This window comes from Pan paniscus, chromosome 20 (assembly GCF_029289425.2).
Source record: "Pan paniscus chromosome 20, NHGRI_mPanPan1-v2.0_pri, whole genome shotgun sequence".
NCBI lineage: Eukaryota > Metazoa > Chordata > Mammalia > Primates > Hominidae > Pan > Pan paniscus.
Window position 1 is genome coordinate 23654435 of NC_073269.2, and position 278680 is coordinate 23933114.

The window sequence follows — 278680 nt, forward strand, 5'->3', positions numbered from 1 at the left end:
AAGATCGGACAACAGAGGCCCGGAAAGGGGATGTCTGGGGTCACACTCCTGCCTCCTGGATCTCGCCAGCCCTGAAATCCCCCTTCTAGGCAGCAGTCCCCTCCTCCTGTGCACAGCACACTTGCCTCAGATTACAGAATAACTCACTGTAGGTGTCATTCTGGGCCTTTGTACCTGCTGTTCCCCCCACCTCGTACAAACTCCTCCATCCTTCAAGGTCCAGCTATAATGTCCCCTCCTCCAGGAAGCCTTCCCTGCTGATATTCTCCGGATAACCTTCCAGCCTAGCCCTGATCCTCGGGACTGTGAGTGTCTGTGGTTTGCTCTGTCCCTCCGAGCCTGAGGGGCTCCCACCCAGGGGCCTGGACTGGTGTAGAAAGGTTAGGTTGGAGGGTTTGGTGAGCCGGGACAGCATCCCTATGATTCGTGTTCATTACTATTCTTTTTTTTTTTTTTTTGAGATGGAGTCTCACTTTTATCGCCCAGCTGGAGTGCGATGGTGCAATCTCGGCTCACTGCAACCTCTGCCTCCTGAGTTCAAGTGATTCCCCTGCTTCAGTCTCCTGAGTAGCTGGGATTACCGGCACCTGCCACCACGCCCAGCTAATTTTTTTATATTTTTAGTAGAGACGGGGTTTCACCATGTTGGCCAGGTTGGTCTCGAACTTCTGACCTCAGGTGATCCACCTGCCTCAGCCTCCCAAAGTGCTGGGATTACAGGCGTGAGCCACCGCGCCTGGCCATTACTACTTTTTATAATTAATGTAATGTCATTACTATTTTTTTTCTTTTTTAAAATAGAGATGGGGGTCTTATTATGTTGCCCAGGCTAGTCTCGAACTCCTGGGCTCAACAGATCCTCCTTCCTCGGCCTCTCAAAACCCTGGGATTTCAGCCACTGCACCCAGCCAACATTATCATATGAATCCTAGTAACCCCTGCCACCTCTGTACTTGATATGGCAGGGAAGGGGGCCACACAGCCTGGGTTCAAATATTGGTGAGCATGGCCTTACTGTGTGACCTAGGTCACTTAACCTCTCTGTGCTTCAGTTTTCTCACCCATAGAATGAGGATGATCACTGTTGAGAGGATTGAATGAGCTGACCCATGGAAATCCTTCAGCCCAGCACCCAGCTCCAGTGCTACTAGCGTGCTTATTCCATATGAAATTTATACACCGTGGGCCAGTGTGGTGGCTCACACCTATAATCCCAGCACTTTGGGAGGCCACAGCAGGTGGATCACCTGAGGCCAGGAGTTCGAGACCAGTGTGGCCAACGTGAAACTCCATCTCTACTAAAAATACAAAAATTAGCTGGACGTGGTGGCGCGTGCCTGTAATCCCAGCTAATTGGGAGGCTGAAGCAGGAGAATCACTTGAACCGGGGAGGCAGAGGTTGCAGTGAGCCGAGATCACATCACTGCACTCCAGCCTGGGCAACAGAGCGAGACCTTGTCTCAAAAAAACAAAACAAAACAAAAAAACTTATACCCTGTGCCTGTTGCTTATACCTCAGATCGTTCTTATTTCTATCTTACTCAGAGAGGAGAAGAGACAGTCTGAGGTCACACAGCCAGAATTAGAACAGAGGCATGCAAGACCCTCAAGCCCTTCATACCCGCCCTCTCTGTCCTTGCCACAGAAACAGAATCCAGCATTTCGCTGGCCCGAGCCCCTCATTAACTGGGATGTCTTCTCGGCCCAGGACCTCCTGGCCAGAGCATCTGGCCGGCGCCCCAGCCAGCCCCACACCAGGCCCCGTGGTTCCAGGAGCCCGGCCAGGCTGGGGAAGAGGGACGGGTGCCTGCATGATGGGGCCCCGGGGCCCTTCCTGGCAGACGCCTGCTCAGCCAGGAGACGTGTGGGCGCCCCGGCTCCCTGCCTCCCGCCCTCCCCGCCCCCCCCCCCCCCCCCCCCCGTTGCCTGCCTTTGTGAATGCAGAAGGAAAGTATGTTGTGAAGGCAGCCGCCCTGCCCTGGGAGTGCCGGGCTGTAGGCCCCCAGTCTGCGGAATTCATCAGGGCGGCAGGGGAGGGCAGCTTGGCGACCTCTGCATCCTCAGCCTGCCTTGAACTGGGAGAGACGTACTGGAGGCATCTCTCTAGAAGGAACAAAAGGCAGGGGTGGGATGGGGGGCTCTGAGCTTTGAAGTCCAGGAGACGCCCCCCGACTGGCCGTGTGACCTTTGGCAGGTGCCACCTCCTCTCCCAGTCTCCTTTTTTTTTCTTTTTTTTGAAACAGGGTCTTGCTCTGTTGCCTGGCCTGAAGTACAGTGACAATCATAGCTCACTCATTGCAGCCTCCAACTTCTGGGCTCAAGTGATCCTCCCACCTCAGCCTCCCAAAGTGCTGGGATCACAGATGTGCACCACTGCACCCAGCCCCATTCTCCCTTTACTCAGTCCCTACCCCCATTGCATCCCAGGCTCTACTGGATGGCGATAAAGGAAGAAGACAACAATAAATACACTGGCTACAGTTTTCTTGAGCAAGTGCCAAATGCTTGAAACCTTACCACTCAGCCTTTGTGGGTTTTCTCTTTCTGTCATCCCTTAAGTCCCAGAAGGCAGGAATTTGTCATCATGGGAGACAGTGGGGCACAGTGATGAAGGTCTCAGTGCCTGAGTTTCATATCCCAGCTCTGCTGTGGTACATGAGGCAAGTTGCTTAACCTCTCTGTGCCTCAGTTTCTTCTTTTTTCCTTTATTTCTTCTTTTTTTTTTTGCCATCTTCGAAAGTTTCTTATAATGTAAAATTTTACTTCTCAGGTTACTATACTGAAGAGTTGCTTCAGGAGAGAAAGAATTTCACCAGAGGCCGGGCGTGGTGGCTCATGTCTGTAATCCCAGCACTTTGGGAGGCCAAGGCGGGCGGATGACCTGAGGTCAGGAGTTCAAGACCAGCCTGGCCAACATGGTGAAACCCTGTCTCTACAAAAGTACAAAAATTAGCCGGGCATGATGGCGGGTGTCTGTAATCCCAGCTACTTACTCAGGAGGCTGAGGCGGGAGAATTGCTTGAACTCAGGAGGCGGAGGTTGCAGTGACCCGAGACTGCACCATTGCACTCCAGCCTGGGCGACAGAGTAAGACTCTGTCTCAAAAAAAAAAAAAAGAATTTCACTAGGAACAGATAGGAATTTCACAATATTCAATTGATACTGGTTTCTTTCTTTTTTTTCTTTTCCTTCCTTCCTTCCTTCCCTCCTTCCTCCCTCCCCCCACCTTCGTTCTTCCCTCCTCCCTGTCTCTCTCTCTTCCTCTCTGTCTCCATTTCTTTCTTGTTTTTGAGATAGGTTCCCGCTCTGTCACCCCAGCTGGACTGCAGTGGTACAAACACAGCTCACTGTAGCTCAAACTCTTGGGCTCAAGCCGTCCTCACACCTCAGCCTCCTGATTAGCTGGGGCCAAAGGCATGTGCCACCACACCTGGCTAATTTTTTTTATTTTGTAGAGACAGGGTCTTGCTCTGTTGCCCAGGCTGCTCTCTAACTCCTGGGCTCCAGTGTCTCTTCCATCTTAGCCTCCAGGGTAGCTGGAATTACAGGCATAACACCTATATTTAATGAAGGTTTCATGCAGTCAAATAAACTAGTGTCTGTGTTCTGAGGGGAGGAGAGTGCCTTCAGGGCTAACTGTAGAAGCTTTGTGCTCTCCTTCAGTCTCTCTGTCTAATGAAGTAAAAATGGAAATGTGTAAAGTTTTACGCAAGGTAACGGTAGCAGGAAAAACCAAGGTGAAAATAAGTATGAGAAGAATCCTCACCTCTTAGCGTCAGTGTAAGAATTGAATGAATTAGCGCCCAGAAAGTTCACAGCCCTTGCTTGGGAGGCGGAAGTGGGAGGATTGCTTGAACTTAGGAGTTCAAAACCAGCCTGGGCAATATAGCAAGACCCTGTCTCTGAAAAAAAAAAAAAAATTTTTAAATTAGCCAGGCATGGTGGTATGTGCCTGTAGTCCCAGCTACTCAGGAGGCTAAGGTGGGAGGATGGCTTGAGCCCAGAAGTTTGAAGCTGTAATGAGGTATGATTGTACCACTGTACCCCAGCCTGGGTAACAGAGTAAGACCCCGTCTCAAGAAAAAGAAAGGCCCAGGCGTGGTGGCTCATGCCTGTCATCCCAGCACTTTGGGAGGCTGAGGCAGGTGGATCACTTGAGGTCAGGAGTTAGAGACCAGCCTAAGCAACATGGTGAAACCCCATCTCTACCGAAAATACAAAAATTAGCCAGGCATGGTGGTGCATGCCTATAATCGCAGCTACTCAGGAGGCTGAGGCACGAGCGTTGCCTGAGCCCAGGAGGCAGAGGCTGCACTGAGCTGAGATCATGCCACTCTCACTCCAGCCTGGGGTGACAGAGTAAGACAGAGTAAGACTCTGTCTCAAAAAAAAAAAAAAGAAAAAAAAAAAAGGAAAAGAAAGAGCTGAGCCCTCAATCAATGTCAGCTATTAACATCCCCATTTTACAGGTTGGCAAACTGAGGCTCAGCAAGTCTGTCCTGTCTCCTCAATTTGGTCACTGGATGCTCAGAGAGGGAAGTCACCTCCTACCCCTGCCTAAGGCTCCAGGAGAGGGTCTCCCAACCAGGCTTCTGCAGTTCCCGCTGCAGAAGGTAGGGTGGGCTGTCAGCAGAGAAAGTGGAGAGTGCAGGGACCAGAGCACTACTGCAGTTCCTCAGTACCCCTCGTGCCCCTCCCAGCCCCTACCTGGGCTCATTAACAGGAGGCCCTTGTTCAGGGGAGTGATGGATGGCGTGGGAGGCCGAGGGCGGGGTGTGTTTACCCACCGGCGGCTGCAGACAGGAGCCCAGGCCAGGGCCGGGCCAGTAGGGGAGGGAGGCTCCCAGGTAGGGAGGAGCCCAGCCCCAATACTGCTGCACGGAAAGGGGCCAGCTGGGCCCCTTCTGGAAACAGAGGCCAAGGGTCAGGGAGGCCATCTGCTGGGGAAATTGGTGCCGAGAGTTGAACAAGTGAACAGGTGCCAGCAGAGCAGAGCCCCAGGCAGAGGGCACAGCAGGGGCAAAGGCCCAGAGGTGGGTATGTGCTTGATGTGTTGGAGGTTCCACGAGGCGTCAGGAGTGGCTGCAGCAAGCGGGGAGGGGAAATGGAGGAAATCTTCCAGCTGTGAGCCATGTTTAGGCTCCATGGGCGTGTCCATTCCCACATCTTTCTGCATGCCAGGCCCTTACCTGGGCTGTGACCACTCCCTGGTGCCCTGTCTGCTTTCACATGGCTCATTCCTCGCCCCGGCTGGCTTAGAGGCTCCCGCTGGCCTTCACAGGCCCTTGGTGTGCTCCATCAGAGCTGTGACCATGCTGTATGGGCACTGCCAGGTTACACGGGTCATGGGGCTGCCTCCTCCATCAGACTGAGCTCCACCATCTTGTTCCCCAATGTGTTCCCTGCATATACACATGATGGAATACTCCAATAACAGATGGACGGGTGGATGTATAAGTGGATGGATGGATGAGTGGATGGATGGATGGATAAGTGGATGGATGGATGGATGGATGGATAAGTGGATGGATGGATGGATGGATGGATGGATAAGTGCATGGATGGATGGATGGGTAAGTGGATGGATGGATGGATGGATAAGTGGATGGATGGATGGATGGATGGATAAATGGATGAATGGATGGATGGATGGATAAATGGATGGATGGATGGATGAATGGATAAATGGATGAATGGATGGATGGATGGATAGGTGGATGGATGGATGGATAGGCAAATGGATAAATAAGTGAATGGATTGATTAATGGATGGATGGATGATGTATAAGTGGATGGATAGTTGGATGGATAAGTGGATGGCTGGATAGACAGATGGATAGGTGGATGGGTGCAAAGATAATGAATTGATGAATAGATGGATGAATGATGTATAAGTGAATGGATAGGTAGATGGATGGGTGAATGGATGGATGGATAAGTGAATGGATGGATAAATGAATGGATAAGGAGATATGTTGTATGGATGAATGAATAAGTGAATAAATAATGGATACATGGATACATTTATACATGTGGATGGATAATGTATAAATGGATGGATAAACAGATGAATGGATGCATAAGTGGATGGATGGATAAATGAATGAATGAATGAGTGGATGGATAGATAAGTGGGTATATAGATGAATAAGTGGATGGATGGATGAGTAAGTGGATAAATGGATGGATGGATAGGTGGATAGACAGCTGAATGGATGGATGATGTAGAAGTGGATGGATGGATGGATGGATGGATGGATGGATGGACAGATAAGTAGATGGATGGATAGATAAGTGGATGGATGGATAAGTGGACGAATGGGTGGATGGATAGATGGATGGATGGATGATGGAGTAAAGAAAAGCTACAAGACCACAAAACAAGGATCCACAGGACTAAGAAATGACAGAATCACATCACTGGTTAATGGAGCAACTGAACTGTGGAGTCCTAGGGCCACGGGACCACAGAGTTAGAGATCCACACAGTCCAGTCAACAGAAGCACAGAACCGAAGGGTAGTTGGAAGCTATAGGACCCCAGTGGGGGCAGAGACAAGCCATTGGGGCATCCCACATCCACGGTGCCACCAGGATAGAGTCTCAGAGTTGACCCCAACAGAACCACCCTCTGGCCACACGCTCACCTCTCAGCTCTCCAAGGAGCCTCCCAGGGGCCACTGAAGCCACAGGGTGCTTTTTCCCCCAATCTGTGGAGCAGCCTTGGGGGACAGGACCATGCCATCGCCAATGCCTGCAGCCAGTCAGCCTCCAAACACTCAGTGAGTCCCGGCACCAGGGCCAAGTGAGGCTGTCCAAGTACCAGGAAACACTGCCAGCCTCTGGCCAGGCTCCTCTGGACGCCGAGTGCTCTGCAGCCAGGGGCAAAGGAATCAACGGGTAACGTTTACATCCATGTCCCTTCCAAAGCCAGCAGCAACATAGCATGGAGGGGAGGCCGTGCCCCAGCTGCGTCCCCTCCGAGCCACGGTGCACTGACTAGCTGCCCGCTCCATCGCCAGGAGTCACAGCTCAGCTCGAATTTCTCGACACATCCACGTATTAATGAGCTCTCCCAAGACAGCACCCGTTTGCCCAGCAGAACTTGCACCTGATGCCCAGAACAACCAGCCCATTTGAGATGGGGGAAACTGAGGCCCTTGTCTCAGAGGTGAGCCCAGGAACACAGCAGGCTGGAGCTGAGTCTCAATCCCAAGCCTGCAGGATGCTAAACCTGAACTTATCATCACCCAGTTGGGCTGCCTCTCAGGCCCCAGCCCCTTGTCCTGGGACCCCCCACCCCTTCCCCACCAGGTGTTTGCTTCCAAATGTGGTGCATTGCAGAATGCCAAGAGCACGGGCTGCAGCAGTTTTTTCCCTTCCATGGGCTCAGAATATCTAGCTCACAGGGCTGTGGTGGAGACAAACTGTGGTCATAGCACAGAAAGGGGACCTGATTGCTGGCCTGATAGGAGCCTTGCCCACACCATTTCCCTCTCTTCTTCTTCTTCTTCTTCTCCTTCTCCCTTTTTTTTTTTTTTTTTGAGATGGAGTCTCTCTCTGTTGCCCAAGCTGGAGTGCAGTGGCATGATCTCGGCTCACTGCAACCTCTGCCTCCGGGTTCAAGAGATTCTCCTGCCTCAGCCTCCCAAGTAGCTGGGACTACAGGCATGAGCCACCGTGGCTGGCTAATTTGTGTATTTTTAGTAGAGACATGGTTTTGCCATGTTGGCCAGGCTGGTCTCGAACTCCTGATCTCAGGTAATCCGCCCACCTCAGCCTTCCAAAGTGGTGGGATTACAGGCCTGAGCCACCGCCCCTAGCCTTTTTTTTTTTTTTCCGCTAGGTTTCGCTTGTGTGATTACCTCATTCCATCTTACATATGAAAAAGTAGAAGGCAAGAGAGTGAGGTTCTAATCCTCCCGATACCCACCCTGGCAGCTTCAGGGAGGGTTTCTCGCATCTGCAGTGTAGTAAAAACATGGCATTGCTGGGCACCGTGGCTCACACCTGTAATCCCAGCACTTTGGGAGGCTGAAGCGGGAGGATCTCCTGAGCCCAGCAGTTCCAGACTGGCCTGGGCAACATATTGAGACCTCATCTCTACAAACAAGCAACAACAACAAAAAGGCTGGAGTGCGGTGGCACAATCTCAGCTCACTGCAACCTCCACCTCCCGGCTCAAGTGATTCACTTGCCTCAGCCTCCCTTGTAGCTGGGATTACAGGTTCTTGCCACCACAGCAGGCTAATTTCTGTATTTTTAGTAGAGATGGGGTTTCACCATGTTGCCCAGGCCGGTCTTGAACTTCAGACCTCAGGTGATCCGCCTGCCTCGGCCTCCCAAAGCGCTCGGATTCCAGGCGTGAGCCACTGCCCGGTCTGCCTGCCCTTTCTGAATAGCAAGGATGGACCCCTGAAGTGCCAGGCTGAAATTCCGCCAGCTCACTGAGTGGGGAAACACCCTCTCCCTGACGAACTCAGCAAAGATCTCAAGGCTAACTCTCATAGGCTCAGCCCTGAACCAATCACTGTAGTCGGTGGGTGGAGGGCTTTGATTGGCTGGGCCAGGAGACTGAGTCCCCTCTGGGGGTTGGAGGGGCAGGGGCCAAAGGAGGATGGTGTCAGTAACTCGTGGTGCAGGCAAACTTGATGGAAACTGAATCCCCACCCAGACTCTTGCCTTAGTGGGTCTCTGGCACCACGGGCTACTCTGAGTGGCTTTTTCTGGGGGTAGGTGGAGGGACGGAATCTCCCTCTGTCCTCCAGGCTGGAGTGCGGTGGCGCAATCTCGGCTCATTGCAACCTCAGCCTCACGGGTTCAAGCATTCTCCTGCCTCAGCCTCCCAAGTAGCTGGGATTACAGGCGCCCACTACAACACCCTAATTTTTGTATTTTTAGTAGAGATGGGGTTTCACCATGTTGGCCAGGCTGGTCTCAAACTCCTTACTTCAGATGATCCGCTCTCCTCGGCCTCCCAAAATGTTGGGATTACAGGTGTGAGCCACCGTGCCTGGCCTGAGTAGCTTTAACGGGGTGACCCTGGCCATGTGCCAAGCCCCATCCCCTGTCTCTACCTCCGGCTGCTGTATTTGAGGCCCCTTCTTACTGCCCTCTGCTTGCAGGAAGGTGGGTTCTTCCTTACTCTGCTGGCCTCCCGACCTCCCCTGGGTACCAAGCCACCTTAAGCATCACAAGGAAGCAGGCATTACCTGGAAGAGTCCCCACCACCAGTTTCTTTCACCTGAGGTCAGGAGTTCGAGACCAGCCTGGCCAACTTGGTGAAACCCCGTCTCTACTAAAACTACAAAAATTAGCGGGGCGTGGTGGTGCCTGCCTATAATCCCAGCTACTCAGGGGGCTGAGGTGGGAGGATCACCTGAGCCTGGGGAGGCAGAGGTTGCAGTGAGCTATGATCGTGCCACTGTACTCCAGCCTGGGTGGCAGAGTGAGATCCTGTCACAAAAACAACAGCAACAACAACAACAAAAATTAAGGAAGGGAATTCCAGGCAGAGAGGTGAGCTTGTGCAAAGGCCCTGGGGTAGGAAGTAATTTTCTTGTTGGAGGAGGTGAGGAGGCCGATGTGACTGGAGCAGAGTGAGGGAGGAGGGGGGAGATGGGTTAGAGAGATGGGCCAAGGTGGGATCACATGGGGGCCTTGCAAGCTGCAGCAAGGAGGTGGGTTTTATTCTGAGAGCAATAGGGAGCCATGGAGAGTGTGTGAGCAGGGGAGGAACATGATTTATGATTTTAAGACATCTCTTGTGGCTGCAATGGGGAAGAGGCCAGGCAATGTCAAGGCAAGAGCTGGTGGGGCCAGGGCCAGGGCACGGCCACAGGGTGGGGAGGAGAGGTTAGATTTGTTTGTTTTGAAGCCTGAGAGGACTAGAGCTACTGATGAGCTTGGGAAGGAAGGGAGGGAGGAGTCTCAGACACGCCCAGATCTTGAACCCATCACAGGGTGGTTGGTAGGGTTGTTGCCCGACACAGGAAGACTTAGCGGAAAATCATGAACCCCACCTTGGCCATGTTGTTGCTGAGGTGTCTGGTCTGGGCTGGCCAGGCTCCAGATGGAACTGTGGACCTTGTGGGCAAAGAGTGGCCTGTGACTTCCAGGCCTGGGCTGTGTGCGTTGCAGGGAGATGGGCAGGGGTCTCTGGCTGCGTCCTTGATCCCCATCCTTTGTGCAAACAGGTGGGGTGGGGCAGGGGGAACCCATGTTTTCCCCATCCCGGGTCCTTTTGTTCCAGTTGGAAGCCACGACCAATTCGAAAAGTCCAGATGTGGAGTTGGACGCAACCCTTGGACCATGCGGTCTGGGGAGGCCAGTGGCCCGTCATCCAACAGGTCAGGCCTCCATGTGGCCTCGCTGGCTGTGGCCCGGCTGGGGCTGGGGGGCAGAACAGCTTTGATTTCGAGTCTCTGGCTGAAACTGCAAAGGTTAAAAAAATAATCACCAGCACCAAGGCGTTGCCCCTTCAAGACGTCAATCCCAACACCAGGCGGAAAAAACAGGCCCTGGGGCCCCCGCCAGCCCACAGGCCTGAGACCTGCAGAGGGGCCTGATCAGAAGGCCAAAAAGCTGGGTCCCCACATCTCTCCGGGCACAAGGGGAGACTCGGCTTCCCGTCTGGAACACAGAGCATTGCTGTAGAAGCGCATCCACGTTCAAGGTCAAGTGCAGCATCTACCTGCCTGCCAAGCCCTGGCCCAGGCAGTGGGGACCCATGAGGCGAGTCAAGGTTGGCCCCGGTCTGTAGGGCTCCCAGGCCAGAGATGGGGTTTCCCCATGCTGGTCAGGCTGGTCTTGAACTCCTGACCTCAAGTGATCCACCCACCTTTGCCTCCCAAGTGCTGGGATTATGGGTGTGGGCCATCGCGCCCAGCCCCTTCCTTCATATTTACATAAAATACCCTTCTGTGACCCAGGACTTGGCTTAAATGTCAACACCTCAGGAGACCTTTCCCAACCCATGGGCAAAAATACCTACACCCAGGTATTTCTTTCAGAAACTTCTCACTCTTGGAAATGATCTTCTCGGCTACATTTTCATGAGGTTGGGAACGTGGTTTATCCGCAGTTTGTGCCATTGTACCTGGCATATACTAGGTGAGATTGTCTCCTTGGGGACAAAGGAGGATGCTGGCTATCACAACAAAGTTTCACAAACATATACCCTCTGAGACCCCCAGACCTCCCCCAGCAGTGCCCCAGGATTTACAACCAGAACTTTATTTATTTATTTATTTATGAGCTGGAGTCTCGCTCTGTCGCCCAGGCTGAAGTGCAGTGGTGCAATCCCGGCTCACTGCAGCCTCGACCCCCTGGGCTTGGGTGATCTTTCCACCTCAGCCTCTCGAGTAGCTGGGACCATAGGCACATATCACCCTGTCCAGCTAATTTTTATATTTTGTAGAGACAAGGTCTTGCTATGTTGCCCAGGCTGGTCTCAAACTCCTGGGCTCAAGTGATCCAACCACCTTGGCCTCTCTAAGTGCTAGGATTACAGGTGTGAGGTACCACACCTGGCCTACAACCCAGAAATTTGCCCTCAATAAATGGCAGAGTGAGGCTGGTCACAGTGGCACACATTTGTAATCCCAGCATTTTGGGAGGCAATGGTGGGAGGATCGCTTAAGACCAGAAGTTCAAGACCAGCCTGGGCAACATGGTGAAACCCCCATCTCTACTAAAATACAAAAGAAATTAGCCAGGTGTGGCGGTGTGTGCCTGTAGTACCAGCTACTCGGGAGGCTGAGGCAGGAGAATTTCTTGAACCTGGGAGGCAAAGATTGTAGTGAGCTGAGATTGCACCACTGCACTCCAGCCTGGGCGACAGAGCAAGACTCCTTCTCTAAAAAAAAAAAAAAAAAAATAGGGCCGGGCGCGATGGCTCACGCCTGTAATCCCAGCACTTTGGGAGGCCAAGGTGGGCAGATCACAAGGTCAGGAGATCAAGACCATCCTGGCTAACATGGTGAAACCCCATCTCTACTAAAAATACAAAAAAATTAGCCGGGCGTGGTGGCAGGTGCCTGTAGTCCCAGCTACTTAGGAGGCTGAGGCAGGAGAATGGCGTGAACCTGGGAGGCGGAGCTTGCAATGAGCAGAGATTGTGCCACTGCACTCCAGCCTGGGTGACAGAGCAAGACTCCATTTCAAAATAAATACATAAATACATAAATAAATAATAGGCAGGCACAGTGACTCATGCCTATAATCCCAGCACTTTGGGAGTGCCGTGGTAGGAGGATCACTTGAGACCAGGAGTTCAAGGCCAGCCTGGATAACATTATGAGACCTCACCTCTTTTTTTTTTTTTTTTTTTTTTTTGAGACAAAGTCTTCCTCTGTTGCCCAGGCTGGAATGCAATGGCATGGTCTTGGCTCACTGCAACCTCTGCCGCCTGGGTTCAATCGATTCTCCTGCCTCAGCCTCCTGAGTAGCTGGGATTACAGGTGTGCACCATGACGCCCAGGTAACTTTTGTATTTTTAGTAGAGACGGGGTTTCACCATGTTAGTCAGGCTGGTCTCGAACTCCTGACTTCATGATCTGCCTGTCTTGGCCTCCCAAAGTGCTGGGATTACAGGCGTGAGCCACAGCACCCGGCCGAGACCTCATCTCTTAAAAAAAAAAATTAGGCCAGGCATGGTAGCTCATGCTTGTAATCCCAGCACTTTGGGAGGCTGAGGTGGGGCTAAGGTCAGGAGTTCGAGACCAGCCTGGCCAATATGGTGAAACCCCGTTTCGGCTGGGCGCGGTGGCTCATGCCTGTAATCCCAGCACTTGGGAAGACAAAGGTGGGTGGATCACGAGGTCAGGAGATCGAGACCATCCTGCCCAACATGATGAAACCCCGTCTCTACTAAAAATGCAAAAATTAGCTGGGTGTGGTGGCACGTTCTTGTAATCCCAGCTAATCAGGAGGATGAGGCATGAGAATTGCTTGAACCCAGCAAGCGGAGGTTGCAGTGAGCCGAGATCGCGCCACTGCACTCCAGCCTGGCGACAGAGCGAGACTCTGTCTAAAAAAAAAGAAAAAAAAAAAAGAAACCCCGTTTCTACTAAGACTACAAAAATTAGCTGGATATGGTAGCGGGCGCCTGTAATCCCAGCTACTTGGAAGGCTGAGGTAGGAGAATTGCTTGAACTCAGGAGGTGGAGGTTGCAGTGAGCTGAGATTGCACCATTGCACTACAGCCTGGGTGACAGAGCGAGACTCCGTCTCAAAAATAAATAAATAAAATTAAAAAACAATAATAAATAAAATAAATAAATGGCAGAGTGGTTTGAGTCATGCTGGAGGCGCACAGGCAGCTATGGAGGGTCAGCAGGAGGGACTGCTATGCTGCGACTGAAGGAGAGATGAGAATTGGCCTGGTAAGAGGCCACAGAGGGTGCTCGGGTGGGGGCACCAGCGTGTGTAAAGGCTTGGAGGCGACAGAGAACGATGGAGTGTTTCTGGAACTGTGTGTAGAGGGGCCCAACTCACACAGAGTGAGGGGAGAAAGGGCCATACTGCTGGAAGGGCCCACAAGCCCTGGGACGATGGGACTTGGACTCCATCCCAGGCAATGGGGAGCCATGGGAGGTATGTGAGCAGAAGGCACATCAGACCTGTACCCCCTCGTCCTGTGCCAGGTACCGAGAGGCTCCCTCCCAGACCTGGGAACCCCATGGGCTCAACATGCATGGTAGACACATCTCAAAGCAGTTTTATGTGAATTCCTGAGGAGAGCTGTCTCCAACAGGCCAGGCCACCCGCTATCCTCACCACCACGGGGCTGGGGAGGTCTGTCGTCCACAGGAGCCTCCCAGACCCAGATAATGCGCTGACAGCTGCCTGGCCCTGCCTGGGCCTCGAGGCCTCCCCCCAGCATGGCTGGGTTCCCCCGAGGCCCGGGTCTGACTACCCCTTCCCGGCCTGACCACCCCTTCCTGGCCCTCGGTGGATGCTGAAGACATTTCTTCTTATTCCGCTGGAATTTTCCTCGTGGACCATGCCAGCGCCTCCAGAAACACATGAAAGGAAAATGTTTCCAGTCTGAGCAGGGCTGTTTTATGGCTCTCCGGGCTGGGAGTCTGACCACAGAGTGGAAAGGGCTCGTCATACCACTGTTCCTCCTGCTGAACGGCTCGGACCCGGCCCACCCTGCCATGCCCTCCTTGGAGGCCCGGGTTCTGCAGGGTTGTTTTTTTTTTCTTTTTTTTTTGAGAGAGGGTCTTGCGCTGTCACCCAGGCTGAACAGGCTGGGGTGCAGTGGTGCGATCTTGGCTCACTGCAGCCTCCACCTCCTAGGCTCAAGCGACCCTCCTGCCTCAGCCTCCTGAGTAGCAGGGACTACAGTCTCTTGCCACCATGCCTGGCTAACTTTCCAAAACTTTTTGTAGAGATGGGATCTCCCTATGTTGCCCAGTTTGGTCTTGGACTCCTGGGCTCATGTGATCCTCCTGCCTCGGCCTCCCAAAGTGCTAGGATGACAGGCATGAGGCATTGCTCCTGGCCTCTGCAGGGTTTTTCCAGCTAAGGAAAGTTTCCCCTGCCCTTGTCCCCCTGACCAGGGAGCAACTCCCTCAAAAAATAGAGGTTGGGGGCCGGGCACACTGGCTCATGCCTGTAATCCCAGCACTTTGGGAGGCTGAGGTGAATGGATCACCTAAGGTCAGGAGTTCGAGACCAGGCTGGCCAACATGATGAAACCCCGTCTCTACTAAAAATACAAAAATTAGCCTGGTATGCTGGCACATGCCTATAATCCCAGCTACTCAGGAGGCTGAGGCACAAGAATCTCTTGAACCTGGGAGGCGGAGGTTACAGCGAGCTGAGATCTCACCACTGCACTCCAGCCTGGGTGACAGAGTAAGACTCTGTCTCAAAAAAGAAAAGAAAGAAAATAAGAAAAGAAAAGAAAAGGGGAAAGGTAAAAGAAAAATAGAGGTTGGGAGCTCAACCTTGGAGCTGATGCGTTTTTCCATCGTTTATTCATTCAACAGTCTACTTTTTTCCCAGAGTGTGCCCATTTCTGCATCGGGTGCTGGGGCGCAAATGAGAACAAGGAGGATCTGTCACTATTCTTTGGGAGCTCGTGGAAAGGTGGAAAGGGGGGCTTCATGTGACCCCATTCCCAGAGCTGAACATGGAGGCTTGGGGGGAAGCTGCTTGCCTGAGATGGTGCAAGGGAATAAGTGACAGGGTCAGAACGCAACACACAGAGTGCCTCCAAAACCGGTTTTCTGGTGTGGTGGCCCGTGCCTGTAATCCCAGCCACTCAGGAGGCTGAGGCAGGAGAACTGCTTGAACCCTGGAAGCTGCACTCTAGCCTGGGCAACAGAGTGAGACTCAGTCTCAAAAAATATATAAAATAAAATAAAATAAAGTGCACAATTCCCTGGCATTCAGTGCACACACCATGTTGTGCAATCACTACCTCGATCTACTTCCAGACTATTTCGTCACCCCGTAAAGACGCTCCGTTCCCATCAGCGGTCACTCCCCCTTCCTCTCCCCAGGCCCTGGCAACCACAAATCTGCTTTCTGTCTCTGTGGATTTGCCAGTTCTGGCCATTTCCTACAAATGGAATCACACACTATGTGACATTTCGTGTCTGGCATCTTTCACTTGGCATGTGTTTTTGGGGTTCATCCATGCTGTAGCAGGGAGCAGTGCATCCTTCCTCTTTTGTTTTGTTTTTGTTTTTGTTTTGTACTTCATTCCTTTTTGTGGCTGAATCATATTCCATTGCATAGATGGACCACATTTTGTTTATCCATTCGTCTGTTGAGGGACATTTGGATCATTTCTACTTTTTGGTTATTTAATTTCCTTTTATTTATTTATTTTATTTTTGAGACAGAGTCTCACTCTGTCGCCCAGGCTGGAGTGCAGTGGCGTGATCTCGGCTCATTGCAACCTCCGCCTCCTGGGTTTCAGAGATTCTTCTGCCTCAGCCTCCTGAGTAGCTGAGACTACAAGTGCGTGCCACCACACCCCAGTAATTTTTGTATTGTTTTGTGTTTTTTTTTTTTCCTTTTTGAGATGGAGTCTCACTGTGTCACCCAGGCTGGAGTACAGTGGCACAGTCTCGGCTCACTGCAACCTCCGCCTCCCAGGTTCCAGCGATTATCCTGCCTCAGCCTCCCAAGTAGCTGGGACTACAGGTGCATGCCACCATGCCCAGTTAATTTTTGTATTTTTTAGTAGAGATGGGATTTCACCATATTGGCCAGGCTGGTCTCAATCTCCTGACCTCATGATCCATCTGCCTCAGCCTCCCAAAGTGCTGGGATTACAGGCATGAGCCACCATGTCCGGCCCTAATTTTTGTATTTTTAATAGAGACAGGGCTTCACCATGTTGGCCAGGCTGGTCTTGAACTCCTGACCTCAAGTGATCTGCCAACCTTGGTCTTCCCAAGTGTTGGGATTACAGGCGTGAGCCACCGAGTCCAGCCTTTTTTAGGGGACAGCAGGGTAACTCTCCGTCACCCAGACTGGAGTGCAGTGGCGCGATCATGGCTCATGGCAGCTTCAACATCCTGAGCTCAAATGATCCTCCTGCCTCTGCCCCCAAAATAGTTGGGACTACAGGTGCATGCCACTATGCCTGGCTTATTTTTTCTTTTTCTTTTTATTATTTATTTATTTTTTGAGATGGAGTTTCGCTCTGTCACCTAGGCTGGAGTGCAATGGTGTGATCTCAGCTCACCAAAACCTCCGCCTCCCGGGTTCAAGTGATTCTCCTGCCTCAGCCTCCCGAGGAGCGGGGATTACAGGCATGTGCCACCACGCCCGGCTAATTTTGTATTTTCAGTAGAGACGGGGTTTCTCCACGTTGGTAAGGCTGGTCTCAAACTCCCAACCTCAGGCGATCTGCCCGCCTCAGCCTCCCAAAGTGTTGGGATTACAGGCGTGAGCCATCGCGCCTACTTCCTTTCTCACACTTTTAAACAGTGCTGTTATTGGCCTGGCACCGTGGCTCATGCCTATAATCCCAGCACTTTGGGAGGCCAAGATGGGTGGATCTCTTTGAGCTCAGGAGTTTGAGACCAGCCTGGGCAACACGGTGAAACTCTGTTTCTATAAAACATAACAAACAAACAAACAAACAAAATTAGTCCGGCTTGGTGGCTCATGCCTGTAGTCCCAGCTACTCAGGAGGCTGAGTAGCTCTGTCGCCCAGGCTGGAGTGAAATGGTGTGATCTCAGCTCACCGCAACCTCTGCCTCCCAGATTCAAGTGATTCTCCTGCCTCAGCCTCCTGAGTAGCTGGGATTACAGGGGCCCACCACTACGCCCAGCTAATTTTTTTGTATTTTTAGTAGAGACAGCATTTCACCATGTTGGCCAGGGTGATCTTGAACTTCTGACCTCAGGTGATCTGCCAGCCTCAGCCTCCCAAAATACTGGGATTACAAACATGAGCCACTGTGCCTGGCCTACACCTCATATTTTTAAAAGCAGCTAGTCAGGGTTTTTTAGAGAAATAGAAGCAATTGGATAGGTATGTATTGATAGAAAAAGATTTATTGTGAGGGATTGGCTCACACACTTATGGAGGCTGAGAAGTCCTACTATCTGCTGGCTGCAAACTGTGGACCCAGGAAGCCAGTGATGTCTTTTTTTTGTTGTTTTTTTGTTTTTGTTTTTCTTTCTTTCTTTTTTTTTTTTTGAGATGGAGTCTCACTCTGGCCCAGGCTGGAGTACAATGGCGCAATCTCAGCTCACTGCAACCTCCACCTCCCAGGTTCAAGTGATTCTCCTGCCTCAGCCTCCTGAGTAGCTGAGATTACAGGTGCGCACCAACCATGCTCCGTTAATTTTTGTATTTTTTAGTAGAGATGGGGTTTCACCATATTGGCCAGGCAGGTCTCGAACTCCTGACCTCATGATGCACCTGCCTTGGCCTCCCAAAGTGCTGGGATTACAGGCGTGAGCCACTGTGCCTGGCCTCGTTGTTTTTCTTGAGATAGAGTCTCACTCTGTCACACCGGCTGGCGTGTAGTGGCACAATCTTGGCTCACTGCAACTTTCACCTCTTGAGTTCAAGCGATTGTCCTGCCTCAGCCTCCCGAGTAGCTGAGATTACAGGCACGCACCACCACATCCCACTAATTTTTGCATTTTTTTGTAGAGATGGGTTTTTGCCATGTTGCCTAGGCAGGTCTTGACCTCCTGGGCTCAAGCGATCCTCCTGCTTCGAACTTGCAAAGAGTTGGGATTACAGGTGAGAGCCAGAACATCTCTTGTTTGATCTTGTCACCTTCTAACACATGACACCAGTTTCTTATTCCTGATGGCTTTGTTATTGTCCTTCTCTCTACTAGAGTCGGCTACATGAGGCCACATGGTCGTCTGTGAATTGGGGACAGTGACACCCACCTTGATGTGTATATAGGGTGGGGGTCCACAGGGCCCACAGGGAAGTGTATTTGGTTTCCTGCCATCACACCTTCCAAAACAGCCTCGGTAGCCGGATGTGGTGGCTCATGCCTGTAATCCCAGCACTTTGGGAGACTGAGGCAGGATGATTATTTGAGGCCAGAAGTTTGAGACCAGCCTGAACAACATAACAAGACCCCTGACTCTACAAAAAATTAAAAAATTAGCCAGGTGTGGTGGCCCATGCTTGTAGTCCCATCTACTGAAGAGGCTGAGGTGGAAGGATCACTTTAGCTTGGGAAGTCAAGGCTGCAGTGAGCTATGATCGCGCCACTGCACTTCAGCCTGAGTGACAGAGCGAAACCCCGTCTCAAACAAGCAAACCAACAATAATAAAACAGCCACAGTGAACTTCCATCCAAAATATATCCCAGGCTGGGCACGGTGGCTCATGCCTGTAATCCCAGCACTTTGGGAGGCCAAGGTGGGCGGATCACTTGGGGCCAGGAGTTTGAGACCAGTCTGGTCAACATGGTAAAACCTCTTCTCTACTAAAAATACAAAAAATTAGCTGGGTGTAGTGGTGCACGCCTGTAATCCGAGCTACTAGAGAGGCTGGGGCAGAAGAATCGCTTGAACCCCGGAGGTGGAGGTTGCAGTGAGCTGAGACCGTGCCACTGCACTCCAGCCTGGGAGACAGAGCACAACTCTGTCTCAAAACAAAAATAAAAACAAAAACAAAAAACAAAATATATCCCAGCCTGAAGCCTGGCTCGGGAATTCCAAGGGGTCCGCAGGGACTACCTTCCTCTCCAGACACTGTCAGCAACCTTTACCACCCTCAATAGCAGCCTTGAGTCTCTGCAGCAACCAAAGCTTTGAAGCCAAGCCAAAACCCACCTCCCTGACACGCTAGCACATCCCCAAAAAAGCAACCTGTGATCGTAGAATCAAGGTGGCTGCCGGCTTGCCCCCACCACCTGAGGTTTACACAGACCCACCATCCCCTTCAAAGACACTGTTCAAAGCAAGCAGAGCTCTAACACAGACACACACACACACCTATTTTTCTTTTCACTACCAGCATGCCCGGGTGTGCCTGAGGCTTGGCTGTGTATCCAGATCCCACAAGGGGCTCCTTTGAGACAGGAACGGGGCCACAGAGGAGGGGCCCACAGGAACCCACAAGCACCCACTGTTCCTAGGGAGGAGTGCTGTACATGGAGGGTCCCGGGTCCACCCGAACTGGCCACACCTCTGCAAGGGCAGCCACCGCGAGGGCCACGTCTGTGGAAGCTGGGAGCTCAACAGAAAGGGTTTCTTTTTTTTCCTTTTTTTGAGATGGAGTCTCACTCTGTCACCCAGGCTGGAGTGTAGTGGCGTGATCTCGGCTCACTGCAACCTCCATCTCCCTGGTTCGAGCGATTCTCCTGCCTCAGCCTCCCGAGTAGCTGGGATTCCAGGCACCCACCACCACGCCTGGCTAATTTTTGTATTTTTTAGTAGAGACGGGATTTCACTATGTTGCCCAGACTGGTTTCGAACTCCTGACCTTCAAGTGATCTGCCCGCCTCAGCCTCCCAAAGTGCTGGGATTATAGGCATGAAACACCGTGCCCTGCCAACAAAGTGTATTTTAAAGGGACCCAAGCCTGGGCTGGGAGAAGCCACTGCAATATCCTAAATATCCTTTTCCCAAAGCCGTGGAATTTCTCTGCAGCGGCCAGGGCCAACGCTTACCCTCGAGGGACCTCTCTTGGTATGAAGGAAAAATTCCATTTTCCTGGACCTGGGGAAGCTGATGTGGAACTCGAGGAGGGGCCGGCCTACGTTGAGAGCAGACACAGGGCACAGGGTAGGTTATAAATTTAGGACTCCAGGCTCAGGGGCGTGACCAGGCTGATTTAGGTCTTCAAGCAGGACAGTGCTAGGGATGGCCTCATTCAATATTTTTTTCTTTTCTTTTTTTTTCTGAGATGGAGTCTTGCTCTGTTGCCCAGGCTGAAGTGCAGTGGTGTGATCTCGGCTCACTGCAACCTGTACCACCCGGGTTCAAGCGATTATCCTACGTCAGCCTCCTGAGTAGCTGGGACTACAGGTGAGCGCCACTAGGTCTGGCTAATTTTTTGTATTTTTAGTAGAGATGGGGTTTTGCTGGGTTGGCCAGGCTGGTCTTGAACTGAACTCAAGTGATCCGCCCACCCGGGCCTCCCAAAATGCTAGGATTACAGGCATGAGCCACGGTGCCCAGCCTCATTCATTTTTTTTTTTTTTTTTGAGATGGGATTTTGCTATATTGCCCAGGCTGGTCTAGAATTCCTGGGCTGAAGGGATCCTTTTGCCTCAGCTTCCTGAGAATCTGGGACTACAAGTGCATGCCACCATGCCTGGCAAGGTTGGCCTCATTCTGTCTGGAACCCGGCCTAGACTGGGCGAGAGAGACACTTGCAATAAAGACCCATGGAGACTTCAATGTTGTCTGAAACTTTTAAAAAGTTTCAATAATGTGCCGGGTGCAGTGGCTTATGCCTGTAATCCCAGCACTTTGGGAGGCCAAGGCAGGAGGATCACTTGAACCCAGGAGTTTGAGACAAGCCTGGGCAACATGGTGAGACCCTGTCTCTATAAAAAAGTAAAAAAATTGGCCAAGCACGGTGGCTCACACCTGTAATCCCATCACTTTGGGAGGCCGAGATGGGCTGGATACCTGAGGTCGGGAGTTCAAGACCAGCCTGACCAACATGGAGAAACCCCATCTCTACTAAAAATACAAAATTAGCTGGGCGTGGTGGCGCATGCCTGTAACCCTAGCTACTTGGGAGGCTGAGGCAGGAGAATCGCTTGAACTCAGGAGGAGGAGGTTGCAGTGAGCCAAGATCTCACCATTGCACTCTAGCCTGGACTAGAGCGAAACTCTGTCTCAAAAAAAAAAAAAAAGTGAAAAATGTAGCCAGGCATGGTGGCCCGTGTCTGTAGTCCCACCTGCTTGAAAGGCTGAGGCAGGAAGATTGCTTGAACCCAAGAGATCAAGGCTGCAATGAGCCATCACGGTGCCACTGCACTCCAGCCTGGGCAACAGAGCAAGACCCTGTCTCAAAAAATATATATTCAATAATGAATCGTCACAATTTAGGCAAAGAAAAGAACGCAAGCATTCATAAATAGCTGCTGCTCAGTGGCGGCTGGTCAGATACCAGGTGCCACCATATGCCCCTCATGTATCACTCTCTGGGGTGTTGGGGGTGTCACTAGATTCCATTTCTCAGGTGAAACACAGAGAGGCCAAGACATTGGAGAGAGGTCACACAGCAAGCAGATGGCTGGGCAGACATGTGAATTCAGACGTGATGTAGTTGACCCAGACTCACTATCGCCATCCTCTGTGGTTTGAACACAGTGATGTGTCATATGTCTGCCAGCACTTTCATCTTGAACTTCCCGGGCTCAAGAACTATAAGCAACACATTTCAGTTTTTCTTTTTTCTTTTTCTTTTTATCTTTTGATATGGAGTCCTGCTCTGTTGCCCAGGCTGGAGTGCAATGGTGCAATCTCAGCTCACTGCAACCTCGGCCTCCCGAGTTCAAGTGATTCGCCTGCCTCAGCCTCCTGTGTAGCTGGGAATCACAGGCACTCACCACCATGCCTGGTTAATTTTCATATTTTTAGTAGAGACGGGGATTTGCCATGTTGGCCAGACTGATTTCAAACTCCTGACCTCAGGTGATCAGTCTGCCCTGGCTTTCCAAAGTGCTGGGATTACAGGTGTGAGGCCACCATGCCTGGCCCAGTTTTTATTTTTATTTTTGAGACAGGGTCTCGCTCTGTCGCCCAGGCTGCAGTGCAGTGGTGCGATCTCAGCTCACTGCATCCTCGACCTTCTAGGCTCAAGCAATTCTTCCACCTCAGCCTCCTGAGTAGCGGGGACTACAGGCCCACATCACCACGCCCAGCTAATATGTCAAAATTTTTTGTAGAGACAGGGTCTCACTATGTTGCCCAGGCTGTTTTCAAACTCCTGGGCTCAAGCGAGCCTCCTGCCTTGGCCTCCCAAAGTGCTGAGATTACAGACGTGAGCCACTACACCTGGCCCCTGCCAAATATTTTTAATCCCCACTTGGTTGTGTCTGAAGGTGCAGGGCCGACTGATAGAGAAGATCACTGTATTGTTTGTTAGGTTTTTAAAAATAGCTAGAAAAAAAAATCTGCACCATAAGACAGGTTGAGAAAAAATAACTAGTAGCCAAGTAAACAAAAGTGGTCATGGGCCCTCCAGTGATGACTAGACCAAGCACTGTTTTTATTCTCAGCCTCTCCATATGACATACTAGAAAATCCATCTGGAGAGGGGATTACATGCAGATGCCAGCCGGATGCGGTGGCTCATGCCTGTAATCCCAGTACTTTGGGAGGCCGAGGCGGGCAGATCACCTGAGGTCAGGAGTTCCAGACCAGCCTGGCCAACATGGAGAAACCCCTTCTCTACAGAAAATACAAAAAATTGGCCGGGTGTGGTGGTGGGCACCTGTAATCCCAGCTACTTGGGCTGAGGCCCAAGAATTGCTTGAGCCTGTGAGGCGGAGGTTGCAGTGAGCCGAGATCGCGCCATTGCACTCCAGCCTGGGCTACAGAGTGAGACTTTGTCTTTAAAATATATATATATATAAAATAAAAATAAAATGCAAATGACTGGGCCCACCTAGGACTCTCTTAAACTGAGTGCCTGGGTGGAGGTGGAGGGTGATCCTCGGAGACTGTGCCCCTCGAATCTGAGATGTCTGCATTCAGGGGAAGTCTTGGTGCCTTTGAAAGTCCTTTTGTCCCCACTGGGACAAATTATCCCTTTTTTGTTGTTTTTTGAGACATGGTCTCGCTCTGTCACCCAGGCTGGAGTGCAGTGGCTCGATCTCGGCTTACTGCAAACTCCGCCTCCCGGGTTCAAGTGATTCTCCTGCCTCAGCCTCCCAAGTAGCTGGATTACAGGCATGGGCCACAACACCCGGCTAATTTTTGGATTTTCAGTAGAGACGGGGTTTCACCATGTTGGCCAGGCTGGTCTCGAACTCCTGTGCTCAAGCGGTCCTCCCTTCTCGGCCTCCCAAAGTGCTGGGATTATAGGCGTGAGCCACTGCGCCCAGCTGACAATTTCTTTTGGGTGATTTTTTAGAGTCTCCAGTTGAATCTCACTTCCCAAACCCCATGCCAGATTCAAAGACAGCTCACGTCTCTGTCCAAGCCTCAGTCTCCCCCTCTGGAAAATGGGTTGATACCACCTGCTCTCAGAATTGCTGGGCACTGTTTGTTAACTGATGGTGTCCTGTTTTTTGTTTCACACTAAGATTTCGCAACCTCAGCATGTTGACGTTTGGGGCAGGATAGTTCAATTTTTGTGGGGGACTGTCCCGTGCATCATAGATGTTTAGCAGCATCCCTGGCCCCTACCCACTAGACGACAGTAAAGAGTTGCTGGATTCAGCAAATATAAATACAGAAAACCCTGTTAAACATAAACTGCAGATAAACAAATACTGCTTCTGCCTAAGTATGTCTCAAATGTTGCATGGCACATACTTATACTAAAAAGACATTTGAGCCAGGCACGTTGGCTCACGCCTATAATCCCACAACTTTGGGAGGCCAAGGCGGGCGGATCACGAAGTCAGGAGTTCGAAACCAGCCTAACATGGTGAAACCCCTCTCTACTAAAAAATAAAAATTAGCCAGGCGTGGTGGCAGGTGCCTGTAATCCCAGCTACTCAGGAGCCTGAGGCAGGAGAATCGCTTGAACCCGGGAGGTGGAGGTTGCAGTGAGCTGAGATCGTGCCACTGCACTCCAGCCTGGGTGACAGAACGAGACTCCGTTTCAAAATAACAAACAAACACAACTCACAGAATAGGAGGGAACATTTGCAAATCATGTATCTGCTAAGAGATTTGTATCCAGAATAGAAAAATAACTCTTTTTTTTTTTTTTTTTTTGAGATGGAGTCTCATTCTGTTGCCCAGGCTGGAGGGCGGTGGCGTGATCTCGGCTCACTGCAAGCTCCGCCTCCCGGGTTCAGGCCATTCTCCTGCCTCAGCCTCCCGAGTAGCTGGGACTACAGGCACCTCCACCACGCCCAGCTAATTTTTTGTATTTTTACTACAGATGGGGTTTCACCGTGTTAGCCAGGATGGTGTCGATCTCCTGATCTCGTGATCCACCCGCCTCGGCCTCCCAAAGTGCTGAGATTACAAACGTGAGCCACCGCGCTCGGCCGAAAAAAAACTCTTATAAATCAACAATAAAAAGATAAATAACAGAATGTATTTGTTTAGTTATTTATTTTTCAGAGACAGGGTCTCACTGTGCGGCCCAGACTTGAGTGCAATGGCCCCATTCTAGCTCCTAGCTCACTGCAGCCTTGAATTCCTGGGCTCAAGCGATCCTCCCACCTCAGCCTGCCAAGTATCTAGGACTACAGGTGTGTGCCACCATGCCTGACTAAGTTTTTGCTTTTATTTTTGGTAGGGAGACGTCTTGCTATGTTTCCCAGGCTGATTTCAATCTCCTGGCCTCAAGCAATCCTCCCACCTTGGCCTCTCAAAGCACTAGACGGTGTATTTTCTTACAAGGGCAGTGATCCCATCATGCGGTACTCCCCTCATGACCTCATCTAACCGTGATCACCTCCTAGAGGCCCCATCTTCTTTTTCTTTTTTTTTAGGATGGAGTCTTGCTCAGTCACCCAGGCTGGAGTGCAGTGGCGTGATCTCGGCTCACTGCAAGCTCCGCCTCCCGGGTTCATGCCATTCTCCTGCCTCAGCCTCCCGAGTACCTGGGACTACAGGCGCCCGCCACCAGGCCCAGCTAATTTTTTGTATTTTTAGTGGAGATGGGGTTTCACCGTGTTAGCCAGGATTGTCCCGATCTCCTGACCTTGTAATCTGCCCGCCTCAGCCTCCCAAAGTGCTGGGATTACAGGTGTGAGCCACCGTGCCCGACTGAGGCCCTATCTTCTAATACCATAACAATGGGAGTTTAAAACTTCACAAGATGCATTTTTTTTTTTTTGAGATGGAATCTCGCTCTATTGCCCAGGCTGGAGTGCAGTGGTGCAGTCTTGGCTCACTGTAGCCTCTGCCTCCCAGGTTCAAGCAATTCTCCTGCCTGAGCCTCCCGAGTAGCTGGGATTATAGGCATGTGCCACCATACCTGGCTAATTTTTGTATTTGTAGTAGCAATGGGGTTTCACCATGTTGGCCAGGCTGGTCTCAAACTCCCAACCTCAGGTGATCTGCCCGCCTCCTAAGCCTCCTAAAGTGCTGGGATTACAGGTGTGAACCACCGTGCCCAGCCACCATATGCATTTTATGGAGACAAGAACATTCTGTCCTTAACAGGCACCAAGATCATTCAACAGGGGATAGAAGGGCATCTTCAGCCAGTGGTGCTAGAATGACTTTGCATCCACAGGCAAAGGAATGAAGTTGGATCCCTACCTCCTACCATGCTCAAAAAATGAGCTCAAAATGGATCAAAGCCCTAAAGGCAATAGCTAAAACCATAAAACTTTTTTTTTTTTTTTTTTTGAGACGGAGTCTTGCTCTATCACCCAGGCTGGAGTGCAGTGGCTCGGCTCACAGCAACCTCCGCCTCCTGGGTTCGTGCAATTCTTCTGCCTCAGCCTCCCCAGTAGCTGGGATTACAGGCACCCGCCATCATGCCCAGCTAATTTTTGTATTTTTGTAGAGATGGGGTTTCACCATGTTGGCTAGGCTGGTCTCGAACTCCTGACCTCAGAAGATCCTCCCGCCTCGGCCTCCCAAAGTGCTGGGATTACAGGCATGAGCCACCACGCCCAGCCCATAAAACTTTTTTCTGTTGCCCAGGCTAGAGTGCAGTGGCGCGATCTTGGCTCACTGCAACCTCCACCTCTTGGGTTCAAGCAATCCTCCTACCTCAGCCTCCTGAGTAGCTGGGATTACAGGCGTGCACCACCACACCTGGGTAATTTATGGTTTTCTTTTTTTTTTTTTTTTCTTTTTTTTTTTGAGATGGAGTCTCGCTCTGTTGCCCAGGCTGGAGCACGGTGGCATGATCTCCGCTCACTGCAAGCTCCACCCCCCCCAGGTTCATGCCATTCTCCTGCCTCAGCCTCCCGAGTAGCTGGGACTACAGGTGCCCGCCACCACGCCCGGCTAATTTTTTGTATTTTTAGTACAGATGGGGTTTCACCGTGTTTTGCCAGGATGGTCTCGATCTCCTGACCTAGTGATCCACCCGCCTCGGCCTCCCAAAGTGCTGGGATTACAGGGGTGAGCCACCGCGCCTGGCCTAATTTATGTATTTTTGGTAGAGATGGGGTTTTGCCATATTGGCCAGGCTGGTCTCAAACTCCTGACCTCAGGTGATTCGCCCACCTTGGCCTCCCAAAGTGATGGGATTACAGGCATGAAACACAGCGCCTGGTCTTTTTTAAAAAAATGTTTTGAGGCAGGGTCTGGCTCTGTTGCCCAGGCTGGAGTGCAGTGGCATGATCTCAGCTCCCTGCAACCTCCCCCTCCCGGATTCAAGTGATCATCCCACCTCAGTCTCCCAGGTAGCTGAGACTACAGGTGCACGCCACCATGTCCGGCTAATTTTTATATTTTTAGTAGAGACAGGGTTTTGCCATGTTGCCCAGGCTGGTCTCAAACTCCTGGGCTCAAGCGACCCTTCCAAGTTGGCCTCCCAAAGTGTTGGGATTACAGGCATGAGCCACCGTGCCTGGCCCTTGTGATGGCTAATTTTCTGTATCAACTTGACCAAACTAAGGGATGCCCAGATACCTGGTTACACATGATTTCTGGGTGTGTTTGTGAGGTTGTTTCAGGAAGAGGTTAGCATTTGCACTGGTGGGCTGAGCAGGTGGGCCTCCCCAGTGCAGATGAGCATCATCCCACCCTGTGAGGGCCTGAATAGAACAGAAAGGCCCAGGGAAGTTGGATTGACTCATCTTCTGCCCACCCCCCTAAGCTAGGGCTTTGATCTCTTCCTGCCCGTGGTGCTCCTGGTTCTCAGGGCTACACACACACTGGAATCAGCCTTGTCTCTCAGGGTTTCCAGTGATACCACAGGACTTTCCTGGGTCTCCAGCTTGCACATGGCAAGCAGATCATGAGACTTCTCCATGACTGCAAGAGTCAGTTCCTTATAAGAAATCTATTTCTGGCCGGGCGTGGTGTCTCATGCCTGTAATCCCAGCACTTTGGGAGGCCGAGGCAGGCGGATCACCTGAGATAAGGTGTTTGAAACCAGCCTGGCCAACATGGTGAAACCCCGTCTCTACTAAAAATACAAAAATTAGCTGGGCGTGGTTGTGCACACCTGTAATCCGAGCTACTCGGGAGGCTGAGGCGGGAGAATCGCTTGAACCTGGGAGGCAGAGGTTGCCATGAGCCAAGATTGCACCACTGCACTCCAGGCTGGGTGACAGAGCAAGATTCCGTCTCAAAAAGAAAAGAAATGTCTTTCTAGGCTGGGTAGGTAGCTCACGCCTGTAATCCCAGCACTTTTAGAGGCTGAGACAGGAGGATCGCTTGAGGCCAGGAGTTCAAGACCAGCCTGGGCAACATAAGGAGACCCCGTCTCTATATATATAAAAAAAAATTTTTTTAAAGAAAAAAAGTTTAAAAACAAGAAATCTCTTTCTAATCTTTCCATATATCCTATTGTTTCTGTTTCTCTGCAGAATCCTAATGCAGTCTCTATATGCTCAAAGAGTACAAAGATGTTGATAGGTCTTTAAAAATTTTTTCTTTAATTTATTTTTTATTTTTTGAGACAGGGTCTCACTCTGTCACCCAAGGTGCAGTGCAGTGGCACAATCAAGGCTCACTGCAGCCTCAACCTCCTGGGCTCAAGCAGTCCTCCCCCCTGAGCCTCCTGAGTAGCTGGGACTACAGGCACGTGCCACCGCACCTGGCTAAGTTTTACATTTTTTGCAGCAACGGGCCCTCAATATGTTGCCCAGGTTGGTGTTGAACTCCTAGGCTCAAGTGATCCTCCTGCCTTGGCCTCTCAAAGTGTTGGGATTTCGGGCGTGAGCCACCAAGCTGGGCCTCACTGATGGATCTTGAGTTTGCTGAAAATCTGTGCCAGAAAAGCCTGGGAACAGAAGATTTTGACAACATGTGGCACTTTGTAGCCACCCCTTCAGCCTATAAAGTTAGGGAATGTGGAGAATAGGATTTCTCTTTTGTTCTCCCCAGGCCGTAACGTGGAGTCATGAGTTGTCCATTGGAACATTTATTGAGCATCTACTGTGTGCCCAGCATTGCGGCTGGCTTTGGGCGTGCAACAGCAAACGAGATCGACAGGCCCCTCACTCATAGGGCCGACTTCCACCCTGGTATGGGTCGGGCTCTCCAGTAGCAGAGCCTGAGACAGGGATTCAGCGTCATGGGAGTTTGGGAGTGGGTGCTCTTGGGGGAAGCTTCCGAAGAAGTGAGGCGAAGTAGGTTAAGATAGGGAAAGAGCTATGTAAGGAGGTGGGCTCAGCTGGCCTGGAGCCTCAGCCCATCTCCGGGGCAGCCCTGGAATGTGAATAGCACCAGATATGCTCCCCACTTTTTTATTCATTTGAGACGGGTCTTGCTTTGTTCTCCAGGCTGGAGAGCAGTGGTGTGATCATAGCTCACTGCAGCCCTGAACTCCTGGGCTCCCAGGCTCAAGAGATTCTCCTGCCTCAGCCTCCCAAAGTGCTAAGGTTACAGATGTGAGCCACCGAGCCCAGCCCAAGGGTCAACTTTAATTACGTGTCTGGCTATTTCTTCATAAACAAAATGAACAACCATGTGTGCTGCTTAAGTGTCTGCTGGCTGGGGGGATTTCCCTTCACCACTGCCCTTCAAGGATGTCCCACAAAGGGGCTGCAGTGCTGTGGCTGTCCACTTCCAGGTGAAGCGGGAGTGTCACCCAGAATCATCGGTAAACCAGGCCAAGCATTTTCTTTTTTTTTTTTTTTTGGTTCATGCTATTCTCCTGCTTCAGCCTCTGGAGTAGCTGGGACTATAGGCACCCGCCATCACGCCTGGCTAATTTTTTGTATTTTTAGTAGAGACGGGGTTTCACCGTGTTAGCCAGGATGGTCTCGATCTCCAGGATGGTCTCGATCTTCTGACCTCGTGATCTGCCTTCCTGGGCCTCCCAAAGTGCTGGGATTACAAGTGTGAGCCACCGCGCCCGGCTTTTTTGTTTTTTAGATGAAGTCTTGCTCTGTCGCCCAGGCTGGAGCGCAGTGGTGCGATCTTGGCTCACTGCAACCTCCACCTCCCAAGTTCGAGCGATTCTCCTGCCTCACCCTCCTGAGTAGCTGGGATTACCATGCTACCATGTACCACCATTCCCAGCTAATTTTTGTACTTTCAGTAGAGATGGAGTTTCTCAGTGTTGGCCAGGCTGGTCTCAAACTCTTGACCTCAAATGATCCGCCCACCTTGGCCTCCCAAAGTGCTGAGATTACAGGCGTGAGCCACCGCGCCCAGGCAATAATTTTTTTTAAAATTTGTAGCTGGGCATAGTGGCTCACGCCAAGGTGTGAGGATTGCTTGAGGCCAGGAGTTCTAGACAAGCCTAGGCAACATAATGAGACACCAGGCCAGGCCCGGTGGCTCACGCCTATAATCCCAGCACTTTGGGAGGCTGAGGCGGGTGGATCATGAGGTCAGGAGATCGAGACCATCCTGGCTAACATGGTGAAACCCCATCTCTACTAAAAATACAAAAAATTAGCCAGGCGTGGTGGCGGCGCCTGTATTCGCAGCTACTCAGGAGGCTGAGGCAGCAGAATGGCATGAATCCGGGAGGCAGAGCTTGCAGTGAGCCAAGATCACGCCACTGCACTCCAGCCTGGGCAATAGAGTGAGACTCCACCTCAAAAAAAAAAAAAAAACCATAATGAGACACCAACGCTACAAAAATAAATAAATAAATAAATAAATAAATAAAAATTTAAAAAAATTAGCCAGGTATGTAACAAGCATCTGTAGTCCTGGGATGCTGAGGTGGGAGGATGGCTTGAGCCCAGGAGTTGGAGGCTGCAGTGAGCTATGAGCACACCACTGCACTCTAGCCTGGGCAACACAGCAAGACCCTGTCTCAAAAAAAACAAAAAATTGGTAGAATAAATCAGCAAAACCATCTATTCCTGGGATTCTCTTTGCTGGATTCTTTAATTACTAACTTTACTTGTTGTAGGTCTATGTAGCTTTTGTATTTTTTTTTCTGAGATAGGGTCTTGCTCTGTAGCCCAGGCTGGAGTGCAGTGGTGTGATCTCAGCTCACTGCAACCTCCACCTCCCAGGCATACTCAAGCGATCCTCCTGCCTCAGCCTACTGTGAAGCTGAGACTACAGGTATGCGCCACCACACCCAGCTATTTCGTGTATTTTTTTGTAGAGATGCGGTCTCACTATGTTGCCCAGGCTGGTCTCTAACTCCTGAGCTAAAAGCAATCTGCCCGCTTCGGCCTCCCAAAGTGCTGGGATTACAGGCATGAGCCACCGCACCCAGCAGTTTTGTATTTATTCTTGAGTCAGTTTTAGTAGTTTTTGTGTTTCTAGAAAATTTTCCATTTCATTTAGCTTATTCAGTATGTGGTCACCCAATTGCTCATACTTTTTATTTTTTTATTTTTTTATTTTTATTTTTTTGAGATGGAGTCTTGCTGTCGCCAGGCTGGAGTGCAGTGGCACAATCTCGGCTCCCTGCAACCTCCGTCTCCTGGGTTCAAGCGATTCTCCTGGCTTGGCCTCCCGAGTAGCTGGGAGTACAGGCACACACCACCAGGCCCAGCTATTTTTTTTTGTATTTTTAGTAGAGACGGGGTTTCACCATGTTGGCCAGGATAGTCTGGATCACTTGACCTCGTGATCCGCCTGCCTCGGCCTCCCAAAGTGCTGGGATTCCAGGCGTGAGCCACTGCGCCAGGCCCCAATTGCTTATACTTATACTCTTTTCTGTTTCTGTAAAGCCAATAGTATTGTCTTCCCTTTCATTCCTGATTTTAGTAATCTGAGTCTCTTTCCTGTTTTCCTGGGTCAATCTAGCTAAAGTTTCATCAATTTTCTTTTTTTCTTTTTTTTTTTTTTTGAGATGGAGTCTTGCTCTTGGTGACCAGGCTGGAGTGCAGTGGTGCAATCTCCACTCACTGCAACCTCCACCTCCCAGGTTCAAGCAATTCTCCTACCTTAGCCTCCCAAGTAACTGGGATTACAGGCATGCAGCACCATGCCTGGCTAATTTTTTGTATTTTTAGTAGAGACAGGGTTTCTCCATGTTGGTCAGGCTGGTCTCAAAATCCCGACCTCAGGGGATTCGCCCTCCTCAGCCTCCCAAAGAGCTAGGATTACAGGTGTGAGCCACTGCGCCTGGCCGTCAATTTTCTTTTCTTTTTTCTTTTTTTTTTGAGATGGAGTCTTACTCTGTCACTCAGGCTGGAGTGCAGTGGCACGATATCGGCTCACCGTAACCTCCATCTCCTGGGTTCAAGCGATTCTCCTGCCTCAGCCTCCCAAGTAGCTGGGATTACAGGTGCCCGCCACCACACCCGGCTAATTTTTGTATATTTAGTAGAGACGGGGTTTCACCATTTGGGCCAGGCTGGTCTTGAACTCCTGACCTTGTGATCCACCTGCCTTGGCCTCCCAAAGTGCTGAGATTACAGGCGTGAGCCACCACGCCCGGCCAATTTTCTTAGTCTTTTCAGATAACGAACTTTTAGTTTTATTCATTTTCTCTATTGCTTTTCTTTTTCTTTTTCTGTTTTTTGTTTGTTTGTTTGTTTTTTTGAGAGAGGGTCTCACTTCATCGCACAGGCTGAAGTGCAGTCATAGGTCACTGCAGCCTGGACCTCCCACGCTCAAGGAATCCTCCTGTCTTGGCCTCCTGAGTGTCTGGAACCACAGGCGCCCACCACCACACCTGAATGATTTATTTTAGTAGAGACGAGGTCTTGCTATGTTGCCCAGGTTGGTCTTGAACTCCTGAGGTCAAGTGATTCTCCCACTTCAGCCTCCCAAAGTGCCAGTGTCAGGCATCAGCCACTGTGACCGGCCATGCATTTTATTCCCTTTCTTATTTTTCTCTGTTCTAATCTTTAGTATTTCCTTCCCTCTTTGGGTTTATTTGCTCATCTTCTAGTTTCTTAATGTAGGAAGCTTAAGTTACTGATTTGACATCCTCTGTGTTTTGTTTGCTTTTTTTTTAGACGGAGTCCCATTCTGTTGCCCAGGCTGGAATGCAGTGGTGAGATCTCAGCTCACTGAAACCTCTGCCTCCTGAGTTCAAGTGATTCTCCTGCCTCAGCCTCCCTAGAAGATGGGATTACAGGTGTGCGCCACTACACCCAGCTAATTTTTGCATTTTCAGTAGAGATGGGGTTTCACTATGTTGGCCAGGCTGGTCTCGAACTCCTGACCTCAAGTGATCTGCCCGCCTCGGCCTCCCAAATTGCTGGGATTACAGGCATGAGCCACTGTGCCCAGCTGAGAGCCTCTGTTTTGATGTAGACATTTATAGCTATGAATTTCCCTCTGAGCACTGCTTTTGCTCCATCCCATAGTTTCGGTATTTTATATTTGAATTTTTATTCATTTTAAAGTACTTTCTAATTTCCCTTTTAATTTTTGCTTTAACTCCATAATTTAGAAACATATTTTTAATCAGTATGAATCACAAATTCATATTTGTTAATTTTCTAAATCTCCTTCTGTTATTAAATTTTATTTTCATGCCACTGTGGTAAGAAAATATATTTTGTATGATTTCAGTCTTCTCAAATGTATTGATACTTGCGACCTGATATTTGCTGTATTCAAGAAAATGTTCCATGTGCCTTTGGAAGGAACATGTATTCTGTCATTGTTGGGCAGAGAATTCTATAAATGTCTGTTAGGTCTCGTTGGATAATTGTTTTGATGAAATTTTCTGTTTCCTTGATGATCGTCTGTCTAGTTATCCTATCCATTTTTAAAAGTGGAGTGGCTGGGCACGGTGGCTCATACCTGTAATCCTAGCACTTTGGGAGGCCGAGGCGGGTAGATCACTTGAAGTCAGGAGATCAAGACCAGCCTGGCCAACACGGTGAAACCCCATCTCTACTAAACATACAAAAAAATTAGCCGGGCATGGTGTGTGTACCTGTAATCCCAGCTTACTCTGGAGGCTAAGGTAGGAGAATTGCTTGAACCTGGGAGGTGGAGGTTGAAGTGAGTTGAGATCACACCACTGCACTCCAGCCTGGGCAACAGAGTGAGACTGTCTCAAAAATAAATAAATAAATAATAAAAATAAAAGTGGGGTATAGGCCAGGCACAGTGGCTCATGCCTGTAATCCCAGCACTTTGGGAGGCTGAGGTGGGCAGATCACTTGAGCCCAGAAGGTCGAGACCAGCCTGGGCAACATAGCAAGACCCTGTCTCTACAAAAAATAAAAAAAATTAACCAGGCGTGGTGGCACACACCTGTAGTCTCAGCTACTCTGGAGGCTGAGGCAGGGAGATCACTTGAGCCTGGAAGGTCGAGGTTGCAGTAGGCAGAGATTGCAACATTGTGCTCCAGCACCCACAATAGAGTGAGACCCTGTCTGTACAAAAAAAAAAACAACACTTTTTTTTGAGACAGGGTCTCACTCTATTGCCCAGGCTAGTCTCAAACTCCTTTACTCAAACACTCCTCCTCCTACCTTGGCCTCCCAAGCTGCTGGGATTACAGGCGTGATCCACAGTGACCAGCCTTGATTTCTTTTTAAATCCATTCTGACATACTCTGCATTTTAGGTAGAGTTTAATCCATTTACATTTAATGTAATTGCTGATGAGCACTTATTTCTGCCATTTTCTGATGTTTCTTTTTCTTTTTTTTGAGACGGAGTCTCACTCTGTCACCCAGGCTGGAGTGCAGTGGCGTGATCTCGGCTCACTGCAACCTCTGCCTCCCGGGTTCAAGTGATTCTCGTGCCTCAGCCTCCTGAGTAGCCGGGATTACAGGTGTGTGCTACCATGCCTGGCTAATTTTTATATTTTTAGTAGAGATGGGGTTTCACCATGTTGGCCAGGTTAGTCTCAAACTCCTGACCTCAAGGGATCCGCCTGCCCACCTGCCTCAGCCTCTCAAAGTGCTGGGATTACAGGTGTGAGGCACCGCACCCGGCCTCCTATTTTTCTATACATCTTATGTCTTTTTTGTTCAATTCCTCCACTACTGACTTCTTTTTTGTTAAATAGATGTGGTTTTTTTTTTTTTTTGGTCTTTTTCTTTAAATAGATGTATTCTAATGTACCATCCCAATGTCACTTTGCAATTGTGAGTGTATACCGGAAATAAGAAGAGATTTTTAGAAATGGAGTAGGTGGGTCAAAGTGGGAGAGGGGCAATTAAAACTCTGAAAGGTCGGCTGGGTGTGGTGGCTCACACCTGTAATCCCAGCACTTTGGGAAGCTGAGGAGGGAGGATCGCTTGAGCTTAGGAGACTGAGACCAGCCTGAGCAACATAGTAAGACACTGTCTCTACAAATAAACAATTTAAAAGATAGCTGTGTGTGGTGGTGTGTGCCTGTAGTCCCTGCTACTCATGAGGCTGAGGTGGGAGGATCCCTTGAGCCCAGAAGGTTGAGACTGCAGTGAGCTGGGTCACACCACTGCACCCCAGTCTGGGTGACAGAGCAAGACCTTGTCTAAAAATAAATTTAAAAAACTCTGATAGGTGTTACTAAATTGATCTGAAATTTGTCTACAAATTCCACTGGATGTGTTCCAAAGAGAGCTTTGCATGATATTAAAATTATCTGTTGGTCTGTCAGTATTCCCCCTTAAACTGTGCCTTCTTGGAGAGGGAGACCTACTTTGATTCATTGTTTATATTCCTACAGTTTAGTGCATGCTAGGAGCCCCCCCGAAATGTTATTTTTATTTTTTATTTTTTGTAGAGATGGGGGTTTTGCTGTTTCCTAGGCTGGTCTTGTACTCCTGACCTCAAGTAATCGTCCCACCTCAGTCTTCCAAAGAGCTGTGATTATAGGTATGAGCCACTATGTCTTGTCCCTGAAAAAGAGTGAAGAAGGCTGTGGCTCACACCTGTAATCCCAGCACTTTGGGAGGCAGAGGCAGGTGGATCACCCGAGGTCAGGAGTTCGAGACCAGCCTGGCCAACGTGGTGAAACCCCGTCTCTACTAAAAATACAAAAAAATTAGCCGGGCATGGTGGCAGGCGCCTGTAATCCCAGCTACTTGGGAGGCTGAGACAGGAGAATTGCTTGAACCCAGGAGGTGGAGGTTGCAGTGAGCCAAGATTGTGCCATTGTACTCCAGCCTGGGCGACTGAGTGAAACTCCGTCTCAGGAAAAAAAAAAAAAAAATGTGAAGAAGGAAAACAGAACCTCTGTCCCTGTGATGATAAACAGGCAAATTGGAAATAAGGAACCACGGCAAACTGGGAACTTTTAGTTCAGCTGTGCAAGCTAGGAGCTCTTTCAGCTGACTTATTTAAAGAGCAGCAGAATCTTGGGACAGAAAGGGAAATGGGGGTGTTTTCCAAGATACTTTACCAGAGAGGAAGGGAACGCCTGGGGTTAGGAAATTAAGGCCCATAAACCAGTAGCTTACCTTGGATTTAAAGTGTCAGAAAACTTTTTATTGAGCACCTACTGTATGAGGCATCATTCTCTCCGTGGGGAAGATCATAATGAACAAGGCCAACACCCTGTCCTTATGGAACTACGCATTAAGAGAGTGACTGGTAGCTCATTTATTCCTCTCATATATATATATATACACAGAGAGAGAGAGATAGAGTGTATATATATATATACACACACACTCCCTATCTATATATAATAGAGTGACTAGTAGCTCATTTATTCTTATATATACAGTGTGTATATATATGTATATACACGCACTGTCTATCTCTGTCTCTATATATAATAGAGTGACTAGTAGCTCACTTATTCTTATATATACAGTGTGTATATACATGTATATACGCGCACTGTCTATCTCTCTCTATATATATAATAAAGTGACTAGTAGCTCATTTATTCCTCTCATATATACAGTGAGATATATAATATACATCATATATATATATATATACACTTTTTTTTTGAGACGGAGTCTCGCTCTGTCACCCAGGCTGGAGTGCAGTGGTGCAATGTTGGCTCACTGCGGCCTCCGCCTCCTGGGTTCAAGCAGTTCTCCTGCCTCAGCCTCCCAAGTAGCTAGGATTACAGGCACACACCATGCCCGGCTAATTTTTGTATTTTTAGTAGAGACGGGGTTTCACCACGTTGGCCAGGCTGGTCTCGAACTCCTGACCTCGGGTGATCCACCTGCCTCTGCCTCCCAAAGTGCTGGGATTACAGGTGTGAGCCACAGCCTTCTTCACTCTTTTTCAGGGACAAGACATAGTGGCTCATACCTATAATCACAGCTCTTTGGAAGACTGAGGTGGGACGATTACTTGAGGTCAGGAGTACAAGACCAGCCTAGGAAACAGCAAAACCCCCATCTCTACAAAAAATAAAAAATAAAAATAACATTTCGGGGGGGCTCCTAGCATGCACTAAACTGTAGGAATATAAACAATGAATCAAAGTAGGTCTCCCTCTCCAAGAAGGCACAGTTTAAGGGGGAATACTGACAGACCAACAGATAATTTTAATATCATGCAAAGCTCTCTTTGGAACACATCCAGTGGAATTTGTAGACAAATTTCAGATCAATTTAGTAACACCTATCAGAGTTTTTAAAATTTATTTTTAGACAAGGTCTTGCTCTTTCAGCCTCCGAAAGTGCTGGGATTACAGGCGTGACACACCGCACCGGGCTCCATATATATCAGCAGCAACCATATATCATATGAGAATATGAGAGGAATAAATGAGCTACTAGTCACTCTATTTATATTAACATAAATAAATATATATTAATACACACACACACACACATAGGATCTCTGTCACCCAGGCTGGAGTGCAGTGGCACAATCCTAGCTCACCGCAGCCTCAAACTCCTGAGCTCAAGTGATTCTCTTGCCTCTACCTCCTAAAGTGCTGGGATTTCAGGAAAGAGCCACCTTGCCCAGGCTTCCTATGCCACCTTAATGGCAACAGAAACCCTAGGCTCAGAGAGGTTAAGTCACTTGTATAATTTCACACAGCTGGTAAGTGGTCAGGTCTAGAGTCCACCACAGACCATGTGCTTCCAGTTGTTTTGCTGTATACGTCCACTAAATAATAATCATAGCAAAAATAGTAATGGTATAATAACAGTGGCAGAGGCATCAGGAACAGCAGCAACCATCATTTCCAAGTGCCAGGCCCAGTACGTAAGACTATCCCCATTCATTTATTTTTACTTATTTTTGAGACAGGGTCTCGCTCTGTCACCCAGGCTGGAGTGCAGTGGTGCAATCTCGGCTTACTGCAGCCTCAACTTCCCAGGGTCAAGCGATCCTCCCACCTCAGCCTCCCTAGTAGCTGGGACTACAGGTGCGAACCACCACGCTTAGCTAATTTTTTTTTTTTTTTTTGAGACAGAGTCTCACTCTGTTGCCCAGGCTGGTGTGCAGTGGCACAATCTTGGCTCACTGCAACCTCCGCCTCCTGGGTTCAAGCGATTCTCCTGCCTCAGCCTCCTGAGTAGCTGGAACTACAGGCTCGTGCCACCACGCCTGGCTAATTTTTTGTATTTTTTGTGGAGACGGGGTTTCACCATGTTAGCCAGGATGGTCTCGATCTCCTGACCTCATGATCCACCCGACTCGGCCTCCCAAAGTGCTGGGATTACAGGCGTGAGCCACCGCGCTTGGCCTAATTTTTATATTTTTTGTAGAGATGGAGTCTCACTCTGTCTCCCAGGCTGGTCTCGAACTCCTGAGTTCAAGCAGTTCTCCCGCCTCAGCCTCTGAGTGTTGGGATTACAGGTGTGACCACCGCGCCGAGCCCCACTCCCTTTTTAAACCAATGCACAGGGAGCATCTACTATGTGCGAGGCACCCTCCATTTTACAGATGGGGAAACTGAGTTCCAAGCAGCTTTTGCCAGGAGTGGGAGCGCACCGTCCCTGCCCAGTCTCTCCAGTTGGGCGTTCCGAGACCACCTATGTAGGGTATTCGGCTAGCGCTCAATTAAACCGAAACACCGTCGCAGCGACCACAGGTGCAGACCACCAAGTCCACACCGCCAACCGCCCGGTCGTCCCTGATTAGCAGTTGGTGCGCGACCAAGTCCTCGAGCTGCCGCCGCAACGGCGGTTGAAAGCCCCACCCCCTGCGCGTGCGCGGTGCGCGTCCCGTCTTCCTGCTGGGCACCAGGCGTCCGCGAGGAGCGCGCGCGCTTCCGCCGGCGTCGGGCTCGCGCACGCGCACGGCGACGGCGGCGGTGGCGGCAGTTCCTGCTCTAGGCTGCGAGCGGCTGGCGGCTTCGAGGGGAGCTGAGGCGCGGAGGGGCTCGGCGGCAGCGGCGGCGGCTCGGCACTGTTACCTCTCGGTCCGGCTGGCGCCGGGGCAGGCGGTTTGGTCCTTTCCGGGCGCGCGGGGGCGACAGCGGCAGCGACCCGAGGCCTGCGGCCTAGGCCTCAGCGCGGCGGCGGGCTCGAGTGCAGCGCGGAACCGGCCCGAGGGCCCTACCCGGAGGCACCATGAGCGTGGAGGCGTACGGGCCCAGCTCGCAGACTCTCACTTTCCTGGACACGGAGGAGGCCGAGCTGCTTGGCGCCGACACACAGGGCTCCGAGTTCGAGTTCACCGACTTTACTCTTCCTAGCCAGACGCAGACGCCCCCCGGCGGCCCCGGCGGCCCGGGCGGTGGCGGCGCGGGAGGCCCGGGCGGCGCGGGCGCGGGCGCTGCGGCGGGACAGCTCGACGCGCAGGTGAGCGGCACATGGCGGCGCCGGAAGCCCGGGCCCGGCCTCGGCGCCTGAGACCTGCCCCGAACTCGCCTCGGGCCCGGCCTGTGTTTGCCCGGAGTACCCCATCGCGGCCGGGCCTGGGGCGACCTGCCCCGGGTCCCCTACTCTGGCTCGGCCTGAGCTTACCTGCCCCAGGTCCTGCAATCTGCCCGGGCCTGGCCTGATCTGCCCCGGGTCCCCCGCTCCGGCCGCGACCTGGCTGAGTTCCTTCGGCCCCCAACTCCTGGGCCGGGCAGACTTGCTTCGAGTCCTCCACTTCGTTCGGGTCCGAGCTAACCTGACCCTGTTCCTTTACCCCAGCTGGGTTTGCTCCCCCTCCTGGGCCCGGGCTGACCTGCCTTGTGTCCCACAACCAGTCTGGCCTGGAGTAACCTGCCGCCTGACTTATCTGAGTTCTTCCATTCCATCCGGGCTAGGGTGACCTGCCCTGGTCCCTCTTTCGCAGGTCTCGGTATTCTGCCTCGAGTTCTCCTACGACCTGGGCCGGGTCTTGCTCAGGCCGGAGCTTGAGTGACTTCCCTCAGTCCCTTTCCGGGAGTATCCAGGGTGACCTGCCCTAATCCTGTCTCTGGCCTGGTCCGGGGGTCCCGCCCGGTCTCCCCATTGGTGGGTCTGGCCGCCTGTCCCACCTCCCATCTGTGGTCGCAGCCATCTGGGCACCCCACCTTTCACAGTCACGGAGCGTAGGTTCGACTTTCCCCATGCATAGGGGCGCTGGCCAGCGGAAGGTTGAGGCAGAGAAGAATTTTTGCCTCCCATGGAGGAGCACATATTGGCTGGCTTATAAGATCATTCAGGAAGCAGGTTGTATTTTGTTTTTTCTTGCATCGCCTGTTGCTGAAACCGACCTGTTACATAACTTCACAACTCTTGCCTTGGAAAAGTTGGGTTTGAGTTTTGTTCTTCCAATAAGACAGCAATAATGGCTTTACATAAACGAGTCTGCCACGTTGGAAACTTATTTTTAATGATGTGGATGTGGAGAAGGTTACTTAGGTATTTTAAATGGGGGCTTGGGTTGGGAGAAGTATCGGGCATGCATTTCCTGGTCCTGGGTGCTGCTTGCCTGGGGTGGGAGAGGGGCTGGGAGGGGGTGGCGCGTGTTGCACCGGGGTCCTGGGGAATGTCCTCATCACCCTCTGGATTTCAGGTTGCTTTCACCTTAGGCTTGCTTTGTGCCTGACCTCTCGCTCAGGTTTATTTTCCTGAATGCTCCGACAGGAAGAAGCTCCGAGGCTTACCTTGGCACAGGTGTCCCTTGGCATATGCTGGTGTTTCAGAACTGGGGGAACCACTTCTTGCTCATCCAGAGTGAGCTCAGACCCTGTCCTTGCATGGGGGGCTTACGTGGTAGTCGATTGAGTCACTCTCGTGGGTAGACCACCCACTTGGGCTTTCTTTTAGCCCCTAATGGAAGCAAAAAACATTTGACTCATTCTAACCCCATATTCCTTAAAATAGAAGGTGGGGTGTGAGGAGAACAGGTGTGCACGTATGGGTGTTTTTTTCAGTTTTGTTTACATTTTGCGAAGGAAGGGAGGGAGAGAGGAGAGTTCTCCTGAAGAAGGGAGCCTGAGCTGCGGAGGCCCCACCTCCTTGTAGTTTTCATGCCCTGTAGACCTTTCTGCTTCCGCAGCTGTGAAATGGGGGTGGCAGTTAGATTTTTATTCCTTTTAAACATAAAGGAAACCTAGATCCATGTGTGAGTCGACTGTATAGGCTGTCTGTAATCTGAAGTCCAGCCTGTCGGGGAGACTCGGTAAAGATCTCTGTGGAGCAGTGAGCCATGAGCGTGACAGCGCGGATCGGGGGGTTGGCTGGGTGTGAAAGGTAATCATTTTCTTGTGAATCCTTTTAACTGTAGCCAGCATAAAACAGCAAACCTGGGGCAGCCTTTAGTTCTGCTTTTGTTTCTGGCATTCCGTTTGGGATTAATTGTGGGGCATGTCCTTCTCTTTCAGTTGAAACAATTGATTTTTTTTTCCTGCACCTGAACACACTGGTCTGTACAAAAGGAGAGCATTAAAACGCTCCCCTGGAGGTAAACATTGCAGTTGAGCTCACTAGAATTCTGACGACATCAGAGGGTTTGTCCTGTGCTACTTTTAATTGACCCAGATGCCCCACCCACCTGTTACCTGTAATTTGGATTTGTTTGTGGGGAATGGGAGTGGCACCCCTTTGCATCACAAGGGGAAGAACGGAATTTGGGGGCAAGGAAGTCTATGAATATCATTCAAGGGAAAGCGGAAGAAAGTTATCTCTTGTGTGGATTGAAGGCAGTGTCTGCTAAGATATTTGGGAAGACTTTCCCTGTTTGTCCTCAGGAGTTGGCCGTGTAACCAGCTGTTAAGTTGGGGGCTCCTGGAAACTCTTATTCTGCTTTTTTAATTTTTATTTTACTGGGGAAGTGGCTATCAGCTGTCAAGTGCCCTGCAGTCACTTTTGCTTAGCGGCTTTATTGAAATAGAATTCACTTGCCACAACATACAATTTACCCATATAAAGTGTACAGTTCGGCAGCTTTTATTTAGTATATTCAGAGTTGTGCAGCCATTACCACAGTAAACTTTAGAACATTTTTGTCACCCCAGAAATAAACCCTGCACCCCTTAGCCCATCCGTCCTACCTCCACAGCCCCTGGCAACCACTCACCTGCTTTCTGTCTCAAGATGTGCCTGTTCTGGGCATTTCACATCAACGGAATCATATCATATATGGTGTTTTGTGTCTGGCTCCTTTCACTCTGCGTGATGTGTGAGAAGTAGCTACAAGGTGAGCTTCGTAGCTGTTCCCTGGCCGAGCATTCAGGAAAATGAACCTGATCGAGGTTCATCCACGCTGTGGTATGTGTCATCATTTCATTCCTTTTTTTTTTTGAGACAGAGTCTCGCTCTGTTGCCCAGGCTGGGGTGCAGTGGCGTGATCTTGGCTCACTGCAACCTGCGCCTCCCAGGTTCAAGCGATTTTCTTGCCTCAGCCTCCCCAGTAGCTGGGATTACAGGTGCAACACCACCATGCCCCGGCTAATTTTTGTATTTTTAGTAGAGACGGGGTTTCACCATGTTGGCCAGATGGTCTTGATTTCCTGACCATGTGGTCCACTTGCCTCGGCCTCCCAAAGTGCTGGGATTACAAGCGTGAGCCACCGCACCTGGCCAGCATTTCATTCCTTTTTAAGGCTGAGTAATATTCCATGGGTGGAATGGTCCAGATGGATGGACCATGTTTTGTTTATCTCGTCATCTGTTGATGGACATTTGGGTTGTTTCCACCTCTTGGCTTTTGTGAATAGCACTGCTGTGGCCATGAGTGTACGGGTTTCTGCGTGGATGTGTTTATAGACCTGCTGGGCCGCGTAGTAACCTTGGGTTTAATGGTTTCAGTAACTGCAAGACTGTTTTCCAGTGTGTAGCCACTTTCCATACCAACCCTACCTGAACTGGTTTTGTGCAGTTGGTTTTCCCTTAATGTGTGTTGAAAGACAGTGTGTCCCCACCGGGATGGGAAAGTGGCAGCAGGGGTGACTCCCTGCACTCAGAGCTGGTTCAGATAACATTCCTTTTCTGGTTTATGAAATGAAACTGATATTTATCAAAGCCCTTGAGATCCTGGGATGAAAAGCGCTGACACAGTATTGCCAAGTGTCCTTAAGATACAGGGACAGTTTTCGAGCATCTGACCTTTTCCTGGGCCCTTCTCTGCTGCCACTTCTCCTGCTCCCAGGACAGTGAAGGTAATTTCAGAAGTCCTTTGCATAATAGCTGGTGTTACAAGCCTTTTGGTCTGCCTGGTTGGAATATTTCCTCTTGACTGTAGCTTCTGCCCTGCATCCTCCAAACGGGAACTAGAGTGAAACTCTTAAGAGTTGGAAATACTGCTCAGTATTAAGAAGGAACAAACTATTGATACCTGCAACAACATGGATGTGTCTCATAATAATTACTTTTTTGTATGTGTCATTCATCATATGATTTAATTCATAAAAAAATTCTAGAAATTGCCAGCTAGCCTGCAGCAATAGAAAGCAGACCAGTGGTGGCTGGACAGAAAGGTGGGAAAGGGGAGGCAGGTGACAAAGGGCACAGGAAACTTGGGGGTGATGGATGTTTTTATTATCGTGATTGTAGTGATAGTTTTATGGGTGTTTAAGTACATTGATGTATGTCAGTTTCTAAAATGGCACATTAAACATTTGCAGCTTATGGTATGTCAGTTACGCCTCAATGAAACTGGAAAGAAAAGTCAGGGAGATACCACTATCCACCCATTTTTTTTTTTTTTTTTTTTGGAGACAGAGTCTCGCTCTGTTGCCTAGGCTGGAGTGCAGTGGCACAATCTTGGCTCACGGCAACCTCCACCTCCTGGGTTCAAGCGATTCTCCTGCCTTAGCCTCTCGAGTAGCTGGGACTACAGGTGTGTGCTACCATGCCCGGCTAATTTTTTGTATTTTTATAGAGGCAGGGTTTCACCATGTTAGTCAGGATGGTCTTGATCTCCTGACCTCGTGTTCCGCCCTCCTCTACCTCCTAAAGTGCTGGGATTACAGCCGTGAGCCACTGCGCCCAGCCTGGCATACTTTTTTTAAAAGGCTGAAAGTGCTACTTGGGTTTTTTGTTTTTGTTTTAAGGCAAAGTCTCATTCTGTCACCCAGGCTGTAGTGCAGTGGCGTGATCATGGGTCACTGCAGCCTCGACCTCCTGGGCTCAAGCGATCCTTCCACCTCAGCCTCCCAAGTAGCTGGGACTACAGGTGTGTGCCACCACGTCTGGCTGATTTTTCTTTTTTTGTAGAGATGGGGTTTTGCCATTGTTACCCAGGCTGGTCTTGAACTCCTGGGCTCAAGAGATCCTCTCACCTCAGGCCTCCCAAGTGTTGGAATTACAGAGTGAGCCATTGAGCCTGGCGAAAGTGCTGCCTGGAACTCTCATGCCATACACCTACCTGTGCCCTAGCAGAGATGAAGGTGTGTGTACGTAGGGCTGCGCCAAATGCTGACAGCATCTCTTCATGAGAACCCCAAACCGGAAGCAGCCCCAGTGGCCATCAGCAGATGAATGGGTAAACAAAGCAGTGTGTACATTCAGTGGGAAAAATGTGTGCCTATTGGTTTGAGTTGCTTTTCTTAGCTCACCTGAAAGTATGAGGTCTGTGGGTAGGTACAGACCTTTTAGGCAGCAACACGCATGTTTTTGTGCAGGTGCTCTGGGTGACCTTGTAGATAGATGCTGCTTGGTACTGGTCCCACTTTGTTCCTTCATCCTCAGGTGAGGTCTGCACTGCCTGTTCCGTCTCCACTCCTGGTAGCCTGTGGGAGTCACAGCTGAATAGTCATCTCGTACTGGGATTTTACTCTGAGTGCATGAGTTGTTTCCCCAGGAAAAACATGCTGTCTTTCTGGATCGTAAGGGACAACTAGCTAAAGCTCCTAGCCGACCTGTCGTCCAGCCCTCACTCTCCTCCTGCCAGACTTCTCTGTATTGCCTCCACTTCTCTGAGTGTGTAAACCTGGGCTCACTTTTCCTTTTGAAGTGGTAAAATACTCAGGATAGAAAGTTGCTACTTTGTCTTCAAAGCCATTGTCCTGACCTATCCTTGACTGTCCAGGTGAACACACCATCTTCTGCTGAGCCCTGAGATTATGACAAAGGCGGGGTGAGTTCCATACAGTCTTGGGTTCCGAAAAGTGGTGAGTTTAAAATTTGCACATGTAGCTGGGCACAATGGCCCATGCCTGTAATCCCAGTACTTTGGGAGGCTGAGGCAGGCAGATCATTTGAGCTCAGGAGTTTGAGACCAGCCTGGGCAAAATGTCCATGATCGCACCACTGCACTCCAGCCTGGGTGACAGAGTGAGACCTTGTCTTAATAAAAAGAAGAAAATCCAGGCCGGGCTTGGTGGCTCACGCGTGTAATTTCAGCACTTTGAGAGGCAGAGGCAGGCGAATCACCGGAGGTCAGGAGTTCCAGACCAGCTTGACCAACATGGAGAAATCCTGTCTCTACTAAAAATACAAAATTAGCTGGGTGTGGTGGCGCATGCCTGTAACCCCAGTTACTTGGGAGGCTGAGGCAGCAGAATCGCTTGAACCCGGGAGGTGGAGGTTGCGGTGAGCTGAGATCGTGCCATTGTACTCCAGCCTGGGCAACAAGAGCAAAACTCCATCTTAAAAAAAAAAAATGCTCATGACTTCATTTTGGCTTTTTGAATCCTCTGGTAGCCCAGGTGTGGTTTTAGGGTGCCAGAACATTGGAGATAAGATGCCATTTACCTGGAGGAGTGTTGGCAAGTGTTTGGTCAGCACTTACCCCTTAGTAGACTTACTGAGTGTGTTTTCAAATTGTTAGGAGTTTCCCAGTGATTATGTGAAAGTGACCTGAGCTGACACTTTACAGTTAGTGGTGAATACACGAAACAGTTTCTATTTTTATCACAATTAATTACCCGGATTCAGGATGACGGGGTGGGGGGTTATGACTAATACTATACCAGGACTAACCAAAAAAAGAGTTCCCTCTCAGCCTAGCTACCACCACCACAAAAGCTTACCACCATCAGCTACCACCACATTTCTCTCATTGCTTGATTGAAGTCTGATGACCTACCAAGGAACCCCCTTCTTTTCTTTTTAGACGGAGTCTCGCACTGTCGCCCAGGCTGGAGTGCAGTGGCGCGATCTTGGCTCACTACAACCTCTGCCTCCCGGGTTTAAGTGATTTTCCTGCCTCAGCCTCCCGAGTAGCTGGGATTACAGGTGCGCACCACCATGCCCAACTAATTTTTTTGTATTTTTAGTAGAGACGGGGTTTCACCATGTTGGCCAGGCTGGTCTGGAGCTCCTGACCTCAGGTGATCTGCCCACCTTGGCCTTCCAAGGTGCTGAGATTACAGGCATGAGCCACCACACCTGGCCCCTTTAAGTATAGAACTTAGTGCTGTTTTAGTAAATTTACGGAATTGGGCAGCCACCACAGCAGTGCCTTGCTGTCTCTGATTTCTCTTTCGCTCCTTTCCGCTCCCTCCCCACCACCCCTTGTCAGACCATGTGCTCATGCCCAAGGTCACCCGTTAGGGAGGTGTGTCCACCGCCTCAGACTGAGCCCTGCCCTGGGGAGGTCAGAAACATGGCCAAGCCCTGGCCCCATGCTCCCCCACCTTTGAGCCCCGTGTCTGTTAACTTTTGCACCCTCTGCGAGCTGCCGGGCAACCTCTTCAGCCTGGCCCTGGACTTCAGCCATCCCCTGCTGTTTTCTTACTTCCTGGCCTTGCTGTGCTTGTGGGACTGAGGGCAGTGAGGCCAGCAGAGGGAGAGTGAAGCCTTTGACCCCCGCAGTTGCACTGTTAGAGGACAGCACCTGCCGCCTGGCCAGGGTGCTGTGAGGGCCCCAGGAGTAGGAGTGGGCTCCCCTGCTAAGGGAAAGCCTGTGAGAATGGCGCCTCTGGAGTTGTTCAGAAGCTGTACCTGCCAGGCAGAGGGGTGGGCACAGCACTTTGCCTAGAAGGAGGGAGGGTGGATGTGGGGCCAGTGGGGCCAGGGCAGGGGCCGGGCTGTGTCCTGGAGCCTTTAGGAGCTGCTGGGGTGCCTTGACCAAGGCTGGGAGGAGGGCTCTGAGATGGCAGTGGTGGGGGTTAGGGGAGGGGCTGTGGTGTTGGAGGTTGGGCAGTGTGGCCCAGGTTGGACCCCGAATGGATGGAGGGGCCACGGGGCAGTGGAGACGGAGGACACCGGGGTCAGGGCTGTGTGTGTACATGTGTGTATGCATGAGTAAGTGTGTAAGTGTGTGTGCCTGTGGGAACTGCCAGGGTACCGGCTGCCCCCTCCCAGTCCTCACAAGAAGCCACAGACTTAAAAAGCAGCTCCAGCTCCTTCCTGTGGTCTCATCAGGGTCCATAATTCCCCAGGCTGAGCCGGGGCTCTCTCCGCTGGGGAGGCACTGTCCTGAGGGCCTTGTGAGAGGGAGAGGCCTCCCCAGAGCGGCTGCAAGGAAGCTAAAGGGCACATGCTGGGCAGCAGCTCACAACTGAGGGGCAGTTTGTGCTTGTCACGGTGGTGAGAGTGCTTTCATGGTGGTCGGGATAGTCTAGCTTGGCAGAGAAGGGCCGTGACACCCAGCTGTGCTCTGTGGCATTCAGGGCCGAGGGGCCTGGCTGGAGGGGCTGGTGGGAGGAGTGGGTCCGGGCCCTGGCACCAGTGCTGTTCGGGGCTCTGGAGGGTTCATGGCCTTGAACTCTCCTTGCTGGAGCACATACCTATGAGAGCAAAGTTCTGCTTTCTCTGATACATGGAGGGCTGCTGGGTCCTGGAGTCCGGTGGCTGGCCGCAGGTCCTTGTGCCTTTTTCTGTGTTGGTCGAATAGCAGCTTAAGAGCCGGGTAACCCAGCCGGGCTTCTCAGGTCCCGTGGGCCTTTGCCAGGATGGTGTCTAGATGTGTAAGGGTGGCTCGTTGGGCTCTGGAGAGCCCTTGCGACGGTGAGCATGGCATCTTCCTGAAGCATCAGCTCCTTGCAGAGCGAGTGCAGGCTCCTGGCGGCCCCGGGAGAGGGGGTTGCAGATCCTAGGCAGAGGTATTTGGTCAGAGCTGCGCTGCCTGCACCGTCCTCACCTCTTTTTCAGTACGGGGATCCATGCGCATAGCTTGCAGCCCTGCTGCATCCTCCGTGTAGAAACGTCTACGATGAATTCTCTAACATACAAGAGCTGGTGAGCCCTGTGCCTCCGTCTCCCTGATGAGACAGTTGTGAAGGTTTTCTTCTCCCTGTTTTCTTTTTTTTTCTTCACTGGTGTGTGTTTTTAAAGCAAGTCTTTTGTGTCCTTTCACCTTTGTGTCTGAGCTGGAGCCCTGTGAATTGGCGATACTCTGCCATTTTGACCTGCAGTATGTAGTATGCATTTCTAGAAGCAGAAAAGGGTGCCTATCCTGAATAGCTGCAGCGCCGTTATCACACAAGCAGCGTCAGCAATGGCTTTTCACGATTGTCCGATACGTAGGGACAGTTGGCCTCTCTCCACAGCAGATTCTTTCCTGGGATCCTGGAGGTCCGCTGTTGAGATGATGGCTGTCTCTGGGCCCTGCTTTCCGAGCGGCCTCTCCCGCTGCTTTTCATCTCGCCAAGCTGCAGTCTGGCCTGGGTTGTTGTCCTGTGAGGTGTGCACCTTCTGGACTGAACCCCTCATTGTCACACTTCAGCTTCTTGCTGAAGGTGTGGAGTGGATTTCATCTCAGGCTGTGGGCTCCTGGGAGAGTGGCTGATCCCCGGGCTGGGAAGGCAGGGGCGGCCTGAGGTGAGCTGGGGATGCCTTGCACACTCGGCCCGTTGAAATGAACCTCACGCGGACTCTAGCACACCTGGCTGGAACAAGGGTCTGCCAGTCCACACAGGTGCCATTGGTGAGAGGGGAGGCAAGAGGCCCTTTCTCTTTGGGAAGAACGAATGTGAGCCTAGGCAACATATTGAAAAATTAAAAAACTTTCTAGGCTTTGTGCACACCTGTAGTCTCAGCTACTTGGGACGCTGAGGCAAGAGGATCTCTTTTAAGTTCAGGAGTTTGAGGATGCAGTGAGCTATGATTCTACCACCGCACTCCAGCCTAGGTGGCAGAGCAAGACCCTGTCTCAAAAAAGTAAAGGAATGGAGAGCCTGGGGACCGCTGTGTCGGGTGGTGGGACTATGTGAAAGATGGTCAACTCCTAGCAGTTTCACGTGGTTCAAACTAATAGATTAAAGGTGGCTAAAGAGACATCACAAATCACGTGCAGTCATTAACTGGGACTTGGATTTTTAAAAACCTGTAAAAGACGTTATGAAGACATTGGGGTGATGGGTGAATGTGTATTAACCAACAGTGTGGCAGGCTGGGTGCGCTCATGAGCCAGCTGTTTTGTGGGGATGTGGAGAAAGCCCTCCCCCGGGGCCGGCCACTCTGAAATGGGTCAGGAAAAGATAAGTGTGTGAGAGCAAGGGGAGTCGGAGTGCAGGGGGATGTGATGGAGAGTGTCCAGCTGGAGGGGTGTGGGGGTCAGATTTCTGTAGCTTTGGAATTTTTCAAAATAAGTTAGAGGAAATATCAGGGCAGAATCCTTCCAGTTTGGGGGCCAGACCTCCTGGCAACCCTCTGCCTTGAGAGGGCTCAGAGATCCTGCAGCTTCTTGGCAGTCATCACTCTGAGGGTGTGGTGAACTTCCTATTCCCTCCCCTTTTTTTCTTTTACAATTTTTTTAATTAAAAAAAATTTGGGGGGGTGCTGGGTGCAGTGGCTCACACCTATAATCCCAGCATTTTGGGAGGCCAAGGTGGGTGGATCACCTGAGGTTGGGAATTCGAGACCAGCCAGACCAACATGGAGAAACCCTGTCTCTACTAAAAATAGGCGTGGTGGCGCATGCCTGTAATCCCAGCTACTTGGGAGGCTGAGGCAGGAGAATTGCTTGAACCCGGGAGGCAGAGGTTGCGGTGAGCCGAGATTGCGCCATTGCACTCCAGCGTAGGCAACGAGAGTGAAACTCCGTCTCAAAAAAAAAAAAATTTAAATAGAGATGGGGCCTCACTATCTTGCCCAGGCTATTCTCGAACCCTGGGCTCAAGATCCTCCTGCCTTGGCCTCCCAGAGTGCTGGGATTACAGGTATGAGCCATCACGCCTGGCCTCCTGCCCTCTCTTTTATTTAAGCCTTGGAATTAGAGAATCAGGAATGAGCTGCTTTGCCTTTTGAGCTTGGCCTTTAGCCAACAATGTTGAGGGCCTCCTGGGGTGCAGGCTCCATCTAGGTGCTGGGCTCATGGCAGGGAGCAGGACAGACAGTGCCCCACGGGGGCCTTGAGGTGGGGTCAGAGGATGCCTGCCTGAGAGGCACCCTGTGGACCTCACCCTGAGGCTGAGGGAACAGCAGGTGCAAGGCCTGGGTGCTGGCAAATGCAGACAGTGGTGCAAATGTTGGAGTAGATGTCTGTGGCCTAAGAGTTTATGATGGCACATTTGGGGGGATTTTTGAGTTTTTGAATTTCTGTGGTTTTCGTCTGTGGGAATGAAGTGACTTTCTTTTTTTTTTTTTTTTTTTTTTTTTTTTGAGACAGAGTCTTGCTCTGTGACTCAGGCTGGAGTGCAGTGGTGTGATCTCGGCTCACTGCAACCTCCGCCTCCTGGGTTCAAGCGATTCTCCTGCACGGGGATTAGAGGTGCGCATCACCATACCCAGCTAATCTTTTGTATTTTTAGTAGAGATGGGGTTTTGCCATGTTGGCCAGGCTTGTGTGTGTGTGTGTGTGTGTGTGTGTGTTGTTGTTGTTAAGAGAGACAGGGTCTTGGTCTGTTGCTCAGGCTAAAGTTCAGTGGTACCATCATAGCTCACAGCGGCCTTGACCTGCTGGGGTCAAGCAATCCTCCGGCCTCAACCTCCTGATTAGCTGGGACTACAAGTGTGCGCCACCACACCTGGCTCGTTTGTGTATTTTTTTGTGGAGACAGGATCTTGGCTGTGTTGCCCAGGCTGGTCTTGAGAACTCCCGGGCTCAAGCGATCCTCCCAAAGTGTTGGGATGACAGGTGTGAGCCACCATTCCTAGCCTTGAAGTGACCTACTGTTGTGCTGCCCTGATGCACGGTCTGAGTTCTGGAGTGTGTCTCTGGGCAGAAAGCCCCTGTACAGCTCTTAGATGGACTTCCAGGATGTGGTTTTAGTCGTAGCTAGGTTCACATCCAGAACTAAAGGAGTTAGAGACTCCAGCTCTGGGGCCTCGTGTATGACTAGGAAGTGGGAATTCTAGGATACGTCTTTAAATACTGTGTCCGGAGCAGAGGTGATGGGAGGAGCTGCTTTTTTTTGGGGGTAGGGGGTTTGGGTTTTTCTTTTTTCTTTTTTTTTTTTTGAGATGGAGTTTTGCTCTTGTTGCCCAAGGTGGAGCGTGCAGTGGCACGGTCTCAGCTCACTGCAACCTGCGCCTCCTGGGTTCAAGCAATTCTCCTGTCTCAGCCTCCCAAGTAGCTGAGATTACAGGCACGTGCCACCACGTCCAGCTAATTTTTTTTTTTTTGCCTTTTTAGTAAAAACGAGGTTTCACCATGTTGGCCAGGCTGGTCTCGAACTCCTGACCTCAGGTGATCCGCCCTGCCGAGGAGCTGCTTCTTGGTGAATGCCTGGGATGGGTACAGGGAGGCCTTGCCCCTCCAGAGCCTCCCTGGTGAGGGGATAAGTTGACAGCCTCAAAGGACTTTATTGGAGTGGCTCTGTGCCAGCTGAAGATGATGACCCTCTTGTCCTTCACCCATCATGTCCCCCGGCGTGGGCTGTGGAACTTCTCTGTGCCAGGCACTGTCCCCTACTGCTGTTTTAGCTCATTTCATGATAGTTCCTAGGGTCAAATATATTTTTGAAATTAATGTTTTATCTTGAAACTTTTCAGAGAGTGAAGGGAGAAGTTAACCCAGAAGTCAGCTTATGTTGTGACCAGATCACTGCAGGGCAGCATTGGGCCCAGTGTGCATCTGTGCCTGCAGGTAGCACGTGCCCATGCACCCCAGCCAGGCGGGCTGGAGGGGCCTCTGTGGGGTGCTGCTCCCCATGAGCACCTGTCCCTAGGCTCGCACAGGTGCTGCATCACACAGCAAGGGCATTAGGCCGAGGGGCTGTCTGGGGTGCTGGGACTGGCAGTGGGAGATTTGGTGCCGTCCCTAGGGGAGCTCCCATCACTCCTCCCTGGCCCTTAATTTTGTGCCACCTTGTGTTCTGCCATGACACAGTGCTCCCGCTGCCTGACCCCGTGGTGGGGTTAGGTGGCCTATGGGGGCCATGCCAGGGACTGTTGGCCATGTCATTTGAGGTGCTGGTACTTGGGAGCGGCATGAGGAGCCCCAGTGGCTGTGTGGTCTCCTTGCAGGTATCCTGTGCAGTTGTGGCCTGATGACTTAGAGCCATGCGCTGTCTACCTTTGCTGAACATAGAAGAGGCGCCTTCAGTGAGGGTGTGGCCTCGGTTACCAAGGGTATCTCAGTGTTCAGTTTCTACTTCATCCTCAGGAGAGGGCTGCCTTGAAGGGATGGGGAGGGTGAGGTGGCGGTGGATGTGGCCGGTGACATTTCCACATCCGCATGGGTGGCAGCTACGTAGTGTTTGATGAGCCTTACACTGTGGTGGGTCTGGCATCATGAAGCTGTCCTCAGGGCACACTGCTGTCAGTCTGTAAAAGTTACCCTGCTCCTTGTGGTCCTCAGTCATGGGAAAGAAGCATCTTCCTAAGCATCCTGGTCGTGGGCATGGACGTGGCTCTGTGGCTAGGCGGGGGTTAGACCAGCTGTGTGGGGGACCGGGAGGTGCAGGAGGCCACCAGTGGCCCTTTTTTGGCCAGGTAGGTTTGCTAGAGAAGAGTGAAATCCAGTCAGAACAAGGGAAACTGTCTCAAAGCAGAGATGAGGCCAGGGTGTCACACCAGAGTCATCGAGGCTGGTTCTTCTGCACTGAGTCCTGGAAGCTGCAGCCTCACTCAGGTGACACTGCATTCTGCTGCAGGTTGGGCCCGAAGGCATCCTGCAGAACGGGGCTGTGGACGACAGTGTAGCCAAGACCAGCCAGTTGTTGGCTGAGTTGAACTTCGAGGAAGATGAAGAAGACACCTATTACACGAAGGACCTCCCCATACACGCCTGCAGGTGAGCTGGGCTCAGCTGGGCCTGGGCATGTGCTGGACAGGTGGGTGCCTCTGGCACGGGCCTGGGACACTCACCTCCCAGGTACAGGGTGGCGCCCTTGTGCTGTGACTCTGGGTGGCGGTGTCCTTGGGAGTAAGGAAATTGCTCAGGCCGTGTGCACAGCCAAGGCCTGTTACCGGTCAGGAGGTGGGCTCAGCAACCTCCGACACCCTGAATTCACCAGCTGGTGGGAAAAGTTTTCCTTCCTTTGGCCTCCTCAGACCCTGGGCGCATTGCCTGGTACCTGCTCACTCCCTCATAGAAAGAATTTGTCATGGCATTGGGTGAGCATCTGGGGTGGGAGGGTGAGTGGAGCAGCTGAGATACCCTCACAAAGCAGTTGCTGCAGGGTTCTGGGGCATCCCTGCCTCCCGCTGCCTTGGCCATGCCTGGAGAATTGGATGTGAAGACAGTAGTTAGTGGATAGACCTGCATGTTGACAAATTTAGAATTCTCATCTCGAGTGGGATCGTCCCTTGTTGAGGCTTATTTCTGTATTTTTGTGACACACAAGTGAGGAAATGTAGATTAGAAGAGGGGAGAAGGTTTTGGCCAGGCACGGTGGCTCACTCCTGTAATCCCAGCACTTTGGGAGGCCGAGGTGGGCAGATCACGAGGTCAGGAGATCGAGACCATCCTGGCTACCACGGTGAAACCCTGTCTCCACTAAAAATACAAAAAATTAGCCAAGCATGGTGGCGGGCGCCTGTAGTCCCAGGTAGCTACTTGGGAGGCTGAGGCAGGAGAATGACATGAACCCGGGAGGCGGAGGTTGTAGTGAGCCGAGATCGCACCACTGCACTCCAGCCTGAGCGACAGTCACGGCAGGTTTGGGCCTGAGCCCTGCCTGTCTGTGGGCACCCACTTGGGGCCCTCCCTGCAGCTCCTCGCCCGCGTGCTGCCCAGCGCTCCGGGACTGAGGCTGCTCTTCGCTAGGCTTGGTGGGCAGGCACTCTTTCCTGCATCTCAGCTCTTAACTCATTCTCATTTACAGATGTTTTCGTGTATATAATTGTGTTCTCTTAACACACAGAGATGGCCATAAGTCCTGGTGCAGCTCTGGGGAGCTAGCATTTTTGGGTTTGGTATGTGGATTTTCAGAAAACCACAGCCAGTGGTGGGGTGAGGCTCTCCCGAGGCTCCTCGCTTGGGCTTCGGGGCCTGAGCTTCAGGGCGCTGCCGCTGCAGGGTCTGTGCCCAGCTCCCTGGGAGCACAGTGCCCTCTGCTGGAGCCCAGAGTTCACCATGACCACTGGGTCTGAGGCTGGATTCCTGAATTTCAGGCCAAAGAACGGGGACTAGAATGGCCCTGGAGGAGTGAGGCCTCCTTCCAGCAGGACTCTCCTTGGAGGTGGCTTTGCTCCTTATCCCCTCGGAGCTTCTGCCACATACCCAACCCCTTCCCTGCATTCTTGGATTTGAGAAGCCCTGGTTAACTGGTTTGATTTGGTTACTGGGATTGTTGGGGTTGAGTATGTGTTTAATGAAGAACTTAAAAATGTTGTCAGAGGAAAGAATTTCACATCTTGCCAAATGAAAACCAGAGAGCAAGCTTCCAGCTGTAACTGTCGCTGTTTTGATTTTTTAGTTACTGTGGAATACACGATCCTGCCTGCGTGGTTTACTGTAATACCAGCAAGAAGTGGTTCTGCAACGGACGTGGAAATACTTCTGGCAGGTAGATAATCAGACCATGCATGTGTCTTTAATCAGTGCTGTGCTCAGATTTGTGTGTAAATTATGGAAATGTTGAAGCAAAGCGTAATATAAAATCACGCTAACAAACCTGGGTTTTTTCCTCCGCTGTGACTGGTTTAACTTGAAACAGATGGTGGTGTGTGAATGCCTTAATGTATTTACCCTTGATTTATTCTCTGTGGCTCTTTTTATTATGCAAGTAGGGTTGGCTTAATTCTCCTTCCCAGTTTTTATTTCGATTTTTCTGCAAGATGAGCTCTTGGCACACCCGCTGATCTTCATTAACGGGAGGATGTTCCCAAGGCAGTAACGGGCATCCAGGGGCGCTGGTTCCTGAGCAAGCTCGCTCTGGCCTGAGCTCATCGGAGCTGTCCGGAGGCTAATTCAGGCCAGATCCTGAATCATCGGCTTCAATTAAGTTCACTTGACCGTCGGCGCTGGGCTTGCCTTCCTGATGTTGATCAGCTGCAGCTGGACTGTGTCGCTTGTTCTGTGTTTGGGACAGGACAGTGTTCTCCCAGTGCCCAAATTCCAAGGGGGGAGTTCGATGGTCTTGCCCGAGTGGTGGGACTCTCGTCCTGGTGGGTCCCGTGCCAGCGGCTCCCCTTCCCCTCCAGGTTGCTGTGTACAGGTCACTCCACTGCTGGAGAGGATGGAGCAGAGCCTGGGAGGCAGAGCTCCGAGGTGCTAGCAAGGAAGTGTGGGGTCTTTTTCTGAGGTTCACGTTCTGGAGAAAGAAAATGACCAAAGCCCGGAGGCAGGCTTACTTGCGCTGACACAAGCCCCTCCTGTGCCTTTGACAGCTGTGGGTCTCGGAGGGTTACAGATGGAGCAGTCAGATCTCGTGGCATCTCTGAGTTAGTAACTTGAAATATGGTGTTACGAGCAAGGCGAGAAAGGGGCTGCTGTTTTTAAAAGATTTTAAAGAAGGGTATCTTCTGGATAACCAAAAGACATTCTTGTCCCATTTTCAGAATCTTCTGGGTAATTTAAGTGTTGCTATGTTTGCATTTAGTTCCTCTTGTTCAGGAAAAGCAACTAAATAAAACTTCTCTTAGCTGGCAACCCCAGCTTCCGGTCAGCAAAGCCAAGAACAGGGAAGTGAGCAAAAGGGCCTCAGAAACAACAGGCTTGAGCCAAGCACCACTGAGCATTCTGTGCGAGGCCCAGGGGAAGGTGAGGAAGCAGCCGCTGGCCCTTAGGGAGCTTGGCTGTGACAGGGTGAGGATGCATGGGAAGACACGGAGACAGCTGATTCTGCCCACGTGGCCTGCAGGGCTCCAGAGTGGAGTCGGGCTTTGGAGATGCCCAGAGTGGCCATGGCTGGTTAGAGAATCCTGGGCCTCGTGGCAGGGAGAAGGGTTAGAAGATTAGCTGAGCTGAAGCTTTTGGCAAGAATGGTTTTCCAGAGGGGAAGAGAGAGGGCGCAGTGAGGAAGGCTGGGAGGCCCTGCAGGCGTGTTCAGAGCTGCTGGAGACACCGGAAGAGCCCAAAGGCAGAGCAGCTGGGCATCCTTGTTAGATACGGCAGATAGGTGCTGGAGGGTGGCTGGCTTGGCACAGGGCAGGGTTCAGCCCAGACCGCGGTTTAGGTGAGCAGTGTCCTGGCCACGTCGCAGCAAGGAAGGAGCTGAGCCAGCCAGGGCTTCACACACAGCCCTGGGCTTCTGTAGAACCGCCCCCGCCTCTGCTCAACCCTTTTGCTGCTTTTTGCGGGGGTTTCCAGTCGCCTGCTTATCAGATTTCCCGGCCTGCAGCAAAGCAGGAGGGACTGTTGCTCCTGGAAGTAGGCACAGGGCCTCTGAGGAGTGATTTCAGAAGAAGCCACAGAAGATGGTGGCGGGGGTTGACCTTGGAAAGAAGGGGCTGGGGCCTTGTGGGAAATGTCTCTGACCCCACAGCAGCCCTGGGCCAACAATGGGTTAAATTAGGCCTGATAAGTTGGATTTAAGAAAGCAGGATTTTTAAAAAAGGCAGGAACTATGTGAACCGTGTTAAGGAAGTTTTCCTTAAAGTGGTTCAAGTTGGGATTGATTTTTGTGCTCAGTGGGGAGCTTTTGGGGGAGGGCTGGTCCCCAGAGATGCCAGATGGATGAGGTGTGACTGCCTCTGCTAATGGACCGTGAACGGTACCGGAACTTTTAACAGGGGCCCGAAAATTGGAAGTGGTGAAAAGCCAAATTTTGGGTGTTAACCGTTTATCATTTCCTGGTTTCAGCCACATTGTAAATCACCTTGTGAGGGCAAAATGCAAAGAGGTGACCCTGCACAAGGACGGGCCCCTGGGGGAGACAGTCCTGGAGTGCTACAACTGCGGCTGTCGCAACGTCTTCCTCCTCGGCTTCATCCCGGCCAAAGCTGACTCAGTGGTGGTGCTGCTGTGTAGGTGAGTGGTCCCCAGATGTCTCCTGGGGGTGACCTTTAAGCTCCAGCCGTCTCCTCACAAGCCTTGGCCCAGCCCAGCCCAGCCCAGCCCAGCCGTGGCTCTAACTCCAGGGAGTTGTCCTCCAAAGATGGTTTTTGCTGAAGGGTGAGGCATGAGAGCGTTTAGGGGCTGAGGCTTGTTAAGGAGTCGGCAGTACCGTGTAACTCTTTTGGGGCGTTCTGGCTAAGTCATAAAAACAATTCTGTAAAAACAAAGTCTGTTCTGAGTTTTAAGAGTTCAGAGCTCAAGTGCACGGGGAGATGCGATTTATTACTAACAGTTTGAAGGTAATGTGATCACATAATAAAATGCAGGGCACGCCCCTTTGGGTGAAAGGTCAGCATGGGAGGGGGCCCTCCCTGCTCCGGGGCTTCAGGAACGGGAGCTGGTCCTCACGGCCCCCTCCCGCTCTGCAGGCAGCCCTGTGCCAGCCAGAGCAGCCTCAAGGACATCAACTGGGACAGCTCGCAGTGGCAGCCGCTGATCCAGGACCGCTGCTTCCTGTCCTGGCTGGTCAAGATCCCCTCCGAGCAGGAGCAGCTGCGGGCACGCCAGATCACGGCACAGCAGATCAACAAGCTGGAGGAGCTGTGGAAGGTGGGGCTGCCCAGCGGGCCGACCCGTGCCTTCGTGTGGTTTCTGGTTGCGGGGAGGGGAGTGTCTTCAGAGACGGCTTGACCCAGTGAGACCGCTGGAGATTCTCTGAAAGGAATTCAGGCAGACCTCTGCCACCTCTACGTGGAATGACCTCAGGGCACCTTGGTCACCTTCCATCCAGGCAGCCTTACCTGACCGAGAAGATCCTGGCCTTGGGGAAAGGAAAGCTCTGGCTGCTGGAATTTTTCTTGTCTTGCCGGGGTGAGGATGGGTGGTGGGAGGGGAAGAATGGGGCTGGCTGTGGGCAGACTTGTCCTGCAGAGCCTGAACCTGCCCAGACAGGTGGGCTGCGAGAATGTCCTGGGGAAATAGGTTGGTGTCGAGGTCGGCACAGTCAGCTGAGACAGAGGGGAGAGGAGAGGGTGCCGGGTCAAGTAGTGGGTGCCTGGCCCTCCTTCAACAGACAGCCCTCACTTTTCCCCACGGAAGCCTTTCTGTGCTTCCAGCTGTTTAGGATTTTGTGATAAAGTAGTTCTAATAACTAGGCTAGAAGTTTTCATTTGCCTCCCATTCAGTCAGAAATCTCACATAGGAACTGAAGTGCAAGTTAAAATATTTTTTTAAGCATTGTTCAGCTGGATACCTTTCCACTTGGATTTTCCGGTTGCCAGATGATTTCATGATTCCCGTTTATATCTGAACAGCCCAGAAAATGTCCTGTCCCCACCAGCATGGCACTCACTGAGGGAGCTGGCCCCCAGGGGAAGAGCTGCGGGCCCATGTTGGTCTGGCTCAGGGTTAGCAGACGTGGGAGACAGGCCTCCCGGGCTGTGGACACAGCGAGAGAAACCGGTGGTCTTTGTGGCAGCCTGCGAGGCGGGTTAGCTGCTCTCGTTCACAAGCTGGGCATACTTGGAGGAAGCAGCTGGCTCTGAAGGTGCCCTCTGCTGTGGACAGTGTGGCAGGCTGGCGCCTGGGGCTTTGTAGGCAGGTTCACCCAAGTACCGGAACCCCGCTGGGGTGCGGAGCAGCAGCTGAGGCCCAGGCATGGGCCAGGCAGGTGTGCAGCTCCCTGTGTGGCATGGAGTTCCCGTTCCCAGGGTTCTCCTTGCAGGTGGGGCTGCACCAGAACCCCTCCATGCCACCCACCATGGCCCATTCTGAGAAGCGGCATGTGTGCTCCATCCCTCTGGTGCCTCTGCGCCCTCGTTCATTTGCATGTAGGGAAAAACAGGACGAGTGTGGCACGGTGTTGTTGTCTTTTAGGAAAACCCTTCTGCCACGCTGGAGGACCTGGAGAAGCCGGGGGTGGACGAGGAGCCGCAGCATGTCCTCCTGCGGTACGAGGACGCCTACCAGTACCAGAACATATTCGGGCCCCTGGTCAAGCTGGAGGCCGACTACGACAAGAAGCTGAAGGAGTCCCAGGTGATGTGTGCGAGAGGGCTTGGCCTGGGCTGGGTTCTGGCTCTCACAGCTCTCTCCTCAGGCTTCCAGAGGGAGGTTTTCTCTCCAGGCTGTGGGAGCTGATGTGGGCTGCAGCCGCGACACCTGAGAGTTGGAGCTTGCGGATCCAGGCCTGGCAGCCCGGTGGTCTGGGCCCCCGCCCTCAGATCTGACATCAGCCTCAGTGTTTTCTGTTTAAATCCAACACATCTTTCCCAGTGGGGTCCACAGCTTTGCCCACAGTTGCGAGAGTTAGACTCAGGCGTGATCCCTGTGAAGACCACATTTAGGCAACGGGAGCCCTGGAGCGCTGACCTCCCCTCCCTCCCTCCCCTCCTCTTTCTGTCCCTCCCTCCCCTCCTCTCTCTCTTCCTCCCTCCCACAGCAGCTGCTCCCTGGCCATGGAGGCCTCTGGTGTGCGGTGAAGCCTCCAGACGGGATTGGCCTGTGTGTGTTCCGGGGACTCCTAATGGCTTCTCTTTCAGATGTGCCCTTGGTGGCATTTGGGGCTGCAGGTGCCACTCACGGCGCCTGCTCTCACGGCAGAGGCTTGCTGTAGGGCCCGCCTCATGGGGCCTCGGGCATGTGGAGGCCAGGCCCGGGCCTGTGCTGGAGGCTAACCGGGGCTCTTGTTTTTCATGTGCTCAGACTCAAGATAACATCACTGTCAGGTGGGACCTGGGCCTTAACAAGAAGAGAATCGCCTACTTCACTTTGCCCAAGACTGACTCTGGTAATGAGGATTTAGTCATAATTTGGTTAAGAGGTGATTTTAAGTTTTAAAATATTTGTGACCATAAGTAGCATAAATTCCTAGTTCCACCCTTGTAAAGTGCCCCTTAATTTGAACTCTCCCTGGTGGAAGCGACGGCGTGGGTTAAAATGGCCACCTCTCTCACTTTTTTACCGCAAGACATGCGGCTCATGCAGGGGGATGAGATATGCCTGCGGTACAAAGGGGACCTTGCGCCCCTGTGGAAAGGGATCGGCCACGTCATCAAGGTCCCTGATAGTATCCTTCATGTGAAGAGGGTGGGGCCGGCTGGTGGGAGAGGAAAGTGGGGGCATCAGGTGGAGGCCACTGTGGATTTGATGCTCACTGCTGGGCCAGCATCTCATGCTCTGTGGTGGGTGCTGGTTGGCATCGCCCTCCACTGCTCTTAGGAGAATCACAGGGCCTTCACCTTCAGGGGACAGCTGGTTGTATGGTTGCTTCCCCTCTGCCCGAATGGTGATGGTGATGCCACTTGTGTGGCGCGCGTCCCTGGGCTGACTCTGGAAGTTAATGTATGCCGCTTGTGTGGCACGTCCCTGGACTGACTCTGGAGGTTAATGTGGCTGCAGGAGCGCCTTACCTGGACGCTGACTCTGCACACAGAGGTTCCAGAAGCCAGTGGTCACATGCAGACCCTCTGAGCACACACTTGCTCCCAGGCCATGTTTGGGAATGTGCAGTGACCTCATGGTGACGCAGCCTGCCGGCCAGAGTGGGGCAGCTGTAAGGCACAGGTGCAGTCAGAGGCTTGGGGCAGGGAGGAGTCCTGGGAGAAGACACCGCGGGTCAGACTCAGGCTGCCTCTTGGTGACTGGCCAATGCTGCTGGGGCCTGACCATTCAGCGGTGGCCTCCATAGGGGTAGGGAGAGTTGTCTCCCACACCCACCCTGGGCCTGACAAGCTCATCCTGAACACGTGAGACCGGTTTTGGGGCTCGGGGTCAAGGGAAGGGTGTTGCCTACCGGCCACAGCCTCCTGGAGGGCAGGTTGCTTGTGTATGTGGAGCCCTTTGCTTGGCCATACTGGGAGGGGCATTGTTTCCGTGGAACTGTGAGAAGAGCTGCTGTGGCCAAAGCTGGGTTCTGCGAGCTCTGCCTGCCCCTGCTGGCCACATGTGCAGGAGCTCCCGGCGAGGTCCTGGGGCCCGGGATGTGGCTGCTCCCTGCTGGTGAGCGCTGCTGGCTTCACTGCCGCCCTCTCCGTCTCTGAAAGGGGCCTAGATGGGTGGCTGGGAGTGGCAAGGAGGAACTCCGGGCTGGCTGGGGGTGGGACACCGGCTCATGGTGAGGTAGAGTCTTTCTTCAAGGATGCTGTTCTTCTGGTCTCTGGTCTGGTGTTGGCTGCACGTTTTTAGCGTTTGGTGCAGAGCCAGCGGTGTCTTAAGTAACTAAATTTTAAAAACGCTGTTTAAAGAGCGTGTACCAAGGGTGGCCCAGAAAGGTCAGCCCGGCTTTTGACAAGGATGCAAACTTAACTCAGCACACAGATTATGGCGATGAGATCGCCATTGAGCTGCGGAGCAGCGTGGGTGCACCTGTGGAGGTGACTCACAACTTCCAGGTGGATTTTGTGTGGAAGTCGACCTCCTTTGACAGGTACGTCTTCTCCCATCACTGCCCCCTGTTCCCTGGTTGCCACGTGTGGCATCTTTATGAGCCCTCCCCGTCACTGTGGAGTGGGGTTCCCCACCCAGCTCTGCAAACTCAGGATGCCGGAGAGGCGGCCACAGCTGTGCGTGTCGCCAACCCCAAACCCTCCTCACAGGATGCAGAGCGCGTTGAAAACGTTTGCCGTGGATGAGACCTCGGTGTCTGGCTACATCTACCACAAGCTGCTGGGCCACGAGGTGGAGGACGTAATCATCAAGTGCCAGCTGCCCAAGCGCTTCACGGCGCAGGGCCTCCCCGACCTCAACCACTCCCAGGTGCGCGCCGTCCTCAGCGCGCGGGGCCTCGCCCATGGGCCGGGACGCAAGCGGAGGCTGCCCCTAACGGCCGCTTGTATTGAAGGTTTATGCCGTGAAGACTGTGCTGCAAAGACCGCTGAGCCTGATCCAGGGCCCGCCAGGCACGGGGAAGACGGTGACGTCGGCCACCATCGTCTACCACCTGGCCCGGCAAGGCAACGGGTAGGGCTGACATGGCCCTTGCGGGCAAGACCCGGGAGGGCTTTAGGGTGGCCAGATGGAAGGCCTGGTGCTGGGAGCCTTGGGCTCTGTCACACCGAAGAGAGCACGTGGCGGGTAGTGTCGCCGTGGCGCCTACCGCTCTCTATGTGACATTATTCGTGTCAGCTCCAACCTTAGGATTGCATTTTAGTAACCAGGTCTGCTACTGGTTTAGAAAACTGGGGGCAGGGGGGGCATGGCTGCAGCAGCGTGAGTTCCGTGTGCGGCACTTTATAGCGTGGCGGGATGGTGCAAGTTCCAGCCTTGGCATTGCTTGCGGTGGGTAGAGCTGTGAAGCCTGGGCTGTCTGGATCTGAGCTCCTTCGGCATCGTGTCATTACTGCCTGTTAAAAATGACAGGAGTTTAAGGCCAGCCTGAACAGGGTGAGACGTCTCTACAAAAAAAAAATTCAGAAATTAGCTGGGGGTAGTGGCGTGCACCTGTGGTCCCAGCTACTCAGGAGGCTGAGGTGGGAGGATTGCTTGAGCCCAGGATGTTGAGGCTGCAATTAGCTGAGATCACACCACTGCACTCCAGCCTGGGCAACAGAGCAAGACCCTGTCTCAAAAAACAGAGTCTTGGCTTACTACGTTCACCGAGCTTCCTCTGGGTAAGCACTGAGCTGCCCCAATGGTGTTGCAGGCCGGTGCTGGTGTGTGCTCCGAGCAACATCGCCGTGGACCAGCTAACGGAGAAGATCCACCAGACGGGGCTAAAGGTCGTGCGCCTCTGCGCCAAGAGCCGTGAGGCCATCGACTCCCCGGTGTCTTTTCTGGCCCTGCACAACCAGATCAGGAACATGGACAGGTGTGTGTCGAGTCCATCCCTCCCAGTTGGTCCCTGAGCTTCTGCGGGTGACATGTACAGAACTCAGGCACCCTGCTGACCCGCATGTGCTTCCAGCATGCCTGAGCTGCAGAAGCTGCAGCAGCTGAAAGACGAGACTGGGGAGCTGTCGTCTGCCGACGAGAAGCGGTACCGGGCCTTGAAGCGCACCGCAGAGAGAGAGCTGCTGATGGTGAGTGCCCCTCCTGCCTGCAAAAGGGCCTGTGGGCTGGCGGCCTGATGGTTTTTGTTTGGGCCAAAGCACCTATTTGAATTGTTGCTTTGCTTCTGGAAAGAGAACCTAGATGCTCTCTACTTGGCCTCTCTGCGCTCAGTTGTACAGTAAATTAGGGACATCTCGCTGCCTGGAACACGGTCTTCTAGGGAGTCTCCACTCCCTGCCAGCCTCTACTGGGATCCGGCAGTGGATCTAGAACACTCCTGCTCTTTCATAACCAACCAGCCTGAACTAGAATCAGCCTGAGTGCAGGTTCCAGCAGCTCAGCACTGCCCCTTGGAGGCTGTCGTGAGGCGCAGAGCTCTTGGTGTGGAGAGGTTGTCTTCTGTGAAACATGACCGTTTAAGGATCTTAAAAGTTTGTAATCACCACAGCCTGGACCATGTATCTTGTCCTGAGGGACAGCTTGTTTTTTATAGTGTCAGGGAGGGTGAGAAACAGGAGAGCTTCTGTGTTCTGTCCCACCTGCCCTCCGGGGTCTGGTGGCGTTTACAGTGCAGGTGCCCTGATGCCTCTGCACCCTTCCCCAGAACGCAGATGTCATCTGCTGCACATGTGTGGGCGCCGGTGACCCGAGGCTGGCCAAGATGCAGTTCCGCTCCATTTTAATCGACGAAAGCACCCAGGCCACCGAGCCGGAGTGCATGGTTCCCGTGGTCCTCGGGGCCAAGCAGGTGGGCTGCCTCCCCTGCCCTCCTGTGTGAAAACTCGTGTGTGTGATTCTTGGTGTTTGTCTTTTAAAACACCTTGTATTGACGTAGGATGCCCAGCAGAGTGCGCGCACACTGGGGGCTCCCTGAGGGGTTTATAGAGGGTGGGTTCTGCCAGCTGCACGTCCAGTGTGCGTGGTGAGCAATGCCCCTGTGGCCAGGTGGTGTCCTGTGCATCCTGGGGCCCCTACTTCCTTGCTAGTGTGTGTTGAGGCCGATTCACACCTGAGGTTCTTGACTTGTGGGGGCCCCTGTTCCTACAGCTGATCCTTGTAGGCGACCACTGCCAGCTGGGCCCAGTGGTGATGTGCAAGAAGGCGGCCAAGGCCGGGCTGTCACAGTCGCTCTTCGAGCGCCTGGTGGTGCTGGGCATCCGGCCCATCCGCCTGCAGGTCCAGTACCGGATGCACCCTGCACTCAGCGCCTTCCCATCCAACATCTTCTACGAGGGCTCCCTCCAGAATGGTGTCACTGCAGGTAATGGGGCTCTGCCCAGGGCAGGGGCTTCTACAGAGAAGTGGCATCAAGGGAATGTGGACTGGGGAGAAGGAACTGGCCCATCAGTTTCCCCTGAGCGGCTTCACATAGCCACTGCTTGAGGTCAGGGCACTTTGTGCCCAAGGTCTTGGTGGCATGGTCTTGGATCAAGTGGTGTCTCTGGGGCATGTGGGGAGCCTGTGTCCTCTGTAAAACTCAGTCATTGCCTGAGAGTTCATCCAAGCCTCATGTGGCAGCATGCACAGCAGCCAGGACAGGCTGTTAGGGGAGCTGAGCCCGGGCCTTAACGTGGGCCGTGCATTCAGTGCTTCATGAAGAACAGCTGTTCTCAGGGCCTGAGCCCCTGGGGCCCGCAAGACCGTGTCCGGCTTCCCTGGATAACACAGAGGCCTCACCTGCCCTTTTTCACTCTGCTGACGCTCACACTGCTGGTGACCCACTGGTGCTTCTGCAAGAGTCGGCCCAGAGCAGCCAGACTGTGCCCGGATCACAGTAAGAAACGCCCTGGATGAGGAAGTGAACAGTACATCTTACTAAGCCTCGAGTGTTTCACTGTGACCAGATAAAATTTCTCGTGACACCTTTGGGTATGCCGGCGCTTGAAGGAAGGCCTTGTGGACACACCCTGGGTATTCACCCCAAGGTGTTGGGCAGACTTTTTCCAAAAATGATCGAACCTGTCGCTTCATGGAGAACTAGTGGCAACATCTGTTACAGTAGTAAAATTCAAGTGAAAACCAGAATTTTGGAAAGCTTAACGTCGCTTGCCATGAGTTTGGTGTCTTCCTAACACCTAGAGACTTTTCTGGTGAGGTCTGTGGGGGTGACAGATGGAATGTTTCCACCATTGCCGGTGAAATGTGTCAGCCTTTGGAAGACCTACTTGACTCGGTGGGAGATCCTTCCTGAATGACCAACGGAGTGTCACGAAGTCACATGGGGATGGAGTGGCAAAGAGTTGTCACAGGCCTGCGGAAACCCACCTTTGTCCAGCTTGATGTGGCCTCAGGGCTGGAGACTCCCAGCCATGCAGAAAGGCTGTAAAAACAAACCCATCTCCCTTTCCAGCCTCAGGCATCCATGAGGCCTGGCTTCCCCACAGCATCCCCAGAGCCCAGGAGGGTGGACTGAGCAGAGGTGGACCCCAGGGCCCAGCTGTCTCCGATTCAGCCAGATAGTAAGGAGATTTGCAGAAATGGGAGACAGGACCACTCTTCTTACTTAGCTTATTTTTGGAGAAATAACTAACATGTAATGGGTTATTTTTAAATGAATTAATATGTTTTTTAAATTTCCAAGTTTAGAGAATACAGTTATCCAATAAACAAAAGCTGTTTGGACTCCCTAACTTTTGAGAGTGTAAAGGGTCCTGAAAGCTGCCGACACAGCACCTCATGAACTCCAAACCTGTGAGGTTGGTATTGTCAGGCCTAGTTACAGGAGAAAGTGAGGCTCAGAGCCCACCCCCTGGGTTGGGCCACACCACTCTTTGCCTAGCGGTAGGTCTTGGGAGTTGATGCCACTATTGACATCGCAGGGACACCGCTGTTCCCAGCGCATGGCAAGGCTGAAAACACAAGGCCGCAGAGACCTCGCTTGTGCTCTGGGGTGTCTGAGCGCTGGCTGGGAAAGGCGTGGCTCGGCGCAGGCTCAGACCCCTCATGGTCCCCAGGGCATCGGCCCAGAGGGCGGACGCTGGTGCACACTGCTCTCTAATTGATGCACAGCACATAGTTCACACCCAGGAAGTACATTTTAGGAAATTCTCTATTGAAATGTAAACATGTGGCCACATTACAAGTGTCTGGCTCAATGAGTGGTTACTAAGTGAGCATATTTGGATAGCCAGCACCTGAACCCAGAACCACCTGACCAGCTGTGAGAAGCCGCCTCATCCCTGCAGGTGGCCACCGTCCAGGGGTGCGCATCCACAGCAGCCCCTGGGCTGAGGGACTTCTGAGCTCATCCGGCGGCCCCTGCGCTCGCTGTAACAACAGTGATCCACTTGGCCTCATTTTCAGCTCGACGTGGGATCATATGATGTGTCCTGGCGTGTCTGGCTTCCTCTGTCCATGTCAGGCTGGTGCTGTGTAAAAACACCGGTTTTCTCCACTGATGGAAGCTCCCAGTAGAGTGAGGAGGGCACCTGTGAATTGCAAAACTGGTTTTACAGTTTTAAGGAAACGCAACAGGGCCCAGAAAAGCCAAGATGAGCATGAAGAGCCCGAAGAAAGTGGCTGCTCACACGGCAGGACGCCCCGGCCCCCCAGCTGCAGTGTTGGGCTCCGGCCCAGGAGGGAGCCCAGAGGCAGAGCCACCGGTCCACAGGCCCTCAGCAGGAATGGACAAGGCTGCAGGGCAGGGGGACACAGTTGGCTCAACAGTGTCACACACAAGTCAGTTGTAGGGGCTGTGGCGCCTTTAAGGCAAGCTTCTGGAAGGAAGCAGGAGAATATCCTGTATCCTGGGGTTGGCAGAGATCCAGGCTGCAAGAAAGCCCTGGCTGAGACCCTGTTCCCTGTTCAGGGGCTGAGCCAGCTCTGTGCTGGCCATGGTGCTCTCGGTGGCCTCTCCTCAGCCTTGCCCAATCCTGGGCATCTCTGGCCAGGGGACCGGCTCAGGTGACCTCACCAGGGCCTCACAGATCGAAGTCTTCTGCCCCAGGACCTGCAGCACTGTAGCGTAGCAACTACATTGCGCTGTGTCTGAACTCATTTGAGGCGGGCTAGGGCTTTTGAAGTGTTACTTCTTTCCCTCCCCTCACAGCGGATCGTGTGAAGAAGGGATTTGACTTCCAGTGGCCCCAACCCGATAAACCGATGTTCTTCTACGTGACCCAGGGCCAAGAGGAGATTGCCAGCTCGGGCACCTCCTACCTGAACAGGTGAGCAGGGACAGGCCCACCGGCGTCTGCAGGTCTTGGGGACAGCTTGAGAGGTTGTTGACCCATTCTACTTATTTTTAACATGGGACTGAAACTTTTTTTGCCTTCATTTCCTGTTTAGCCTGTTTAGACTCTAAACCGTGTTGTTTCTGCCTCCTTTTCCATTGTACTTGTTTTTTATTGGGCAGATACTTGCTAATCCCACATGGCAGCCTTTTCTGCCCCTCGAGACTCCCCTGGTGAAGGCTGGGGAAGCTCAGCTGTGCAAACGCCAGTGATGGCAGCTGCCTTCCCGCAGGGTGTTGTGTCTGCACCCCTCACGGCCTCCAGCCTCAGGGCTCGGGATCCCACAGGTGGAGCCCAGCACTGAGAGCCTGGGTTTCTTAGGACCGAGGCTGCGAACGTGGAGAAGATCACCACGAAGTTGCTGAAGGCGGGCGCCAAGCCGGACCAGATTGGCATCATCACGCCCTACGAGGGCCAGCGCTCCTACCTGGTGCAGTACATGCAGTTCAGCGGCTCCCTGCACACCAAGCTCTACCAGGTGCGCCGCGCCCTCGGGCACACTTGGTCTTCTGGGCCATGCAGGGGTATTGACCCTTGACCTTTAAGTTACCCCCCAAGAGGGGCCCGTCCTGGCTGGAGCTCAGAATGGCCCAGGAAGCACCAGCTGGCCCACCCTCTGGGGAGGGCACAGACAGCATATCCCCACAGACCCTGCGAAATTCCACATGATCAGGACAGAGACTTTGAGAAATACGTCACAGGGATCAGAAACATGGGCTGAGATTGGCACATCAAGGTGTTTTCTCGGGACAGTTGAAATAAGTCCAAGGTGGAACGGCAGTGGTCTGTGCCTGCCACACACTGGATGTTGTGCTGTGGAGACTGTGGTGTTCACACCTTTATTGACACCTGGATGAAACACCCACTGCGGGTGTGTGGGGAGGAGGCACAGCTCTGCCTCCATGGGGAAATGAGCCCAAGTGCTGAGTCTGAGTGGCCACATGGCAGTGGTTTCTGTTCTGTTTTTGAGCACGGCTCAGGTTCTCTGGGATGAGCACGTGTGCTCTTAGTGCTGAGAAACAAATCTCCGTGGCTAAATGAGAACAGGCTAGGTGTCATGGCCCACACCTGGAGTCCCAGCACTTTGGGAGGCTGAGGCAGGGAAGTCGCTTGAGGCTAGGAGTTCCAGACCAACCTGGGCAACATAGGGAGACCCTGCCTCCACCAAAAAAAAAAATAATAACTGGGTATGGTGGCATGTGTCTATGGTCCCAGCTACTCAGGAGACTGAGGTGGGATCAGCTGAGCCTGGGAGGTCAAGGCTGCAGCGAGCTGAGATCGTACCACTGTACTCTAGCCTGGGTGACAGAGCAAGATCCTGTCTCTAAAAAAAGAAAACAAAACGAAATGGCAGCAGAGCCAGGACAGCCCCTAGGTGCGGTGAGCAGGCGCCAGGCCCCAAGCTCCCGGGTGGGATTTGAGGGTGGGTCTTGGTGTGTTTCCTGCATTTTGGGGGGACTGGGAAGGCAGCCTGCTGGCTGATAGTGACCACAAAGCTCCCTTCCAGGAGGTGGAGATCGCCAGTGTGGACGCCTTTCAGGGACGCGAGAAGGACTTCATCATCCTGTCCTGTGTGCGGGCCAACGAGCACCAAGGCATTGGCTTTTTAAATGACCCCAGGCGTCTGAACGTGGCCCTGACCAGAGCAAGGTAGGGAGGCTGCCTGCTGCGTGCTGCCCAGCCGCTCTCGTCGGTCCTCACTTCCCAGGGAATTTGGGGCTAGGGTTGGGGGTTGCCAGGGCCAGAGGTCAGAGGACTCTGAGCAGCAGTTGAGAAACGATGTCTCACTGGAGAGATCTTTGTTTCCGTGTCCTGGGGGTTTGCTGTGGCCCCTGTGCCTCAGCCCAGCAGGACGTATTTTTCCAGGCCCTTCTGGTCTGATTCAAAATAAATCTTGTGTGTGTCTGTCAAGTTGTTTAATCTGAGAGGCTGTAAGTTTTGGTCCTGTCCACTATTTTTGGTTCTAAAATACAACTTTTGTGAACTGATGATAGCAGAAGGGACCCCGAGAACAAGGTGTCCATTCTGTCATCCCACATAAAACTAGACATCAGGCCGGGCATGGTGTCTCACACATGTAATCCCAGCACTTTGGGAGGCCGAGGCAGGTGGATCACCTGAGGTCAGGAGTTCTCGACCAGCCTAACATGGTGAAACCTCCTCTCTACTAAATACAAAAAAATGAGCCGGGCGTGGTGGCACATGCCTGTAATCTGAGCTACTTGGGAGGCTGAAACAGGAGAATCGCTTGTACCTGGGAGGAGGAGGTTGTGGTGAGCCGAGATTGCGCCATTACACTCCAGCCACTGGGCAACAAGAGCAAAACTCTGTCTCCAAAGGGAAAAAAAAACACTAGACAGCAAGGACCCATTCACCAGCTGGAAGTCGGGGGGACCTGGCCTGTGGCTCCACCCAGCACAGGGAGAGAGCCTGGCGCTCCTTCCGGCTCTCATGCGCGGTGGTTCTCCTCTAGGTCACCATGGCTTTGTCATTGGTTACTCCCTCTTTCTAAGGCGCCCTCTTGTTTGGTGGGCAGTATTGGGTGGGTCCCCCCACAGCTTCGTGAGGTGGGCTAGAGGAGCTGGGCATCGGGTCAGTGCCCCAGCCTGCTGGGGGCCCTGTGGGGCCGCCTGTGCCCCGGTGCCTGGAAGGCCGACTCTCTTGACAGCAGGTCTTCTCTCCAAACATATCCACCCAGCCAGGTGTCTGCCATGGGGCTGCTTAGAGTCGGCCACAAAATCAACCCGTGTGCAGGGTCAGTGGCTTGGCATTGGGCTCTGGGGCCTGTCCCTGTGGCTGGCAGCCTGCCTGCTGCCCGGTCCACGCCTCTGTTGCCTTGGATTTGGGTTCTAAGTGAATGCAGCCTTGCCTCTTGGACCGTCCTGTGAGACGGGCAGCTCTCCACCTGCGTACTCAGCACTGCGCCCTTGTTGCAGGTATGGCGTCATCATTGTGGGCAACCCGAAGGCACTATCAAAGCAGCCGCTCTGGAACCACCTGCTGAACTACTATAAGGAGCAGAAGGTGCTGGTGGAGGGGCCGCTCAACAACCTACGTGAGAGCCTCATGCAGTTCAGCAAGCCACGGAAGCTGGTCAACACTATCAACCCGGTGAGCGCCTGCACAGGACAGCAGGGCAGCACGGAGAAACCCGGGCCCAAAACACTGCTGGGAACGTGCCAGCTTGGCCCGTGTGCCCGTGAGCTGAGGGAGGGCTCTCCTAGGGGAGGGTGGGCTCTCCTAGGGGAGGGTGGGCTCTCCTAGGGGAGGGTGGGCTCTCCTAGGGGAGGGTGGGCCAGCCCACTTCCTGTCTCCCAAGCCGTGTGTGGCATTTTTGGCTTGGAGCCGCTAAGTCCTGGGTGGCCTCTGGGAATTGGGCTCAGGGCTGCTGTGCTGCATGCAGCAGCCTGGGACCTTGGACACGGGCAGTTGGAAGCTTTGCAAGCCCGGGGTGCCCTGGTAGTGAGGGGGTGTGAAGCTTCCTGAGCTGAGGCCCAAGGGTCAGCATCAGAGCCCAGGTCTGCCAAGGAGGGCAGGCGAGACCCAGAGGCCATGAGACAGCAGCTCCCTCCTGTCTCCAGGGAGAGCCCCTGGCACAGTGTCAACACCTCACAGCTGCATACCTGCCACCTCCCAGGCCACCGGGCCCGTGGGAAGTTGTTCCTTCTGTTGAGATGACAAATTCCTCACCTATCTAAACCTTCGCAGGGAGCCCGCTTCATGACCACAGCCATGTATGATGCCCGGGAGGCCATCATCCCAGGCTCCGTCTATGATCGGAGCAGCCAGGGTGAGTCGCTCAGCAGGGGACCTGGCCGACCCCTTGTCCTCACACCGGGATGCTGGCCGTTCCCATGACTGCAGCTTTAGGTGCCCCCATCTTTCCTTCCCCTCAAGGGCGGTGCCTGGCTCCCTTGGCCTCCCCGCCCCTAGGGCATCTCTAGCCCCGGAGCACTCCTGGGGTGTTTGTCTTTAGCCAGAGTTTATTCATTTGTGTTTCCTGGTGATCAAGCTAGTTAGCTTTTTCTTGCCTTTTGGTAGGGCAGGGACTGCATGTAGTACAAATAGAACATTTTCATAAAAAGGATTTTTTTTTTCCTTTGGTAAATGCAGGGTGATTTTCATTTATTTTCTTTTTTTTGTTTAGAGACAGGGTCTCCCTATGTTGTCCAGGCTGGTCTCAAACTCCTGCCTCAAGCAGTCCTTCTGCTCAGCCTCCCAAAGTGCTGGGATTACAGGCGTGAGTCACTGCACCTGGCCAATTTGCAGGTGTTTTTTGTTTTTTGTTTTTTTTGGAGACCGAGTCTCGCTCTGTTGCCCAAGCTGGAGTACAGTGGTGTGATCTTGGCTCACTGCAACCTCCCCCTCTGGGTTCAAGCGATTCTCCTGCCTTGGCCTCCCGAGTAGCTGGGATTACAAGCACCCACCACCATGCCCGGCTAATTTTTGTGTTTTTAGTAGAAACGAGGTTTCGCCATGTTGGCCTGGCTGGTCTCAAACTCCTGATCTCAGGTGGTCCACCTCGGCTTCCCAGAGTGCTGGGATTATAGGCTTGAGCCAACACGCCCGGCCCCAATTTTCAGTTTTTAAGATCTGTGTAGGCCAATGATTCCCAGCAGACTCTCCTCGGGGAAGGTGCCTGCCCAAGCACCCAGCCCCAGGCAGGCTGCTGTAGTTAACATGGAGTCCTGCGAATCCGCATCTTCAGCCTGGGCAGAGCCAGGACAGATGTGCAGCTCCGGCTGACTGGCTGGTGGGGTGGGTGGGGCATCGCTGGGGTTTGACCGAGGCAGGTGACACCTGCCGTGTTCCACTGTGATTTGCAGGCCGGCCTTCCAGCATGTACTTCCAGACCCATGACCAGATTGGCATGATCAGTGCCGGCCCTAGCCACGTGGCTGCCATGAACATTCCCATCCCCTTCAACCTGGTCATGCCACCCATGCCACCGCCTGGCTATTTTGGACAAGCCAACGGGCCTGCTGCAGGTGAGCATCTGTGGCTGCGGCTGGGTGTGGCCCTCCTGAGAGCTCTTGAGGGTGTGCTTGTCTGCGAGGCCCTGGCCTCCTTCGGATCACCCTGGACTGCTGTCTTTCAGGGCGAGGCACCCCGAAAGGCAAGACTGGTCGTGGGGGACGCCAGAAGAACCGCTTTGGGCTTCCTGGACCCAGCCAGACCAACCTCCCCAACAGCCAAGCCAGCCAGGATGTGGCGTCACAGCCCTTCTCTCAGGGCGCCCTGACGCAGGGCTACATCTCCATGAGCCAGCCTTCCCAGATGAGCCAGCCCGGCCTCTCCCAGCCGGAGCTGTCCCAGGTGAGCCCGCCCCTGGGACGGGACTTACCTGAGTGAGGGTGGGGCTATGCACCTGAAACATTCCCTCTGAAGAGCCCCAGAGAGCTGGCCTGGCCCATGTCCACTGTCTGAATTACCTGTCCCTGGGCTGGGGTCATCAGAGTGGGTCTCCTGGGTCTTAGTTTGGGGATGGGTTTTCCATTCTTTTCTCTGGGGCTGCTGAGGGCTGGGTGGATGTGAGCACCCTTGGCCTGTGGCTTGCTTACCTCCCGACCTTGTCTTTCAGGACAGTTACCTTGGTGACGAGTTTAAATCACAAATCGACGTGGCGCTCTCACAGGACTCCACGTACCAGGGAGAGCGGGCTTACCAGCATGGCGGGGTGACGGGGCTGTCCCAGTATTAAAAGGCAAGCCCCCCTGGGGCAGGCCTGGCCCCACCCCAGCCTCAAGGAGAAGGATGGGAGGGGGCTCTCCCCAGGGAGCTGCACTGGAGGGGTGGTATCTGGAAATGTGTGCTGTGCCTGGTGGGGATCATAGGCCCTCAGGGCCAGCTTGGCCTGTGCCCTTCACCGCTAGTCAGGGTGGCTCCCCACCCCACCCTACCCCATCCTGTCTGCTCCGGGGACCACCGCGGGACCTCAGTTTCCTCATCAGAGTCGGGGAGGGCAGCTCGGGCTCTCCCTCACTGTCCTGTGTGCTGGGTACCTGTGGGGCTCAGGTCGCAGCCTCTCACCGCCTCCTGCCCTTCTCCCTCCTGACAGGTGGCGGCGGAAGAGCTAAGCAACGTGGCTTAGTCCATCAGCATCTTATTCTGGGTAATAAAAAATAAAAATAAACGGATACCTGTTTTCCACTGCTAAAACTGAAGCACCACTGTGTGAGCAACAGGAAGGGAGAGCGCACGAGGGAGAGGAGCCGAGGCCGAGCGCCCCCTGCTGGCCCGCGGCGGCGAGGAGCAGAGGGAGCGGAGGAGGGGCCGGCCCGCGGGAGCCGCGGCCACCAGGAGGCCCCGCTCCGTCCCACCGGGGCTGCGGCCAGGGCGGAGGGAGGAAGACCCTCATCTCAGAGTAGCCCTTTCCTCTGTCTTTTATTTCTTTTTCTCTTTGATTGAAAGGGGACTACGTCTTAGCAGGAAAAAAAACTTCGCATTTCTGTGCCCGAGCAGGCTCCTTGCAAAGACAGCAGCGTGCGGGGCAGAGCCCCGGGAGGGCGCGTCTGTACACGCCTACCGGACGCGCCGAGGTCGCGCTGCCTGTGTTCTCCGAGGGCCTTCATTTAAAGAAAATAAGGGTGTTTTGGGTTTTTCTGTTTGTTTTTTTCAAGATTCTTTTAAAGGAGTACTGAAGAATACTTTCCTAAGTTTGTCTCTAAAATCTTAGCGGTGGACCTGGGAGATTGGAGAAGCTTCCAGAAACAGTTTAAACAAGCCAGCGCCACTGGAGAAGAGGAGCAACACCTGTGCCGCGGCCGGAGGAGTTTTGTTGTTGGTTTTAGCTTCCAGTGGCTTCTTTCTGCGGGGCATCAGGCTGCTGGGGTAGCCGCCCGCCGAGCCTGGAAGCTGCTTGTTCTCCGCTGGACTCAGAAGCCAAGCTGCTTCCCGCCTGGACTCGGCGCAGGGCCCCGCACCGGTGAGGAAGGTACTTTTGGCCCCATTGCGAGGGGCCTTGGCCAGGACTGGCCCTGTGGCCAGGAGGCGAGAAGGTGGCTGTTCCCGGATTGACGGCTTTTTCCCGGGGGCCTTTGGAAGATTTGGTGGAAGGACAAGAGGGCCTGTCCCTGTCCCCGTCCCCAGGAGGTACCGACAGTCCCTGTGCCGGTTAGACACGGAGCGCTGCACACCGAAAGCCCAAATTGGGAGCTCTGCCTGCCGGCAACTTTGCTGATGGGGTGATTGCTGCTTCTGGGGGGTAAGGAAACAAGTTACAGAAATTACCGCGTTCTGTGTGAAGGGACTGAGGGTGTGGTGTCATTGGCAGAGGGTCATTTTAGGAGAGCTGCCCCAGCCCCTCGAACGCCTGGCTTGGGGTGTCATTCTGCCTGGCGGCCAGGCCTCCAGCTTCCCCTGGCCCGGGCCTGGGGCCGTCACTGGCCCTGATCCGAACACCTCCAGATTCCGGCTTCTACATGGGACAGACGGGGACGCACAAGGCCACCTTCCTTCTGGCAGGGACTCTTATTTATTCCCATTGCTCTAGGGCTTTCGGTTTCCCCTTCTTCCGGTAGGCCGCGTAGAGGCATGCACCGGGTAGGTTTCCGCGGTGACCCCGTGGCGGCCTGAGGGACGCTCCCTGCCCCATCCCGGCTGTTGGGCTGGGCCGCTTTGCCTCTGCTTCGCCCTGTGCTGTGTTCTCCAGCTTTGTAGCAGCAGCCTTGACAAACCCAGGCGCACTGTACCAAGGCAATGTAACTTTTGATTTTCGGTCAATTTAAGTTCTTTTGTCACCAAAAAAATATTAATAAACAGTTTTGACTTCACACCAAGGTTGGATAAACTGCAGGGGGTGGAGGGTGCTGGGGTTTTGCCCTGGCTGAGTGAGGGGTTGGGGTGTGAAGGAGGCCAGAGGGAGACAGGCAAAGCCCAGAAGGGACAGGTCTGCCTTGCAGGACTGAAGGGCGACCCCTGCCCCTGGGCCCCTCCCATAGGCAGCACCTGGGCCTGTCGGGGCGGCTTCCCGGAGTGGCGCGTTAGGCCTCTGGTAGGTGGCCTGGAGGTGGAAAGGCCTATCCGATCACCAAGACTGAGGGGCGCCCTCCCCACCCCCCAGGCAAGGAGTCCAAGGAGACCAGCGGAGCAGACCACGCGGCATTTATTGTTGGGCCCGCGTCCCTGCCCGCCCCGGGTTAGCGGCAGCCGCACTCGTCCACCACCATGTCCTCATACTGCCGCAGCACCACGTTGTCGCTGTTGTCAAAGAAGAGCACGGAGATGGGCGAAAGGCGCGCGGGCACGCAGCAGGGCAGGTCGGCGGCTCCCGGGGCGGCCGCGTGCATGAGTGCGCGCAGCACAGCGTGGTTGAGCGCCGGCGGCCCCCCGGACCCCGACAGCGCGACGGGCAGCGCGCACTGACCCTGGCAGTAGTTGGCCAGGAAGCCGCGCGGCGCAATGACCCAGCGGTGCCAGCCCACCTCGCGGAAGCTCACGTACAGCCGCCGCGCGCGACAAGCGCCCCCGGGGCCGCCGCCCAACACGGGTTCGGCGTCGCGCCGCGGCCGGGCCAGGGGGTGGCACAGGCGCGGGTCGAGGGTCACCAGCAGCAGCGAGGCCTCGGCCAGGCGCGCGCAGGCGGCAGGGGCCCGGGGGCGTAGCGCCAGCGCCAGGCGGAGGCTGCGCGGCCATGAGGCATTGCGAGCCCAAGCGGCGCCCAGCAGCTCCGCGCGCACTGGCGGCCCCAGGGCGGGCACCAACTGGCGGAGCAGCACCGGCCCGGGGTCCGCGCCCGCACCCTGGCCCGCTTGCGCCACGCTCAGCTCCCAGCCGCCCTCCGGGGCTGCCGCCGCCGCCGCCGCGAAACGCAGCTCCAGGCGGGCCCGGCTCGGGCGCTCAGCGGGTTCCACAGCCGACAGGTCGAAGACGACTGTCCACTCAGGGCAATGCCCCGCGGCCGAGGCAGGCTCCGAGGCCCGGGTGGGCGCACCTGGGGAGGTAGGGACAGGAACTCGGCTCGCGCTGCGTCCCCGGCCTGCCCATGGGGTCTCGGTTAGGGACAGGGAGGAAGGTGAACACTGGGGCTCGGGGCGCACCGTCTGTGGGAAGGGTGTGAAGCGGCGGGGTGGGCTGATGGAGTGGGGGCAGGGCATGAGTTCCAAGGAAGGCGCCCTGCGGGGTGCGGCGGGGGGGGTGGGCTGCCCTCGGCGGGGGGCATAAGAGGAGGGGTGGCCGAAGTGGGAGACATAAGCCAGAACCTGGGCCCCTGGGGAAGCCATGCTAGGGTGTGGGGATGGCATCTGCAGGAAGGCATTAGTGTCAAGAGGTGGGGGTGGGGATGGGGTGGGGACAGGGCTTCAGCATCAAGCAGAAGGACTGGTCTTGGGAACCCCCTGACATGTGTCCCCGGCGTGCAGCAGATGACGAGGAAAGGGTGAGGTGCGGTGGCCGAAGTTGCTAGTAGCCTGGACAGGGCAGGTGGGGACCCTCGGAGCTGCTCGGGCATCCCCGGGCCACTCTCGAGGCTCGCCCTGCGAGGTCTGGCCTCCAGGACCAGTGCCCCCAGCGAAAGCCCCACTCACCGCGGTCCGGGATGTGGCGCACGATGTTTCCGGCGACCCCCAGCTCCTCCACGTGGCACGGTTGCAGGGTGACCCCTGGGGACGTCCGCCGCGAACCAGACCTGGTCTCCTGGGGGTCCCGGCGTCGAAACAGGCGCCACATGACCGGGGGAACCGGCCGGAGCCTGGGGGCACCCTGGGGCTCATCGCGCAGTCCGAGAGCCTGGAGCAGGGCGGCGGCTGGGCCTGGGGGCACGGGGGCGCGGGTCGGGGGCAGCGAGGGCAGCAGCAGGGCCAGGAGGAGGAGGAGGTGGTGGCCGCAGGGACCTTGCTGCGGCGGTGGCATCTTCCTCCCAGGCGATGACCAGAGAGTGCGCAGGGTCCGCGGCGGCCCGGGACCAGTGGGCTGCGGGCGGGGCCGGTGTCCCCGGAGGGGCAGGGGTCCTGGGGGGCGTGGCCGGGAAATGGAGGCAGGATGAGGGGGCGGGGTCCCAGGGGAGGTGGCGGCGGCCCTAGAGGAGCAGAGTTGGAGGGGGTGGAGGGGCGGCCAAGGACGGGGAGCGTGGCCGGGGTATTCGGGGTGGGGCCGGGTGCACGGGGGCGGGGCCGAGGGGTTCAGAAGCGCTTGTCCTTCACCAGGCCGTTCCTCAGTGGCTTCCTGGGGGTCAGAACCGGCGCAGGTTAGCCTGGGAGCCCCACGCGGCCGCCTGGCCCTCTTTCCCGCTTCTTCTCTGGCCGTTTCACACCCCCTGGCTCCTTTTACCCGGCCAAGCCCGGGCCTCGCCTTGTGGCTTCCTCCTCGCCTTCACCCTGCCCCTCCTTGCCTTCACCCTGCCCCTCCTTCAACCTGCCCCGTAGACACGTATGTCCCCCCTGGCACCCTGGCACTTCCTCCTTGCTTCCCCCTCTCCAATTAAACCTTCCTCTTCCCCTCCTCCCTGCCTCTCCAGGCCGCTGGAGGGCAAAACCCACGTACCGGCCTGGGCCTGACAACTCCACCGCCTCCACAGTGGGACCCTGCACATCCTCCTCTCCTCTGCCACCCACCCCACGAAGGCTAGTCCTTGACTCCAGTGGTCCTGGCTGGCATCTGCTGTCCCCACCTACTTCCCTTCCATGTTGTTTTATTTTCCTTTTTTTTTTTGGTCTTACTCTGTGGTCCAGGCTAGAGCTGTGGCACTACCTCCAAGGCTCAATGGATCCTCCCACCTCAGCCTCCAGAGTAGCTGGGATTACAGGGGCACGCCACCACTCCCAGCAATTTTTTTTTTTTTTTTTTTTTGAGACAGAAGCTTGCTCTGTTGCCTAGTCTGGAGTGTGGTGGCACAATCTCAGCTCACTGGAACCTCTGCCTTCTGAGTTCAAGCGATTCTCCTGCCTCAGCCTCCTGAGTAGTGTGGTGGCACCTGCCACCACACCCAGCTAATTTTTGTATTTTTAGTAGAGACAGGGTTTCACCATATCACCCAAGCTGGTCTTGAACTCCTGACCTCAGGTGATCCGCCCACCTTGGCCTCCCAAAGTGCTGGGATTACAGTCGTGAGCCACCGCGCCTGGCCCCAGCTAACTTTTTTTATTGTTTGTTGAGATGAGGTCGCTATGTTGTAGAGGTGAGGTTGCTATGTTGTCCAGGCTGGTCTCAAACTCCTGGGCTCAAGCAGTCAGCCCTCCTCCGCCTCCCAAAGGGCTTCTGTCACTTTAATTCGCTCTTCTCTTAGGCTGAAGCTCAGCTTCTCTGCATGCATTTCACAGCCAACTGGCTGTCCCCATCCAAGGACTGTTGGTCTTTATCTGAGAGGAGATAAGCCTTGCTTGGACCTCCCATCTGTCACTTGTCTTCTGATTTTGCCTGTGATCCTTGAGACCGTGAGTGGTGTTTCTTCATCCACCCTTGTGGCTTCTCGATTCTTCCCATAAACAAACCTCCGTGACACACTCTCCCCTTTTGGCTCTGGGATGACTCCAGGGATTCCATTTCTGCATCGACACCTTTGGTATAAGGTGGGGGTTTGCCCTAAGGCTTATGGGAAACAAAGACACACCCTCACTGTGTTTTCCAGAGGGTCCCCGTGCTTTCCATTCCTGCCCTCCAGGATGGTCTTTAGTATTTGCTAAAGGTTTTAAGGTCTTAGGTCAGTTTCTCCACTCAGTTCCCACAGAGAGTATAGATTCCTCTAATGGTAAAGTTTAGCATCTTCGGTGATGGGTGCCGCCGCCCTGGGGCTTTTTATCAGAGCTTTCCTGCTGATTCTTGTTTGTTTTTTCTGCAAAAGCTTCAAAGTGTTCTCTACCCACTCAGAAACAGCTGTCAGTATTTGCCTTTTGAGGTGTGGGTGGGGGTGTACCCACCTTGGGGGAGATAGCTTTTCTCTGTTATCTTTTTTTCTTGTTTTGTTTTTTTTTTGAGATGGAGTCTCGCTCTGTCGCCCAGGCTGGAGTGCAGTGGCGCAATCTTGGCTCACTGCAACCTCTGCCTCCCAGGTTCACGGGATTCTCCTGCCTCAGCCTCCCCAGTAGCTGGGACTACAGGCATGCAACACCATGCCCGGGGTAATTTTTTTTTTTTTTTTTTTTTTTGAGACGAAGTCTCGCTCTTGTCCCCCAGGCGGGAATGCGGTGGCACGATCTTGGCTCACTGCAACCTCTGCATCCTCGGTTCAAGCGATTCTCCTGCCTCAGCCCCCCAAGTAGCTGGGATTACAGGCGCCTGCCACCACGCCCAGCTAATTTTTGTATTTTTAGTAGAGATGCGGTTTTACCATGTTGGCCAGGCTGGTCTAGAACTCCTGACCTCAGGTGATCCACCCGCCTCAGCCTCCAAAGTGCTGGGATTACAGGCGTGAGCGCCGCGCCCGGCTAATTTTTATATTTTTAGTAGAGATGGGATTTCACCACGTTGGCCAGGTTGGTCTCGAACTCCTGACCTCAGGTGATCCATCCGCCTCAGCCTCTCAAAGTGCTGGGATTTATGGGCGTGAGCCACCATGCCGGGCCGAGATGGCCTTACTCTGATGGACACCTTTTGGCTTCTATCCACCACTGTGGTGAAAAGAGCCAGAGCGAGTGTGCAGAGAGAGAAGGATGATGCAGGCACTTTCTAGATGTTTCTTCATAGATGAGGAGGAGAGGGAGACAGAGGAGACAGGACCCCCTGGGGTCTTGCAAGGGTTTTGCCCCAAATTGCTGTCGACACCGATAGACTAGTGTTGACACTAGTCTATCACTAGAGAGGGAGTCTGGGGTGAAATTGGGGGCTGATTTGAGATATTTTAGAAGATGCTGGAAATGTCAAACACGGGAGATGGAGAATGGCACTCAGGGGAGCTGCGTGGCTAGGAGAGAAATGTGGGAGTCGGTGTGGATTAAGTGTGGGTAGAGAAAGGGCCCCAGAAGAGAAGGAGGCCAGCCAGGAGGCCAGAGAGACAGAGCAGGAGTGCAGAGTAAATAAAGGGCTTCAAGGGCCAGGCGCAGTGGCTCACGCCTGTAATCCCAGCACTTTGGGAGGCTGAGTCAGGCGGATCACCTGACCCTAGGAGTTCGAGATCAGCCTGGGCAACACAGTGAGACCCCATCTCTACAAAAATTTTAAAATTATCCGGGGCCAAGCATGGTGGCTGATACCTGTAATCCTAGCACTTTGGGAGGCCAAGATGGGTGGATCACCTGAGGTCAGGTGTTCAAGACCAGCCTGGGCCAACATTGTGAAACCTCATCTCTACTAAAAAAAATACAACAATTAGCCAGGTGTGGTGTACACGCCTGTAATCCCAGCTACTCAGGAGGCTGAGGCAGGAGAATCGCTTGAACCTGGAAGGCGGAGGTTGCAGTGAGCCGAGATCTCACCACTGTACTCCAGCCTGGGTGACAGAGTGAGACTCTGTCTCGAAAAAAAAAAAAAAAAAGAAGAAGAAGGGGAGGGGACTCTCTGGGGTTAGCACCAGAGAGCCACATGGGAGCTGGACAGGAGTGGTCTTCGGGATGGGGGGAGGAAGATGGGGCACAGCTGGGTTTGAGGAGGACCCAGGAGGATCTAGGAATTCTGCTACAAGGGAGGGAAACAGGCTGATGAGGCCAGTGGTGGAGAAGAGCAGAGAGCACGTTCTCTCCTGGGTTGAAATGTCCTTGAATAGGCAAGCTGGGTGAACATCCCTAGCCTCAGAGAGAGGGACTGTTGTCCACTGTAGCAGCAGCTGGACATCCTCACCCGGCCACTTCTGCTTTCTTGGGGACATGTTGGCCAGATCATCAGTGCAGGAGATGATGATGATGGGGACAGCTGGTGCCCAGGAACCCTCAGGAGGGAAGATGCTCCTACATGGGCCAGACGTAGGCGCTGAAGTTCACAGTTTTCTATTTTTATTTTTTGAGACAGGGTCTTGCTCTGTTACCGCAGCTGGGGTGCAGTGGTACAGTCATGGCTCACTGCAGCCTTGACCTCCTGGGCTCAAGCCATCCTCCAGCCTCGGCCTCCCAAAGTGCTGGGATTACAGGTGTGAGTCACCGTGCCCAGCCCAGTTCTTTAGAACCGCTGCAGGGGCAGTGGCAGGTGCAGCAGAGGTGAAAATGGGATTTACGGAGCATTGGGTGCAGGTCACCAGATCCAGAGAGAAGTGAGAGTGTCTCAACGGATGGCCGGTCCCGGCAGCCCCTGAGAGGGCAATGGGGACTTTGGACAGAGGGGCTGAGTCATGACAAGGACATGGGAGTGACCACAAGGAAGCTACGGGCATCAGTGTAGGAGAGAAGGATACTGGCTACCCACATCACCAGGGGTCCCCTGAGGGCCATGAGGAGGACAGGGAATTCAGGGGAAGGGGTACAGATGAGGGGACCCTGGAGGTGAGGCTGCTCAAGAAGCAGCAATGGGGTGAGATGGGGTGAGGAAGAGATCAAGCCAATTAATTGCTCTCTGATTTGCTTCATGCCTCCTGAGTTACTTAAAAGTGGTTCTCGGTCTTGGTTTTCTGAAGGGTTCCAATCCTGATTGAATTTTCGGAACCAGGCAAAGTGGCTCATGCCTGTAATGCCAGCACTTTGGGAGGCTGAGGTGGGAGGATTGCTTGAGGCCATGAGTTTGAGACCAAACTGGGTAATATAGTGAGATCTCATCTCTACAAAAACACTTTAAAATTAGCTGGATATGATGGTGGGTGCCTGTGGTTCCAGCTATTTGGGAGGCTGAGGCGGCAGGATCACTTAAGCCCAGGAGGTTGAGGCTGCAGTGGACTATGATTGAGCCAGTGCACTCCAGCATGGGCGACGGAGTGGGACCGTCTCTAAAAAAAAAAAAAAAGAAGAAAGAAAGAAACGGGCTGGGCGCGGTGGCTCACGCCTATAATCCCAACAATTTGGGAGGCTGAGGCAGGAGGAACACTTGAGGTCAGGAGTTCAAGACCAGCCTGGCCAACATGGTGAAACCCCATTTGTAAAAATACAAAAATTAGCTGGGTCTGGTGACACACGCCTGTAGTCCCAGCTACTCAGGAGGCTGAGGCAGGAGAATTGCTTGAACCTGGGAGGCGGAGGTTGCAGTGAGCTGAGATCACACCACTGCACTCCAGCCTGGGCGACAGAGCGAGACACTGTCTCAAAAAAAAAAAAAAAAAAAAAAAAAAAGAAGCTTTTGGACCGGTAATCCACCTGGAATCCTCTCTCTGCTGTGGAGAGCTTTCTTTTATTAAACTTTTGCTCCAACCTCGGCCTTTGTGGCCACATTCCTTAATTTTCTTGGTCATGAGACCACAAGCTCAGACAACACCTTAGACAACATACCAGTGACCCTGACCTGCTTCACCATGATAAGTGTCCTTATGAGAGAGAAGAGAGACGGAAAAGAAGAAGAGAAAGGCCTGGGAAGACAGAGACTGAGACTGGAGCGATGCAGCCATAAAACAAGAAATGCCTGGAGCCACCAGAAGCCCAAGAGGCAAAGAGAGGATCCTCGCTTAGAGTTCCCAGAGGGAGCACCGCCCAGCTGACCTTGATTTTGAACATCTGTCATCCAGAAATATTAGAGAATAAGTTCCTGTGGTTTTAAGTCACAAGCTTGTGTTCCTTTTGTTATAGAGTCCCTGGGAAAGTAACATTCAATGCCTTTTTTTCACTGCAACCTCTGCCTCCCGAGTTGAAGCGATTCTCCTGCCTCAGCCTCCTGAGTAGCTGGGATTGCAGGCGTGCGCCATCATGCCTGGATAATTTTTCGTATTTTTAGTAGAGATGGGGTTTCACCATGTTAGCCAGGCTGGTTTCCAACTCCTGACTTCAAGTGATCCACCTGCCTTGGCCTCCCAAAGTGCTGGGATTACAGGTGTGAGCCACCGCGCCTGGTCTTCAATGCCATTTTTGATGGTCTCTCATACCTGTTTTTAAAATAAACTTTTTTGTTTGTTTTGGTTTGTCTTTTTTCTTTGTTTTGAGACAGGGTCTTGCTCTGTTGCTCTGGAGTATAGTGGTGTGATCACAGCTCACTGCAGCTCCCTGGCTTAAGTGATCCTCCCACCTCAGCCTCCTGAGTAGCTGGGACTATAGGTGTGTGCCACAACACATGGCTGTTTTTTGTTTTGTTTTGTTTTGATTGGTGTATGTGTGTGTGTGTGTGTGTGTGTGTGTGTGTAGAAACTGGATATCCCTATATTGCCCAGGCTGGTCTTGAACACCTGGCCTCAAGCCATCCTCCTGCCTTGGCCTCCCAAAGTGCTGGGATTACAGACGTGAGCCACCACGCCTGGCCAAACTTTTTTATTTTAGATTAATTTTAGATTTACAGAGATGCTACAAAGGGAGTAGAGGGAGCTCCTGTCACCTCCATCCAGCTCCCCTGACATTACAGCTTACATTTCCATGGCACATGGGTTGCAGCTAAAGAAACCAACATTGGTGCTTTGCTATTAACTAAACTCTCCACATGATTTGAATTCACCAGCTTCTTGGTGAAGGTCCCTTTCCTGGTCCAGGAGCCCATGCTGCAGGTGGCATCTGTCTCCTTGGTCTCCTCTGACCCTGGATTGTTCCTCGGTCTTTCCCTGTTTCCCATGATCTTGACAGTTTCTGGGCATCCTGACGGGCTCTTTTGGAAGACGTCTCTCAGCCTGACCGCCTTCATCCCATCCTGTTTTATACCCAACTGCACTAACTCTGGCTGTCCTTGGACAATCGAATTCTGCTGGTGGTGCCTATGGGATCAATCATCGCAGGGTGTTCCCTGATACTCTCTGGCACTTCTGTGCAGGGTCCATGCTTTGCTGTCCTAGAGGACATGCCAGCTCTTACCCTGTGTTCTGATGAGACATCCTCAGCGGGGACAGAGCCAGACACTGGTGGGGCTGGGAGGTCTGGCTGGCTTCCTCTTGTTCTGGGTTCTGCACCTCCGAGGATGTCCCCACCATGAGCTCACTGTTCTACAGCAAGAGGACCTTCCTGATGTCTAGATGTGGCCAAACTGGTGCCTTTAGCCATCGCCACCTTTGGAAGACTCCTTGGGGAGACCTAGCTGATCTCTGGAGAATTCCCGACTCAGGCCGGCTGCAGTAGCTCATGCCTGTAATCCCAGCAGCTTTGCGAGGCTAAGGCATGTGGACCACTTGAGCCCAGGTGTTTGAGACCAGCCTGAGCAACATGAGGAAACCCCAGCTCTACAAAAAATACAAAAGTTAGCACAGCATGGTGGTGCATGCCTGTGGGCCCAGCTACTTGGGAGGCTGAGGCAGGAGGATCACTTCCTGGGCCTGGGAGGCGGAGGTTGCAGCGAGCCGAGATCGTGCCACTGCACACTCCAGCCTGGACGACAGAGGGAGACCCTGTCTCAAAAAAAAAAAAAAAAGAATTCTTGACTCATGCTCAAAGGACAGTGCAATCTAACACCCTCAAAAGGAGGCTCCTAACGCCGCATCTGCCAGAACCCATGTGACCCTGCCCCAACCCCATCTCACTCAATACCAGCTCGAGCCAAAAGTCTTGAGTCGTCTTTGATTCTTTTATTTCTGTTTCATCTACACCCAAGGCGAATCTGATGGGTTCTCCCTTCCAAACAGGGTGGGGGGTCTGACGCTCCTCTGCCTGGCTACAGCCCCAGATGTGTTAAATGTCTGCATCTCGCACCTCCCGTTCCAAAAAACGTCACGGAGCTCTGAGCCACTGCTTCCCTGAAACCATCGTTCCCACGTCACTGATGGCCCCCACTGGCCAAATCAGAGGGCCTGGCTGGTTGGCACCTTCCAGGGCCTTCCACAACCTCCTGCCCCGGCTCCTGCTCAAACACTCCTCACGTTGCCTGTGAGACACTGCACACCCCGACTCTGCTTGTTACCCAATTCGGCCTCCATTCATCCCTGGCCCAGACACCCCCTGCCTGCCCCAGGCCTGGGGCTTCGGACACCATCTGGCTGTCACCCAGGGCTGGTGAGGCTCGTGGGCTATCTCCTTCCCCAGGACTCCCTCCTGGGCTGGACTGAGTCTGAGCTCCCAGCCCTAGCTCCTGTTTGGCCGGGCAGTGGGCTCCCCTGTCAGACTCGGAGGCCAGGATGTCTCGGCCCAGATGGAGCCTGGGTTCTCTCTGCGGCCCTCGGCGTTCCTTCCTCCCCAGCCCCACTGCCACCAGCTCCAGTGGCGACATAGGTCAGAGGTCATCATCCAGGCTGGCCAGCAACTACTCCTCACCACCCACGGGGCCCTGGCTCGCCACTCCCGCCACGCCAGCCACTAGGCCTGGCCCTCAGTGTCCCTACCACTGAGACCCTGCCTGTCGCCCTGCCTGCCCCTCCCCAGCCTCTCCCTCCCCTTCCTCACTGTCCTGTCCTTCAGGGTACTGGCCACATCGTCCACGCCTTTATTGCAGTCTCTGTTTTGGAGTAGGCTTGGGGGGCAGCATCCGCGTCGGCCTCATCTGCTGCTGGGTCTTGGGGGCCTGCCCACGAACACGCTTGGACGGGTGACACTAAAGGAGGGAACGCGGGGCGCGGGCCCCTCCACACTCACTCGGCTTTGCTGGGCTTCAGGCTCTGGGCCTCGGCTGTGTCATACTCCCGCAGGTCCTTCAGCTCGTGCACCTGGCCTGTCAACACCTTGGCTGCAAACGCCACGATGTACTGCGAGAGGGGAGGGGAGGGGAGGGGAGGTGCCAGTGAGAAGAAAGCCCCCCACGCCACTGCCCTGCTGACAGCCGTGTGCTCCTGTCCCGGGCCCTCCACACAGGCTGTCTGCCACCTAACGTGCCCCTCCCTGGGACTGCCTGAGGAGGGGACAGGGATTGGGACGAGGACGGGACCGCCACTGTGGAGGAGAGCCGGGGCCGACTCACCAGGAACCAGTAGAGGTTCATAAGGGTGAGCAGCAGCAGGAGCGCATTGAAGAAGAAGTAGAAGGGGATGTCAGGCACCGTGCGCAGACTGCAGTGACTGGTGGCATACAGGACCTTGAGCGGGAACCAGTAGAGGCGGAACCAGAACCTGCGGTGGGAGGAGTCAGGAGGCCGTGGGTGGAGGGGGACGGTGCCCTACCCAGTTCCTGTCCTATCCCGTCCTACACCCACCCTTGCCCCCTTGTCCCATCCTTGCCCACCTCTGCCCACCTGTTTCTACTACTGCTCTGTCCTTCCCCTCCCCTGCCATGCCCTGCCCACCTCGCCAAGGCCCCACATCCTTCCCTGCCCAGCCCCCCACTTCCCTGCCAGGCCTCACCCACCTCGCCAAGGCCCCACCTCCTCCCCTTCCCAGTCCCTCCCCTTCTCTGCTAGGCCCCACCTACCTCACCAAACTCCACCTCCTTCCCTGCCCAGTCCCTCCCCTTTCCTGCCAGGCCCCACCCACCTCACCAAGGCCCCACCTCCTTCCCTGCCCAGTCCCTCCCCTTCTCTGCCAGGCCCCGCCCACCTCACCAAGCCCCCACCTCCTTCCCTGCACAGCGCCTCCCTTTCTCTGCCAGGTCTTCCCCACCACACCAAAGCCCTACCTCTTTCTCTGCCTAGCCCTACCCCAACCCTGCTTGGCCCCACCCCTGGCTTGCTCTGTATTAGTCTAGCTCTTCCCCTTCTATGCCTGGCCCAACCTATCTCACCAGGCCCCTCCCCTTCCTGGATCCACCCACCTCACCTGGCTTATCCTTTTCTGCCCAGCCCCACTCCTAGCTCAGTTGGCCCCACCCTTGTCCTACTCCTTTCCTGTATAGCCCCGCCCCTTCAGTCCCACCCAAATCATGAGGCCCCTCCCCTGTCATGCCACACACCCACCTCACTGGGGCCCCGCCTCCTTCCCTGCCTGGTCCCGCCCCTTTTCTGGACACACCCACCTCACCAGGCCACACCTCCCTCCCTGCCCAGCACTCCCTACCACTCACCAGCTGAAGCCGAAGCTGAGGCAGCCCAAGTCTGCTGCCAAGGCATGCAGCCGATGGTAGGAGCCGCCGCGGGACTTGAAGTAAATGTTGAGCTTGGTGAACTCAAGCTGCACGTCACTGATATCGTGCAGGAAGAGCACAAGGATGCCCACATTATGGTACCTGGGGGAGCAGCAGGCAGAGAGGAGAGGGCAGCTCACATTGGGGGACCTCCACTCTGCACTAAGGCCCCCAGCAGAGTCCCTGGGCTACACCTCAGGCTCCCCGTGGGCCTCTTCAAAGCCACCCTTCCTGGCTCGCCTGCCCTGCCCATCTCCACTTACCAGGATGCCCTTTCCTCACTGTCCCCCACTTAGCCATGCACCCCCCAACCAGACCCTCATCTTCCCTGCCTCAGTGTCCCCATGTGGCCCAGGGGGCTCCCTGGAAGTTTATTTTTCCTTTGAGACAGGGTCTTGCTCTGTGGCCCAGGCTGGGGTGCAGTGGTGTGATCGGGCCCACTGCAGCCTCAAACTCCTAGGCTCAAGTGATCCTCCCACCTCAGCCCCCAGAGAAGCTGGGACTACAGGAAAGCAACACCACACCCGGCTAATTTTTTAAATTTTTAGTAGAGACTGGGTCTTGCTATGTTGCCCAGAATGGCCTCAAACTCCTGGGCTCAAGCGATCTTCTCACCTTGGCCTCCCAAAGTGCTGGGATTACAGGCGCGAGCCACTGTGCCCGGTCTTGGAAGTTCCTTGCTGGCCCCTCCTCATCTTGGTGACCTCTGACCCTCTATGACCCCCCGACTCTCACAGGCCTGGGGCACTCTGTGTCCAGATCCTCCATGAGCTTGTCCCTCACTTTGGACACCACCACCATGATGAGACTTCCAGGTCTGTACGTGCAGCCTGGCCATCGCTGCAGGAAAGGCCTCTGCCGTAGCCCATCCAGATCCTTTTTTTTTTTTTTAATTTTTTTTTTTTTTTTGAGACAGAGTCTTGCTCTTTTTGCCCAGGCTGGAGCGCAATGGCACGATCTCAGCTCACTGCAACCTCCACCTCCCGGGTTCAAGCAATTCTCCTGCCTCAGCCTTCCCAAGTAGCTGGCATTACAGGTATGCGCCACCACGCCCAGTTAATTTTGTATTTTTAGTAGAGACCGGGTTTCACCATGTTGATCAGGCTGATCTCGAATTCCCAACCTCATGTGACCCACCCGCCTTGGCCTCCCGAAGTGCTGGGATTACAGGTGTGAGCCACCGTGCCCGGCCCCATTAGGATCTTAATAAGCCCGAAGGCCATCCCCTGTCCTTCCAGAGTCTCCATCTGACAGATGCGCTGCCCGAGGGTCCTGGATTCACCCTGGACGTGGGGAAGTGTCTCTCACCAAGTCCGTGTTCCTTGCTCTGTCTCCTGACAGCTCCTGGGCTCCTGCCACAGGTCCTTTGCACGTGCTGTCCCCATGACCCAGCATGCCAGTGCCTGGCGTTCAGCACCTCCCTTCACTCCTTTCAGTCTCTGCTCATCTGCTCATCCGTCACCCCCAGACCAACTAACACCTAACACCTGCAGCCACAGTTTTTTTTTTGAGACACAGCCTCACTCTGTTGCCCAGGCTGGAATGCCTCGGCTCACTGCCACCTCTGCCACCCGGGTTCAAGCGATTCTCCCACCTCAGCCTCTTGAGTAGCTTGGACTACAGGCACTCATCACCATGCCCAGCTAATTTTTTTATTTTTAGCAGACACAGGGTTTCACCATGTTGGCCAGGCTGTTCTCAAACTCCTGAACTCAGGTGATCCACCCACCTCGGCCTCCCAAAGTGCTGGGATTACAGGCATGAGCCACTGCACCTGGCCTTTTCTCCATAATTCTTATCACCTTCAAGTGAACTGTTCCTTCCTTCCTTTTTGGTTCTATCATCTGATTCTGCCCTCTAGAGAGCCTTGTCTGATAGAACTTTCTAGAACTATGGGAATGTTCTAAACCTGTATTGTCCAACATGGGAGCCACCAGCCACTTGTGGCCACTGAGCCCTTGAACTGTGGCTTGTGTGGCTGAGGAATGGAATAGGGGCTTTTTAAAATTATTTTTTAAACTAACCAGACGTGGTGGCTCACACCTGTAATCCCAGCACTTTGGGAGGCCGAGGCAGGTGGATCACTTGAGGTCAGGAGTTCGAGTCCAGCCTGGCCAACGTGGTGAAACCCCATCTCTACTAAAAATATAATAATTAGCCGGTGTGATGGCATACCCCTGTAATCCCAGCTACTTGGGAGGCTGAGGCGAGGTGGGAGGATTGCTTGAACCTGGGAGCCGGAGGTTGCAGTAAGCCAATGTCATGGCACTGCACTCCAGCCTGGGCGACAGAGCGAGACTCTGTCTCAAAAAAATAAGTAAGTAAATAAATAAGATAAAGTAATTTTAAAAATGTATTTATGTATGTGTTTATTTTTGAGACGGAGTCTCGCTCTGTCGCCCAGGCTGGAGTGCAGTGGCATGATCTCGGCTCACTGCAACCTCCGCCTCCCGGGTTCATGCCATTCTCCTGTCTCAGCCTCCTGAGTAGCTGGGACTACAGGCGCCCGCCACCACGCCCAGCTAATTTTTTGTATTTTTAGTAGAGACACGGTTTCACTGTGTTAGCCAGGATGGTCTCGATCTCCTGACCTCGTGATCCACTCGCCTCGGCCTCGCGAAGTGGTGGGATTACAGGCGTGAGCCACCGCACTCAGCCTAAAAATTTATTTATTAGAGACAGGGTCTCCCTATGTTGCCTAGGTTGAACTCAAACTTCTGGGTTCAAGCAATCCTCCTGACTCAGCCTTCTAAGTAGCTGGGGGACTACAGGCATGAGCTACTGCTCCTGGAGTTTTATTTAAGTCTAATTAAAGTTGAAAGGGCCACCTCTTTGTTGCTCTATATTTGTGGGGCGTGGCTACTCTATTATCGCAGCTAGAGCAGCTAGTCCCGTAGGAATAGTATATGAGCAGTGTATTTCATTTTAAAGTTTCTATCGGCCACATTTAACAAGAAAGAGAAAAGAACAGGTAATATTAATTTTAATAATGCATTCTAATTGATTCAGTATATCCAAAATATTGTCATTTCAATATGGAGTTGAGATAACAAGGCCAGGCGTGGTGGCGCACACCTGTAATCCCCGCACTTCGGGGAGCCGAGGTGGGAGGATCACTTGAGCCCGGGAGGTCCAGGCTGCGGTGAGCTATGGTCACGCCACTGCACTCCAGCCTGGGTGACAGAGGGAGACCTTGTCTCAAAAAAAAAAAAAAGAGAGAGAGAAATAAAAGGGTGGATAAGATATTTTCACTCGTTTGTATGCGAAGGCTTTGAAGCCGGGGTGGGTTTTATGCACACAGCATGGTGAGGTTTGGACAGACTCCATCTGAAAGGCTCACTGACGGCTGTGGTTGGCTCTAGAACACCAGGGTGTGTCAGCTGCGTTCACAGCCGTGCCCCCATTGCTTGGGCGTGGCAGGTGCTCAGGAACTCCTGGGTGTGTGACCTGGCTGGTCAAGGGCAGCGTCTGAAGAGCTGGGTGGGTGAGTGGGGTGGGGTGGCTATGGCTCTCTGGGCCTGTTTCACCCCATCCCAGCGGAATCTCCCTCAGGAATCTCCAGGCCCACATCCCCTCCTCAGCCTTCCTGCCTCTGGTCTGTCCCCTCGTCGGATCCCTGAGCACTCTGACCTTGGAACCCTGAGCACTCCGACCTGATGTGATCCCCTCCACGGCCTCCTCTGCGCCCCGCCGCAACATCATCAACCTCCGCACTCTGTGTGGGCTGTGCCTCGGCCCCCTGCCACCCGATCCCGTCCTTACCGGAAGGCGTAGGAGGAGACGATGAGGATGAGAGTGACCACGTGGTGGAGCAGCATGACCACCGAGTCCTTGCGCCAGGTGTCCATGTATAGCGTAGCGTAGATGGAGTGGCCATAGAAGCTTCCCTGGAGCAGGTAGGCGGCTGCAATGTCCCGTGGCACTGCCATGCCCGGCGTCCAGTCTGGGGAGAGCCAAATCTCACAGTCAGGGCCCTGCGAAGCCTCTAGACAACCGCCTCCATGACCCGGTGACACCCTCCAAGCCACACGTGTCCTCCCAGTACCCAGGTAACCATGCGTGTGTGATTGCTGGCTTTCCATTCCCAATTCTATTTTTTTTTTTTTTTTTTTTGAGACGGAGTCTCCCTCTGTCGCCCAGGCTGGAGTGCAGTGGCGTGATCTCAGCTCCACATCCTGGGTTCAAACGATTCTCCTGCTTCAGCCTCCTGAGTAGCTGCGACTACAGGTGCATGCCACCAAGCCCGGCTAATTTTTTGTATTTTTAGTAGAGACGGGGTTTCACTGTGTTACCCAGGATGGTCTCGATCTCCTGACCTCATGATTCACCCGCCTCCGCCTCCCAAAGTTCTGGGATTACAGGCGTAAGCCACCCCGCCCAGCCATCTTTTTTTTTTTTTTTTTTTTTTGAGACAGAGTCTCATTCTGTCACGAGACTGGAGTGCAGCGGCACGATCTCAGCTCACTGCAACCTCCACCTCCCAGGTTCAAGCAATTCTCCTGCCTCAGACTCCAGAGTAGCTGGGATTACAGGCGCTGGACACCACGCCCGGCTAGTTTTTTTGTATTTTTAGTAGAGATGGGCTTTTGCCATGTTGGACACACTGGACTTGAACTCCTGATCTCAGGTGATCTACCCGCCTCGGCCTCCCAAAGTGCTGGGATTACAGGCGTGAGCCACCGTGCCCGGCCAGCAGGGATTTTTATTTTAGGAAGAGTTTTGGGTTTCTAGGAAAATTGAGCAGATAGGACAGAAAGTTCCTTTCTTTCTTCTGCCCCAACATACCCACAGATTTCCATTTCCCTGGCTTTAAGTGGCATATTTGCTACAAATGCTGAACTAATATAGACACATTATTATCATTATATACATTTTAAACTTTTTATATATAGTTTTAGAGTTGGTCTTGCTCTGTGGCCCATGCTGGAGTGCAGTGGTGTGATCATAGTTCACTGCAGCCTCGACCTCCTGGGCTCAAGTGATCCTCCCACCTCAGCCTCCTGAGTAGGTGGGACCACAGTCACCCATCACCATGCCTGGATAATTTATTTCTTTTTTAATTTTTGTGTTGCCATGTTGCCCAGGGTGGTCTCGAACTCGTGGGCTCAAGCAATCCTCCTGCCTTGGCCTCCCAAAGTGCTGGGGTTACAGGCATGAGCCACCTCACCCAGTCCAGCGCCCCTTCTCGTTTTTTTTTTTTTTTTTTTGAGATGGAGTCTTGCTCTGTAGCCCAGGCTGGAGTGCAGTGGCGGGATCTCGGCTCACTGCAACCTCCATATCCGGGGTTCAAGTGATTCTCCTGCCTCAGCATCCCAAGTAGCTGAGATTATAGGCACCCACCACCATGCCTGGCTAATTTTTTTTTTTTTTTTTTCAGTAGAGGCAGGGTTTCATCATGTTGGCCAGGCTGGTCTTGAACTCCTGACCTCAGTTGATCTGCCCGCCTCGGCCTCCCAAAGTGCTGGGATTACGGGCATGAGCCACTGCGCCCGGCCCTCTTCCTGTCTTTGTCTTAACAGGCCCCTGCCTTGCGGGTGTCCTGGGCCCACTCCCTGCAAATCCCTGGCCCTGACAGAGGCGGCTGCCCCCGGAGTCTTGCCATGCCTGGGCACACCACGCCACCAAGCACAGGGTCTCCCACCAAGCGGGTCCTGCCTCACCTTCCCCTCCTCCTGCCCCCTGGTGCACCTGACCACCACGCTCAGGTGATGGGTGACACACCAGCCCACCCCACCACGTCCACCTCCTCCTCAGCCACATCCCCAGAGGCTGCCAGACACCAAAGTCAAGGGCTATGCTCTGGACGGGCACGGTGGCTCACGCCTGTAATCCCAGCATTTTGAGAGGCCGAGGCAGGAGAGTTGCTTGAGTCCAGGAGTTCGAGACCAGCCTGGACAACATGGTGAGACGCTGTCTCTGCAAAAAAATATATAAAAATTAGCTGGGGCCAGGCGCAGTGGCTCACGCCTGTAAATCCCAGCACTTCGGGAGGCCGAGGCGGGCGGATCACAAGGTCAGGAGATCAAGACCATCCTGGTTAACACAGTGAAACCCCGTCTCTACTAAAAATACAAAAAATTAGCCGGGTGTGGTGGCGGGTGCCTGTGGTCCCACCTACTCGGGAGGCTGAGGCAGCAGAATGGCGTGAACCCGGGAGGCGGAGCTTGCAGTGAGCCGAGATCGCACCACTGCACTCCAGCCTGGGCGACACAGCAAGATTCCGTCTCAAAAAAAAAAAAAAAAAATTAGCCAGGTGAGGTGTTGTACACCTGTAGTCCCAGCTACTCGGGAGGCTGAGGTGGGAGGATCACGTGAGTCCTAAAGGGAGGCAGAGGTGGTGGCAGGAACTAAGATGTTGCCACTGCACTCCAGCCTGGGAGACACAGCCAGACCCTGTCTCAAAACAAAACAAACAAACAAACAAACAACAAAAAAAGGCGGGAAGCCATCCTGTGCTCTGCCCACACCAACCTGGAACTCTCTGGGTTGCTCCCTGTTCTCTGGCCACTCCCTTTCTGCACACCCCCAAGACAGACCCTCCAGCCTCCATCTGCGGCTTCCTAGCCCCTGCCTTGGTGACCTGCCCTGCAGCCCAGCTGCCTCCAGATGCCCCATGAACCACCTCAGCAACAACTTTCATCTCGGCCTGGCCCCTTCTGCAGCCGAGTTACACTAGGACCCCCATCCAGGGTCCCCTCTTTGGCCCATGCCACCCCTACCCCAGTCCAGGCACTGTTGTCTCCTGCCCACATCTCTCCAGCGATCCCTGGCCCCCATGACTGTTTGTCCACTCTCCTCACTCAGCCCTGATGGCCATGTACACGCAAACGGTCACCATGACCCAGCAAGTCCACTAGGGTGTGTGCCTGACAATGGAAAAAGGGAACTCAAAGAGATACTCATGTGTCCCTGTCCACAGCAGCACACAACCAAAAGGCAGACACAACCCGAATGTGCATCAGTGGATGGATGAAGAATAGATAGGTTACCTCCACACAGTGGAATACTATGCAGTCATGAAAAAGAATGAAGCACGGATCCATGCTACAATGTGGGTGAACCCCAAAAACATGATGCTGAGTAAGAGAAGCCAAACACAAAAGGTCACACAGTGTGAGACTCCAGTGATCTGAAATGCCCAGAACAGGCAAATCTACAGAGACAGGAAGTAGACTGGTGGCTGCCAGGGGCTGGGGGAGAGGACTGGTGAGTGACTGCTAATGGGACGGGGTTTCCTTTTGTGGGGGATGATAATGTTCCAGACCTAGACAGAGGGGGTGGTTGAATAACACTGTGAATGGACTAAAAGCTGATGAACTGTTTGCACTAAAATGGTTAATTTTTGGCCAGGAGGCGGAGGCAGGTGGATCACCTGAGGTCAGGAGTTGGAGACCAGCCTGGCCAACATGGCAAAACCCTGTCTGTACTAAAAATACAAAAATTAGCTGGGCATGGTGGCGCATGCCTGTAATCCCAGCTACTCGAAGGCTGAGGCAGGAGAATCACTTAAACCCGGGAGGCGGAGGTTGTGGTGAGCCGAGATCACACCATTGCACTCCAGCCTGGGCAGCAAGAGTGAAACTCCATCTCAAAAAAAAAAAAAAAAAAAAAAAAAAATTGTGGTAAGATTTATATGGCAAAAACTTACCATCTAAGCCATTTGTTAAGTACACATTATTGTGCAACCATCACCAGCAGCCATCTCCAGAACATTCTCCTTCTTCCCCAATGGAACAGTCCTCTGTCCCCATTAAACAGTCTCTCCCCATTCCCCTCCCCCAGCCCCGGCACCCCCCATCCCACTTTCTGTCTCTATGAGTGGGATGACTGTAGGAACCTCATGTAAGTGGAATCACATAGTATTTGTCTTTTTGTGATTGGCTAAAATGCCTAATTTCAAGTTACATACATTTTACCTCAATAAGAAATGGAGGCCAACTGAGGTGGCTCACGCCTGTAATCCCACCACTTTGGGAGGCCAAGGTGGGTGGATCACTTGAGGTCAGAAGTTCAAGACCAGCCTGGCCAACATGGTGAAACCCCAGCTCTACTAAAATACTAAAATTAGCCAGACATGGTGATACACACCTGTAGTCCCAGCTATTCGGGAGGCTGAGGCAAGAGAATCGCTTGAACCTGGGAGGTGGAGGTTGCAGTGAGCTGAGATGGTGCCACCGCACTCCAGCCTGGGTGACAGAGCGAGACTCCATCTCAAAAAAAAAAATTAGCTGGGTGTGGTGGCTCATGCCTGTAATCCCAGCTACTCATGAGGCTGAGGCAGGAGAATCCCTTGAACCCAGGAGGCAAAGGTTCCAGTGAGCTGAGATCACACCACCGCACTCCAGCCTGGGCGACAGAGTGAGACCCCGTCTCTTAAAAAAAAAAAAAAAAACAGGCTAGGTGCGGTGGCTCATGCCTGTAATCCCAGCACTTTGGGAGGCTGAGGCAGGCAGATCACCTGAAGTCGGGAGTTCAAGACCAGCCTGACCAACATGGTGAAACCCTGTCTCTACTAAAAATACAAAATTAGCCGGGTGTGGTAGTGCATGCCTGTGATCCCAGCTACTCCGGAGGCTGAGGCAGGAGAATTGCTTGAACCCAGGAGGCAGAGGCTGTGGTGAGCTGAGATTGTGCCATTGTACTCCAGCCTGGGCAACAAGAGCGAAACTCCATCTCAAAAAAACAACAAACAAACAAACAAAAAACCCTCCCCTATTCCAGAATTTCTTTTTTTTTTTTTTTTTTTTTGAGACAGAGTCTTGCTCTGTCGCCTAGGCTGGAGTGCAGTAGCGTGATCTCGACTCACTGCAACCTCTACCTCCCAGGTTCAAGCGATTCTCTTGCCTCAGCCTGCCGAGTAACTGGGATTACAGGCATGCATCCCCACGCCTGGCTAATTTTTGTATTTTTAGTAGAGACAGGGTTTCACCATGTTGGCCAGGCTGGTCTGGAACTCCCGGCCTCAAGTGATCCGCCCACCTCAGCCTCCCAAAATGCTAGGATTACAGGTGTGAGCCACTGCACCCGGCCCACTTCAGCCCTCTTCCAGAATTTCAATGAAAATTGTTTGAAACTCTGAAATGCCCTGATCCTCTCCATCCTGACTCTCCAGAAACATGTGAGCCCGAGCTTTTGCCCAGGGCCACCTCGCTGGATCTGTTGCCCACCTTTCCAACAGGGGCCCCCCAACCCTCCTGTAGCTTTACCTCCCCACAGGATAGGGGGGAAGTCCTGGCTTAGTTCAGAGGTCTCAAATCTCCTCTCCCTCGTTTTTTGAGAAAGGGCCTTGCTCTGTCACCCTGGCTGGAATGTAGTGGTGCAATCTTGGCTCACTGCAGCCTCGACCTCCCGGGCTCAAGCCTCAGCCTCAGCCTCCTGCCTCAGCCTCCCCAGGAGCTGGGACCACAGGCACGCGCCACCATATCCAGCTAATTTTATTTTTTTATTTTTTGTAGAGATGGCGTCTCACTATATTCCCAAGGTTGGTCTCGAACTCCTGGGCTCAAGTGATCCTCCCACCTTGGCCTCCCAAAGTACTGGGATTCCAGGAGTGAGCCACCGCGCCTGGCCTGTCCCACCTCTTCATACTCATATCCCACCTGCTGTTGGGACACTCAATGCCACCCCTGCCTTGTCTCCATCCCTGAATCCAGAATCTTGGTCTCCCTGACCAGCCCCCATCTCACAAGACCCTAGCATCATCCTCACCCTCTTCCTTTCACACCACCTCTAGGGTGGCAGCAAATACTATCAGCTCTGCCTTCTAAACATTTCTAAAATTGGCCACTTTGCTCCCATCCCCTCCCCTCAGCTCAATCCTGGTGGGAGTCCCTGCAGGCTCCAGCTCCTGCTGTCAGCCCCCTCCTGGACCCCTGGGGTAGATGCCCAACCCAGGGTGACATCCCTCCTCTGCTCCCAGCCCACAGACAAGTAACAAATCCTGACCGTGGCCTCCGAGGCCTGGATGGCATGGCCCCCACTCACCTGGACAGCAGTCCCTGCCTCTCCTGCCTGCTCCAGGCACCTCCAGGCCCTCACTCAGTCCCCTTCAGTGGGGCCACCCCTGTCCCTGCTAAAAACTGCCCCTCCCCACCTCCCCAGCACAGCACACTGCCTCTTCTCTCCACACAAGTTTTCTCATCCACACTTATTGCTGTTGATAGACTGCGTACTGCACCATCTGTCGCCCCTGCCACACGGCCAGCTTCATGAGGGCACAGGGCTTTCTCTGACCCGTTACTAGCTGTGTCTCAGCTGTGGCATACAGTAGTCACTCAATAAATGCACATGGAAATAATCAGCTAACTTGTGAGTGTCATTTACAAAAAGCAACTAAGGCTGGACGAGGTGGCTCATGCCTGTAATCCCACCACTTTGGGAGGCTGAGGTGGGAGGACTGCTTGAGGCCAGGAGTTCAAGACCAGCCTGGCCAACATAGTGAGACCCCATCTCTACCAAAAAACACAAAAAAATTCGCTGGGGGTGGTGGCACACACCTGTGGTCCCAGCTACTCAGAAGGCTGAGGTGGGATGATTGCTTGAGCCCAAGAGGTCCAGGCTGCAGTGAACCGTGATTGCGCCACTGTACTCCAGCCTGAGCAACAGAGTAAGACTGCGTCTGGAAAAAAAAAAAAAAAAAAAAGCAGCTAAAGGCAAGTCCATGCCCAAAATGTCAAGAGAGGCCGGGCGTGGTGGCTCATGCCTGTAATCCTGACACTTTGGGAGGCTGAGGCGGGCGGATTACCTGAGGTCAGGAGTTTGAGACCAGCCTGGCCAACATGGTGAAACCTCGCCTCTACTAAAACTACAAAAATTAGCCGAGTGTGGTGGCGCGTGCCTATAATCCCAGCTACTTAGGAGGCTGAGGCAGGAGAATCGCTTGAACCTGGGAGGTGGAGGTTGCAGTGAGCCGAGATCGTGCCATTGCACTCCAGACTGGGTGACAGAGTGAGACCGTCTCAAAAAAAAAAAAAAAAGTTATGAGAGTTCGATCATGGGTCATCCGTCTAGAAGGAAAACTGAGCAACAGCTAACACCTCCCCTCTAGGGGATCAAGGTGTGTTACATGGGAAAAGTGGCCCCATGGGTGACACATCCACTGTACACTCTGGACTCCGTGCCACCAGGAGCCCTCTAGGCTGTTCCCATCACATGGCAGGAAACAGCTATCATGTGTGTCCCTGGCCCACAGCCCTGGTGGTCCTCGCAGGGCAGAGAAGCCGCAGCCCCCACTGCCCCATCGCAGATGGGGTTTCCTACATGAGCCTTCCCAGTGGCGATGCTGGCCCTGCCCTGCATTCTCTGCCAGGACAGGTCACACAGAGCACACTGCAGTCACCTCCCTGCCCAGCCCACCCGGAGCTCAGGCCACATCCACTCCAATCAATTGGACACAGCCACTTCTTATCATGTTCCCCTCCACCCCCCCAACCCCCAGGCAGGGTCTCACTCTGTTGCCCAGGCTGGAGTGCAGTGGCATGACCTCAGCTCACTGCAACCTCCACCTACCGGGTTCAAGCAATTCTCCCACCTCAGCCTCCCAAGTAGCTGGTACTACAGACGTGCCCCACCATACCAGGCTAATTTTTTGTAGAGATGGAGGTCTTACCATGTTGCCCCGGCTGCTCTTGAACTCCTGTGCTCAAGTAATCCTCCCACCTCCACCTCCCAAAGTGTTAGGATTACAGGTGTGAGCCAGTGAGCCACCACACCCAGCCCACTTCTCATTCTCATCATCTTTTTTTTTTTTTTTGGAAATGAAGTCTTGCTCTGTCACCCAGGCTGGAGTGCAGTGGCACCATCTCGGCTCACTGCAACCTCCGCCTCCCGGGTTCAAGTGATTCTCCTGACTCAGCCTCCCAAGTAGCTGGGATTACAGGCACATGCCACCACGCCTGGCTAATTTTTGTATTTTTAGTACAGACAGGGTTTCACCATGTTGGCCATGCTGGTCTTGAACTCCTGACCTCAAGTGATCCACCTGCCTCAGCCTCCCAAAGTGCTGGGATAACAGGCGTGAGCCATCGCACCAGGCTTCATCATGTTTATCTCCTCACCAAGATGGTGCAAGCCGAGGGGACCCTCCCACCTCCATAGGGCAGCCAGAGGAAGCATTTTGTCATCCACAAAACCCAATCCTCTCCATGCTGTGCTTAAAAACATCACATTCAGGCTAGGCGCGGTGGCTCACACCTGTAATCCCAGCACTTTGGGAGGCCGAGGCGGGCAGATCATGAGATCAGGAGATCGAGACCATCCTGGCTAACACAGTGAAACCCTGTCTCTACTAAAAATACAAAAAATTAGCCGGGCGTGGTGGCGGGCGCCTGTGGTCCCAGCTACTCAGGAGGCTGAGGCAGGAGAATGGCGTGAACCCAGGAGGCGGAGCTCACAGTGAGCCGAGATCGCGCCACTGCACTCTAGCCTGGGCGACAGAGCGAGACTCCATCTCAGAAAAAGAAAAACAACCACATCCAGAACAGAACTCAAGCTGCTGCCTCAGCTCTCTGCAGCCACCCTCCTCCTGTCCCCATGAAACGTGAGTGCCTCCGGGCCTTTGCACGTGCTGTTACCGACACCTGGAATGCCTGCCTGGACCCACACAGGGGTCCTTCCAGGATGTCTTCCCTGAGCTCCAACACAGCCAGATACCCCCTTTCCTGTCCCCAGGGATCACCTTTGTCTTGGGGCTGGCTTAACTTCTGAGACACCCATAGGAGCTCTGATTCTGATAAGCATCCCCTTACACTGTTCTTTTTTTCTTTTCTTTTTTAATACAGAGTCTCGCTCTGTTGCCCAGGCTGGAGTGCAGTGGCGCGAACTCGGCTCACTGCAACCTCTGCCTCCCAGGTTCAAGCGATTCTCCTGCCTCAGCCTCCCGAGTAGCTGGGATTACAGGCGCCCACCACACCCGGCTAATTTTTTGTATTTTTAGTAGAGACGGGGTTTCACCGTGTTAGCCAGGATGGTCTCGATCTCCTAACCTCGTGATCCACTCACCTTGGCCTCCCAAAGTGCTGGGATTACAGGCGTGAGCCACTGCGCCTGGCCCTCTTTTTCTTTTTTGATACAAGACAGGGTCTCACTCTGTCGTCCAGGCTGGAGTGCAGTGGCGTGCTCATAGCTCCCCTTGGCCTCCAACTCCTGGGCTCCAGTGATCCTCCTGCTTCTGCCTCATGAGTAGCTGGGACCACAAGCCTGGCGTCTTTGTGTTTTAAGCAGAGCCCTCCCGGCCATCCCCTCAGGGCCCCTACCGTAGAAGACAGATGGTGGGTCATGGAAGAAGGGGTAGTCGGTGCCAAACAGCAGGTAGGCACTGTAGCTCCAGCTGCCCAGGTAGAAGAGAAACTTCCAAGCGCTCTCGGGCATCTTGGCGGCATCTCTGGGCTGGAGGCAGCACCGCTTCGCCAGGGGCTATGGGGGAGAAGACAGGCGGGCAGCCATTGGTGCTGGGGGCCAGAGACTGCTCCTTCGGGGTGGGGAAACTGAGGCCCAGGGACTCCCCAGGCCGGGCAGCACTGGGAAGGCCTGTCCCCCATGCCCACAGCCACCTGGAGCATAAACAGAGCCCACAGGCGCCTGCCAAGGCTAAACTTAGTGCCCAGCTGTCCGGCCGCCGCGGTGCTGGGAGGGGAGTGAGGGGGGAGGCCCCGAGGGGAGCAGGAGGTCTCTGGGGGCCAGGAGGGGGACACTTGGGCTTACGGTGAGGGAGACGGATGGATGCGTCAGCCCAAGGCTGGTGGGGGTGACCCTTGAAGGGAACATGGAGGGGTTATATGGGGGCATCTTGGGAAACACAGAGAGCCCCATGGGACCGACACAGAGGGGAGAGGAAGAACTTGTGAGGAAGCCGCCCCCTCAGTGGGGGAATCTGGAGAGGCTAGAGGGCTGGGAGAGACTAGGGGGAAGGTGTGGCGGGGACATGGGAACCTGGGGGCGATGAAAGGGGAGGAGGGGCTGGAGGCAGAAAAAGGGGACAGGACGCAGAAAAGGTGTCACAGGCGAGGTGAGCCCCTGAGGGGGCATTGGGAGTGCAGAGGAAGCTGCTGGCTCCAAGGCAGGGGTTGGGGAGTGCGGTGGGTGGGTGGGGGGGGTGGGGGCGCTCAAGCTCCCTGGGGGCGCGGCTCCAGAGCTGCCCGGCCAAGCCCCACCCCTGGACAAGTCCCACCCCCTTCCCAGAGGCTGAGGGGGCCGGAGCCCAGAGCACCCAGCAGTTGTCATGGAGACAGCTGGAGCCGGCTCCGGTAACCCCTGGCAACCAGGCTGCTGCCAAGAAGATGAGCTTTGGAACACCCGGCAGCCCCTCCACCCATTTCTGAGGAAGGGCGAGCCTCGAAATGGGGCGAGCACCCCACCCAAGGGGCTGGGGAGGGCCCCCGGGGCTCTGCCCTGGTAGTCTACCAGCCGCCACATCCTCCTGTCCCGCGGGGGTGGGGGACCGCTTGCCCTCCTGGGTCTCGGGCTTCCCAGCTGGAAATTGGGAAGAAGGCAGGGGCAACAAGCAGGATAAAGACCACTGCGGACCCAGGGAGGGGCCCTGGACAGCCCTGTCTCCCCCTCCCACAGCAGGGGTGTGGCTGGGGTCTCTCCCTCATGTGGGTGATATGGGGACGGGAGTGGGGAGAGTGGCAGTCAGACAACATCCCATCATCGACCTCACAAGGGCCAGCCTCTTCCCGGCCAGCAGAGAAAGGCCCCTTTGTTGGCGCTGGGCACACTGTCCCTGCACCCTCCAGCCAGACGGGCGGGGTGACACCAGCTGGTCCACGGGGGTGTCCAGGCCAAGCTAAAGGCCCAAACACCTTCCAACCAGCTCCTGCCACAGCGACCCCTCCCCAGGGAAGTGAGTGGGGTCAGGCGCCAATGTCACCATCATGGTCACTCTCTCGCAGGGGCGATGGTCTCAGCAGAAACTGGGGAATTCTGCTGTTGCCTCTTGGAGGCAGCACAGTCCAACCCTGAAGCCCCGGGCCATGTCACCTCCAAGGGAGCGACCACTGGCGTGGCCAGAGCACCCAGGCCCTTGCCATCCCTGGTCGGAGGGTGGCGCAGACCCCAGATAGGCACAAGGCAGCGACCGGGCAGCTCCTGCCTCTTCCCGATTACAGCGGGCAAGCCGGCCCCGCCGCCGCACGGACCCAGCAGAAAACGGGCAGCGGACCTCGCTCCGGGCCGGGGCGCAGCCCGCATGGCAGGGAGGCGCATGGCGCAGGCCGCGGTGCGCCGAGCCCTCCCGTTCCCGGTCCTGGGCTTCTCAGTGTCTGGCTCGGCCCTGCCGGAAAGAGCGCGCGGTGGCCGGAGCCATCCACCGCGCGGGGCCCCCTGGTCCCAAACTGACCGGAAAGGGCCGTGCCTCGGTCCCCCACGTCTCAAACATCCCACCTGTCTCGGGCCCCCCATGTCCCAGACTCACCCCAGCCCGGCCACACCCCCGCATCTACCCGGTTCCCCCACGCAGCACTGTCTGAAGGGGGCGCGCGGCGGCCCGAGAGACCTTATCCTGGGGCTCCAACGTCCTGGGCCTCTCCAGCCCGAGGCCCCCACCCACGTTCCGGCGACCCCTTCATCCGCAGCAGCCAGCGCTGGAAGAAAGGAACGCGCCGGCGGCCCCAGGTCCCCGGTCCCGGCTTCCCCCAGTCCAGGGTCCCCTCGTCCCGGCCCCCCGCCACACTGACCCGAAAGAGGCGCGCAGTGGCCGCGGAGCGCAGCGCGGTCCAGCCCAGCGCGCCGAGCGCCAGCAGCAGCAGCTCGGGCGGCGCCAGGTGCGCGTGCTCAGCCAGGCCGCGACGCGCCAGCCCCCAGCCGCAGTCCGTGCAGCCCTGCGCCGCCGCCAGCGCGCTGCCCCAGCCGCGCTGCACTAGCTGCGCGTAGCTCGGCATGGGCTCGGGCCCCGTCGGCCCCGCCGCGGGCCCCGCCGCCGCCATACCGCCCGCTCGCCCGCCGTGCCCGTCGCCTGCGCCCGCCCGCGGTAGCCGACGGAGCCGCGCGCCCCGCGTCACGCGCCGCAGCTGGGCCGGGGGCGCGCGGGCGGGAGAGCGGAGGGCGGAGGGGCGGGACCGGCGCAAGCTCCGCCCCGCTGGGGGCGCGGCTGGGGGGCGGCCAGCGGGGACGCGGGGCGCCCTGGAGGCGGCCCCGCGCCCCTGCCCGTTTCCCAGCAGAGAAACCCAGGCGCGGGGGCCGGAGCTGGGGGCCCGTTGGACCTGGACCCCGAGAGACCCCGCGCACCGCCGTGTCGCGCCCCCATGCCTGCCCCGCGCGCCCCCTGCTCCCCCACCCCACCGCGCCGTGCCCGTGACGGGGGGCACGGGGGACACTAGCAGGCAGTCCCCTCGACTGGCGACCCCCGCTCCTCCCGGCCCTCCAGCACGCCACGCCGCTCCCGCTCCATCGCCCCGGCCCGCTCCGACCTCACCGTTCTTGGAGCCCTCGCTCCTTCTCAAGGACCCGAGGCCTGGCACGCCTTGGCACAGTCTTGGGACCATCCCGTGGCCCTCCCGCATTCAGGAGGCGTAGGCTCAATGAAACATTCTCATTCTTCAAAAGGACACGGCCCACGCCAGGGCGTTGGGAGGCGCACCTAGTGGAGATGCAGCTCTCTGCCCTACACCAGGAGCTTGGCAATGGGGTTCCAGCCTGGACGCGGGGACCCTGGGCACTTCCCAGGCATCTTCTTCTGCAGGTCTGCAGAGCGGGCTACTGGGACAAAGGTGTGATGGGGGCTGCTGAGATTAGGGGGTTCTCTGAGGGTCACTTGCTGCTGTGACCCTGGGGAACCCGGGGGGGGGGCTCCCCAACATCAGGTTAATAACTGAGTTGCAGAGAGGCTGCAGGAGTGGGTGCCAACGTGGGAGGGACTCCCAATCTGGATCGACTGTGACATCATTGGGACCACCATAAGTGACTTTCCAATGCACTGTTCATTGACAAGGCCCTGTGCCCAAAGCCACTGAAGGCCATCGAGGAAGACACTGGTCACCTCTGTTAGGACCGCCATCTCCCCAGGCACTGCTGCACCCCCCCCCCATCCTAGCCCGCAGGATGTCCCCACACCTGGCCTTCAAGGTGCAGGATGCAGAGATGAGTCCTGCAGCAGCCGCGCTGGCTCGCAAACACCTGCACCTGAACTTCAGGGGCACAGGTGAACACACCTTCCCCTTGCCCCACACCGAGTCCCCCACAACACATCCAGGTGGCCCTGCATCTGGCCACTTCTCTGCATCTGCACAGCCTTGCCCCCCTCCTCCCCGCCACCACCACCACTACCACCACTACCCTCTGGGGTTCTGTCTGGTATCCTGGCTTCCTCCTCACCCCACAGAGGTGAGAAGGTGGCTGCGACGCTGTTGGCCTGTTCCTCGTCTGCTTGCAGCCCTCTATGGCTCCTGTTCCACTCAGGGAAAGCCCAAGTCCTCACTGGCCGCCCTCACAGTGCCCTGTTTCCCTCCACCTGTGGGCTTTTCTGCTGTTCTTCCAACATGCCAAGCTCTGTCCTGCCTCAGGGCCTTTGCACTAGCTGTTCCCCCCTCCTGAAATGCTGTTCCCCTAGGTACCTGCATGGCTCTTCTGCCACCTGCTCAGGCTGCCCCCGACTCTGAAGTCTCACACGCCCCTCATGTCTTCATGTCTGCTTGGCACTTGTCACCATCTGCCCCTACATACATACAGCTCATTTTTTTTTTTGAGTTGGAGTCTTGCTCCGTTGCCCAGACTGGAGTGCAGTGGCGCAATCTCAGCTGACCGCAACCTCCGCCTCCCAGGTTCAAGGGATTCTCCTGCCTCAGTCTCCCGAGTAGCTGGGATTACAGGCGCCTGCTATCACACCCAGCTAATTTTTGTTATTTTCTGTAGAGACAGGGTTTCGCCATATTGGCCGGGCTGGTCTCGAACTCCTGACCTCAAGTGATCTGTCTGTCTTGGCCTCCCAAAGTGCTGGGATTACAGGCATGAGCCACCGTGCCTGGCCCCACTCTTTATTCTTGAACGTGGACTCCATGTGGACTAGGGGCCTAGTGTAGGGGTGGGGCACAAGGCTTGGCCTGGCCAATAGTTCAGGTCCAGCCGGAGGCCAGAGATGTGACTAACGCCACAACCTGCCTGGCAGGCAGAGGGGGATGAGGGGGATATGCTCTCAAAGGTCCAGCCAGGCCTGTGGGGCAGCCGTGGACAGTCCCAGCCACCTCCCTCCACCCTCTCGGCCAGCACTATCTGGTCACCATGGCGCCCATCGGTCACAGGAGAGGCGCCACCCGCCCACCCACTAGCCCCAGCTCAGCCTCGAATTTCTTTTTGGCGGGTCCAGCCAGGAGGCTGCCAACGGGTGGGTGCAGGGCAGGAATGGAAGGCGGCTCTACTGGCAGCTGGGGACCAGGCACCCAAGGCTGGGCGGAGGTCAGTCTTGAGGCCAGTGTCCCCCCACCCACCCCAAGGTCTCCTCCCTCCAGAAAGCTCAGCCTGGACCCCTCCTAATGTCCCTGCCCAGGGAGTCCTCTTTTGCCACTTCCCTCCCCTACCAGGCTGGGGGCGGGGGTCGCTTGCTGTCCTGCCCTGGCAACCAGAGACGGGGTCTGGTTTCAAATGAATAGGCCTGGGTGTGGCTTGGGGAAACCCAGTGTCTTATCTTTTCCCTGGGAGATAAGCCCAGGCCAGGCTCAGAGGTCAAAGGGCATGCATCCCCATCCAGCGCCCCTTGACCTCACAGCCCTGTGCCACCGAGGGACCTCTGCACCGGTCATGCCCACTGCCAGGGTGCCTGTCCCCCTAGAACCTAGCCTGGCAGCTCCTTTTTGTTGTTCGGGTGGGCACAGCTCAATGGTGACATCTGGGAGGCTCCGGCCAGCCCTGCTGCCACCCACCCACCTCCCTCCCTAAATGGTGCGGCCGCCTCTCATCGCGGCTGGGTGCTTGGCCCCAGGACCCTGCCACAGCAGGACTCTGCCTTGGAGGAGGGTTTGCGGGGCGGCAGGAGCAGCACCTGGGGTCAACGCTGACCCTGCAGGGCCCCTCCGGCTTTGCTGAGCTGAGGCCTGAGTTTTTCCTGCCCTGGCCCCCACTTCCTCCAGGCCACTAGGGGTTCTCATTTTGAATCTTGGTGCCCCTCATGATAGCGGCATGACTTCTCTGTGCCTCAGTTTCCCCTGATGCCAACCAGGACTGCTCAGTGGCCTCTAGGGGCCAGGGCTGTGCTGCCTCTGGCCTGGCAGGAGCAGGTTGTGGCTGTGTGAGGGGCGGGGTGGGGGTCTGCACAGCTGCTGCTCGTCACAGACCCTGGTCTCCAGGAACAGCCCTGGACGCCGGTGCCCCAGGACTCTCCCTGAGCATCAGCTCCCACACGCCCCCAGCAAAGTCACCAGAGCACATCATCAGGTGGAACACCCTGGAGTTGAGATATTTATTAACAGATGGGGGTGCTGGGGGTGGGCTCCTGCCCCCAGAGGGGATGCAGGGTGGATGCTCGGTGGGGAGGGCTGCAGGGCTCCTGGCCTCTGTCCTGGCTTCATGGTCCTGACAGCTCCGGGCCAGCCTCAGGTGCTGGGAGCGTACTGTAGCACCAGCCTGTCAAAGTCGTTCTCCTTTAGCAAGACACATGGCAACACAGGGTGGGGGCAGGGTGTGGGGAGACAGGTGGAGGGAGAGAGAGAGGGCGCATGTGAGCCCAGGCTGAGCTCCAGGCGCCCCCTGGCCTGGTTCTCGGGGACAGGCCATCCCCACCGCTCACCTTGGCCTGGTACTCCTTGATGAAGGGATGGGACCTGTGGGCGTCCTTCAGCTGGGACAGGTATCGGTTTGTCACCTGCAGGGGAGGCAGGGAGGCAGGTGAGCCGAACACGGGGACCCCACGGTGGCTCTGACCTGCTGCACAGGGGTGGATTGGGGTAAGAGCCACAATACCCCAGGGGGCTCCTCACCCTGCCTTGGGACTGGGCTGATCTCGGAGAACCTTCAGGGTGGGGGTGGAGGGATGGGCCTGCCCCTGGAGAGGCGCTGGCATGGAGCTGGCCTCCGTACATGGTGGGGGATGTATTGTGGTGTTCAGGGGAGCAGGTCGGGCAGGGCCCCAGGTGAGGATGGGTTGGGGGGCACAGGGTTTGTGAGGGAGGTGGGCTGCGGTAGGCATACTGTATACAGAGTTTTCCCAGGGGCCTAGGGATTAGGGCCTGGACCCCAGGCTGGGGTCCCAGGGTCTGGACATTAGGGTTGGCCTGGAGCCCTGGGGGCCGCTTACCTCAGGGGGCTTGCCCAGGTGCTGGGACAGGACGATGAGGTTGACCAGCGTCTCCGGGTAGCCACTATCCTGGAGACACAGGCAGACACGGGGAGGCAGGGTCAGCCACTCCAGCCCCCATGCCTGCCCGTCACCCCCACCTCAGGCAGCACCACACAAGGTCACCTCCTCAGAGGTGGGGTGGGACTGACACTGCCCACCGCTCTGCAAGGTGGAGATCTCAGATGATACGGTGCCAAGGGGCCAGCCGCCTCACTGAGCCTCAGTTTCCCCATCTGTGGTCCAGCCTGGGGTACGACCCCTTGTTTACAGAGACTTGGGAAGGTTGTATTTGTCCCACACATCTCAAAGCCATGGGGCCCAGACCCAGATGGCCTCAACTCCTGCTGTACAACGAACCCCGAGGCCATGGGCAGACCTGCCACCCCTGCACCAGCTCCCAAGGAGCCTTGAAGGAAACCTCGGCAGGGAACCTTGCCTGACTCACTCACTCTAGGCTCCCAGCACACAGGACCCTAGGAAACATCTAGGCCAGGAGACCCAGCCAGAGCCCGGGTGTCTGCTTGGAGCACAGACACACCAACCAGGACGCGCCCGGAGCCCGACCTGCCCACGGCGGCCCATGGCAGGGCACCTTTTTGCAGACCGGACTTTTCTGAGCCTCAGTCTCCACCATGAAGGGGGACACCAGCTTGCGCTCACAGGAGCAGCCATGAGGTGGCTCCAAAGGGAAGTGGGGGGACCTGAGTGCCTCCCAAAACCCAGCAAGAATGCAGGGTGACCACAGCCACAGGGAGGCCACCAGGGCCAAGGGGCATGGCCAGCCAGCCCCAGGTGGTGTTTCAAGAGACAAGGACAGAAGGGAGTCATCTAACTGGTGAGTCACAGAACGTGTCACCTGAGAGGTGTAACAAAAGCCCCCAGAGGATGCCGCCATGAACACAACATGCATCCAAGTGTTCTCAGGTGGCAGGGAGGGGCAGGGTGGTGGAGGAGGGCGCCAGTCTTGCCCCTGGGGCAGCGAGGGACACACAGCCTGTCTGAGATTGCACATCAGGCTGGGAGTTCCTGACCAGCCCTGACTGCTCAGAGCTAAAGATGGACCCTGCTCAGGAGGAGCAGTACCCGGCCTGTGATGGGGCCAGCCTGATACCCCTTGGCCCGCCCCGCTCTGCAAACAACTTTCTGATGATAACTCAGCCCCTGGCAAGTCAGACAGGGAGGAGGGCTTCACCAGTGTTTGTCACTAGATTAAAACTGTTTCTCAGCTGGGCGCACTGGCGCATGTCTATCATCCCAGCACTTTAGAAGGCCAAGGAGGGTGAGAATTGTTTGAGCCCAGGAGTTCAAGACTAACCTGGACAACACAGTGAGACCCCATTTCTAACAAAAAATACAAAAATTAGCCACGCATGGTGGCATACCCTGTTTCAAAAAACAAACAAAAAACCCCCCAAAATTCGTTTCTCCAAAATGGAAAAAGCTTTGATGTCCTTTCTGATTATAAAAATAATAATCCAGGCTGGGCACAGTGGCTCACGCCTGTAATCCAGTACTTTGGGAGTCCGAGGTGGGCAGCATCATGAGGTCAGGAGATTGAGACCATCCTGGCTAACACAGCAAAACCCCGTCTCTACTAAAAATACAAAAAATTAGCTGGGCATGGTGGTGGGCGCCTTTAGTCCCAGCTACTCGGGAGGCTGAGGCAGGAGAATGGCATGAACCCAGGAGGCAGAGCTTGCAGTGAGCCGAGATCACACCACTGCACTCCAGCCTGGGCGACAGAGCAAGACTCCATCTCAAAAAAAAAAAAAAAATCCACCAAGCATGGTGGCTCACACCTATAATCCTAATGCTTTGGGAGGCTGAGGTGGGACGATCACTTGAGGCCAGGAGTTCGAGACCAACCTGGGCTACACAGCAAGAACAACCCCGTCTTTACAAAATATATATATATTTTTAATTTAACATAACATAAACTCTTCATAAAGACTGCAGATGGCCAGGCGTGGTGGCTCATGCCTATAATCCCAGCACTTTGGGAGGCTGAGGCGGGTGGATCACCTGAGGTCAGGAGTTTGAGACCAGCCTGACCAACATGGCGAAACCCCGTCTCTACTAAAAATACAAAAATTAGCCAGGCGTGGTGGCAGCCGCCTGTAATCCCAGCTACTTGGGAGGCTGAGGCAAAAGAATCACTTGAACCCAGGAGGCGGAGGTTGCAGTGAGCTGAGATCACACCACTGCACTGCAGCCTGGGTGACAGAGTGAGACTCCATCTCAAAAAAAAAAAGAAAGAAAGAAAGAAAGAAAAGACTGCAGACATCAGGCAGGAGATGACTGCAGCCACCCTGGGCAGGCAGCGCTCTCTCAACGAAGAGCTCCTGTCCACAGCACACTCTCCCCTACATAAGGACTGGGAGTGTCTCTCCAATACTGAATATGTACTCAGGTGAGGGGTCCCACTTGCAGGTCCCGGGCCAGGCAGCTGAGGTGACAACAAGGACGGCTCAGACCACTGAGGCCCAGGCTGCCCAGATGCCCCATTTCTGTGAGCCCGGAATCTGGATTTCTTTGCAGGTGAGATCCCTGCTTTGTGGATCTCGCTGCTGACTGGGCCTTAGAAGCCCTGTGGGGCCACACGCACACCCAGGGGGTCTCTGCTACACTTGTTTCTGTCCGCCCTGACCCCACCCTCTGGCCGCCTGGCCTTCCCTCCGTCCCCACTCTGGGACAGGCTTGTGCCTACCTTGTCTAGCGCCTCCTGCAGCAGGCCCTCGGCGGCCTCCCAGCGGCCCTGGGCCATGTGGCAGGCCGCCTGCCCATTGAGCAGCAGCAGGGTGGGCGAGCACTTGTCAGCCATCTCCTGGAAGATGTAGTAGGCATCCTGCAGCTTCTCACCGCCCTGCAGGGAGGGTCCCGCATCACTGCCTGTGCCCCTGCTGCCCGGCCCTTCCCCCGACAGCCCCCTCCCCTAGCGGGGGGGACTCCAGCACTGCACAGAGACGAATCTGGTGTGCCCGGTTCAAGGCACAGCCACTCCACCATGGGGACTACCCGTAACTTGTACTCTGCTGATGGGGCCTAAAGACTCGTGGCCGCCTCCTGCCCCACCTCCCACCCAGCTCCCGGAGTGCTGAGTACACAGAGGTGGAATCTGGGGCTTCCAGGGCCTCAGTGCACAGGTGGCTGGCTCAGGGTCTGAGTGGGGACCACTGGGTCACTGGGCACGTCAGAGGAGGAGGAGTCAGCTCTGTGACCAGCAGCCCTGACCTGTCCACTTGCTCAGAACAGCAGAACACTTGCAGGGGGAGCCTGAGGCCAAGGCAGGCAGTGAAAACAGCCCAAACTACCCGAGAGGTCTGCCGGGGCCTGTTCTACCACACTAGACGGTCACTGGAAGTCTGTCTGGGTGAGGCTTCAGCCCCGTGGCGGGCAGGGACGGGGAGCACATTTTTTTTTTTCTTTCTCAGAGTTTCACTCTTGTTGCTCAGGCAGGAGTGCAATGGCGCGATCTTGGCTCACCGCAACCTCCACCTCCCGGGTTCAAGCGATTCTCCTGCCTCAGCCTCCTGAGTAGCTGGGTTTACAGGTGCATGGCACCAAGCCCAGCTAATTTTGTATTTTTGGTAAAGATGGGGTTTCTCCATGTTGGTCAGGCTGGTCTAGAACTCCCAACCTCACATGATCCACCCGCCTCGGCCTCCCGAGGTGCTGGGATTACAGGCGTGAGCCACTGCGACCAGCCAGGAAGCACATTTTAATAGGCCCACACAAAAGAGTGGCTCAGAAGGGGGCCAAGTCCCAGAAACCAGGAGAGGGGCTGTTGCCAGGCGGAGGTGCCCAGGCCTGGGAGCTGAGGACATCTCCACCGCTGCTATGGGAACACTGAACTCCGTCCCTGGCTGGCGACCAGGACCCTGGAGAGCAAAGCTGAGTCGCAGAAAACCCCAGGAAGCCCTGAGGGGAGGAGGGCCTGCCAGGCCAACCCAGACCCTCGAGTACCCCTGTGCCTCAGGCTCAGGAACCCCTGTCCCCGCCCCCACCATCTCTTCGCTCTGGCTCTGGCCAAGTCGCTTGGCTGTGAGAAGCCCGGAATGGAGTCAAGGCTGAGTTATGCCAGGCTGGCAGGGGCCACGGCCTGATCCTGGAGCCCCACTGGAGTGGCCAGCAGCCTACGCACAGGTGGGGGTGCCCACAGACCCTGCTCAGCCAGGTGCCCGCAATGCCCACCCACCTCATGGCCTAGGGCTCACCGTGGCCAGGCTGACCCAGGCAGTGGCAAGCTGGGTGAGGGTGGCATCCTCGTCCAGGTCCTGCATTCTCTTCAGCTCCTTCCTGGGGCGGGGACAGATGACAGAGGGGCTGAGTGGCCGAGGGCCCTGGCCTGGCCATCCCTGCCTTGTCCCCACTTGGGGCCCACCGGAGCCTGGGGATGGCCCCTGCTTTGTGCTCCACTGCATGCTCATACCCCACGACTAAGTGCCCGAGCCACCCTGCCCGTCTGACCACGTGCAGGCCCTGGGAAGGTGGGACTGGGGCCAGCTATGGCCCCCCAGGGTGGCCACCACAAGGTAGGGCTCAGCAGAGACTCACTCCATGGAGGATGGAACGCAGGGAAGGGCAACGGAACTACAGTGTGAACAACTCTGAGGCAAGCGCTTTGGAAACGGCAGCAGGGGAGTCCTGGACCCCCAGCCATGGCCTCCGACCTGGTGATGCCACGTGCAGGCCCCGCCAGCCCCACGGCACAGTTACAAGCTGGCCAAGTAACATGTTGCTCCGGGCACAACCTCCACTCTCCCTCCATGAAGCCCACCCTCACCCTGTGGGAGAGGCCTGCCACCCACTGCATAGAGAGAAACTGAGGCACAGAGAGCCATGGCCCTCCTCCCTGGGAACATACTGCAGGGAAGGGCTGAACAACAGCAAGCCACCCCCATGGAAAGGAAAGACAACAAGAGTAATGACAGCACCACAGACGCTCTGGGCTGTGGCTCAGTGCGGGTGGAGAGGGGCGGGAGGGCTCACCGGGCGAGGTCCAGGCGGTCCAGCTTCAGCAGGATCTGCACTGTCATGGCTGTGCTGCAGGACAGGGCGGGGGGGCGGTCAGCGGGTGGCCACAGACACATTGCATGGCCGCTCCACACCCAGGGCTCACTGTGTGTGTCTGGGATGTTCCTAAGTCCTGTGCTTAGGACCACCAGCCCAGCCCAGCAGAGGAGGACACCCTCACTCCCACATTTCACCGCTCAGCTTCCTCGGGCCCAGGAGCTCTGGGGGAGGTACCGAGGATGGGGTTTCAGGCCCCGGCCCACTCACCGCCCATCTGGAGAAGCAGCCTCCATGGGCTGTGCTTCCAGATGGAGGGCCCTGCCCGGACTCGACACCCTGGAGGCATCAACACTCAGAAACAAGGCCCTAGAGGAGGGCCACGCACCCGCCCCTGCACCTGCACCTGCAGCAGAGCCCTGGGGCCACCCACTCTCTGCAGGTCCCCTCGTCCCCTCATCCCTCTCAGCCCCAGGTGGCTGTGATCACGAATTATTAGTGAGGCCTCTTGTTCTTGTTTTCCTGCCAACAGGAGCCAGCACCTGGACCAGCACCAAGTCGGCCGGCTCGCCGACAGTGTGACATCCCTATTTATTTTCTTTTTTGTGTGTGAGTCAGGGTCTGGCTCTGCCACCCAGGCTGGAGTGCAGTGGCACCATCACGGCTCACTGCAGCCTCCACCTCCCAGACTCAAGGGATACTCCTGCTTCCGCCTCCCAAGTAGCTGGAAACATAGGTGCATGTCACCATGACTGGCTCGCCCTGCAATTCTAAGCCCTCTGTGGATGGAGGTGGGATGGGAGCAGATCCACAGTGACCATGAAATGCCCAGCTTGCAACTCACAGTGGAAGGCAGGCACTGCAGGGACAGCTCACGGGGAAGAACTGACACACTTTCTGTGACCAGTGCCCTGGACATGGCCCGGAGTCACATCCTAGGGTGGAGGGGGGCACCAGCCTTGCAGGGCTTCAGCACCCCAACCCCAGAGGGCCCTGGAGGAGGGCCGGTATGGGGGGCCCGGGGAGGCCTGAGAGACTGGGCCCAGGGCCGAGACACAGAAGGCTTCGTGGGGGGTGGGGACACAGAAACCGAGCAGAGACAAAGCCGCTTTCTGCTCTGCCCTTGGGAACAGAGGGTTTGCAGCCTGGGCACCGTGTCCTTGGATCCGCAGCCTGGTGCGCAGATGGGAGTGCCTCCCACACTGGGCAGGGGAGCTGGAGCCTGGACAGCAGGCCAGGGCCTCATTTCAGCACCACCTTTCTCTGCTCCCATGACGACAGCCAGCGAGGCTGTGCGCAGCCTGGAGATGTGGCAGGGGGCACTTGCCTCCCTGGGCTGGCCCCAGAGCAGGGAGGCCACTCACCACTCCAGGCTATCCCCCTGGTGCAGCGCACGCAGGGCGGCATCCGGGTTCTGGTCGTGGAGATAGATGGAGGCAGCCATGAGCAGGAAGGTGGTGTTGGTCACGTCCACGCTCCTGCTCATCTCTCGGTCCAGCTCGGCCACGATGCTGTCCCTGTAAGACAGAGATGCTCAGGACCCACAGCTGGGGTGGCCTCTGTGGGACCTCAGAGGGTCCCCTTCCTTGGAAGCAGACAGGTCCAGAGAGGGTGAGCCAGGCCCTGGGGGTGCAGAGCAGCAGCAGGCCGAGCGTCGAGCTGTCCCGACATGTCCTCCCTCCGTTCCTATGAAGCACCTCTCATGCTGGGCCAGGAAAGGACCCGAGGCCGGGAGATGTGGGGTGGGGCGCTCCAAGGGGACATGAGGAGGCACCGTCAGTCTCACACCAACCTCACCCACCTTCCTGAGGAGGCTGGTGGGCCCAGCTGGGACTCCTGACCATAACCCATCAACCCTGTGGGCTTCAAGGCCACGTCTTCTAGCAGGAGGTCGGCCTGGGTGCCGAGGGGCCGTGCAGAAGGATGGGAGCCCTGGGGCACCCCCAATGCCAGGGCGGCTGCCCTCAGTCCCTGAGAGCCCAGGGTGCTAGCTGCACCCTGAAGATGGCCAGTGTGCTGCGGGCCAGGGCCAGGCTTGAGCCCAGGCGAGGCTGAGGACCGGCTCAGCTCCGAGGGCACAGGTCACCCATGCCTCCGTGTCCCTAACTGGACCCAGACCCTCCATTCCCCATGGCTATTGAGCAGCTAAAAAGAGAAGGCAGGTGAGGGGGCCACCCTAGACCAAAGCTGGTGTTCTTCTGGGTTCAAACATGGCTCTGTGACCCCGTAAGCATCCACGCGCGTCTGGGGGCTGTCTGCCCAGGGCCCGTGTCTGAGGTGTCACTGAGGGCATGGCATGTCTGATACCAACCAGGCTCCACTGAGGGCTTGCCACAGTGCCAGGTCCGACAGACAAGTGACTTCAGGTCTGAGTCTGTTTCCCCGTGCTGAGGGACCATGTTACAGGGATCATGCAGGGGAGGAGCAAGGAGCTCCCAAGACCATCTTACAAAGCTTCCTGAGGCTCCAGCACACAAGGGTGTATAAACACTGCCAGTTGTCGTAGCGTTGGTACTGTAATGTTGTCATCCTAAGGTGTTACAATTACCAATGGGGCCGGGTACTGTGGCTCACACCTGTAACCCCAGCGCTTTGGGAGGCCAAGGCAGGATCGCTTAAGCCCAGGAGTTCAAGACCACCCTGGGCAACATAGTAGGACCCCTTTTTCTACAAAAAAGTAAGAAAGTCAGCTGGGCCTGGTGGCGCCTGTAGTCTCAACTACTTGGGAGGCTGAGGCAGGAGGATGGCTTCAGCCCGGGAGGTTGAAGCTGCGGTGAGCTGTGGTCACACCTCTGCACTCCAGCCTGGGTGACAGAGGGAGACCATCTCAAAAACAAACAACAGCAACAAAATCAATTACTGGGCGGATCGCTTGAGCCCAGGAGTTTGAGACCAGCCTGGGCAACATGGCAAAACCCCATCTCTCTCTCTTTTTTTTTTTTTTTTTGAGACGGAGTCTCGCACTTTCGCCCAGGCTGGAGTGCAGTGGTGCGATCTTGGCTCACTGCAAGCTCCGCCTCCCGGGTTCATGCCATTCTCCTGCCTCAGCCTCCCGAGTAGCTGGGACTACAGGCACCTGCCACCATGCCCGGCTAATTTTTTTTGTATTTTTAGTAGAGATGGGGTTTCACGTGTTAGCCAGGATGGTCTCCATCTCCTGACCTCATGATCCGCCCGCCTCGGCCTCCCAAAGTGCTGGGATTACAGGTGTGAGCCACTGCGCCCGGCCAGGCAAAACCCCATCTCTAAAAAATATACAAATTAGCCAGGCATGGTGATGCGTGCCTGTAGTCCCAGCTATTCGGGAGGCTGAGGTGGGATGAGCACTTGAGCCTGGGAGATCAAGGCTGCAGTAAGCCAAGATTGTGCCACTGTATGCCAGGCTGAGCGACAGAGCAAGACCGTATCTCAAGAAAACAAAATCAAAACCAAAACCAATTACTAATGGATGCTTCTTGTCCCCGGGGCGTCCTGCCAATGAGGTCGCGGCTGTGCAGCCAGATGAACGGACCACAAGCCCCTGCCTGGACCGCCTGCTCTCCGGGGCTGCTTTTCTGTGATGCTCACAGCAGCTGCTGCTCCTGGGGGACCCAGGGTTCCCTGCCTTCACTCCAGCTGGTGAAGTAAGTGCAGGGTGGGAGAAACGGTGGCCCTGGGAGGTCACCTGTCTGAATGTCCTGGAGCTGCTGTGGCAAAGCACCACAGCCCGGGCGGTTAAGGACAACAGGGATTTGTTCCTCACAGCTCTGGAGGCCGTAAGTCTGAAGTCAAGGTGGCGGCAGGGCTGGCTCCAGCTGGAGGCTGGAGGGCAAGGCCGTCCCAAGCCTCTCTCCCAGCTCTGGTGGCTGCTGGCCACTCGTGGTGCTCCTTGGCTAGCAAACATGTCACTCCAGTCTGTTGTCACATGGGCTTAACTCTGTGGGCCTCTTTCCTTTTTTTTTCTTTTTTAAGACAGTCTCCCGCTGTCACCCAGGCTGGAGTGCACTAGTGCGACCTTGGCTCACTGCAACCTCTGCCTGCCAGGTTCAAGTGATTCTCCTGCCTCAGCCTCCCAAGTAGCTGGAATCACAGACATCACATCCTGTTAATTCTGTATTTTTAATAGAAATGTGGTTTCACCACGTTGGCCAGGCTGGTCTTGAAAACTCCTGACCTCAGGTGATCTGCCCACCTCGTCCTCCCAAAGTGCTGGGATTACAAGTATGAGCCACTGCACCCAGCCCTCCTTTTATCTCTTAAAAGGACACAAGTCCTTGGCTTTGGGGCCCACCCTAAATCCAGCATGTCTTCATCTCCTTATCTCTTAATCTGATCGGCAAAGACCCTTTTTCCAAATGATATCATATTCACAAGCATGTGGGATAGGATATGGACGTACCTTTTGGGGGACACCATTCACCCCACCATGCTGCCTCTGCACAGGAGTCAGCTCCCAGGAACCCCAGGTTTCTTTGAGTGAAGGGAGGCGGTAGTTGGGACACTGCCTCCGTGGGCCAAGGAAGAGCAGGATCACAGCAGTCTCCCCATGCCAGACCCTCACTCCGACCCCACAGCAGGAGGGGGCAAGGTTCCTGGGTCCCCACAGCCCAGCCCCCTCTCCCCTTGGCTGCCGCCCATGGGCGTTTGACCAACGCTGGCCTGTGGCTCAGGGGCAGGACAGGTGTGGCCTCACCTGCCCTCCCACTGGGCTCCGGGGGAGATACTGGCAGGTTGCAGTCCCCAACTCGCTGGGACTAGAAAACTGATAGGATTTGGGAGGCTGAGGTGGGCAGACCGCCTGAGCTCAGGAGTTCCAGACCACCCTGGGCAACACGGTGAAACCCAGTCTCTGCTAAAATACAAAAATTAGCTGGACGTGGTGGCACGCAGCTGTAGTCCTAGCTACTCAGGAGGCTGAGGCACAAGAATCACTTGAACCCAGGAGGCAGAGGTTGCAGTGAGCCGAGATCGCACCACTGCACTCCAGCCTGGTGACAGAGTGAGACTCCGTCTCTAAATAAATAAATAAGAAAACTGATGGGAGGGCCCTGCCCCCGCTGCGCCCTGGGCTGTCTTGGGGCTCTGGGTGTTGCAGAGGGCTGCTCGGTAATTGATATTTTCAGTTCTAGGTTCAGAGAGTGCCTTGTGATCCATGAGGGCGTGTGCACACACAGCACTGTCTCTGACCCTCCCCTTTGAAGCAGGATCCATCACCAGCCCCACACTGCTGTGCAGGTGAGGGAAACTGAGGCACAAAGCAGCAGGGGAGCAGAGGGGAGAGGCGCCTAATCTGAGGGATGCTGTGCGCTGCACACCATGCCCCCACCCACCCAGGTTCATAACCAACAGGCCTTGAAGATGGCCCCACGCCTCAGGCCAACCCATTCTCTGGGGCCTCACCTCCGACTCTCGTGGGCGAGGTAGTCAGCAAACATGCGCACGGCCTGGAGCTCAGGGGCCGAGGAGGGCTTGATCTCATCCAGGACCACACCGAACTTCCTCTGCAGTAGGGACGAGGCGTCAGCTGCACCCGTCCACCCCAGAGGATTTCCTTCCATGTCTTCAGCTTGGCAGGGAGAGCCCCAGACAGGAAGCCCCTGCCCCACCAGGGACCCCTCAGCCCAGCATGGGCCACCTCCACTGCAGTACACTGTGGAGGGTGGCATGGCGTCACCTGTCATGAGCAGCCAAGTGTGCCCTCATCTGCAGGGCCACACTGCCCATGCCTTGAGCTAGGGACCCTGGTAGGTTACTGTCTATCCCCTGGCAGCTGTCCACCTCTGGTGGTGAGGTGAAGGGCGTGTCACCTGGGGGCAGGGCAGCAGCAGTTATGGGGGTTGTGACATGCGCTTCTATAAAGCAGGACATGCCCCCAGCCAGCCCTGCCCACCTACTGGCCCTCTGAGGATGCCCAGACTGATACCACTGTCACATCTGCAGCTGGGGGCCCGTCCCTCACTGTGTTCCCTCCTAGATGGTTCCTTCCCCATTTTTTTTTTTTTCGAGACAGAGTCTCGCTCTGTCGCCCAGGCTGGAGTGCAGTGGCGTGATCTCGGCTCACTGCAAGCTCCGCCTCCCGGGTTCACACCATTCTCCTGCCTCAGCCTCCCGAGTAGCTGAGACTACAGGCGCCCGCCACCACGCCCGGCTAATTTTTTTGTATTTTTAGTAGAGACGGGGTTTCACTGTGTTAGCCAGGATGGTCTCAATCTCCTGACCTTGTGATCCACCCACCTTGGCCTCCCAAAATGCTGGGATTACAGGTGTGAGCCACCACGCCCGGCCTTTTTTTTTTTTGAGATGGAGTTTCGCTCTTGTTGCCCAGGCTGGAGTGTAATGCCGTGACCTCGGCTCACCGAAACCTCTGCCTCCCAGGTTCAAGCAATTCTCCTGCCTCAGCCTCCCAAGTAGCTGGGATTACAGGCATGCACCACCACACCTGGCTAATTCTGTATTTTTAGTAGAGACAGGGTTTCTCCATGTTGAGGCTGGTCTCGAACTCCTGACCTCAGGTGATCTGCCCGCCTTGGCCTCCCAAAGTGCTGGGATTACAGGCGTGAACCACCGGGCCCAGCCCCCATTCTTATTTTTTTAGAGACAAGGTCTTGCTATGTTGTCCAGGCTGGAGTGCAATGGCGTGATCACGGCTCACTGTAATCTTGACCTCCTGGGCTCAACTGATCCTCCTGCCACAGCCTCCCAATTAGCTGGGACTCCAGGCACATGCCACCATGACTGGCTTATTTTTTAATTTTTTTTGTAGAGACGGGGGTCTCACTATGTTGCCCAGGCTGGTCTTGAACTCCTGGCTTCAAGTGATCCTCCCACCTCAGCCTCCCAAAGATTACAGGTGTGAGCCACTGTGCCTGGCTCCTACCAATTATTTTAGAAAAAAAAAAAAAAAATTGGCTGGGCGCGTTGGCTCACGCCTGTAATCCCAGCACTTTGGGAGGCTGAGGCAGGTGGATCATGAAGTCAGGAGTCCAAGACCACCCTGGCTAATGTGGTGAAACCACGTGTTTATTAAAAATATAAAAATTAGCCGGGCGTGGTGGCGCACGCCTGTAGTCCCAGCTACTTGGGAGGCTGAGACAGGAGAATCACTTGAACCCAGGAGACGGAGGTTGCAGTGAGCTGAGATCGAGTACGACAGAGTGAGACTCCGTCTCAAAAAAAAAAAAAAATCAAGAAGCTGTGACCCAGGCCCCCTGGCCTGGCAGTCTCAGGCCTCCGTGACACAGCCACCTTCACATGCTGGCTGCGCTGGCTGTTCACAGTCACTGAACATTGCAGGCCTGGGTCCCTGCTTTGTTTACTGTCCCCGCCACCCACTCTGTGGTGCCTTCCTGTCCCCAGCTCCACCCTCTACTCTGTTCATCACTCTTGCCCCCGGCCAAGGCCCGCACTCACCTGCGCCAGGTACGCTCTATACAGGAAGACGTCCCTCTCCACGTCTCTCTCTGGGCTTGACAGCTGTGGGAACCAATGTGAGTCAGGACGCACAGTGGGAGGCCCAGCGCAGCCCACACAGGGTGAGCATGACAGACAGGCCCCTGTACACTGGGGACAGGTGGCTTCTCTGGCAGGGTTGGAGGTCTGAGTCCCAGCCCTGATCCTCCGTAGCCCGAGTGGCCTCTGCTGGGGGTACCCTACACGGGGGGTGCCTGATCTCATCCCGCGCTGACACCACCCCAGGAAGGTGGCTTGCTCCCAAGTTCAGTGTCTGTCCCAGCCACACTTAAGAAGCCAGGGTGGCACCCGCACCTCTAACTTCTGGACATGGGGCCACTGTGGCTTGATTTTGTTCTGCTTTTGTCTCAAGACATTTTGAGCTCAGTTTGGCTGCCCCAGTGTGGTGACATCTGTGTCCAGCCCTGGCCAGGGGAGACCCTGGGAATGGCTATGTACTTGGGCCACACCCCCACAGCCCAGCCATTGCACAGAACTGAGGAGCAAGAGGGAGGTAACCTGTGGCAACATCCATTTTGGGATGATAATGAAGCTGCCCCTGAGCCCAGGCCAGGCAGGGAGGCTGGGGCCGCTCCTCCAGAACACAGCTTTGCATGCTGCCCCCGGAGGCTGGCTGACTTCCCAGGGTGCCCATGGCAGGTGGGCACAGTGCAGCTCAGCCCATGGCCTGAGGGTGCTTGCCCAGGCCCCTGGGGGCTTCGAGAGGAAAGTACAGTTGGGAAGGGGCCCAGCCACCTTGGCATCGCCACTCCAACAACCTCTAAACAGAGGGGACTGAGAAGGCTGTCAGCAAGAAGGCCTGCCAGCTGTCAAGGCACAGGGTCAAAGGACCCAGTGCCCAAACCAGGGGGAGTCACTCTGCCCTGTCCTCTGAAGCTGAGAACCACAGATTCCAAGCCACATCTCTTCCTTCTCCCCAGCCTGAGGGAGGAGCGTGGATGTCAAAACGTGTCCTCATCCCAGGCCGCCGCAGACCTGGCCCCAGCCTGACTCAGGCTGCCATTGCCAAGAGGACCCAGCAGCTTCTGCTCAGGCCCTGGTAGCCAGAGTGGGTATCTGGCTATGATTTGGAACAAGATGCCATCTAAATAAATAACTCCTAGAAGAATGTCAAAGGCATGCGGAGGGTGGTGGCTGCAGAAATCGAGCCCCACCTGCAAATGGGATGGACAGGTGAAAGATGTACCTTTTCAAGTATGCAAAGAAACATATTATAGGCCGGGCATGGTAGCTCATGCCTGTAATCCCAGCACTTTGGGAGGTCGAGGTGGGTGGATCATTAGGTCAGGAGTTCCAGACCAGCCTGGCCAACATGGTGAAACCCCGCCTCTACTTAAAAATACAAAAATTAGCCAGGTGTGGTGGCGGGCGCCTACTCAGGAGGCTGAGGCAGGAGAATCACTTGAACCCGGGAGATAGAGGCTGTAGTAAGCCGAGATCACGCCATTGCACTCCAGCCTAGGTGACAGAGCAAGACTCCATCTCAATAAAAAAATAAATAAGTAACTCTCAATCAACCTTCTGAGGTGGACATCAGTTAGGTGACTAGCCCAGGGCCACATGCCACCCTCAGTTAAAAAAGACAGGCCAGGTGTGGTGGCTCACACCTGTAAACCCAGTGCTTTGGGAGGCCAAAGCAGGAGCACTGCTTGAGCCCAGGAGTTTGAGACCAGCATAGGCAACATAGCAAAAAGCATAGTCTTTTTTTTTTTTTTTTTTTTTGATGGAGTCTTGCTCTGTCACCCAGGTTGGAGTGCAGTGGCGTGTATCTTGGCTCACTACAACCTCTGCCGCCTGGGTTCAAGAGATTTTTCTGCCTCAGTCTCCCGAGTAGCCGCGACTACATGTATTTTTAGTAGAGACAGGGTTTCACCATATTGGCCAGGCTGGTCTTGAACTCCTGACCTTGTGAACCAGCCGCCTCGGCCTCCCAAAGTGCTGGGATTACAGGCATGAGCCACCGTGCCCGGTCTGAGACCCTGTGTCCATAAAAAAATTATAAATATTAGCCAGGTGTGGTAGCATGCACCTGTAGTCCCAGTGACTCAGGAGGTTCATGAAGGAGGATCACTTGAGCCTGGGAGGTCGAGGCTACAGTGGACTATGATCATGCCACTGCACTGCACTCCGGCCTGGGTGACAGAGTGAGACCCTGTCTATCTTTAGGGAAAAAAAAGAGACAAAAGCTGGCTGTTGGGCTTTCAAAGTGAGGACACAGTGGGGCGCCATCGGGGGCACCAGGGTGGCCTCAGCCGCCCCTGTGTGAAATGCAGGTGCCCAGGAGACTGTGCGTGCGGAAGTGCTCAGAGGCTGCAGAGTGCACTGGAGAGACAAGAGTGCCGGGAAGCATAACAACAACAAATGTGCAGACCGTGACCCTGACGTGAGGCTCTGGAACCATTGTGGTTTTCCTCGACTCCCAGGGACGATCCTACCATCAGGATGCATGTGTGTCCCCGGGGTGGGAGAGCATTGCTCTTCAACCCCAAGGGCTCACTAGGATCACCTGGGAGCCCAGGAACCACCAAAGCCAGGAGGCCACATCCACCAAGGTCACCTGGCCCTAGGATGGCCCCAGCACTGGCCCCAGGTGGCTTAAGATGTGGCCATGGTTGAGGAATCAGGGTACTGTTTGGGAAGGCAGGTGACAGGATGGGGGCCCTGTAGCCGGAAACCTTGGGGGTAGTAACTCCTCCCTTCTGTCCCTGTAGCCAGTGATCTGACCGCACTGGGCCGTCAGCAACTCAAGGCCTATGAGCTGCTTCAACCTCAACAGCTGGGCGGTGCCTGCCATCTTGTGGGCAACTGGCAAATGTCAGAAACCCAGAAACGTCATGATGGTAGCCTAGTGCTGGGGGCAGCAAAGGGCAAAGACTGCCAGGTGCTCTCCCTGGGGCCACCTCAGGTGGGGCTGAGGTTGCTCAGGCCACTGTCATGAACTACCACAGACCAGATGGCTTAAAAAATGTGTTCCTCAAAAATTAGCCAGGTGTGGTGGCGCATGCCTGTAATCCCACCTACTCGGGAGGCTGAGGCAGGAGAATCGCTTGAACCCAGGAGGCAGAGGTTGTGGTGAGCTGAGATCATGCCACTACACTCCAGCCTGGGCAACAGAGCAAGACTCCATCTCAAAAACAAAAAAACAAAAATTAGCTGGGCGTGGTGGCAGGCACCTGTAATCCCAGCTACGCTGAAGGCTGAGGCAGGAGAATGGTGTGAACCCAGGAGGCAGAGGATGCAGTGAGCTGAGATTGTGCCACTGCACTCTAGCCTGGGTGACAGAGTTAGACTCTGTCTCAAAAAAAAAAAAAAAAAAAAAAAAAAGTATTCCTGGCCAGGCGTGGTGGCTCACACCTGTAATCCCAGCACTGTGGGAGGCTGAGGCGGGCAGGTCACTTGAGGTCAGGAGTTCGAGATCAGCCTGACCAACATGATAAAACCCTGTCTCTACTAAAAATACAAAAATTAGGCCCGGAACGGTAACTCATGCCTATAATCCCAGCACTTTGGGAGGCTGAGGCAGGCGGATCATGAGGTCAGGAGTTACAGACGAGCCTGGCCAACACAGTGAAACCCCATCACTAGGAAAAATACAAAAATTAGCTGGGTGTGGTGGCACACGCCTGTAGTCCCAGCTACTAGGGAGGCTGAGGCAGGAGAACTGCTTGAACCCTGGAGGCAGAGGTTGTGGTGAGCTGAGATCGTGCCACTGCACTCCAGCCTGGGCAACAGGGCAAGACTCCATCTCAAAAACAAAAAAACAAAAAAAAATTAGCTGGGTGTGGTGGTGGGCACCTGTAATCCTAGCCACTTGGGAGGCTGAGGCAGAACAATCGCTTGAACCCAGGAGGAGGATGCCACTGCACTCCAGCCTGGGTGACACAGAGTGAGATCCTGTCTCAAAAAAAAAAAAAAAAAAAAAAAAAGTATTCCTTCACAGTCACAGTCCTGGAGCCCAGAAGTCCCAAATCAAGGTGTCAGCAGGGCCACACTCCTTCCAAAGGCTCTAGGGGAGGATACTTCCCTGCCTCTCCCAGCTTTTGGTGACTGTTACATTCCTCAGTTTGTAGCCACATCACTCCCATCTCTGCTTCCATCATCTCTGTGTCTCAAATCTCCCTCTGCCTTTTTTTTTTCTTTTTCCAGTGGCGGGTTCTGGTGAAGACAAGAAAGCCTACTAGAAACATTCTTTTTTTCTTTTTTTTTTTTTTTGAGATAGGGTCTCACTTTTGACATAGTAAGAGCACCAACATCTCAGACAAACACTGCCACTTTAAGTTCCAGCCCCCTTTCTAGCCTCATGCATTTTAAGGAAATTTCTTTTTTCTTTTTTTTAATAGAGAAGTCTTGCTCTTGTTCCCCAGGCTTGAATGCAATGGCTGGATCTTGGCTCACTGCAACCTCCACCTCCCGGGTTCAAACGATTCTCCTGCCTCTGCCTCCCAAGTAGCTGGGATTAAGGTGCCTGCCACCATGCCCGGCTAATTTTTGTATTTTTTAGTAGAGACGGGGTTTCACCAAGTTGGTCAGGCTGGTCTCGAACTCCTGACCTCAGGTGATCCGCCCGCCTCGGCCTCCCAAAGTGCTGGGATTACAGGTGTGAACCACCGCGCCCGGCCAGGAAATCACTTCCAACTACAAGCAGCCAGAAAGAGGAGACAGTAAAACACAGAAAGACAGCTCGGACAGAGAGAGAGTGGGAAGAAAATTTCTTGGGTAACTGCCAAACTTCACCTTCATACAATGGGCCCCAGTAAAACAGTGGGCCTTAATAAGCACATTCCTTTCCCTTCAGGTGCACTAAAATAGGCAAGCTAAAAGCAGAGTAGGGGGGTATGCCTGCAGCTGCAGAAAGATGTATGGGAGGCTGGGCACGGTGGCTCACACCTGTAATCCCAACACTTTGGTAGGCCAAGGCGGGCAGATCACAAGGTCAAGAGATGGAGACCATCCTGGCCAACATGGTGAAACCCCGTCTCTACTAAAAATACAAAAATTAGCCGGGCCATGGTGGCGCGCGCCTGTAATCCCAGCTACTCGAGAGGCTGAGAAAGGAGAATTGCTTGAACCTGGGGGCGGAGGTTGCAGTGAGCCGAGATCACGCCACTGCACTCCAGCCTGGCGACAGCGCGAGTCTCCATCTCAAAAAAAAAAAAAGAAAAGAAAAGAAAAGAAAAAGAAAAAAGAAAGATGTATGGGAACAGACACACAACTCTCCCTCCCAGATAGGCACAACGAAGAGACACAGAAGCAGTTCAAGCCTCTGATAAACTCTCCGACCCTGAATCCTTAAAAACTCTTAGTCTGTAAAAGAGTGTGCCTCTGACCCAACTCCGCCAGAAGGCGCCTCTCAGGTTTGTTTTCTCTAAAATAAACCTGTCTTGACTGGCAAGCCACCTTTCGTGTTTCTTTCCTCTTTAATTCTTACAACTTTGTCACCCAGGCTGGAGTGCGGTGGCGCGATCTCGGTTCACTGCAACCTCGGCCTCCGGGTTGAAGCGATTCTCCTGTCTCAGCCTCCCGGTAGCTGAGATTACAAGTGCCCGCCACCACGCCCGGCTAATTTTTGGTAGACTCATGGTTTCTCCATGTTGCCCAAGCTGGTCTCTAACTCCTGGGCGCATGCGATCTGCCCGCCTCGGCCTCCCAAAGCGCCAGAATTACAGGCGTTTGAGCCACTGCGCTGGGAAACTGTGTTTATCATTCTGAGTCCAGCGGAATACAGTGCCCGTCCACAAAAGTGCTCAATGAAGAATGAATGAATGAATGGGTAAGCTCTGGGAGAAATAACCAGGCTGGTTGGGCAGGGAAAGTCCTTCTCTGAACTTTAGGGTTCTCATCCGTAAAATGAGGATAAGCAACAGTCTCCATCTCACGGGAACTGAAGGTACGGCTGAACAAAATAGGCTTATTGTCACTACAGTGGCATAAACACCTCCCTTACTCAAAACACTTTCAAGGGCGCAGAGAGAACGCTGTACGAGTGAGCAGTACCGTAAACTGTTACTGCTCTGGGTTCTGTCATGGGACAGTGACTACTCCTCACTGAACTGTGGAAGAGGTGGCCCAAAAAACGCGAGAAGAAAAGAGAAAGTTTTTAGACGCAGAACGCGGCTCGCGGCCACCAGAAAGCGTCCTCCGCCTCCGCCCCCAGCGTCCCCGCGCCCCTGCACGGCCGCACCTTCACCCGCTGCGCCTCATTTATGCACTGCTGGTAGCTGCCGATGTAGAAGGCGTTCTTCACGTCGAACAGCTCGTCTACCTCCCCGGAGCCGCCAGAGGCCGGGCCGGGGGCCGGAGGCGCCATTTCGCTGTCTTCTCACCAGCTCCTCTTCCTGAAAGACACGTCGGCCGGAAGCAAGACACCTACACGGGCACGCTGGGAAATGTAGTTTACTTTTTCCGAGCGGCGGCGAAGTAAGCCAATGGGAAGCTCCACAATAATAAGCAAGGGGGCGGAAGGCGTAAGTGCGTCACGGAGAGCATCTCGGGAATTGTAGTGTGTTTCTGCAAGCCAATGGGATCCGGGGAAACATGATAAGGATGCGGTCGAGGCTGGGAATAGGCTGAGGGAGCTGGAGAGGGTGGGACCACGCAGGAGGCAGATCCAATAAACAGGAAGATTTTTCTCGTGACGTCGTCGGCGCGCACCGGAAGCGCGGATCACACGGGCCCCTACAAGGGGCCCCTACAAGCGGCCACAAGGATGGCAGGCTTCGCGGAGCTCGGGCTGTCATCGTGGCTCGTGGAACAATGTCGGCAGCTGGGTTTGAAGCAGCCCACGCCCGTGCAGCTCGGCTGCATCCCCGCCATCCTGGAGGGTGAGTATGGCCCAGGGCCTTCCCCAAGAGGCCTCTCCGCTCCTCTCGACTCCTTTCCCTTCTCGCAGCCTTTGCTTATTCCGGTCCCACGAGGCGAGGGGCAACCTCGGGCGTTACAGGAGATCCGGGGTTCCGGAGGACGACTGGACAGTGTTGGCATTTAGGTTGCATGACTGACTCGCTTTGTGTTCGTACGCAAGTGATGTAATCTCTGAAATTTTCATAGTCTCAGCACAGGGAGGGTTTGATGGATGACTAATCGATAGTATCGCAAAATCCTGCAGACCTGGTACTGCTATCTTTATTTTACAAATAGAAGTTGAGGCTGTCAAAATTGCTGGTAGATCCAGGACTCCTTGGTCCTGTGATTGCTCCTCTAGGAGAAGGTCTTCTCTCTGCTCCTCTAGCCCAACCCAGTTTGGCCATTAAAGAGAGGCCCACAGGAAGCCTAAGATGTGATAAGTCAGGGATTAAATAAACAAATGAAGGGGTCAACAGGGAGCACAAGATGCATATGAGGGAAGGGAATTCTGGATTCCCCAAATTCACGTGCTCCTGGACGGAGTTAGAATGAGGTGGTAGGAAGCTGTGGGCATCTCGGGTCAAATGGATATGGGTTCCAGTCCAGCCTGCCACTCACTGGCTGTGTGTCCTGGGCAAGGTCTCTGAAACCCAGCTGTCCACACATGGAGGGTGTTGATGCTGCTTTGTCCCCAACCCAGGTCGAGACTGCTTGGGCTGTGCTAAGACAGGCAGTGGGAAGACAGCAGCGTTTGTCCTTCCCATCTTGCAGAAGCTGTCTGAGGATCCCTATGGCATCTTCTGCCTCGTCCTGACACCCACCAGGTAAGCCCCCAGCAGGCCTCCTGGGTATGGGTTAACCAGCTGTGCTCTCTTGGGCAAGCACCTTTCCCTCTCTGAGTGCCCTTTTCCCACGTGTGAGATGAGCATGAAAATCTTGCTACCCACTTCTTAGGGGTCCTGCAGAATTAAACAAGATGGCCCGGGTGCAGTGGCTCACACCTGTAATCCCAGCACTTTGGGAGCTCCAGGTGAGCGGATCACTTGAGGCCAGGAGTTCGAGACCAGCCTGACCAACATGGAGAAACCCCGTCTCTACTAAAAATACAAAAAATTAGCTGGGCATGGTAGCTCATGCCGTAATCCCAGCTACTCGGGAGGCCGAGGCAGGAGAATCGCTTGAACCCAGGAGGCGGAGGTTGCGGTGAGCCAAGATCGTGCCATTGCACTCCAGCCTGGGCAACAAGAGCAAAACTCTGTCTCAAAAAAAGAAAGAAAGAAAGAAAGAGGCAGGCAGCAGAAAGGGTACTGGGGCCTGGGCATATTGGAGCCAGTTTGAGAAAGGCCTTGAATGCCAGGCGGAGGGTTAGAATTGATTCTGGGGGTGTGTGAGCAGGAAAGGTCATGAGCCAGGGAAAGGCCAGGACAGAGTTGGTTGGGGGCAGAAAGGAGGCTGATGCTTGAGACCCTCTGGCTGGGGCAACTGGCTGGTGGTGAGGCCATTGCTGAAAGGCGAACTGGGGGAAGGCACAGGTTTGGGATAGGAAGAGATGCTGAGGTCAGCTTGGGTCGGGCTGGTGAAGGAGGGATGTTCCAGGCTGAGCCTGGCGAGGGGGCAGGGGCCACAACGGCCTCCAAGGCTCAGCATCAGAGCCTTTGTGAACAGGACTGGGCAAGTCAGGAGCCTGGGGGCTCAGGGAGGAACCCTGGGGATGGAGAGGGGAATGGGGGGCAGGTCCAGAACCACTACCTGACCCAGCCTGGCCCCTTCACACCCACAGGGAGCTGGCCTACCAGATCGCAGAGCAGTTCCGGGTCCTGGGGAAGCCTCTAGGGCTGAAAGACTGCATCATCGTCGGTGGCATGGGTACGGGAGCTGGGAGGCGGGGGAAGCCCCAGCATGGGACCCTAGCAGCTTTGGACCACCCGCCCAGCCCTGCCTCTCACGCTCTGTCCCCCAGACATGGTGGCCCAGGCGCTGGAGCTCTCTCGGAAACCACATGTGGTCATCGCCACACCGGGGCGCCTGGCAGATCACCTGCGCAGCTCCAACACTTTTAGTATAAAGAAGATCCGCTTCCTGGTGAGTTCGCCCCGCCCCTGCAGACCTCAGGAGCTGGGCTCGGAGCCTCCAGGCCCAGTGTCAGAGCCTGGGGCACCATCTCATCCATTTAGGAAACGTATGTCCGTTAGACTGTCCAGTAAAACGCTAGGAACAGTGACAAGGACCGTTCAAGGACCAACAAGAGGGGGCCCAGTCCTAGCAATGTTATTCGGGGGTAGGGTCTTGCTGAGACTTGGGTGAGGGGCAGGCCTCCCTTGGAAGGAGGGTACTCCAGGGCCTAGGGTCCATGTCCATGCCTCTCAAAGAGGCCTGCTTCAGGGGTGGCCAAGACCCGGGGCCATGGACGGCACCCTCACCCCTGCCCCCATTGGCACGGCAGGTGATGGATGAGGCAGACCGGCTGCTGGAACAGGGCTGCACTGACTTCACCGTGGACCTGGAGGCCATCCTGGCGGCTGTGCCGGCCCGCAGGCAGACACTGCTGTTCAGCGCCACGCTGACCGACACACTCCGGGAGCTGCAGGGTCTGGCCACCAACCAGCCCTTCTTCTGGGAAGCACAGGCCCCGTGAGTCCACAGCCCAGACAGCGTGGGGAGGGCAGCCCCATCCTACAGACAGGGACACTGAGGCGTGGCGGTCTACCTGTCCATCCCCAGGGTGAGCACCGTGGAGCAGCTGGACCAGCGCTACCTGCTGGTGCCTGAGAAGGTCAAGGACGCCTACCTGGTCCACCTGATCCAGCGCTTCCAGGATGAGCACGAGGACTGGTCCATTATCATCTTCACCAACACGTGCAAGTGAGCGGGGCCCGCCTCTCCCCTCCCGCTGCCCTTCAAAGGAGGAGGTGGCCCGACGTCTTTGGTCTGGGACACACAGCCAGTCTCAGCACTCCCCAGCCTCTGCTCAGCCTGGAGGTCATGGGGGCTTCCCTCAAGGAGCCAAGGTCCCTCAATCTGAAGGTGCAGCCGGCCTTTGGGGTTCCTCAGCCCAGCCGTTGATGGAAGGGCCAGGAAACCCCTGCAAGCAGCTGTTTGAGCAGCCCATTTGCTGTGATCTGGGGGTGTCACTGAGCTTTCCTGGGCCTCTAGTCCCATCTCAGAGGAAGTTGTGACAACTAACAGGCCTGGTGTGCGTCTGCACAGACAGAGACCCCTGGGGAGGGCAGTTCATATCTTCATTGAATTGTTTGGGAAGGTCATTGAGAAGCTGGAGGCTCTTCCAGCATGAGCCAGGATAGAAGGGCAGAAATCAAGGCACTTTAAATGCGTTACCTCCCAGAAGAGAAAAGTTGGAACTGGGTGCAGTGACTCACACCTGTAATCCCAGCAATTTGGGAGGCCGAGGTAGGCGGATCACCTGAGGTCAGGAGTTCGAGACCAGCCTGCCCAACGTGGTGAAACTTCATCTCGACTAAAAATACAAAAATTAGCCAGGCATGGTGGCGAGCACCTGTAGTCCCAGCTACTGGGGAAGGTGAGGCGGGAGAATCACTTGAACCCGGTAGGTGGAGGTTACAGTGAACCGAGATCGCGCCACTGCACTCCATCCTGGGGGACAAAGTGAGACTGTCTCAGGGAAAAAGAGAGAAAAGTTTGGCTGCAGGGTGGCTGTCAGGCATGGCAGGATCCAGCAGCTTATGTGATGGTCCCCATCCTTTCTCCCTGTGCCCCTCTTTCTCCTCTGTTTTCCTCTGCTGGCGCCTTCTTGGTAACAGTGACCACCCCTAGCAAGTCAGTTTCCAGCCTTCCAGCCCTGCAGTCCCAGGGCCAACTCTTGTCAGTTCCAGCTCCAGGGAGGGATCAGCAGAGAGGACATCAGGCAGGCAAGCCGTCTGTCAACCCTCATCCTGCCTCTTTTTTTTTTTTTTGAGAGTCTCATGCTGTCCCCCAGGCTGGAGTGCAATGGCGCAATCTCGGCTCACTGCAACCTCTGTCTCCTGGGTTCAAACAATTCTCCTGCCTCAGCCTCCTGAGTAGCTGAGGCTACAGTCATACACCATCATGCCCGGCTAATTTTTGTGTTTTTAGTACAGATGGGGTTTTGCCATGTTGGGCAGGCTGGTCTTGAACTCCTGGCCTCAAGTGGTCCACCCGCCTCAGTCTCCCAAAGTGCTGGGATTACAGGCATGAGCCACCGTGCCTGGCCTGCTGCCTCTCCTTTCTAAACTGCATGAGGCCACTGTGCTAGGTGTCTCAGGGGCGGGTGGGGGCAGGAACACCTTCCCAGAACCTGAGAGCTGGAGGGGTTGACAGGCACATCCTTCCCGCCAGGACCTGCCAGATTCTGTGCATGATGCTGCGCAAATTCAGCTTCCCCACCGTGGCTCTGCACTCCATGATGAAGCAGGTGAGGCCACCCTGAGGCCCGCTAGCCTCACCCTGGGACACCTCCCCACCTCAGACATTGGCCCCGATCCTTCCTTCTGCCGGGCGCCTTCTTCCTGCCGCCTGGTCTCTTCTGGTCCCAGAAAATCGCAGCTCAAGAGGCCCTCCCTGACCGCATCTCTTTTAGCCGTCATTCATTTGTCCCGGTCTGACTTCTCATGGCCACCTTCCTCAATGGACGGCTGGGGACTGTCCCGGCCTCCACCCTGTCCCCAGGCCTCACACAGAAAACCCTGCCTTCATGCATTCCCAATTTTCTTCACAACCCTGTGCAGAAAGAACGCTTTGCCGCCCTAGCCAAGTTCAAGTCCAGCATCTACCGGATCCTGATCGCAACAGACGTGGCCTCCCGGTGAGCAGCCCCCAGTCTCCTGCCAAGGGCACTCCCTCGTTTACTACAAGGCCCCACAGATGAGAAGGCTGGCCTCAGGCATGTCAGGCAGCCCTAGCCTCCCTGCTGAGTGACCCTGGGTGAGTCCTTGCCTCGGTTTCCCCACATGGACAGTGGAGCTGACCAGCCACCTCTGCCTCCAGGGGCCTGGACATCCCTACGGTACAGGTGGTCATCAACCACAACACCCCCGGGCTCCCCAAGATCTACATCCACCGAGTCGGCCGGACGGCCCGTGCAGGTGAGCAGTGGAGGGGGAGGCCGAGCCTTGGGCCTCTGTCCCTCCAGCCTGCCCAGCAAATTCAGGTGGTAGGATGTGGGTAGGGTGCAGCCCACAGATGAGAGCTACTCAGGGCCATGTTTGCAAGTTGGGGAGTTGTCCTTTCTAAAGCAAAGGTGAATCCCAGCTACTCGGGAGGCTGAGGCAAGAAGATCACTTGAACCCGGGAGGTTGCGGCAAGCTGAGAATGCACCATTGCACCCCAGCCTGGGCAAAAACAGCAAAACTCTGTCTCAAAAAAATAAAATAAAATAGGCCAGGTGCGGTGGCTCATGCCTGTAATCTTAGCACTTTGGGAGGCCGAGGTGGGTGGATCATGAGGTCAGGAGTTCGAGACCAGCCTGGCCAACATAGTGAAACACTGTCTTACTAAAAATACAAAAAAATTAGCCAGGCGTGGTGGAGGGTGCCTGTAATCCCAGCTACTTGGGAGGCTGAGGCAGGAGAATTGCTTGAACCCGGGAAGCGGAGGTTGCAATGAGTGGAGATCGCACAATTGCACTCCAGCCTGGGCAACAGTGTAAGACTCTGTCTCAAAAAATAATAATAAACTAAAATAAGTAAATAAAATAAAAATGTAAAATAAAGCAAACGCAAGTCAGGTGCTGCCTTCACCCAAGCCAGGTGATGAACTGAGCAGTGTGGGGCTGCCGCCTGGGAGGGTGCACACACAGCTCTGGCCCCCACTACTTGCTGCTGCCTCGTCAGGGAGGGGCATGGTGTCCATGAGATGCTGTCAGTTCTGGAGCCAGGAAAGATGTGGTTGCTGGGGTCAGACTGGGCCTGGACCTTCTATCCTGACCCTGTGGTGCTGGGCAGGTCACTTCCACTCCCCAGAACTCACATGGTGGATAATGAGAATGGTGACATCCACGTGGGGCTGCCATGAGGGTCACGGACCTTGTCCGCCATCAGTGCAGTTTCGGCCCTAGTCAACGTCACAGAAACAGCAAGCGGAGATCTTGGGTTGAGGCCCGTCAGGGCTAATGGCTGGCATTACTTAGACTGGGTTCCCTGGCAGCCAAGCCAAAAAGGGAAATCGGGCAGTAACTAACTGCTGTGTAAGGCCAGACTGGCAGAGCTGCCTCTCCCCAGCGACCCGTCCTCCACACAGTGGTCCTGCTTGGGGTCAAGCCCAGACACTCTGGGCTGATCCCTCCCAAGCCCAAGCCCTTGTTCAGCATCTCCAGGACCCCTGAGCTGTGTAGCTGTCAGGATCTACCCTTATTCGCCCCATGTCCTGACGCCCAGCACATAGCAGATAACCGGCACATCCCCACAGGGCGGCAGGGTCAGGCCATCACGCTGGTGACACAGTACGACATCCACCTGGTGCACGCCATCGAGGAGCAGATCAGTGAGTGGGGTTGGGGGGGGTGGTGGAGAAGGAGGGGTGGGGTGGGCAGAGGTGGGCACCTCGGGGTGAGACCCATTTTCCCGTCAGACACCAGCCGGCCTGCTCCTGTGAGCAGATTTAGGCTGGGGCTTCCTTCCCTAGGCACCCCCAAAAGAAGTTCTTTTGCCCATTTATTGAAACAAACTCCCCATAGTTGTCGCCAGCAGCTGAAAGCCACATCAGTCAGGAGGGGACTTGGGTTTCTTAGACTGAGATGTATGGAAGGTCCCTGAGATGTCAGAGGCCCCACTGACAGGGCCTGGCCTGCTAAAAACCCCTGGGAGTGGTTTCATATGCAGTCAAGACAGAGACACTTCCTAAGGTATCTCTGATCACTGCATAGACTGTCCTGAAATTTAGAAACATGTGGACTTGGCCAGGCACAGTGGCTCACGCTTGTAATCCTAGCACTTTGAGAGGCCGAGGTGGGCGGATCACTTGAGCCCAGGAGTTTAAGACCAACCTGGGCAACATGGTGAAACCCCGTCTCTGCTAAAAATACAAAAATTAGCCAGGTGTGGTGGCGCACACCTGTAATTGCAGCTACTTGGGAGGGTGAGGCATGAGAATTACTTGAACCCGGGAGGCAAAGGTTGCAGTGAGCCAAGGTCGCGCCATTGCGCTCCAGCCTGGGTGACAGTGAGACTCTGTCTCAAAAAAAAAAAAAAAAAGAGAAACATCTGGACTTTAAGGCCGGGCACGGTGGCTCACACCTGTAATCCCAGCACTTTGGTAGGCCAAGGTGGGTGGATCACTTGAGCCCAGGAGTTTGAGATCGGCCTGGGCAATGTGGAGAAACCCTGCCTCTCCAAAAAATATAGGAACTAGCAGCACACGCCCGTAGTTCCAACTACTCAAGAGGCTGAGGTTGGAAGATTGCTTGAGCAGAGGCTACAGTGACCTGATTGAGCCACCACGCTCCAGCATGGGCGACAGAGTAAGACCCTGTCTTCAAAAAAAAAGAAAGAAATATCTGGACTTTAAAGGACACTGTTTGCAAGAAATTAATATTCATGGTTAAACTCATAATGCTGCTAACACCGAAAAAAAATGGTGGGGGGAGGCTGAGGCACGAGAATTACTTGAACCCGGGAGGCGGATGTTGCAGTGAGCCGAGATAGTGCCACTGCACTCCAGCTTGGGTGACCGTGAGACTCTGAAAGACAGCGGTCCATACCTTCCTTACCTCAGAAATCCCTGATGTTGCTCAGCTGACCCTTACCTGATATGGCCCCAGATGGCCTTGCATACCCCACAGCATGGGGAACTCACTACTTGGCTGAACTCCCTCTCCATGTCACGTCTCCTCCCCACCCCCACCCCCGGCTTTGCTGTCCCCACAGAGAAGAAGCTGGAGGAGTTCTCCGTGGAAGAGGCCGAGGTGCTACAGATCCTCACACAGGTCAACGTGGTGCGAAGAGAGTGTGAGATCGTGAGTGTCAGAGGCGGGCAGGAACTAAAGTGCTCTCCAGGGCCGGGGGTGCTCCCTTCCAGGTGGGGCCCCCGTGACCAGCATCTCCTTACCCCACTTCCCTCCACCAGAAACTGGAGGCGGCCCACTTTGACGAAAAGAAGGAGATCAACAAACGGAAGCAGCTGATCCTGGAGGGGAAGGTGAGGGCCGAGCCCACAGGTAGGGGGTGGGTGGCCAGGTTCCCTGGCGGGGGCCGCCAGCTCAGCCATCCCCTGGTCCTCCCTGTGCCAGGACCCTGACCTGGAGGCCAAGCGCAAGGCTGAGCTGGCCAAGATCAAGCAGAAGAACCGGCGCTTCAAGGAGAAGGTGGAGGAGACGCTGAAGCGACAGAAGGCTGGCAGGGCTGGCCACAAGGGGCGTCCACCCAGGACCCCGTCTGGGTCCCACTCAGGCCCAGTCCCCTCCCAGGGCCTGGTCTGAGCCCCACACGGCCATCTGCCCAGTCCTCGACTCATCCATGGAGCTGAGGGTCGGAGGAACCTTCCTTGGGGGCAGCAGCCCTTCCCGGGGGCCTACCCAGTGCCCCACAGCAGAACCCGTGGGTGCTCGTGTTGTGCGGGCCCTGCTCCTCTGCCCCGAAACCACTGGCTGGCCCCTTCCCTGAGCCCTGGCCAAGATTCAGGCTGCAGGGGAAGAAAGAACATGACCGGGAGGTTGTGACCCCAACCCAAGGTCACCCCCCAGGGGTGCCGCATACAGGAGGTGCGTAATAAACGGGTCTTTTGACTTCCTCAGTCTGACTTTCGAAGAGCAGGGGGACAGGAGAGGTGGGGTGCAGCCGCTGGTGTTTCTCAGGTGTCTGCCCAGAACACCATGTCCATTTCCACCAGGCAGGCCCAAAGTTTTGCAGACACCACCTGCTCGAATGGCCATGGGATTTTGGGCCCTGAAGCCCCTTCTCTGGGCTTCCAGTTTCCTCATCCGGAGAATGGGCATAGCAACTGCCCTGCTCTCCAGAGGCAGCTGTGAGGCTTTGGTGAGGTCAGTCCTGTGCCGAATGGGTGCAGCTATAAGGTTTCCTGGCCACCCACCTGGCCACATCTGGGGGTTGTGGCCAGAGTGAAGGGGCCATGAAAGTCCAAACTTGGCCAGACAATGTGGGCTAAGCCCAAGGGGACAGGCAGAGAGACACCAGAGCCAGCTTCCTGGCTGTGTGGCCTGGACCCCCCTCGGACTCCAAGCCTCACCCCTCATCTGCAAGTGGCTTATAACTGCTACATGGATTCAGGGGCACCCAAAAAGACGCAGGGAAAGGGGCCGGCGACATGTTAGGTGCCCAGATACCCACATACCACACACACACAGCCACGCTTAGAAATGTAATCAGGGGATCTAGAAATTCTACACAATGAGAAGCTCAAAAACAGCCCCAAAGCTGCCAACAACCAGAGCCGACTGGGGCCCACCCCAGCCCAGCCCGGCCTGGCCCACCCAGGGCTAAGTTGGGACCCCCCAGTCCCTTTCCAGGACGAATGGGTCCAACTATGCCGCCTGCAGCCTGGCCCGCATCCCAGGCCGGAATCGTTCATAGAAAACCAGCCCCGGCTCAGGGCGCAGCCTCAGCCAGGCGGGCCAGACCCTCACGCAGCTCACTCAGCTCAAACAGCCTGACGTCCAGCAGCTGCGCTGCCCGGCCCACCTCAGCCCGCGCCCGCTCCCGCTCCGCCCGTGCCTCCTCCAGGCTGCGCTCCATCGCCCGCAGCTGGTGCTCCAACTCCGCATTGCGGGTCTCCAGGTCCTGCCAGGAAAGGGTGGGCAGGGTTGGGGGCCCCAACAAATCACCAATCCTGCCCGAGACGTCCAGAGTCTGACCACCTTCATGTCCCTCTTCTGCCCAGAGCCATCCTAGGGCGCCCAACACACCAGAAATAAAATGCACACCCCACAGGGGCCTAGCTTCTGCCCTCATTTCTTTTGTTTGTTTGTTTTTGAGAAGGAGTTTCGCTCTTGCCCAGGCTGGAGTGCAATGGCGTGATCTCGGCTCACTACAACCTCCGCCTCCCAGGTTCAAGCAATTCTCCTGCCTCAGCCTCCCAAGTAGCTGGGATTACAGGCATACACCACCACGCCCAGCGATGGCTTACACCTGTATTCCCAGAACTTTGGGAGGCGGAGGCAGGTGGATCCCCTGAGGTCAGGAGTTCAAGACCAGCTTGGCCAACATGGTAAAACTCCATCTCTACTAAAAATACAAAAATTAGCTGGGCATGGTGGTGCACACCTGTAGTCCCAGCTACTCTGGAGGCTGAGGCAGGAGAATCGCTTGAGCTCAGAAGGCGGAGCTTGCAGTGAGCCAAGATCGCGCCACTGCACTCCAGCCTGGGTGACAGAGTGAGACTCCATCTCAAAAAAAAAAAAAAAAAAAAAGGCTGGGCGCAGTGGCTTACGCCTGTAATCCCAGCACTTTGGGAGGCTGAGGCGAGTGGATCACGAGGTCAAGAGATCGAGACTATCCTGGCTAACATGGTGAAACCCCGTCTCTACCAAAAAATACAAAAAATTAGCCGGGCATGGTGGTGAGCACCTGTAGTCCCTGCTGCTCGAGAGGCTGAGGCAGGAGAATGGAGTGAACCTGGGAGGTGGAGCTTGCGCCACTGCACTCCAGCCTGGGCAACAGAGTGAGACTCCATCTCAAAAAAAAAAAAAAAGTACCCCCTGAACATTTCTCAGATAAAGCCTTTAGCAAAAGCCAAGCCAAGGCCAGTCGTGGTGACTCACGCCTATAATCCCAGCACTTTGGGAGGCCGAGGGCAGATTGCTCAAGGTCAGGAGTTCGAGACCAGCCTGGCCAACATGAGGAAACCCCATCTCTACTAAAAACACAAAAAATGCCCGGGCACGGTGGCGCATGTCTGTAATCCCAGCAGTTTGGGAGGCCGAGGCGGGCAAATCATGAGATCAGGAGTTGAGACCAGCCTGGCCAACATGGTGAAACCCTGTCTCTACTAAAAATACAAAAAATTAGCTGGGTGTAGTGGCGGGCGCCTGTAATCCCAGCTACTCAGGAGGCTGAGGCAGGAGAATTGCTTGAACCCGGGAGGTGGAGGTTGCAGTGAACTGAGATCATGCCATTGCACTCCAGCCTGGGCAACAGAGCAAGACTCCATCTCAAAGAATTAAAAAAAAAAAAAAAAGCCAAGCCAAGCCAGACCTGGTTCCAATGCAGGCTCTGTGATCTCAGGCTGAGAACAGGAGGAATTGACGGGGTCTGGCATGGGAATACAGCAGGGACTCAAGCATTGCTTGTTGAACCCATAGATGGATATGAAACTGTACCAATAGCCACTGTTCATGCGGCACCTGCTGGGCATCAGGCTTCCACAGGACTGGGCCTCCCAATATTTTATCATCTTAGGTATTGTCCTGATTGTCTGTTGAGGTGACTGTCACCCACCGTCACCCCACCTCCTGGTGCCCACACACACCTGCACCTTCTGCTGAGTCTCCTCACGCTCGGCAGCCTCCGGGGCCTCGCGGGGCCCCCCAGTCTGACTCTTCAGGGTCTGAATCTCCTAGAGGAGAAGAGTTCCCAGGGTCTGTTGCGGGGGTCCTGGCTTTCCCTCAGGAGGTGAGGGAAGGCGAGGCCCGGGAACCACACTTGGCACTCACCTGGTCCTTGGTTTGCACCAGAGCTTCCAGCTGTTCCAGCGACTGGCCCTGGCCCAGCCCCTCCTTCTCGCTGGTGGGGGTCACCTCTGAAGCTGCCTGAGCCTCCAGCTCAGCCACCTGTGGGGCAGGAATAGCAGCCCCTGACACCCCTGCCTGCACTCTCCCTTGCTTGCCCAACCTCTAGGGAATCTGCCTCCTGTCTGGCCACGCCCAGGACCGAGCACCCATCTCCCTTGGTTGGTGCCACCCCCCCCCCCCTGCACAGCTTGGACTTTAGTGTCTGATCACCCTCTGAGGCTGGCATTGTTTCAAACCCATTTTACAGAGCAAGAAACTGAGGCTGGGTCAGTGACCTGCTGAGGTCACACAGCCAGTCCATGAACCCAGGGCAGATGGGAATTGCCGAGGCGCGGTCTCCACAGTTGCCCGGGCCAGGTGGGGGTCTCTCGGAAGGAGGGGTGCCCTCACCCGCTGCCGCAGCCGCTCGGCCTCTGCACGCTGAGCCTCCAGCTGCTGCCTCCACTGGGCTGCGGCGGCGTTGGCCTCTCGCAGGGCGCCTGCCAGCTTGTTGTTGCTGTCCTGCAGTGCGAAAAACTCGGCCTCCCACTGTACCTCGCCCACGGAGCTGCAGGGACACGAGGGTCGGCAGTGGGTGACACGGGGCTGGGGGGCGGAGTCGGGTGATGCTGGGCTAGGGGGCGGGGCCAGGGGTGGGATAGCTCTGGGCTTAGGTCAGGGCGAAGGCTGGCGAGGGTGCGGAGTCGGGCGCGAAGTTGGACTAGGGGGCGGGGCAGGGGTGGAGTGGCACTGGGCTGGGGGCGGAGTCAGCGGCAATGCTCGGTTAGGGGGCGGGGCCAGGGTGGGTGGTGCTGGGCTGAGGCGGAGTCACGGGCGATGCTGGGCTAGGGGGCGGGGCCAGAGGAGGGGTGACTCTGGGCTAGGGCACGGAGTCAGGGCCACGCAGGGCTGGGGACGTGGCGACTCTGATTGCTGAGCTTGGGGATGGGGCAGTCCCGCAGAAGCAGGGTCTTGTCGAGGACCGAGTCAAAGAAGGGGGCACGTGGAGTCCGCCCAGTGACACTGTGGGAATGTTGAGGGAGGGATGGGAGGTTGGGGAGAGTCAGCCGATGGGGGCGTGGTCAGGGTGGTTATCCTAAGACCAGAGAGGCATCGACGGGGCGAGGTTAGCAGCGAGAAGAGACAGGGGTGGGGTCAAAACAGAGGGGCGTGGCCAACGCAGGGTAGGGGCGGGGTCGGCTCTGGATGGGGCAGCATTCAGATCCTCATCCCCTTCCCCAGGTCTTGAGTCCACAGTTAGATCCCGCCGTCCGGGCACTCCCTTGGCTTCCGAGAACCGCCTCCTCGTCCCCCACCCCTACCCCCGCCCCTGCCACGCCCCCAAGTCCCGCCCCTCACCCCTCAGACAACATCTTCTTTAGCCGCTCGCGCTCTGTGGGGCCGGGGGCATCAGCGCTCTGGCTGCGGAACAGTTTTTCCTCGCCGGGGCCATTGGCACTGACGAGAGGGCTCGGGGGCACCTATGCACGGGGAAAAGAATAGGTCACGACCCCACATCAGCTGGGATCAAGGCTGATGTGACTGGGGTCGTCACATCAGGGGTCCAATTGACCTATGCACCCTAAGCAGGTCCTTCACAGCACAGGATCCAAGTGTGTCCCTCCCCACCTCACCCACCCTCCATGGCTCCCTGTGGCCCCTAGGCTGGGAGTTCCATGCCCACGCCCTCGACCTTGCCTTCCTGGGCTTTCACCACCCCCAGGAGCAAGTCTGATGCAGGTTATTCTAAACCAAGATACTTAGAACCTGTAAGGTAGGGGAGGGGGACAATCGGACAGCTCCCTGCTGTTCCCTTCCCTGCGGCCGAACTTCAACATCCCGTTTAGGATTTCAGCAGGAAGCCCTGCCCAGGCCGAATTCGTGTTTCGTGAGCAACCCCACTGCCTGGACCACTGGCTCTGAGGGTAGACAAGCTGGCGGGTGCCCTGCGAGAGGCCAACGCCACCGCAGCCCAGTGCAGGCAGCAGCTGGAGACTCATGCTTTTTTTCATCTCTCCAACCGCTGCGCACAGCCCTGGGCCTGGTACACAGCAGGTGCTCAATAAATAATGCTGAATAAATTAATGTGGGAAAACACGCAGGGACAGTTCGTTGTTCTGCCTCACACTTAGCCATTTCTTTCTTTCTTTTTTTCTTTGAGACAGAGTCACACTCTGTCACCCAGGCTGGAATGCAGTGGCACGATCTCGGCTCACTGTAACCTCCATCTCCTGGGTTCAAGCGATTCTCCTGCCTCAGCCTCCCGAGTAGCTGGGACTACAGGCGCATGCTACCACGCCTGGCTAATTTTTGTATTTTTTAGCAGAGGCGGAGTATCACCATGTTGGCCAGGCTGGTCTCGAACTCCTGGCCTCAAGTGATCCTCCCACCTCAGCCTCCCAAATTGCTGGGATTACAGGCGTGAGCCACCGCACCTGGCCACACTTAGCCATTTCAATTTCTAGTCTTCCATCCTGCCATCTGAGCTGGTTTTGCTACTGGGACCTACTGGGTGTACCCCACCGGCCCCAGGCAAGGTCCAGACCCTCTATGACACGCTCCACACCACTCCTCCGTGGTCCCTGCTGTGGGTCTAACCTTAGGTCGTCTGGAAGCATTGGGTCTTGACGACCAGCAGAGTGCCCCGGTCTCCCAATATCAAGGTCCCCCAATATCAGTTGAGCGCCTGGCTGACTCACAGGTGCCCAGGCAGGCATAGGGGAGTAGGGAGTGCTGACCTGGTGGGAGGCGAGCCCCAGGGCTGGACTGGTGAGCTCCCCGCCATCCTGAGATTTCTCCCTGGCCAGCCTGGCTGCTTCCTTCACTTCCTGGAACTTCTCGGCAAACTAAGGGAGTGGGGAGGAAAAGACAGTAAAACCCCAGCCCATCCTCCCAAACAGGTCACCATCACTCAGTGACAGCCCCGCCACTTTCGAACTGTACCCATCCCCTTATCACACACCTTGGAAGAAGGAGAGAAAGTTTGAAAAATGATGTACCATGGTGGGTGGGCAGGTGGCATCAGATCACAGAGGTGGCATTTAAATACATTGGGCCACACTGAGAAAGGGAAAGGAATTCCCATTTCCTCTTTTTAGGAAAGGGTCTCACTTTGTCACCCAGGCTGCAGTGCAGTGGCATGATCTCGGCTCACTGCAGCCTTGACCTCCCTGGCTCAAGTGACCCTTCCACCTTACCCCTCCACCAAGGAGCTGGGACTACAGGTGTGTGCCATCATGCCCGGCTAATTTTTTCTAGAGACGGGGTCTAGCCATGTTCCCCAGAATGGCCCTTTTCCTGTTGTTGTTTTTTTTGTTGTTTGTTTTTTTGTTTTGAGATGGAGTCTTGCTCTGTTGCCCAGGCTGGAGTGCAGTGACATGATCTTGGCTCACTGCAGCCTCTGCTTCAGCCTCATGAGTAGCTGGGATTACAGGCATGCACCAGCATGCCTGGCTAATTTTCATATTTTTAGTAGAGATGTGGTTTCACCATGTTGGCCAGGCTGATCTTAAATTCCCGGCTTGAAGTGATCCGCCTGCCTCAGCCTCCCAAAGTGGTGGGATTACAGGTACAGCACCCAGCCTTTTTTTTTTTTTTTTTTTGAGTGGGGGTACAGAATCTCGCTTTGTCACCCTGGCTGGAGTGCAGTGGCACCATCTCAGCTCACTGAAACCTCTGCCTCCCAGGTTCAAGCGAGTCTTCTGCCTCAACCTCCCGAGTAGCTAGGACTACAGGCCCGCGCCACCACGCCCAGCTAATTTTTGTATTTAGTACAGATGGGGTTTCACCATATTGGCCATGCCGGTCTCAAACTCCTGACCCCGTGATCCACCCACCTCGGCCTCCCAAAGTGTGAGAATGACAGGTATGAGCCAACACGTGGGGTCCCTTTTAATCTTTATCAGGGCTATTTATCAGTACTTGGGAGGCTGAGGCAGGAGAATTGCTTGAGCCCAGGAGGTGGAGGTTGCAGTGAGCCGAGATTGTGCCATTGCACTCCAGCTTAGGTGACAGAGCAAAACTCTGTCTCAAAATAAATAAATAAGGCCATGTGTGGTGGCTCACGCTTGTAATCCCAGCACTTTGGGAGGTCGAGGCAGGTGGATCATGAGGTCAGGAGTTCAAGAGAGCCTCAGGTGGGTGCTAATCTGTCTTTAACACCTGTTATTATTCCTTTATAACAAAGAGATTAGGTCTCAGGCTCTGAGAGACATCAGAAGTCAATGAGAAAGTAATCATCTCATTCTTGATTTTGTTGTATTAAATGTTTACATGTTTACATTTACCACCTATTTATGACAAAGCAATACCAGTTTTCCAGTTAGGATAGGATATGTTTCCCCCCACCACCCCGGTTTCAAAATAAATTTCCTTAGTTTAAAAATAATTTTTTAGGCCGGGTGCGGTGGCTCACACCTGTAATCCCAGCACTTTGGGAGACCGAGGCGGGCGGATCATTTGAGGTCAGGAGTTCAAAACCAGCCTGGCCAACGTTGTGAAACCCCATCTCTACTAAAAACACAAAAATTAGCCAGGCATGGTGGTGGGCGCCTGTAATCCTAGTAGTTGGGAGGCTGAGGCAGGAGAATTGCTTGAGCCCAGGAGGTGGAGGTTGCAGTGAGCCGAGATTGTGCCATTGCACTCCAGCCTGGGTGACAGAGCAAAACTCTGTCTCAAAATAAATAAATAAGGCCATGTGTGGTGGCTCACGCTTGTAATCCCAGCACTTTGGGAGGCCGAGGCAGGTGCATCATGAGGTCAGGAGTTCAAGAGCAGGCTGACCAACATGGTGAAACGCCGTCTCTACTAAAAATACAAAATCAGCCAGGCATGGTGGCACATGACTGTAATCCCAGCTACTTGGGAGGCTGAGGAAAGAGAATTGCTTGAACCGGGAAGGCGGAAGTTGCGGTGAGCCGAGATCGCACCATTGCACTCCAGCCTGGGGGACAAGAGCGAAACACTGTCTCAAAAAAATAAATAAATAAATAAATGATTTTTTAGGCTGGGTGCAGTGGCTCACACCTGTAATCCCATCACTTTGGGAGCCTGAGGCAGGCAGATTACCTGAAGTCAGGAGTTTGAGACCGGCCTGGCCAACATAATGAACCCTGTCTCTGCTAAGAATACAAAAATTAAAAAAACAAAAATTTTGTAAAAATACAAAAATTAGACAGGTGTGGTGTGTCTGTAATCCCAGCTACTTGGGAAGCTGAGGCAGGAGAATTGCTTGAACCTGGAGAGAAGAGGTTGCAGTGAGCCGAGATCGGGCCACTGCACTCCAGCCTGGCAACAGAGCTAGACTCTGTCTCCAAAAAAAAAAAAAAGACCTAAATTAGAAAGGTTAATTGTTGGGGCCGGGCACAGTGACTCACGCCTGTAATCCCAGCACTTTGGGAGGCCAAGGTGGGTGGATCACGAGGTCAGGAGATCGAGACCATCCTGGCTAACACGGTGAAACCCCGTCTCTACTAAAAATACAAAAAAAATTAGCCGGGCATGGTGGCAGGCACCTGTAGTCCCAGCTACTAGGGAGGCTGAGGCAGAAGAATGGTGTGAACCTGGGAAGCGGAGCTTGCAGTGAGCCAAGATCGCACCACTGCACTCCAGCCTGGGCGACAGAGTGAGACTCCGTCTCAAAAAAAAAAAAATTGGTAAATTGTCTGGGTGCAGTGGCTCAAGGTTGTAATCCCAGCACTTTGGGAGGCCAAAGTGAGAGGCTCGCTTGAGGCCAGGAGTCAAGAACAGCCTGGACAACATAGTGAGATCCTATCTCTACAAAAAAATAAGAATAAAGATATTAGCTAGGCATGGTGGCATACGCCTATAGTCTCAGCTAGTCAGGAGGCTGAGGTGGGAGGATCCCTTGTGCCCAGGAGTTTGAGGCTGCAGTGAGCCATGATTGCACTGCTTCACTCCAGCCTGGACAGCAGAGCAAGATCTTGTTAAAAAAAAAAAAAAAGAAGAAGGGAGTGAGGGAGGGAAAAAAAAAAAGAAAGGTAAATTCTAAACCTTCTAGAAGAAAACAAAGAAAGCCTGGTGTGGTAGCTCGTGCCTGTAATCCCAGCACTTTGGGAGGCCGAGGCAGGTGGATCATCTGAGGTCAGGAGTTCAAGACCAGCCTGGCCAACAAAATCCCATCTCCACTAAAAATACAAAAATTAGCTGGGCGAGGTGGTGGGCACCTGTAATCCCAGCTACTCCAGAGGCTGAGGCAGGAGAATCACTTGAACCCGGGAGGTGGAGGTTGCAGTGAGCCGAGATGGTGCCACTGCACTCCAGCCTGGGGGACAGAGCAAGGCATTATCTCCAAAAAAAAAAAAAAAAAAAAAAAAAAAGAAGAAGAAGATCTTCGTGAAAGCACTCATCATCAACAAAACCATGGATAAAGATAATAATGGAAGTACAGAGACGGCACAGGGTGCAGGGAGGTGAGGATGAAGGTATTGCTGGGGCATGTGGGAAAGTGCCCAGCCCAGCCCAGCCACCCATTTGATGTCCCAAAGAGGAGCAGGGTGTGTCCAAAATTAGAGCTACAGGCAGTAGAACTAGGACTCAAGAGCAGGTACAGTGGCTCATGCCTGTAATTGCAGCACTTTGGGAGGCCGAGGCAGGCAGATCATTTCAGGTCAGGAGTTCGAGACCAGCCTGGCCAACATGGTGAAACCCTGTCTCTAATAAAATACAAAAAATTAGCTGGGCGTGGTGGTGGACTCCTGTAGTCCCAGCTACTCAGGAGGCTGAGGCAGGAGAATCGCTTGAACCCGGGAGGCGGAGGTTGCAGTGAGCCAAGATCACTGCAGCCCATCTCAAAAAAACAAACAAACAGAAAAATGAACTAGGAATCAAACCGGGGAAGCTTAAAGGGGCTTCAGTCTCAACTCATCCTACAATCCCATCCTGCAGATGGGAAGATAGAGGACCTGCCCAAGATCCCAGAGTGAGCCCAGGAGAAGACTTGGGCCCAGTCTCATCTGTTCCCTCCACTCTCCCCCTCACCCGGCCCACCTGTGTCAGATGCTGTTCAGAGGCAAAGCCCAGGCCGTAGACTGTGTTGGCGCGACTGTCGGCCCACTGCCCGAACTTCTGGGAAGTTTTGGTGAAGGTCATGTTGGGAGTGACAGTGCTGTTGATGATGGCCTAGGGTTGGGGAACAAAGTTCAAGGTAGATGGGACAGATACTAACAAACATGAAACCCCCCAGGTATTACCTTGTATTAGGGTCTTGAAGGTCTTTACTCTGAACCATTTCAGGAGATAGAGACTAGGGCCTGGGAAGGCTTAGGGTTTCCTGTCCCTTGGGCACACAGCAAGCCAGCCACCAGACCCAGGGTTGTCACCAGGACTCCTGGTGCCTCTGCCCCACGCAGACCCCACCCTGACCTTGGCGCCTCCGATGCTGATGATGCGGTACACATTGCGGGTGGCATCGTAGAAATAGGAGACAGTGAGTGCGTGCTTGCCCGCCGGGATCCAGTTTCGCTTGGTGGCTGGGTCAATTTGGAACACGTGCGCCCGTGTGCTGAAGATTGGCTGCTCCCTGCGTGGGGAGAGGGTGTTTGGTGGGGGCCAGGCACCCCCACTTAGAAAGCTCAAGGCCAGGCTGGGGGAGGTGGGAGCTCACCTGGCTGTGGACATTGGTCAGGCTGGGATGGGCAGGCTCTAGGGGGCAGCCAGAGAGGTGGCAGGAGCACTGGTTTGGCCCCTAGGGAGAGAGGAGGGACTATGAGTGTCCCTCAGGCCAGGCTGAGGGAGGCCAAGCAGGTTCCATCTCAGGACCCATCACCAGGTGTGCCCGTCATGGAACTTTCAATCAAAAAGGCAGGAGAGGCCCAAAGTACAACTGGTGCTTTGGGAGGCTGAGTCAGGAGGATCCTTTGAGCCCAGGAGTTCGAGACCATCCTGAGCAACATGGCGAGACCCCATCTCTACCAAAAATTTAAACAATTAGCTGGGTGTGGTGGCATGTGCCTGTGGTCCCAGCTACTGGGGAGGCTGAGGTGGGAGGATCACTTGAGCCCAGGAGGTCAAGGCTGCATTGCAGTGAGCTATGGTCAGGCCACTGCACTCCAGCCTGGACAAGAGAGTGAGACCCTGTCTCAAAAAAGAAAGAAATTATAAAAAGAAACAAAAAGGCAAGATAATTATTATAGATAACTCAGAGCAAGCGGACCCCATCTTTCTTTGTCTAGGGGAAGCCCCCACAACACCCTGTACAGGAGATGGCCCTCTGAGAGGAGCCTGGTGGCCGCTGACATCCAGATGTAAATTTCTCATTGTCCTGGTTATTGCACCCCCGTGAAGTCCCCTCCATCCCGGGCTGAGCTGTGGAGGCCAAATCTCTGCTGAGTTCTTTCCACCACATTCACCCATGACTGGCCAGAGCGGGGCTCTCCATCAAAAAATGGGGCGTTGAGAGGTGTGTAGTACCAGGAGACCAGTTCCCCACTACACCCTGCAGAGGGACCCCACCCCCAGCAGCTCCCACCCTAGGGCAGAGGCACACCTTGAAGTCCAGAGTCCAAATCCGCAGGGAGCCCCCAGCCAAGTTAAAAAGACAAGATGTAGACAAACAGCCAATCCCAATGCCCACCATGAGGGCAGAGCAGAATCCACACTGGGAGACCAGGGCTCCCCAACCTCCCCATTGGGCCATTCAGCAACCCCGAATCTGCAGGGGACCAAGGAGGAGTTTGGAGGAGGGGGAAGACAGGTGGGGGAGGGGAGGCCCTGGCCCAGCGGCCTCTGTGGTCAAAGGGGGGATGCCCCCCCCATCCTGTCCTGGGCAGCTGCTGTCCTGGTCACAGGGTCTGAAACCGGAGCCCCTGAGTGGGGGTGGGGCGACAGCTCCGGCCTGGACTGGGGGCGGGTCCTGCGCCGGGTGGGAGTTGGGGAACACAGGGGTCCCCGGAACCCAGGCCCTTCCGGTCCGGCAGCTCCTGCTGCGACTTGCAGCGTTTGGGGAAAGTTACTCACCAACTAGTCATGCGCCTCGGATGCCGCCGGCCACGGGGCTCCCGGAGGGGGGTCCGACACCGCCCGGTGCCCGGGATCCCCAATCTGGCCGGTGGATGAGGCCCCATCCCATGCACCCCAGTGCGGGGGATGGGGGGGTTAATATTAATTCAGGATCCCATCCCCACCCGAGGCAGGACACCCAGTGCACGCCCCAACTCCGGGACGCGCGCTCTGACCCTGGAACTTCCGAGATTCCCGCGACGCCCCCTGTCTCTGGGTCCAGAACTTCGGGGGACACCTCTTCTGCCTCCTCCAACCCCAGGTCGGTAACTCCGGGGACTCCCTTCGTGCCTCCTCCTCTAACTGGGTCCGGGACCCCGGTCCTCCGCGCTGTCCTAGACTCCTAAACTTCGAGGACCCCCTGCCACCCCTCCAGTCCCTGGGTCCGGGACGTCCGGACCCCTCCCACCCCAGTACCCTACCCCAGGTCCGCAGCTTTGGGGACCTCTTCGCAGCCTCCTCCAACGCCGGGTCCAGAACTTTGGGAACCTCCCACGCGGTCCCCTCTCAGACCCTGAATCCAGAACTTCGGGACCCCCGCGCTCCCTCCAGCCCTGGAACTTGGGGACCCCTCGCGCCGCTCCCAGTCCCGTGTCCGGAACTTCTGGGGAACCCCCACGCCCTCCCCTTGGCCCTGGGACTTCGAGGCCCCCGCGCTCCCGGCGCAGGCTCGGCAGGCCGGGCTCACCCTGCCAGGTCGGCGCCCCGCGAGTGTCCAGGCGCGAGTCGGGTGCGGCCCCCGCGGCGCTGACTCCGCGCTGCCGGGCGCCCCGCTCGCTCCCTGGCTCCCGGGCCCGCGCCCTCCGCGCCGCCCTCCGCGCCGCCCGTGCCTTTGTCTGCGCCGCCGCCGCCGCCGCCCGCGCCGCCTCCGGTCCCATCGCGGCCGGTCCCGACGCGGCCGCCGCCCGCCCCGCCTCCCCGGGCCGCCAAGGCCGCCCCGCTGCGCCCCCTGCCGGCTTTTTGCACCGGGAGGGGGGAGGGGGGAGGGGATAAGGGGGAGAGGATAAGGGGGAGGGGTGGGGGCCGGGACTGGGGAAGGGACGGAGGATTGAGGGAGGGGGCTAGGGGCGGTGGAGGGGGAGTGGGGGGGGTGTTGCGTGGGGTCGGGTTGGGAGCAGAGGGTGGGGACAGAGAGACAGACGGAGAGGGACATCTGGGATGAGAAAGAGACCCAGAAACAGAGACACGGGGGAGACAGGGGGAGAGATAGGAAGCAGATGGAGAGAGTTGCACGGACAGCGATGTGACCTCACCCTCCTGTCACCTTCTCAGGAGACAGCTGCCTCTGTCCCCACTACCTGAGGTCATAACTTTGGGCCTGTGAGGGAGGTCAGGTCCCTCCCGGGCTGACATGGGTGGCCCAGTGAGGTTGGGGAGGGGGCAGTGGGTCTCAGGGTCTGCATACAGTAAGTGCTCAATGGGTGTTGCCAGGAAATGGAAGAGATCAACTTCGGGAGGGAACGGGAAGCAAGACAAAGAGAGAGAAGCCTCTGTTCTCCTGCCCGTCCCATCCCTAAGCAGGGACGTCTGTCCACCTCTGTCCCTCCCAAGACGATGGTAAAAATGCCCACAATGGTTGGATTAAGGTTATCTTTGCTGTTGTTTGAGGGTTCCAAAATCCAAAGGCTGAGGGAATGTCTCCAACGCATGGTTGCATCCCCTCAGCCTCCACTGGCCTGCGTTTGTCACCTCTGGTCACAGGGAGCACCCCCTTCCCACACTTGCCAGGAGAGCGTCCTTCCGGAGTTGAACTAGGATCCACCTCCCCAGCCCCAAGCCCATGTGTCCCACTTGTCAATCCTGGTGCCGCCCCCTCTCTGGCACCGTCTCCAAAATCACACGGTGTGGTGCCGTTGGTTCGTTTGTGGACAGAGGTCCTGCAACTCCCTGGAACCAAGGCCTGTGGCGCCCTAAAGCTCTGATCTTACATTTGAGTTTTTCTTTTCTTTTCTTTTCTTTTCTTTTTTTTGAGACAAAGTCTCACTCTGTTGCCCAGGCTGGAGTGCAGTGGCACAATCTCGGCTTACTGCAGCCTCTGCCTCCCAGATTCAAGCGATTCTCCTGCCTCAGCCTCCCGAGTAGTTGGGACTACAGGTGCATGCCACCACACCTGGCTGATTTTTGTATTTTTAGTAGAGATGGGGTTTCACCATGTTGGCCAGTCTGGTCTCGAACTCCTGACCTCAAGTGATCTGCCGCCCTCGGCTTCCCAAAGTCCTGGGATTACAGACGTGAGCCACCACACCTGGCCGACACTTGAGTGTTTTGACAACTTCAGAGAGGCTTTTGCTTTTCATCTCCAAGACCTCTGCTCCTGTCTCCTTTCCCTGTTCCTTTATTTCTGTTTCCTTCTAAGAAGAATAGTATATCTGAGCTGGCAGTTACATTACATTCAAATTACCTTTAGGTGAATTCCAGGTCAGGTTGTTTTTGGAGATTGACTCCTGCGCCAAGATCTGAGTCTTCCCCCATCCAGGCCTTTGCCCAAACCGTTCCTTCCACCTGGAATGCCCTCTCTGCAGGCATCTCTTCTGCCTTGTCCTTCCAGGCTCAGCGCCACCACCCTGTCTCCTCCTCCAGGAAGCCTCTCTGACTACCCTGGCCTTGGAAGGGATCTTGCCCTCCCCTGTCCCAATCCCTATGACTCTTTTTTTTTTCTTTTTTAAAGTTTATTTTTAGAGACGAGGTCTCACTATGTTGCCCAGGCTGGTCTCAAACTCCTAAGCTCAAGTGATCCTCCCGCCTCGGCCTCCCAAAGTGCTGGGATGACAGGCGTGAGCCCAGACCCTTTCTGTGACTCTCATGTTACCTGTTTATTACATGACCAGGTCTGGGTGCTTCTCTAGGGCTGGCCCATCCATCCTGAAGCCCCAGTCTGACCCAGCACAAGAGCGACTGTTCATCCCACAGGGGAAACTGAGGCACAGACTCGGTTTCCCTGGCTGCTTCTAACTTCATGAGGCATCTGCACAAGGGAAGGATTTGGCTCTGTTCTCAGGCTGGAAGCCACGAAATGCTTGAACATTGTGGGGAGCAAAGAAAATACCGTCTGTTCTGTGCAAAAAATGACTTTTCCTTATTACCAACAAAATAATGGAAAAAAAAAAAAAAGTATCTGGGAAAGGTGCTGGCATGGCCAAGGCTTCTGGAAGCTGCTTAGAGTTTGCCAAGTGCACAACTGGGGCCCTGTGGCTATTCTACAGGGGTGGCTGGGCGAGGGGCCCAGGCAGACTTTGCCCTTTGTGTGGGCAGAAAGCAACAGTTAAAGAGACAGTGAAGGGTTGAGTTGCTTTCCTGAACACCCTGTCTGGTCTCTGGGAGGCGCTGGGACAGGGCTGGCCTTGAGCAGCCCCAACCTGAAGCTGGACTAGCCAAGTCTACACTGAGGCACTGGCTTCCTCAGTGTGGGCCTCAGTTTTCTCACCTGGAAAATGGGCCAGTGCTTGCAGGGCTTCTAGTAGAGGGAGAAACATGAAGGATTTAGTCAATATCAGCAGCTGTCCTCTGGGGTGCCTGCCATTAGGTTCGTGGGCAAAGGCCCTGCCACTCTTTGCTGCAGCTGGGAAAACAGAGTCTGTGTCTCAGTTTCCCTGCTGGGATGAATAGTCACTCTTATGCTGGGTCAGACTGAGGCTTCAGGATGGATGGGCCAGCCCTAGAGGAGCACCTAGACCTGGTCATATAATAAACAGGTAACATAAGAGTCACAGAAAGGGGCTGGGCTCATGCCTGTCATCCCAGCACTTTGAGAGGCCGAGGCTGGAGGATCGCTTGAGCTCAGGAGTTCGAGACCAGCCTGGGCAACATAGTGAGACCTCGTCTCTAACGAGGGCTGCCCTGAGCTGCTGCCCCCACCCCAGTCTGGGCCCTCTTCTTCCTAGGTCTGGAGGCCTCTCTTCTAAAGAACTGGGCTGGGTGCAGTGGCTCATGCCTGTAATCCTAGCATGTTGAGAGGCTGAGGCAGGCAGATCACCTGAGGTCAGGAGTTTGGGACCAGCCTGGTCAAAACATGGTGAAACCCCGTCTCTACTGAAAATACAAAAATTAGCCGGGCGTGATGGTGCACACCTGTAATCCCAGCTACTCGGGAGGCTGAGGCAGGAGAATTGCTTGAACTCAGGAGGCAGAGGTTGCAGTGAACTGAGATCAGGTGACTGTACTCCAGCCTGGGTGACAGAGGGAGACTCTGTCTCAAAAACAAAAACAAAAAAGGGTGGGGGGGAGGGAGGAAGGAAGGAAGGAACAGACTTGAGATGTCCTTGCAGGGCAGGCAGAGGCCACCACCCCAAGGTGTCTGACTAGGAAAGCAACTTTCCTTTGGGGCTGAAAAATGGTGTGGGAGAATGAGCTTCCCACCTTAAAGGGGAAACCAAGCGGGAGCCTGAACAGCTCATTCAGCACTAAGAAAACTGCATTTGCAGAATGGCTTTTATGGCTCAGGCTCTGGTCTCTGCCTAGTTAGATCTGACCTAGCCTTTGGAGTGAGGCTAAACAGTCTCTCCTCTCCAGAGACTTTCTGTGCCACCAGAGCAGGGACAGTCCACCTGCTCTTCCCGAAAGCTGGGTGCCCACCTCCCAGTGAAGGTCTTGGTGACTACTTCAGGTCTGTTTATTGTTTATGGCATGATTTGGTTACTGTTCACCTCTTACATGGATTTGTCCCTGCACCTAGAACAAGCCTGACCTGTGACAGCTTTCTTTTTTTTTGGAGATGGAGTCTCACTCTGTCGCCAGGCTGGAGTGCAGTGGCACAATCTCGGCTCACTGCAACCTTCAATTCCTGGGTTCAAGCTATTCTTCTGCCTCAGCCTCCCGGGTAGCTGGGATTACAGGCACTCGCCACCACACCCAGCTAATTTTTGTATTTTTTTTTTAGTAGAGACAGGATTTCACCATGTTGGCCAGGATGGTCTCAATCTCCTGACTTCGTGATCCTCCCGCCTTGGCCTCCCAAAGTGCTGGGATTACAGACGTGAGCCACCGCCCTTGGCCCCTGTGACAGCTTTCTATGAGCACTCTCAGGAGTAGGAGATCCCCAGGTTCCAGCTTTCGACTTGGTGGCTTTCGGAATCATGTGAGCCAGGGAGTGAATCCCAGCCCTGCTGCTTACCAGCAGTGCCACCCTGAAGAAGTCACTTTCCCTTCTTTGTGCCCCAGGTTCCCCATCCATAAAATGGGCATATGAATGGTGTTCACTTCTGAGGTTTACTGTAGGGATCCAATGAGTTCTTTCTTTTTCTTTTCTTTTTTTCTTTTGAGACAGAATCTTGCTCTGTCACCCAGGCTGGAGTGCAGTGGCGCAATCTCGGTTTGCTGCAATCTCTGCCTTCCAGGTTCAAGCGATTCTTCTGCCTCGGCCTCCCTAGTAGCTGGGATTACAGGTGCACGCCACCACACCCAGCTAAATTTTTGTGTTTTTAGTAGAGACAGGGGTTTCATCATGTTGGCCAGGCTGGTCTCCAACTCCTGGACTCAAGTGATCCACCCGCCTTGGCCTCCCAAACTATTGGGATTACAGATGTGAGCCACCACGCCAACCCTTTTTCTTTTTTTTCTTTTCTTTTTTTTTTTTTTTTTTTTTTGAGACAGGGCCTCACTCTGTTGCCCAGGCTGTAGTGCAGTGGCTCAATCATGGCTCACTGCAGCCTCAACTTTCTGGGTTCAAGCAATCCTCCCACCTCAGACTCCTGAGTGGCTGAGACTACAGGTGCACACCACTATGCCTGACTAATTTTTGTATTTTTTGTAGAGATGGGGTGTCACTATGTTGCCCAGGCTGGTCTCCAACTCCTGGACTCAAGAGATCTGCCTGCCTCAGCCTCTCAAAGGGCTGGGATAACAGATGTAAGCCACTGCATCTGGCCTCCAATGAGTTGTTATGTGAAGAGAACGTGATTGTAGGTGCTTAATAAATGCTTGCTATTACAAACATCATATTTATTTTTGGTATGTGGTTTTGATCCTGAACCAACCTCTTACTCTTTTCTTTTTCAGAAGTTAGAGGACTCCAACCAGGCCTGAACTCTCAAGGACAGAAATGGGTCCAACCTGGCACGACATCCTCTAAATCTTTAGCTCCCGGCCTCTCAGGTGCCCCCTCCAGCTACCTCCCTCTTCCTTCTCTTCATTCCCCAAGCCATAGCTGGTTGGGCCAACCTCCAGACATTAGCCTCTTTGCAAACTCCTATTCATCCCTCAAAGCCTCACCTTCAATGCTCTCCTCCCCAAGAAGCTCTCTCCTCTACCTCTAGACCTTTTCCAGCCCTCTTCCCTCTTTCCGGCCCAGCCCTGACTCCTGGGAGTGTCTGTGTGCAGCTTTGACTCCCCCAGCCTGAGTGTCCCTCAAGGGCTGAGACCAGGGCCCATGTTTCCCTAGAGTTTGTCATCTTCCAGCATAGTGTGGACGCATGGGGGTCAGGCAAAGGGGGAGTTTGATGACTCAGTACTATTGGTGATTTTGCATCACTTGAAGGAGACCCTGCCTTAAATTCAGAACTTGACTTCTGCCCACGGCTAAAGTTAATTCATTCAACAACCCCCCATGAAGCAATGGAGCCAGGCTCCCTCAGGCCCAGGCAAGAAAGGGTCGTGGAGTTGGGGTCGCCAGCACTGGTTTATGGATTTGAGGACCTAGGACCAGAGTGAGTTGGGGATGGGAGGAGGCAGTGCTTGAGGCCCCTCTGAGCAGCAAACCTGGACCCGAGGTTCAGTTCCCGCAGACCTAATTACCCTAATTTGCCACATGCACTAATTACCTCCTGGGTGCCAGGTGGCTGGGCGGGGCTGCCCCAATTTCCGGAGGTAGGTCGGGGCCCGATTATTTTTGGCTGTGGCGTCCTTGAAGCCTCCGCCATCAGCAGCACTTGAAGGGCAGAAAGTGGGGCGGAGAAATTGAGGCCACATCAGGGGAGGCACTGCGGGAATTGGGGGTCGGCTGGCCTTGGAGCTCCCTGAACAGGGGGCCTTGGGCCCAAGGCCTGAGAGTCTTTGGCACCTAGCCAGAGGTGGCAAGATCTGGAGGGGCATGGCCAGGCACGATGGCTCACACCTGTAATCCCAGCACTTTGGGAGGCTGAGGCAGGTGGATCACGAGGTCAGGAGTTCAACACCAGCCTGGCCAATGTGGTGAAACCCTGTCTCTATTAAAAATATAAAAAATTAGCCGGGCGTGGTGGCGCATTCCTGTAGTCCCAGCTACTCAGGAGGCTGAGACAAGAGAATCGCTTGAACTTGGGAGGCAGAGGTTGCAGTGAGCCGAGATCGCGCCACTGTACTCTAGCCTGGGCGGCAGAGCGAGACTCTTGTCTCAAAAAAAAAAAAATTCTGGAGGGGTTGAGAATCAGCCAGCTCCATGGTGGATTGGTTTGAAGTCTTTTTGTTTTGTTTTGAGACAGAGTCTCGCTCTGTCATCCAGGCTAGAGTGCAGTGGCACAATCTCGGCTCACTGCAATCTCCCCCTCTCAGGTTCAAGCAATTCTGCTGCCTCAGCCTCCCGAGTAGCTGGGACTACAGGTGCGTGCCGCCACACCCAACTAATTTTTTCATTTTTAGTAGAGATGGGGTTTCACCATGTTGGCCAGGCTGGTCTCGAACACCTAACTTCAGGTGATCCGCCTGCCTGGGCCTCCCAAATTGCTGGGATTACAGGCGTGAGACACCACGCCCGGCCCAGGTCTGTTTTTGATGTGATACCATGGCCGGGAAAGGGGCTGCCAGGGGGTGGGGGTGGAGGTAGTCAGATGGGCCTGGTTTCATATCCCAAGTCCCACCAGCTTGCTGTGTGTTCCTGGGCATATAACCTTTCATGAACTCTTTGCACCTTTCCTGAGGGATGAAACAGGTGTAATTTAAAAAGGGTGCTTTAGGCACTGGGGGTCGGAGCATGGGCAAAGGCCCTGAGGTAGGGCCAGGCAGGACATGTTGCTGGTACATTAGAGAGGTGTCTAGAGTGGAGTAAGTGGGAGAAAAGCTTATGGGACTGCTGAGACCTAGGGGGTCACAGGAACTGAGCAGAGCCTTGTGGGTCTTGGTGAGTTGTGTGGGTTTCATTCTGAAGGCACTGGGGAGCCATGGGGAGTTTGGAGCCAGAGAGAGAGGGAGTGGTCACATTGACACTGCAGGCCCTGGGCAGGGTTTCAGCTCTTAGGAAAGAACGAGGTGTCTGTCCATGTGCAGAATGGTCACAGACCCTACCATTCTCTGAGCCTCAGTTTCCCCACCCTGAGCAGAGTCCTGAGACTAGGGCAGCCCCAGAACACAGTGAGCCCTCTGCCGGGGAAGCCCCACTCTACCCTGGAGCTCCCAAATGCTGGCTGTGCAGCCTACACTGCCTCCTCCCCGCCTGTCCCCCCATCCCACGCTCCTTCTGTGGCCTTGGGGGAGCAGCTGTGGGAACAGAGAGCAGAAGCCCGTGGGGAAGGCAGCTCAGAGGGCCTCTGGGGGCCGTGTTCCTGCTTGGTGACAGCCCACGTGGGGCTGCCGTGCGCCGAATGTTCTCACAGCAGCCGGGTGACTCACATGCTACAGCCTCTTCCCTGGGTCTGCCAGAGGGAGAGTATTCCTAGTCCCCAGGCACAGGCCGGGGTCTCTGGTTTGGCCACCTGTGCCCTGGCTATGCCCTCTAGGATCCCCCCCACCAACACACACCAAGGGACCCCTCTAACTGGCGATGCTGCCCACCTTCTTGCTCCAGCATCTTCCGTGGCTCTCCTGGACACCTCAGAGAGAGGCTCAAGCTCCTCATTGCCCATTGGTCAAGCTGCTCAGCCCCACTTCAGAGCACTTGTACTGGGTCCCACGTATGGCCTGAAATGCCAGCTCTAAGGCCATCTCCTCCAGGAAGCCTTCCAGCCCTCCCCACAACTCTGACAATCCTGACCCCCAGGACGAGGATGCGTCTGTGTCTGGCCCTGCCTCCCTCCCAGACTGGGGGCTAACTGGAGTCCAGGCCCGGGACCCAGGCCTCTCAGGGGCTCCACTGTTATCCAGTATAGGAGTGCACAGCAGGGGCTCTGGGGGAGGAAGGCAAGGTCCAAGTCTGGACCCCATGGGCCTGACATGTAACCAAATTATTTATGTATTTATTTATTTTTATTTATTTTTATTTTTTTTGAGACAGAGTCTCACTCTGCCACCCAGGCTGGAGTGCAGTGGCGCGATCTCGGCTCACTGCAACCTCCATCTGACAGGTTCAAGCAATTCTCGTGCCTCCGCCTCCTGAGTAGCTGGGACTACAGGCACGTGCCACCACACCCGGCTAAATTTTTTTTGTATTTTTAGCAGAGATGGGGTTTCACTGTGTTAGCCACAATGGTCTCGATTTCCTGACCTTGTGATCCGCCCGCCTCGGCCTTCCAAAGTGCTGAGATTACAGGCATGAGCCACCACGCCCGGCATTAATTTTTATTTTTTGAGAGACAAGGTCTCACTCTGCCGCCCAGGCTGGAGTGCAGTGGTGCGATCTCAGCTCACTGCAGCCTCAGCCTCCTGGGCTCAAGCGATTCTCCTGCCTCAGCCTCCTGAGTCACTGGGATTAGAGGTGTGAGCCACCAAGCCTGGCTAATTTTTAAATATTTTGTAGAGATGGGGTCTTCCTATGTTGTCCAAGCTGCTCTCTAACTCCTGGGCTCAAGCAATCCTCCTGCCTTAGCCTCCCATAGTGCGGAGATTACAGGCATGAGCCACTCACTGCACCTAGCTAACCCATTTCATAGAAGAGAAAACTGAGGCTCAGGGAGCTTGTCAGTTCCCCAAAGTAAAAGTCAGCAGAAGGCTGGAGGTGGTGGCTCATGCCTGTAATCCCAGCTCTTTGGGAGGCGGAGGCAGGCGGCTCACCTGAGGTCAGGAGTTCAAGACCAGCCTGGCCAACATGGTGAAACCCCATCTCTACAAAAATACAAAAAAATGGGCCGGCCATGGTGGCTCATACCTGTAATCCCAGCACTTTGGGAGGCCAAGGTGGGCAGATCACAAGGTCAGGAGATAAAGACCATCCTGGCTAACACGGTGAAACCCCGTCTCTACTAAAAATACAAAAAATTAGCCAGGCATGGTGACAGGCGCCTGTAGCCCCAGCTACTGGGGAGGCTGAGGCAGGAGAATAATGTGAACCCGAGAGGTGGAGCTTGCAGTGAGCCGAGATCGCGCCACTGCACTCCAGCCTGGGTGACAGAGCAAGACTCCGTCTCAAAAAAAAAAAAAAAAAAAAAAAGAAAAAGAAAAAAAGAACCAGGCACGGTAGCTCATGCCTATACTCCCAGCACTTTGGGAAGCCGAGGTGGGTGAATCACCTGAGATCAGGAGTTCAAGACCAGCCTGACCAACATGGTGAAACCCTGTCTATACTAAAAATACAAAAATTAGCTGAGTGTGGTGGCACACGCCTGTAGTCCCAGCTACTCGGGAGGCTGCGGCAGGATAATCACTTGAACCCTTGAACCCGGGAGGCAGAGGTTGCAGTGAGCCAAGATCACGCCATTGCACTCCAGCTTGGGTGACCGAGTGAGACTTCATCTTAAAAAAAAAAAAAAAAGGCCGGGCATGGCGGCTCACGCCTGTAATCCCAGCACTTTGGGAAGCCGAGGCGGGTGGATCACGAGGTCAGGAGATCGAGGCCATCCTGACTAACACGATGAAACCCCGTTTCTACTAAAAATACAAAAAATTAGCTGAGCGTGGTGGCAGGCGCTTGTAGTCCCAGCTACTCGGGAAGCTGAGGCAGGAGAATGGCGTGAACCTGGGAGGTGGAGCTTGCAGTAGGCCGAGATCACGCCACTGCACTCCAGCCTGGGCAACAGAGCGAGACTCTGTCTCAAAAAAAAAAAAAAAAAGTCACCAGGAGGCTGGAGGTGGTGGCTCATTCCTGTAATCCCAGCACTTTGGGAGGCCAAACCAGGCAGATCACTTGAGGTCAGGAATTCGAGACCAGCCTGGCCAACATGGCAAAAACCTGCCTCTAGTAAAAACACAAAAAATAACCCGGGCGTGGTGGTGTGCACCCGCAACCCCAGCTACTCAGGAGGCTGAGGTGGGAGAATTGCTTGAACCCAGGAGTCAGAGGTTGCAGTGAGCCCAGATCACACCACTCCACTCCAGCCTGGACGACAGAGTGAGACTTTGTCTCAAAACAACAACAACAAAAAGTCAGCAGAGAGGAAAGGCTGGTCCTGGAACCCCAGTCTGAGAGGCCAAGTCTGCTCCTTGCAACCTCTGGAGCTTTGCTTACCCAGGGAGCAGGTTGGGGGGTTTGCTCATCCACCTGCAGGTGGATTTGGTGCAGCCTGGGCTCAAACTCAAGGGGTCCAACAGCCCTTCCTCCCTGAGCCTCTGTTTCCTCCTCTGTAAAGCAAGGATTATTCATCATTAACTCATGTTTATTAAGCACTTAAGGCATCCAGGTCTGTTAGGACACCCTGCTCTCAGGGACCTCATGTCTGGTAGACCAGGGAATGAGGAAATGACTTCTGACAGGATTTTGCAAAAGAAAGAAAACCAGGCAAAGCACCAGGTCAAGACTGCAGTGGTTGCTGAAGGCTACTTTGTGGAGGTGGTGATTCAGGGCAATAGCACGCCCAAAGGCCCTGAGGCAGGGATGTGTTCAGCCCCTTGGGACAGCATTGAGGAGGCGGCTGTGACTGAAGCAAAGTGAGTTGGGCAGAGTGGGGAGGGCACCATGTAGGCAGGGAGGGCTACAGGCTGGGCATCAGGGACCTGTGGGTCCCCAGGAAGGAATGCAGACTTTATACTTAGAGCACTGGGGAGCCACATAAGGCTTTTGAGCAGGAGAGGGCATGATCTGCTTTTTTTGTTTGTTTGTTTTTAGACAAGGTCTCACGCTTTCACCCAGGCTGAAGTGCAGTGGCATGATCATGGCTCACTGCAGCTTCGACCTCCTGGTCTCAGATGATCCTCCCACCTCAGCCTCCCAGGTAGCTGGGACTACAGGTGTGCACCACTATACCCAGTTGTGATCTTCTTTTGTGTTTAAATATTTGCAGCCGGGTGCGATGGCTCATGTCTGTAATCCCAGCACTTTGGGAGGCCGAGGCAGGAGGATCACTTGAGTCCAGGAGTTCGAGACCAGCCTGGCCAACGTGGTGAAACCCTATCTCTACTAAAAATACAAAAATTAGCCAGGTGTGATGGTGCATGCCTGTGGTCCCAGCTATTTGGGAGGCTGAGGCAGGAAAATCGCTTGAACCTGTGAGGTGGAGGTTGCAGTGAGCCGAGATGGCAGCATTGCACAACAGTCTGGGAAACAGCAAGACTGTCTCAAAAAAAAAAAAAAAAAAAAAAAAGATTTGCAGCCAGGCACAGTGGCTCACACCTGTAATCCCAGGGCCTGAGGGAGGAAACTTGTCTTCATAAACCCTTTCCCATCTTCCTCTGTCTCTCACGAGGTCCTGGATGCTGGCCTCCGGGTCTTATCGCTGAAATCTCAGGCCTCCAACAGCAGGGAAACAGCTGCTTTCCGGAGTTCAAGGATCTTCCAGCCCGGACGGAGGTCACAGGGAAGGAGGATCGCTGAAACAAAGAGAAAGGGTCACACGTTGGGCGCTGACTGCATCAACAGGGGAGACACTGGCCGGGTGCGGTGGCTCACTCCTCTAATCCTAGCACTTTGGGAGGCCGAGGTGGGTGGATCATTTGAGGTCAGGAGTTTGAGACAAGCCTGGGCAACATGGTGAAACCCTATCTCTACTAAAAATACAAAAAAAAAAAATTAGCCGGGCATTGTGGCACACACCTGTAATCCCAGCTACTCAGGAGGCTGAGTCAAGAGAATCACTTGAACCTGGGAGGCGGAGGTTTCAGTGAGCCAAGATCACGCCACTGCACTCCAGCCTGGGTGACAGAGTGAGACTCCACCTCAGAAAAATAAAAACACACAAACAAAAATTAGCCGGGCGTGGTGGCACACATCTGTAGTCCTAACTACTGGGGAGGCTGAAACAGGACAACTGCTTGAGCCCAGGAGGTCAAGGCTGCAGTGAGCTCAAATTGCACCGCTGCACTCTAGCGTGGGGGACAGAGCGAGACCTGTCTTGAAAAACAACAAAGAAAAAAAAAAAGAAAAACAACAAAGAAACAAATCCCAAAGTCAATGGGGACCAGAGTCTGGGGAAGGGTGTCAGTACACCCACATCTTGGGGTCCCCCCTAACACCTTGGGGTCCCTCAGGCTTTGGCATCTATCCTGGGACCCAGGAGGGATATAGCTGCTGGTGGCTGGGCCAAGCCCTTGGTGGTAACCCCACTGTTCTGGGGGGTACCATCCAGGGAGGTCATGACCAGTAGCTGAGGGGTTCCTGCAGGGCCCTTCCAGGTGGTAGGTGCTCAGGAGTTGGCTGTTAACAGGTCAGGAGAGTGAGAAACAGAAAGAAACATAGACATACAGACTTGGAGAGCAGTTGCTTGGGGGCTGGCCTCTCGCTTCTAGATGAGACCCTCTCCTGGGGGGCCACTCAGAGTCCATCTGGGACACCACAGCCATGCCCACATGCAAAACAGACATTGTGTAACTGGCCAGTGACCTCCAACTCACATCTGCCAGAGCCCTCCACCTTCTAGCAGTCACAGGGCCCAGGGTGGGTGTTGAGCGCATCTGGACCTGGCTCGAAGGCAGCTGTCTGGAGTCCTGTGGGAGGAGGGGCTGGCCCTTGAAAAGGCACCTGGGGAGACCAGGTTGGATACAGGGATGCAAGGCACAGGCGCACTAGGGCCACTACCAGTGTGACAGTCTACACTGGGCTCTTCAAAGGGTAGGCGGGGTGCTTAGAGAGTGTTGGGGCTCAAGCTACACCTTTCCACTTCCTCACATGTTCATGCACCCACTCAATGCCTATCCATCCATCCACCCACCCATCCACTCATTCGCCCATCCATCCATCCATCCATCCATCCATCCACCCACCCATCTGCCTGTCCATCCATCCATCCATCCATCCATCCATCCATCCATCCATCCATCCACCCACCCATCCATCCATCCATACACCTATCCATCTTCCCATCCATCCAACCATCTATCTGTCCACCCATTCTTCCATTCATCCATCCATCCATCCATCCACCCACCCATCCATCCATCCATACACCTATTCATCTGCCCATCCATCCACTCATCCACCAACCCATCCATCCATCCATACACCCATCCATCTTCCCATCCATCCAACCATCCATCCATCCACCCATTTACCCATCCATCCACATACCCACCTACCCATCCATCCATTCACCTATCCATCTTCCCATCCATCCAACCATCCATCCACCCACCCATCCACCCATCCACCCACCCATCCATCCATCCATACACCTATCCATCTGCCCATCCATCCACCCATCCACCCACCCATCCAGCCATCCATACACCCATCCGTCTTCCCAACCATCCATCCATCCATCCACCCATCCACCCATCCATCCATCCACCCATCCACCCATCCATCCCATCCACCCGCCCATCCATACATACATACACCCATCCATCTCCCCAACCATCCAACCATCCAATCATCTATCCATCCACCCATTCATCCATCCATCCATCCATCCATCCATCCATCCATCCATCCACCCATCCACCCACCCATCCATCTATCCATCCATCCATTCACCCAGCCATCTTCCCATCCATCCAACTATCCATTCATCCATTTACTATCCATTTATCTATCTATACACCCATCCATCCAACCATCCAACCATGTCTACACTCATCTTCCCATATATTCATCCATTCATCGATCCATTATTTATCCATCCATCTGCCCATCCATCCACCCAGTCACCCATCCAGTCATTTATCTTCCATCCCCCATCCATCCCCATCCATCCCACCATTCACCAATCCCCCATTCCTATCCCATCCATCCATGCTTCCATCCATCCACCCTCATATGCAGTCATCATCCATGATCCACCCAACTCTACTTCCACTTCTCATACTTCTACTCATTCTTCAAGCCCCAACTCCATGTGCCTTCCTCCTTGCAGCCCTTGGTGTGGCCCAGACCCTCCCTGTCCCTTCCTCTCACCCAGGCCCGACCCATGGAGCGAAGAGTGAATGCACCTGGCTCAGCTTTCAGACTGGAGGCTGCTCAAGAGCAAGGCCTGGGGCCGAGGTTTCTTGGGGGCCCAGCAGCACCAGTGTGAGGGGGCGCCGAGGAGAAGACCAGCAATTTCTGCCTGTGGGCCATTGAGGCATCAGTCCTCCAGGTCAGGGGGGATACCACCCCACCCACCAATAATAAAGCCCCTGTGATTTAAGCCCAATAAAAAGGCCCGGGGAAGGAATTAAGGCTTGGCCTGAGGCCACTCTGGGGTCAGCAAGAACTCCAGGGACAGATATATGTGGGTTTGTGCTCCACTTTGTCACATGTGCACTGTGTGACACTGAAGAGGTCACTTTACCTCTCTGAGCCTCAGTTTTCCCATTTGGAAATCAATCTGTCTCATGTTAATTGCACATTTACAAGGAGTTGAGGCCCACTTCAGGCCCCATCAGCTGGGATGTATCAGCTCCACTCCAGGGGAGGGGCCAGGAGGAGCTGGGGCGAGGAGAACAGGAAGGGAGGTTGAGAAGGTGGATGGGGCCAGGCGCAGTGGCTTATGCCTATAATCCCAACACTTTTGGAGGCTGAGGCAGAAGGATCATTTGGGGCCAGGAGCTTGAGACCAGCCTGGGCAACATAGCGAGACCCCATATCTACAAAATATAAAAAGATTAGCTGGGCATGATAGTGTACACCAGTGGTCCCAGCTACTCGGGAGGTTGAAGTGGGAGGATGGCTTGAGCCTAGGAGGTCGTGGCTGCAGTGAGCCGTGATGGCGCCTCTGTATTCCAGTCTGGATGACAGAGTGAAACCCTATCTCAAAAAAAAAAAAAAAAAAAAAAAGGTGGATGGCACTGGTGGGGGGATGGGAGGGGTGTGGGACATAGGTGTGTGTTTCCTAATGGATTCAGAGTTCCATATTTTCTTTTTCTTTTCTTCCTTTTTTTTTTTTTTTTTTTGAGATGGAGTCTCACTCTGTCACCCAGGCTGGAATGCAATGGGATGACCTCGGCTCATTGCAACCTCCGCCTCTCAGGTTCAAGCAATTCTCCTGCCTCAGCCTCCCGAGTAGCTGAGATTACAGGCACGCGCCATCACGCCCAACTAATTTTTTTTTTTTTTTTTTTTTTGAGACAGAGTCTTGCTCTGTCGCAGAGCTGGAGTGCAGTGGCATGATCTTGGCTCACTGCAACCTCTGCTTCCTGGGTTCAAGCGTTTCTCCTACCTCAGCCTCCCCAGTAGCTGGGATTACAGGCACTCACTACTATGCCCAGCTATTTTTTTTTTTTTTTTTGTATTTTTAGTAGAGACGGGGTTTCACCATGTTGGTCAGGCTGGTCTTGAACTCCTGACCTCATTTTCTGCCCACCTCGGCCTTCCAAAGTGCTGGGATTACAGGCGTGAGCCACCACACCCAGCCAATTTTTGTACTTTTTAGTAGAGACGGGGTTTCACTATGTTGGCGAGGCTGGTCTCGAACTCCTGACCTCAAATGATCTGTCTGCCTCAGTCTTCTAAAGTGCTGGGATTACAGGCATGAGCCACCGTGCCGGCCTCTTTTCTGATTCTCCAAATAATGTGTGCTCATTGTAAAAACAGTTTTAGAAAGCACAGACACGTGTAACGTAAATAATCTAAATAGGTCCCTTGTCATAGCGTTTAATTTCCTTTATGAATTTTTAATACCTATTTACTTTATGCCTGGTGCTTATTGATAAATTTTAAAATGCTGGCACAGGAAACAAACTAAGTAAACAAATTCAGATGCCATCCTTGCCCTTGGCCCTAGCTGACACGGACCAGGTGCTCTGTAAATATCTGTTGAGTGAACAAAATTTTAAAAATAAAATCAATGCCCAGAAATAACTGTTACTAACACGATGGTCTATTTCCATCTAGATTTTTTTTCTTTCTTTCTTTCTTTTCTTAGCCCAAATGGAATTATACTATACACATGATTTGTCAGTCAAGGCCAAATTCCAGTGTACATTCTTGAGTTCAGAGACTTCAGCATCACTCACCTTGAAGCTTTTCTATGGTTTGTTAAACAGATCTCCTATGGTTGGACATCTAGGTCACTCTCTGGGGACAGCCTAACAAATAGAATAACACATTTTCTTTCTTTTTTTTTTTTTTCTGAGACAGTCTCACTCTGTCGCCCAGGATGGAGTACAGTGGCGCAATCTCGGCTCACTGCAACCTCCACTTCCTGGGTTCAAGTGATTCTCCTGCCTCAGCCTCCCAAGTAGCTGGGACTACAGGCACCCACCACCACGGCCGGCTAAGTTTTGTGTTTTTAGTAGAGATGGGGTTTTACCATGTTGGCCAGGCTGTTCTCAAATTCCTGACCTCAAGTGATCACCGGCCTCGGCCTCCCAAAGTGTTGAGTTTACAGGCATGAGCCACCGAGCCCAGCCAAACACACGTTTTCAAGTTTTCTCCTTCTCCTTTTCCTTTTTTTTTTTTTTTTGAGACAGGGGTCTCAGTATGTTGCCCGTCTGGAGTGCAGTGGCTATTCACAGGTGTGATCCCACTACTGATCAGCACAAGAATTTTACCTACTCAGTTTCCAACCTGGGCTGGTTCACCTCTCCTTAGGCAACCTGGTGGTGGTCTCCCGCTCCCTGGGAGGTCACCATATTGACACCAAACTTACTGTAGTCACCCAATTGGCATAGTGCACTACAGCCCAGAACTCCCGGATTCAAGTGATTCTTCCACCTCAGTCTCCTGAGTAGCTGGGACTACAGGCATTCGTCCCTGAACCCAGCTTTTCAGCATTTTTGATGAATACTTAAGACCACACCACCTTCCATACAGGGGACCTTACTTGGCTCCCAGCAGTGATGGATGAGTGTGTCCATTTCTCTGAATGTCTGACATTTGCAAATGAATATTAGAGATATTTGCTTTGCAAGATGTAGATTAAAATCAGAAGTCATAAACCAGGCATGGCGCCTCGTGCCTATAATCCCAGCACTTTGGGAGGCCCAGGATGGAGGATCGCTTGAGTCCAGGAGCTCGAGACCAGCCTGGGCAACACAGCAAGATCCTGTCTCTACCAAAAAAAAGTTTTTGTTTTGTTTTTGTTTTTGTTTTTTTGAGACAGAGTCTCACTCTGTCATCTAGGCTGGAGTGCAATGGCACGATCTTGGTTCACTGCAACCTCCGTCTCCCAGGTTCAAGCGATTCTCTCGCCTCTGCCTTATGAGTAGCTGGGACTACAGGCACACACGACCATGTCCGACTAATTTTTGTATTTTTAGTAGAGACGGGGTTTCACCATGTTGGCCAGGCTGGTCTTGAACTCCCGACCTCAGGTGATTCGCCCACCTCCTTGGCCTCCCAAAGTGCTGGGATTGATTACACACGTTTCCAAACAGTGGATCCCACAAGAAAAGAAGGTGTCATCGTAGGTGACAGAATGGAGGTCCCTGTCTGAGGGAGGGACCGCTGAGCCTCAAGTGAGTAGGCTACAAGGCTGGCAGGGAGGTCACCCCGTTGTATGGCCTAAGATTGTCCCCAAACATAAAGCTTGAACCCTGAGGCCCCTTGATTGGTTTCCTTGGTCCTTGGCCAGCATTTAAACTCTCCTTTTTTTTATTTTCTTGAGACAGTTTCTCACTCCGTCACCCAGGCTAGAGTGCAGGGCACAATCTCGGCTCACTGCAACCTCTGCCTGTTGGGTTCAAGTGATTCTCCTGTCTCAGCCCCCATGAGTAGCTGGGGCTACAGACATGCGCCACCATGCCCTGCTAATTTTTGTATTTTTAGTAGTAACAGGGTTTCACCATGTTGATCAGGCTGGTCGTGAACTCCTGACCTCAAGTGATCCACCTGCCTCGGCCTCTCAAAGGTGCTGGGATTACAGGGGTGAGCCACCGTGCCCAGCCTACACTCTCTTGACAAAGGTTTTTATAAATCCCAATTTGGCTGGGTGCCGTGGCTCATGCTTGTAATCCCAGTACTTTGGGAGGCTGGGGCCAGGGGATCACTTGAGCCCAGGAGATTGAGACCAGTCTGGGGCAACATGGCAAAACCCATCTCTACAAAAAATAAAATAAAATTAGCCAGGCATGGTGGTGCATGCCTGTGGTCCAAGCTTCTTGGGAGGCTGATGTGGGAGGATCGCTTGAGCCCAGGAATTAGAGGCTGCAGTGAGCCATGATTGTGCCACTGTACTCCAGCCTGGGTGACACAGTGAGACCCTGTCTCGGAAAATAAATAAATAAAAGACTGTCTGGGCCAGGTGCCGAGGCTCACGCCTGTAATCCCAGCACTTTGGGAGGCTGAGGCGGGCAGATTGCTTGAGCCTGGTAGTTTGAGACCAGACTGGCCATCATAGTGAAATCCCATCTCTACTAAAAATAAAAAAATTAGTTGGGTGTGGTGGCGCACACCGATAGTCCCAGCTACTTGGGAGACTAAGGTGGGAGAATCACTTGAGCCTGGGATCAAGGCTGCAGTGAGCCGTGATCACACCTCTGCACTCCAGCCTGTGTGACAGAGTGAGGCTCTGTTTCAAAACACCACCAACGACAAGAAAACCCATGACTGTCTGGGCGCGGTGGCTCGTGCCTGTAATCCCAGCACTTTGTGAGGCCGAGGTGGATGGATCCTGAGATCAGGGGTTTGAGACCAGCCTGGCCAACATGGTGAAACCCCATCACTACTAAAGATACAAAAAATTAGTCGGGCGTGGTGGCACGCACCTGTAATCCCAGCTACGTAGGAGGCTGAGGTAGGAGAATCGCTTGAACCCGGGAGGTGGAGGTTGCAGTGAGCCGAGATCGTGCCATTGCACTCTAGTCTGGGCAACAGAGCAAAACTCCGTCTCAAAAAAAAAAAAAAAAATCTATGAGCACTCAGACCTGCAGCCAGTGAAGGCAAGGTAGAGATGGGACCCCACCCTTCAGCCTGTGTCTTACATTTTTAGGGGGCTAATTTAATTTAGAATGTCCAGCAGGGAAGTGTGTCTAACTGTTCAGTGAGGGGAGCCTCAAGCTATCTTCCCACCTCAACCTCCCAAACCACTGGGATTACAGGCATGAGTCACTGTACCTGGCCTGAAGGTCCCTTTTACAGATAAGAAAACTGAGGTTCAGGGCCGGCTTCTGCCCCTGCCCAACCTGCTGGCTTCTTCCTCAGCCAGCCCTCTCCAACTACTGCCTATTTCTTTTTTTCTTTCTTTCTTTTTTTTTGAGACGGAGTCTCGCTCTGTCAACAAGGCTGGAGTGCAATGGCATGATCTCGACTTACTGCAACCTCTGCCTCCCAGCTTTAAGTGATTCTCCTGCCTCAGCCTCCTGAGTAGCTGGGATTACAGGCGTGCACCACCACGCCCGCATAATTTTTTTTTTTTTTTTTTTTTTTTTTTTGAGACGGAGTCTCGCTCTGTCTCCCAAGCTGGAGTGCAGTGGCGCTATCTCGGCTCACTGCAAGCTCCGCCTCCCGGGTTCACGCCATTCTCCTGCCTCAGCCTCACGAGTAGCTGGGGCTACAGGCGCCCGCCACCACACCGGGCTAATTTTGTTTTTGTATTTTTAGTAGAGACGGGGTTTCACCGTGTTAGCCAGGATGGTCTTGATCTCCTGACCTCGTGATCCGCCCGCCTCGGCCTCCCAAAGTGCTGGGATTACAGGCGTGACCCACAGCGCCCGGCTCTTTTTTTTTTTTTTTTTTTTTTTTGAGACAGAGTCTCACTGTTGCCCAGGCTGGAGTGCAGTTGCGCCATCTCGGCTCACTGCAACCTCCGCCTCCTGAGTTCAAGCGATTCTCCTGCCTTGGCCTCCCTAGTAGGTGGGATTACAGGCGTGCACAACCATGCCCTGTTAATGTTTGTATTTTTAGTAGAGATGGGATTTCACCATGTTGGCCAGGCTGGTCTCGAACTTCTGACCTCAGGTGACCCGCCTCAGCCTCCCAAAGTGTTGGGATTACAAGTGTGAGCCATCATGGCCAGCCACTACTGCCTATTTCTACATCTCCTGTTCCAGACAAACGGAAGAAACAAGGCCATTTATTGAGCGCCGGTGGTATGCTGAGCGCTCAACCTGCATCCTCAAAGATCGTCGATCCAACAGCCTGCTAGGAGTGGATCAATCGAGTCACAGAGGGGGCTCGACCCCCACTCACTGTAGAGAGGGGAAAGCTGAGGTTCAGAGGTGAAACGATACTCCCGGGGTCACACGGCAAGGACATGTAGGGGCAGGTTTTGGTACGAGGCTATTCCTGCATCCACGGTATAGAAAGAGAAGGCGAGGCGCAAAGGTCAGCAGGTGCTAGGGACCAGACAGCGGCCCATAGGGAGGAGTGGACTTGGGTCCGGGATGCGCCTGATGGGGCGGGGCTATCTTTATTGGGTGGGCAGTGCAGGACCGGGCTGCCCCATCAGGTGGAAGCGGGGCGAAGTGCACCTGTGCAGAGGGCTTGGGGGCGTGGCTAGAGGCTGAGATGCGCCGGGTGGGCTGGGGCTGGGGCTGGGCGGAGCGGGCGGCTCAGCACTGCAGCGGAAGAGCTTTCTTGCTACACGCAGTTGAGGCTAAGCTACCAGCAGGATGAAAGGATCCTGCTGTGGGTGATCGTGCACAAATAAGGCTGCGAGGTCACGTCGTCCATGCACTGAGAGAAACGAGAGGACCCCCGGCCTCAGCTCCTAGTCCTGCAAATGGAGCCACCATCCTTGACTCCTGTCTGTGCCTGTCTGCGCCTCAGCAAGCCTCAGTCTCCATATCTGTCGAATGGGCATGGCATCCCCGAGATGGAAGGGACCTTTTGTGCACCAGAGCTGGTCCCTTCCTTGTGCCCCCACAGCCTCAGAATAAAGCCAAACACCTCATCTGTCCACCCTCAACTCCCTCCACCATCCCCCTTATTCACTGTACTCCAGCCACAGGCTTCCCAGTTGGTCTTTGCACAGGGCAACAACATTACCGCCCCAGAGCCTTTGCATATGCTATCTGAGCCGCCTACTCTCAGTTCTTCCCTATGACTAACTACTCCTTTAGGAGTCGACTAAATGCTACCATCCTGGCCAAAATAGCCTTCCCTCTCTGCAGTTTCAAATCCATGGAGGGAGTGGATTTTGGGCTAACTGGATACTACTACAAAAAATATACATATATATGCCCGGTGCAGTGGCTCACGCCTGTAATCCCAGCACTTTGGGAGGCCGAAGCAGGTGAATCACCTGAGGTCAGGAGTTCGAGACCCATCTGGCCAACATGGCAAAACCCCATCTCTACTAAAAATACAAATAAATTAGCTGGATATGGTGGCACACGCCTGTAATCCCAGCTACTTGGGAGGCTGAGGCAGGGGAATCGCTTGAACCGGCGAGGCGGAGGTTGCAATGAGCCAAGATCGCGCCACTGCACTCCCTGGGGGATAGAGCGAGACTCTGTCTCCAAAAAAATAAAATAATAATAATTCCAAATGGACCTGAGATGTGAATATGCACCCTGCGAACACTAGAAGAAGCTATGTGCAGCCAGGTGTAGTGGCGCATGCCTGTAATCCTAGCATTTTGGGAGACTGAGGCAGGTGGATCACCTGAGGTCAGGAGTTCGAGACCAGCCTGGCCAACATGGTGAAACACTGTCTCTACTAAAAATACAAAAACTTAGCCGGTCATGATGGCAGGTGCCTGTAATCCCAGCTACTCCAGAGGCTGACCCAGAAGAATTGCTTGAACCCGGGAGGCAGAGGTTGCAGTGAGCCGAGGTCGTGCCACTGTACCCCAGCCTGGGCAACAAGAGCAAAACTCCATCTCAAAAAAGAATAATAATAATAAGAGGGTATGTGTGCATTTCTGTAAGGTCTGGGAAGGGAAAGAGCTTTCATAATGATCAATCAGAGCCCAGGAGCAACAATGGGAAGGACGTGTGTATTCATACATGTATGTGTGTGTGTGAGAGTAAAATAGGCCGGGTGCGGTGGCTCATGCCTGTAATCCCAGCACTTTGGGAGGCCGAGGCAGGCAGATCACTTGAGGTCAGGAGTTCGAGACCAGCCTGGCCAACATGGTAAACCCTGTCTCTACTAAAAATACAAAAATTAGCCAGGCATGATGGTGCGTGCCTGTAATCCCAGGCACTCAGGAGGCTGAGGCATGAGAATCGCTTGAACCCAGGAGGCGGAGGTTGCAGTGAGCCGAGATCACGCCATTGCACTCCAGCCTGGGGGTCACAGCGAGACTCTGTCTAAAATACAAAAAACAAAAAAAGAGTAAAATAAAACCTTTGGCCAGGCACAGTGGCTCATGCCTGAAATCCCAAAGCCTTTGAAGGCTGAGGCAGGAGGATCACTTGAGGCCAGGAGTTCGAGATGAACCTGGGCAATATAGCAAGACTCCGTCTCTACAAAAAATAAAAAATTAACTAGGCACATTGGTACGTGCCTGTAGTCCCAGCTATGCGTGAAGCTGAGGTAGGAGGATCACTTGAGCCCAGGAGTTTGAGGTTACAGTGAGCTGTGATTGTGCCACTGCAACTGCACTCCAGCCTGGGAGACAGAGTGAGAACCTGTCTCAAAATAATAATAATAGGCCAGGCCTGGTGGCTCACGACTGTAATCCCAGAACTTTGGGAGGTTGAGGTGGGTGGATCATGAGGTCAGGAGTTCAACACCAGCCTGGCAAACATGGTGAAACCCAGTCTCTACTGAAAATACAAAAATTAGCCAGGCGTGGTGGCGGGTGCCTGTAACCCCATCTACTGGGAAGGCTGAGGCAGGAGAATCGTTTGAACCCGGGAGGCAGAGGTTGCAGTGAGACGACATCACGCCATTGCACTTCAGCCTGGGCGATAAGAGCGAGACTCCGTCTCAAAAAACAAAAAACACCACCAAAACAACAAACAATAATAATAATAATAATGCATTGAACAATGATCATGAGTTTTAAAAAATGAAAAAACCAAAACAAAACAATGAGCTGGGGCCAGGTGCTGTGGCTCACACCTATAATCCCAGCACTTTGGGAGGTTGTGGTCGTGATACAGGAGATAGAAATTATTTTGGCAGACAGTGAGGGTAAAAGAGTCCTGGGAATTTCCCTTTTAACAAAAAGCAGCCCCCCAAATCATTTCTTTCTTTTTTTAATTTTTATTTTTTGAGACGGAGTTTCGTTCTTGTCACCCAGGCTGCAGTGCAGTGGCACGATCTTGGCTCACTGCAACCTCTGCCTCCTGGGTTCAAGCAATTCTGTCTCAGCCTCCCGAGTAGCTGGGATTACAGGCGTGTGCCACCACGCCCGGCTAATTTTTGTATTTTTAGTAGAGACGGGGTTTCACCATGTTGGCCAGGCTGGTCTCAAACTACTGACTTCAGGCGATCCACCCACCTCGGCCTCCCAAAGTGCTGGGATTACAGGCGTGAGACACTGTGCCCGGCCTTCTTTTACGAGATGGAGTCTCACTCTGTCGCCCAGGCTGGAGTGGAGTGGTACAATCTCGGCTCACTGATACCTCTGCCTCCCAGGTTCACGCTACTCTCCTGCCTCAGCCTCCCAAATAGCTAGGATTACAGGCATGTGCCATCATGCCCAGCTAATTTTGGTATTTTTAGTAGAGATGGGGTTTCACTATGTTGGCCAGGCTGGTCTTGAACTCCTGACCTTGTGATTCACCCACCTCGGCCTCCCAAAGTGTTGGGATTACAGGCGTGAGCCACTGCACCCAGCCCCAACTCATTTCTTTTTTCTTTTCTTTTTTTCTTTTTTTTTTGAGACAGAGTTTCACTCTTTTTGCCCAGGCTGGATTGCAACGGCGCAAGCTTGGCTCACCGCAACCTCCGCCTCCCGGCTTCAAGCGATTCTCCTGCCTCAGCCTCCTGAGCAGCTGGGATTACAGGTGCCTGCCACCACACCCGGCTAATTTTTTGTATTTTTAGCAGAGACAGAGTTTCACCATGTTGGCCAGGATGGTCTCGATCTCTTGACCTCGTGATCTGCCCACCTTGGCCTCCCAAAGTGCTGGGATTACAGGAGTGAGCCACAGCGCCCGGCCAACTCATTTCTTTTCTAACAAAGAACAGCCTAAAAAATCGAGCTGCAGACATGGATAAGCAAGCGGGAAGCTTCCAGGGGTGAATACCAGCAGCTGTGTCAATGGAAAAGGGCCACCTGAGGGCCTGGCATGTTCAACATGGGGGCTCCAGCTTCCCTTTTTTTTGGTCACTACGTGTACAGTAAAGAAACAGGTTTTAGTTTGGCTGGGCACGGTGGCTCATGCCTGAAATCCCAGCACTTTGGGAGGCTGAGGCAGGTGGATCACCTGAGGTCAGGAGTTCGAGACCAGCCTGGCCAACTAAACCCCGTCTCTACTAAAAATACAAAAATTAGCCAGGCATGGTGGCGGGCGCCTATAATCTCAGCTACTCAGGAAGCTGAGGCAGGAGAATCGTGGGAACCCAGGAGGTAGAGGTTGCAGTAAGCCAAGATCGAGCCACTGCACTCCAACCTGGGCGACAAAAAAAAATGAACAGGCAACATGGCGCCAGCCAGCTAGAGAACTCGTCTGCATAATAAAAGATTAAGAAGCCAGGCGCAGTGGTTCATGCCTGTAATCACAGCACTTTGGGAGGATGAGGCAGCAGATCATGAGGTCAGAGTTTGAGACCAGCCTGGCCAAGAGACCAGCCTGGCCAACATAGTGAAACCCCACCTCTACTAAAAAAATTAGCCGGGCATGGTTGCAGGCACCTGTAATCCCAGCTACTCAGGAGGTTGAGGCAGGAGAATTGCTTGAACCAGGGAGGCAGAGGTTGCAGTGAGCTGAGATCGCACCATTGCACTCCACCTGGGAGACTCAAAAAAAAAGAAAGAAAAAAAAGATTAGGGTGGGAAGGCCAGCTTTTCACACCCTATGCAAATTACACACATAGCCTTAACCAGGTTTTTACACCCTATGCAAATGAAACACCTGGTCCAACCAATCTTTTGTGCCCTATGGAAATCAGACACCACCTCCTTAAGCTCATCCATAAAACTCACTGCTTTTTACTGAGGAAGTGGAAACCCGTTCAAGATCCCTCTCTCTGCAGCAGAGAGAGCGCTTCTCTTTCTTTCACTGATTAAACTTCCACTCTGAACCTCACTCTTTGTATGTCTGAGTCCTAGTTTTCCGGGCCTGTGAGACAACAAATCTTGGGTATTTGCCCCAGACAACAACACTACTCCAGTGGGAGGGAACACTTGAAGCCAGGAGTTTGAGGCCGGCCTGGGCAACTTAGTGAGACACCATTTCTATAAAACAAACAAACAATAAGCGTGGTGGCTCATGCCTGTAATCCCAGCACTTTGGGAGGCTGTGGCGGGCAGATCACCTGAGGTCAGGAGTTCGAGATCAGCCTGGCCAATATGGTGAAACCCTGTCTCTACTAAAAATACAAAAATTAGCCAGGCATGGTGTCAGGTGCCTGTAGTCCCAGCTACTTGGGAGGCTGAGGCAGGAGAATCACTTGAACCCAGGAGGTGGAGGTTGCAGTAAGCTGAGATCGCACCACTGCACTCCAGCCTGGGTGACAGGGCGAGACTCCAACTCAAAAAAAAAAAAAAAAAAAAGCTGGGCACGGTGGCTCATGTCTGTAATCCCAGCACTTTGAGAGGCTGAGGTGGGTGGATCACCTGAGGTCAGGAGTTTGAGACCAGCCTGGCCAACATGGTGAAACTCCGTTTCTACTAAAAATACAAAAATTAGCTGGGAGTGGTGGCACACGCCTGTAATCCCAGCTACTAGGGAGAGTGAGACAGGAGAATCACTTGAAAGACAGGAGAATCACTTGAACCCGGGAGGCAGAGGTTGCAGTGAGCCAAGATTGTTCCACTGCACTCCAGTCAGCCTGGGTGACAGAGAGAGACTGTCTCAAAAAACAAACAAACAAAACAGTCAGCAGGGACAGGCTCCAGGGAGAGACGTTCTGCTGCCTGGGTTGGGAGGGCTATGAGAAGTTGGCTGAAGGAGGAGCCTAGGGAGCTTCCTAGATTTTTCTGAGTGCTTGAGGACTCTCTCTCTGATTTGGGGAGGCTTAGGGAGCACTGGGCAGCTCTGAGAGTGGCCTGGGAGCCTGGCTGTGCCCCCTGCAATCCTGATGCTTTGGGGTAAGCAGGGGTTTGCCCCACCAGGCCGGAGGGCAGAGCAGTTCCTCTGGAACATCTCCCAATGCACAAAGGTTCTGGATGTGGGTATGACTGTGAACTTCCCCTCGGCAAATACCTCCCCCACGGTAATGCACACGCAGCCTTCTCCCTTGGAATAAGGCAGGAAAATAAAAAAATAAAAATAAAAAATAAATGTATAAGAAGGTGAAGTCACAACGGGCAGTAGACAGTTGGGGATATTGCACCATCCCTGCAGGAAGGAAGCACCTTGGAGCTGACCCAGGCCGCCTCACTCTGCTTCCTTTTGAAACGCTCGTGACTTTTCAAATACTGCATTTTGCTGACAGGGCAAAGCATGCTCAGCTGGCCATGATGACAGGCCCTCTGGAGACTTGGAGAATGTTCCAGGTTGACTCAGAGGAATGCAGGTTGGAATCCCTGCTTCATCTCTGGTTACCTCTGTGAGCTTGGGCAAGGATGGGCTTTTTATTTTTATTTTTATTTTATTTTATTTATTATTATTATTTTTTAAGACAGAGTCTTGCTCTGTCACCAGGCAGGAGTGCAGTGGCAGGATCTCGGGTCTTCGCACCCTCCACCTCCTGAGTTCAAGTGATTCTCCAGCCTCAGCCTCCTGGGTAGCTGGGATTAAAGGCACCTACCACTACACCTGGCTAATTTTTGTATTTTTAGTAGAGACGGGGTTTCACCGTGTTGATCAGGCTGGTCTCGAACTCCTGACCTTGTGATCCGCCTGCCGTGGCCTCCCAAAGTGTGAGCCACTGTGCCCAGTCCCAGGCTTTTTAATAAACTCTTCTGGAGTAACTGGGTATCTGTGTGGCACAAAATAAACCTTGATCCCTACCTCACACACTACACACAAAAATTCACCTTTGGGGAAAGCCCTTTCTCACTCTGAGTCTCTTCTGGGCCATGGTTTCCAACTCACAGAGCTGCTGTGGTACTGGGTCCCAGCAGCCCTGCCTGAACACTTCGCAAAAAGTAACTATCATTGGAGGTGTGGGGGTTCATGCCTAGAATTCCAGTGCTATGGGAGGATGAGGCAGGAGGATCACTTGAGGCCAGGAGTTCTAGACCAGCCTGGGCAACATATGCAGACCTCATCTCATATATATATATATATATATATATATATATTTTTTTTTTTTTTTTTTTGAGACAGAGTTTTGTTCGTTCCCCCAGGCTGGAGTGCAGTGGTGCAATCTCAGCTCACTGCAACCTCTGCCTCCCAGGTTCAAGCAATTCTCCTGCCTCAGCCTCCCGAGTAGCTGGTGTGTACCACCATGCTTGACTATTTTTTTGGATTTTTAGTAGAGACGGGGTTTTACCATGTTGGCCAGGCTGGTCTCTAACTCCTGACCTCAAGTGATCCACCCACCTTGGCCTCCCAAAGTGCTGGGGTTACAGGTGTGAACCACAGTGCCTGGCCCCCACCTCTTCATATTGTCACATGGGTCTTAGGCTTCCACATATGAATTCCAGGAGGACACATACATTTGGGCCATAGGAGAGACAACACATCAGACTCTCAGGAAGGACTGAAGGGGTGGGAGTGGGATTCTGTATTCGATGGGACTCTGCAAATTTGAATTGTTCACATAGTATACAGTGATTCCCTTTTATCTGAGGTTTCACTTTCTTTCTTTCTTTCTTTCTTTTTTTTTTGAGATGGAGGCTTGCTCTGTCTCCCAGGCTGGAGTGCACTGCTGCGATCTTGGCTCACTGCAACCTCCACCTCCCAGGTTCAAGTGATTCTCCTGCCTCAGCCTCTGGAGTAGCTGGGATTACAGGCACACACCACCACACCCAGCTAATTTTTGTATTTTTAGTACAGATGCAGTCTCGCCATACTGGTCAGGCTGGTCTTGAACTCATGACCTCAAGTCATCCACCTGCCTGGGCCTCCCAAAGTGCTGGGATTACAGGCGTGAGCCACCGCACCCGGCCTGAGGTTTCATTTTCTGTGGTGTTGGCTACCTTCCATCAACCTCAATCCAAACATATTAAGTGGAAAATTCCAGAAATAATTCATAAGTTTTCAGTTGCCTGCCGTTATGAGTAGTGTGATGAAATCAGCCCCCGCCCCGCCCCCTCCCACCCTGGATATGAATCATCCCTTTGTTAAGGGTGCCCACGCCGTAGACACTACCAGCCCGCTAGTCACTTAGTAATCTTCTGGGTGATCAGATCAACCGTGTCAGTATTACAGTGCTTATGTTCCAGAAATCCAAATTTTATTAATTTTCTATTTTATTATGTTATTGTTGTTAATCTTTTACTGTGTCTCACTGATAAATTAAACTTTATCATAGGTATGTATGTATGCATAGGAAAAAAACAGTGCATACAGGTTTGGTATTTTCTGAAGTTTCAGGAATTTACTGGCAATCTTGGAACATATTCCCCACAGGCAAGGGGGAACTATTGTATTATTTTGGTATTCAAAATAAAAGAGGCTGGGCATGGTGGCTCATGCCTGTAATCCCAGCACTTCGGGAGGCCAAGGCAGGAGCAATCGATCCCTTGAGCCCAGGAGTTCGAGACCAGCCTGGGTAACATAGTGACAGCCCGCCTTTACAAAAACTTTGAAAACTAGCCGGGTGTGGTAGCTCGCGCCTGTGGTATCAGCTACTCTGGAGGCTGAGGTAGAATTGTCTTGGGCCCAGGAGGCTGCAGTGAGTTATGATCACGCCACTGCACTCCAGCCTGGGGGACAGCATGAGAGCCTGTCTCAAAAAATTAAAACAAAATAGCACACAGAAAAAAGTTTTTGAAATTAGCCTCAATAACTTGACAGTTTCATCCATGTCAGGGATCAAGCCTGAACTCTGGATGAATCACATATCTATTTTTTTTTCTTTTTTTTGGGGAGACAGAGCGAGACTGTCTCCCAGGCTGGAGTGCAGTGGCACGATCTCGGCTTGCTGCAACTTGTCTCTTGGCTTCACGCAATTCTCATGCCTCAGCCTCCCAAGTAGCTGGGATTACAGGCATGTGCCACCACGCCCGGCTAATTTTTGTATTTTTAGTAGAGACGGGGTTTCACCATGTCAGCCAAGGCTGGTCTTGAGCTCCTGACCTCAGATGATCTGCCTGCCTTAGCCTCCCAAAGTGCTGGGATTACAGGCGTGAGCAACCGCCCCGGCCTTGAACTTTAATTTGTCTCCTGTTCTGACCTGCCTCAGGTGGAGCTCTGCTGGGTGGGTGGGGCTGATAGCCTTTCCCGTCCTACATGAGTTGTAGCTATGTGTGTGTGTGTGTGTATGTGTGTGTATATATATGTGTGTGTTTATGTGAGTGTGTATGTGTGTGAGAGAGATGAATTCTTTTTTTCTTTTTACTTTTTTCTGTTTTTTTTTTTCTAGGCGGAGTTTTGCTCTGTTGCCCAGTCTCAAGTGCAATGGAGCGATCTTGGATCATTGCAACCTCTGCCTCCCGGATTCAAGTGATTCTCCCACCTCAGCCTCCTGAGTAGCTGGGATTACAGGTGCCTGCCACCATGCCTGGTTAATTTTTGTATTTTTAGTAGAGATGGGGTTTCACCATATTGGCCAGGCTGGTCTCGAACTGCTGACCTCAGGTGACTCGCCCTCCTCGGCTTCCCAAAGTGCTGGGATTACAGGTGTGAGCCACTGTGCCTGGCCAAGAGATGTATGTTGTATTTTTTTTAAGCAGAGGAAAGAAGTATAAACATTAAATTTAAAAACAAAACTTTTGGCCAAGCATGGTGGCTCAGTCCTGTAATCCCAGCACTTTGGGAGGCTGAGGCAGGTGGGTTACCTGAAGTCAGGAGTTCGAGACCAGCCTGCCAACATGGAGAAACCCTGTCTTTACTAAAAACACAAAAATTAGTTGGGCATGATGGCGCATGCCTGTAATTCTAGGCACATGGGAAGCTGAGGCGGGAGAATCACTTGAACCCGGGAAGTGGAGGTTGCAGCGAGCCAAGATTGCGCCACTGCACGCCAGCCTGGGTGACAAAAGGAGACTCTTGTCTCCAAAAAAAAAATTTTTTTTTAATTATTTATTTTTTAGAGACAGGGGTCTTACTATGTTGTCCATGCTGTTAAACTCTTGGGCTCAAGCGATACTCTCCCCTTAGCCTCCCGAGTACCTGAGATTACGGGGTGTTTGCCACCACACCCGGCTAATTTTTTATACTTTTAATAGAGACAGGATTTCACCATGATGGCCAGAGTGGTCTTGAACTCCTGACCTCAAGTGATCCACCTGCCTCGGCCTCCCAAAGTGCTGGAATTACAGGTGTGAGCCACCATGCCTGGCCGTTTATTATTATTTATTATTTTTTTTTGAGACGTAGTTTCACTCTTGTCACCCAGGCTGGAGTGCAATGGCGCGATCTTGGCTCACTACAACCTTTGCCTCACAAGTTCAAGCAATTCTCCTTCCTCAGCCTCCTGTGTACCTAGGATTACAGGCACACGCCACCACGCCTGGCTAATTTTTTTTCACGCCATGTTGACGGGGTTTCACCATGTTGACCAGGCTGGTTTCAAACTCCTGACCTCAAGTGATCCGCCTGTGTCGGCCTCCCAAAGTGCTGGGATTACAGGCGTGAGCCATGGTGCCCGGCCGAGAGGTATACTTTCTGTTTATTTTTTCTCTCTGCTTATCTTGTTGGCTGTTTCTTCTCCAATACAGTCACATTTCTTGGATAAGAACAAAAATATAATAAGACCGTTTTGAAAATGCAGGCAAAGAAATGCTGGAAGGCGGTCATGAACATGCCAACGGAGATTATCTCTGCGAGCTGAGCGATTAAGGGAGGGGTTGCGGGGTTTTTATTTGTTTTCTTTTCTGCTTCTTTGTTTCTCCATCAGGAAATTGACCAACATTTTTTTAATTAGGGGAAATGACAGTTACCCCGTGTGCACTTTTTGGCAGGACCTGGCCTTCAGCGTGGGTCTTGGGGCCCCCTGGCCAGTCTGAGCTCCTGTGGGGCAGTTTTTCTGGTCATCTGCAGAGGCCCTGGGTGCAGGCAGGGGAGCCCCAGCTCCTACGCGCTGCATTTCCTCAGAGGCTCCAGCACCACGAATTTTTTTTTTTTTTTTAGACAGGAAATTTCTCTGTCACCCAGGCTGGAGTGCAATGACACAATCATAGCTCACTACAGCCTCGACCCCCAGGGCTCAAGTGGTCCTCAGCTACCTCAGCCTCCTGAGTAACTGGGGCCACAAGCGTGTACCAACACCCATGGCTAAATTTTGTATTTTGCGTAGAGACAGGGGTCTCACCATGTTGCCCAGGCTGGTCTTGGACTCCTGGGCTCAAGTGATCCGCCCACTTTGGCCTCCCAAATTGCTGGGGTTACAGGTGTTAGCCACCACACCCAACCGAGAGCTTCATTCTCTCTGACGCTCTGTGAATAGAGTTTAGACTGTCCTCCCACCAGCACTGGGGTGAGGTAATGCAGGAAAGGGCTGGTCCCACTGGCCCAGAAGCAGATAAGAGCACCCTCCATCTACAGCCAAAAGTTAAAATCCAAAATCCAGAACCTTCCTGAGCCACCCTTTCTGTCTTTGGTGCTGGCACGGCACTGGCATGCAGTGGGTGCCATATTATTGCTCTCCAGCGGCATGGCAGGTCTTACCACTGTGGCATCAGGACCCCGGGTTTCTCTAGCTCGGGTGATGTGGATCACTTGAGAGGCCGAGGATCGCTTGAGCCCAGAAGGCTGAGCCTGCAGTGAGCCCTGATGGCACCATTACACTCTAGCCTGGGCAACAAATTGAGAATCTGTCGCAAAATAAAAGAAAAAAAGAGAGAGAGAGAGAGAGTTTCTCTTATTTGCAGTCTTGAGTAAGGCGTCCTGCAGGAATTTTTGTTTGTTTGTTTCTGTTTTGAGATGGAGTTTCGCTCTTGTTGCCCAGGCTGGAGTACAATGGCATGATCTCGGCTCACCACAACCTCTGCCTCCCAGGTTCAAGTGATTCTCCTGCCTCAGCCTCCCTAGTAGCTGGGATTACAGGCATGTGCTACCATGCTCGGCTAATTTTGTATTTTTAGTAGAGATGGGGTTTCTCCGTGTTGGTCAGGCTGGTCTCGAACTCCTGACTTCAGGTGATCCGCCCGCCTCGGCCTCCCAAAGTGCTGGGATTACAGGCATGAGCCACCACACCCGGCCATTTATTTTATTTTATTTTATTTTATTTTTTTGAGATGGAGTTTCACTCCTGCTGCCCAGGCTGGAGTGCAATGGCGTGATCTCGGCTCACTACAACCTCTGCCTCCCGGGTTCAAGCGATTCTCCTGCCTCAACCTCCTCACTAGCTGGGATTACAGGCGCCTGCCACCATGCCAGGCTAATTTTTTTTGTTTGTTTGTTTGTTTTTTTGAGATGGAGTCTTGCTCTGTTGCCCAGGCTGTAGTGCAGTGGCACGATCTCAGCTCACTGCAAGCTCCACCTCCCAGGTTCAGGCCATTCTCCTGCCTCAGCCTCCCAAGTAGCTGGGACTACAGGCGCCCACCAGCGCCTGTATTTTTAGTAGAGACGGGGTTTCACCGTGTTAGCCAGGATTGTCTCGATCTCCTGACCTCGTGATCTGCCTGCCTTGGCCTCCCAAAGTGCTGGGATTACAGGTGTGAGCCACCACGTCCGGCCTAATTTTTGTATTTTTAGTAGAGACGGGGTTTTACCATGTTGGCCAGGCTGGTTTTGAACTCCTGACCTCAGGTGATCCACTTGTCTTGGCCTCCCAACCTGCTGGGATTACAGGCGTGAGCCACTGTGCCCAGCCAATGTTTGTATTTTTAGTAGAGATGGGGGTTTCACCATGTTGGCCAGGTTGGTCTCAAACTCCTGACCACAAGTGATCCGCCCACTTCAGCCTTCTAAAGTGCTTGGATTATAGGTATGAGCCACCACACCTGACCTGGAGAATATATCTTTTTCTTTTTTAGATAGAGTCTTGCTCTGTCACCCAGGCTGGAGTGCTATGGCACAATCTTGGCTCACTGCAACCTCTGACTCCCTGGTTCAAGCGATTCTCCTGCCTCAGCCTCCTGAGTACCTGGGATTACAGGCATGTGCCACCACAGCACAGCTAATTTTTGTATTTTTAGTAGAGACAAGGTTTCACCATGTTGGCCAGGATGGTCTCGATCTGCTCACCTCGTGATCTGCCCACCTCGGCCTCCCAAAGTGCTGGGATTACAGGCGTGAGCCACCGCGCCTGGCCGAATATTTCTCATACCAGGAAAAGTTGGAAGCAGCCCACAGATCTAGCCTGAGAGGCCTGGTTAAATTAGTGTCTGGCCGGGTGTGGTAGCTCATGCCTGTAATCCCAGCACTTTGGGAGGCCAAGGTGGGAGGATTGCTTGAGCCTAGGAGTTTGAGACCAGCCTGGGTGACATAGGGAGCCCCCATCTCTACAAAGAATAAAAATTCAAAAATTAGCCAGGCATGTGGCATGAACCCATGTTCATGCCTATGGTCACAGCTACTTGGAAGGCTGAGGTAGGAGGATTGGTTGGGCCCAGGAGGTTGAGGTTGCAATGAGCCGTGATTGCACCACTGCACTCCAGCCTGGGTGACAGAGCAAAGCCTTGTCTGAAAAAAAAAAAAAAAAAAAAAAAAGATTTGTGTCTGCATGACACACCATGATGTGGACAGGGAAGGGATGGAAAGGACACCGTGCATGCAGATAGGAGACCACATACACTGCAGCAACTCCACTTCTGTGAATGTATCCGACAGAAATGGGACCTTCATTCCGCTGGGTGCGGTGGCTCACACCTGTAATCCCAGCATTTTGGGAGGCCGAGGCGGGCAGATCACTTGAGGTCAGGAGTTTGAGAATAGCCTGGCCAACATGGCGAAACCCCATCTCTACTAAAAATACAAAAAATTATCCAGGCGTGGTGGCACATGCCTGTAATCCCAGATACTCGGGAGGCTGAGGCAGGAGATCTGCTTGAACTTCGGAGGTGGAGGTTGCAATGAGCCAAGATTGCGCCACTGTACTCCAGCCTGGGCAATAGAGGAAGACTCCGTCAAAAAAAAAAAAAAAAAAAAAAAAGCCCTGTTGCAGTGGCTCACACTTGTAATTCCAGCACTTTGGGAGGCCAAGGCAGGCAGATCACCTGAGGTCGGGAGTTCAAGACCAGCCTGACCAACGTGAAGAAACCCCATCTCTACTAAAAATACAAAAATTAGCCAGGCGTGGTGGTGCATGCCTGTAGTCCGAGCTACTTGGGAGGCTGAGGCAGGAGAATCGCTTGAACCCGGGAGGTGGAGGTTGTGGTGAGCCGAGATCGTGCCACTGCACTCTAGCCTGGTGACACAGCAAGACTCCATCTCAAGAAAAAAAAATAAATAAATAAAGAACATTCTCAAGAGGAAATAAATTATCCGTGACAGGGCTCAATGGTTCTCCTTCATTCATGTGAGGTTTTTAATGCTTTTTCATATGCCTTGGGGGAGAGTTGTCAAATCTTAACAAATCAGAGAAGAATTATAACTCGTAGAAGAATGTCAAAGGCATTTGGAGGGTGGAAGCTGCAGAAATTGAGCCCCATCTGCAAATGGGATGGACAGATGAAAGATGTACATTCTCAAGTCTGCGTAGGAATGTATATTAAGCCGAGCATGGTGGCTCACGCATGTAATGCCAGCATTTTGGGAGGCCAAGGCGGGTGGATCACCTGAGGTCAGAAGTTTGAGACCAGCCTGGCCAAAATGGCGAAACCCATCTCTACTAAATATACAAAAATCAGCCGGGCATGGTGGCACGTGCCTGTGGTCCCAGCTACTCAGAAAGTTGAGGCAGGAGAATCGCTTGAACCTGGGAGGCAGTGGTTGCAGTGAGCCGAGATCGCGCCCCTGCACTCCAGTCTGGGTGACAGAGTGAGACTCCGTCTAAAAAAAAAAAAAAAAAAATTGATCCATTCCATCTTGCATTTTTTTAATAAAGTTTTTTTTTTATTAAAAAACATTTTTTTTTTTGGTGGAGATTGGTGTCTTACTATGTTGCCCAGGCTGATCTTGAACTCCTGGACTCAAGTAATCCTCCCACCTCAGCCTCCCAAAGTGCTGGGATTACAGGCTGAGCCACTGCACCTGGCCTTGCAGATGTGGTTAACACCTCCAATCAACGGACCTGAAGTAAAGGAATTTATCCTCCATGACCTTGATGTTTCTTTTTTTTTTTTTTGAAACCAAGTTTCGCTCTTTTTGCCCAGGCTGGAGTGCAATGGCGTGATCTCGGCTAACCGCAACCTCCACCTCCCGGGTTCAAGACATTCTCCTGCCTCAGCCTCCTGAGTAGCTGGGATTACAGGCATGCACCACCATGCCTGGATAATTTTTGCATTTTTAGTAGAGACGGGGTTTCTCCACGTTGGTCAGGCTGGTCTGAAACTCCTGACCTCAGATGATCCTCCTGCCTCGGCCTCCCAAAGTGTTGGGGTTACAGGCGTGAGCCACTGCACCCAGCCGATGCTTCTTATCTAATCAGTTGAAGTCCTTCAGAGAGCAAAAACAGCTTCTAGAGGGAAAAAGGAATTCGTAAGCTTGCAACAAATAAAGCCTCCCTGTTTCCAGCCTGCTAGAGTGCCCTATGAATTTTGGGTTTATCAGCCCCCACGATTGCATGAGCCAATTCCTTAAAATACATCTTTTTTTTTTGAGAGAGAGATAGGATCTCTGCCACCCAGGCTGAAGTGCGGTGGTGGGATCATGGCTCCCTGCAGCCTCGACCTCCTGGGCTCAAACGATCCACCCACCTCAGCCTCTGGAGTGGCTGGGATCACAGGCACACACCACCATGCCCAAACTTTTTAAAAACTTTTTTGTAAACATGGGATCTTAAACTCCTGGGCTCAAGCAATCTTTCCATGTCAGCCTCCCAAAGTGCTAGGATTCCAGGCGTAAACCACCATGCCCAGACAAAATAAATCTTAAAATTTTTTTTTTTAGAGAAAATCTCTTTCTATATATGTAATATGTATATTTCCTGTTGGTTCTGTTTCTCTTGTGAGCCATTACTGATACAGGCACCCAGAGGCCCGGTGATGGGAAGGAGGCGGGGTTACTTTCCAATATATACTCAGGGAATTTCTTTTTTTTTCTTTTTTTGAGACGGAGTTTCGCTCTGTCGCCCAAGCTGGAGTGCAGTGTATGATCTTGGCTCACTGCAAGCTCTGTCTCCTGGGCTCAAGCGATTCTCCTGCCTCAGCCTCTGGAGTAGCTGGGATTACAGGTGCCCGCCACCATGCCTGGCTAATTTTCGTATTTTTAGTGGAGACAGGGTTTTACCATATTGGCGAAGCTGGTCTTGAACTCCTGGTCTCAAGTGATCTGCCTGCCTCAGCCTCCCAAAGTGCTGGGATTACAGGCGTGAGTTACCGCGCCCGGCCACTCAGGGAATTTCTGAGATAGTGACAGCTTCCGGTGGCAGGACCTCAGCTGATTGCCTTGGCCTTTGTCCGCTGAACCCAGGCCAGCTTCCTAGCCTCGGGCGCCACCCAAGACACCTGCAGATCAAGGACACACATTAGAGGCCTTGGGTTTCACGGTCCTGGGCAGGGCCAGGCCTGAGGTGCTGACCAAGCCTGCTACCCTCAACCAAAATAAACCTAGGGCAGGATGCTGCTTGATCAGCCATCCATAGAACACCACAGCCCGAGCCGGGTCACAGATCTGCTTTGGCTGGCCTGCGGACAGGGAGGTCCTCAGCCGCACAAGGCCTGAGAGGTGGACACATTGGATTTGAAGACCAAAAATGGCCCCCTTCTGGTTGGGTGCAGTGGCTCACACCTGTAATCCCAGCACTTTGGGAGGCTGAAGTGGGCGGATCACTTGAGGTTGGGAATTTGAGACCAGCCTGGCCAACATGGTGAAGCCTCGTTCTCTACTAAAAATACAAAAATTAGCCGGGCTTGGTGGCATGTGCCTTGTAGTCCCAGTTACTCGGAAGGCTGAGGCAGAAGAGTCACTTGAGGCTGCGGTTGCAGTGAGCCGAGATCGCACCACTGCACTTCAGTCTGGGTGACAGAGCAAGACTTTGTCTCAAAAAAAAAAAAAAGGCCCCCTTCGGAGATGTGGGAGTTGGGGGTGGGGGCAGATTTCAAAGCCTGGGGGATTCGATCTGTCATCTGTGCAACCCAGCTGACTATGTGGCTAAAGTTTAACAAGTTTCACAATAATCATTAGACATTGACTGACACTGCCAGGGAAGTGCACCAGAGATGGGGAAACCCACGTCCACACAAACACCTGTCCACGCGTGTCCACAGCAGCTCTAGTCATGGTTGGCAGAAAGTGGAAACCTCCCCATGCCCATCAGCTGGTACATGGATAACAGAGTGTGTTCCATCCACACAGGGGGATATGATACAGCCATGGAAAAGAAGGAAGCACTGATCCATGCTACAGCGTGAATGAACCCCCAAAACACGATGCTGAGTGAGAGAAGCCAGACACAAAAGGCCACACAGTGTGAGATTCCATTGATCTGAAATGCCCAGAACAGGCAAATCCATAGACAGGAAGCAGATTGGTGGTTGCCAGGGACTGGCGGAGGGGAATGGGGAGTGACTGCTGATGGAGACAGGTTTCTTTTTGAGGTGATAACAATGAGCCTGGGTGGCTGGGAGTGGTGGCTCACGCCTGTAGTCCCTGCACTTTGGGAGGCTGAAGGGGACAGATCACTTGAAGTCAGGAGTTCAAGACCAGCCTAGGCAACATGGCGAAACCCCATCTCTGCTAAAAATGCAAAAATTATCTGGGCTTGGTGGCACGCGCACATAGTCCCAGCTACTCGGGAGGCTGAGGCAGGAGGATCACTTGAACCCGGGAGGTGGAGGTTGCAGTGAGCCGAGATGGCACCACTGCACTCCAGCCTGGGCAAAAGAGTAAGACCCTGTCTCAAAAACAAACAAACAAACAATTTATTATCATTATTATAATTTAAGATGGCATCTCAAGCGACAGAATGAGCCTTCGTCTCAAAAAAAAAAAGAGCCTGAGCAACATAACAAGACCCCGTCTCTGCAAAAACATAAATAAAATTAGCCAGGCGTGCTGGATACACCTGCGGTCCTAGCTATTCAGGAGGCTGAGGTGGGATCGTTTGAGCCCAGGAGGTCGAGGCTGCAATGAACTATCATTGCACCAATGCATTCCAGCCTGAGCGATAGAGTGAGATCCCACCTAAACCGCATTTATTGAGTATCCACTGTGTGCCAGGCACTGAGTTGGGTGCTAGAACAGAGCCCAGAGTGGGAGAAACAGCTGTAAACAGACGATCATAGTGCCAGGGGAATGCTTCTTTTTTTTCTTTTTCTTTTTTTTTTTTTTTTCTGTTTTTTTTGAGATGGAGTCTTGCTCTGTCACCCAGGCTGGAGTGCAGTGGCATGACCTCGGCTCACTGCAACCTCCACCTCTCAAGTTCAAGTGATTCTCCTGCCTCAGCATCCTGAGTAGCTGGGATGACAGGCGCGCGCCACCACGCCTGGCAAATTTTTTTTTTTTTTTTTTGAGATGGAGTCTCGCTGTATCGCCCAGGCTGGAGTGCAGTGGTGTGATCTTGGCTCACTGCAAGCTCTGCCTCCCAGGTTCATGCCATTCTCCTGCCTCAACCTCCTGCGTAGCTGGGACTACAGGCGCCTGCCACCACGCCCGGCTAATTTTTTGTATTTTTAGTAGAGATGGGGTTTCACCATGTTAGCCAGGATGGTCTTGATCTCCTGACCTCGTGATCTGCCCACCTCGGCCTCCCAAAGTGCTGGGATTACAGGAGTGAGACACCGCGCCTGGCCATTTCTATATTTTTAGTAGAGACAGGGTTTCACCATGTTGGTCAGGCTGGTCTCAAACTCCTGACCTCATGATCCGCCCACCTTGGCCTCCCAAAGTGCTGGTATTACAGGCGTGAGCCACCGCGCCCAGCCTGGATGTTTCTCTTATAGCACAGAGAGGGTAGAGATGTAGCATTTTATGAACCTTTGAAGAATGGAGGAGGGGGTGTGGGTGTTGGGTTTTGGGGGATGAATATGAGTTTGCCAAGTTGAAGGTGGGGGCTGACCATGAACTGAACTTTATGGAATCTAACCAACACAACAAAATAAATCTAATTTTCAAAATGAAAATGAAAATGAGCATATTCTCCTTTGTTGGCGTGAACTGCAGGAATGTTTGTATGTGGACACTTCACAGGCCAGCCTGCACCAGGCCTGGCTCATGCCGGCCAGTTCCTTCCTGAAGCTATTCATGTCTGCTGCAAAGATGGGATTAAAAACAGCATGTCGGCCTCTTCATTCATTAGGAGAGTGGAGAAATGGGAAAATTTGGGCTGCCCAAACTCCTCATGATCTATGAGGATAAACAGAAAGTTCAAAGCCAGCCCTGACTGAGGACCCCCCACAAGGACTTATCTTCTATGTTTTTCTTTTCTTTTTTTTTTTTTTTTGAGATGGAGTCTGGGTCTGTTGCTCCGACTGGAGTGCAGCGGCATGATCTCAGCTCACTGCAACCTCCACCTCCCGGGTTCAAGTGATTCTCCTGCCTCAGCCTCCTGAGTAGCTGGGATTACAGGCTTGTGCCACCACTCCTGGATAATTTTTGTATTTTAGAGATAGGGTTTCGCCACGTTGGCCAGGCTGGTCTCAAACTCCTGACCTCAAGCAATCCGCCCACCTCTGCCTCTCAAAGTGCTAGGATTACGGGCGTGACCCACCACGCCCAGCCTCCTTGCTCTCTGAATCTGGATCTCACTTTCTGTAAATCCAATGTGACCTTTGGCTGTTTACTGAGTACAAGACGCTCCTGATGACCCATTTTACAGATGAGGAAATTGGGGCTCAGAGAAGGCGAGAGAGCAGAGACCGGGATTCAGTGAGGAGGGTCCCAGGGGGCCTGATGATGATGATTATTATTATTATTATGGAGACTTGCTCTTTTGCCCAGGCTAGAGCGCAGGGGCGTGATGTCGGCTCACTGCAACCTCTGCCTCCAGGGTTCAAGTGATTCTCCTGCTTCAGCCTCCTGAGTAGCTGGGATTACAGGTGTGTGCCAGCATGCCCAGTTAATTTTTGGGTACAGACAGTGTTTCACCATGTTGGCCAGGCTGGTCTTAAACTCCTGACCTCAAATGATCCACCTGCCTCGGCCTCCCAAAGTGCTGGGATTACAGGCATGAGCCACCCGCACCCGGCCGGGCCTGAATTTTTTTAAAGACAGGGTCTTGCTATGTTGTCCAGGCTGAAGTGCAGTGGCACAATCATGGCTCGCTGCAGCTTTGAGCTCCTGGGCTTTAGTGATCCTCTCACCTCAGCTTCTCAAGTAGCTGGAACTACAAGGCATGGGCTACCACACCTGGCTAGATTTTTAAATTTTTTATAGAGACTGGGTCTCCCTATGTTGCCCAGGCTGTTCTCCAACTCCTGGGCTGAAGTGATCCTCCCACTTTGGCCTCCCAAAATGCTGGGATTACAGGTGTGAGCCACTGCACCTGATTGATGGTGAGTTTGAAGTGGAAGGTGTTTGAAGGGGTGAAAGTGTCCATCAGAAAGCAGCTGGCCAGGCGTGGTGGCTCATGCCTGTAATCTCAATCCCAGCACTTTGAGAGGCTGAGGTGTGAGGTGGGTGGATCACCTGAGGTCGGGAGTTCAAGACCAGACTGATCAACATGGAGAAACCCCATCTCTACTAAAACCACAAAATTAGCTGGGCATGGTGGCGCATGTCTGTAATCCCAGCTACTCAGGAGGCTGAGGCAGGAGAATCGCTTGAACCCGGGATGCGGAGGTTGTGGTGAGCCGAGATCATGCCATGGCACTCCAGCCTGGGCAACAAGAGCAAAACTCTGTCTCAAAAGAAAAGAAAGCAGCTGAGACCAATATAGCTAAGGAGTGAAGAGCTGGGTTCCGATTCTGATTCTGCCCACTTGCAGGGGCTCTTCCTAGTCCTTCTGTGAACAGCATCTCGTTGTGCTTGGGGTCTTTCTCCCTTCTTAGCCAATGAAGCCCTAGCTATCAGCGTATTGTAGCCCTCTGGCCACTGTGATTGGTTCAGAGACAGGCATATGCCCCGGGCTGGGGCAATAATAGACAATCTTGGTGTCTGATAGGTGCCACCCCTATCAGACAACAGAGCTCTTGTGATGTTGCTTAAATGGGTAAGGCTAGGCTCCGAGTTGCTGGCGTCCATCTTGCCTGCCTGGAAACAAAGGACAGCAAAGCCAAGAAATAGAGAGAGAGGCTACACTGGTGGTTTTGGTTGAGTGCCTTGATCCAGCTGATCCTGAAGGTGTCCTTTCCAATTCCATCCACCAATTAATTCCCTTTTTGGCTTTATGCAGCCCAAAGAGTTCCCATGTATTCAGCCCTTAGTGCTGCAGAGACAGCACTATAAACATGTCAGTTACTTCATTCATTAGGAGAGCAGAGAAATTGGAAAATTGAGGTTGCCCTCATTGCTGTCTATGAGGATAAACAGAAAGTCAAAGACCAGGCAGGCTGCAGTGGCTCCTGCCTGTAATCTTAGCACTTTAGGAGGCTGAAATAAGCGGATCACTCAAGCCCAACAGTTTGTGACCAGCCTGGGCAACATAGTGGACCCTGTCTCTACATAAAAAAAAAAAAAAAAAAAATTAGCCAGGCATGGTGGTGCATGCCTGTAGTCCCAGCTACTTGGGAGGCTGAAATGGGAGGATCACCTGAGCTCAGGGAGGTTGAGGCTGCAGTGCCACCGCACTCCAGCCTGGGTGACAGAATGAGACTCTGTCTCAAAAAAAAAAAAAAAAAAAAAAAGGCTAAAGACCAGCCCTAAGAACTGACCTTTCTGGAAATGGCTTGGACGTCCCACCTGCCCGCCCCAGAGAGTTGTTAACCAACGTCTCTGGGCCTCAGTTTCCTCGTCTGTAAAGGGAGCTGTGGTTGCCTAAGGTGAAAGGAGCACAGGTGCCAAGCTTTCTTTGCCATGCCTGGTGCTATAAGATATCCAGTGCTATCTAGGGATGCCCCCCGGCTGCCCACCCTGGACTCCTGCTTACTTGGACTTGGATAAAAGAAGGTTTTCTGGCCAGGTGCAGTGGTTCATGCCTGTAATCCCAACACTTTGGGAGGCAGAGGCGGATGGATCATCTGAGGTCAGGAGTTCAAGACCAGCCTGAGCAACATGGTGAAACCTCATCTCTACTAAAAATACAAAAATTAGCCAGGTATGGTGGTGCCTGCCTGTAGTCCTAGCTACTTGGGAGGCTGAGGCAAAATAATTGCTTGAAACTGGGAGGTGGGGGTTACAGGGGGTTGCAGTGAGCCCAGATCGAGCTGCTGTACTCCACCAGCCTGGGCAACAGAGTGAGACTCTGTCTCAAAAAAAAAAAAAAAAAAAAAGAAGAAGAAGAAGAAGAAGAAGAAGGTTTTCTGAGTTCTGAGGGACACAATTGCTCCCAGACATCTCTGCCTCTTGCAACAACCTGCCAAGAACGTGGAGAGCCAGAAAGGAGAGGGTGAACATCTCTGGACTGAAACAGGGAAACTGTCAAAGGCTCTAGAGTAGGCAGGTGGGACGTCCAAGCCAGAAAGGACAGGTTTGCTCTGGGTTCCTTGCAAGTGACCTCCATGGGGTTCGGGGCTGAGACGGAGCCTACAATGTTGTCTAAGGCCACATTTCAGACAACTGCCAGAGAATGGTTGTTTTACCAAATAGCTGGCCAGCACACGGGGTCTATGTCTCTGTGTCTTTTGGCTAGGTTATTCACACCCCACCCTCGTCAGCTGTCAGGGTTACCCTGGGGAATGTCAATTCCAGGCACTTTTGGTTCCAGTGGGCATTCAGGCAAAGGGTGCTCCAGCAGCCCAGGGTAGCCCTGATACCCTGCACAGGTGCCTGCCATTAAATGGGGCTGGAACCGAGGGGTATAGATGAAACAGTTCAGAATTGCTTTCATTCCTGCCCTGCCCTTCCAGACTGCTCTTTTAAAAGGTGTAAATCAGGCCAGGCATGGTGATACATGCCTGTAGTCCCAGCTACTCAGGAGGCTAAGGCTGGAGGATCATTTCAGCCCAGGAGGTCAAGGCTGCAGAGAGCTATGATCATGCCACTGTACTCCAGCCTGGGCTACAGAGTGAGATGCTGTCTTAAAAATAATAATGATAATGATGATAAATTTTTTTTTTGTTTTTGAGACAGAGTCTTACTCTGTCACTCAGGCTGGAGTGCAGTGACGCCATCCCGGCTCGCTGCAACCTCCACTTTCCGGGTTCAAGTGATCTTCTCGCCTCGGCCTCCCGAGTAGCTGGAACTATGTGTGTGTACCACCATGCCTGGCTAATTTTTGTATTTTTAGTACAAACGGAGTTTTGCCATCTTGCCCAGGCTGGTCTCAAACTCCTGACCTCAAGCGATCCGTCTGCCTTGGCCTCCCAAAGTGCTGGGATTACAAGCATGACCCAGCGCACCATGACAAAAGCCCCCCTCTACTAAAAAATACAAAAATTAGCTGGGCATGGTGGCGCGTGCCCATAGTCCCAGCTACTCAGGAGGCTGAGGTGGGAGGATCGCGTGACTCTTGGAGGTGGAGGTTGCAGTAAGCCAAGATGGCACCACTACACTCCAGCCTGGGTGACAGAGTAAGACCCTGTCTCAAAACGAAAACCAACAAATAAAAATGTGTGGTGAATGAATGAATGAATGAATGAGTGAACAGACAGATGTAAAAAGCCGATCAGAGCCTCTGCCAAGGAGATGTCAGAGGGTTTTTCACAGCAGCCTTTGAACAATGGCCCTGGGAGGAAGCCAGGCTTATTTCCCCATTTGACACAGGAAGAAACTGTCTTGGTTCAAATCTGATCCTTTTTTCTCCTAAGACCACAGCTGCCTCCGAAACAAAGGCCGACAATTGCTGCCAGCAAGTGCTTTGCTGTTTTTACTTCCTCTAAACATTCTTCAGTGGATTTTCCTTTCAAACTGGTTGCAAGGAGGCACATGGCTGGGTGTTGGTGGGGGGTGGCACCCCTGCCCGGACCCCACACGCTTCCCTACCACGTGGCCGGTTTGGAGTAGACCCATCTTTGTGCTGAAACACAGCCCAACATTGCCATATACAGGGGGCTTGTCTACATTTTACAAGATTTTTACAAAAATGATGCTACACTTTGCAAATGGATTTTTTTTTTTTTTGAGACAAGGTCATACTCTGTCACCCAGGCTGGAGTGCAGTGGTACAATCACAGCTCACTGCAGCCTTGACCTCCCGGGCTCAAGTGATCCTTCCTCCTCAGCCTCCCAAGTAGGTGGGACTACAGGCATGTGCCACCATGCCCGGCTAGGGTTTTTTTTTTTTTTTTTTTAATAGAGATGGGGTCTTGTTACGTTGCCCAGGCTGGCCTTGAATTCCTGGCCTCAAGCAGTGCTCTTTCCTCTCCCTCCTAAAGTGCTGGGATTGCAGGTGTGAGCCACCACGCCCAGCTTGGAACATCTTTATTTTAAGATGAGCATGCTGGGGCCTCAGGGAGTGAAGTGAATTTTCCAAAGTCACTCGTTGTGACCAGGACACTGGAGTCAAGGCCCTTTCATCATGTCACGGGGTCTAGGTAAGGACTCAGGAAACTTCATTTATTTATTTATAGATAGAGTTTTGCTTTTGTAGCCCAGGCTGGAGTACAGTGGTGCGATCTCGGCTCACTGCAACCCCTGCCTCCTGGATTCACGCGATTCTCCTGCTTCGGCCTCCGGAATAGCTGGGATTACAGGCATGCACCACCACACCCAGCTAATTTTTGCATTTTTAGTAGAGACGAGGTTTCACCATGTTGGCCAGGCTGGTCTCGAACTCCTGACCTCAGGTGATCTGCCTGCCTCGGCCTCCCAAAGTGCTGGGATTACAGGCGTGAGCCACCACGCCTGGCCTTTGTTTTAAGGAGGAGGAGTCAGCCAATGGGATGCCTCAAGGACTGGGTCCACTGACACAGAACAATGGAAACAGATCAGTGATGTCTGAGTTCACAGCATGCGGGTGCTGCTCCTAAGAACCCTTCTGTAGATGCTACTGTTCTCCCCATTTGCAAATGAGGAAGCTGACACTCAGAGATGTGGATCACCCGCCCCAGGTTACACAGCACAGAGAGGACATGTTAGGACTGAGGATTCAAATTCTTAAGATTTGTTTTCCTCCTGGCAAAAGCAAGTCATGAAGGTGTGGAAGCTGAAATCTCGAGGCTAACGCTCCCCTTTTCACACCTGGCCACAAGCTGCAAGAACTGGGAGTTGGTGCTCCCATGAGTCCAACCTGAGGATTCGCTGGAGAAAAATTCAGCCAAGGAAAGCTCAGCTCGTGAGGTCCCCCTCCTGGGCTGTGAAGGAAGCGGATAGTGCCAGTCATTACAGAGCCGCAATCCCTGAGTGTTAAAGTTCTCAGGGCCATGAGTATGGACTTCGTGGGAAATAGAAGCACCGTGTAGACCTATGCATGTGTGTATGTCTGTGTGCACACGTGTGCATGTCTCTGTGTATGTATGTGCATGTGTGCACGCATGCGCACATGGCGTTGCACAGGGTGTGTCCATGTGTACGCAAGTGTGTGTATATAGGGAGCTTCTAAATCAGATGAAACCAACTGGAAATCCGGATACTGATGTTTAGAATTCAAGCTCTGGAGTCAGACTGCCCCAGGCCTCAGTTTTTCCATTGGGAAATGGGCTGATCCTCCCCGGATGAGAGCACTGGAGTCCAGAGAGGACAACGACGATCAGATTTATCTCAGTATATGGTCTGTGCTGTGGGCCTTGAGGTTGAAATTTTGTGAGCTCCTTTAATTCTCTTTTTTGTGTGTGTTGGGGGTTGGCGGCAGGGTCTTGCTCTGTCGTCCAGGCTGGGCTGCAGTGGTGCATTCATAGCTCACTGCAGCCTCCAGCTCCTTGGCTCAAACAATCCTTCAACCTCAGCCTCCCGAGGAGCTGGGACTACAGGTGGGACTATCATGCCCTGCTAACAAAAACGTTTCTTTTTGTAGAGGTGGAGTCTCCCTATGTTGCCTAGGCTGCAGCCCCAGCATTCATTAATCATCCCCGGCTCCTACCTCTGCCCAGCCCTTAATCCCCCAAACATATGATGGGGATTAATCCCCCAAACCCTTGGGGGGATTAATCCCCCAAACATATGGGGATGGGGGGACTCGTGACAACTTACCACTCTTTCCCTGGATAGCTCCTCTGTGGAATGTGGTAGAGTTTGGGGGCCACCCAACCCTCAGGCTGGCCAGGGACGGGTGGGCAAGGGGAGCTAAGAAGGGCTTGGGGATCCTCACGAGGGAAAACTGAGGCCCAAGCGGGTGGGATGTGAAAGGATCAGTCGGTAACAAGACCAGTCCCTCTGAACCCTCTAAGAGAGGTCCTGGGTAACCGTATGTATTTAACCCTGCAAGCTGTTGGCTACATTTCACTGGAGAAAATGCAGGCGTGGAGGGTCCCACCGCTTGACCACCTCGGGGAGGACTGACTGTGAGCAGAGGGTCAGTAATAGCGTCCCTGTTGCTGGCACATCTCTGGCCCTCAAAACACCACCCTCCACCATGGGTGGGCATTGGGGTAGTATGTGGACACAGGGGAGATAGAGGCCTGGCTGGGCCTCTCAGGGAACACGGTGACCCCAAACCACCACAGGCTCCTGCACTGTTGAGGTGGGGCTGGTGACAGGGTGGGGGTGACAGGGACAGAGTTGAGGGATCTGGAGGAGGTAGAGAGAGTCAGCAGTCAGGTCCATATCCCAAGGGGTCAGGGTTTGGGGGGTGAAGCTGGCATTGGAGCCCAGCCTAAGGGCCAGTGCCTGCCAGAGACACCTGCAGGAACCACAGCCCCCACTGTCCCGGAGAGGCAGGGAAACTAGGGAATTGGGACATCAGCAGGGTCACCCCAAAGTTAGATGGCACATGAACTGTGTGGAGGGAGGCAGCAAGGTGAGGAGACCCTCAGGAGGACCCTTTGTTCTCATATGCTATTTCCTGGACTTTGTCCACAAAGAAGCCCATTCTAGGATGTAGGGCCCAAACCCAAATGGCTAGGCGTGGAGAACCTGTTAGCTAAATGACAAGCCATCATACATACACGTGTATATGTAAGTTTATTTCAGGTTTGTATTTTTAGATATAGGGTTGCCCAGGCTGGAGTACTGTGATGCAATCTCAATTCACCGCAGCCTCCAATCCTGGGCTCAAGTGATCCTCCCACCTCAGCCTCTCCAGTAGCTGGGATTACAAGCACAGGCTGCCACACATGGCTTCAGAATTTTTTTTTTTTTTTTTTTTTTGAGACCGAGTGTCGCTCTTGTTGCCCAGGCTGGAGTGCAGTGGCGCATCTCGGCTAAACGCAACCTCTGCCTCCAGGGTTCAAGCGATTCTCCTGCCTCAGCCTCCCGAGTAGCTGGGATGACAGGCATGCGCCACCATGCCTGGCTAACTTTTGTATTTTTAGTATAGATGAGGCTTCTCCATGTTGGTCAGGCTGGTCTTGAACTCCCAACCTCAGGTGATCTGCCCACCTCCACCTCCCAAAGTGCTGGGATTACAGGCGTGAGCCACCGCGCCCAGCCTCAGAAATTTTTTAAGTGAAAAAAAGCAGGGAGCAGAATAGAACTTGAAGTATAATTTGCATTTTAAAGGTTCCATCTAAAACACGATTGTGCCTACGATCGTTTACACGTGGAATATCCTCTGAAGCCAACCCAATACCTGCTCTTTTCCCACGGGCCATGGAGACTGCTGAGACAGCCCGTGGGGAGAGGAAGGCAGTCTCCGAGTGGCACCCTTGGAGTGTCCTGTCATTTGTTTTGACTTATGGGAGGAGAAAGCCTCTGTGCTCCATTCCGCATACATCTGGGTTTGGTTTTTCATCTTTTACAAGGAAAACGTCCTCGTGTGCTGCTTGAACATGCATGCGCGCACATCTGTACGTGGGCATGCATGCACAGCAAAGGCCTGGACTGAAGCCACACCTTGCTTTTGCTACTGGGGCTTCTTGGCAGCGCCTTCTGCCTGTCTTGCCCCAAGGAAGCTCCAGGGAGGAGAAAGGCCATGACAGGGATCTTGTGGTTCCACTTAGTCCTAAATTATTAGGTTGGTGGAAAAGTAATTGAAGGTTTTGCCATTACTTTTGCACCAACCTAGTACAAGGCAGCAGGGGAGATTTTACCTTCCAAATGAGATCCTTCCCAGTCTGTAGAGGGGAAACTGAGGCCTGAGATCAAGTGACCTGCCTGGGTCAACGCCAGGACAGGCATCCTGGGCTGGAGACCACTCCTCCTGTCCTCCTAAGACACCCTGACCGGCCTTAGGATGATATTAAGAGGAACTAGGGGAAGAAGGGTTCCACTACTGAAGAGAAATTCCTGGTGGTTCCTCACCCCCTGCAGGTGAGCCCCACATTTTCCCTGCAGGCTCCGGCCTTTCTCAGGGAGTGCCACTGAAGCTAGCGGTTAGACATCGCTAAGATGAAGGCAGGGTGAGGGTCTTGGCTGGCAATAGCTTCCCCCGGGACACGGTAGAAGTGAGGCTGGGGGTCCTGCCTCAGCTTCCTAAGGGCTCTGTCTCAAGGCTCCCGCTAAGCTGCCCACAGGGACCTTTCTACATGAGCATCACCTGCCCTGGGCACAGCGCCTTCCCCCTCCCTGCAGTCTGGCTCCTCCCCTCCTCACCCTGGTCAGGCAGAGGCCCCTGCAGGCCCCCTGGGTGCTGCCTTGGTCTCTGCTGTGCCCTCTGCACGCCCCTCCTCACCTGGAGGGCCAAGGGGCTGTTGACAGAGGAACCATGGGCAGGCTGGCAGCACCCAGGGATGGCAGGGAGTGTGAAGATGACAGAGAGGCAGCTCCGCAGTCAGAGGGAGGCCCAGGCAGGCTCTGGTTTTACTCTGGCAGCTGGAACCCCAGCCCTGGGATGATGGGGCAAAGCCCTGTGGGGACAGGTGAGTCGTAGGCAGCAGGGGCACAGCTCCCACTGCCCTGACACCCCTCAAAGGCAGCTTCTGTACTTGGCGGTACCGATTACCCTCCCCAGCCTCCCCAGATGGGAATTGCCCTCCCTCTGGTGGGCGCTTGGTCCCTTCCTGCTCTCTGGCATCTTCCAAGCTTTCCTGGTGACAGTGACACAAGGTCCCTCAGGTGGGGCAAGCCAGTGAGGAGGGGCCCGAGGGAGGAGCACCACGCCGGCAGAGGGCACGTCCTGGGAGGCAGCCATCATCTGGTTCTACACTGCACTCCCATCTGCGTGCGCAGGTGTCTGATCTGATTTTAAAAACACAGCCATGGAGACCCCAGCACACTGCATTTCCTCTACATTTATTGCAACGGCTAAATGATTAACAACATTCACAACTTCTTAGATCTTAAAAAACAGAAACAAAAGAAAACTTCCATTTTGTAACATCACAAATGTCTTCTAGGCTTTATCAAGGACCAAAAACACTACAATTCTCTAAGTGATTTCCAGTGATGGAAACAAGCCAGAGACAGTAAAGCACCCAGAGTGGCGAGAGAGCACTTCCAGATGCCTGTTGTCCTCTCGGGGGTGACCCTGGAACTAGAACGACAGAAAAGACACTGTGACTTTGACACGGCTGTGCCACCACACATCACGCGCGACACGAGGATCCTGCAGAGCGGCCTCTGCAGAGAGCAAGGACAGCCTCAGTTAAGAGGGAGGGGCTGGGGGCACGGAGGGCCATTGGCATCTCCTCTATCCCGGCTGGCCGGCAGCTGGCAGCACGCACCATGCTCTGCTGGCTCCTGACACCTTCACTGCCCCAGCGCTGAATCCACAGGAGAGGCGTCCTCTGAGAGTGTAGGGGGCTTTCTAGGTTCAAGGAGATGTGCCCTTTGACCCCTGCCAAGGACTCACAGAACCATCTCAGCTCAAACTTGGAGGAGCGGCAGGAGGTGGGGGGCGGTCAGTGGCCACACGCCACAGATTCCTAAAGCATTTAACTTTTTAGTAAAATGAAGTGGAGAAAGTCAAGAATGAACACGCTAGGACAAAGCACATGGAATGGTCAGGGCGATGCTGGAGAGTGCGCTTGATCCACGCTGCAGGTGTGTGCGCCTCGCTCGGGCCAATGGGCTGAGCCCCGCTTGGAGCTCCATCCATTCACCTGACCCATGGCCAACATGGAAGCTGTCGGAGGGCTCAGGAAAGGAGAAGGAGAAAGGAGAAGATGAACCCCCCGCACCTGTGACTCCCCAAAACCAGCTCCACTCCAGGCCCCCACAGGCTGGTTCGTTCGAGGGTTGGGTTATAAACCCAAGCTCCATCCTCCATGCTGGCACCTCTACTGCCATAAAGATCTGCCAGTTGCCAAGCTACAGAAGCCACTGGAAGCAAGCAGAGCCCCTGGGGGTGGTGGCACTGCAAGGTGACAGGGACCAGGCAGACAAGGAGCTGGGACCACAGCCTAGGAAGTCTGTGGCTTAAAGAAAGCCAGGATTTCCTTTTTTTTTTTGAGACAGAGTCTCGCTCTGTTGCCAGGCTGGAGTGCGGTGGCACAATCTCGGCTCACTGCAACCTCCGCCTCCCGGGTTCAAGTGATTCTCCTGCCTCAGCCTCCTGAGTAGCTGGGACTACAAGCGCCCGCCACCACGCCCAGCTAATTTTTTGCATTTTTAGTAGAGACAGGGTTTCACCATGTTGGCCAGGATGGTCTCGATCTCTTGACCTCGTGATCCACCTGCCTCGGCCTCCCAAAGTGCTGGAATTATAGGTGTGAGTCACCGTGCCCGGCCTTTTTTTTTTTTTTTTTTGGAGATGGAGTCTTGCTCTGTCGCCCAGGCTGGAGTGGAGTGGCATGATCTCAGCTCACTGCAACCTCTGCCTCCCCGGTTCAAGTGATTCTCCTGCCTCAGCCTCCTGAGTAGCTGGGATTACAGGTGCCCGCTACCACGCCTGGCTAATTTTTTTGTATTTTTAGTAGAGACGGGGTTACACCATGTTGGCCAGGCTGGTCTCAAACTCCTGACCTCAGGTGATCCACCCGCCTCAACCTCCTAAAGTGCTGGGATTACAGGCTTGAGCCACTGCGCCTGGCCCAAAGCCAGAATTTCTTTACAGCCAATACAAGTGGCATTTCCCGCTCAGTTCTGTGGCTGATGCCCTAGCCACTGCTGTGTCCCCTAATCCTGGGGTGTCAGGGGGATCCTAAGTTTTCCAGATTTTTGCCCATACTTAAAACTTCAATGCTCCTGCTTCACAAGGAAGGATGAGTGGAGAATTGAGTGGAGTTACACGCAGCAGAATGCTGGGGAATCTGGAGAGCGGCGGCGATCACATGCCTGGAAATAAAGCAGCTGCAGAGCCCACCCCAGGAGGAGCCTGCCTCTCCTTACAAAGGCTGTAATAAGACAGCACTTGACGATGCCATACGTGCGAAAAGTGCAGAGTCTCAGAGGGTTTACAACCCCCATCCCTTTGTAACTGTAGTTTGCTTACACTGTGGATTCTAAAGAGACATGTAAATCTGGGGCCGATTTCATCTGTTTAATGATTACTCCCCACCCGATAGAGCTATTCTATACTGTTGCTAAAATTTCATTAAGTCTCTCAAGATGCATTGATGAGATGAGACACCATGAATAACACATTCATCAACTCAAGTATGGCAACTGTTCAGAGAGCTTCAGAGCTTTGGTACCCGAGTGCAGACTTGGTAATTACCGGGAATTTGTCTCCCCCGTATAACTTCTGGCGAACAACGAGAAAACACCATCTGTGATCGTTTCCACATGATGTTTGCTAACAGAGCACTTCTGGAGAGCAATGGCCAGTCCAACTGGAAAATCAGCCAGAGGAGCTGGTTCCTCAGCACTCACAGGCTGAGGTGCCTTTCGGGGGCAGCGCCACCTTCTGAAGGGGAACCAAGACAGATTTGGAGGGGACTTGCTGCTAAAAGCATGTGAACAGAGAGGAGAGGCAAAAGCACATTGAAAATGGTGCATGTTTTTTTCTTTGAGAGAAAGAAAAGCCAGCGAAACCTCCGCCCCAGAGACTGCAGAGACGTTTGTTTTCATGTACACACCAAACCGTACTTGGGCACTGGCTCCAGGCCGATCCAGGGCAGGGATGATGTTTTAAGGGCAATTGCTGCTTCAAGGCTTATCTTTCACATCAGTGGTTTTGATCTATTCAGGAAGAGAACGATTTTGTTCAAAACTGAGGTGGAAATTAGGTGAGGGGGCAACTAAAAAAAAAAAAAGAATAGAAAGATGAGGATATTTACAGGCCCAAGGCCCTGCAGAAGGAAAAGGATTTGAAGACCCTCACAAAGGGACACAGCCAACTGCCATCCTCTGTGGCAGTGGCTGTCACAGTCGCCCTTCCACTTGCATGATGGCAAGGCCCTCTGGACTAGGAACAGTCCGTTTGCTGGTCATGTTATGTGGTAGGTGGCTGTCATCTGTGAGAGAAAACTTGAGCAAGAGAAGAGACAGGCGTGGCCTATTTCCACACGCACATCCACGGAGGCTGGCCTGGAGGCCTTGAGGGGCTCACAGCCGGGGCACCAGGCAGGCCATGCGCAGCTGCCCTTGGCCAGTGTGAGGTTTGCTCCTTCAGCAAACCTGGAAGGTAAGAATGGGGCATATCCACATCCATAGACCCTTTTGTTTCCCTCACAGAATTTTGTGATTTTTTTTGTGTGTGGCATTTTTGGGGGAGCAGGGAACATCAACTTTGTTGGGGGAAATTTCTCTGCACACCAGCACGCCGGCAAGGGCAGACGGCCTTACACACTGGCCTGTGAACATACCTATTTGTTGGCCCGCTTGTGTCTGTACATCTGCATCATCCTCTGTCGGAACACATCGAATGTGTCTTCTTTGTGCTCCTGCCCGTCAGCACCCAACCCTTCCCCTTCCGAGGGGGTTCCCCTAGGGAGTGAAAAAGAGAGTCAGTTGTGCACCTGAGCCCAGGGCCTGGCATGCCAGGAACTGGGCATGGGCACAAACAGTCCATGAGATGCAGGTGTTTGGGACACACACTGAGACATCAAAGAAAGGGAAAATCAAGACGCGACTCACAGTGGAAACAAGGAGTACTCACCCTCGAAGAGCTGGCTTTTGAGGGGGTGCCCAGAGGGCCCTGGTTACCTCGGAATGCCTTACCCAGCAGGAACTAAGCTCAGTATTAAATGAAATGCCTGCTGGAGGTTATGATCGGGGTTTAATAAACTTTGGGCCTGTGTTCGGGACCCTGGCTGGCCCGGCTATGGGTTCCCGGGAATGGGAAAGCAGTTCCAGACGGAAACTACACAGAAATACCACTTAGCTTTTATGATGGTCACAAATGTGGCCAAAATGACCAGGGCCAACAAGCTGGTTAAAAAATCTACACCAGGACAGAAAGGAGCCCTGTAAACACCTGCACATGTAAATGATCAGCTTCTCATCTGAAGATGCCTTCTGTTTAAAAAACAAAAATCAACTGCCAGCTGTAAGCCATCTTGGCTGTGAAGGAGCCAAGTGGCAGGCTGCAGGTGGAAGGACTGAGGCCCCACCCACTCCCACCCCAGGCTGCCTGCTGCGTACACGCTGACCGGCTCCCTGATGCCCTTTCCGAGGGAGCCCAGGCCATGGCCCTCCTTCCAGCCCATCTTCTGCAGCATCTGGAAGCCCAGGTTCTTATCGGTCAGCTTCTGCTGGGCGAAGTCCAAGTCCTTGGGTTTCTGAGGAGAGAGGAGAGTCCAGGCATGTGGGCCACAGGGAGATGCCTGGATCAAGGGTCTGTCCTAGGCTATGCCTGGAGCCCCTCACCCCCAAATGCCCTCCTGACTCCCCAGATGCTCAGGCTCAAGCTCCAGTCACTTTCCCAGTTCTCTGCAACATCCCTGGGTGGGATGGAACTTCTAAGTCAGAGGTCACTGGCCTGAGGTCAGTCGTGCCTCTCAGCTACCACTATAACCCTGGTGCCAAGACTGTGAGGAAAACTGGGTAAGGGAATGGCCAGTCCCAGGGTCAAGGAGTCAGTAGGAAGGCCCTCAGCGGAACCCTGGATAAAGAAGGGTGGCCCTGTGATGACCACAGGGCGCAGCCCAGGGAAGAGTGGGGGGCACCAGGGCACAGGCCTGCAGGCAGGATGGGGGCCAGACAGTGGGTGAGAACTGGCTGGCAGCACCCTCCCTGAACCACCCCAACATACCCCTCCCCCAGTGCTTCATTCACTCCCTGGCTGCATTGTCTGTCTGTCCTCGGGACTGAGTTCTACTTGGACACTGGGGTCTGTGTCTAGCACAGAGCAGACCTCACTGAGAGCTAGTATAGCTGTGATTGCTCCTGTGGGTGGTGGGGAAGTGCAGCAATCTCTGGGCCACTAGATGGAGATCTGGAGACAGACAGGGCCCTGGGGCCTCTGGAGGAGGAGCCTGCAGGGCTGTAGCAGAAGGAATTTCTATTCACTCATGAATATTCATGACACACTGCTGTGTGACAGAGCCCAGCTGGGCAGTCCAAGACCTTGCCATGTATTCCTTGGCTCTTCACGAGTCAACTTGTGTGGGTGGGCTGGGCATGGTGGCTCATGCCTGTAATCTCAGCAGTTTGGGAGGCCGAGGTGGGTGGATCACTGGATGTCAGGAGTTTCAGACCAGCCTGGCCAACGTGGCAAAACCCCGTCTCTACTAAAATACAAAAATTAGCCAGGCATGGTGGCAGGCACCTGTAATCCCAGCTACTTGTGAGGCGGAGGCATGAGAAATCGCCTGAGCCTGGGAGGCAGAGGTTGCAGTGAGCGGAGACCGTGCCACTGCATTCCAGCCTGGGCAACACAATGAGACTGTCTAAAAAAAGAAACAAAATACAAAACTTGTGTGTGTTTTTTTTAAATATAGAGTCTTGCTATGTTGCCCAGGCTGGTCTCGAATTCCCGGCTTTAAGTGATCCTCCCACCTCAGTCTCCCCATTAACTGGAACTACAGGTATGTGCCACTGCACCCAGCTTTTGATGTTTTTTTTTTTTTAAGACGGAGTCTTGCTCTGTTGCTCAGGCTGGAGTGCAGTGATGCAATCTCAACTCATTGTAACCTCCGCCTCCTGGGTTCAAGCGATTCTCCTGCTTCAGCCTCCCGAGTAGCTGAGATTACAGGCGTGTGCCACCACGCCCACCTATTTTTGTATTTTTAGTAGAGACGGGGTTTCGCCATGTTAACCATGCTGGTCTTGATCAAAATCCTGACCTCAGCTGATCTGCCCGCCTCAGCCTCACAAAGTGCTGGGATTACAGGCATGAGCCACTGCGCCTGGCTGATGTATTTATTTAAGGCATTTACTGAACGACCTGGGGAGGCTGTGAGGGTTCATGTGCTCTTGAGAGGGAGGGAGGAAGGTGCTGAGGAGGATCATGGGGGCTGGTGCTGGGGGTCTGAGCAGGGGACAGGTGGGAGTGGCTGGGAGAGGGTTAGATGACCCTGGGCATGGGAAGCAGGGTGAGAAGGGCATGCTGAGTGCTGTGAGCTCAGGTCTTCGGGCAGTCAGCCCTCATCAGCTTAGCAACCTGCCCCATGATGTCATGCAGGCCTCACGAGGTATAATTCAACCAAAAGACAAATCCCCCCCTTGCCATCTGCATTGAGGTGCCCAGGAATCAGCTTCCCTAACGTTAGGGGTGCATGTGGGAGGCACTCCAGAGACAAAGGAGCTTGGAGACAAGGCACAAAAGGCTGAGCCTGGGGGAGCCAGGGGCTGGGAGAGGAAAGGGAGAAGGGAGAGAGCAGGGCCTCAGGTCAGGAGGGAGGGAGGGAGGAGAGAGCAAGTGCTCCCATAAGGAAGGCCTGGGCCTCTGGAGCTCCTGGGGCCTCAGTGTTCTCACCCTAGAAAGGGACAAAACAACCTGGAGAGGTGCTGAGAACTCAACATGCAGCAAGATGTAGGGGGTCAGAAACGGATACCCTAAGGCTGGGCGCGGTGGCTCACGCCTGTAGTCCCAGCACTTTGGGAGGCCAAGGTGCGTGGATCACGATGTCAGGAGTTTGAGACCAGCCTGACCAACATGGTGAATCCCCATCTCTACTAAAAATACAAAAATTAGCCAGGTGTGGTGGCACGCCCCTGTAATCCCAGCTACTCTGGAGGCTGAGGCAGGAGAATCCCTTGAACCTGGGAGGCAGAGGTTGCAGTGAGTTGAGATCATGCCATTGCACTCCAGCCTTGGCGACAAAGGGAGACTCCGTCTCAAAAAAAAAAAAAAAAAGAAAGAAAGAAAGAAAGAAAGGGATACCCTGAATTATAGCACTTTTGACAGGTGGGACTAAAGTAGCAGCCTCAAGGTCCCTCCCAAAGCACAGGAGGAAGCTGTTTTCTTCAAGTTCCCTATCTACCTAGAAACTAGACTTGCCAAAGAAGAACACAAGGGCCTTGGATCCCTTCCCTGAAATGTCATTAACCAGAGTTGAAAACTCCTATCACACAAGAGATGGAACATTAAACACCACACCTAGAGCCCAGAGCACAGGCTGTTCTCTAGTCCCATTCAATTCTCAATGAGGATCATTCACAAGATGATGCCTGCCTCCATTCATCTCTCCTAAAATCATCTGCTTCCCCTCTAAAGTTACCTACAGCCTCCCATCTGCCCTCTCCCCTACAAAGAGTATTTCAGCTTCAACCACCTGGCCCTTCTTTGAGTTTTCATAATGTTTTATATGGCTCCTGTGCTTATGCACGTGAATAAATATGTATAACTTTTTTGTTTCAAGACAGGATCTTGCTCTGTCATCCAGGCTGGAGTGCAGTGGCTCCATCATGGCTCACTGCAGTCTTGAACTCCCGGGCTCAAGTGATCCCCCTGCCTTGGCCTTCCAAAGTCCCGGGATTACAGGTGTAAGCCACCGCACACCTTTTTTTATCCTGTTAATCTTCTTATTGTCAGTTCATTTCAACAGGCTTAGACTTGGACCTTCAAAGGCGGAGGGAAATTCCCTTTGTTCTCTTCAGAGGCATCTCCGAGGGTATTATATAAAGTAGCTGTGTGTGTGTATGCATGTGTGTGTGCATATGCGTGCACATGTGTGTATCTTGTGTGTGTGTGTGTGTGTGTGAGTTACTGGATGCAGGCGGCCCCTCCATAATGGCATGAGGTGGTCTTGGTAAGGCGGTGTGGGCAGAAGTGTCTCTGCAGGGCAGTTAAGGAGGGGAGGTATGAAGGGAGGAGCTATGCTATGGGCTGGGACAGGAAGAGGGGCACAAACAGTGAAGAGACACCCCTGCAAGCCAGGGGACACCAGACAGGACCTGCTACACTGGGGGGCCCCTTGCCATGAGAAAGTGGCCTGGAGAAAAGAGGTGACAGAACCCACCGGCTGAGATGAGAAACGGGGCATCCGTCAGGCCCTCCTGGGAGCTGTGCACGACCTGGGCCCTGGGATGACGGGTAGGGAAGGAAGGGGAAAGGCTGGTCATGGCAGGGCACAGGGGTCCCCAGAGGGCAGGTCGGTACTCTTTTCCCTTTCAGGAAGGCTGCTTGGAGGTGCAGTGGGAGGAAGAGGGGTTGGCTCAGCCTGGAAGTTTCTTCGTGAATGTTCAAATCTGTGTTTAACAATCATGATGGTGGTTTCCTGGACAGCTGGAGGAAAGCCAAGCCCTGTGGGCAAGCTGGAGGTTTGCAAAGGAAAGCTGCAGCCACCACGGCCTCCCTTCCACCCACAGTCACTGGCAGACAGGAGGACAGGTGCAGAGCCCCAAGGAGACAGCAGCATGTGCAGGACACCCACCAGGAACCGCGTTCAGTTTAATCCTCACTGTACCTCCTACCTGCTGGGTAAGTGTGGCCATCCCATTTTACAGACAAATCCGTGGCTCGGGGGTTACACGCCAAGGTTACAAAACTACTCGGTGGCAGGGCTGAGCTAGAGTACAGCTGTGCCTGACGCCAAGGCCCTGCTGTGCCCTCATCTGGCCGTGCCCTTATCCAGGCCACACAAAGGGGCACCAGATGCCAGCTCAGCCTAAAACCTGGCACATCAGTAAGGACTATGAGCTCTGGACTCGGGAAGGTCCCTCCTTCCTGCCATAATTGGGGTCAGACTGACCTAGGTCACTCGGAAGGGGTTGGAAGCAACATGGCACTGCCTGACACCAGCAGAGCGATCTCGCCTGGCTCCCCGCCCTCCTCCCTGACCATGAAGGACTGGTGAAGTCTCTCCACATGTGTCCCAGGTGACCCTGCTTGCCCCCAGCACTGTGTCCCCCAGGCCATCTGGAGTGTACCTGCCCCCTTTCCATAACCTGGCTCCAGGTCAGTGAATGGCAGTTCTGTCCCTCTTCTGCCCAAGCTGACTACCCTGGGGTCATCTGGACTCCTGGCTTTTGCACACCCAGCCCACAAGCAGGTGTCACCCACTCCATCTTCACCCCTTCTCATTGCTCCTCATGCCCTGGTCCAACTGTCTTAAGTTTGAGCCTCCTCCTGGTTCCCGCCCACAGGCTGCTCTCCACCCTAGTGGCCACATCCACCACAGGTCCCAGAGGTACCCTCCCTTCCCTGAGAAAGGGCCACAGCGTTAACATCTGTTGAGGTCCTGTGTGACCACTCCCCGGATTCCTCTGCTGCCACAAAGGCCTCTTGCTGCCCCAGCCTCTCTACTGAGGCTGTGCCCTTCTCAGATCTCTACACTGTTTCTCCTCAGCTCCTCCAGGCTTGTGCCAACGTCATCTGCAAGAGAGACCTCCCTTGGCTTTCCCAATTCAGCGGCATCCCCTCGACCCCACCTTATTCTCCCTCTCTTTGACCTGCTTCTCTTTGCCCAGAGCATCCCCAGGACTGCCTCATCCATTTCTCTTTCACTGTTGGCCCTGCTTGCTGCTGCCTCCAGGTGGACAGTTGGGACCTGGCGTGTAGGAGGTGCTGACCGCATACACCACGCTCTGCTTACTAGCAGATTAGTGAACTCTCTTCACCACCCTTCCAGTCTACTAAGCTTGAAAGTTTTTATGTTTTATTTTTTAAGGAGACCAGGAGGAGACATAGGTCTCACTATGTTGCCCAGGCTGGCCTCAAACTCCTGGGCTCAAGTGATCCCCCTGTCTTGGCCTCCCAAAGCACTGGGATTACAGGTGTGAATCAGTGCACCTGGATAACTTGAACTTTTTTTTTTTTTTTGAGACAGGCTCTCAGTCTGTCGCCCAAGCTGGGGTGCAGTGGTGCAATCAGCTTGCTGCAGCCACGACCTCTCAGGCCCAAATGATCCTTCCACCTCAGCTTCCAGAGTAGCTGGGACTACAGGCATGCACCACCATGCCCAACTAATTTTTGTATTTTTTGCAGAGACAGGGTTTTGCCTATTGCCCAGGCTGGTCTTAAACTCTTGGACTCAAGCGATCTGCCCACTTTGGCCTCCTAAACTGCTGGGATCACAAGTGTAAGACACCCAATCGACCTTAGCTTGAACTTCTTTTTTTTTTTTTTGAGACGGAGTCTCACTCTGTCGCCCAGGCTGGAGTGCAGTGGCGCGATCTCGGCTCACTGCAAGCTCTGCCTCCCAGATTCATGCCATTCTCCTGCCTCAGCCTTCCGAGTGGCTGGAACTACAGGCGCCTGCCACCATGCCCGGCTAATTTTTTGTATTTTTAGTAGAGACGGGGTTTCATCGTGTTAGCCAGGATGGTCTCGATCTCCTGACCTTGTGATCCACCCGCCCCCTGCCTCCCAAAGTGCTGGGATTACAGGCGTGATCCACCACACCTGGCCTAGCTTGAACTTCTTAAGGGCCAAGACATTATCTCGTTTATCTCTCAAATCCCACTGCATCCATTACAGGGATCTCAACTATCCATTACACAGATGAATCACTAGTCTATGCTTTGGACAAAGGCAAAACAGTTTTCAAAAGCCCTCCCAAGAGAAAAGTCTCTGTTGTGTTTTACACATTAACACCTCAGTTTGAAATGTTAGCACAGCTTAATCACAAGCTGCAGCATCCTTTGGAACTCCAACAAATTCTAACCAACTATACTTTGAGTGAGGACTACCAATGATTACGCTCACCTTCTTTTTGGACATGGGACGACCCCGAGGCCTGTCATAGGCAATTCGAACTGGTTCATGGACTAGAAGACAAAAGAAAGAGACACATACACATACACATACATGTGCTTTTCCTAAATTACTTAGAGACTGAAGATCTTGCAGTCTATTTTGGCTAACAGTTCTCTGATGACAGAAGGTGTCTTAGGCTCTGCATGGCAGCTGCTGAGCCCCAGCTCCTCTCAAGAATGAACATGTATGACCCCTGGAGTGAGCAGAGACGGGACACGCTCAGGGTAGGCAGCTTGGGCCATAATGAAGGGTTCACTGAGCGGTGCCTTGCTTTTGGAAAGTCTATTCAAACCTAAGAGTCCCCACATTTATAACAAAAGATCCAATACATGGATTATTTTCCATGACTACAGAAATATATTTTGCTTCAACAAAATATTTGTGATACTGTGCCCTCCTAGTTTATCTGCAGCTAATTCACTGGGAAATAATTAAAGTCTGGCCAGGCGCAGTGGCTCATGCCTGTAATCCCATCACTTTGGGAGGCCGAGATGGGCGGATCACCCGAGGTTAGGAGTTCGAGACCAGCCTGGCCAGCATGGCGAAACCCCGTCTCTACTAAAAGTACAAAAACTAGCCAGGCGTGGTGGCGGGAGCCTGTAATCCCAGCTATTCAGGAGGCTGAGGCAGGAGAATAACTTGAACCCGGGAGGCAGAGGTTGTAGTGAGCCGAGATTGTGCCACTGCACTCCAGCCTGGGCGACAAGAACAAGAGTCCATCTCAAAAAAAAAAAGAATTAAAGTCTGCCTAAAACTTTCTAGTGAAAAACAACCAAGCTTCTCATATAGAGAACCAAATCATATCATTTTATTCTATTTTTTATGAAAGGGAGATTAGCAAGTCTGTTTTTTTTTTTTTTTTTTTTGAGACACAGTTTCGCTCTTGTTGCCCAGGCTGGAGTGCAGTGGTGTGATCTCAGCTCACTGCAACCTTCACCTCCCAGGTTCAAGCGATTCTCCAGCCTCAGCCTCCCGAGTAGCTGGGATTACAGGCATGCGTCACCACGCCTTGCTAATTCTGTATTTTTAGTAGAGATGGGATATCTCCATGTTGGTCAGGCTGGTCTCAAACTCCCGACCAAAGGCGATCCTCCCGCCTTGGCCTCCCAGAGTGCTGGGATTACAGGTGTGAGCCAGCACACCCGGCGCAGGTCTGGTTTTATCTCATCAACTACCCAAAGAACTGAGAGCTTCTAAAGCAGAAATAAAAAACTCCACCTCCCCCCAAGAAGAGCATACATAACAAGCACTCTGATACACTACCTGCCATCCATGACAAGTTTATTTACTTCATTTTTTTTACATTAATTTTTTTTTCTTGTAAAGATTAGGTCTGGCCATCTTGCCCAGGCTGGTCTCAAGCTCCCGGGCTCAAGCAATCCGCTTGCCTCAGTCCCGCTAAGCTGGGATTACAGGCACGAGCCACTGCGCCTGGCCCCATGAGAAGTTTTGAAGGATGGTAAAGGTTATAGTAGAATGGTTAGCATTTCACTGCAACACCAAATTTTTCAAACACAAAACATGAGGACTATTCCAAAGCAGGAAAAACCATAAGGCCACTGTCACATGTAAATGTGACTGTCTGAATGATGTAGAACACACAGGTGACTGTTTAACACAGTCCCACAATGGGGCACCATTCACTACAACTTCACACATAGGTTTTGCAGCAGAAGTCCCATGTGAAAGCACGGTCCAGGCCTGACTGTGGGGAGACAGCTTGGAGGGCACTGGGGGCACAGGAGTCATCTGGGCCACGGCCTGCCCATCAAAAGGCCACATGCGATGCAATTCTATGTACTGACAGACTAGGAAAGATAGAATACCTGGGGCTTGGAAAACAGTCAGTGGTTGCTGAATCGGGCAGGGGACTGCAATGGGACAAGAGACCCGTTCTGGGAACAGGCTTCAGCTCTGCTGTACTGGTGGGTTCTCGCCTCTGCACAGTCAACAAAATTCAAATGGTCCACTTGAAAAGGGTGCGTTTCACTGCTGGTAAATTATACCTCAAGAACCCGGAACCTCCCCACAGGAGAGCAGGAGATGGCCTCCCATGGCCGAGGCAGGTCCCACTGACCACTGCCTGGGACCACCCCTGCTCTGTTCCCATCTCACTGTCATGACATGAAGCAGCTTATCAGCACCCTGGGCCTTCCAGGGGCTCAGAAGGGCCCCCAGCTGACAAAGTCACAGGCAGGAAAACAGCTGAGATGACCCAGGCCCATCCCCTCCACAGTTGGGGATGCCCCGACCTGAATCCAGGCAATCAGGGAAATGTCCAGCAGCAAGTAGAGTGCCAGAAGCCACAGGGTAGCAAAGAAACATGTCCTTAGAGCAATGCCTTCAGACCACTGGGAAACATGAGTGTCGGCTCACATTTTGGAGTGGTGCACAAAACTCTTTTGGATTAAAATGTCTCCACCTGTCTCTTCTAACTCTCACAGCCCACCAACCAAGAACTGTGCTAGAGGCAACTGTGCCGACAGGCGGGCACTCACCTTTTGGCTCCTGGATGAGACACACTCTCTTGGGAGCTGGAATCATGCCAACCTTCAATGACTTGCTGCTGATCCTCTTCCGAGGGAAGCAGGTACCTGAGGCGGCCTGTGACAAGGCAGGTGCTCCAGCCAGGTCGTCCTCAGCAGCCTCGCCGGGAAGGCCGTCGGCAGGGGTGCTGCCCTCAGACTTGCCCGCCCCTCCGGGAGCGGGGGCCTCCTCTCCCCCATCCTCATCGTCCTCGTCCTCCTCCTCAGGCATCACCTCTGGGCTCTCCAGCTCAGCCTCCCGCGGAGGGGGCTCGTCTTCAAACTCTCCTTCCCCTTCCATGAGGTCCATGGGGCTCTCCTGAGAACCCGCGGTGTCACCGCCACCAGTGTGAAGGTTGTGCGGAGATGACGTGAAACAAATTGATGGACATAGTTCAAACACTTTCTTTCGATAGAATTTGAAAGCAGAACTATTTTGGTCATGTAGAAACCTGGGGCACAGAGGAAATACATTGGGTAACCAGATGGAATCTCTCAACATTTTTATTTGCTGAAACTGCTGGGATTGATCCAAGGAAGGTGGAGGTGGGACAAGGGAAAGAATAACCTGACCAGTCTCTACGCGGCTATGGCTTGATGGTGCAGCCTCTCAATGATAGAAAATTTGAGGAGTACTAGTAACTTAATAAGGAGCTAGAATTCAAGAAGCCTAACTGCTTTCCAGGGGACAGAGGCGGACGAACAAGGTATGCAGGGCTTGGGAAAATGCTGGAATAGAGATCTGGCCTGAGACCCATCTCACCCTTTCTGGTTACATCGCTGGCCTCTCTGGGCCTCCATGTGCCCATTTTGACTCTGGTTCCTCCCAGGTATGAGAAGCATGGAGAGATGCCAGGAGGAGCTGCACAGTTACTGCTGGAACATGTGCACCATGGAACCGTAAGGTGCCCCCCGAGGAGGCTCCTCACCCCTAGCACTTCCCGCTCTGGGGCCTGCAGTCCACCTACATGGGCGTGGAGATGAGGCCTCTCTATGCCTCAGGGGTCTGGTGGCCACCTCGACTTGTAACCACAGCTATGAAGCTGTGGCTGGTATGAGAAACTTAAAACACTCCCGAAAGCACCAAAGTCCACTTGGACCAAAGGAAAAATGGCCCTCGTAAGGCAACTCAACCTCATAAATGTGCCAAGTCCCCCCAGTTAGCATATTAATATATCCCAATAAAATCCCGTTCTGAATCAGGGCAAGATGGTTCTAAAGTTCATAAAGAAAAATAATATGTAAGAATATCTGGGAAAACTCTGAACAAGACTCATAAGGGGTTCCAGCCCCACCAAGCACTATAAAATGCCCCAAAGCCTCTGGAGTTAAACAGCATAGTAGTCCATAAGGCAGACCAAAGGAACAGAATAGAAAGACCAGAAACCCAGCATTTGATTAAGGTAACCTCTCAAACTACTACAAAAAAGGGGTGGGTCTTTCAAAGAATGGTATTGGAAAAGCTGGATGGCTTTGTAATTATTATTATACATTTTTAGAGATAGGGTCTCACTCTGTCGTCCAGGCTAGAGTGCAGTGGTGTGATCACAGCTCACTGCAGCCTCAAACTCCTGGGCTCAAGAAATCTTCCTACATCAGCCACCCAAGTAGTTAGGACCACAGGCAAATGCCACTATACCAGGCTAACAAACACACACACACACACACCACACACACATACCACACACACATACAACTAAATATCAGCAGAAACAAATGAATCTGGGCCGGGCATGGTGGCTCATGCCTCCCAGCACATTTTGGGAGGCTGAGGCAGGCAGATCACCTGAGGTCAGGAATCCAAGACTAGCCTGGCCAACATGGTGAAACCCCGTCTCTACTAAAAATACAAAAATTAGCTGGGTGACACCTGTAATCCCAGCTACTTGGGAATCTGAGGCAGGAGAATCACTTGAACCCGAGAGGTGGAGGTTGCAGTGAGCTGAGATCACACCACTGCACTCCAGCCTGGGCGACAGAGTGAAATTCCGTCTCAAAAATAAATAAATAAATAAAACGGATTGTATGACAACTTTATAACATAACCACACCCACAAAATGAATTAACTCAATAAGCTTGAGCACATTAGAATTAAAATTTTTCTAAAGGCAAAAGAAACACAAAGTCATCTTGGCCCATTTACAAGCATGGCTGGATAGCGTCCAACACCTTGCCCAGTATTGTGGTCAGGATCCAGGGCTCTCCTTCCAGGGAAGGACAGGACAGAGTACTCTGAAGGACACTGCTCAGAAAAGGCTGTCACAGATGGGGAGGAATCACCCAAAACCCAACAAGTACTACAGCCCAAGTACCCAGGCTAATGCAAAATTCTCCTTTAAACTGTACTTTTCATTGAAAAAAAAGAAAATGAAAAAGAAAAAAGGACTCATGGGATGCCCCCAGCTGCCCTGCACTGAGCTGTCCTCCTTATCCAACCCTGCCAGAGGAAATCCCACATACACAGTGGACAGGTCCGACCCCGAGGTCTACAGGGCCCAGCAGCTCCCCAAGGCCACTACTGCCTGTAAAAGGCAAAACCTGACTGTAAGCCTGGTCAGGCCTCCCGTCTGTAGGTGGTCAGTGCCCCACAAGGCAGGTGGTACCTTAGTGCAGGACCCAGTCATAAGCCAAGGCTGCGGAGGGGAGTAGGGCTTGGCTTGTGCAATCAGGTCCCAAGCAAGTTGAAAGAGTATGTTCTGTCACCACTGAATCCCATAAATGCTCTGAGAAATGCACGTTTTCAACTGTAATTTTAACTGGATGAAGGCATGACTGTCCAACAAGCTAGGACCAGCACGAGGAGTTGAGAGCCCCCTCAGTAGGGTTCTGGCTCAGTAATGGGAAGATGGGTGCCTCCTACCGGCAGCCTTTCTCTGGAGGGGACATCTCATGTCACCCCGGGGAAAAACCCCAGGGGCAGTGCTGGCTCCTCACCCAGGTTTTCTTGCCTATGGGCTGTGTGCTTTTGAGCTGAGCTCCACCTATCCAAGGAATGGAGAGGGCAAAGGTACCTGCTCCCAGCATGAGCACGCCACCTTATCCCTGTGTAGAAGTGCCTGCTGTCAGACCTGGGCAAGGGCCGACTATCACTACTATCATGCAGTGAGCAGCAAATCCTCACCTCTCTCCCCTCCCCTGGCCAACTCCTATTTAGCCTTTGGATGCAGATTAAATGTCCCTCTGGGGAGGCTTTTGCTGATGCCCAAGATGAAGGCAGGTCCCCTAGAACAGATTTTTTTTTTTTTTTTTGAGATGGAGTTTCACTCTTGTTGCCCAGGCTGGAGTGCAATGGCGCGATCTCGGCTCACTGCAACCTCCACCTCCCAGGTTCAAGCAATTCTCCTGCCTCAGCCTCCCCCGAGTAGCTGGGATCACAGGCACCCGCCACTACACCCAGCTAATTTTTTTTATTTTTAGTATAGAGACGGGGTTTCACTATGTTGGCAAGGCTGGTCTCAAATGCCTGACCTCATGATCCACCCGCCTCAGCCTCCCAAAGTGCGGGGATTACAAGCATGAGCCATCGCACCTGGCCTTTTTTTTTTTTTTTTTTGGAGATGAAGTCTCGCTCTGTTGCCCAGGCTGGAATGCAGTGGCTCAGTCTCAGCTCACTGAAACCTCCGCCTCCCGGGTTTAAGCGATTCTCATGCCTCAGCCTCCCAAGCAGCTGGGATTACAGGTGCTTGCCACCATGCCTGGCTAATTTTTGTATTTTTGTAGAGATGGGGTTTTAGCATGGTGGCCAGGCTGGTCTCGAACTCCTGAACTTGGGTGATTAGAACAGATCTTTCTCCTTCAGGCCCCTGGCTCAGCTGAAGTGAAGTCATGACTTACTCCTGGTATAACCCCCATGGTAGGAATGCATTGGCCAGGCTGTGGGCTGGCTCAGGACATGCTTGTGGCGTGAACACACTCAAATCTAAAGGGTGTAATGGCCAGTTGCAGTGGAGCACACCTGTGGTCCCAGCTACTCTGGAGGCTGAAACAGGAGGATCACTTGAGCCCAGGAATTCAAATCCAGCCTAAGCAACATCCTTAGACTTTGTCTCTTTGAGAAAGAAAAAGGTGTGATGAGACCCGGGGGGGTACGTACCACAGGTCAGGGTTATCGGTGCTGTTTTCTATGCTGAATTGTTCGATCTCTGGTCCCACCTGAGCAACAAATCTAGCCAGTTTCTCTGCAGTCTCCATTGTCTTCATGTCAACTACAAAACATAAAGCACCTGTCAGGCATGACTCCTGAGCTGCTGCTCCCCGTGTAAACACTGCAGGGTTGTGGAGGCTGATTATAAAGATGGCCTGCATGTCCCCTCCCTGTAGCCTTGCCCTTCGTCACGTGTGGACCCTTTGTCACCAAGAAGTGAACTCTGTGTATCCCCACCTTGAATCAGGGCTGGTCCTGGGACTCACATCAGCTATAGAATGCAGTGGAAAAGCCCATTGCCAGTTCCAAGCCTGGGCCTTGGAGGACTTGAGTACTTCCACTGTCTCTCCTGAAGCCCCAACCCCAATTGCCAGGTGAACAAACATGGGCTGGCTGCTGGGGGGATGACAGGCATGTGGCCCAGCCACACCATCATCTCAGCTGACAGCCTGGACACCTGCCACTGACCGCAGACATGTGTGGGCTAGCTCAGCAGATGACCCAGCCACTGGCAAATTCACAATACCGGACGCCTCCTGGTTGGTTTGTTTGGTTTTTTTTTGAGACGGAGTCTTGCTCTGTCGCCCAGGCTGGAGTGCAGTGGTGAGATCTTGGCTCAATGCAACCTCCGCCTCCCGGGTTCAAGCGATTCTCCTAGCTCAGCCTCCCGAGTAGCTGGGACTACAGGCATGTGCCACCACGCCCAGCTAATTTTTTGTATTTTTAGTAGAGATCGGGTTTCACCATGTTGCCCAGGCTGGTTGCGAACTCCTGAGCTCAGGCAATCCACCCGCCTTGGCCTCCCAAAGTGCTGGGATTACAAGTGTGAGCCACCACGCCCAGCTGATGCCTCCTGTTTTAAGCCACAGTTTGGAATGGCTCACGACACAGCAACACCTAAATAATGCAGCAGTTGTGGACACTTTTTTGCTCTCTCCTTCCCACTTAGTGCTTAGGAAGCACTGGCCAGAGAGCAGGCCTGTGGTACAGAGAGAAAGAAACAGCTAAGGTGACAGAAGAAACAGAAGGGGTGAAGTTAGTCGATTCGGAGGAAGCAGTGCAGGTCAGCGAACCCCAAGAACAGGAACTGTGGAGACCCTGGGGATGAGGAGGCGCAATGAGAGAACAAGGCAGCCCCGAAGACTATCAAGGGAGGCCAGGATATAGCAGGACATGGGATCCCAAGTTCAGGCAATGCACCGCCCACGGCCCCAGCAGCAGGACCCTGTTGGGGAGCACGAAGGCATGGGGCAGCACCTCATACCAGCTCCGCTCTCAGAAGAGGAGGAGGGAGCTGCAGGACTCGCATGCAGCTCTCTCAAGAAAGCAAGAGAGAAAGCGCCAACATGTACACTTGTCCTGGCCAGGTCCCTAGAGTTTTATCCACTGCCTTGCCTAGATTGCAGGCCCCCCCAATTCTAAAGAGACCCTGGAGATGGGAGAGTAGGGACTGGGGCCCAGAGGAGGGGGACAGGAGTGAGCACCCACTGTCAGCAGATGGGCAGGGAGAAGAGGTCTGAGGTGCTTCAGAGATGTCCACTCCTGCTGGCTTGGGGGATGGGCCTGAGGCTTCTAAGCTGGGGTCCTGAGGAGAAGGTCCAACTGGGTCTGGCGGGCAGTCCTTGGCAGCATCATTTCTGTCTGGCAGGGATGGTTTTGCCTGTGAGAGGCCTGGAGCCTGCCGGCCGTGGTGTTTCAGCCTGGTGCCTGAGGATAGGAGGGTCTGGGTCCCGGTGGTCGCTCTCCTCGCCTTCCAGCCCCGGAGCCCTTGAGCACGGAGGAGCCCCCGCCGCTGCCATGGAAGGAGTTTCTTCTTGAGGTTGCGGACAGCCCGGGAGTACAGCATGGCCCTCACTGCACAGTCTGCTGAGGTCGGCTTCTGGTCGGCACCTCGCAAGTTCTCGCTCATCCGCTGCATTTCTGCCAACTTCAGCTTGTAATATTTATACTCCAGACTATTTTCATCAGACAAAAACCTAGATAACAAAACAAGCATAACGGGACATTTATGAAAACACCACCAGGTCCCAAATTGTTCCTTCAAACACAAACCCTTTCTAAGTGGCCAACTCCTCACTGTCCTCTCCTGTCTCAGAGGCTCTGCCTGGCTCTACTGAGGACCCAGAGCTAGGCCCAAGACAGCTGCCCTGCTAAGAGTGACCACAGGGCAATCGGGAGTTTGAACTGAGTTCCTCCTTGATTTCCATCAGCAGCAGCCGTGAGGGAGCTCCCAGCTCTTGATGGCCTGGAAACACAAACCAGTCACCTTGGAGCCATAGCACCCTGGCAGGCAGAATTGACACCTTTTAAATGGCCCAGCCAGGATGAGTGCTCGGTGAGCTTTTGACTGCATCAAGGAAAGTGTGATGTGAACCACAAGAGAACATTAACCAAGGAGCCTGCGGCCCAGGTGTGAAATCTTATGACCCAGTCATCATGATGAGAACAGTAAAGAGAAGGTTGAGCTACATGTACTAACACAGAAAAATATTCAGCTGGGCGTGGTGGCTCACACCTGTAATCCCAGCACTTTGAGAGGCTGAGGCGGGAGGATTGCTTGAGCCCAGGAGTTCAAGACCAGCCTGGGCAACAAAACAAGATCCCATTTCCACAAAATAAAAAAATTAGCCAGGGTGGTGGTGCATGCCTATAGTCCCAGCTACTCTGGAGGCTAAGGTGGGAGGATCACTTGAGCCCAGGAAGTCGAGAGGCTGTGGTGAGCTGTGATTGCACCACTGCACTCCAGTCTGGGCAACAGAGCAAGACCCTATCTTTAAAAAAAAAAAAAAAATCCTTCTCCTTCTAGTGTCTTTACTTTTTTCATCATTTTCCTTCTAGCTTCATGAGTTGATTACAGCTCACCGCAGCCTCAACCTTCTGGGTTCAGGTGATCCTCCCACCTCAGCCTCCCCAGTAGCTGGGACTACGGGCGCGCACCACCACGCCTGGCTAATTTTTGTGTTTTTGGTTGAGAGGACATTTCACCATGTTGCCTAGGCTGATCTCAAACTCTTGGGCTCAAGGTAGCCACACGCCTCAGCCTCTCAAAGTGCTGGGATTACAGGTGTGAGCCACTGCACCTGGCCCACTATTTCTAATAAAGTCACCTGAAGTCACTCTTTCTCTTAAGTATTTTTATGACTGCATCTGGTATATAATGTTCTTCTTGCCACTTCCTTCTAAATTGCTTCTAATTTCAGCTATGATTACCCTTCACTCAAAAGTTATTCAGAAACATGTTTTATTTTGGTTGTTGCTGGTTTCTAGTTTGCTGTATTGGCATAATGTGGCCCACGTGAATTTCCTGGGTGTGCTGTGATTTTCTCTGTGATTTCATACATAACGAACTTTTAAGATGGGCGTGGTGGCTCACGCCTGTAATCCCAGCACTTTGGGAGGCGGAAGCAGGTGGGTCGCTTGAGCCCAGGAGTTCAAGACCAGTCTGGGCAACATGGCGAAACCCCATCTCTTTAAAAATAAATAAATAAATAACCACCCCACAACAAACATAACAGACTTTTGTGAATATTTGATTTCAGTTTGTGTTAAAGAAGAATATTGCTTAGTAAGTATGGCAGTATTTCAGGTGGCTTTCAGATTGTTTGATATTAAGTAGCGACATATCAGTTATTAGATGAGGTTCCAGATTACCAGTGACAAGCCAACTAGAAGTAAGGTGGCTGTGTGTTGCACAGCATTGGCAGCACTGTGTGATGTGGCATGTCCCTGGCAGGCAGCTCCATACACAAGCTCCTGCTGACACTGTTAGCCAGTTGAGGTCTGTCTGGACCTGAGAAAACGACTGAGTACCGGCTCCACTGCTGCCCTGGCACTCTGTTGGGCTAATGGTGGCATCCTGCAAGATCATGCCCTAATAAGCAATAGTGCTCAATTAAGAGAATGCTGACCAACACGGGCACTCTGGTTCTCAAGTCAAACACAGCCCCAGCAAGGCAACTCCTCATCAAGGGCAGAGCGCAGAATCAGGGCCAGGTGACCTGACTGCCCCAGTCACTCATGACTCTGATGGCTTTCCTTGTTCCTGGACGGTTCTGATGCCAAGTGCAGTCCGAGGACGTCAGTCCCAAATGCATCTCCCAAGTTCCAGTGGAACATAACATCAAGAACAGAGAACACTCAACAAGCCAGTCTGCTGGCTTCAAATCTCAGCATAGCCACTTATTAGCTGGGAACCTTTCTGTGCCTCAGTTTCTCCATCTGTAAGACAGGGAAGATGATAAGCAGTAGCTACTTCATCATACAGCTGTGAGGCCTGCGTTATAAGCTTTTCACTAGGAGGCAAGTGCTATGAAAACTGCCTAGTAGTCATTAACCGCTCAACAAATATTAGCAGATTGTCTCTGTTTATGCTCATTTCCTGTGTTATAAAATCTTCCACAACCTTATTTGGATTACATCGTCTACGCATTTCAGAGAAACATTAATGTCTCCTACCATGGTTTTGGATTCATCCAATTCCTCTTATCATGGTTTTGGACTTAAATGATTTTTTTTTTTTTTTGAGACGGAGTCTTGCTCTGTCACCCAGGCTGGAGTGCAGTGGCGCAATCTCGGATCACTGCAACCTCTGCCTCCTGGATTCAAGTGATTCTCCAGCCTCATCCTCCCGAGTAGCTGGGATTATAGGCACCCGCCACCACACCCAGCTAATTTTCGAATTTTTTTTAGCAGAGATGGGGTTTCACCATGTTGGCCAGGCTGGTCTTGAACTCCTGATCTCAGGTGATCTGCTCACCTTGGCCTCCCAAAGTGCTGGGATTACAGGCATGAGCCACCGCACCCAGCTCTGGACTTAAATGATTTCTAAAGGTTGTTTATTTACATAGCTCAAAGCTATGTAGTGCAGGCACCAAGATTCACAATCTATATGTTCGTGATGACTTTCCCTTTTATCAGGAACTTCTTTTGCTCCTTTTAGTGCTGTTCTCCTTAAAGTCTTTTTTGCCTAAACAATTCTCTACATCCTTTCTTTTTGGTAGCGTTCACCTGCTATGCAATTTTCCATCTCTGTGTTTTCCAATTCCTGTGTTTTTGCTTCTTTCTCTCTATAGTAGTATGGAAGTTATAGACCTCACTTCTGTTCCTTTAATGGCTAATCGACACACATACCTAAACTTTTATTTTGTATCAATATCCAGAATTACCCTTTAGCTCTATCCTCATGTCAAACAAGACAAAGGCCTGCACACCTACCTCCCTCCTTCCCCTTGTGCCTCACATATTTAGATCATCTGGGATTTTAGCTTCTTTTATTTCACCCCAAACATCAATTATTTAGATTTTATGTTAACTTTGGGGTGCCTGGACAATCCTGCTGAGGCTAGACCACAGGGATTCTTAGCCACTTGTTTTCCTGAGTGTGCGAACACGTAGGACCTGGTGGGCTCTCCCTGGAGAGCATGGTCAGGGCTGGCCCACTCCCAGGGGACAATTTAGAAGATGAGAGAAAACAAAGTATGACATATTCCTTCAGCTTTATATCCTGCACTGTTGTTATCATTTTCTAGGCTTGATGCTTTGCGCTCTCTCATAGAAAAGGACGGAAGCCTGCCCCTTGGTGTTCCAAACAAGGAAGCAAAGCCATAGTGGATGTGTCTGTCTATACTCCTGATTGATTCATTGATTGATTTGAGACGGTGTTTTGCTCTTGTCGCCCAGGCTGGAGTGCAGTGGTGCGATCTCAGCTCACTACAACCTCTGCCTCCTGGGTTCAAGTGATTCTCCTGCCTCAGCCTCCTGAGTAGCTGGGAGTATAGGCAGCCACCACCATGCCCAGCTAATTTTTTATTTTTAGTAGAGATGGGGTTTCATCATGTTGGCCAGGCTGGTCTCAAATTCCTGACCTCATGCGGCCCACTCGCCTCGGCTTCCCAAAGTGGTGGGATTACAGGTGTGAGCAACCGCACCTGGCTCTTCTGACATCTTTAGTGCACGACACGAGGCAGGTCACCTCGGCAAAGAGGCAATGGCCAGTTCTGTCCACAAGGCTCCAGTGGGAACAAATCATGCTTGTGGGGTGTGAGGGTGGAAGGTCTCAAATCTCTGCTGGCCCTCAGAGGGTGGAGATAAGAAGCCCTTCTTATATCTGCCTCCTAGAGGTCTGACTTTTTCACTTGCTAACTAATAAAAAGAATTTATTAAGGCTGGACATGATGGCTCATGCCTGTAACCCCAGTGATCTGGGGGATCGCTTGAGCCCAGGAGTTAGACACCAGCCTGGGCAACAGAGCAAAAACCCATTTCTTAAAAAAAAAAAAAAAAAAAAAAAGCTGATAGCTGAATGTGGTGGTGTACTCCTGTAGTCTCAGCTACTTGGGAGGCTGAGGCAGGGGGATTTTGTGAGCCCAGGTTGAGGCTGCAGTGAACTATGATCATGCCACTGTGCTCTAGCCTGGGCAACAGAATGAGAGCTCATCTCTTAAAAAAAAAAAAAAAAAAAGAACTTATTAATCCACATATATCTTCAGAGAATGTCAATGGTCATGCATAAAACTGTTCAGTCAAGAAAAGGAACATAGGCTTATTAAGAGATACAGAGGTAAGCCAGGTGCGGTGGCTCATGCCTGTAATTCCAGCGCTTTGGGAGGCCAAGGCAGGAGGATCATGAGGTCAGGAGATCGAGACCATCCTGGCTAACATGGTGAAATCCCGTCTCTACTAAAAATACAAAAAAATTAGCCGGGTGTGGTGGCAGGCGCCTGTAGTCCCAGCTACTAGGGAGGCTGAGGCAGGAGAATGGTGTGAACCCGGGAGGCAGAGCTTGCAGTGAGCCAAGATCCCGCCACTGCACTCCAGCCTGGGGGACAGAGCGAGACTCTGTCTCAAAAAATAAATAAATAAATAATAAAAAGAGATACAGAGGTAGCCGTGAGAAGTAGTTTGAAGAACTAAGTGACTGCCTTCAAGGAGTGGAACATGGAAACAGGTCACAGCAGAAACATTTGGCTTTTCATTATGCGTTCAATTGACTGTTTTGTTAAATACAACATACAAGGAGCATTTTGACTTAAGAATTCAAACATGCACACCAGAAACCTAAGTTTAGCAGTTTCTTTACTTATTGCTGTGCTTTTGTATCACACTCTTTCCTCTTACAGTCTCTTGGTAATTCCTTCTTTTTTTTTTGAGACAGAGTCATGCTCCATTGTACCCAGGCTGGAGTGCAGTGGTGCGATCTTGGCTCACTGCAACCTCTGCCTCCCGGGTTCAAGTGATTCTCGTGCCTCGGTCTCCCAAGTAGCTGGGATTACAGGCGCCTGCCACCACGCCCAGCTAATTTTTTGTATTTTTATTAGAGACAGGGTTTCACTATGTTGGCCAGGCTGGTCTCGAACTCCCAACCTCAAGTCATCTGTCCCCCTCGGTCTCCCAAAGTGTTGGGATTACAGGCGTGAGCCACTGCACCCAGCCAGGTAATTCCTTGTGAAGGAGTTTTTGGATGATAAAGTCTCTGGGACCAACTCCTAAATCTTTCCTTCTTCAGGATCTATTCTATCAGCCAACCGCTGAGATTTTTATTTCAATCTATTTTTCATTTCCAAGATCCTTAATAGAATCGTTTTCATAGCAACCAGTGTCTGTTTCATGGATACAATATACTCTTATTACCTGAGACTATTCATTACACATACATATTTATAGACTACACCTCCTCTTTCTCATAGTGACTCTGTCTTCTAGGGTGTCAGGAGTTGGTTGAGTTTGGTGATTCTCTTTCATGATACTGGTTTACCTCAAATATCAGTTCTTAGTTTGATGCTTATTTCTGGGACTACAGGCACCCGCCACCAGGCCCGGCTAATTTTTTTTTGTATTTTTAGTAGAGACAGGGTTTCACCGTGTTCGCCAGGATGGTCTCGATCTCCTGATCTCGTGATCCACCCACCTTATAGGTGTGAGCCACCATGCCCGGCCGCTTATTTCTGATTTTGTACCCTGCCCTGCCCCCTATCCAAACATACCCCTGACTCTGGCTTCCGTCTGCTGCCCCTGGTTATCAGTGGTCATGAGACCACTGGGCCATGTGCAGGGGTCATGGGGCAGAGGCACCAGCCCCCAGGCCTCTCAGGGCCTCCTATTCCTCCAGCCTAATCACCTTATCAACCACCTGTAAAGTGCCCCTGGGCCTTCTAAGTCTGGATGCCTTCTTACCAAGAGGGTCGGTATCTGCTTGCATCTGTCAATCTGACAATCCTTCAACATGCACACTGGTTCAGACCACAGACCCTGGATTTGAATCTCAACTCTGCCTCTTACTAGTTGTGGATCCTCAAGGCAAGAGGGCTCTTGGAGCCTCAAAGTTTCTTGTCTGTAAAATAAGCATAGCAATAGACCTGCCTCCCAACGTTGTTTATGAGGATTCAACCAGCTAGTGCTTAAATCAGTAATGTGCTTAGAACAGTACCAACTGCACAGAAGGCACAAGTGTTTATTAAATAAAAAGTATTCAACAAATGATGCTGGGACAATTAGGTTATTTGGGAATTTTTAACTTTTAAGTTACATGCCTACCTCATTCAATACATGAAAATAATCCAAACTCAAGAATTTTGTAAAAATAAAACCACAATAAGCTCCAACCTTCCCCTTGGTAAATCATGGTGGGTAGGACCAAAGACATGGAAATGTATGCCTTTCAAGCATCTTTAGTAATTACAACAGCAAGCATAGCAAGTCCAGTATGGGTACAATCTGACTACCAAAAAGGGCACACTCAGGAGGTCAAGGCTGCAGTGGGCTGTGATAGCACCCCTGCATTGCAGCCTGGGCAACAGAGTGAGATCCTGTCACTAACAAAAAACAGAAAACAAAAGAGGGCACAGCACACTTACAGAGTAGCAGTGAGAAAGTCAATTAGTACAGATAACCTATGGAGAGTAATCTAATGATAAACATCAATGGTCTCCATCAGGGGCAGCTCTGCCTGCCATGGGACACCAGGCAGTGTCTGGATGTATTCTGGGTTGTTACTAGTGAGATAGAAGGTCCTACTAACATCAAACGGATAGAGGCCACAGATGCTGCTAAACAGCCTGCAATGTCCAGGACAGCTCCAACCCTAATACAGAATGATCCAGCCTCAGTGCTGCAGCTGAGGCTGGGCGCGGTGGCTCATGCCTGTAATCCCAGCACTTTGGGAGGCGGAGGCAGGCGGATCGCATGATTTCAGGAGTTCAAGACCACCCTGGGCAACATGGTAAAACCCCGTCTCTACTAAAATACAAAAAATTAGCTGGGTGTGGTGGCGGGCACCTGTAATCCCAGTTACTTGGGAGGCTGAGGCACAAGAATTGCTTGAACCTGGGAAACAGAGGTTGTAGTGAGCCGAGATCGCACCACTATACTCCAGCCTGGCGACAGAGCAAGATTCCGTTAACGAATAATAATAATAAAAATAAAAAGTGCTGCAGCTGAGAAACTGACATAAATCAAAAGCCTCTAACATGAGCTTTAACCCAGCAGTTTCACGCCCAGATATCATAATAAACTGCCAGAAAGGTAGGCAGAAATACAATCAAAGCACTGATCATCACTTTTTTTTTTTTTAGAGAAATGGTGTCTTAGCCCAGCACAGTGGCTTAAGCCTGTAATCCCAGCACTTTGGGAGGCCAAGGCAGGTGGGTCACCTGAGGTCAGGAGTTCGAGACCAACCTGGCCAACATGGTGAAACCCCATCTCTACTAAAAATACACAGATTTGAGACCTTCCACCCTCACACCCCGCAAGCATTATTTGTTGCCACTGGAGCCCTGTGGACAGAACTGGCCATTGCCTCTGCTGAGGTGACCTGCCTCATGTCGTGCACCTGTAATCCCAGCTACTTGGGAGGCTGAGGCACGAGAATCGCTTGAACTCAGGAGACGGAGGTTGCAGTAAGCCAAGATTGCGCCACTGTACTCCAGACTGGGTGACAGAGCAAGACTCTTCTCTGGCTTGTTCTTTACTTTCTCTAATAAGAAAGTACTATATTTAGGACACAAACTGTAATTTTAATAAGTTGTTCGGCCGGGCGTGGTGGCTCACACCTGTAATCCCAGCACTTTGGGAGGCTGAGGCAGGTGGATCATGAGGTCAGGAGATCGAGACCATCCTGGGTAACACTATGAAACCCCATCTCTATTAAAAACACAAAAAATTAGCCAGGCGTGGTGGTGGGTTCCTGTAGTCCCAGCTACTCGGGAGGCTGAGGCAGGACAAAGGCATGAACCCGGGAGGCGGAGGTTCGGTGAGCCGAGATAGCGCCACTGCACTCCAGCCTGGGCGACAGAGCAAGACTCCGTCTCAAAAAAAAAAAAAAAAAAAAAAAAAAAGTTGTTCTATTTACATAAAGAGGCAATTAAGCAAAAGACAGTTTAACAAATATTAGCAATAAATTGCAAACAACTGCAATGATGTATTACTAATCTTACTACCCTTACTCTGTATTCTCTGCATGCACATCTCACTGCATCCTTAAAACAGCCCAGCAGGGACTTGGAGCTGTAGTCACAGGTGAGAGAAGGCCACCCACCCAGCTGGCCTACCACTGGTCTGCAGCAGAGCTGGGGCTTGCTGAACCCACATAAATCTGAGCCACCCTCATGCTCTTCTCACTGGAGAACACCACTTGCTCCAGTATCTCACCCTCTGCTCTCAACACCATCAGAGTGACCCAAATTTTGCCATATACTCCATGAGAGGGATTCACAGGGTGGACATTTAAAGACCTACCAGTAAGCAGGGTCCTCTTTGAGAAGAGTTCTCTCTTTGGGAGACAGGCTGCCTTCGATGACACGTTTCACAAGCTGGTCGATGGTGCCCACTACCCTGTGATCTGCTCGCTGGGGGACAGCTGGAACACACAGAACAGCTTCTCTGAGAAATATGCTGAATGTGGGCTCTGGGAAGACGAGGATAATTGAGTAGTTGGGGGCTTAGTGCTGAACCCAAGCAGGCATCAACAACCGAAATCCTCATTCACAAGACACCAGCATTGAAAAGAGGAAAACAACCAATATGCAAAATCTCCTCCTAAAAAATGTAACAGTATAACCACTAGGAGAGAAACAGTCACAGCTTTCAATGACTGGACAGAGCAATTTATGTATATGCTCTAGAAAAAGAAAGATATATAGCAATTTGATACCATTTTTCACATATTACTTAATAATTTGAGTGTTCATAACATTAAAGTGGAAAATATAAATATCTAGTATAAAATATACAAAAATGTATCTAGGTTATGGTTCTCAATATAAAGGTGGGAATAAAAAATATAAATATGGATACATAGAAAGAAGACTATAAGGAAATATGTTAGGAAATATGTTAACAGGTTATAGGGGGTAGAATTATCAGGAATTTCATTTTCCTTATGCTTTAAGAACTTATAAAAAAAACTTGTGTTTTGTAATCAGAAAATATATATATCAATTCACAAAAAATTTTCTCCAATTAAAAAAAAAAAGAAAAAAAAAAAAAGGTCAGCCGGGCACGGTGGCTCACACCTGTAATCCTAGCACTTTGGGAGGCTGAGCGGGGTGGATTGCCTGAGCTCAGGAGTTCAAGACCACCCTGGGCAACATGGTGAAACTCCGTCTCTGCTAAAATACAAAAAAAAAAAAAAAAAAAAAAAAATTAGCCAGGCATGGTGGGATACAGCGAGACTCCATCACAAAATAAATAAATAAATGAATAAATAAATAAATAAAAAGGTCAGTGATCCCAAATTACATGTTCACAGAAAATATCTGCTGAATGTATAAGAAACAAATTTTGGCCAGGCACAGTGGCTCACGCCTGTAATCCCAGCACTTTGGGAGGCCAAGGCAGGTGGATCACGAGGTCAGGAGATCGAGACCAGCCTGGCTAACATGATGAAACTCCATTTCTACTAAAAAAATACAAAAAAATTAGCTGGGCATGGTGGCAGGCGCCTGTAGTCCCAGCTACTTGGGAGGCTGAGGCAGGAGAATAGCGTGAACCCAGGAGGTGGAGCTTGCAGTGAGCTGAGATTGCGCCACTGCACTCCAGCCTGAGCGTCAGAGTGAGACCCCGTCTCAAAAAAAAAAAAGACAAATTTTTCCTTTTTTGAGATGGGGTCTCACTCTGTTGCCCAGGCTGGAGTGCAGTGGTCCCATGACAGCTCACTGCAGCCTCGAACTCCTAGGCTCAAGCAATTCTCAGGCCTCAGCCTCCCAAGTAGCTGGGATTACAGACATGCGCCACCACGTATAGCTTTATTTTTTTGTACAGACGAGGCTTCGCCACATTGCTCAGGCTGGTCTCCAATTCTTGGGCTCAAGAGATCCACCCTCCTTTACCTCCCAAAGTGCTGGGATTATAGGCATGAGCCACCATGCCCTGCCCAAAATATTTTTTAAAGTGTGAATGTCCTCCAATATGACTTTAAATTTACAATGCTGCCAGCAACACAGAACATGTTTCTTCGAATGGTAAGATTGTTTAGTTTCCTAACAATTGGCTAGTTTTAAAAGTACAGAATGATGGCCGGGCACAATGGCTCATTCCTGTAATCCCAGCACTTTGGGAGGCCGAGGCGGGCGGATCACCTGAGGTCAGGAGTTCGAGACCAGCCTGACCAACATGGAGAAACCCCGTCTCTACTAAAAATATAAAATTAGCCAGGTGTGGTGGCACATGCCTATAATCCCAGCTACTAGGGAGGCTGAGGCAGGAGAATCGCTTGAACCTGGGAGGCGGAGATAGCGGTGAGCCGAGATCATGCCATTGCACTCCAGCCTGGGCAACAAGAGCAAAATTCCATCTCAAAAAAAAAAAAAAAAGCAAAGAATGGTCTATTTGTTCAGCCACTCAACTCAATTAAAATCACTGCTGAACTAGCGAGGTTTTCCAGTTTGTTCTGTAAATGATTGCATAGTCCTGTGCCCGTCTGTGTCCATGTTGCAGCTTTCAGCTTATTTTAAACACTAGTGTGAGCTCCTCACACATGATGAGTCAATCCTTCAACTGCCATGTTATTCCAAGTATGTCCCCTATGAAACTGCTTTTTTTTTCATGGCTCTCTTTTTACAGAGCTACTAGTTTTACATGATTTTACAAAAGATGTTGAGGTTTACAGTCAGCAATGAAATTTAGGGACCCCTGCAAATTTGGTCATCTTTAGCTAGGATGACCATGAACAAGGGTCAGAAAGTGGGTCACAGCTTTGGCCCAGCAATCCTACTCCTGAGAATGTACCCTTTCAAGGAGAATTAAAAACAATAAAACTAACAGTAATAACCAAAGCATTCAACCAAAGATGTCATTCCAGCATTTTTTTTTTTTTCTAGATGGACTTTTGCTCATCACCCAGGCTGGAGTGGAGTGGTGTGCTCTAGGCTCACTGCAACCTCCACTTCCCAAGTTCAAGCATCTCTCCTGCCTCAGCTTCCCAAGTAGCTGGGATTATAGGCATGTGCCACCATGCCAGGCTAATTTTTGATTTTTAGTAGAGACAGGTTTCGTCATGTTGGCCAGGCTGGTCTCGAACTCCTGACCTCAGGTGATCCACCTGCTTCAGCTTCCCAAAATGTTGGGATTATAGCTGTGAACGACTGCACCCAGCCCATTCCAGCACTTCTTTTTTTCTTTTTTTTCTTTTTTTGGAGACAGAGTCTCGCTCTGTCGCCAGGCTGGAGAGCAGTGGCAAGATCTCGGCTCACTGCAACCTCTGCCTCCTGGGTTCAAGCGATTATCCTGCCTCAGCCTTCCGAGTAGCTGGGACTACAGGCACATGCCACCACGCCCGACTAATTTTTTGTATTTTTAGTAGAGACGGGGTTTCACCGTGTTAGCCAGGATGGTTTCGATCTCCTGACCTCATGATCCACCCGCCTCGGCCTCCGAAAGTGCTGGGATTACAGGCATGAGCCACTGCGCCTGGCCCATTATAGCATTTCTAACAGGAACATAAGCAGCGGTGGGGCAGCCTCATGAGATGTGGGCCCTGCCGCCACCTATCCCGCTATCCAGACAGGGAACTGAGGCTTGCAGATGCTAACTACATGTGAACCCAGGTCTGTCTGGCTTCAGAAACCTCTAGTAAAAGGCAGCATGAGTCCAGCATCAAGGGAAAGGTGAGGTAATTTACATTAGGTCAATATCAGGATGTAGCAAAGGCTGTGGAAACAAAGAGGGCTTTCTGGCAATCATGTAGAAGAGCAGGCGGTAGCATTTTCAGTCCAGCATGCCTGCAGCTGCAGGAAAGCAGGGGGAACATCAAAGACTGTGGGAGGGTAAGTGGGTGGGTTATAACCACTTTAGGTTATCGGTGACTTTTCTTCCTTCATACAGTATGCCATCACTTTGTGAGGGATTGGGGAGTAGGGTCCCTTAAGCCCTGAGCCTACTTCTGGAAGGATCCCTCTCTGGGAGTAGGTGTGGCCACCTGTATGTGGTGGGACCTATCCAGTGTCTAGTGCTGTTGGGGCTTCCTGAGGGTGGTGAAAGAGCAAAGAAAGTCAGGAACAAATGAGACTTCCCCACTGGACTGGGGGCAATGGAAGGTGAAAACCACATCAGTGGGAAAAGTGCTTTCTCCCTATCACAAGAGTTAAGACAGCATGGTTACCATGTGTGCTCGTGACCTCTGGGATGTCTGGGCTGTGAGAGTCCATTCTGGGAGCTTAGGAGGAAGGAAGAGGGAAACCAAACAGCTCATCACTTCTATTTCTCCTCCTTGGCCTTTTCCTCTCCCCAGAAAGCCAATGATAACTGCTAATTAGCAGGTGTACTTAAGTGATTCACCAACTTTAGCCAGTCTACAAAAGTGAGTAGGGCGAAAAGGTGTATCCACTATGTGGAATGACCTGGCTGTTCCCTACACATCCCTCAATACAGCTCAAGCACGACCTCTCCAACTTTCCAGGCTAGACTGGAGCCTCTCCTGTGTCGCTTTAATTCTAGCACAGGGGTGACTGTTTGTTTTGGTTTATTGAGAGACAGGGTGATTCTAGCCCAGGCTGGAGTGCGGTGGCTATTCACAGACGCAATCATAGGTCACTGCAGCCTTGAACTCCTGGCCTCAAGCAATCCTCCCTCCTCAGCCTCCCAAGTAGCTGGGATTTCAGACATGTGCTACCACCCCTGGCTCACAAGTGACTGGTCTTTGTGATTTTCTTCCCTCAGGAGCCTGGGGATTCCTCAGAGACAGTGCTCTGTGTCTTTTCTCCCTTCTAGTAATACCTTGTGGGGACATGTTGGAACAAGGGTTCCAGGCCAGGTGCAGTGACTCACACCTATAATCCCAGCACTTTGGGAGGCTGAGGCAGGTAGATCACTTGAGCTCAGGAGTTCGAGACCAGTCTGGGCAACATGATTCTCTACAAAAAAATACAAAAAAAGTTAGCCAGGCATGGTGGTACATGCCTATAGTCCCAGCTACTCAGGAGGCTGAGGCGGAAGGATCACTTGAGCCCAGGAGGTCAGGGCTACAGTGAGCCATGGTCATGCCACTGCACTCCAGCCTGGGTGACAGAGCACGACCCTGTCTCAAAAAAACAAAAACAAGGAAAGAAAGTCAACCCTTCTTTTTTTTCAAAGGTTGAAAAAAAAAAAAAGGAACAAGCGTTCTTAACCTTGGCTGCAGAAAGGTACGAATCCCCCGGATGATATAGGTAAAATTGTGCATGAATAGATGAGCATTTTTTCTGGCAATGGCCACAGCTTTCTACCAAATTCCCAGAGAGGTATTTGACCTAAAAATGTCTAAAAATTTTTATTTTTCTGAGACAGAGTCTTGCTCTGTCACCCAGGTTGGAGTGCAGTGGGGTGATCTCAGCTCACTGAAACCTCTGCCTCCCAGGTCCAAGTGGATTCTCCTGCCTCAGCCTCCCAAGTAGCTGGGATTTCAGGTGCGTGCCACCACACCCGGCTAGTTTTTGTATTTTTAGTAGAGATGGGGTTTCACCATGTTGGCCAGGCTGGTCTCAAACTCTTGGTCTTAAGTGATCTGCCGCCTCAGCCTCCCAAAGTGCTGGGATTACAGGCGTGTGCCACCACACCCGGCTGTCTAAAGACTTCTATGGTAAACAGCAGATTCCTAATACACATTCACAGAATGAATGGCAGACATATATTGGCCAATGTGCGTTTTCTACTAAAATCCTGATATGTTTCCAATTGGCTAAAGAACTTCTGTGTAAAAAAATCTCGAATAAAAGACATTACCAAAGAAACACGAAAAACAACAAATAGAAACTTTGGCTGATTTCCTTACCATCACTCAGACTACTTGGAGCCTTGGCCTGAATTTCAGGTTTCGTAGGAGGAATCATTTTCTCCTCCTCTCGCGTCGGCTCTGGTTCGGCTTTCTTAACCTGGAGGGGACATCCGCTGCTGACTAGCCAGGCCTTCAGGTGGTCTATGTACTCTCGCCCAAACAAAGTGGAGTCTTCGAAGTTTGGAAACGCAGCAGGTGAGGGAGCTATATCTTGCAGGCCGACAGCTTCTAAGATTTTCTCCTGCCGGAAAGAAGAGGCCAAGGAAAATGTCTGTCCCAAAAGGGCCAAAGACTTCCGGCAGAGAGAGTTGGTGGTTTCTAGGGCAAGAGCCAAGTCCAGGGGGTTACTGAGGGTCTTCATCTTGACACTTAGCTCGTAGGCATTGCAGGCCATAAGCAAAGGTGTGACACTCTTCAGAAGCCGGTCTTGAAGTCTCATTATGTACTTGTCAAAAGGCTTTATGATTTCAAAAAAGCAATTTTTGGTCTTCACAGCACCTTTGTCTAAAAGCATGTTTAAAAACTCATTATCAACTCTGGGTGTTTTCAAAGCAGAGTGCTTTAAAAATTTGATAGTAAAAAAGCAAAAATCTCTGTGCTCTGGTTTTAAGGAACATTTGAATGAGGCAAGCATTTTAGCACAGGTTTCTGTTTCAAGTTCAAAGAGAGTCTGGAAAAGTTGGGAAAATTTAATATCATCTTTTATGGTGTGGAATCCTGCCCATTTGATTATTTCTATCCCAAATCTTGAAAAAACATCAGACTTATCTATGATGTCAAAGCTCATCTTTCTTCTGGGGAGCCGAAGATTCTTCAGATCCAGCCCCAGAGGGATCTTCTGAATGGGGAACTGGATATCTTCTGTCCCTGGGTTTGTCCCCAGGGTCACATCAGGACTTGGAGTGTTTTTCTGGATTTGGTTAGTGCCCTGAGTTTTGGGAGTAATACGATTCACGGTGGGTATTTTTTTTGTGCTCACATTTCTCAATGTGACAAGTTTCCCAACACCCCCCTTAGCTGTGAGCAGGCCCTGAGTCTCCCCCTTTCCTAGGAGGGAACCTTCCTGGTCAACGATGTTTAGAGCTCGACCTCTGGCCTGGACTTGACTGCTGCCCCTAAGCACAGAGTCAGCCTCCCCAGGATGGTCCACGTCATAATCCCGACTCTCCTTCTCCAAACACTCTTTCTCAATCAGCCTGGAAGATCCAAAGTCCCCCAAAACTGCAGAGGGACCAAAACTATACTCCTGTGACCAAGAGGACTCTTGAGAAACTGGATGGCCAAAGTCTTGTTCCCAAGAACCACGGAGCGCAAATTTCCAGTCCTGAGAACGGAAATGCCCCAATTTCCGGTGGCCAATGACCTGGTCCCGAGAATCAGAGTGAGAAAATTCCAGATCCCGGCCACATTCTTTGCGAAAGTAGCTGTCATCACTGATGGAAGGGTTGCTTGATCTGAAGGAAGGCCCTGGAAATACGTCACTTCTCAGGCCTTCTCTTCCGGCATCTCTAGAGTGAGCTACAGATCCACTGAGGGAGTATCTGCCATCGCTGTGGACGTCATCATACATCTCTGCTCTGGATCTTGGGACTGCCCTTAAGAGATCTGAAATAAACCATCCAAAAAAAAAAAAAAAAGAAGCCAAAAGATACTTTAGACCAGAGAATGCAAACAGTGCAAACAAACAGTCCACGGATCACCAGGCAGCAAAACTGCTTTATACACCTCAGTGCTTTTTGCCAATCTGTATTTGTTGCCAACATTTAAAATGCATGTGGTGTCACTTAAAAATATGGATCGACTACTTACTAAAACAGAAGACCTATAAGCACCAAGCCTGAGTTTGCCCTGATGACGTCAACCCAGGCTGGGCAGCAGCAGCCTGACGGGCAAGACACAGACTCTCTAAGTTGGCACCAACAGCCCTCGCTCATTCAGATCCCCCTACTCTCTAGCCATCTGGGTTGACAATCCCTCTTTTAGTCTGAGGAAAGGGTGTTTGGTCCCCAAATAACCTGGATATTTTTACTGCAACTGGAGCACTTCTGTGTTTCTACTTCTATCTCAGAACAGACAGGTTTTACTGAGGCTACCTGCCTTCACTGCCTCTTAGAAGGAAGTCTCAGCCCACAGTGCCACCGTGAGGCTAGAGGAACCATAGCTAACACCACACCCACCACAGCTGACCCAAAGCTGGCTGAACCCATCCCTCGGAAAGGTCGGCCAGGCCAATCAACCCTCTCTCTGGAGCTGAAAAACCACAGACCGAGGCAGGCAGGAGGGAAGGCAGAAGCTTAACAAGATACATCAAGAGAGGCCATGATGGAAACTGAACAGTGCCCAATTCTGTCCTTCTCCATGTAGAAAAGGGGAAATGGGCCAGGCACAGTGGCTCAAACCTATAATCCCTGCACTTTGGGAGGCCGAGTGGGAGGATCACTTGAGCCCAGGAGTTTGAGACCAGCCTGGGCAACATAGCGAGACCCTATCTCTGTCAAAAATAAAAAAGGGCGGAGGGGAAGATGTACTTGCATTTGCTTAATCACACATGGAGAAACTGTAAGAAGCGAGGAAGAGAAGTGAACTACGGGCATATGAGAACAGTGGGCCTCAGGGAGAGTTTTCATGGAATGCCTTTCTTTCTAGCTTTTCAATCAGAATTGATGACCTAGTTAAAAAAAAAATCAAATGAACAGGGAAGGAGAGGTGCCAGGAGGTAGCAATAGGTTAAGAGGCCACAGGAAGCCAAAGTCGTATATAAATCCTAGTTCACTTGTTCAACAAGTACAAACTGGGCACCTACTGTGCGCAAGCACTGTACTAGGCACTGAAGTTACAGCAAGAAAATGAGAACTCTTCCAAACTTGTCAGTTGAGAGAGCCAGACAATAAACAAAAATATATCAGATGCAAGTTAAGTACCAAGAAGACAAATCAAGCACGTGGGAACCTGAGGAGGCAATGACATTTTGAGACAGGCTAGTCAAGGAGGGTAGCTCTGACGCTTTTTTTTTTCTTTTTTTTTTGAGACAGATTCTCGCTCTGTTGCCCAGGCTGGAGTGCTGGAGTGCAAGGGTGCGATCTCGGCTCACTGCAACCTCCACCTCCCAGGTTCAAGCGATTCTCCTGCCTCCGCCTCCTGAGTAGCTGGGAATACAGGCACCCGCCACCATGCCCGGCTAACTTTTGTATTTTTAGTAGAGACAGCGTTTCACCACATTGGCCAGGCTGGTCTGGAACTCCTGACCTTGTGATCCGCCCACCTCGGCCTCCCAAAGTGCTGGGATTACAGGCATGAGCCACCGTGCCCAGCTGCATAGCTCTGACACTTTATCTAGCAGCAGTGGCCTGGCATGAGGAGCCAGACTGTACAGTTACAAAGGGAAGCCTTCCAGGCAGAGGGGGAATGAGGACAAGACCCTGAGGTGGGACCAGTAGGGGGCCAATGTAGACAGAAGGGAACACAGGGAATGAAAGGCCAAGTGGTAGGAAGGCAGCTCCCAAACTCTGCTACTGGAGCCCCAGGGACCACCTCCCCAGACATTCTTACTTAATTAAATAAGGGCATGACCTGGGCATCAGGGTTTTTAAAAGGCCCCCAGGTGACGCTAACATGCTACAAAGTTAGGGAACCACTAATATAAGAGACACAAATGGAGAAGGAGTACCAGATCCAAGTCGGGCCCTCAGTGGTACTCTGGAATTTACTCTGGGAGAGACAGAAGGCTAGTGAAGAGTTCTAAGCAGAGGGATGATCTCACTGGCTGCTGCGCAGGGAACAGATTAAAGGAGATGAGCACAGACGTGGATGTTCCTGCAAGAAATCCACTGTGATAACCCAGGTATTGATGATTGGTATTGATGGCATGATTAGGGAGGGAACATTAGTGACAGAGAGTGATGGCTGGATTCTACTCAAGAGAATTTTCTCATACCCTTTATGAGGAGATGAAAAGTTCAGAGTAGAGCAGAGAAACAGAGAAAGGCTAAACGATAGACTGCTTTGCAACAAAGAAATGTTCCAGAATCACCTAGCATACTGCTAGGTTTCTAGTCCTCTCCCACCCACGGCCCCCTCATCTGTCTTTTTTTTTTGAGACGGAGTCTCGTTCTGTCACCCACGCTGGAGTGCAGTGGTGCAATCTCGGCTCACTGCAACCTCCACCTCCTGGGTTCAAGCTATTCTTCTGTCTCAGCCTCCTGGGTAGCTGGGATTATAGGGGCCTGCCACATTTTTGTATTTTTAGTAGACACGGGGTTTCACCATGTTGGCCAGACTGGTCTCAAACTCCTGACCTCAGGTGATCTGCCCACCTTGGCCTCCCAAAGTGCTGAGATTACATGTGTAAGCCACTGCACCTGGCCATCTTTTTTTGAGACAGGGTCTCACTCTTTGGCCCAGGCTGGAGTATAATGGCACAAACACAGCTTACTGCAGCCTCGACTTCCTGGGCACAAGCGAACTTCCTGCCTCAGCCTCCCAAGTAGCCAGGGCCATAGGCGCATGCCACCATGCCCAGATAAATTTTTTTTTTTTTTTTTTTGAGACGGAGTCTTGCTCTGTCACCCAGGCTGGAGTGCAGTGGCACAATCTTGGCTCACTGCAACCTCCGCCTCCCGGGTTCACGCCATTCTCCTGCCTCAGCCTCCCGAGTAGCTGGGACTACAGGCGCCCGCCACCACGCCCTGCTAATATTTTTAGTAGAGACAGGGTTTCACCGTGTTAGCCAGGATGGTCTCGATCTCCTGACCTTGTGATCCGCCCACCTCGGCCTCCCAAAGTGCTAGGATTACAGGCTTGAGCCACTGCGCCCGGCCATTTTTTTTCTTTTTTTTTTTGAGATGGAGTCTCGCTCTGTCGCCCAGGCTGGAGTGCAGTAGAGCAATCTTGGCTCACTGCAAGCTCCACCTCCCGGGTTCACGGCATTATCCCGCCTCAGCCTCCCAAGTAGCTGGGACCACAGGCACCCACAACCACACCTGGCTAATTTTTTTTATTTTTTATTTTTAGTAAAGACGGGGTTTCACCATTCACAGGATGGTCTCGATCTCCTGACCTTGTGATCCTCCCAGCACTTTGGGAGGCTGAGGAGGGCAGATCACAAGGTCAGGAGTTCAAAACCAGCCTGATCAACATAGTGAAACCCCATCTTCACTAAAATAAATACAAAAAAATTAGCCGGGCATGGTGGCAGGCACCTGTAATCTCAGCTACTCGGGAGGCTGAGGCAGGAGAATCGCTTGAATCCAGGAGGCACAGGCCGCAGTGAGCCAAAATTACGTCACTGCACTCCAGCCTGGGCGACAGTACAAGACTCTGTCTCAAATAAAAAAAAAAAAGAACTAGTAGAGCTTAAACCTGGGCAGCGGTGACGGGGATGGAGCCAGGAAATGGATCCAAGAACCTGTCTTGGGGCTGGGAGCAGTGGCTCACGCCTGTAATCGCAACATGCTGAAGGCAGAGGTGGGAGGATCGCTTGAGCCCAGGAGTTGCAGACCAGCCTGAACAACATAGCAAGACTCCATATCTATTAAAAAAAACAAAAAACAAAAAAAACAAAAACATAAAAAACACCAAAAAACAAAACTGGGCTGGGCTCGGTGGCTCATGCCTGTAATCCCAGCATCTTGGGAGGCCAAGGCAAGTGGATCACCTGAGGTCGGGAGTTCGAGACCAGCCTGGCCAACATGGTAAAACCTCATCTCTACTACAAATAGAAAAATTAGCTGGGCATGGTGGTGCATGCCTGTAATCCCAGCTACTCAGGAGGCTGAGGCAGGAGAATCGCTTGAACCCAGGAGGCGGAGGTTGCAGTGAGCCAAGAGGCGGAGGTTGCAGTGAGCCAAGATCCCTCCATTGCCCTCCAGCCTGGGAGACAGAGTGAAACTCCGTCTCAAAACAAACAAACAAACAAACAAACAATAAACAAAACTGTCTTGAGGTGGGTCGGGGAGGATATCCGGTGAGAAGCTCCAGATAACTACATAATGATGACTGACAGATCAAAACATTATCCCCTGACCAAGTGCAGTGGCTCATGCCTATAATCCCAGCACTCTGGGAGGCAGAGATGGAAGGATGGCTTGAGCCTAGGAGTTCAAGGTTGCAGTGAGCTAAAACTGCGCCACTGCACTTCAGCCTGGGGGAGAGAGTAAGACCCTATCACAAAAAAGAAACCAAACCAAAATAAAAACCTTTATCTCCTCCTAAATAAGGAAACTAAGGATCAGAGGACTGGTATTATTTGCCCAAGGTATTGTAATCTTCCTGCCTTGGCCCTAAGATACACCCCTACCAAAACAACAACTACAACAACAACACTTTATTTTACCTTGAGCTTTAAACTGAAGAGTTTCGCTTACAGCCTCACCACTGGCATCCATGTGATATCGTTTGGCTTTTTCTTGTAATACAGCATCAAAAGTCTCCTGTGTAATTCGTCTGGCTGCCATGTTATTTTGCCCTATGGTGAGAGAGAAAAAAATACACTAAGAGCAACAACTTGGGGCTGGGCGCGGTGGCTCATACCTGTAATCCTGGCACTTTGGGAGGTCGAGGTGGGCGGATCACCTGAGCTCAGCAGTTCGAGACCAGCCTAGGCAACATGATGAAACTAAAATACAAAAAATTCAGGCTGGGTGTGGTGGCTCACACCTGTAATCCCAGGACTTTGGGAGGCTGAGGTGAGCGGATCATTTAAAGTCAGGAGTTGGAGACCAGCCTGGCCAACATGGCAAAACCCTGTCTCTACTGAAAATACAAAAATTAGCCGGGCATGGTGGTGCCTGCCTTTAATCCCAGCTACTTGGGAGGCTGTGGCAAGAGAATTGCTTGAACCCAGGAGGCGGAGGTTGCAGTGGGCCGAGATCATGCCACTGCACTCCAGCATGGGTAACAGAGTGAGACTCCGTCTCAAAAAAAAAAAAAAAAATTTCACCAGGCATGGTGGCACGTGCCTGTAATCCCAAATACTCAGGAGGCTGAGGCATGGGAATTGCTTGAACCAGGGAGACAGAGGTTGCAGTGAGCCGAGATCATGCCACTGCCCTCCAGACTGGGGGACAGAGCGAGACTCTGTCTCAAAGAAAAAAAAAAAATGCGTGCTCACAGAACCTGCTCTATTTCACTTAATCCTCGAAGTAAGGAGGCAGTAATCCATAATCGTCGCATGGTACTTCAGAGGCAAGCTGGACCCTTTTTATTTATCTTTTTTTTTTTTTTTTTTTTTTAAGTAGAGACAGGGTTTTGCTAGGTTGGCCAGGCTGGTCTCGAACTCCTGACCTCAAGCAATCTGCCCAAGCAATCCCTTGTCTGGACTCTTTTAAGGGGGTCTCTGCCCTCACGAAGTTCACAGGTGTGTGCTGGCTGAAAAGGAGCAAGACAAACCTTCTCTGGGCCCAATTCCTTGGAATCCATTAAAAGCAGCTCTGTGAAAGCAGTTCTATCTGCTGGAGGAAGGTGTCAACCAACACACATAACTGAGCATAACAGAGTAGGAAGGGTGGGACCACAACCCTCGCAAATCGTGGTTAGGAAAGAAGAGATCAATCTTTTTTTTTTTTTTTTCCTTTTTTTGAGACTCTCCCTGTTGCCCAGGCTGGAGTGCAGTGGCATGATCTCGGCTGACCGCAACCTCCGCCTCCTGGACTCAAGCAATTCTCCTGCCTCAGCCTCCTGAGTAGCTGGGATTACAGGAGTCCGCCACCGCATCCGACTAATTTTTATATTTTAGGTAGAGATGGAGTTTCACCATGTTGGCCAGGCTGGTCTTGAATTCCTGACCTCAAGTGATTCGCCCGCTTCGGCCTCCCAAAGTGCTGGGATTCCAGGCCGTGAGCCACTGCGCCTGGCCCAGGATCGCTCTTTTCCCATTCACAGACTCAGCAGGGCACAGAGGCTCTGAGAACTTCCTTCCCTTCTAAAAGAAGCCTCTCGACAGTGAGTGGCGGGACCCCCAACCAATGACAATGAACTAGTGACAGTTCATTCTGCGCTGGGTCCTTGCGCGATCTCCCAACCACCCACTGAAGAGGCGGGTCCTGTTATGAATGACATTAGGGTGAGGAGGCAAAGGGAGACAGACTCAATGACCCATTCAAGACCAGAAAGCCCAGATTTGAACCTGGCAAAAAGGGCATTCGTGCATCCAAAGCCCCGAAGAATGAGTAAAAAGATTAAGCAACATTTTGGGGTCCAGGGGCTGCATCCTTAACCATCAAGATATCCCGCTTCGCAAAACCTCCAACTTCAAGAGACAACCAGTAGGGTCCATTTCCCATCACGATCACCGCCGCCCCCACCCGCCTCCCCCAGTCCCATCCTTCAGCCCTTTTCCCGGGGCGCCCCCTTGTTCTCTGCTGGCAAAGGGCAGGGTTCCCGGGTCAGGTGACCCAGGTTCAAATCACACGATCCTAAGCTTTCTGTGCTTCCGTTTCCCCACCTATGGAATGGGCAGCCAGTAAAGGGGCTGGTGTGGGGGCTGAACCGGTTCTAAAGAGGGCAAGGGCCCGATGCAGCGCTGGGCGCCGTTATCTCCTCTCGAGCGGGGGCCGCTCCGAGTTCGGGAGGAATGAATGAACGACTGAACCAATGAGCCTTTGTGGACGCGGCCCGCCGTCTCCCGGCCTCTGCGGGCGAGGAAATGGGGGCGCCGGGCCCGGGAGGCCGCAGCCGGCCACCCAGGCCAACCCGGCGGGGACGCGGCCGCCGCCGCAGCCAGAGGGCCGAGCCTGCGACGCCATCACGGAGCCCGGGGCGGGCCCCCAAGGCCGAGCCCGAGCTTCCCACCCCGGGAGCCACCCACCGACGACGCCAGGGCCCGGGCCTCACCCCGAGACCACCGCGCGCGGAGCCACCCCCGCCGCCGCCTCAGGCTCCTCACCCGCCGCCGCCGCCGCGCGAGGCGGGGACATGCAAATGAACCAACGGTCTCCGCAGCGCCGCGCCGCGCAGGCGCAAGCCGCCGCCGAGTCCTGGTGCGCAGGCGCGGGCCGCCGCTGCCCGGCTCTCTTGCGCAAGCGCGCTGTCCGCTTCTTCTGGGCGGACACTCTGGAAGCAAAACATTTCCCTGCTGGGGGCGGCGACCACCGTGAGCGTCCCGGAAGGGGCGGCAAAGACGCCTCCGTCGCCCACGAGGTGGTCTCGTTGGCTTTACCTTGGTTCGCGGTCGTCCTTGGTTATCGTGAGCGTCCGCGGGGCTCCGGGAGGCCAAGACTAGGGGCGCCACAGCGCCTGCGCGCGTACGGCGGCCGGAAGGGGCTAGAGGCGGCTCCCTGGGTGACAACCGCGCGCCCCACCTTTCCCCACGTGGCCGCGAAGACCGGGTGAGACGCTGCGGCTGCCGAGGCCTGTCGCGCGCGGAGTGGGGAGTTGGGGTGCCGCAGGGTCGGGCTGGCGCGACCCTCGGGTACGTGGTTTAGGGGGAAAAAAGAAATGAAAGAATTTTACAGAAGCCGCCTGGGGACGAAGTTCTCGGCTTCCCTGGCATTCGCTTTATTTTCATTCATTTTATTTATTCATTCAGCACCTGTGCACTGAGTGCCTGCTGCGTGTCGGGCCCCGTCCTAGGCAGTGGGGACAAGGAGGCTACAGGGTACAAATAAATGAGTGAACGATGTCGCTCTAGATACAGGTAATGGTGTGCAAATAATAACAGAGTGATGGGACGGGAAAGCAGGGCTGCTCTTTACCTAGAAGTGGTTTTGAAGGCTGTCTCTTTTTTTTTTTTTTTTTTTTTTTGAGACGGAGTCTCGCTCTGTCGCCCAGGCTGGAGTGCAGTGGCGCGATCTCGGCTCACTGCAAGCTCCGCCTCCCGGGTTCACGCCATTCTCCTGCCTCAGCCTCCCGAGTAGCTGGGACTACAGGCGCCCGCTACCACGCCCGGCTAATTTTTTGTATTTTTAGTAGAGACGGGGTTTCACCGTGTTAGCCAGGATGGTCTCGATCTCCTGACCTCGTGATCCGCCCGCCTCGGCCTCCCAAAGTACTGGGATTACAGGCGTGAGCCACCGCGCCCGGCCTGAAGGCTGTCTCTTGAGTGCTGGGAAGGATGAGAAAGGCGGGGAAGAGCAACTTGGAAGGCTTAGATAGAGAAAGTGCGGATAAGGAGGCTGGGTTTTGTTCTGAGAGGGTTGGGAAGCCACTACCGGGCTTTGAGCACGTGAGTGAGGTGGAGTCTAGGCTCTGGGAGTGGCAGGTGACGCCGCCCTTAGGGGAGGCTGGTGTTTGAACCAGAGTGGGTGTGGCTGGTAGAGGGAGATGTGGATGGAGTCTTTTAGAGTCCCCAGCATGTCATGGCACACGTTTAATTTTCTTTTGAGACGGAGTCTTTCTCTGTCGCCCAGGCTAGAGTGTAGTGGTATGATCTTGACTCACTGCAACCTCCACCTCCCGGGTTCAAGGGCTTCCCCTGCCTCAGCCTCCCGAGTAGCTGGGACTACAGGTGCGCAACACCGCACCTGGCTAAATTTTTTTTTTTTTTTTTTGAAACGGAGTCAAAAGGAGTTCAAGCGATTCTCCTGCCTCAGCCTCCTGAGTAGCTGGGATTACTGGTGTGCACTATCTTGCCTGGCCTTTTTTTTTTTTTTTTTGAGACGGGTCTCGTTCAGTCACCCAGGCTGGAGTGCAGTGGCACAATCTCAGCTCACTGCAAGCTCCGCCTCCTGGGTTCAGGCCATTCTCCTGCCTCAGCCTCCCGAGTAGCTGGAAATACAGGCACCCGCCACCACGCCCGGCTAGTTTTTTTTTGTATTTTTTTAGTAGAGACGGGGTTTCACCGTGTTAGCCAGGATGGTCTCGATCTCCTGACCTCGTGATCCGCCCGCTTCGGCCTCCCAAAGTGCTGGGATTACAGGCGTGAGCCACCGTGCCCGGCCTTGGCTAATTTTTTATATTTTCAGTAGAGACAGGATTTTGCTGTGTTGGCCAGGCTGTTCTCAAACTCCTGACCTCAAGTGATCTATCCGCCTCAGACTCCCAAAGCGCTGGGATTATAGGCCTGAGCCACCGCACCTGGACAGCACAGTTTTCTTGATGAGCAGATTCCTGGCTGAGAGAAGGAAACTGGCTTCCAGTTAGGGGCCTTACTCATCTTCTGTTTTACCCTCAGCATGCCCTGATGGATAATAGGGACTGGTAATGCTGCTTCCCCCTTTTAGCCTAGGCTGTTCTCCAGGTAATTCTTACTTGGCCATCTCCAGGCACCATCTTATGTGTTCCAAATCTGTACTTTCCTCCTCCAACTCAGCCCTGTACCAGATCTAGGGGACCTTGGAGGACTCAGGTCAGGGGTGGTCACAGAGCCAGACCTTCCCAACTCAGTCAGCTCAGGGGTGGGTGGAAGGGAGGGGTTGTGGGTTGGGGAGTGAAGCCAGAGAGTGTGGGCTCTCTCTGAGTGGCCAGGAAAGGCAGCCACCTGGAAGGGCTGGCAGAAGCTCCACAGAGGACTGAGAATCCGAAGTATTTGAGACAGGTGTCAATCAATTTAGAAAGCTTATTTTGCCAAGGTTAAGGACATGTCTGTGACACAGCCTCAGGAGGTCCTGACAACATGTACCCAAGGTGGTTGGGGCACAGCTTGCTTTTATACATTTTAGGGAGACGTGAGATATAAATGAATATGTGTAAGATGGTCACAGGTAGAGACAAACGATTGCGTTCTTTTGAGTCTTTGGTCAGCCTTTCACAGAATACACGATTTATATGGGGTACAGGGCAGGTAGAGGAATAGTCATTTATGCCTCAGTCCGACTCATGAATCTGAGGTTTTGTTTGTTTGTTTTTTGTTTTATTTTTTGAGATAGAGTCTCGCTCTGTCGCCCAGGCTGGAGTGCAATGGTGCAATCTTGGCTCACTGCAACCTCCACCTCCCGGGTTCAAGCAATTCTCTTGCCTCAGCCTCCTGAGTAGCTAGGATTACAGGCGCCCACTACCACGCCCAGTTAATTTTTGTATTTTTAGTAGAGACGGGGTTTCGCCATGTTGGTCAGGCTGGTCTCGAACTCCTGACCTCAGGTGATCCACCGGTGTCAGCCTCCCAAAATGCTGGGATTACAGGCATGAACCACGGAGTCAGGCCAAATCTGCATTTTTACATAAACATTAGGGCAGAGAGAGCAACTGGATATGCATTTGTCTCAGGTGATGACTTTCTGTCCTGCACTTGTGAAGATCACCTGTCAATTTACATTGCCAGGGTGACATTCAACAAAATTGTTTTCAGGTAAAGATCTTGAGGGCCACAAGGAATTTCCTGGCCTGGCCGGGGTGGTGGGAGTAGAGTCCCCTACTCCTTTCTCCCTACTGAGAAACTCTTTATATTACTCTTCCTTCACCTTTAACCTTGGAAATCCATAGCAGCCCTTAAAGAGCTCCCTTTTCTTCTGGGGCAGAAAGGAGAGGGGCCTATCTGCAAAAGAGTGAGATGGGACTCCTGCATAAACTTGCTGAATTGCCTCTTAAGTAACAAAGGAAAGGAACTAATAGCTAACATTTATTGAGCCTGTCCATATCCTGTTCTGAGGAAGGTATAGGAGTTGGCTGAATTTTTCACTACTGCCCTATGAAGTAGATTCGTGTTTATCTCTGTTTGACACATGAGGGAATTGAAGAAAAGTGCATCTGGCTGGGCGCGGTGGCTCATGCCTGTAATCCCAGCACGATGGGAGGCCGAGGCAGGTGGGTCACCTGAGGTCAGGAGTTCGAGACTAGCCTGGCCAACATGGTGAAACCCTGTCTCTACTAAAAATACGAAAATTAGCTGGGCGTGGTGGCATGGGCCTGTAGTCTCAGCTACTTGGAGGCTGAGGCACAAGAATCGCTTGAACCCAGGAGGCAGAGGTTGTGGTGAGCCAAGATCGTGCCACTGCATTCCAACCTGGGCGACAGAGCGAGACTCTGTCTCAAAAAAAAAAGAAAAGGGCATTGAAGTGGAGGGCATGGGAACTGGGTTCTGCAGGCTGGCTGCGAGCCAGTCCTTCTCCCGTCAGGCAGTGTGCAGTCCATGGTGGGCATCTGCAGGAACACAGATGGAATGTGTATATCCCATGCCACTGCCTGAAAAGAGAAGCATGGGCCAGAGTGACCTGTTTCTTCTTCCTTTTTTTTTTTTGAGACAAGGTCTTACTTTGTCACCCAGGCTGGAGTTCAGGGATGTGATCTCAGCTCACTGCAGCCTTGACCTCCCTGGGCTCCCACCTCAGCCTCCCAAATAGCTGTAACTACAGGTGCATGCTACCACACCTGGCTAATTTTGGTATTTTTTATAGAGATGGAGTTTCGCTACCTGTCCAGGCTGGTCTCAAACTCCTGGCCTCATGTGATCCTTCCGCCTCAGCCTCCCAAAGTGCAGGCCACCATGCCTGGCCTGAAGTGGAAACTTGATAATTCCAGAACGGAAACTTGATATTACTGCAATAAGCAAGGTGGATATATTGAAACAATTAAAATTTAAAAAGTTGTTAACCTCTGTTAGGCTCTGGACCTAAGGCCTGTTCCTCCTTTTGTTCCAAAGGGATGGTGGCAAATGTTAGGTTCACTCGTACCCTGTCAAGACCTTCAGGTTAAGATCATCTACAGCAGGGGTCCCCAGTTCCTGGGTCACAGACCCATACTGGTCCAGTGGTCCCTGGCCTGTTAGGACCTGGGCTGCACAGCAGGAGGCAAGCGTAGGGTGAGCGAGTGAAGCTTCATCTGTATTTACAGCAACTCCCCATCACTTGCATTATGCCTGAGCTCTACCTCCTGTCAGATCAGCAGCATTAAATTATAGGAGCACGAACCCTACTGTGAACTGCACATGCAAGCGATTTAGGTTGGGCACTCCTTATGAAAATCAATGCCTGATGATCTGTCACTATCTCCCATCACCCCCAGATGGGACTGTCTAGTTGCCAGACAACAAGCTCAGGGCTCCCACTGATCCTACATTACAGTGAATAGTATAATTATTATATTACAATGTAATAATAATAGAAATAAAGTGCACAATAAATGTAATGAGCTTGAACCATCCTGAAACCATCCCCACCCTAGCCCCACCATATCCATGGGAAAATTGTCTTCCACGAAACTGGTCCCTTAGGCTAAAAAGGTTGGGACTGCTGAGCTACAGGTTTGAAACAGAATTGCAAAGGGATTTGGTGTTTTTACCAAGAGTTTTATCTTACTTAACTCTATGTCTTGTTCCCACCTGTCAGAGGGGAAGGTACTGCCCAAGGTTAGTGGGTCATCTAAGTGTTGATACCTACCCCTGGTTTCCAGGGTATGCCTGTACTGGGTTTTACTTGTTTGTTTATTTATTTATTTTTTGAGACGAAGTCTTGCTCTTGTTGCCCAGGCTGGAGTGCGATGGCATGATCTTGTCTCACTGCAACCTCCACCTCCCTGGTTCAAGCCATTCTCCTGCCTCAGCCTCCCGAGTAGCTGGGATTACAGGCGCCCCACTAATTTTTGTATATTTAGTAGAGACGGGGTTTCGCCATGTTGGTCTTGAACTCCTGACCTCAGGTGATCTGCCTGCCTTGGCCTCCCAAAGTGCTGGTATTACGGGCATGAGCCACCATGCCTGGCCTTACTTGCTTATTTTTATTTTATAAGGTGGGTTTGTGTGTATACACACACACACACACACACACACACACACATTTTTTTTAAGAGATATGGTCTCACTATGTTGCCGCAGGCTGGTCTCTCAAACTCCTGTGCTTGAGTGATCCCCCGCCCTAGCCTCCCAAGTTGCTGAGATTACAGGCACAAGTCATTGCTCAGTTCTTTTTGTTTTTAAACAGATTAGCACTTTAAGAAATTGAGCTATAATTTACATACCATAATATTCACTCATTTGATTTAGTAATTTTTTTTTTCTTCTGGAGACATGGTCTCCCTCTGTCATCCAGACCAGAGTGCAGTGGCCCAGTCACAGCTCACTGCAGCCTTGAACTCCTGGGCTCAAATGATCCTCCTGCTTCAGCCTCCCGCGTAACTTCAACCACACGCAAATGCCACCACACCTGACTATATTTTTAAATTTTTTTGTAGAGACGGGGCCTCACTATGTTATCCTTGCTGGTCTCAAACTCCAGACTTGAAACAGTCCTCCCACCTTGGCCTCCTAAAGCACTGAGATCACAGGTGTGAGCCACCATGCCTGGCCTGATGTAGTGATTTTACGTTTTCACAGAGTTGTACAACCATCATCACTATAATTCAAGAACGTTTTCATCACCCAGAAGGAAACCCTATACCCATTAGAAGTTACTCCCCATTCCCTCTCCTCCAGTCCCTGGCAACACCCAGTCTGCTTTTTGTGTCTGTGGATTTGCCTGTTCTGGATATTTCATGTCATTGGAATCGTGCAATATGAGGCTTTTCGTGTCTGGCTTCTTTGACGAGACATCATGTTTTTGAGGTCTATCTCCATTGTAGCATGCTTCAGCACCTCATTCCTTTCTCTGGCTGAGTAATATACCACCATGCGCGCAGACCATTTTATCCATTCATCTGTTGGTAGACTCCGTCTCCTTTTCTTTGTTCTTGTGATTTATTTGTTGAAAACTCTGGGTGTTTGTCCTCTAGTTGACATTCTCTTCCCTAGTAGGGATTTTGCAGATCACATCCCCATGGTGTTGGTTAAGGTGTCAGAGCTGTGCTGTGCAATACCGTAGTCACTCGTCACACATGGCTATTTACATTAACAAATTAAAATGAAATAAAATTACACACTCAGTTCCTCAGCCACACTGCCACACTTCAGCTGTGTGATAGCCACAGAGGCCAATGGCTTCTGTACTAGGCAGTGCAGATAGAGAACGTTTCATCATAGCAGGAAGTGCCCTGAATGCATGATCAGATTCGGGTTTGAGATTTTGGCACGATGACTTCACAGGTGCATTTTGTTCTTGTTTAGGAGGTAGGTGTTGCTGGTTTCTCTTGATGATGTGAGATCAAGCAGTAGACTGAGTTCCTGTCTACCCCTTGTCGGGCTCCCATCAGTTTTACACCTGATGGTTTTGGATCCTGTGGGATCATTATCTGTTTCTCTCCTGTCACGGCTGATCAGCTGGAGTCGGAAGCAGAACTTTTCCTCATCCTCTTTTTATAACCTGGGACCCATTTGTACAAGGGAGGCAGGTTAAGTGCTAGGTTTTTTTAAAAAAAATTGTTACTAATTATTGTAGAGACAGTGTCTCGCTACATTGGCCAGGCTGGTCTTGAACTCCTGGATTCAAGTGATCCTCCCATTTCAGCCTCCTGAGTAGTAGCTGGGAGTACAAGAGCATGCCACCACTCCCTGCCAAGAGCTGGATTCTTGGCCAGTTTTCAGAAGCCTGAGCTGTATTTGTTTTAGTATTATGAAAGCACAGAGTTTGATTTTTTTTTTTTTTGCAACATCGTCTGACTGTCAGCCAGGCTGGAGTGCAATGGCATGATCTCGGCACACTGCAGCCTCCGCCTCCTGTGCTCAAGTGGTTCTCCTACCTCGGTCTCCCCGATTGCTGGGATTACAGACGTGAGCCACCACACCTGGCCCAGATTTTGATTTTGATATGTACTGGATTTTTTTTTAATGCTCACTTGTCTCATCTGTAGCTACCAGGCACCCCTTAGGGTTTGGAAGCTTCCTTGCTTCCTGGTCTCACAAGACGCCCCAGCGTTACCTGCCCCATGACCTGCTGGGACTTGGAATCAGCCATTCCTCCAGAAGCCCTGGCTCCTTGTTTTTAAAGATTTTATGTAGAGACAGGGCCTCCCCATGTTGTCCAGGCTAGTGTCGAACTCCTGGCCTCAAGCCATCTTCCTGCCTTAGCCTCCCAAAGTGCTGGGATTACAGGAGTGAGCCACCTAGCCCTGGCCCCAGCTCCTTTTCGTGGGAAATGGTAGAAACCATACATGGTGTTAGAGGTATTCAGTGCTCCTGTGCTGTCATTTCTTCTAGGCATTTTTAGTTGCTATGACTAGAAAATTAGATCTTTGTTTACCTAAGAGAAAACACATGATGGGTTTATATGGATATTCCCATTTCATATATAGGAGTTCTGAGATTTTTTTTCTCAACTTTATCGAGGTATAGGATGTACTTTTTTTTGAGACGGAATCTTGCTCTGTTGCCCAGGCTGGTGTGCAGTGGTGCAATCTCGGCTCACTGCAACCTCTGCCTCCTGGGTTCAAATGATTCTCCTGCCTCAGCCTCCCGAGTGGCTGGGATCACAGGTGCCCGCCACCATGCCCGGTTAATTTTTGTATTTTTAGCAGAGATGGGATTTCACCATGCTGGCCAGGCTGGTCTTAAACTCTTTACCTCAGGTCATCCACCTGCCTCGGCCTCCCAAAGTGTTGGGATTACAGGCATGCGCCACTGCATCCAGCGAATTGTATTTAATATAGTGTATATCTTATACTATATATGGTACATAAATGATACAAATATATTGCATATGTTTACATTATACAACTTGACGATTTTATATGCATGCAGACTGTGAAATACTCACCTCAATCAACAGTTACCTTTTTCTTTTTTGTGGTGAGAACACTTAGAATCTACCCTCTTAGCAAATTTCAAGTATACCATACAATATTGTTAATTATAGGGAGTTCCGAGTTTTTAGTTGATAGTACGATGTTAGAATCTTTTTTTTTTCTTTTTGAGTCAGGGGCTTGCTCTGTTGCCCAGGTTGGAGTGCAGTGGCACAATCTTGGCCTCCCAGGCTCAAGCGATCCTGCTACCTCAGCCTCCTGAGTAGTTGGGACTACAGGCATGTGCCACCACACTCAGCTAATTTTTATTTTTATTTTGGTAGAGACAGACTTTTGCCATGTTGTCCAGGCTGGTCTTGAACTCCTGGGCTCAAGCAATCCTCCTGCCTCAGCTTCCCAAAGTGTTGGGATTATAGGCATTGACCCACTGCGCCCAACCAGAATCTTTTTTCTTTTATTCTGATTCCTAATAAGATAATCATTATTATTTGCTACATCCGTAATAGTTTCAGAATAACATTACTAGTATCATTATATTAAAGAACCACCTTTCTTAGATAAAATGTAGTAAACTCTGTGTTCTCTCCTACACTTTGTTTTTTTTTCCCAAGACAGGGTCTCACTCTGTGGCCCAGGCTGGAGTGTAGTAGTGTGATCATGGCTCACTGCAGCCTTGACCTCCCAGGCTCAAGTGATCCTCCCACCTCGGCCTCTCAGAGTGCCGGGATTACAGGCTAAGCCATCACACCCGGCCTCTTCTGTATTTGCAGAAGTTCTAGGGAAGTAGGGATATCACCCTTTCCTGTGATAACAGGTGGGAAGAATTTCTCCAGGGTGGTTGTAGGGCTCTGGTCGCTGGTAGATGCTTCCTAAGTGGCGTTTTCAAGGTGGCCAGGCCCTGCCATTGCCTGCTCACCCTTGAGGTAGCTCTCTCTTTGCCCTAACCTTTCAGCTCAGGAGCATCTATCGGCTGCACGCCAACATCAACACAGGCGAAGATGGTCTCCAAGCGCATTGCCCAGGAGACCTTTGATGCAGCTGTGCGCGAGAACATCGAGGAGTTTGCGATGGGGCCAGAGGAGGCAGTGAAAGAGGCCGTGGAGCAGTTTGAATCGCAAGGTAGGGTGGTGTGACTGTCACCTACCATCCTTGGCTCTTAGATGCAAGAGCGATGGGAGAGCCCTGCTGCCCCGCCCCACTGGGGGTGCCACATGCCTGGCATAGAAACCAGGTGCCCATTGGGCCCTGTCCCCTCCAGGTTCTGCCCGAGGCAGGCTGGTTATCCTGCTCCCACCTCTCACCTGCTTCCACCTCGCCCAGATATTTGTGGGCTGGATCCTTCTCATGAGTCTCATTTGATCACTTCCTTGAAGAGACTTTCCCTGACCCTGGCCTGGGAAACAGGGCCCCTGCCTCCCTTCCCTACTCTACCCTACCTCGAGCTTACAGAGGCAGAAGCAGCCTGTGGAAACAGGTGGCATGTTCAGACCAGGTGCAGAGGAGTGTGGTTATGAGGGGCTGTTTGCAATGGTGTGGGTGGGGTTAGGAGATCACCCCTAGCACAACTAGCTCCGGCAGAGACCCTGACTGCAGGGAGCAGGAGTCCTGGGCAGGGGCCACATGATGGGTGCTGGGCCCTGGGGCAGAGGCAGGGGGCTGGGAATGAACACCCCACACTCCCCTCCTCCTGCCCCCATCTCAAGTTCACTTCCCCATTGAACAAACCCAGGGTACAGCCTGAGAGGTCAGAGGTCAGCCTCGTAGGCACAGAGTGGGGTATAGAACACTAGACAGGGGCCAGTGGGACAAGCAAAAGCGTCCAGCACTGTAGGGGCTCCCTGTGGGGGTGCCAGCAGGGGCAAGAATGCAGCCAGAGCCAGGAGGGATGGGAGCCCCAAGGGAGAAGACTGTGGGGTCCCTCCCTCCCCCACCAAGCCCACCAGGCAGCATGTGGCACCTCACTGCACAGACGTGGCCTGTGATGACAGCCTTGTGTGACAACGGCCTCACTACCACTCTGCTCCCTTTGGCTGGCCCACGGACCAGTGGCAGAAACACCCAATACCCTCTACACCCCCGTGATGATGTGGCATGGGCGGGAATAGGGAGGTGGGAGGCTTCTGGAGTGGGGTGGTCCCAGCAGAAGGGTCCTGAGGTGTGATTCCAGCAGGCCCACGGGGATGACAGCTGTCACTTTCTTTCTGACCCCTGTGTGCTTGCTTCCCCCACCCCCAACAGGGGTTGATCTGAGCAACATTGTAAAGACGGCGCCTAAAGTCTCTGCAGACGGATCCCAGGAGCCCACACATGACATCCTGCAGGTAGGAGTGGGCATCCCACACAGCAGGTCCTGCGTCACCTCTGTCTGGGGGCACCTCTTCCCTGTTTCCTGGATGGCAGAATACAGGCTCTGAAGGTCATGCCCTCCCCAGCATGCATGGGCAAGCTTGAGTTTGCAGCCAGGTCTCCCTGAGTCCATGTCCGAGGGCGGCATGCCTTCCAATGCAGGGGATCCCAGGCTCCTGTGGTGGCATGTATGCTGAAATCAGGTAGATGGCTTGGTTGTCCCTGCTGCTGGGATCCCAGAGTCAGGGACACCATAGAGGTGCCCCTCTGGCTTCCCAGAGACAGATGGTCAGGACTCATAGGACGAGAGAGTGGGCTCACAGTAAGGCTGTCACTTACTGAGCACTGACTGTTTACCAGCACTTTCCAGCCAGTCCGTTAGCACTGAAGCTCACCAGTGAAGTAGGTGGTGTCATTCCTGTCTTAGTGATGGGGAAACAGGCCAGGAGCTGGCACTTAACCTCTCCAGAGACCGAAAGAAGGAAGGTAAAAGAACTTCAATGCTTTCCGTAAGGTCGCCCATCAAACTTTGTAATACAGCAGAAGGCTCCGGTGTTTGAGAACCGACTGTGGGCCTGGTTCTGTGCAGGTACTTTTTTCCTGTCTTCTTGGTCACTGTCCAAACAACACCTGCAAGGCTGGGATTTCCCCATTGTAGAGATGGGGACATTGAGATCCAAAGAGAAGAAAAGTCATTGACGTGGGAGCAGGAGGTGCAGTGATAGGAGAGGAAGTTGGAAGAGACGGCTCTGGGTGTAAACCCGGCTTGCCTAAGGCATGACACTTACTTCTCCCTACCTCGGGGTCCTGCCCTCTCCTGCCTTGAGGAGGTCTTGTGAAAATTGCCTCGTTGTTGTTAGTTTGCTTTTTGCCTTTCTTGCCTAATAAGGATGAATTTGTTTTATTATATATATATTTATTTATTTATTGAGACAGAGTCTCACTCTGTTGCCCAGGCTGGTGTGCACTGGTGCAATCTCAGCTCACTGCAACTTCCACCTCCCAGATTCAAGTGATTCTCCTGCCTCAGCCTCCCGAGTAACTGGGATTACAGGCACACGCCACCACACCTGACTAATTTTTTTGTGTTTTTAGTAGAGACGAAGTTTCACTATGTTGGCCAGGCTGGTCTCGAACTCCTGACCTCAGGTTATCTGCCTGCCTTGGCCTCCCAAAGTGCTGGGATTATAGGCATGGGCCACGGTGCCCAGCCTGGATTAATTTCTTTTAAAATGAGTTTGTCTTCTGGCTATCTTTGCATTGGGTGATTCATCTTTTTCCTACTGATTTGTAGATGAAGTTTATATAGGAAGGATCTCAATAACAATATCGTCTATATTGTCTAGCAGTTACTGCTTAAGTACTTCTTAAGTGCTCAGCATTATGCTTAATTCTTTTTTTTTTTTTTTTTTTTTGAGACAAGAGTCTCACTCTGTTGCCCAGGCTGGAGTACACTGGCGCAGTCTTGGCTCACTGCAACCTCTGCCTCCTGGGTTCAAGCAATTCTCCTGCCTCAGCCTCACAAGTAGCTGGGATTACAGGTGCACACCACCATGCCCAGCTAATTTTTTTTTTTTTTTTGAGACAGAGTCTCGCTCTGTCACCCAGGCTGGAGTGCAGTGGCGTGATCTTGGCTCACTGCAAGCTCTGCCTCCCGGGCTCACGCCATTCTCCTGCCTCAGCCTCCCGAGTAGCTGGGACTACAGGCGCCTGCCACCATGCCTGGCTAATTTTTTGTATTTTTAGTAGAGACGAGGTTTCACCATGTTAGCCAGGATGGTCTCCATCTCCTGACCTCGTGATCCGTCCGCCTCGGACTCTCAAAGTGCTGGGATTACAGGCGTGAGCCACTATGCCCGGCCTATTATGCTAAATTCTTAAAATATGTTCTCTTAATCTGTGCTCAGCCCATCTTGCTGGTGAGGTATCTGAGGCTTCCCAAGGATCAGTGACGACCCCCCTGCACCCCGAAAGGTCAGCTGGTGAGAGGCAGAGCTGGTACCCGGATCCAGGAAGCAAAGCACTGAAAGGCCGTTCTACCAGCAGTACAGGAAACTCCGTGTTTGTTTATAACATTTGCTCCTTTTTTTTTCTTAACTGTTCTTTTATTTATTTATTCATTTATTTATTGAGACAGAGTCTCGCTCTGTCGCCCAGGCTGGAGTGCAGTGGCGTGATCTTGGCTTACTGCAAGCTCCACCTCCCAGGTTCACGCCATTCTCCTGCCTCAGCCTCTGGAGTAGCTGAGACTACAGGCGCCTGCCACGACACCCGGCTAATTTTTTGTATTTTTTAGTAGAGATGGGGTTTCACTGTGTTAGCCAGGATGATCTCGATCTCCTGACCTTGTGATCCGCCTGCCTCGGCCTCCCAAAGTGCTGGGATTACAGGTGTGAGCCACCACGCCCAGCCTATTTATTTATTTTTTGAGATGGAGTCTCACTCTGTTGGCCAGGCTGGAGTGTAGTGGCCCTTCCTCAGCTCACTGCAGCTTCCTTCTCCCAGGTTCATGCAATTTTCCTGCCTCAGCCTCCTGAGTAGCTGGGATTACAGGCGTGCACCACCACGCCCAGCGGATTTTTGTATTTTTAGTAGAGATGGGATTTCACCACATTGGACAGGCTGGTCTTGAACTCCTGACCTCAAGTGATCTGCCTGCCTCGGCCTCCCTAAGTGTTGGGGTTATAGGCATGAGCCACTATGCCCAGCCTATTTTTTCTTTTGTAGAGATGGGATCTTGCTATATTGCCCAGGATGATCTTGAACACCTGGCCTCAAGTGACCCTCCCACTTTGCCCTGCCAACATGCCAGGATTACAGGTGTGAGCCAACATGCCTGGCCTTAAATTTTTTTTTTCTTTTTCTATTTCTTTCTTTTTTTTTTTTTTTGACACAAACTCTCACTCTGTCACCCATGCTAGAGTGCAATGGCAGGATCTCGGCTCACTGCAACCTCCACCTCCCAGGTTCAAGTGATGCTCCTGTCTCAGCCTCCTGAGTAGCTGGGATTACAGGTACCTGCCACCATGCCTGGCTAATTTTAAATTTTATTTTTCATTAAGGAAGAGTGGAAATACATTCTTAGCATAAAAGATTCAAGCAATACTCAAGCATTTATAGTAAAATCTGAAAGTCCCTGCCTTGTCCCTCCTACCAGACACCGGGGTTTGCATCTCAGCGGTCAGTTCACAACTGAACCAACCCCCTTCTCAAATGCCCTGCAGCATAATTGACCTTTGTGCATCTTGGCTTAGATGTGTAATAAATGCTTATCTGTTGAGGGAGAAAAAAATTCAACATTGTGATGGCCGTTGAAATTAATCTGTTTGTGTCATAAGATTTGTTGCAAACAGGCTTGTAGAAACAGAAGGTAAATAATGTCTGGAGACTGTCCAGGGAAAAACTGAGCCAGCCAGGCCACATTTATATGTGGGAAGTTGTAGAATGAAAGGCATTAGTCACAGAGACTGAATGACTCCAGGAGTCAATGGGTAAAGCCCCCCACCATGAGCAAGGTGGTGAGCGCCACAGAAAATTGTCATAGGTAGAACACAGCTGGCTCTGCCACCTGCATTTTAGCAACCATCTGTCGATGAAAATACTCTATAAAATATTTCAAGAGATTTATTCGGAACCAAATATGAGTGACCAAAGGCCCATGACACAGCCTCGGGAGCTCCTGAGAACATGTGCCCAAGGTGGTCGGGCTACAGCTTGGTTTTATACGTTTTAGGGAGACATGAGATATCAATCAATACATGTGAGACGTACATTGGTGTGGTCTGGAAAAGTAGGGCAGCTGAAAGCCAGGGCTTCCAGGTCATAGACACATTTAAAGATTTTTCTGGCCAGGTGCTGTGGCTCACATCTGTAATTTCAGCATTTTGGGAGGCTGAGGTGGTCGGATCGCATCGAGCTGAGGAGTTTGGGACCAGCCTGGCCAACATGGCAAAACCCTATCTCTACAAAAAATACAAAAATTAGGCCACGTGTGGTGGCTCACACCTGTAATCCCAGCACTTTGGGAGCCCAGGCAGGTGGATCACCTGAGGTCAGGTGGATCACCTGAGGTCAGGTGGATCACCTGAGGTCAGGTGTTCGAGACCAGCCTGGCCAACATGATGAAACCCTGTCTCTACTAAAAATACAAAAATTAACCGGGCATGGTGGCAGGTGCCTGTAACTCCAGCTACTCAGGAGGCTGAGGTAGGAGAATTGCTTGAACCCGGGAGGCAGAGGTTGCAGTGAGCCAAGATTGCACCATTGCACTCCAGCCTTGGTAACAAGAGCGAAATTGCATCTCAAAAAACAAAAAACAAAAATTAGCTGGGCATGGTAGTGGGTGCTTATAATCCCAGCTACTTGGGAGGCTAAGGCAGGAGAATCACTTGAATCCAGGAGGCGGAGGTTGCAGTGAGCCGAGATCATGCCTCTGTACTCCAGCCTGGGCAACAGAATGAGACTCAGAAAAAAAAAAAAAAAAAAAAGATTTTCTGATTGAAAGAGTTATCTAAAGACCTAGAATCAATAGAAAGGAATATTTTGCTTAAGATGGGTTGTGGAGATCAAGGGTTTATCAAGGAAGCCTCCAGGTAGCAGGCTTCAGAGAAAATAGATTGTAAATATTTCTTATCAGACTTAAAAAGGTGCCAGACTCTTAGTTAATTCTCCCCTGAATCAGGGAAAAGACCTGGAAAGGGAATCTCTGTAGAATGTAGCTTTTCCCCACAAGAGATAGCTTTGCAGGGCCATTTCAAAATATGTCAGAGAAATATATTTTAGGGTAAAATACTTTGATTTCTTTCCATACTGTATTAGTTAGGCTGGAACTTGGTGTCTTATTGCTACAAAAAAGTCTTACGATGATCAGTTATGTCTGACTTCCAAAGGCAGGAAGATAAAATGAGACATATTTGACCGCCACTTCCCATCATGACCTGAAGTAGTTTTTCAGGTTACCTTTGGAATACCTTTGGCCAAGAGGAGGGGTCCTTAGTATGGATGAGGACTTAGATTTTTTTTTTTTTTGAGACAGGGTCTCCCCAGCTAGAGTGCAGTGGTGTGATCTTAGCTCACTGAAACCTCTGCTTCCCGGGCTCAAGCAATTCTTCAGCCTCAGCCTCCCATGTAGCTGACTACATGGTGTGAGCTACCAACACCTGGCTAATTTTTGTATTTTTTTTTAGAGACAGGGTTTTACCATGTTGCCCAGGCTGGTCTTGAACTCCTGAGCTCAAAGCGATACACCTGCCTTGGCCTCCCAAAGTGAAGAGATTACAGGCATGAGCCACCATGCCCGGCCAAGAATTTTATTTTTAGTTTACACATCCTTGCTAACTTAGTAATTCCTTGTGAAATCTTGGTAGTTCTAACCCCAATACTGTGCATCCTCAAAGGCATTTCTGTCAGAAGCTTTTCAAGTTTCTTACAGGGTTTCTGCTGAAGTGCTACACCGCTGTTTGTTATGTAAAATGTGCATAAAAACATTTACCATTGTAACCATTTTTAAATGTAGAGTTCAGTGTCATTAAGTACATTCATAATGTTGTGCAACCATCATGACTATCCATGACTTGCGATACTGAAACAAACTCCATGTTCCTCTTCCCCTCAGCCCCTAGCAACCATCATTCTACCTTCTGTTGCTGTAAATTTGACTACTCCAGGACCTCATATAAATGGAATCACAGGCTGGGCACCCTGGCTTATGCCTGTAATCCCAGCATTTTGGGAGGCTGAGGTGGGCAGATCACTTTGAGGTCAGGAGTTAGAGACCAGCCTGGCCAACATGGTGAAACCCTGTCTCCACTAAAAATACAAAAATTATCCGGGCGTGGTGGCACATGCCTGTAGTCGCAGCTGCTCAGGAGGCTGAAGCGGGAGGATTGTTTGAACCCAGGAGGTGGAGGTTGCAGTGAGCTGAGATGGTACCACTCCACTCCAGCCTGGGTGACAGAGGAAGACTCCATCTAAAAAAAAAATTTTTTTTTTAAATAAATGGAATCACAGTATTTGTCTTTTGGTGACTGTCTTATTTCACTTAGCGTAATGTCCTCAAGGTATATCCATGGTATACTATGTGCCTGAATTTCTTTGTTGTAATTGTAGTGTTTTTTTGTTTGTTTGTTTTTCTTTTTGGAGACAGAGTCTCTCTCTGTCGCCCAGGCTGGAGTGCAATGGCATGAGCTCAGCTCCCTGCAACCTCCAACCTCTTGGCTCTGATGAATCATGCTGCTATGAACATGGGTGTACAGGTATCTCTTTGAGACTGTGCTTTCAATTCTCTTGAGTGTATCCCCAGAAGTGGAACTGATGGGTCATACAGTAATTCTGTTTGATTTTCTTTTTTGAGATGAATGCTCCGTATGTTGCCCAGGCGAGTCTTGAACTCCTGGGATCAAGTGATCCTCCTGCCTTGGCCTCCCAAAGTGCTGGGATTACAGGCATGAGCCACCACGCCTGGCTTCTCTGTAGGTTTGAATTGCATTTTTCCTAATGATTAGTGATATTGAGCATCTTTTCATGTATTAGTGGCCATTTGTATGTATTCTTTGTAGTAATGTCTATTCTAGTCATGCACACTGGTGTTAATTTTTGTTGTTTTTTGTTTTTCAGTTCTAATCTCATTTTAGCAAAAACTTACCTTTTTAAATATCCTGTTGCATTGTAACATATACTTAGGTCCACAAATCTGAGCTCAGTGAGAATTATCCCGTAGGCTTCTTTGTTTTTCGTGTCAGTCAATGCCAAATCAAAGCCCTTTGGGCTGGTGGTTTCTGTAGAACCACCCTGATTCAGTCTGAGGGCAAATAATCTCCTACACTTCAGGCTCACAGATTCATCTTTGGCTCATGCTAAGACATGTCCCGAGGTCATGTAGTTGAATGGCAGCTAAACTTATCTGAGTTGTTTAAAGTATTTTCTCCCCAGTGGCTTAGAGTTGAATTTGGATAAATCTGCTCTCTGTACAGTGTAACCACATTTGGCAGGTGCTCAATAAATGTTTGTGGAGTGAATGAGAGAGATGAAAGGAGACATCAGGATGGGTATGTCTGGTGAATGTGGCTTTCTCCTTCCTTGGAGAGCTGACCATTGACAGGTGTGCCAGTTTGTTACAGCTGTGTGACAAACAACCCAAACAACAGGCATCTTATTGTTTCTTGTGATTCTGCCTGGTTGGGCTCAGCTGGACGGTTCTTCTGCTGGTATCGCTTGGGGCCTCTTGATGGCAGGTAGGGCTGGAATGTTTAATAATGTCTGCATTTATGTGTGCAGCCCCTCGGCAGGGACACTGAGTTGTCTGGATCTCTCTCTCTCTCTGTCTCTGTGTGTGTGTGTGTGTGTGTGTGTGTGTGTCAGTCTTCCACGCTATGGCCTCTGAAGCTCAAAGCTCCTAGAATCACAGGTCTGGAAGTTGCCAGAGCTGTAACTTGCCCCACATCACTTCCACTGCAGGCCCAGATCCCAGGGGAGGGAACCTTGCAGGGGTCCAGACACTGTTGCTGTGGCCATGGGTTCCTCTTGCCTGAGCTGATGCTGAGGTTTCTCCCATGTCTCCCAGACGCTCAGTAACCTCCAGGAGTCTGTGGCCAGCTCTTGCCCCCAGGAGGTGTCAGCATACCTCACCCGCTTCTGCGACCAGTGCAAACAGGACAAGGCCTGCCGCTTCCTCGCGGCCCAGAAGGGGGCCTACCCCATCATCTTCACTGCCTGGAAGCTGGCCACTGCAGGTGACCAGGGCCTTCTGCTCCAGTCCCTCAATGCCCTGTCGGTGCTGACTGATGGCCAGCCAGACCTCCTGGACACCCAGGGCCTGCAGCTTCTCGTGGCCACGCTGACCCAGAATGCTGATGAGGCTGACCTGACCTGCTCTGGGATCCGCTGTGTGCGTCACGCTTGCCTGAAACATGAACAGAATCGGCAAGACCTGGTGAAAGCTGGTGTGCTGCCTCTGCTGACTGGTGCCATCACCCATCATGGCCACCACACTGACGTGGTCAGGGAAGCCTGCTGGGCCCTGCGTGTCATGACCTTCGATGACGACATCCGTGTGCCCTTTGGCCACGCCCACAACCATGCCAAGATGATTGTGCAGGAGAACAAAGGCTTGAAGGTGCTCATCGAAGCCACCAAAGGTAAGAGCTGGGGGCCGACACGAGCCAGCGAACAAAGTGGGCGGGTCAGATATGACCAGAGTGAGAGTCAGGGCTCAGGACTGCTTTAGGCACGGCAGGCTCAAGGCTCCACTCGCCCCTCGGCTTAGACCTGCCTGCATGGCAGCCCTCGTGAAGAGTCTCCCCATGTTTTCTAGTGGCTCCAGGAGAATTCCAGGCCAGCACTCAGGGGCCAGGAGCAGGCCACAATCCCATCTCTGGAGCTGTCTGGGGAAGGGGCTTGCTGTGTCCAACTCCAGGGGCTGAGAGTGGGGAAGGGGGACCTCCCCAGAGGGAAATAAGAGGACTGGGGGAGGCTGGCTGGCATGCACCATGGCAGTCTCAGCTGGATGTGTACACGCTTGATCATATTCAGCCACAAATCCTTAGGCATATTCATGTGTCTGGCTCCAGGGTGACCATGGTGAGCCAGCCCTGGGAGGTCACAGTGCTGACCGTCAGACCCTAAAGCTTCTGTCTTAACCCCTACCCCCATCCCATCCACTGAACCCACCAGAAAAGTCCTGATTGACACACAGAAGGTGTCAGAAGGATGAGTTCCCCTTTCTTGCCTGCCCCGTCACTCTGGTTCTGTGGCCAGGCCTGTGTGGGGGTTCTGGCTCTGTCTGCTGAGGAGATGGGCCCACCTCAGTTTCCCTTCCACACCTCCAGCAAGGCTGAAAATGAGTCCCGACCTTCTGCAAAGTCAGGCTGCTTTTCCAGGAGGTAGCTCACATCTTTCCTGTTTTATTTATAGGAGCTCCAATCAGTTAGGTTTCTGCCAGAGACAGGATATGTATATATGAAGAGACTTTTTGATAAGGAATGGGGTCATGCAATTATGGCAAGTCTGTACTCCATAGGGCAGGCTGGAAACCCCCAGGCAGTCCCCTTTTCGGGGAAACACCTCAGTTTCCTTCTAAGGACTTCAGCTGATGGAATGAGTCCCATTCACATTGTTCAAGGTCATCTCCTCTACTTAAAGGCAACTGGGCTGGGCATGGTGGCTCATGCCTGTAATGTCAGCACTTTGGGAGGCTGAGGTAGAAGGATTGTTTGGGCCCAGGAGTTCAAGACCAGCCTGGGCAACATGATGAAACTCTGTTTCTACTAAAAATACAAAAATTGCTGGGCGTGGTGGTGGGCACCTGTAATCCCAGTTACTTGAGAGGCTGAGGCACAAGGATCTCTTGAGCCTAGGAAGCAGAAATTGTGGTGAGCCAAGATCACGCCACTGCACTCCAGCCTTGGTGACAAAGCGAGACTCTGTCTCAAAAAAATTAATAATAATAATAATAATAATAATAATAATAATAATAATAGATAGCTGATTGTGGATGGTAACCATGTGGACAGAATACCTCCACGGCAACACCTAGATTGGCATTGGGTGGAACTGCAGAGGGCTACAGGTGGTCACAGGAACTGACCGTCGCAGCCCTGTGTAGGTGCAGGATCTTCGCCCTCTTGGCGTGAGTGCCAGCACCTGCTTCCTGGTGCAGCGCCTCTGGGCTCCATCTGCGGCTCCTGTGTTCAGTTTTGGCCACGTCAACCCAGTCCGTATGTGTCCCTCTATGGTTCTGGAGTTTCCTGTTGCACTTAGAGAAGCCATTCCTACCCCATGATCATAAAAATAGTCTTCAGATGTCTTTTTTTTTTTTTTGCACTATTATAGTTTTCTTTTTTTAGGTGAGACCATGAGTTGGTATGGAATTTATTTGGGGCATGATGGAAGGAAGCGGGTTGGGGGGCACATTCTTAAGTCTTCCCAGCAGCCAGCAGGGGGCACTGCAGGCCCAGGTAGCCCCTGGTGTTCCCTGGGGCCTTCCTAGTGCCCGTGGCCACTCCAATAGGCAGAAGGGCTGGACTCTTCCAGTGGAGCAGGATCTCCACCAAAACGGAGGGCCCTGCGGCTGGTTCTTCCCGCCCCCACCACCGTCTCCCTTTCTCCCTGCAGCGTTCCTGGATAACCCTGGCATCCTGAGCGAGCTCTGTGGAACCCTGTCCCGCCTGGCCATCCGCAACGAGTTCTGCCAGGAGGTCGTCGACCTCGGGGGCCTGAGCATTCTGGTGTCCCTGCTAGCCGACTGCAATGACCACCAGATGAGGGACCAGAGCGGCGTTCAGGTATGAAGTCCCCCTGGCCCATTGCGTGCTGTCCTTCTGGGTCCCAGTCAACCGGATGAGCTATAGTCAGAACAAGCCAGCCCTGCCTGCCAATGTCGGAACCAAAGTGCAGTTTTTCTTTTCACGGACCCAAGGGCAGGAACCAAAAGTCGGGGGGGAAACAAACCCACCCGCTCTCCCTTATTGTCCTTTTGCACCAGGAAAAGGATAGTAGGAAGCACAGGGTTGGGGTGTGTCGGCCAAGGCTGGGATACTTGGGTTAGTTCCCGCACCTCTTCCTCAGTTTCCCTAGCTACAGAATAGAGCAGTGTCCCTACTCATTACTCCGTTTAGCAGCCGATTATTGAGCCCTTCTCCATGTGCCCATCCACAGCAGGGAGCGAATCAACAGGTGCCTCCCTATCCAGCTGCAGCTGCAGGAAAGCCCCCAGGGGTGCCACGGTCCTGCGCCCCCAAGCCCAGCTGTTGACGTCAGCCAGCCTCTTTCTGTGCAAGTGGCCAGGAGCTGAATGGGAACCAACTTCAGCAAATGAAGGGATACATTTTGCCCTGTACTCCTGGGCAGTTGGGGGCAGGGTCCTCAGGTTCTCCATCGGGGGATCAGCAGTCCCAGTAGCACCTCATCCACTGTCCTCAGTGCAGGGCAGTTAGCGCCTACCCTGGGTCTGTGGCCGTGGACAGGGGGACCCTGTGCTCTGAAGACCGGCCTGAGTCACATGCCCCTGCTGCCCCTGTCGGGGTAGGGGATCAAGTCACCTGGATGGTACCGTTTGGACACAGGCGGCCTGAGCCACAGGCATCTGCCACCCCTTCTCGTTAGTCACACCCTGCAGTCACACCATACCTGTTGGTCAAACAGCAAAACAGTCCCACATTCTCCCTCAGAGCCCTCTCCCACAACCAGCGGCCTGGCTGGAGGTGAGCGGGCCTTTCCCTTGTGCAGGAGCTCGTGAAGCAAGTGCTGAGCACCCTGCGAGCCATTGCAGGCAACGACGACGTGAAAGATGCTATTGTCCGTGCTGGCGGGACGGAGTCCATCGTGGCTGCTATGACCCAGCATCTGACCAGCCCCCAGGTACCCACCTCGGGGGGCACACACAGTAGCAGGGTGGTGGCTGGAGTCCCAGTTCAGTTTCTGTATCTGCATGAAGCTCTATTCCCCTGCAGGGCCAGGGCAGGGCTGGTGAGGGTCGTGGGCATTGGCTCTCAAATGCTGACCTGCGTATGCATGACTTTGGGTGTCCTGGAGTTACCACCAGCACCCTGCAAAGATCTGACCAGGCCTATTGCCCTTGTCACCCCTAAGAGCTGAGCTGATATTTTTGTCACCCTGCCATTATTACACAGGAGTTGCCAGAGACCCACGGAGGGGAGGCCGCAGGGTGTTCACCAGGGGTTGGTGGCCACGGCAGGATGTTGTGGGGGGTCTATCTGCTGCATCTCAGCCTTTCTGTGACTGGCCCCTGCAGGTGTGTGAGCAGAGCTGCGCGGCCCTGTGCTTCCTGGCCCTGCGTAAGCCCGACAACAGCCGCATCATCGTGGAGGGTGGTGGGGCTGTGGCAGCACTGCAGGCCATGAAGGCACACCCGCAGAAGGCCGGCGTCCAGGTGGGCAGGGCAGGGGATGGGGGCAGGCAGGCTGGGGTGGGATGTGCAGGTAGGTGCAGAGAGGTCATGGGAGCAGGTGCGGTATGCGGGTGGGTGATGGGGCAAAGGCTCAGTCCCTATCCCTATCCCTGTCCCTGTCCCTCCCACAGCCGAGCCCCATAGGGCCAACTTCTTTCTCATCTTGCAAAATGTGCTGAATTCTGCCTGCATTTGCCTCCTTCTCTGCCTTTGTTTTTTCTGCATTTACTCTCCTTTTTTGGGGAGGGGGTAGTTTGGAGGGGCTTTCTGGTGAAACCCTGGAAAGAAAGCTATAACACGTAATCTCCTTCTGTGGGTTTTTTTTTTTTTTTTTGAGACAGTCTCACTCTGTCGCCCAGGCTGGAGTGCAGTGGCGCCATCTCAGCTCACTGCAACCTCTGCCTCCTGGGTTCAAGCGATTCTCCTGTCTGAGTCTCCCGAGTAGCTGGGATCACAGGCATGGGCCACCACGCCCAGCTAATTTTTGTATTTTTAGCAGAGACAAGGTTTTGCCATGTTAGCCAGGCTGGTCTCGAACTCCTGACTTCAGGTGATCCACCCACCTCCACCTCCCAAAGTGCTGGGATTACAGGTGTGAGCCACCGCACCCTTAATCTCCTTTTTTAAAAGTCCCTATAGAGAGATCTGGGGAGAAAGAAGTTGGGGAAGCGTGGATGGGGATCTGCCTGGGGTTTCAGAAAGGTTCCTGCCCCCTCCTTGGGCTGCTGGTCTGAGTTCTGGGTGTGGGACACCCTGTCCACACCTCCCTGGCTGAACCCAGACTCCTCCCTGCAGCCCCCGGGGCCCTCCTCGCCTCCTCACTCCCAGCATAGGATTCTTGGACACACCAGGCTGGGACCCACAGGGGGCCTTTGCTCTCGCTGGCTCTACTCTGGGACACTGACCCTTACCTGGTCTGATCCCTTGTCCACTTCTGGCCACCCTGGCCAGCAGTTCCCCACTCTGCATGCGCTTCCCACCTGCTCTCCTGCTGGTGGTGGGAGCCACCCTGGGAAGCTTCCAGGCAGTGCCCCGCGCCCACCCACAGCAGGTGCACAGGGCACAAATGTCCACTGAATGGGTAGGGATGTAATTGACAGGTGCCTGTGCACAACCACTGTCTTCCCGTGGCCTCACTGCCCCCTTGCCCTAGGGCCCCTTCCTTGGCTCTGTGCCAGCCTCGGGGGACCTCAGGCTCACCAACTCTGAGGCTGAGAGTTCCAAAGCCATAGGATAGATCCTGGAGCTTCCCTGAGCCTGTTTCCTTGCCTGGGAGTTAGCCACGCCTTGTGGGGCTGCCAAGAGGGTAAAGTAGAGAGATGGGTCTAGCTTGATACAGTATAGGCAGCTGCTGGATGTCAGCTGTGGTTATGATCACCTCCATCTTGTTATGATGAAGACCCTGAGGTCAGAGTGGACCCCACCCCAAAGCCCCATCTGGCAGCTCACAGCTGCTCTCTCCTACAGAAACAGGCTTGCATGCTGATCCGAAACCTGGTGGTCCACGGCCAGGCCTTCTCGAAGCCCATCCTGGACCTGGGGGCTGAGGCACTCATCATGCAGGCCCGATCTGCCCACCGTGACTGTGAGGATGTGGCCAAGGCCGCCCTGCGGGACCTGGGTTGTCATGTCGAGCTCCGAGAGCTGTGGACAGGCCAGAGGGGCAACCTGGCGCCATGACCCCAGGCCCAGTCTGGGCCGTGACTCTGGGTGAGTCGTGTGACTCAGGAATGGGGGTAGATCCATGTCCTCCACTGTCCCCCATTAGTTCTGTCCCCTTCACAATGAGAAGTGTTTTCTGGCAGGCCCTAGGTAAAGGGTCGGGGGAGGGGGGAGCCTTGTAGGGAGGCCTCTACACAGAAGAAAGCAGCCCCCATGTCCCAGCCACTTCTGGGTCCCAGCCAGCAGCACGGATGTTACTGTCCTGCTCCTTCCCCCTAGCCCCACGCCCTACCAGAAGGGGCAAAGGGCACGTCCCATCACTCACTGCCCTGTCTGAAATGTGGCAGCCACTGTGGGCCAGGCTCAGGGCAGGGCAGGTGATTCCAGTGGGGTTGGGCTCCCTGGCGCCTGCTGCTTACTGCAGTTTCATGCAGGTCTCTGCTCCTTGTCTTTCTTACCTGTAAAATGGGTCTCAGATGCCCCGCCCTGCTTGGCCCCAGCTTGTCTGTCTCTGGGTCCTGGGCCAGCCAGGGTACCTGATAATAAAAGATCATTGGGTGAACAGCGGAGGGGTCTCTTCCATAGCTTGGCTGAGCATGGGGGGCCGCAGTCAGTGGCCTCAGAGTGTGGGGGAGAGACAGACATTTTGGTGGGGGGGCCATGGAGTCACTGAGGATAGCAAAGGGGTTTTGGGAACAGCCAGGGATCTAGGATCCGCTGTCACCCTCAGACAGGCAGGCGCTGAGGCCATGGTCAGGATCACTGTTTCTGACGTGTACCACCTGCAGGGCCGGAGGGCTCCACGTTCATCCCCTACTCAGCTCTGCGGCCTTGAGCAAGTGAAAGAACCTCTCCGAGCCTCAATATGCTCCTCCTAAAGTGAGGAGTAGGGCAGTGATAGATCGCCCTCTGAGAGGTGTTGGACCAGGCTGAGCACATGGAGGGTGTCCAGTTGTCTTAGGCTGGGTGTCCTAGGTACCCAACCTCTTGTCTCTGAGCCTCGATTTCCCCATCTATAAGATAGACATCGGCTGGGCACGGTGGCTCATGCCTGTAATCCCAGCACTTTGGGAGGCTGAGGTGGGTGGGTCACTTGAGGTCAGGAGTTCGAGACCAGCCTTGCCAATATGGTGAAACCCCGTCTCTACTAAAAAAATACAAAAATCAGCCCAGTGTGGTGACGTATGCCTGTAATACCAGTTACCTGGGAGGCTGAGACAGGAGAAGTGCTTGAACCCGGGCAGCAGAGGTTGCAGGGAGCTGAGATCACGCCACTGCACTCCAGCCTGGGCAACAGAGCAAGACTCTGTCTCAAAAAAAAAAAAAAAGACATCATTGTTGTTGCCCTCAGTGACCACCCCACCCCAAGCATTCTGGGGGTGCCCAGACAGCTGTGGCCCTGCAGACCCCAGCTCTTCTGCTCTGAAGTCACACTCAGAGGTCACACCATGGTCACTAGGTGGCTTGTGCATCTCTTGTGGCCTGACGGGGGTCCGGGCAGCCTCATGACCACTGGTGTGTGCCCCAGCCTTCCTGCCCACACCTTGGAGGCCTCTCCCCTCTTGGACCCTCGCCCCTGCTTGTCATGTGCCTCCCCGAGCCCCAGGATGGCCTGGGCTCAGTCCTTGACCTCAGTCCTTGACTCCTTTCCCAGCAGGCCCCCAGCTTCCGTGGAATCCAGCCGATGCAAACAGCTGAGGAGCGTCACCCTGGCTGCACCTCTCCGTGGTGTCCCCGTCTCCCCTGCCCCCAGCAGGAAAGGGTGCTCTCAGCTCAGCAGGGCTGGCCCAAACCTCTGACCCAGTCACCCCGCCCTATCCCTCCTCCCTGGAGACTCCCAGGATGTGGGAGAAAGATCTCGAATCTGCCCCAGACTGCCCTGACTTAACTTCTGGGCCAGTGTGACCTTGGGCAGTTCTCAAGCATTTCTTCATCTGTCATGTGGCAGGGTAGGTGCTCCTGAGCTATTTCGAGGACGGCCTGCAGTGCTGGCCCTGTCATTCCTGCTCCAGCCTTGCTCTCAGTCTGCCCATGGCTCCCCTTTGCCTTCTACATAAAACCAAACCTGTCTGTGGTCCCAGCAACTTGGGCTAAGGCGGGAAGATCACTTGAGCCCAGGAGTCAAGGCTGCAGTGAGTTAGGATGGCACCACTGCACTCCAGCCTGGGTGACGGATCAAGAGCTTGTCTCAAAAACAAACAAACAAACAAAAAAATGCACTTCATGCCCTGCAGACCCAGTGTGGCCCAGGCCTTGCCCATTTCCCAGTCTTTCCACTGCACTCACTCCCTATTCCCCCACCCCAGGGCCTTTGCACAAGCCCCCATGTGACAAGCCATGCCCTCTGCCTAGAAGTGCCCTTCCCTTGGCCTTCCCTGTGGCCGGCTCCTCCTAGCACATGAGGTTTCAGCTCACGTTGCCTTCTCCAGGAGAGACCCCCATCTCATCACCTCATGTGCTCTGGCTCTGACACTGGGCCCCATCTGAGGTCACCTCATTTGTGAACTCTCCTGTTTGTCTTGCCCCCACCATCGGCTGGCTCCCTGCAGGGAGGCCCCTGTCCCCACTTGCTGTGCCTTCAGCTTCCCGTCAGTGTTCTTGAATGTTCACCTGAATAAACTGACAAGCACTCGAGGTCCCTGCCAGGTGGCCCCAGCGTCCTCCCCTGGGCCTGGGCCAAGCTGCAGGCTTCTTCAGGAAGGGGTGGTTCTGCCTTATCTGTCCCTCCCACCTTAGCCCAAGGAAGTGGGTGTCTTCAGTAGATGCAGCTAGCATGTTTGGACAGCCTCAGGTTGGGTGGGGGCCCCTCACCAAAGATCTCACATTTCCCTGGGGTTATGGCCTGGCTTTCCATCCCCCCTCGGCCACTTCAGGCATATCACCTCCCGTCTGTGAGCCTCGGCCTTCTCATCTGAACTCAGGCTAGATCTGGCACACTGGAGGGCCACAGCCCCTAGCAAGGCGCGCTTCAGGGGATGTCCAGAACATAACTCCCCCCAGCCCCCATCCCCGTCGCCTTCCCTTTTCTGTCACCCAGGCTGGAGTGCAGTGGCGCCATCTCGGCTCACTGCAAGCTCTGCCTCCCAGGTTCACACCATTCTCCTGCCTCAGCCTCCTGAGTAGCTGGGACTACAGGCGCCTGCCACCACCCCCGGCTAATTTTTTTGTATTTTTAGTAGAGATGGGGTTTCACCTTGTTAGCCAGGATGGTCTTGATCTCCTGACCTCGTGATCCGCCCGCCTCGGCCTCCCAAAGTGCTAGGATTACAGGCGTGAGCCACCGCGCCCGGCCCTGGCCTTCTCTTAAGTAGCTTTTGCTGTCCTCCTTGATGACATCGAGACCTGGGCTGAGGTGGAGCCTGCTGCAAGGATGGTGCGAGTGTGTTCAGGCCACGCCTCTGCTACTGTAGGCTCTTGGTGAAGTGGCCTGACTTATCTGAGCCTTGGGAGGTGAGTGAGGCCACTCTGACCCCAGCCAGGCTTGGTTGTTGTCACTGCTGTGTTCAGGATGTCTCCCTCCAGCCAGGGATGGGCTTGGGCTCCTGGGAAAGGAACACAGATTTTTTCTGTTGTGAACATACATCTCCCAGAGGCTGGACTAAACCTCATTTTCCAGATAGGAAATAGACTCATGGGCATTTGAGGGGCTGCGGTGGGATGAGACCACAGCTTGGCCTGCCTCCAGGCCCCTCATCTTTTTCCAAAGCTGTTAACCTGACCTTGGGCAAAAGGCCTTTGGGCCTCAGGTGATTAGGCCTGGACGCTGTGCCAGGGCCTGGCTCACGGATGATTCCTGGGATCCCCAAGAGGTAGAGGAGACTGGAGGGCGAAGAGGCAGTGTCCTGTCCAGGGCTGGCCAGCCAAAGCAGAAGAGCTGAGATCCTGGGCACCCTAGCTGGGCTCACATGAGTGCCCATGGTGGGGGTGTCCATTGCTATTGCCAAGGTGCTTTGCCTGCCATTGCTGGAAGGCGGTAGGGAGGTTGGCTGGCGCCAGCCTGCTAAAGAACGAGCAGAAGCTAGAGAGGCAGCCCCAGGCTGGGCCAGAGCCTGACCTTTGCCTTAGTTGGCTCTGTCCCTGGAGGCACTGTGGGACCTTCCAGGAGCTTTGTCACCTCCCCCTCCCAGGGCCTGGCAGGTGGGCACTGGGAGTGGGCGCTCTTCAGCGTAGATATCTCCCTCTTGGTGTGGCAAGCCACGCCCATAGTTGGTCTATGTCCATGAAGCGCTATTTACAGAGAGGGAAACAGGCCCAGAGAAGAACAATATATCATCACCAGCCTTCCATGAGTGCTTACTGTGGACGAAGCCATTGTAAGTGTTTTGCTTCCATTTCATCAATGCTCACATCAGCCCTAGGAGACAGCCGGGAAACTGAAGTGGGGAGCTTGTGTTATTTGCTGAAGGTCCTGTGGCTGTTACTGGCCATTACTTACGTTAAAAAGAGCAGGGATTCAAACTCAGCCCTGGGTCCTTCCACCAAGGAATATTCTCCACCATAGGCTCAGTTTTCTCATCTGCTAAGTGGGCAGTCACCTCCACCTGAAAGTGAGGTGGGGAGATGGTATTGGAGAAAGCCCAGTGGGGACTTGGCACCCAATTGATGTTCAACTGACCTCAGCTTCCTCCTCTTCTCTGGAGGGCAGAATGGAGGCCAGATCCTGGAAGTTGCCAGGAAGCAAACCACAGGTGGGAGGTATGGGAGAGGAGGTCCAGGTAGGCATATCGTGAGAATATCAGGAGTTTGATGATGGCCTTGGGCTAGTGATTTCCCGTCACATCCTCCCCATTTGAAACTTGTGGATCACACACTTAGCAGGGGCTTGTGCAGCCCTGAAATGTGAGCCCTTTCTAAGGTTGGTTTCAGCCTTGCTCCCTCCCAGGATTCCCTGGTTCTGAACTTGATCTCCACCAACCCTGGCCAGCACCTAGAGGAAATAAGAGCTGGTATCTGGAAACATTTGTATCCCTCTCCATCCTGAAGATGAAGGGTCAGTCAGAGAACAGAGTGGCTTCGGGGGAGGTGCCGATGACACAGCCATGCCTGGGATGGCAGGTGTCTCCCTAAACTGCCGGCATTTTTCTGCACTTCACAGAGGAGCTGAGGCTCACAGGCCGCACATGACCTGCTCAGGGTCAAATGCTTTCACCAGATAATTAAAATGAGAGCTGAGTTATAAATTTTCCCAGGGAAGCAACCCCAGAGAGGAAAGATCAAGGCATAGGAATCATTTTTCCCCCTCTTTTCCAAATGAAACAGCTGAGGCTCACAAGGGCTTTTGCCCAAGGTTGTGTGGTGGGCCAGTGATTGGACAAGGATTCAAACCCAGGTCTCTGAGGCCCCCAGTGGCTCTTCTCTGACACACTCTTTCCAAAAAGCAGGCTGCTCTAGATTCATTCTCTGGTTTAGCAACCAGAGAATGCTGTGTAACCTTGGGCAAGGAGCTTGACCTCTCTGTGCTCTGGTTTCTGTAAAAGGAGCCAGTGGTCTCTTTGACCTCATGGGATTGTGGTTAAGATTCAGTTAATTCAAAAAAAGACTTGGCAGGGAGAAAGCCCAACAGGGATGTCACTGGATACCGTGGCGGGGAAAGCTGGGACGCAGAGAGGTCAGACACTCAGAAAACCACGCAGCGCGTTTCAGTAGGATTCCGCCCCTTATTTCCATGTCTTCACACCACCTCGAGATGCAGAGGGCAGTTCAGAGTGACCTCCAGCGAATCTGCCCTCTCCGTGTCGTCTGCAGGGGATTAGTGGGGAGTAAGGGGATAGAGAATTATCCAGGAGTCCTTCAGCCTTGATGGTCCAAGTTCACATCCGCTTCTGTGCTAGGTGGCCAGAGGGCGGGCTCTACACGAGAGCCTCAGGGGACCCTGCGCCAGGCGTCCGAGGCCACGTCGGGTTGCCGCGCTCCGGGTCGGACTGCACCTTGAACGCTCCAGCCCTCCCCTGGGGGCGTACCGCCCACGGCCGCTGCGACTGGCCGCGGGGCCTGCCAGTCTTCGGCTTTGCGGCCAATCCCGGTCTCCCCCCAGGCTACGCCCTCCGTTCCTCTCGCCTCTGCCCCGCCGGTAGCGCCAGTTTCTTCGTAGCCCCGCCCCTGGCCCCCAGCGATTGGCCGACAGTTCTGCCTGTTTTCTGCCAAGATTCCAATCCTCGCCTGCCTCCAGGCCCTCGCCTCCCAGCGCCTAGCACCCTGAGGGACCACCCAGGCACCCCAGGCCTCGCCCAATAGCCCCACCTCTGCCAGTCAGCGATTGGCTTTAGGGGCTGCCCATCTGCTTCATACTCGCCAATCACTGTCGCTTCCAGCGCTGACTGGCCAGGGAGCAGCCAATCGGGGCGTGGCATGGACCCCTCCCGTGGCGCGCTCTGGGGGTGCGCGAGGCGGGGCCGTGGCGGCTGGAGGTAGCGGCGGCGGCGACGCGTCCGGGCCGGTGAGGGGGCGCGGGGGGCGCCGGGGGGGCCCAAGCGTCAGCGGCCCGCGCCTGTCGGGCTGAACTGAGGTGAGGCACGGGTCCTGTCATGGATCCCGGGGCGAGGGGCGGACGAGGCGGGGCATGACAGTAGCGTCGCGAGGGCAGGAAGAGGTTAAAGAACCCCCCTAACCCCACGCTCCACGTCTACTGCCCCCTGGGGGCTACTGCATCCAGGTTTGAGCCCCTCACCCGCAGTCCACGCACGCCTGACACCACGTCCCTTTTGGTTGACATCCCCCATACACTTTAGACTGTCCTTGCTGACATCTCCCACACCCCTGGGGCCTTGTCCCCGGCGCCCCGCACAGCTGGGTCTGACATCCCCCTCACACACCTGACACCGCGCCCCCACTCACGAACACCCGCCCCCACTCACGAACACCCCCCACATCACCTGAGACTGTCCTTGTCGATGACACCCCCACACCCACACCTGAGCCTGTGACTCCTAACTCATGGCCTCGCAACTCACACCTGGATCTGGTCCCGTCCCCCACTGCCTTTCCTCATATCCCGGTATCTGCTCGCTACTCTCGTGCCCACTCCCCCAGCAACCTGTGTCTCTCTTCTCAGGGACCTTCCCCCTGGCACCTGCCCTCTGCCCTGGCAGCCCCACACCTCTGTCTCCCCCTTTTCTCTCTCCCACCTTGGGCTTTCTTCCACGTGCACCTGTGTTCGCACACCCTCTGTAATAATCCCCCCGAATCCCCCAGGTCCTTCAATAGTCCCCCAAGCCTTGGTATCTCAGGATCGCTGCACCCTCCCCTCCCCAAACAAAAGCTTACCCCAGTGTTCATTTCTAACAGTGCTTGACAGTCTATAAAGTGATTTCCGTACCTTAGAATAATCCCATCGGTCAGACGAAACCGGAATCATCTCCATTTTACCAGCCACAGACCTAAACCACTTGAATGCTAGAGGCAGAGCCTATTCTATCCTGGGCATCGCTGACCCTCTGCTGTGGACCCACCGCGTTTGGGCCCATCTGTTATGTTTATCTCAGAGGGATTGGCAGGAGTCGTGACTTTGACTGGGTCCGGAAAGGCTTAGCTGGAAGGGACGGCCCCTCTGCCAAGCGTGTGTCTCGGAGTCCTGGGGCAGGCTGGCGGTGGAGACGCTGCCGGAGGAGGGGGGCTCATCATCTTGGGTGCCTCCTGCAGGATGCCGGAGAGGGAGTTGCCGGGGCCGGGGCTCCCAGCTCTTGCAGACCCGGGACCCCTCTCCGACACTCCTTGGGCCCTTGAAGCCGATAAAGAGTAAGGAAACACTCTTTAGAGTGAGCCAAACTAATGTTTCAGCTGTTTAAAGCTAACCTGCAAAACGAGCCTGGGTGGTGCTAGGAATGATTCTTCTGGAATTTTTTAGTTCCCTTGAGTCTGATTTGCAAGCATGCAGCATAGAAGGAGGACAGTGGCTTTGTTGTTGAAAAGCAATAACGTGCCATTTCCTGTAAGGCTCGTGGAGCATTTCTTACCCCCTCCCACCTCTCCCTGCAAAGACGGTACCAGAATGTTTCAGAGGGTCATGTCACCTTCAGCTTCTCCTGTGGAAACTGAAGCCATTTGGGTTTTCTGTCCAACTTCAATAGGAGTCATTTAAAACATATATGGGCATGTATGTATATATGTATGTATATGTGTGTGTGTTGTACACATATGTACATGTACCTATAATATTCATATGTTTATATACATATTTTATATATACATATTTCGTGTGTGTTATATATGTACATGTGTATAAACTTTGGCAAGATCATTGAGTATATAGTTTTTGGGTTTTTTCTGAGACGGAGTCTTGCTCTGTCGCCCAGGCTGGAGTGCAGTGGTGTGATCTCGGCTCACGGCAACCTCTGCCTCCTGGGTTCATGCAGTTCTCCTACCTCAGCCTCCTGAGTAGCTGGGATTACAGGCATGTGCCACCACACCCAGCTAATTTTTGTATTTTTAATAGAAACGGGGTTTCACCATGTTGGCTAGGCTGGTCTCGCACTCCTGACCCCAAGTGATCTGCTGGCCTCAGCCTCCCAAGATGCTGGGATTACAGGCGTGAGCCACCACACCCGGCCTATTACATAGTTAAAAAGAAAAAATCAAACAGTACAAAAGGTCACATAGTAGAAATCAGTCAGGTCTTCCCCAGCCTGTACCCCGTTCCTCCTCAGATGCACCTGCTGTTGATAATTTCTTATGTTTTCTTCCAGAGGTAGTCTATGACTGGGGTGGCAGAAAGGGGTCGGGGGAGGTGTATATCCCCCACCCCTTTTAAACCACTGGTAAATTTGCATTGAGCAGACATATGCATTCTAAGGCCAGTCCCTTACTGATGGCTGTTTAAGCTGCAGCCCATATATTTTTTTTCTTTTTTTTTTTTTTGAGTTGGATTCTTGCTCTGTCGCCCAGGCTGGAGTGCAGTGGCGCGATCTCGGCTCACTGCAAGCTCCGCCTCCCGAGTTCCGCCATTCTCCTGGCTCAGCCTCCCGAGTAGCTGGGACTACAGGCACCCACCACTACGCCCGGCTAATTTTTTCATATTTTTTTAGTAGAGACGGGGTTTCATCGTGTTAGCCAGGATGGTCTCGATCTCCTGACCTTGTGATCAGCCTGCCTCGGTCTCCCAAAGTGCTGGGATTACAGGCGTGAGCCACTGCGCCCAGCCACTGCAGCCCATATTTAGCTTTTACAAACAGAGCTGCAATGGATAGATGCATGCATCAGCATGTACTAAATACACATTGAACGTATTTGGGCTCCAGCCGTGCTCAGACACTTCAGACCCCCCTGTCTTGCTGGCCGTGCCTGTAGTCCACAGTTACTCAGGAGGCTGAGGTGGGAGGATTGCTTGAACCAAGGAGTTCAAGGCTGCAGTGAGCTATAATCATGCCACTGCACTCCTCTCCAGCCTGGATGACAGAGGTAGACCCTGTCTCAAAAAAAAAAAAAAAAAAAAAAAAAAAAAAAAAAAGGGCCAAGTAAAAGGGCATATTCCTCCTCCTCCTCTCAACTGTGAAGTTGGAAAGCCTGATTCCTCTCCTGCGGCCAGCTCAGTTATCTTACTATCAAGTTTTGTAGTCTGTCCCATCTGATAGGTAAAATACAGCACAAGAGATCCTTTTGAACATCACTTCCATGCTTCCTACCCCTGTCTTAGGTGTTCTGGCTTGTGGGGTAGGGATTAAACATTAGACTTGTTTCTCTGCCAGTCAGACTAAAGTTCAAGAAATATTTGGGGCTGGACGCAGTGGTTCACACCACCCAACACTTTGGGTGGATGAGGCAGGTGTATTGCTTGAGCCCAGGAGTTTCAGACCAGCTCGGGCAACATGGTGAAACCCTATCTCTATAAAAAAAATTTTTAAATTAGCTGGGCGTGGTGGCGTGCGTAAATAGTCTCAGCTAGTTGGGAGGCTAAGGTGGAGAACTGCTTGAGCCCAGGAGTTCAATGCTGCAGTGAGCTATGATTGCACCATTGCACTCCAGCCTGGGCAACAGAGCAAGACCCTGTTTTTCTGTTAAAAAAAATTTTTTTTTGAGTTCCTGCTCTGTGAAGCTTGTCCCTATAGCAGGGAGCAGTGGTGGTGCTGAGATTTTGGCTCAAGGTACCTCAACAAGAACAGTTGCTAGAAGAACCATTTAGCTGTTGCTGATTTTTTTTTTTTTTCACTTGGGTCTAGGAAAAGAAAGATGAGGGCATCATGAGAGATTGAGACGAGTCAGATGTTAAATCTGTCTGGGAAGCTGTTTCGAGACTCTCTCCAATTGTCCAATTTCTCACCACTGGTGCCAGATGGAGGGTGTCGTCATACTGAAGTCAGGCCTCTGCCCACGTGTCATACAGTTTTTTTTGTCTGTCTCTTCTATTTTGGCAGTTAGACATTAAGAGGGGATTATTGAGATAATCAGAATCATTCGCTCGTTTGGGTTTTGCAAGACAGAGCTTTTAAAAGTGCATTTGCATTTTTTATTTTAAACATGAAATACTTCTTCATAAAAAGTATATCGGCCGGGCACAGTGGCTCACACCTGTAATCCCAGCACTTTGGGAGGCCGAGGCGGGCAGATCATGAGGTCAGGAGTTCAAGACCAGCATGACCAACATGGTGAAACCCTGTCTGTACCAAAGAATACAAAAATTAGCCAGGTGTAGTGGCATGCGCCTGTAATCCTAGCTACTCAGGAAGCTGAGGCAGGAGAATTGCTTGAACCTGGGAGTTGGAGGTTGCAGTGAGCTGAGATCACACCATTGCACTCCAGCCTGGGCGACAGAGCGAGACTCTGTCTCAAAAAAAAAAAAAAAAAGTATATCATGTCGGGCCAGGCATGGTGGCTCACGCCTTTCATCCTAGCACCTAGCCGAGGCAGGTGGATCACTTGATGTCAGGAGTTCAAGACCAGCCTAGCCAACATGGTGAAACCCCGTCTCTACTAAAAATACAAAAATTAGCCGGGCATGTTGGTGGGCGCCTGTATTCCCAGCTACCCTGGAGGCTGAGGCAGGGAGAATTGCTTAAACCCGGGAGGCGGAGGTTGCAGCGAGCCAAGATTGTGCCACTGCACTCCAGCCTGGGCAACAGGGCAAGACTCTGTCTCAAGAAAAAAATAAAAACAAAAATAGCCGGGTGTGGTGGTGCATGCCCATAGTCCCAGCTACTCAGGAGACTGAGGCAGGAGAATCGCTTGAACCCTGGACGCGGAGGTTGCAGTGAGCTGAGATGGCACCACTGCACTCCAGCCTGGGTGACAGAGCAACACTCAGTCTCAAATAAATAAATAAATAAATACATAAATAAATTAGCTGGCCTTGTTGGCATGCGCCCATAGTCCTAGCTACTCAGGAGGCTGAGGTGGGAGGATCACTTGAGCTCAGCGGGTTGAGGCTGCAGTGAGCCATGATTTGTGCCACTGCACTCCAGCCTGGGTGACAGTGAGGTTCTGTCTCTTTAAAAAAAAAAAAAAGTATATAACATGTATGTGAAAAGAAAGAAGATTTAACCAATAATAAAATTAGCACCCAACTCAGGAAGTAGAACGATGTCCCCTGGAGGCCCCACCCTGTTCACAGAGCTATTTTTAAAATATGCTTGTCAACATTTGTTTTCTTCACTGAGCACCTTTTGCTACTACCATCTTGGGCAGAATGCTTGAATTCCAGGGGCTCAACAAAGTTCTCTGCTGGCCAGATTTTCTGCTGAGCTCTCTGCCAGCCCAGCAGCCTGTGAGGTTCTGGCAGGCAAATGGCTGAGGACAAGCCACCAGCTGAGGGGCAGGCCAACACTTGGAGGCTTGGCCTCAGTTCCCTGCATATTCGTTTCCCGTGGCTGCCATAATAAATTACCACAAACTGGGGGGCTTCAGACAACAGAAATGTATCCTGTCGTAGTTGTGGAGGCCTAAAGTCCAAAATCAAGGTGTCAACAGGACTGGTTCCTTCTGGAGGCTCTGAGGGAGTCCTTCCCAGGCCTTTCTCCGGGCAAACCTTGAAGTTCTTGGCTCGTGGCTACATCACTCCAGTCTCTGCCTTTGTATTCATGTGGCTTTCTCCCTGTTGTGTGTGTCTTTGTGTCCTCTATTTTTTTTTTTTTTTTAGAGATGGGGTCTCACAATGTTGTTCACGCTGGAGTGCAGTGATATGATCATAGTTCACTGCAACCTCTAACTCTTTGGCTTAAGTGATTCTCCTGCTTCAGCCTGCTGAGTAGCTGGGACTATAGGCGCAGGCCACCACTCCTGGATCTCCTCTTCTTTTTTTTTTTTTTTTTGAGACAAGCTCTTGCTCTGTTGCCCAGGCTGGAGTGCAGTGGTGCGATCTTTGCTCACTGCAACCTCTGCCTCCCAGGTTCAAGCGATTCTCCTGCCTCAGCCTCCCGAGTAGTTGGGATTATAGGCATGCACCACCACATCCAGCTAATTTTATTTTTTATTTTTTTGAGACAGAGTCTTGCTCTATCGCCCAGGCTGGAGTGCAGTGGCATGATCTCGGCTCACTGCAAGCTCCACCTCCCAGGTTCACACCATTCTCCTGCCTCAGCTTCCAGAGTAGCTGGGACTACAGGCGCCTGCCACCACGCCCGGCTAATTTTCTGTATTTTTTTAGTAGAGACAGTGTTTCACTGTGTTAGCCAGGATGGTCTCGATCTCCTGACCTTGTGATCCGCCTGCCTCGGCCTCCCAAAGTGCTGGGATTACAGGTGTGAGCCACCCTGCCTGGCCATTTTTTTTTTTTTTTTTTTTAGACAGAGTTTTGCCCTTGTTGCCCAGGCTGGAGTACAGTGGTGTGATCTCGGCTCACCGCAACCTCCACCTCCCAGGTTCAAGCCATTCTCCTGCCTCAGCCTCCCAAGTAGCTAGGATTACAGGTGCGCACCACCACATCCAGCTAATTTTTGTATTTTCAGTAGAGACAGGGTTTTGCCATGTTGGCCAGGCTGGTCTTGAACTGACCTCAAGTGATCTGCCCAACTCGGCCTCCCAAAGTGCTGGGATTACAGATGTGAACCACTCCCGGCCGATCCCCTCTTCTTATAAGGACACTAGTCCTTGGGTTTAGGGCTCACCCTAAATCTCAAGGTGAACTCATCTTAAGATCCTTAACTGATTGCATCTGCAAAGACCCTATTTCCAAAGAAGGCCATGTTCTGAGGTTCCAGGTGGACATGAATTTGGGGGATGTCATTCAACCCTTATACTTGCTGAGCTAGTATTTCCAACAGGACATTATTAAGGGAAATGCTTGTTCAGGTACCTCTGTTACTTCAGGAAGAATAGGCCAATGGGGTCGGACACGTTCCTCAGCCCCTCCAGATGGCTCATGTTGGCAGCTTCGCTTACTCACCTGTCTCCCTCGGAAGGTGGAGGCATCTAGATGCTCTAAGCCACCAAGGACCTGACTAGTGAATGCATACCGTCTTTTTTTTTTTTTTTTTTTTTTTAATGCAGGGTCTCACTTTCTCACTTTGTTGCTGAGGCTGGAGTGGGAGTGTGGTGGCAAGATCACAGCTCACTGCCACCTCGAATTCCTGGGCTCAAGTGATCCTCCTGCCTCAGCCTCCCAAGTAGCTGGGACTATAGGCATGCACCACCATGCCCGGCTAACTTTTAAATTTTTTGTAGAGACAGGGTCTCTCCATCCTTCCCAGGCTGGTCTCAAACCCCTGGGTTCAAGCCATCCTCCCGCCTCATCCTCCCAAAGTGCTGGAATTAGAGGTGTAAGCCGCCGCGCCCAGCTCCAAGTGTGTACATCTTAATTTTGC

At 53.0% G+C, this 278680-nt stretch overlaps 9 protein-coding genes across 43 annotated transcripts in view; 5 read left to right on the forward strand and 4 right to left on the reverse strand.

The window, feature by feature from the left end:
• Window positions 1–38761: 38761 nt before the first annotated feature.
• On the forward strand, window positions 38762–75095 carry UPF1 (UPF1 RNA helicase and ATPase). Of its 2 annotated transcripts, none has more exons than XM_034945601.3 (24): window positions 38762–39273; window positions 52815–52954; window positions 54582–54671; window positions 56909–57076; window positions 57532–57712; window positions 58979–59140; window positions 59807–59924; window positions 60072–60170; window positions 61421–61529; window positions 61699–61858; window positions 61944–62062; window positions 62745–62909; window positions 63006–63120; window positions 63696–63839; window positions 64139–64352; window positions 67140–67257; window positions 67645–67801; window positions 68831–68973; window positions 70260–70434; window positions 71032–71113; window positions 72150–72311; window positions 72422–72639; window positions 72905–73027; window positions 73382–75095. In XM_034945601.3, exons 1-23 carry the CDS (start codon window positions 39043–39045, stop codon window positions 73022–73024), a joined length of 3390 nt encoding a protein of 1129 aa, XP_034801492.1. In that variant the 5' UTR covers window positions 38762–39042; the 3' UTR covers window positions 73025–73027; window positions 73382–75095. The 2 variants fall into 2 exon arrangements, with proteins under 2 accessions (XP_034801492.1, XP_034801493.1); XM_034945602.3 differs by having other exon boundaries at window positions 59807–59891.
• A 2065-nt stretch (window positions 75096–77160) lies between these two features.
• CERS1 (ceramide synthase 1) lies at window positions 77161–103644 on the reverse strand. Of its 3 annotated transcripts, none has more exons than XM_034945603.4 (7): window positions 102890–103225; window positions 100469–100628; window positions 90978–91158; window positions 87156–87317; window positions 86122–86269; window positions 85800–85909; window positions 77161–77484 (listed from the first exon to the last, which is right to left on the reverse strand). In XM_034945603.4, exons 1-7 carry the CDS (start codon window positions 103136–103138, stop codon window positions 77442–77444), a joined length of 1053 nt encoding a protein of 350 aa, XP_034801494.1. In that variant the 5' UTR covers window positions 103139–103225; the 3' UTR covers window positions 77161–77441. The 3 variants fall into 3 exon arrangements, with proteins under 3 accessions (XP_034801494.1, XP_034801495.1, XP_054960154.1); XM_055104179.3 differs by lacking the exon at window positions 77161–77484 and adding an exon at window positions 84575–84967; XM_034945604.4 differs by lacking the exons at window positions 77161–77484; window positions 102890–103225 and adding an exon at window positions 103627–103644 and having other exon boundaries at window positions 84569–85909.
• A 2929-nt stretch (window positions 103645–106573) lies between these two features.
• On the reverse strand, window positions 106574–126254 carry COPE (COPI coat complex subunit epsilon). 3 transcript variants are annotated; one of them, XM_003817743.5, is made up of 10 exons: window positions 126119–126254; window positions 119878–119940; window positions 117868–117968; window positions 113853–114005; window positions 112468–112521; window positions 111693–111774; window positions 110186–110341; window positions 107437–107505; window positions 106930–107004; window positions 106574–106783 (listed from the first exon to the last, which is right to left on the reverse strand). In XM_003817743.5, exons 1-10 carry the CDS (start codon window positions 126242–126244, stop codon window positions 106736–106738), a joined length of 927 nt encoding a protein of 308 aa, XP_003817791.1. In that variant the 5' UTR covers window positions 126245–126254; the 3' UTR covers window positions 106574–106735. The 3 variants fall into 3 exon arrangements, with proteins under 3 accessions (XP_003817791.1, XP_008969263.1, XP_063456110.1); XM_008971015.4 differs by lacking the exon at window positions 110186–110341; XM_063600040.1 differs by having other exon boundaries at window positions 106574–107004.
• A 324-nt stretch (window positions 126255–126578) lies between these two features.
• On the forward strand, window positions 126579–135504 carry DDX49 (DEAD-box helicase 49). The gene is made up of 13 exons (XM_003817742.5): window positions 126579–126758; window positions 127481–127604; window positions 128561–128646; window positions 128741–128862; window positions 129224–129411; window positions 129502–129642; window positions 131116–131191; window positions 131505–131581; window positions 131764–131861; window positions 133183–133257; window positions 134640–134728; window positions 134839–134910; window positions 135002–135504. The coding sequence occupies exons 1-13, from the start codon at window positions 126644–126646 to the stop codon at window positions 135188–135190; spliced, it is 1452 nt and encodes a 483-aa protein (XP_003817790.3). The 5' UTR covers window positions 126579–126643; the 3' UTR covers window positions 135191–135504.
• Window positions 135505–136076: 572 nt separating this feature from the next.
• On the reverse strand, window positions 136077–148356 carry HOMER3 (homer scaffold protein 3). Of its 6 annotated transcripts, XM_034946472.3 has the most exons (11): window positions 148143–148277; window positions 147413–147496; window positions 146061–146141; window positions 145820–145976; window positions 145445–145576; window positions 141175–141282; window positions 139796–139917; window positions 138848–139004; window positions 138380–138496; window positions 138196–138282; window positions 136077–136508 (listed from the first exon to the last, which is right to left on the reverse strand). In XM_034946472.3, the coding sequence occupies exons 3-11, from the start codon at window positions 146072–146074 to the stop codon at window positions 136317–136319; spliced, it is 1086 nt and encodes a 361-aa protein (XP_034802363.1). In that variant the 5' UTR covers window positions 146075–146141; window positions 147413–147496; window positions 148143–148277; the 3' UTR covers window positions 136077–136316. The 6 variants fall into 6 exon arrangements, with proteins under 6 accessions (XP_034802363.1, XP_034802364.1, XP_003817793.1 ...); XM_034946473.3 differs by lacking the exons at window positions 147413–147496; window positions 148143–148277 and adding an exon at window positions 148285–148356; XM_003817745.6 differs by lacking the exon at window positions 147413–147496 and having other exon boundaries at window positions 148143–148306.
• LOC129394667 (uncharacterized) lies at window positions 147199–153954 on the forward strand. The gene is made up of 3 exons (XM_063600041.1): window positions 147199–147716; window positions 153204–153351; window positions 153449–153954. Exons 1-3 carry the CDS (start codon window positions 147199–147201, stop codon window positions 153473–153475), a joined length of 693 nt encoding a protein of 230 aa, XP_063456111.1. The 3' UTR covers window positions 153476–153954.
• Window positions 153955–197899: 43945 nt separating this feature from the next.
• SUGP2 (SURP and G-patch domain containing 2) lies at window positions 197900–240817 on the reverse strand. 16 transcript variants are annotated; one of them, XR_010110855.1, is made up of 12 exons: window positions 240447–240545; window positions 237897–238028; window positions 231563–233170; window positions 226054–226174; window positions 216811–217298; window positions 215272–215383; window positions 211151–211629; window positions 208602–208663; window positions 202154–202290; window positions 201376–201496; window positions 200657–200749; window positions 197900–198161 (listed from the first exon to the last, which is right to left on the reverse strand). XR_010110855.1 is itself a non-coding variant. In XM_034945251.3 (11 exons), the coding sequence occupies exons 1-10, from the start codon at window positions 240475–240477 to the stop codon at window positions 201376–201378; spliced, it is 3291 nt and encodes a 1096-aa protein (XP_034801142.1). In that variant the 5' UTR covers window positions 240478–240568; the 3' UTR covers window positions 197900–200749. The 16 variants fall into 16 exon arrangements, 8 of the variants coding, with proteins under 8 accessions (XP_034801142.1, XP_034801143.1, XP_034801144.1 ...); XR_010110854.1 differs by having other exon boundaries at window positions 200647–200749; XR_010110857.1 differs by having other exon boundaries at window positions 240395–240524.
• Window positions 240522–267653, forward strand: ARMC6 (armadillo repeat containing 6). 9 transcript variants are annotated; one of them, XM_008971003.5, is made up of 10 exons: window positions 240853–240971; window positions 241089–241196; window positions 249993–250159; window positions 251279–251361; window positions 258948–259521; window positions 261497–261666; window positions 262610–262741; window positions 263136–263273; window positions 264759–265001; window positions 266608–267653. In XM_008971003.5, exons 2-9 carry the CDS (start codon window positions 241168–241170, stop codon window positions 264969–264971), a joined length of 1506 nt encoding a protein of 501 aa, XP_008969251.2. In that variant the 5' UTR covers window positions 240853–240971; window positions 241089–241167; the 3' UTR covers window positions 264972–265001; window positions 266608–267653. The 9 variants fall into 9 exon arrangements, with proteins under 9 accessions (XP_003817788.2, XP_034801148.1, XP_034801147.1 ...); XM_055102944.2 differs by having other exon boundaries at window positions 240861–240971; window positions 266611–267653; XM_034945257.3 differs by lacking the exon at window positions 241089–241196 and having other exon boundaries at window positions 240713–240888; window positions 266611–267653.
• A 3639-nt stretch (window positions 267654–271292) lies between these two features.
• SLC25A42 (solute carrier family 25 member 42) overlaps window positions 271293–278680 on the forward strand; it is a 48881-nt gene continuing 41493 nt past the window's right edge. The window contains exon 1 of one of the 2 annotated variants that reach the window (XM_034944192.3): window positions 271293–271389. The gene's annotated coding sequence lies outside the window, so the exon portion shown is untranslated. Of the gene's footprint in view, window positions 271459–278680 lie in introns of both variants that reach the window. The other variant, XM_003817739.6, reaches the window with a different exon arrangement.

What these genes read in the sequence shown, in the direction of transcription:
- UPF1 (XM_034945601.3), top strand. Translation starts at nt 39,043, where the DNA reads ATGAGCGTGGAGGCGTACGGGCCCAGCTCGCAGACTCTCACTTTCCTG. An exon ending in AGCTGGAGGAGCTGTGGAAG is followed by an intron (nt 57,713 to 58,978) that starts GTGGGGCTGCCC and finishes GTTGTCTTTTAG; the next exon opens with GAAAACCCTTCTGCCACGCT. An exon ending in CTGGCCCGGCAAGGCAACGG is followed by an intron (nt 62,063 to 62,744) that starts GTAGGGCTGACA and finishes ATGGTGTTGCAG; the next exon opens with GCCGGTGCTGGTGTGTGCTC.
- CERS1 (XM_055104179.3), bottom strand. Translation starts at nt 103,138, where the DNA reads ATGGCGGCGGCGGGGCCCGCGGCGGGGCCGACGGGGCCCGAGCCCATG. An exon ending in GTCTCCTCCTACGCCTTCCG is followed by an intron (nt 87,318 to 90,977) that starts GTAAGGACGGGA and finishes CTGCTCCCCCAG; the next exon opens with GTACCATAATGTGGGCATCC. An exon ending in CTCAGCTTCGGCTTCAGCTG is followed by an intron (nt 86,270 to 87,155) that starts GTGAGTGGTAGG and finishes CTCCCACCGCAG; the next exon opens with GTTCTGGTTCCGCCTCTACT.
- COPE (XM_063600040.1), bottom strand. Translation starts at nt 126,244, where the DNA reads ATGGCGCCTCCGGCCCCCGGCCCGGCCTCTGGCGGCTCCGGGGAGGTA. An exon ending in ATAGAGCGTACCTGGCGCAG is followed by an intron (nt 117,969 to 119,877) that starts GTGAGTGCGGGC and finishes TCCCTACTGCAG; the next exon opens with AGGAAGTTCGGTGTGGTCCT. An exon ending in GACCGCCTGGACCTCGCCCG is followed by an intron (nt 111,775 to 112,467) that starts GTGAGCCCTCCC and finishes TCCCCGCCCCAG; the next exon opens with GAAGGAGCTGAAGAGAATGC.
- DDX49 (XM_003817742.5), top strand. Translation starts at nt 126,644, where the DNA reads ATGGCAGGCTTCGCGGAGCTCGGGCTGTCATCGTGGCTCGTGGAACAA. An exon ending in TTCTGGGAAGCACAGGCCCC is followed by an intron (nt 129,412 to 129,501) that starts GTGAGTCCACAG and finishes GTCCATCCCCAG; the next exon opens with GGTGAGCACCGTGGAGCAGC. An exon ending in CGCCATCGAGGAGCAGATCA is followed by an intron (nt 133,258 to 134,639) that starts GTGAGTGGGGTT and finishes CTGTCCCCACAG; the next exon opens with AGAAGAAGCTGGAGGAGTTC.
- HOMER3 (XM_034946473.3), bottom strand. An exon ending in CCGAGCGGCTGCGGCAGCGG is followed by an intron (nt 138,497 to 138,847) that starts GTGAGGGCACCC and finishes CCTGCCCCACAG; the next exon opens with GTGGCTGAGCTGGAGGCTCA. An exon ending in AGACTCAGCAGAAGGTGCAG is followed by an intron (nt 136,509 to 138,195) that starts GTGTGTGTGGGC and finishes CTTTCCTGGCAG; the next exon opens with GACCTGGAGACCCGCAATGC.
- LOC129394667 (XM_063600041.1), top strand. Translation starts at nt 147,199, where the DNA reads ATGCCCCCCCCATCCTGTCCTGGGCAGCTGCTGTCCTGGTCACAGGGT. An exon ending in TCTGCCTCCTCCAACCCCAG is followed by an intron (nt 147,717 to 153,203) that starts GTCGGTAACTCC and finishes TATTTTTTGTAG; the next exon opens with AGATGGGGTGTCACTATGTT. An exon ending in TATGTGAAGAGAACGTGATT is followed by an intron (nt 153,352 to 153,448) that starts GTAGGTGCTTAA and finishes TTTCTTTTTCAG; the next exon opens with AAGTTAGAGGACTCCAACCA.
- SUGP2 (XM_063600042.1), bottom strand. Translation starts at nt 240,477, where the DNA reads ATGTCCCCGCCTCGCGCGGCGGCGGCGGCGG. An exon ending in TCTTCAGTTTAAAGCTCAAG is followed by an intron (nt 233,171 to 237,896) that starts GTAAAATAAAGT and finishes GGTTTATTTCAG; the next exon opens with ATCTCTTAAGGGCAGTCCCA. An exon ending in AAAGAGGACCCTGCTTACTG is followed by an intron (nt 217,299 to 226,053) that starts GTAGGTCTTTAA and finishes TTTGTTATCTAG; the next exon opens with GTTTTTGTCTGATGAAAATA.
- ARMC6 (XM_003817741.4), top strand. Translation starts at nt 241,168, where the DNA reads ATGAGTGAACGATGTCGCTCTAGATACAG. An exon ending in CGATGTCGCTCTAGATACAG is followed by an intron (nt 241,197 to 249,992) that starts GTAATGGTGTGC and finishes CTAACCTTTCAG; the next exon opens with CTCAGGAGCATCTATCGGCT. An exon ending in GGAGCAGTTTGAATCGCAAG is followed by an intron (nt 250,160 to 251,278) that starts GTAGGGTGGTGT and finishes CACCCCCAACAG; the next exon opens with GGGTTGATCTGAGCAACATT.